The sequence below is a fragment of the Haliotis asinina genome, chromosome 7 (genome assembly GCF_037392515.1).
Source record: "Haliotis asinina isolate JCU_RB_2024 chromosome 7, JCU_Hal_asi_v2, whole genome shotgun sequence".
Taxonomy (NCBI): Eukaryota; Metazoa; Mollusca; class Gastropoda; order Lepetellida; family Haliotidae; genus Haliotis; species Haliotis asinina.
The window spans coordinates 32,315,573-32,549,184 of NC_090286.1; the positions used below are offsets into that span (position 1 = coordinate 32,315,573).

The 233,612-nt window shown below is 39.2% G+C and overlaps 7 protein-coding genes across 10 annotated transcripts; 1 reads left to right on the forward strand and 6 right to left on the reverse strand.

The window, feature by feature from the left end:
* Nucleotides 1-10,355: 10,355 nt before the first annotated feature.
* On the reverse strand, nt 10,356-17,817 carry LOC137291639 (kelch-like protein 21). Its single transcript, XM_067823050.1, has one exon. The coding sequence runs from the start codon at nt 17,414-17,416 to the stop codon at nt 15,635-15,637; it is 1,782 nt and encodes a 593-aa protein (XP_067679151.1). The 5' UTR covers nt 17,417-17,817; the 3' UTR covers nt 10,356-15,634.
* Nucleotides 17,818-21,552: 3,735 nt separating this feature from the next.
* Nucleotides 21,553-28,853, reverse strand: LOC137291885 (geminin-like). The gene is made up of 6 exons (XM_067823432.1): nt 28,621-28,853; nt 28,000-28,089; nt 26,934-27,132; nt 25,044-25,126; nt 23,439-23,528; nt 21,553-22,927 (listed from the first exon to the last, which is right to left on the reverse strand). The coding sequence occupies exons 1-6, from the start codon at nt 28,696-28,698 to the stop codon at nt 22,514-22,516; spliced, it is 954 nt and encodes a 317-aa protein (XP_067679533.1). The 5' UTR covers nt 28,699-28,853; the 3' UTR covers nt 21,553-22,513.
* Nucleotides 28,854-32,705: 3,852 nt separating this feature from the next.
* On the reverse strand, nt 32,706-86,161 carry LOC137290495 (brefeldin A-inhibited guanine nucleotide-exchange protein 1-like). 3 transcript variants are annotated; one of them, XM_067821474.1, is made up of 40 exons: nt 85,928-86,161; nt 85,348-85,378; nt 82,762-82,903; nt 78,261-78,407; nt 76,044-76,223; nt 74,719-74,805; nt 73,239-73,299; nt 73,019-73,102; nt 71,258-71,371; nt 69,049-69,211; nt 68,081-68,315; nt 67,440-67,539; nt 66,705-66,827; nt 66,179-66,304; nt 64,918-65,107; nt 64,376-64,487; nt 63,780-63,814; nt 63,475-63,645; nt 62,715-62,799; nt 61,935-62,100; nt 60,946-61,100; nt 60,292-60,420; nt 59,214-59,372; nt 58,921-59,047; nt 57,603-57,740; nt 53,799-53,968; nt 53,249-53,400; nt 52,411-52,583; nt 48,879-49,039; nt 47,671-47,801; nt 46,654-46,783; nt 46,384-46,519; nt 45,627-45,765; nt 45,341-45,434; nt 44,271-44,394; nt 43,581-43,723; nt 42,945-43,122; nt 42,360-42,498; nt 41,861-41,978; nt 32,706-41,021 (listed from the first exon to the last, which is right to left on the reverse strand). In XM_067821474.1, the coding sequence occupies exons 1-40, from the start codon at nt 86,022-86,024 to the stop codon at nt 40,887-40,889; spliced, it is 5,280 nt and encodes a 1,759-aa protein (XP_067677575.1). In that variant the 5' UTR covers nt 86,025-86,161; the 3' UTR covers nt 32,706-40,886. The 3 variants fall into 3 exon arrangements, with proteins under 3 accessions (XP_067677575.1, XP_067677574.1, XP_067677576.1); XM_067821473.1 differs by having other exon boundaries at nt 73,019-73,108; XM_067821475.1 differs by lacking the exons at nt 32,706-41,021; nt 41,861-41,978; nt 42,360-42,498; ... (1 more) ...; nt 43,581-43,723; nt 44,271-44,394 and adding an exon at nt 45,064-45,110 and having other exon boundaries at nt 73,019-73,108.
* Nucleotides 86,162-86,309: 148 nt separating this feature from the next.
* LOC137290528 (COP9 signalosome complex subunit 5-like) lies at nt 86,310-97,805 on the forward strand. Its single transcript, XM_067821543.1, has 8 exons — nt 86,310-86,466; nt 90,741-90,975; nt 91,639-91,767; nt 92,861-92,926; nt 93,774-93,859; nt 94,197-94,308; nt 95,167-95,315; nt 96,027-97,805. The coding sequence occupies exons 1-8, from the start codon at nt 86,333-86,335 to the stop codon at nt 96,118-96,120; spliced, it is 1,005 nt and encodes a 334-aa protein (XP_067677644.1). The 5' UTR covers nt 86,310-86,332; the 3' UTR covers nt 96,121-97,805.
* A 3,548-nt stretch (nt 97,806-101,353) lies between these two features.
* LOC137290529 (uncharacterized) lies at nt 101,354-129,072 on the reverse strand. The gene is made up of 18 exons (XM_067821544.1): nt 128,804-129,072; nt 121,541-121,731; nt 120,978-121,055; nt 119,659-119,753; nt 118,920-118,997; nt 116,528-116,600; nt 114,252-114,319; nt 113,714-113,789; nt 112,804-112,909; nt 110,936-111,029; nt 108,900-109,044; nt 108,399-108,455; nt 107,478-107,705; nt 105,374-105,439; nt 104,934-105,014; nt 104,514-104,594; nt 103,947-104,012; nt 101,354-102,979 (listed from the first exon to the last, which is right to left on the reverse strand). The coding sequence occupies exons 1-18, from the start codon at nt 129,021-129,023 to the stop codon at nt 102,497-102,499; spliced, it is 2,286 nt and encodes a 761-aa protein (XP_067677645.1). The 5' UTR covers nt 129,024-129,072; the 3' UTR covers nt 101,354-102,496.
* Nucleotides 129,073-139,237: 10,165 nt separating this feature from the next.
* On the reverse strand, nt 139,238-182,257 carry LOC137291582 (fucolectin-3-like). The gene is made up of 4 exons (XM_067822962.1): nt 182,166-182,257; nt 181,408-181,641; nt 145,215-145,475; nt 139,238-140,049 (listed from the first exon to the last, which is right to left on the reverse strand). Exons 1-4 carry the CDS (start codon nt 182,233-182,235, stop codon nt 139,829-139,831), a joined length of 786 nt encoding a protein of 261 aa, XP_067679063.1. The 5' UTR covers nt 182,236-182,257; the 3' UTR covers nt 139,238-139,828.
* Nucleotides 182,258-215,601: 33,344 nt separating this feature from the next.
* On the reverse strand, nt 215,602-226,228 carry LOC137291392 (fucolectin-3-like). 2 transcript variants are annotated; one of them, XM_067822723.1, is made up of 5 exons: nt 226,157-226,228; nt 224,843-224,877; nt 222,943-223,176; nt 220,995-221,255; nt 215,602-216,413 (listed from the first exon to the last, which is right to left on the reverse strand). In XM_067822723.1, exons 1-5 carry the CDS (start codon nt 226,198-226,200, stop codon nt 216,193-216,195), a joined length of 795 nt encoding a protein of 264 aa, XP_067678824.1. In that variant the 5' UTR covers nt 226,201-226,228; the 3' UTR covers nt 215,602-216,192. The 2 variants fall into 2 exon arrangements, with proteins under 2 accessions (XP_067678824.1, XP_067678825.1); XM_067822724.1 differs by lacking the exon at nt 226,157-226,228 and having other exon boundaries at nt 224,843-225,033.
* Nucleotides 226,229-233,612: the final 7,384 nt, after the last annotated feature.

Here is a 233,612-nt window from a genome sequence, read left to right on the forward strand (position 1 = left end):
ACGTCACTGTTGTTGGCGCAAGTGTTAGGCCGGACTTGCTGGAACAATAAACAGCGGTGCGTTCAGAGCCTTTCTCGATACGTCGTTAAAATTATGTCGACACACGAAGTACACACACGGCTAAAATTTGTCTTTCATCATGAAAACAGCCAATAGCGTTCGCATATGACCCAACCCACGCATGTGTAAATCGCTCCGATCGACATGCACGTGGAGTGCTAATTTTAAAACAGCACCTCAGATTGTTGTTGCCGCTGACGAGAGATTTCGACTTGGTAATCTCTTTATAATGATTGCGTGATGCTCGACTTGGATGAATCAAATTGGATCAGTTTTGTTAGCGCATGTTTATTGCTTTCTATCAATTGTACAATGCTGAATATGGGCTGTTTGGCATTTAGACAACCCCCTCAACGCTTTCTAGTAATTATTTGGGTGCCTCAATCCATTTTGGGAAAATTGACGCTTTTTTAGGTTCAGTGAATCCCCAATCTAGCCAAATTCCTTTCACGATATTGAATAAAACCAATTTAAGCGTTGTGTCCATTTGATTTGACAAGAGACAAGTTGGGATGGAAGGCCCGTGTTTCTGTGTGACAAAAGCCAAGAGCCTCGTCTCGTTCGTCGATATTTCAAACGAAGTATTGAACAGATTCTGGGCATCTCGCAACTACAAATTGGGAGTTAGGCGAGAACCCTGATTCTGTCATTCTAGTCAAACCAATTCTGGACCTTGTAAACGCCAACTGTCTAACGAGGAAACATTTGATAGCAACTAGAAATCGACAAGAAGTGTCCAACAAATAGAAAGTGTTAACCGGTAATCAGACTGTAAATGCATGAGAATATTGTGAAAGGTCCGCACAATCTTTCATTATGTTGTTATTATTTTGTCATTATTTTAATATTTATATCTTTAAGCAATTATAGGCAAAGCGACGCTTAAGGCGTTCGCTCGTTACGCTGAAGACCCGTGTTCTATTCCCCACACGTGTACAATGCGTGAAGCCTATTTCTGATGTCCCCTACCGGGATATTGGTAAAAGGACCTTAAAACTATACCCACTCACCCACTCATTTTTGAATTGGCGAGAAACTGGGTCCATAAGTGTGCATGGGATTCCTTCCGGGTACCCATGTGTGGTCAGAGGCGACCATATGGATGTGCCACCCAGGGTGAATTTGGTGGATATTTGGTAAAACCATACTCACGCCAACGGTGTAGATCGTAGCTTGCAATACCTGTCATAAGATTGTCTGGTTCAGCCACGCTTGTTTAGGAGCTTCCATCGTGTTGCAATGAGTGCGGCGTTAAGCTACAATGTGTGGCCTGTCTCATACAGTCGTGAATGGCGATGGCCTACTGGTAAAAGTGTTTGCTCGTCAGGTCGGGGATGCAGGTTCGATTTCCCACATGGGTACAATGTGGGAAAAACATTGTGGTATTGCTGGAATACTGCTAAAAGCGGCATAATGCTAAACTCACTCACTCCATTTCCGTGATGTTCCTGGGATATTGCCAAGGCGGCGTGAAACCTCACTCACTCACCATTCTCCACTAACTTTTAAGTGGAAACGCCATGATGTATATGTAGTATACTGTTAAAAGCGGTATAAAACCAAACTCTTCCAAACATGACTTCCCTGGAACCATTAGGGGGATTTAACTCGGACGTTGGTCGTCTTCTTCTTTTTCTTCAATTTCAGGTAGATGTGTGTGGACCCAAGGTTATCAAGGAATGATTACTTCGGCTAAAAACACTTTCAAAACTTCACCTTTCTTTCATCCTGTATGTAACTATATTATTGCATGTATTCATTTTTATTGTGTGTAATACAAAATATTATAGTCACTCACTACACTTAAAGGATGGCTGACTTTTATGCTATAATTCATATGAGTATTGAAATAAAATTTCTGTCTGTCTGTCTGTCCGTCTCTATAAACAAGAAATCCTAATATCACAAACTGTTGATATCATGTCATAATATACCTGACCACGTGAAGGGACATGCAACTAACGCAAAAACGACAGTCTAGGTTTCAGGTATATTTGCCTTAAACAAACACTTGGTCTCTAAAATATCATGTCTTCATACAACGTGAACAACACAGAGATAGCGTTCCAGGAAGTGGATGGAATCGATGTCATGGCGTCAAGGTATCTGCTCCGACAAATATTCTAGGTGTAATCCGGCTGAAACATCCCGTCTTGAACAGACGAACCAGTGGTTAACGTCATGAGCACCGATCTACGAAGTTGGAAAACGATGACATGCAGTGACCAAGTCAGTGAGTGTGGCTCACGATCTCCTCCTACAACCACATGTAAGGGTAGAGATGTATCCTAATGGTTAAGCTTTGTATCCAGCACTAGAATCTTCACTATGCTGAGAAAGTGTAGTCCCAAATCTCTCTAAATCTCTGACTCGACTGGAGACCCATGACGATGTGGCCTGGAACTGGTCTTCGGTAAACCATGCTTGTTGAGAGAGGCGATAAACGGGATCGGGTGGTCGCTGACTTTGTTGGCACATGTTATCTTTTCCCAGTTGTAGATTGATGTTAATATTGTCAATCACTGCATTGTCGGGACCATACTCGATTATTTACAGACCAGCGTTACATAACTGGAATGTTGCTAAACAAACGAACAAACAAACAAATATTCGATTGGAAAGATGTATGGTTGACAACAGGGATTACGCTGATAACATATTGACACTGTCGCATGCAGAGTGTTTTGAAAGAAATGAGTTTCTGTGCCGGCTTTGACAGACAGATTGGCGGAACACGGACCAAATGAAAATGGCTGGATATATTTGTTTCGGGTCTGTCTGTCAGACGAGGGATGGGCTGGAAATAAAGAAAATGTCACACATTGAAATTGTATGCCTTGATGCAATTTCCGTTAATGTCAGTGTTTATTTCCATAAACAGAATAATACGTGAGAATAGGTTCCCAGGGAAACTGGCGATGTATCGGGTGGCAAGGCTCATTAAAAGGGTTCGTTGTGCTTCATCGTGCCATGGCGATCATGGGCGGTAGGGTAGCCTAGTGACTAAAGCGTTCGCTCAGCACTACAAAGATCTGGGTTCGATTCTGGTTGTGAAGCCCAATCCTTGCGTCCCCCGCCGTCATATTCCTGGAGTATTGCCAAAGGCGGCGCAAAACCTTATTCACTCACTATCAACCACTGGTTTAAGGTCTAACCTCTGTTATTTACATGTTATTGTCATATAGTTGGAATAATACACAACAACGATAACGTTATCGACGACAACGACAATATGTGGTGAAATAAATAGACGATATTCCAGAAAAATTAAGATTCTTTGTAAACTTAAAACCTAAATAAACTACGTTACTCGGAAGATTTTATAATATGTATGAACAGTTAGCGATATCCCATCTCCAAAACTGAAATACACTGGACATTAGTCAATACTCAGATAATACTTTCAAATGATTGCGATTAAAAAATAAAGAATGGAAACAATTCGCGTAAAACACAACAGAATTCCAGTTTACAAAATTTCAAACACGGCAGTGAGCTTGTGGTTGCAAAATCATCCTCATCTGCTTCTGCACACCATTTCTATTTTTGCACAAAATTATAGAACCAGCGAGTGTTTTTGACAAACTGCTGTTGGAACGATTAAAAAGATAATCAAATTTGACAACCGTTTTCCTTTTAGTTTTCAAACAGATAAAAACAAACTCGTCATGTTTTGCCACCCACTATCATCAGCAGTTTGATTGATCGTTGGTTTCTTCCCACTGTTTACCTACACAGTAGGAAAGGTTTGAATTTTGAACAAATAAGATATTTAAAACAGTAGAATAGGACCAGACGACAGCATTGCGAAAACTGAGTTATCCATGAGGATGAATTAAATACAGCAGTCTAAACACGAGTTCGGGATGACTTAACGAGTCTAGATTGCCTCATTTTGAAATTAAGGATAGTTCAGGATATAGATGTATATTTGTATATAAGACACCTTATATATGTATTTATGTCGAGGCCTAAATGTCAGTCTGCAGTTAAGTCTACTGTCACCGTTAACAACGTCGCATGGCGCCTTTTCTCGGATTTTGCTAGTTATCTATTCATGTCTTGGTGAAGACATTACTGTCAAGACTGATTTAATTTAACGAATAGAAAGCTCAGCGGTGATTATGTTGTCAATGTGATGTCCATATCAACTAGTGGTTTGACGAGGAAAGTATAAAGTTCTGCTGGAGGATGTATTGATTAATATTAGATATTTGAACGACACTGTCTTGTTCCTATGGGGTTTATATTTAATAGCTCACGTTTTGTTGATTAAATTTGAAGGAATATGTACGTCTCTATGCTTGGAGAGAGAGAAAGGAGGTGGGGGGTTGGGAGACAGTCAGAGAGAGAGAGAGAGACAAACATACAGACAGAGAGAGAGACAGAGAACGTGTATTTTTAGACCGCGTTTAGCAGTATTACGGGTCAGGGGAAATTAGACAGGGGCTTCACACATTTTAACAATTTGGGAACTCGAACCTGAGTCTTTGACTAGCAGGTGCTATAGCCAGTGACCTACCCTACAGCCCATCCCGAACTAAAGAATTCACTGTGGCCAAAAATAACGTCATTTATATGGTGCCTCAACTTAGGCAATAATTACCGACACAGCAAACTGGCGCCATGTAGCGTAGACGCTCACAACATGTTGGTAAGGGTGTTACCTTCAGGTTGCATTTCAGTAAGTTATTTCAGTACGCTTTAAAAAGATTCATTAACAACAGTTTGGTGTGGGATAAAAGTTTACCACTTGAGTCAAACCTGGCATCAAAGGTCTCAGCGGATCCTGTCATGCCAAACTCTTGGGACATGCGCTGTGTTGTGAAGAATATAAGTTAATTCCTATTTCTTTGTTACGTGTTGTTCACTGGGGGAACCAACATGGGATATAGCTCATCTGATAATGAGACAAGGGTACAAGCCCGTGCGTGTGCATGCGCATGTGCAGTGTCTGTTTATCGATTTGTGTTTGTATGCGTGAATGCGCGTGGTTGTCACGATATGGCTCTTCGCCTACAAACCTGGGTACCCTGGTAGTTACAACGTTCGCTCACCACACCGACGACTCGAGTTCGATTTCCCACATGGGTACAACATGTGAAGCCCATTCTGATGCCCTTAGCCGTGACTGTGCGAAAAGCGGCGTGATTAAATTAAGTCACTCGCTCGTCTCCAAACGTCAGCTCAGCAGCTGTTCTTCAACTGACATCAAACCATTGTCATTTAAACGTTTAATGTGGGTAGGACCTAAAGCTAATGGTACAGAGTCGAAGTAAACAATGTATCAAGCATAGATTCCATTGACATCACCCCAAAGCGAATACTTTAGTACTCGACATATTTTATATCTACTTGACAACTCGGATAAGTATTACGTCATTTAAGCTAGATTATGCAATCATTAGCGTTCAATAAAGTGAATGATATTCTGACCATTAATGTCATAACCACGGACTTAATGGTATATATAATCCACGCATATTGTGTTACCACCTGTACTTTGCACTCCTGAACCCGTAATCTAAACATGGCTTATCGAAGGTCGACGTGTGATCTCAGCGTCGTGAACGCAAATCTCAATCATGTTCGGACGGGAAACGCGGATCCATTCGATCTGACCTTCACGCCGAGCAGAGTACAAAACGTATTACCCAACACAAAGAATCAGCCCTTAATTAAATAAATATGCCCAGAAATGTCACGCTATTGAGTTGTAAAACAACGAAGTAGAAGCAGACTTGGTGTCCGGTGAATCCTTCGGCTGGTCCGTCGCACGAAACCGTTGAATAAAATATCGCGTAATCTCGTTCTGGTCTGACATCTGACCTGTGGATCGACATAATCTGTGTTCCAAACAGCACGCGGCAAGGACGGTCATTCTTAGCCTGGCTAATGCTTACTATCTCAGATTAATTTGACCCAAGAAGCGAACAGAAAGCATACAATTCTGTTCTAAAGGGTGCGGCCACCTTGCAGTAATGACAACCTTCATGAGAGTCAGTCTCGCGTTGCGCTAACAGGTTATTCTTGCGTGAAAGAACTTGGCTACGGATTACAAGGCTTAACTGGCATTATATTCCCGTAAAGGGCAATGGTTAGCAATTTCCTTGTGAAGATTAGCTTTGGCGTTGAGACCCACACGAGGTATTATTTCTGTCTGTGGGCAAGAAGAAAAGATTATGTGCCCAGCTACAGCGGAGGAGATTGACAAGAGATTTTGACACACTGAATATAAACTTTGACCAGTCTCATTAGTACTGCATGATGGCTCATATTGTTGCGCATGCACAACGCTGACAGTCATTACTGTTTAACAAAGCCCGCGATCTCATGCATTGCTTAGGTATTGATCTTTTGAGTTTGATGTGGACGCACTTCAATAATTTACAATTAACTTCACCTTTGGTTTTATTGTTACCGCTACAAAGTGTCAGCAAACCTGCGCTTGTTCGATAATAGATGGAGTCACGGTTAATTGCTATTTTTGTATCATCAAGTCCTCGTTATAAAGCAGACAGGGCACATAACAAATTCAGTATAGAGGATAATATGGGAATTCTGAGGAATTTATTCCACAACAGTAGCAACTGTGCCCTTCCAAACAAAAACGTGAAGTATATACTTTGATGAACAATTTTTCTACCCCATTGTCATCTGGTCCAACGACATGGCTTCCGACGATATTCCGTGTTTAACCAAGCGGTTTCAGATACTAACATTTTAGACTGGTGGCTACGTAGATGCATTGCCACTGTCGGTCACAATAAACCACTTCTGATGGTGTACATTACTTACAGAAAACAATACAACAATGCTTTTTCAGAGATTCCCGTATCAGATTTCAGATTAAGATCCACATACATATGTATGAGATCCTGTTACGACTAGCTATGTGTTGATATGCTACTTTGTGTCAGGATATGTGACACAAAATGTCTCAACTCAACTCCAGGTCGTCCTTCAAGTGACTAAATCGAAAGAGTCTCGGTATTCTTGAAGATAAAATATACATGATACACCATTTAGTCTGAAGATTTCTGTGCTACAGCTCATTGTTATCTGTGTGAACTACATGAAGGCCATGTCCCTTCATGTAAGAACTTTCCTTTCCAGTGATCAAATGCTACTAAAGGTCCCAACATCAGGCCCAAGACATTTGGCGTAAGATCCTTTGCATGTGATGCTGCCGTTGAATGGAACGCTCTCCCTTTTGATTTGAAATCAACCCCAACTCTAAGCTTCATTTTGAAGAAGCATCTTAAGACTCACTTGTTCAATAGAAATAGGTTGTAAATATGTGATATCTATGAACTCTGTTAGCACCTTGGGCACACTTTGAACACACCTTGAGCACACTTTGCTTATGGAGTTGAACGCAGGTTAACAATCCATTATATGTTTTACAGATTAAGATTGAAATTCGGCAGAGAGGCTTCGGGTGGTCCTGGAACAGTCAGGCTGGTAAAGCTCATCATCAGCTCAGGGCAGCCCAGACAGCGAATGGGACGTCTCCCGGAAACACTGCCTAGTCGAATCCACCAAGAACTTTCCGGAGAATACGAAGGCTCCCCAACACTGCAGCCTTCTGCATTACTCAGATTGTCAGAAGGGCTGTGCTCCCGGTGAAGAACCCAGGCACTCTCGTGATCTGAGCCAAGACTTCAGGAGGTAACAAACCAAGGGCACTGAGAACAATGGGAGCCTGACGACGTGTACTTGGGATGCAAGCGAGATATTTCAAAGGCGAGGTCCGCATACTTAGCATGCTTTTCCTGAATCTTGCCAGTCACGTTGCTGTCAAAAAGGACAGAAGCTTCAATGACAGAATCATATTTCAGTTTATGATAGAATATTGTTAGACCTCATTAAGAAAATACCCGTGAAGATCCAGGTTAGAATTGGTCTTCAGCAACCCATGCTCGTCTGATCGGGTGGTCAGACTCGCTGACTGTTTGATACATTCAACAGATCGATGGTCAAGCTGTTGATAACTGGTTGTTTGATTAATTAGTTAGAGTATTGAAGAATGTAGCGTGAATCAAACAAATATTAAAATCAGACTTTTTACTCCTTTGCGATCTTTGTGCCAAAACGGACACCAAGGAAAAAGACCTGGATCCGGATCCACAAAGTGTTCGTAGCACCACGATATGCTTAAGCGTACAATAAAATATAGAGCTACGACAGGTCGTAATGTTACGAATGCCTCGTTGACCGAAATTCCGGACCCACATGTACAAAATCATCTCAGCGTTACGACCATCTTGGTCGATGTAAGGGTAAGGCACTTTAATTCGTTGTTGTGCTAATATCGGTCAGTGCAGGTAGGCCCTGATTTTAACGTGACTGGAAAATCGCCCGGATAAACCTTTCGACCGGAGATATCTAACTAGAAAACTGTTGTAGTCATGCTACCTATATTTCCTATGTTAATACTTCAAAAACAACGACAGAAGTATAGAAAAGATAATGTGCACAGAATGAAATGTCTGGAACGGTTGGTGATGCCATGGGCTACATATTGGCACCGGCTGAAATTACCTGTTAACAATCTGCCACAGCAGTCAACACGAAGATTATTTCTCTGCGTATAAGACGAAAAGTTCTGATCCCTCAAACACTTTTGCTCGTATGAGATGGCCTCTAGTCTACATGTGCCTCTGGACGATTTATGAATTGTTTTTTATCCAATCAGTTTTCTTTAACTATACTTTAACCAATAACACTGACTGAAGGGAACGAATGACATGCTGCTTACTGGACTCATGGCAAGTTGAATGACAATTCACATTTAGCAGTGAGTGAATGAGTATCGTTTTACACCGCAATGCGACCGTCTGACGGCGCCGTGAAGGCTTGTGCACAATGAGTAATCTAATGGAAGTCGAAGACGAGTTCCACTTCACGCTCGTATGAACAAAATATGCAGAACTAAGAACTGTCTATTTCAATAATTATTACATCACTACACCAATGTACTATAAATTCTTTTTATTAATGAAAAAAAAAGTGCTAGCAAAATATTGTTCGTTAAGCTTTTAAAACCCGTCAATAATTCCTCTCTGTCAGTACATCTTCTCCAAGCCTCCTGTACTTAATTCAGAACGTATATGTAATGGCCCCAACCCGGCCAGTGCTAATAAAAGTATCTGTCTGTTTGTAAATAATCGAGTCTGGACCTAATACTCCAGTGGTGAATGACAACAGCATCGCCTTACGTAAATGGTATGCGATGACATATTTTAACTAAGTCCAGACCACTCGATCCGTTAGTCGCCTGTTACGGCAAGCTTTGGTCACTCGAGGTCAGTTCTAGTCCGCACCTACACGGGTGTTATGTCTTTTATCTTTAAAAACCTGTGAGGGGTGTTGGGTTGGTCCAGTGGTTATATGGTTTGCTCATCACGACGATGAAACGAGTTCGACTCCCCACGAGTGTACAAGTGTGTGTGAAGCTCGTGTGAAGCTCATTGCTGGTGACCGCCTGCCGTGATATTGCTAAAAGCGGTGTAACATCCAACTCGCTCATACTAAGTGTCCTTCCTTGAATACTCACTTGAGAGACTACAAATGATCAATGATCTTCTCCGCCTTGAGTGAATCACAAAATACGCGCATGGTGCGACGGTAATCGCATATCAGATTTCCTGCTGCCTAAAGATCGTACAAGAAGATTCACTGTACCCAAAAACATCTTGGCCACTTTCATGTCACCTACAAAGTCACGCTGGCAAACCAGTGGCCAATTTCTTTGAAACAATGCGAACAATACAGCGTATATCCTCCAAAGCTCCACAAGTTATGCTACTGAGTGGCTTGGATATATTCCACTTTGTGTATCTCATTGAGATAAACAACAAACTAGTTCCAAGCAAAACTGTCTCGTAAGCATGTTCAATAAATGAATTGAATTCATGAAGGGAAGTTCTATCCACCCAATACCTTAATGAATTTTAACTGCACTTATGAACATCTTTTTGTCAAGTTTATGATCTCCTGGGTTAGTTCCCAGCCGTGAAATTGCTGGAATATTTCTAAAAGTGACCTAAACTAAAATTCACTCACCTTATGACAAGCAGGTAGGGACCAATTCTAACCCCACATCTCAGTTAGTAAGCATTATTATAACTATATGAAAGGGCCTCCAAATATTTCAACCAGCTATAAACAAAGAATGTCAGAAAGTATTTTCCATTTGAGCATGCCATAAAGCTCAATGGCTATGCCAAACACTGTCAAAGCAAATCTGTTCTTCTGCCATTTAACAAATGCTGTTCAACAACACATTTTGTAAGTACTTCCATTTTTATTAATTTCATAATGTCTTGAAAATTGTACAACCCAAGCAATGTACAATATTACAAAATCCATTGAAATATAACTAGTATATTTGGCCATTGTACCCCAGTATCATGAACACCATTCAGTATTAAAGCTGTAACAGGTAAATAATGCAGGGAACACAAAGCATCTAATTCTTTGAATAAATTAGAACCAGCAGCCATTAAAATGAAAATATAAGCAGTAGATCATTTTCATATCTCATCTCCACTTTTCAAACCTAAATTACTGATTTGATCAAATTTAGAATTTATCAAAATTGCATTTTGTCATGAAAGGTTAAATAGTTAAAACCATGGATATTTCTGCATATATGTTACTTACACACTACACAAAAGATACAATATATACCAAATCAGTGTTAACAGATGACTGCAAAGTTTAAGCATCATCAGGTAACCTAGGCAACGTGCATCTGTCAAATGTCCACTCATAAATCCCAGTAAGGTAAATCATAAGTTAAAGCTGCAATCAATATACTCTTCAAAAGAAATATGATATCATATCAAAATACTATTGAAAATAAACAAATTCATTACTGGCATTTCTAAAATGTCAGGTGTCAGAAATAAAGTATCTTAATTTTTCTCTTTTGAAATAGCAGCAAGATTGTTAAAGGAATGAGCCCATCTGTACTGTAAAATCTAGTTGTTCAGACACTTAAGTTTAATTAAGTTTATAGTGTTTAGTGTTATAGTTTTCTCTACAGAATGTAGGGTCACCACTTAAAGTATCAATTTAGTATCCTGTTTACAAACTCCATACAATGACACAAAATGTATTCTAATCAAATTAAGTTACAAACCACCTACATAATTGGAATCCTGAGCTGTATACACACTGGCCATGACTTATTACTGGGCCATGTGAGTGAGTGAGTGAGTGAGAATAGTTTTGTGCCACTTTTAGCAACATCAGGCAGATGACACCAGATATGAACTTCCTATAGAGTACCCATGTGGGGCATCAAACCTACTTCTTCGGTGTGACGAGCGAATATTTTAACCTCTGAGCTACCCCACCATCCCACTTGGTCAAATGAAAAAATCATACGGTTTTGTTTTTTAACTCCTTTTGTGCAGAATTATCTCATTTGATTTGCAGGTTTTGATACAAATCTACAGGTAGATATGTAAGTTGTTTGAACAATGAATAGGTTTAACAGTTTAAAAAAATGCAAAAATATATAACCAATATATCAAGAAGCTTCTGTATTTCTTATCTGTTTACTTTTTTCCTCTTTGACCAAAACAGACATAATTGCTGACAGTGCTACCCACAGTCCATTTCTGATAGGCAGTGCCACAAACCTTCCAAATCAGCTATTCATGAACAAAGTCTCTAATTGTCACTCTTACTCCTAATAAGTTTCATTTAACTCAAAACTTTACCAAGCTCAACATTTGTCTGGTCAAACTTAACAGAATACATAAATGCACACACCTTTTCTACTTAAACATCTTTACACATGTTGAAAGCACCAGATCAACTGAAACTATTCATTCGTTCCAACATTCACCCAAAAGTAGTCTGTCATTGCATTGCTATCCATTCTCTGTTTGTTATGCATGGTATTCTAAATACATGCAATAACTAAAACCTTGGTAATTATATTTTGTCTTACACATTTATATTTAGATTTTTATTTGAAAAAATAATAATTTGCAGTACATTTATAAACGCCATATTTCGAATGAAGCTAAACACAACCAAACCTACTAGAGGCATTTAAGATGAACAATACTGTTAACAGTGAACTCATGTGCTTCAAAAGAGAAGAGAAAAAAAAAATCAAAAGTTCTTATGTCCAGTTTAGGGACATCTCTGACACATGTAATTCCTAAGCTACGTTTCCTACACCAATCAAAATTTGACCTGACCCCAAATTTTCACTTCAAACTGTGCAAGCCAGTCTCTGGTAAATCTTCCCTCCTCCTTACCTTAGAGGGCCTCATGTATTACTTTCAACCAATGAAAACACATTCTACTTGACTGTTTTTTCTGCAACCAAACCAATCAACCATCATCTGCCCATATTTGATTAAATCTCAGAGAAAGCAAGTATTATTTTGAGGGAAGAAATATCTCGGCATCTGTGTCAAAATAAATTGAATTTGTCCATGACACACCTATCAGCATGCTTTGTAACCATGGTAACAGGACTTACTGCACAAATAATACAGGTCTGAAGTCTCCACTTCGGTTAGAAATAGTGCTTCATTTCCACAAGACAGTTAAACCTATATACAGGGACGGATGTTCCAGGAGCAACAATGTAACCATGGTAACAGAGGTAAACGAATGAACTGTTCCTTTCAAAATCCAAATGCATGTACTATTTCAATCTTAACAGCAACAGCAACAACAGCCACTTTGAACAATAATGCCATAAGAACTTGAAACTGAAAACCAACTCTTCTCATATTGAATATTAAAAAAAAAAAAAATTGCATGCAGGCAATTAGGTGCCTTACTCTGAGGGTGTGTGTTTGAATCCAAGATGGGACTCAACCCAACAAAAGTACTACAATCTTTATCTTACAGAGAAAGTGTAATTCCAAATATATCATATGCTCAAAAAACAACAGATAAATGACCCAGTGTCATTAGGTTTAACAGTTAATAAATTGTATTTATAATTTGCTGATTTACAAAGCTAAGATCAAGGTACTTGGAACTGTCCTTTATTTAACACCAAGAGGGACATAACTGACCTGCATATGACTTTTTCATTTAATGTGTAATAATCATAATACCGTATTTCATACCTTCTGATAGTAAGCAATGTACCTTAGACCCTATTCAACCTACCTAAACATTTCTACAACATAAACTGTTGAGAATCAATGCCTGTCTATGTCAACATGATAAATGTTAAACTAAAATTCAGAAGCTTGCCAACAAGTAACTTTATCTTTCTCAGACCTGATTATATAACAGCAGCCAAGATTAAGGTCTGACAAACCTTTAACGTAAATTCATAAATGAACATATCCAATGATCTTAAAGACAGAAAGTGAAACAAAAACTTGGATTTGAACATTTTCATAACGAAATCCTACATTTTTTCACAAACCACAAAACACAGAAAATTATTTTAACAATACTACAATGAGATTCTCAGTACATACAACAGATCTGAAAAGGAGATTCAAGCACAATGCTTACCCACATGTACAGTACTTTGGGAAACACTATTTTCTACTCCAGGGAGGGGCCTCACCCAATTCCATACAGAAATTAGCTTCAAAATCTTTCAAGGCAAAGGCAATTTTGTGTCTGTTTTGGCTCCTGACAGAATGTCTTGAAATATACACTGTAAATAAGACATATGTACTGTTTAATTATTGAACTCATCAAGTTTTGAATCAGTGACCAAAAATGTTCTTTTCTCTTACTTCAAATCAAAATAACACAGGTTGGGGACGAGCTACAACAAAACAAACAACAGCAATATCAAATCAGTTGACAACACTACATTGTCTCCCTTAATGCTACTGCCTCTCTCACCATGGTGTGTTCTCTCCTTATTTGATAATATTCTCTTGCGTATTTAAGCATCATCACGTAGATAGTACTAAGAAACATCTATAACAAGTCAGGATACCTTTCAGTAACCTTGATAGTAATAACTCACAGAAACGAAAAATTTGAAGCAGCTGTTGCAAATATCTCATAGGCAAAGTTAACTTATTTGCCTTGCTTCAAAATAACATTAAAGCTGTTTTAACTCGCAAGTGTCTTTCTACAACACTTTTGGCCATGTTTACAAATTACAAAACCAAGGTGCATACCCACAAAACATGGCTTTACCAGCATACAAACAAAATGACATTTAGTCCCAGAAATCAAGTTGTCATATTTGAAAATCTATAAAAATATGTAGAAAAAATCAACTGATTTATTGCAGTTTCTTAATTGTCCTTGAGCTGAGGAAATTAAGACTTGCCCTATCATTCTAGAATGAGCTAGATAAGCTTTAATGTATTCTCTTTGGTCTAGGAGGCAGACTAGTGAACAAGTCCTCTTAACATGCATCCCAAAGAAATGAATTGTTCAAACTGGAAAAATATAATTCTTAGTAATCAGTACCTAGAATCAGTACTTAAATTGATTACACAGGGAACTCGACATTAATATGCTACTACATGTACTAAGAAACAGGAATGTTTATTTTCCTACCTCATTGTACCATCTAACTGCATTCTTACAGGAAATCATGTATATGTTATAATTTAACATTTTGAAAATTTCAGTACGCAAATTTGTCATACATATATTCACGATCTTGAAGTATTATTTCAGAATTGTGCCAACTTTGTTGTACATTAAATGTTAACACTGAGCAATTTATATCCAATCACTTATTTTTGTCAGCTTGTATTCAAACAATAATGGCCACTCAGAGCTTGAACAGATCAGCAGATCAGAGAGGTTTAATGTCAACTCTTTTGAAACGTAAGGTTTTCAAAACAGAGATAACAAATTAAGGCTTCACATATTGTAATTGTGTTTATCATGCTTATCTTGGGGACTTAACAAGGGTGCTCCCCTGCTGTGAGCTTATAACATATAATGATATGTGAAGGCAAAACAATCCCTTGTTGGAACAAATACAAAGAGTCTTCTGAAGTTTTTGACAGCTGTGTACAAGAAAATATTTCAATATATTGCTTATAGAAAACCAAAAGACAGACTAGGGATCATGAGATTGTTGATTGGGTATGATTTACACTGAGGATGTATCAATGGAAATTTATGAATATTAATACCAAATTCAAAATGTCACTGTATTACCACTTGGTACATTTATATATTATTGCGAGTCTTTTGAGTCAATAAAATCATAGTTAAACTCCCAATCAATGAATGCCTACAGTAGATCATATATGATCAGGATCACAGGTAAATCATTATTCATTTTTATTAATCATGCTGTCATTAGTTTCATCTATCCATTGTCATGTATCATAATCATAGACTGAAATCTGTGTAGTTAACCGTAGTTTCAGCAGCTAAAGTGTACTGTACCCTGATAACTGTAACAAACCAACTCCTCATTCACAACCAGTGAAAAAATTATACAATTTTTTTTTACAAGGTTGAAAGCACCATTACACACAAACACACATAAGTATCACACCTCACATATAAACAAACTTCATCCGAGATAACTCTTCACACATGTTCATCCTGGTCAGATATGACATTATCCTCTCAGGTGTGAATGTTAGCACATCTGTAGGCATACACATCCATGAAAAGCACGGCACTCGATCATTGATTTTTCTATAGTCCACTTGTTAGCGACAGGATCATAGCACTCGACAACGTTACTGGGCTTTCCATCCACCTGTCCTCCTGTCACGTAGATCTTCTCATTTAACACTACAGCAGAACAGTGAAGGTGGCAATACTGCATGTCAGGCAGGCGCCGGAATGTCCGTTTTAGAGGGTTTAGGGCAATAACTTTCTTTGAGTCCTCCCAAATGATGTAGAAAATTCCATGTAAAGAAACAATTTCAGAAAACTGGATACTGTCTGGTAGAACAAATTGCTCCCCAGCAGGTTTCACAAGACCCTTGGCACACAAATAACTGTCCATTGTTTTCACCTTAGCATCTCCTTGCAAACCTCCAACTTCAACCAGTGTGTTGTTGTGGGCCACGATCTGAGATTCACGTCTTGGAAAGTTTGCTTCTCCAACTTTGGTCCAGCAGTTTTTGTAAGGGTCGTAGCATTCAATAATATCAACAGGGACATTGTTGCCATCAGTTATACCTCCAATGACATACAAGCAGTCGTCAAGCACAGCTGAGGCATGGTGGGCACGAGGTTTGTGCATGGATTCCACCTGATGCCATGTTCTTTTGACAACATCAAATTTCCAAACGTGAGGCACAATGTGACCATCCAGAATCCCACCTGTAACAATGATTGAGTTGTTCACTGCCCCTACACTAAACCAGGACATTGCTCTAGGAAAATCGGGTAGTGGCATCCATTTGTTTTTTTGTAAGTCATACATTTCAACACTTCTGGTAATGTAGCTATTAATTCCACCAACCACAACCAGTACTTCCTTGGCAACAGTTGATGGTCTTGGGTGGATCTGGGCATTCTGCATGCTGCGTCTACGGCGCCCATGTTGGTCGATGATAGATTCGTGTTGTTCCTTTGCCTCGTGTATCATTTCCAAACACTTTTCATTGCTCCTGATGAGGGGATCTTTTTCCATTGACTGCAGTGTAGAGATATCTAACACAGGCAAACGTAAATGTTCAAGCAGATGAGGCAGGTGAACTTGTCTTTCATCCAAATCATGTCTGATCCATCTCAAGGCAGCATCTAGCACAGTTTCCTCTGTTCTCACATCTATCAGATCACTTGAAACATAGGTGATAACTCTGTCTATAGGTTGGTCCAAGAATTCATCACATTCTACAACAGCACTGAAATTTTCAAGAGCAAACTTGCATGACTGTTCTTGTAACTGTTTACAGTCATCTCCATGGAGAAGAGCAAGAGCTTCTATCCCTAAACAGTTAGAATAATGTAACTGTTTTTGCAAAAACTCACAACAAGCTCCTACTATGTCTGGGTATTGGAAATGACCCCCAGCGGCCAACATCTCTTCCGCATTTTCAACTGTTATTTCCAACCGGCCACTGTAAGCATAGTCAATTACCCTTTTCAAAGTCCATGGTGAAACATCATTGAAAGGAATCCTTGCCTCCCTACTTTCTTTCAAATCACTTGTAAACATAGCGCGGAAATAAGGACTGCTCACTGCCAAGACATTTCTGTGACAGGGAAACTCCTCGTGTCCCACACATAATATGGCATCAGTGAAGGCACCCTCGCCCCTGAAAGCATTAAGTCGGGTGAGTAGTTCCAGGCCATAGTTTTGCTTGTTAAACAGCATGTAGCTTGTCTGCTGTCCGTCCATGGACGGCTCGCTTCCTCGTCTCGCCATATCTACCTTGGCAATGGGCCGCTCTCCTTGTTTCATACCAACGTGTGTATTAGAATTCGATCCACCGTACGCCGTGGGCACCTGGGAGGGAGGTGTTCAATAGCTTAATCACCACAATAATAAAATCGGAAGCGTTACCGCCTGTACTTTGATCCTGTCACATTCAAGTCAGTTGTATCCAAATCAATGGCTTTGTGCCCGTGATCGGAACATTACACTAAGCTCTGTGCTAACCCGTCTGCTGCGTAGAAAATGTTTTGGGTATGAGCGTTCATACACCTATCATGAACAAATCTACGCTACTGTGTGAAGCAGGAGACCAGCATAGACAATGACGAGGTAACGAAGCGTATGATCCCACTCACATAACCGTCAGATTACGCCGTAACCAAATACACGTGAGTTCGTCACCATGCCCTTCTAACCTTAGCAGCCATCTTTTCATGCAGCAGAAAATCCCTCTGACGTCAGAGTGACGTCGCTGGGAATTCCCCTTCGTATTTGGCGTGGGAATAATAAACAAGCAAATTCCAGCTCATCCTTCTCCAGCATTCTATAAATAACAGATCGGTGCCAACAAATGATTTATGCGCGCAAAGTATAAAGATTGTCGATACATTAAGCATGTTTTCGTGGAAATCAGATGTGCACTGGCTTTTGATAAAACCTCGGACCGTGGAGACACCCATTCGTCTTATTTTGGCGATCGATGATGTGTCCAAATCCTACTCAAGTGCTTCACAATGTTCACGTCTTTCATCTCCTTGTTGCATTGGGAAAGAAATATCAATTATGCAACAAAGCCCTTTGGCAATATTTACACATGTAAACACCCTTACATTTCATTATGGAGAATATAGAAGCATCGACAGCAAATTATCCCTTCAAGGCTGTCAAACGCGATAAAGTCTCGGCCATGCGAGTGATTCAGTCAAGGGCGGCACCATAATTCCATTAAATCAACTTTAAAATCAAACGTTATTCAACCAACGTACTGTAAAATGGCATTAAGTTGGAGATAACACAATTAGCTTTGGATCTTTTTACATTTAAACTAATTAACATGTCATTATCATATTTATTAGAAATACCAACGGAAAGTGCATGAGAAAGTGCAAGCAACACTCTCATTTTCCCATATTTTTAAAGGGATTTCAGTAACGCATGTGATCCACACGCCAAAAATCACTTCCCGCCTCTAAAATAAATTCGTTTGGTATTTGCACAGGCATTCCTTTACTATATAAACAGCCCAATAGGTAAATACGAGCTCCCAGATGTTGCCGAAGTTTAATTCATTGAAACGAATGTGAGGCAGTGGGTGAAGAATACGTTCTACCGCAAATACTTTTGCAGGAAAAGGCTGGAAAGTAAAGATAATGTCAATAATGTTTTTCTTTATCATATACGAAAACAAACAGTTTTTTTACAGTTCAAAAGCTGAAAATCAGATCCACTCAGTTGATATGTTTTAGAACGACAGGTTTCAAATGTGAATTGTCACTTGGAAAATTAAATTATGTCGTGCCATCTAGTCATGTGGAAGTTTTCGTAGAACTGATTCTTCTGTCTTCGTATTTTGAAGTCATGACCATTGACATTATGTAGTGCTCCTTTCCACAGCACCCCTACATGGGTAAAATGTGTGAAGCCTATTTCTGGTTTTCTCGGCGTCATATTACTTGAATATTGCTAAACGCGGCGTAAAACTAGACTCACTTTTCCACAACAAATACGCACAATTACGTAGCATTATGTCGACAATTTTGAAGCAATTCTTTATAAAATGCACTAAATTTAATTCATAATGTTCCAACAGTGTGTTGGTTTTATGACGCATGGACGAGACAAACAAGCACTTTAAATGAACACACCGCCAAGACTTATTGCTCATACCATCGAGTCGACTCCCTGACATATATAGGCTGTTGGGGAGGTCGAGAATTCCCACGACTGCGCCAGTATTGCGCAAAAAGCGTGGAGGACTAAGACACCAAAAAGGCTAAAAAATAAGCAAGCAAGCAAGCGAATTCCCTTCGAATTCCTATGAAGAATTTAGCTTTTAGAAGGGTTCGACTTCAGTGTCACATATACAGTGAACAATTTTGATATGTGAGAGTTAATAATATTATCAGCAAGTATGCCTGATGGTTTAGAATACATGTGTAATGGCGTGGATATATTTTACGAACGCTTCAGTTAATTATTTGCTCGGCATTCTTGAAATCGGTGACTCAAAAATGTAACATACAACTTTATGGACATGACAACATATTTCTTTCCATGTGGGCTCTTATATCCGTGTCAAGCTAAAAGTTAATTTCGACCAGAAAATGAGATATATGTATACATAGTATGTTTTAACAAAAAACAGATTAACATAAACAACAACATGTAACTGAATGAAAACTGGTACATACATGTAATTGGAAGAGGCCAGTGTGAGACCAGAAACAACAAATGAGACTAGTGACGAAGCAAATACACAAAGGGGATGGTGGCGGCGGGTCAAGTTGTAATAACAAGCTTATTGGGTGCTTTTGTGGAGTCTATAAACTCATTAATTCTTCATAAGTGGTATGTAGTAATACTTGTATCCTTGGTCTCTGTTGATCAGACCCGTGAAGGTCCCGGGGTAGAATAGGCCTTCAGCAACCCATGCTTGCCATAAAAGGCGACTCAGCTTGTCGTAAGAGGCGACTAACGGGATCGGGTGGTCAGGCTCGCTGACTTGGTTGACGCATGTCATTGGTTCCCAATTGCGCAGATCGATGCTCGTGTTGTTGATCACTGGATTGTCTGGTCCAGACTCGATTATTTACTGACCGCCGCCATATAGCTTCAATATTGCTGAGTGCGGCGTAAAACTAAACTCACTCACTCTGTTGATCAAAGGTTTGTGGCGGCGGATATCGATGGCTTCCAAAAGTTTTCTTTTTGTGAAGATTTGGTTCTTGGTTGATAGGATTTCAAATTTGTCAAACTTGACTTGATGGGTAAGTAATATCTGTTGATAAGGACAAGGAGGGGGCTCATTTGCTGGCTGCTTTGGCTGACGGGAGGTTTCACCTAAATAGGAGTCACCACATTCACAATCAATCTCGGAGATCACCCTTTGTGTATTGGCTTCGCCACCAGTCTCATTTGTGGTTTCCTGGTGTCACACTGGCCTCTCCAGTTATATGTTGTTGTTTATGCTAATCTGTTGTTTGCCAAAACATACCATATATGCATCTCATCGTCTGGTTTCATCACGTTTAGCTTGATAACGATGTAACAATCTGCATTGAAAAGTCACTCTATGCATTGCAATGAATTAGAAGTTGACATCGATAAAGTAGTCTCATTTTGCTTCAGTTAACTCATTTGCCTGGGTTCACATAAATCACATAAGATGCCTTATGACAGTAGGTGCATAAGTTTTTCTCAGTCTTTAACAACATTCCGGCAATATCGCGGCGAGGACGTCCAGAAAAGGGTTTCACACATTGAAATTCTGTTGGGAATCGAACCCGGGGATCCGGCGAGACCAGTTAGGCTTTAACCACTAGACTACACCACCAATCCTGTGGATTTGCCAAAGATTGATTAGTCAAGCAATACTTACACGTGTATCTTTCATTAATGTGGGACCGACCCAAAAATATACGCCTTGAGGAATTTGCCGGTTAGGTGCAGATTTGATCAGGTCACAGATCCAAAGGTATGCTCCAGAAATGACATATTTTGAATTTCTACAGGTGTTTTCAAGTAATGCGGAACATATATCACTATTAGCAGTTATATTGTATAAATAATATCATAATTACGTACGATAATATGATATTTTTAGAAAGAAACTTTGTACAAAATATACAGGGAACATGTGCGATAGATGTTATGCCATTTTTAATGCAAAAAAGATATCATGCTTTATGGTGTTTTCCTTAATCACTGTTAAACTGATGACATGATTCTATTGAGATGTATGATTTGACACTGGAATCCCATAACCAGATGTGGTGTCAAAAGTTGGTTTACAAATTCAGCATCGTGTACGTCTGCCGTTGGCTTTGACGATGACACTAAGTGATTGATCGGTTTCTTCATGGATAGACCGTTTATGAAGTGCTTTCAAAGAGGGCACAAGAGGTGACACCATGCCATAAATGACTGAAACTTGATACAGGTCTAGTATAATTGCACATTTATTCACTAATACACCTGATCCTGAATGATACAACACATTAAAAGAGCATGTCAGTGATTATGAACATGACAATACATTCTAGTCTCATACAGAAAATTCTGGTCACAGACTTGACCCTGGATTTTAACAAGGAAATGTCTTCTATATTCTTAAAAAAACATGAAAAGAATATGCATTTTATGTTTTACAAAACCTGAAGCAGGGAACCTGTTGCTTTAGGCTTCTTTAAGCAGTTTTCCAGGTATTTCTCTGTATGTCTGCCTAACCTGTGAGGAACACCAACGTGAAGCAGCTCTTAGAGGTTTATCACTTTGGGGAATCTTTGAACAATGACATGTAGACATAGAAAGAAATCTCCTGATGAATCTGGGATTAAGACCCTTGAAAATAGCATTCTGACAGTAACAAACCATCCCTGCAGTTAATGGCATTTTTAATGTGGCCAATCATGTACCCAGTAACATACGACAAAAAGAAAGCATGAGTCAAGAAAGGTCAGTTTTTACTTATTGTGTAACTATTTAAATCCAGGGCCCAGAGAATGTGCTTCAGTGATGACAATAGTACAACAAACATAATAAAACAACACTATGCACAAACACCTGCCATCATTTCAATTAAAATCTCATAAAACACAATAAAATAGTCCTGTGCACGGGTCCATTTTGCCATTATTAGTGACTCTGGTCATATTTCACAATTTACTTAGCACTTTAAAACAGCATCAAATATGAGAAAATGAAAAAGGACATGACATGAATGTCAAATATCAACTGAAATTACAGCACAAAACATAATATTATGATTTTAATTATTCATGTGAACATCATTCTAACAGAAAGAAAAAATAGAAACAGTATAGTATAAGTTCTCTTGGACAGGCAAGACGTGGAGACTGATCAATGACATGTAATCATGACAGATCAGGCCATGACTCCACATGCTTAACTCTTCTCATCCTCTTTAAGTGTAGCAAGTACATCTCCCTTGATTATTTCTGTAGAGGCACCTTTCTCCTCATCCAATTCCACATTAACCCATTCACCACTAAATCTTTGTGACTGTTGACAAATATTGAGTCTTTGTGTCCTCTCCTTAACCCTTTCCCTGACTGAACTTTCAGACTTTGCACTGTCATTTGATTGAGACTCTTCATCACTGGACTCTGTGTCTATTGGGTTTGTTTCAGCATTGCTGGTAATTTTAAAGGTTGAAGCTGCTGCAGAGTACACACTATTGTCACTGTCACTGTCACAGACCTCCACTGTGTTGGTGTCCTCATCATGAAGTTGTTCATCACCTGTCTTGTAGTCTTCGTCATCTACACTGTCATTATCCTCTTCATCAGATATCACACTCTGCAACAGACAAAAAAAAAATCTATATTTTTCCGTAGCCCATGATACTAGGCTGTGATGAGCAACTTCATAAGAATACATCTAAACAAGGGGAATAAATACTGAAAATTTACACGTGTTAGGTTAAAATGCTAAAATGATCATGAGTTATTGTAATCACAGTGAATGGTGAACAGTTTAAAGGAGTTTTAGCACAATTTCAGCAACAGCTCTGTGGGAGACACCAGAAATTGACTTCATGCACGTTGGAAATCAAACCCAAGTCTTCAACATGACAAGATTATGCTTTATCATAAAGATACTCCACCACTCACTGTTGAATAATGACCCATCCACACCTGCATTACAGTACATGTATATGGGTAATACTTACACATTAACACTGACAAATAGTAATCCACTGAAAGCATTTTTTGATGTACTAAACACAGTATTCTTGAAATATTTCATTCATAAACACACACATTCTCCACAACAATTTGAACAAATGCAATTCATTCTAACAACATACTTGCAAAACACTTGAGAGGTACTCTGCTTTGCTGGCCAACTCAGACAGTTTTTCATTTTCTTCTCTCAAGCTGTCCACTTCCTTGTGAAGCTAAACAAAATTAATCTTGTGAGAAAAGTACAACAATGTAGTCTCATCTAATTACTGGCAAACAAGGATAAGTTTGATCTGGCAACTGACCCATATAAGCATGTACGAGTGCCACCCAGTGGCACTTTCCATTGTGAGCAAGGTTCATTTGCAGGAAGGCGACTTTTTAGTTTCAGCTTTTCACACGAAAGCAAAACTTGGTGCCCTTTCATGTTTAGTGTTGTTATAGTAATGTTTATGCAAGGGCTTACCAGGGGATTAGTATAAGTGTGGTTAAATTCTACATGAACACAGTTCATGGGTCATTCATGCCAACACACATTTTGTGAAGAGTTTTTGCTGAACTGTTATTTACAATATTGATTGTTTATCACAAGAAGTGTGTATTCGTATCAATTGCAAATAACAACAATGTGAACAGTTTTATAGAAATATACCAATACAACAAACATCATTATTCGATTTCTGAGACATGGCGAATGCACAGCTTTGGTACAAGTATTTACCTACAGCTCGAGGTGGAAGGTGTTTGGTAGATGGAAGTTATATGTACAGAATCAGTAAGAGAAAAGCAAATGAGGTAGGTTATTGGAGATGCAAAATGAAAGACTGCAATGCCTCACTGACAACCAATAATGACATTCCATGGAAAGCTGACAACTCACAACCACCTAACACCCCCATCCCCACCTTTTTCAGTGCCTCCCACCAAAGAAAAATATAGGCACAGAGATCTGCAAAGGAAGCTTGAGGAACTCAAATGGAAGTTGTATGAGTGTGCAGAGTGTGCATTGTATATTAAATTAGCATGATACTTTAGATGATACTTTGGATATCTTAATGATTAAGGAGGACCATGGAGGTGAAATATGTTATAAAATGATACGAAGTTAGATGACAGCATGCTAGATGATACTTTGTGCATCTTCTACGTGAAATATCTCATAAAATGGACGTGGAAGTGAAAAATTTTATAAATATTTTATTCATACATGTGTGAATGAAATGAACATGAATGTCTCGTGGTTGTCGTCTTCCTTTTGGATTAGGGTTCTTGTATAAACACCCAAATCCACTGCTGCAAATGTCCATCCTTTTCGTACAAGGGTGAAAATGAAAAATGGTCCATGTTTATACATGCCCCTAAAAGTCGGCTTCCTGTGAAGACACCTTGAGCAAAGGGACCCCAGGTTGTCCACAATCAAGTGTAGTGCAATTGGTGAAAAGTGTGGCCTGTCTTGGCAGCTACACATAGAATCAATTTCGTTGTCATGCACTGCATGCGCACTAGCCCACATATGCTCTCCCTTTCACACCGCCTACTTTGCCAGTACAAAGATTGCAAACACATGACAAATGCTCACTGAAACACTGGAACGTTAAGATTGATGGGAAACACCCTTGTGATGTGTGAATTTCATGGAACATAGTTCTTTCTTTGCTGATATACAGTAGTTTCCAATGGTTTTCACTTCTGTCAAACACTTCGTAACATAGCATCTGTACTAAGCTTACCTGTTCATTTTCCTCTAGCGTATCATTCAAGGCATTTCTCCTTTCTTCTGCCAAGAGTCTCCAGTAATTCTCTGGGACATTCTCTGAAACAAAACATGACACTGTGTAAATATTTCAAATTGAAACTAAAATGCCAGCTTTCACTAGCAAATACTGCCTTCTTGGACAAGTGCTAAAAACTAAATTTGTTATTAACAATTCTAACAGATATAAGCTTATGCCTGATGCAAACAGATCTGTACTTTGTAGTTTGATTGACTCAAAAGATGGATGAACTGCAATCTAACAATCACAAGCAGATTCAAAACACAAGACCAAGATCTTGAAACTAAAAGCTGTTTAACAAACTATCATTAAAGTATTTGTTACAAAGGAAGAGTGCAAAGAAATACAGCCAGGTGTGCGAGAAAGGATAGAGACATCACAGCACAGGTTAATGCATCAAAAACTTTGTCACTAGTGCAGGTGTTTCTCGAACACCTGGCTGTCCCTCTCTGCACTCCTTCATAACAAACAGTAATCTGTCAATAATTTAATGATAGTTTGTTAAAAAACTTCTTTACTTTTAGGACAAATTTTGTAAAAAACTCACACATTATGATCAACATTTCAATTTCATTGAGTATTTTATGCTTATTACTTTTCAAGTTACTAACATAATTGTTTTGCTAACCACAGCAAAATACCCTTAAATTATATGTCAGTGTGCTATATATTAGATCTTTAAAGCCTACATGTTACCATTCTGCATGAAGATCCAATGACAGTCCATGGAACAGGCCTGCTGAGGTCTCCTCATATCAAGAATTTGAGATTGACTGTTGACATATGGCTGTGGAGTTGACACATGGTCTCACCACATGACTGTACCACTGGACCAAATGATTTCACTTCACTCAGGGTACAAACAAGGACATGAACTTGTTAGTGAGTATGGTTCTATGCCGGTTTAGCCATATTCCAGTAATATCATGGTGGGGAACATCAGAAATGAGCTTCAAGCATTGTACCTACGTGGGAAATCGAACCGAGGTCTTCAGTGTGATGAGCTAACTCTCACCGTAAGGTTACCCGACCACCAACATGAACCTATTAAAACTGAGGCCTGATTAACCCTGTGCAAAACCAAAATAGCTGGTGCCAACTGAACATGCATTAAGTTGTGTCTCAGAGTTTGCAGATTCTGCTCCACTGAACAATGCCACATGCAATGTCAGTAGAGATGACAGCTCACATGTACAGCTGTTCTGGACCCCTGCGTTATCATCATAGACACATACTACTGTATGACATTGGTGTCCTTTGACTTAAAACAGGTATGGAAAATTCAATACTTATCAATATTGTAGAAGCCTCACTCTTAAGCTTCATACTAATGCTTCTTCCAACCAAAGAGTGAAATCCCCAAACACTTCCAGTTTCTCTATATAAAGGAGGGTTCTGAGACCCTTGAAATCCATTGGGTTTGCACCTGTTATCACAGTGGCCTCAAGCAGAATCTGGTCAATATTAAAATCTTTGATATTGAGTGAGAGGTTGAGTTGGGTTTCACATAGTTTTCAGCACTACTCCATCAACATGCTTGGGGACACAAGGAATGGGCTTCAGACACTATGCCCATATGAGGAATTGAACATGGGCCTTTCGTGTGACCAGCTGACAATTTAACCACTTTACTACCCCATTGCCACAAGGTAAGGACCACTAGAGTCTTCAAACACAACAATTGAGTAACAGGTCTTATAACAAAATATTAGGCTACTGAATAATAATCTGTATTAAATACTGCATGATGACAAATATAATATAACATCAAATCAGAAAGAAAGTCTAAAAGACTCTAAAGATGGTCAACTGAAGCCCACTGTGGCATTTGTACTCCAACTCTACCTCCACTCATGAGCTCCAAAGCATCTTGGTCAGCATCTGCAAGATTATCAAGTTCATCTTTATTGTTGGTGTGATCTTCATCGGTCTCTGTCTGTGTTGCTTGAGTTATCAAAGGTGCAGTGGCAGGCGGTGGGTTTTCATCTTCAAATACCTTCACTCTTTCATTCGATGGCTTGATCCTCTTTTTGTTTTTGCCATTCTGAAAGTAAGAAATACATGTGACAAACTTTGAAGACTGTTTTGAGTAACACTGACTGAGCATAAGAACATAGGCGGAGCTATTATAATCATTTCTAGCCATTAACAGTTTGATGAAATGTACAGTTTTACATCCAAAAATGAGCTATTTGCAAAAGGTTTACATTAGAATATTGGACATGTCACCTCAGGATGCATTATGAAAATATCATAGGGTGAGGATGTTTCCACAGTCTAATCATCAGTACAACATTCTCATCAAGTCCCCAAATACATTGTCCCTGTACAAGGAAGTAACTATAGTTTGTTTGCAGTGAAAACATACCAACAAATTTCACTATAGCGAAAGAGTAAATAAAATGAAATGAAATTAAGACTGCAAATTTTCATAATTTCACCTTGCCAACTGCACATTTAAATCTCACAATTTTATTCAACTTTGGACACAAGTTGTTTCACAAACGATCATAGTTTCAAAATGCTTACTTTGCTTGAATTACAAGGGTGTATGCACATTAAATGAAACACTGAGAAGAACTGGGGTTGGTCTAAGTTAATGCTCATCACGTTCCACACAATTGTTGAGTTCACTGTTCCAATGACTGCGCTTAACCCCTAACTTTAATTAAAATTTTAAGATTTAAATGTTTAATTGTCCAGGTAGAATGATAAGGATTCACAATATTAATTTCATCTTATTTGGTTTACTTTTTAAAATGAAATAAGTCAGTAAGGTTTCACTGCAAACAGACTATAACATACACAGTTTTCAAATGCTGATATGATGTATGCCTACAGTGAATCTAAATGTAAACATTTCCTTCTCAATTCATTTTCATGTTAATAAGTAGGACTTGTTACTGCATACGTCTGTTCTGCAAATCCCTTTTCCGCTGAGATTTTTTTCGCCAAGTGCCGACAACTGCAAGGTCTGTAATGTTTTTCTCTGGGTCTTCTCCTGAAAAATGATTTCAACACGGCACTAGTTAATTTTACTCTAACTTGGGCTGAAGGTGTTGTCGTTATCGGCAACAGCTCCTCCACCCACAGAGGCTTGTAACGCTGAAAACTGCCATCAAGGTATATATTGTCCCTAATGAGATATTACTACTATAAAAAAGGACTCTTCATTAGTTACAATATATACCTTGATGGCAGTTTTCAGCGTTACAAGCACCTGTGCCGGCTACGACCCAATCACTATGATTCAGCCTTAGTTAGAAGTACATACCTTCACAAATCTATCCAGGATTTCACCCAGTATGGCCAAACCTTAGTCATGGTTCAAACTTATTGTTAATGAGTCTATGGGATACTATTTTATGTTTGTCTATATTCAAATTATTACTGTTTCAATTTAGTTTGTGCCGATTGAACACGTAAAAATATGGACGGCATCATTAAAAAAAAACATGGAGCTGATCTTTCTTACTTGCGTGGACATGTTTTAAACATGTTGTAAACATATCTATAGCATAAAGAGGTTTACCGTTGTTCCATCTTTGAACTGTTTGCTTGGTCTTATTCCATTTTCAAGAGAATTCACGGAGATGCCCTTTGTCGCCATGTTGAAATTCCCGCAGTTTCCTAGCGCCACCTAGTGTTGACTGGTAGAAGTAGCTCGTGCTTCTTGGGGTAAACGTAAAAATATATAGCCCATTGCGAGCCTCGATGTGAAGCGGACACCTTCCCCTGATTTGCATATTCGTCACATGGCACAATGTCGCTCATTATTATGTAACCCTGATCTTAAATCTCATATAATCAATGTTGTATTGCATTGTTAACTGATGTATGCGCACTGCTTTGTGACGTGCTTCACAATAATTAAACTATACCAGATTAATTGATACGTATTTAATTACATACAGATAAATCAACAGTTGTTTACGTGACAGATGCAACAGTTTCGGTGGGGTTCTATGCTCATTGTTTCATTATCAATACCATTCGTACTTTGCCTGAAATCTTTCGTACGACTGTTATAATCACACGGAATATAATCATACTGTTTCGTGAGTTCGCCTATGGTATAACGTTTTTGCAGTTATGGTATAGAAATATATTTCAACCACCAGTCTGAGTCAAGTTTACTTAATAGTTGCATTCATTCATTCATTCATTCATTCATTCATTCATTCATTCATTCATACATTTTGAAATGGTCTTGAGAAGTATATCTGTTGTTGTTTAGTAACCACTGAGTCTATAGGCGACGATGTGCTACACGAACTGTAAACAGGGCTAGTGTGTTAACTGCCCCCGGCAAATCCCCAAACCAGGAACTGACTAACCCACACTCATCGACTGTTTATAGCTGTCACTCACGTGGCGCTATTTTCTTTGTCTGAAAACACCTGCATTGTCTCATTCAGTAAAAATTCTAATGGACTAAACACCTATAAATTATTATGACATATATACTCCCCTGCAATCGAATTAAACAAGGCTCTCCTAAATTTTCAGTGTACAATGACCTGTGAAGGTGCGGGTTAGAATTGGTCTTCAGAAGCCCATGCTTTTCGTAAGAAACGACTGATGAGATCGGGTGGTCAGGATCGCTGACTTGGTTGACACGTCATCGTATCTCAATCATGTAGATCGATGCTAGTATTGTTGATCACTGGATTACCTGGTCCAGGTAGCTGGAATATTGCTGAGTGCGGCGTAAAACTAAACTCACCAGCTCCTTGTTTGATTGTACCTGAGAAAGGTGGACACATAAGGCTGAAGCTGTTCTTGCTTTTGATCACTGCTGATTTCGGCGTTAAAAAATAACTACCAGAACCAACCCAGATATGCATGTTCGTATTCTTGGTGGGAAAATGGATAAGCTCCCCTTCTTCATCAGGTTTGTGAAACATGTGCTCGAAAAACTGAGAAAGAGATTTCAGACACAGTCCAGAACGACTACTACAGACGAATCATCAATGGTCAGTTCGGATGTAACGATTGTTACCTCGTCGATGCATCGCGGTTGCGGACGGATTAATCGATGACTAGTTAAAATATGAACAGAGTTAACATCGATCCGTTTCGCTTGAAAAAATATTCATTGTTATCATTAGTTACCATTAGTTTGTCTATTCATCGCTCTTAGACGAAGATCCCAGTATGCTAGTAATGCTAGTAACCCAGTAACGTGATCGGGTTGTTAGACTCGCAGCTTTGGTTGGCACATGCCATTGCATGCCAGTTGCGGAGATCGAAAATTATGCTGTTGATCAGGGGATTGTCTGGTTCAGAATCGATTATGTACAGACCGCCGTCATATAGTTGGAATACTGCTGAGTGCGACGTTAAACAACCAGCCAACCAACCCCAAAAAACATTCAACTAACCTGTCTTCAGTATCCCATGCTTGTTGGTAGAGGCGACTATCGGGATCGGGTGGTCAAACTCCTTCACTTGGTTGACACAATTAATAGTATCCTATTTGCTACGTGTGATCAGTGGATTGCCTGACCTATACTCGATTATGTACAGACCGCCGTCATATATCTGGAATAATGCTGAAAGCGACGATAAACTACAAACAACTAAACTGTACAGTCAGGGACAGTACCCATAACATGGTCATTAATGCTGGCCAGGATATATTCAGAGCTTCATCTCTTGTAATTCCAATTTCCTGTTCAATCAATAGATGGGTTTATTAGAACTGGCATGCAAGTCGTCTTCAAGATTATTGCATTTATTTAGCGATGGACGTTAAGCGTTGGTTTCAGCACGTGTGTCTCCTTGTACTGATCAGAAGTTCGTTAGTGTTATCGTGTTAGCGGCATGCACATTTGACGTGGATACGTTTGTTGTGCCCATAAACCTACAATAGTCTTAAGTGCACAGTAATTACGTTATACTCGCTCGGATCTGACCATTCCTGGTTATATAACCGCAAGGCCGAGTGCCAGGCAGGGTAACAACAACCATCAGCTACCAGGCTTCCATCCCGAACAGAGGGAAAAGCTTGAGATGCCGGGGTTCAAGAACGGCAGGCCCGGCTGGGTCCACGATGAAACCTGGGTTGCTGGTTAGGGGTGGTGTGTATAGTGTAGAGAAGTGACTACTGTACCAGACTGGTACGCTGCGCAGCATATCCCCGGAAACTGGTCTGGTCTGTTCTTTATTTTCGTAAGAAAGACACACATTGTGCCTATGCATGTGGGGATCCCATTTCTTCGGCAAGAGTGAACGTCGTAAGCAATGGGCTACCCCACCACCCTAAAAGAAACACATATCTACCAAATTGTCACATACTTATAGTTACTTGGTCGTATTCCATTTAAAACTTGAAGCTGTGTCATGTGCGTCTGTCAACTCACCCCGAAGCCGACTGCCGGATTAACGATAAAGGTGAAACACAATGACTAGGCCAGACATTAGGACCACTAAATCCTCATTAGTGGGTTCCAGAAATCTGGGCGATCTTTTCTGCCCCCAAAACAATACTTTACATTAATTAACTGTTCTAATGAAGTTGCTATTGTATAAGTCAATAGTTGTCTAGACCTACTCGGCTAGCTAGTAACAAGCTAATTCCACAGGTAAATCTTAAATCGTATTATCATGTAATACTAGTCCATAAAATCCTAATACAATGTAAGTATTCACCAGACAAAGTAAAACATTTCATTTAACAGTTCAGGGCCCAGTTGTGAAAAAATGCTGTGATTACTACAGGATCAATGATACTGCTCCTGCTCCAGTTGAAGCAGGGCGTTATAACGTAATAACTATTATGGAGTATTCCAGCTACATGGTTGTCTATCAGGAATAATCTGGGCCAGACAATCCAGTGATTGTTGTTTATGAGAAAAGATCCACAAGATCGGTAAATGATGGGTCCAACTGCCCAACCTACTTCGTTTGCTCTTTAGGCATGCACAGGACAGTGGAATCTAGGTCTGACCCGAATCAATAGGTTGTGCAGTAGATGAAAAGTAGGGAATGTAACTTATCACAACACACAGTAATATTTCAGGCCAACCAATCAATAATCTGAGCACACGCCAGTGAGTGAGTGTGTGAGTGGGCAACACTCCAGTTACATGACAATGGGCTGTAAATAATTAGGTCTGGACCAGACAATCCAGTGATCAACAGCACGAGCATCGGCCTACACAATTACACCCAGTGATTGAGAGCACGAGCAATGCTCTACCCTATCCAGGCACAAGGACTCACTGTTTTTTTGTGTGTAACTCTGCACTCAATAATGTTCCTATTATATGGCAACTGTATGTTGTCTAATGCTCCACTCAGAAATATTAAAGCAATATAACAGCATTCTGTAAATAATGAGGTCTGAACCAGACAATCCAATGATCTACATCATGATCTATGCCAATGGGATAAGATTGCATCAAACAAGTCAGCTGGCCTGACCCTCTAATCCAGTTAGTCATCTTAACACAATCATGGGTTGCTGAAGGCAATTTCAGAATCTAACCTAGATCTTCATGGATATGTACCCAGACACAGCATATACCAGGAATCTTCCTGGATCCAGAGTAAATTATCAGCCAGGTAAAACAAAGATACAAGTCAGGTAAAACAAAGATACAAGTCCACAACAATAAGTACATCCTTTTATTATTATCATGACAACCTTCTGATATACACAGCAGATACATAGCATGGGCCTCATACAAATGTCATATACAAGGGGTATAACAGTTCTGTACAACTGTGGACAGTTATCACCAACAATAGGAACCCAAGGAGTGTGGTAGTTACACCACCATATTAAACAACCAAGCATAAATAAGGTATAAATAAACTGTACAAATGTCTTAACAGGCAGTCATTACTTCTCGGGAATCATTACTATCAGATAAAATAATCTCTGTAAATGTATTCTTCTTAACAAAGATTTAGACCTTTTAAGGAATGAGTATGCAATGTTTAACATTATTTCTTACACATAAGACAGATCTCTTTTGTGAAGGAGGAAGGCCCAAAAGGCATGTCTTATATCTTTGCTACTTTTCACACAGCATTGACAAATAATTGTCAAATACCTTTAACAGTTGCTCCCTTTAAGAATTTCCCAAAGCAGTCAATGATCATAGTTAATTTATTTTAAAGTATGTGTGTTACGATGAATGAACATTAGGTTCACTCTGTAGAACAGTTAATGACTGTTAAGGTCTAAAATTCATGTAAGGCCTCAAACCCAGGCATTCAGTGCGACAAGCGAACACTAGAACAACCAGGCTACCCCACAGATCAGGTTCAGAGTAACAGTTCATGATTATCACAAGCAACAGATCCCTCTAAACATTTATTCTTGTATTTCTTCTTATTTTATTTGATTCTCTTAAGTCTTCTTTAAACAAGAAAATCAGACTTTACCCCTGTTCCCAAGTCTCTTATTAATTTTGAATTTACTCCCAAATATGACAGGTCCCCTAAAAGCAATGTCAGTGATGTAAACAAAGTGCATGTGAAAGGCTTTACAATGAAGGGCTGGGTTATTGATACAGGTAGTATTTATTCAACAACATACTCATTGATGAACCCAACTGGCACAACAGACAATGTCAGGCAGGTGAACACTGCAAATATATACAGGATTTTCTCTCATTCTGCTGTACAGAATTTCAATACAAATGTTGAGGTTGATAAAACAGTAGGTTTTGTGAATGTAAATATGGTAATAATTTCTTCATTCATACACTATCATAATTTTCTGCACCTGACCTTTTCCTTTTTTTAAGCATATGCTAAAAATATTTATACATATCATGGAAACCATGTGAATGGCTTACCATTATTTATCAATTTTTTGCCATTTTCGTCTTCACATTCTCATCTCATCAACAAATATTGCTTCCATATCAACAGACACTAATATAACCCACAGAAATAAATTAAATGGTATAATAAACCAGTGCCTACAGGGCTGTTAACTAACACATGTTGCTGGCCCTGCTGAGGTAAACTTAAACATGTGCAAAAGCAAATTCAATAAAACAATGACTTGGTGGTCTCTGTTAATTCATTTAGTGTCACAACATTATTCATTGGCTGAATGCATTCTATAGAGCTTTCACATTTAGTGTTAGATAAATGGGTACGTTGATCTGTGGAAGTTGCAGTTTGATTGATCATGAACTATACAGATATCATCTAGTTGCCACAATTGTAAATTATTTTCGAAATATTTCAATGACATCATGTCAATGACAAATATATACCCTTGGAATATGTATTGGCACATCGGGCCGGCTATGAAATAAAGTTGCGAGCCCGCCATGCAACTAGCAAGCGGTGGGCCGCTGGGCAGATGTTATTTCATACACTGAATAAATGGTGAGAATATTTAAACTGAATCTATGACCTACAAATCGAAACGATTATAATCATAGCATTATGATTAAATTGACTCTGATAACACATTGTGTAAATACACTTATTAAATACGAACCAAATATCCTTTGGATGTAGACAAATTACATGCCATAAATGGAGTATGTAGTTCTGAAATATGTGATAATCTTGCTCCAAGGAATGGCAGTGTGCGAGCAAAGACTCCATTATGACACTAATGTTGAAGTATGATAAAAATATCAACAATCTGTTACCGGACTCAAACTTCAGATCAAGATAACTGTATAATGACACTGAATTAACAACGATAACTTATAGTAAATATTCACAAATTATACTGTTGAAATAATGATTCTGCCACATTTTCAGGAAAAGAACAATATTCCTACGACTGGAATGGACATAAAGAGAGATGCTCAACTAGCAGCAAAATGTCCGTTAAATTTGTCTACTTCGTAATGACTCCTCCTTTAGCAACAATAGTACATAATAATTCAGTAATCACATCAGCAACAACTCCCTAGTCAAGCGCTGACCAGTGGTGTGATTAGTTATGTGGGGTATCAAACACACCATCCACTGGGCTAACAACTACTCTCGCTATCCAACAAAGAGTAGGAAGCAAGAAAATAGGGCTTTAATGTAAGTCGAGTATTTGGTGTTCATGTCTGGCCATGAAGTTCAGAAGTATGCAGTTTTGTTCAGCAAATAATATATGCTCATCTCTTATACTATTGAAACCACAAGTAGGACTGAGCAATATAACCAGTTTATACCGGTTCAGACATGAAAACAATATGCATTGAGATACGCTGACTGGTATTTTGACAAGCATTCAGAAAGCTTTGTAACCATCAGAAATCTTGTGAATGTTGTAAAATGGTGACCCCACCCCACCCTAGCACATTAACGAATAATGTATTGTGGTGCCAAATACTAGGGCAAAGACTTGGGTATAGCAGCATTAGGGGTTGAAAAAGTTCACAAAAAATGGAACTACTGATAAGAGTCATGCTTAAACGCTTTTAATTAAGCTTAATCAAGCTTTGTGATTTTGCTGGATTTTTGCTTTATAACTCAAACATTAACTTGACTGTAAGTAATTGTTTGCTTGAAATAAACAGAACAAACAAAAAACCCTCTTGCAATATATTGCAATACATATTGCAATATATGCTTTCACATCACAATATGAAAATTCTCTCCAATACCTGCCCGTAAACACAAGTAATGCTAAATGATTTCCATCTGTAAAATCAACACATTTTCATTGGGTCATGGTTTCAGGTGGGTTCATGTTTTTACACAGCTTGAATTGTTAGCCATTGTATTTGTCAAAGTTCACTAAGATGCCAGTAATCTCTACGAGTCACATTTAAATCCTCTCCACTGTTAGTATTTCTTACAAACATAAAATATTGTTTAACTGATGAAAGAACTTACATTATCAAGTTCCAACTGATAGAAATTGTCCAACACAAACCTTGGTTCAAAAACCAGAATACCAGAGGGTAAACATCAACCTAACCTTGATAAAAACTGCCAGAGCTATTTCTTCAGCACACCTCAAAAGTGTAACACTAACTCACAGTCACTGAAAATTAGTTAACATTCGCCTGTTCCTTTAAATGTTAGTTATCTACCCCTAAAAGGATAAACATTGGTAACCATGTTCACTAACAAAAATTGTTAGTTAGATCCTGAATATCATGATTATACTTTCACAATAGCCTTGCTTCATTGATAATACCTCACTGGTTTCATCATTACAAAGGAATGAAGACTAACAGAACAAGCCTTAGACAGGTGTAGAATATATCTTTACAAAACCCAGTGAGCAGCACTTATGATTGATTGTATGTCATGCTAAGCATTCAACATTTTTAAAATGAAACAAAGAAATGTGGAATGTAGCAACAAAAAAACCGAAGCAATCCTAGAAGAGATTTAGGACTCCTAAATATTTAGAAATTGACAATTATTTTATTTATAACTGCTGTATACTCTGCAATTCATTTCATCACTCGTCCTCAGGTTGAAGGTTGTCCTACATCAATAAGGCGAAAATGCATATAATTTTGTCAGTATTAACTGACTTTAGTTCATAACAACTCAAGCATTGAAAACTAGTTGAAATTATAGCCAAAAATGTCAATACTCTATGAGGACTAACATCTTTGATCTTTCCTTGTCCTATGCAAATTAGTAGTCTCAGACAGAGATCATTTATTGGTATGTGCTCTTTATCTTGTGATGAGGACGAGCATGAATTTCACACATTGCTCATGGTTGTATCAAAGACAAAGGAATAGATTCCATCATCAGAACATGACAATTCACACTGGCTCACCATAATCCTATTCAGAGTCAAATGAAGTCAACTGTTTGACGCCTGCACTCAAAACACAGTAATACTCTGTGCATGCAAATAATAAGAAAACTAAAAGCAACACAATATAACATTATCAACAACTAAAACAGGTATACAAGCAAGATTGTAACAAAAACATGTGCCAATGTTAAATTAATTGTGATTGATTTCTTATGTGCAGTAGTGATGCAACTGAATGATGTGACATTCATTAATAACACTAACACTAGTTATTCTGGCTAAATTGGATTTGTTCCTGATTTAGGCTAAAACCATTCACCATAGTATTAAGTCTAGTGACACAGTTCATGAATATCATACAATTAGCTCAAAACAAATGTTTAAATGAGAGCACCTCTCTTATAACATGAATAACATACATAATATATTGTCAATCAGCTGTAAGACAAATCAAGTCAAATTTGCTGGAATATTTGGGGTTGGTTGTCCAGTAATTTTGTTTCTCATCATCTCACGACATAAGAATCTTGCTTACTGTGTGAAGCACAGACCCAACCTACTTTCACAATCAACAGGGATGAGACACATTTATGACCAGGAAAATCATTTCTTGAACTCATTCATATCCCAGATGTATGAACATACCATCAAGTTACTTTTCTTGCATGGATAAGATATTAAAATCAATGTTGTTTACAGAACACTGTTAATGTCAGTTCACGCTATATTTATCACTCAATACTGTTTAAAGCACATAGTGCTTCCACAACAGCTGTCTCTGTGACAAGATCTACCAACTCCACCTTATGAAGTTCCCATTTAAGTCACTAGTCCACATACATGATGTACGCAAGCTTACAAAGTAGACTGCTTTAACTTGTCATGTGCCCTAGTGTATCAAGACTCACATGAGGCAGGTCCAGCGTAAGAGCCCTTGGCCACCTTTCACAAAGCACTAAGGTGATCATAAGTCAGTAAGGTCACCTTAGTGCCATGTTAAAGGCAGAGTTAAGGTTAACCTTAGTAAAGGTTGCTTTATGAAAGGAGTCCCTTGGAAGTTAGAATATTGACAAAGAGACAAATCATTTTTCAGAGATTAAGACAATAGTGAAATAATCTTTGTTCAAAAGTTGTTAAAATAGAAAGCTAGTTACTAGTACATGTCTGATTTCTATAATGTGCAAAGTATGATAAAAAAACCCCCAAAATCACACACTAACTACGATGAAATTTTCGTTCTTATAACAAGGTGCTTGTAAAGAATCAGATTGATTCAAAGGCTGGCCAGGTGATGCTTAATACTGCAAAACCAGTATGTGAGACAAGTCCTTACCTAGTGACCTGAAGCATATGGAGAAGAGAGCTAACCCATCACACTTCAACCCTTTACAAAATAATGTTGTTCATCCTACATTAAGATGCTTACAGTTTAGTTAAATAGCTGAGTAACTTCATTGCAACAGCATCACACCGTTGCAGCTACATACTGGGAGAACAAAAGTGGGTTATGAACATACAAGGGCAATGTCCACTAGATTCAAGTTCAGCATTACTGCTACTTCTCCAGAGGTCGGTATCAACATGGCCAGTAGTATTGACTTCTAATAAAATCACTGCCAAGTTTCGTTTTGCCAGTTCTTAATATCATAGTCTGATGAGGCGTATTTTTAATGGTTTGGGTGTATTTTGAACATTTGCTCACTGACTCAAACTGACATAGGATATAGCTGACAGTATACCTAATAAGAGCCAATAAGCCTACAGCTAATTCAGTGGGTTATACCACATAACTAAACTAGTAGTGCATCCAGAATTTTGCTTGTCACAGGACTCATCTGGGCCCGGACTTTGGAAATGACAGAGGGCAGTTGGTAGGATTTAAACAGGTTTTATACCCTTACATCTGCAATGCATCATTTCTGTACATACAACAACACATGAAAAAAATGGAAATATATTACCATCTACATTCTTACACATTTTACAAGGCAATTTATGTCATGACAAAATATCATAAAAATAGCTTTTCTTTCATCTAGTTCTACACTTAATCTGACAATTCATACGATCCCTATATCTGTCCTCATCTATGCACACATACACACAGACTTCTACAAACTCAAAAACAGCATCACATTTGAAATGTAAGGAGGGAACTTGTAATGAACAATACTGAGGTTAAACAGTTCTTTCCTAGGCATGTCAGGTATTTTAAAGTTAATGCCTCAAGATAATCATCAACGTTTACATTTTTAATGTGAACCTACCCCCCACCCCCCTAAGAAATTCAATTTTTTTTCAACAAATAAGAATACATTTATTTAATAATCATACACAGCTATTGGTATTAATTTGACTAGAACATTTTCAAAGAAAGAGTAAAACACTAATCTGATCAGAATATACAGTTTGCACCCACATAACAGTAGTTTTGAGTAAATAAATTCAAAGTTACTCCTTTCAGGTCTGGAACATAGATACACAAGATTACAACAAACACATTAGTCAGAGGGCTACTAGGATGCATTTGATCAATAAACAACGCATCCATTAAATACAATTTATAAAAAGTTACATAAACAAGAGATATATTATTCTTGCTTCACTTCTTTCATATACACATTGTGAAACAATAAGAGTGAGTGAGTGAGTTTAGTTTTACGTCGCACTTAGCAATATTCCAGCTATATGGCGACGGTCTGTAAATAATCGAGTCTGGACCAGACAATCCAGTGATCAACAACATGAGCATCGATCTGCGCAATTGGGAACCGATGACATGTGTCAACCAAGTCAGCTAGTCTGACCACCCGATCCCGTTAGTCGCCTCTTACGACAAGCATAGTCACCTTTTGAAACAATAAGAACACCTTTTGAAGCTTACAGTTTGAAAAAAAGAAAAAAAGAAACACAAGTCAACAGTCATATCACTTAAGAGCCCTTAATACCATAACATTAGCTTGGATTCTCCGGTGAAATGAATGTGGGGATGTCATGACTGATATTACCTTGGAAACAATATATACACACAAAACATGAAACAAGGTAAGACAATTGCTGTCGGTGATGTGGAAAAGTGCACCATGGTTTGGCTAAATATATCACATGTAAGTATTTTTGGTCATTGCTGACCACTAGGTTACGATGACAAGACAAGAGTGTACTATCTGGGACAACCAATTTCATAGCTAGCCTCCAGGATTCATGATGCCAGGAAAGTCTGCATTTCTGAAATTAATGACTTATATATGCTTGATAAGGGCATGCAGATTACTTAGATTGACCTAAACAATGTATCCCTAACACTTATATTGCTTTGTATGGTGACTAATTTCACTTTTTTACTATTTTTGAAGAGCCAGACAGCCAGATATGGCAGCCATATTGTCTGACAGCCACATATAGGAATGATATTGTCCGACAGCCAGATATGGCAGCAATATTATCTGACAGCCAGACATGGTAGCTATTTTGTCTGAGGAGATAATAAATAAGAATAACATCAGTTAAGTCCATTGTGTGTTTCTGATGTTTACAATCCTGAACATTTTTGTTGATAAAAGTCATGCAAAGCAGGTCATGTTACTTGATGACTTATCACAGAGTACAGTTGTAGAAGTATTGCTTTGTGGTGTATGGAAGGAATTGTAAACGTTACTGCAGGACAAGAAGCATTAATGAAAGACCACAAAAATAAATTCAACAAATTCATCTTACAAATGTTCTTATTCCCACTCTGGGGTTGGGACAGGTCTGACTACCTGAAATTGTAGAACTACAAGAACTGCTTAAGTTGAACAGGTGTTTTATTGTTGTAGGGTTAAAGACATTTTGTAGACAGGTCATACCTCAAGCTATAGGTTTCCTGTTTCAGGTCCATGGTAACAGGTAAGATATTTGCATAATTCGGCAATATCTTTTTCTGTTACCATGGAAATGAAACAGTGCTGGTGGAATGATGGAAGGAGGTTCAAACTTGCATTACCAGTCATTCATGTTTCTTACTATACCCTTGTCCCCAATGGTTAAGCACTCCCTTGTCTTGTCAAGTGAGTGAATTATGTACAACTGATGACTGATTATGTACACAATTATTTTTCAAGGATGTCGAATGCTGGTCCGACTCGGATGAAGAATTTGCGTAGGATGGATCTCATTTCTTGCTTCAGGTCAAACATAATGGATTCACAAAGGAACGGGTAATACTTGGATGCATGGACACGGAACTGCAGGAAGAAGAAACACTAGTCATTAAAGTGGAAGCTAATTAGAAAATAAGCATACATTTTACCCAAAACAAACTCTGAAATTAAAAACCTTGGTACTGCCAAGTTACATAGTGATGGGGAAATGAACGACCAGTTTACAGTAAAGTTTCATCAAATTAACATTTACTATGAGTAGATGAACTATCACATTAAAGAAGATCCACTGCCAAGGATGTTTGAAGCTGTTATATAATAAGTGTCTAAAGGTCATTTAACTAACTTTGGATGGATTATTGATCTGTATTGATCACAGTCAGCCTTATTACAACTGAGAGAGTAAGTATCGCCTTATGCTGCTCATGTCACCATCACTATTAACGTAATATCAGCATCACTATTAATGTAACATCACCATCACTAAGAGTGTAATATCAGTATCACTATTAACATAATATCAGCATCACTATTAATGTAACATCACCATCACTAAGAGTGTAATATCAGTATCACTATTAACGTAATATCAGCATCACTATTAATGTAACATCATCACTATGAGTGTAATATCAGTATCACTATTAATGTAACATCACCATCACTAAGAGTGTAATATCAGTATCACTATTAACGTAATATCAGCATCACTATTAATGTAACATCATCACTATGAGTGTAATATCAGTATCACTATTAACGTAATATCAGCATCACTATTAATGTAACATCACCATCACTATGAGTGTAATTTCAGTATCACTATTAACGTAATATCAGCATCACTATTAATATCAACATCAGTAATTTATGTAATATCTGGGTGAGACACATTGAGGGACAAGTGATAACTGTGACCCTACCCTTTGGTCAGACATCTTGATGACTCTGGTGAGCAACAGCAACATGAGACTGCTCCATGCCTCGCGGTGGCTGTCCGACTGCAGGGACAGGAAGTAGTCCAGGGCATCGCTACAGACACTGAAACACACACAAAGTGTCACATGAGAATGAAACACACAGAGTATCGCACAACAATAAAACGTAAATGTAGTGTCACAATGCATTGAAACATGCACAGAGTCAGACAAAACTGAGACACACTGTATCACGCAAGAAACACACGCACGCACACACACACGAGAGAGACAGTGAGAGAGAGAGAGAGAGTGAGTGTTACACAACAGTGAAACACACAGAGTAACACAACTCTGCAAATGGTCACTTGATACCAGTAGCATAATGTCAAATAGGAACAACGTACAGACCACCCTGACATTCAACAATTGAAGTAGGTTATAGTTTATGCAACATATAGTTGACATCCTTCCACTATTTCACACATACAGCACAGCAACTCACTCTAATAATCTCTTTTCAATGTCTGGCCAGGCATCAGTTCTCGCTTCATCATTGTACATACGGAACAGGATGCGGAAGAGACAAGCCAGACTCTGGGTTTCCTGTTTCAGTAGATTGGGTTTGGCTTTACCTTTAAAACCTGAAACAAATCATCCGGATGTACAACCACTGGCACCAACATTGAAAACAGCTGTCAGAAGGCTTGGGGATAATCAGTTATCCTAGACTGACGAAACATTACCTCAGCTGCTGAGATCTGTCTGAATGAGCATCAGTTCAACTCTTTTCAGTTGAAGGGTTGAGCTGGGTGGATCTTCAACATGACAACTGTTTGACTTGGAGTGAGTGAGTTAGTTTTATGTCACTAAGAAATTAAGGGATGGTTACAGCTCAAGGGTGCGGAACGACAATGCCACTGAGGCAGATGAATCAACTTCAGATATTTCTACTTATACAAATCTTTGACGGATGTAAAATATTGCATAAGTCATCTTAAAAAAGAAACCCTCAGTGTCTAATGGGTGCATGTCAGCACCCATGGGCAATACAATCATGAGAACAGTTGGATAGACAATTGTGACATACCTGCTTTCCAGAGTATATTCCTTTGTTCATGATTGGAGTTGAAGGCTTTGGCAAACTTGTGGGACTGGAGGAGACAGTCGACAAGCATGAACAGCTGATTGGAGCTGAGGAACTGGTACATGCCCTGGTCCTCCCTCTGTTGGGACGGATCAAACAGCTGGGCCTCATCACTGTTAGCCTGCATTAATAAACTTGGATATATGATCTGTAGGAATTGAAACTTCTTCAACTCAAAAGGATTGTTTTTATATTTATAGCAGCATAAATATACACATGACTTAGACACTTTGTGTAAGTCATGTTTATACTTATGATGCTTGTAACCTTCACTATTTATCTTACCTGTGAAGCTTGTAATTTCCACTATTTATCTCATCTGCGGTACTTGTAATCTCCATTCTTTATCTCATCTGTGCTCCATTATATATCTTATACTTATACTATGCTACTTGTAATCTCTGCCATTTATCACACATGTGGCACTTGTAATCTCAGATATTCATCTCATCTCTACTGTTTGCAATCTCCACTGTTTATCTCACATGCGCTGCCTGTAACCTCAGCTGTTCATCATACCTGCGCTACTTGCACTGAGAACATGTTATCTACATCAATTATGTACAGCAGTTTTCTCACCTGTGCTGCTGCAAGGTACTCGGCATCTTCCTTCTTGCTGGTGGCAGGAAAGAAGACAATGTTGTCGATAGTCTGGATGAGCTCAAGCTGCACCACACACTTGATCAGCAGGCCCTGGAACAGCTTCTGCTCTGTCGCAACTTCTACAACAAAACATACACATCCACTGTGCAATCCACATCATGCCATACCGTAGCAACATTATGGAGGCTATGTGCGAAGTTTGGTGAAGAAATAGAGGAACGGTTCTGGTCCGGAAAAGGGCTCACCAGCCAAATTGAGCCAAATTCAAACCTGCTGCCATGGAAACGCAAAAAATATTTTAATTAGAAATCCAAAACCACCAAAAGGCACCAGTACATCACCAGATCTATCTATGTGTCAAGTTTGGTTTTGAAATAGTGAACGGTTTCTAAGTTCTGGACCAGAAATGACGCACATGCATGGACACACGGATGGATGAACGCATTTTAATACCCCCTGTAAAATGAGTTGCGGGGGATAAAAAATAAACCAGGGCCCCAATCCACAAAGCCTTCATAGTGCTAGGTCATTCATAAGCCTATGAGAATGTATTGAGTTACAACAGGTCGTAATGTTGCGAAAGCTTTGTGGATAGGCACCCTGGTCACTATACTGTCACAAGGCAATGTGTAATTCATGCAAGAGTTGAGCAACTGCATGTCTTACTTGATCGAGGTATTTTGTGATCCCTTGAATCCACCGAGACATTACTGCCGATGCTTTCCGCTCGTCTCAAATTGCTGCCCTCATGGCTACTTTCAAGAGACAGAGCAGACTCTGACCTATTGTCCTGTTAACATAGACATGTGTGCGAATAAACTACTGAATCATTCCAACATAATCAACTAACCACACTGTAACCTGTGATTCCTCATTTCAGCCAGAGGCACTGAGTAGCCTAGTGGTTAAAGAGCTGACTTGTCATGCCGAAGACCTAGGTTCGATTCCCCACATGGGTACAAGTGAAGCCATTTCTTGTATTCCTGCCCTGATGTTGCTGGAATATTGCGGCATAATAACTTCAGTCATCTCTTACAACTTACAGCAAACTGCGGTTAGAGCAAAGAGTGAGTAAGTGAGTTTAACACTGCTTTTAGCAACGTTCCAGCAATATCTTGTCAGACACCAGAAATGGGCTTCACACATTATACCTATGAGGGGAATCGAGCCTGGGTCTCCTGCATGACGAGTGAACGCTTTAACCACTGGACTATCCCACCGAGCCTAGTTCGCTATGATTGTAAGTAACCATTACATATACTGTAAGTAACCAGGGTGTCCTTTCACAGAACAAAGTGATCAAGTCACTAAGGCAACCTTAGTGCAATGTTAAAGAATGGGAGTTAAGGTCAACTTCAGGTTGCTTCGTGAAAGGAACCTCTGGACCAAAAGAAGCAGTTTGTTATATTTGCCAGTTTGTTGTAAATACCTTGGTTATACATGTAGTTTACTGTACATACTGTGAGCAAGTCTTGTCTTGAATTCCACGTCATGCATGGATTACGACTGCAATTGTGTAAAGACTTGCTGAACCATTTGATTGAACAATTTGAAAACACTGAAGTACAACTGGCTGTCAATAAAGTCACCTTGACATGTAAATATATCATGTCATGCTGCTCACTGCATCATAATTGTAGCAATGTTTTTCAGTTATAGAGATGAAATGATTAGTTACAGTTGTAGTTAATAGTTACACTACTGGAACATGAAAGTCCATGAGACGTGGAACATACCTGATTGTCCATGGAATTTGCATCATAATCACTGGCAGTTTCTTTAGACGGTGACACAGAGTCCATCTCGTCTACAGGTTTCCATGACAACAACCTAGAAAGGGAAGCAAAACAATTACACATATGCAACATGTCATAAAACTGCATCAAATTGCTGTTATTGATGCATATTCAAATGTGCTAATTACAGACCTGGCTAGCTCCTCTGAGACACAGAGAAGTAAGCCTGTGATGTCATCTATTCATATGAAATAACAACTGAGCTCCTGAAAGTTGAAAGACTTACGAGTGTGGAATGGTGGACTTAAAGATGTCCAGCATGCACCTGCAGGTCTTCTCCCACACCTCGGGGGCATACTTGATGCCGTTGGAGATTACTAGGTTCTCTAGGCAGTTGGTTCCAGAGCGGGCCAGCTGCTCATTGTCTGCTCACAAACAACATAATGGTAACTGCTCATGTCTGCTGACAAAGTCAAAAAAGATACTACCTCTAGATTAGTTTTAATAATGTTTTTTACTGTCCCACCAGACACTGAGTGAAATAAAGTTATGTCTCTGATGATTGTTCTCATCCTATCAATATACACTGTGCTCATCCCACGAGGCAAGATGTTATCACCGACCACAAACACTGTGAGCTAATTCAACCTGTGTGTGTTGTGCTTGTCCTACTTGTATACATATTGTGCTTCTCCTGCCTGTGTATATTGTGCTTGTCCTATGTGCATGTAGTGTGCTTGTCCTACCTGTACATATTGTCCTACATGGATGTATTGCTTGTCCTACTTGTACATATTGTGCTCATCCTACCTGCATACACCATGCACATGCTACCTGTATATACTGTGCTTGTCCTACCTGTATACATAGTGTGCTTGTCCTAACTGTACATATTGTGCTTTTCCTACTTGTATACAGTGTGCTTGTCCTACCTGTATATACTGTTTTTCCTACCTGTACATCTTGTGCTTGTCCTACCTGCATACATTTTGCACATTCTACCTGCGTATATTGTGCTTGTCCTATGTTGCATGTGTACTCACCCTGCTGGACGCACCAGTGCAGCATCTGGTAGAGGTCTGACAGGAGGATTTCATTAAGCACATCATAGTACTGGGTGAACACATCCACTATAGCATACAGTGCATGGTTACATGTTGTCGTCATCCATTCATTCTTCTGTGGAAAGAAAAATTACACCATTTACAAACTTAGGATAAGATGTACCGGTACTTTCACCTGATTTGAAATCATATGAAAAGTGTCCATACATTTAACTATGAGAGAACAGTCAGTCAGCAGGGTTCACTCACCTCATTCAACTGTTCAGGCAGTTTCATGTTATCAAAAATACGGAAAATAATATTGAAGAGATCTCGCCACCAGTGTGGCTGGAATGTTTCTCCATATGTCTTCATGATCTCGAACATCACAGTCAGACCTCTGAAATACAAACAGCAGCTTCAGTGCAAAGGCATCTTGTGGAGTGAGTGAGTGAGTTTAGTTTTACGCAGCACTCAGCAGCATTCCGGCTATATGGCGGCGGTCCGTAAATAATTGAGTCTGGACCAGACAATCCAGTGATCAACAACATGAGCACTGATTTGCGCAATTGGGAACCAATGACATATGTCAACCAAGTCAGCAAGTCTGACCACCCGATCCCGTTAGTCGCCTCTTACGACAAGCTTAGTCGCCTTTTATGACAAGCATGGGTTGCTAAAGGCCTATTCTACCCCGGCACCTTCTCGGGTCGGCATCGTGTGGAAACGTATGATGAAAAATGAAAAAAGGAAACACTGTTGCTCATTCAGCAAAATGAACTGGACAGCATATCATTAACATCAAGGGGTATTAATGGCATAAAAACCGAAGAAGAAGCTGAAGATGAAATTCATTGTAGGAACAAAACCTACAATTATGGCAGTGGTGTTGAGAGACCAAACTTAAGACATTTTTTGTCAAAAGTCTGTGTTTCGATTAAATATAAATATTGGCTTAACCTAATCATGCAGAAACAAAAAGTGCACCTCAATTACTCTGTTGTTTGTCTATCGCCTCTGCCATTTTCCAGCTTTATGACAATAGTTTGTAAATGATTGAGTATGGACCACCCAATTCAGTGATTTTCAGTCTACGCGACTGAGACACACTGACACGCATAAAGCAAGTCAACAAGCCTGATCACCCAATGGTCTTAATCACTTCTTATGACAAACCAAATCTTCATGGGGTTGTTGAAGTCCCTTATTTGGAAAGTAATTTCTTTGTATATGGAGCCAGTCCAAAGCATACCATCTCATTCACTGATCACTACTGTATGTTCCTACCTCGTGCGGACATCCAGTTTACACCTGTTGATGACACAGGACAGCTCAAATAAGACAGGGAACCATCCTCGCACCCATTCTCGGTCTTCCTCCGGCACTGACACCTCTTCCCCTGCATGATCTCGGAACATCTGCCAAGACAAGAACAGCAAAGTGTCACATATACGCAATGGTTAACATTACATCAGTAGTTCATGTCTAACATAGAGATCCTCGAAGCACCTGGTATGATCCAGAGGTTACTCTCGACTGACTGAAGTTTGACCAGCTGCTTCCTGTTTTTTGCAGTTAGGCTGATTGAGTACATTCACGTTATACCAACTAGCAATTCACACACAATATGGGCAGTATGAAGAATATTGGTCTGGAAAAAATCTAACCTCTTATAAGGATAAGGTATTTAATTCTGTCCATTATACTGGTTGTACTACCTGGGTTAACGAAGGTGTCTACTCAATTCAATCCAAAATAACTTTTTGGACAGCATGGTCATAAAATCTACCTACACGTATCAATGATGACATTCAGCCATTTGCAGCCTGTCGTCTACAGGCAGGGTCTTACAACATTCCATGAGATAAACCGTCACTTAGATAACTCGTACTTCCCTACCTCTGCCACTGATTCTATTAAATTCAAATGACCCCTCATGTTGATGAGCCATGTAAGTATCCTGGTCCCAAACCTAAAATTGTTTGCCACGTTTCAACATGTCCATAGTATATCATACGCTTATGAACGTCACGGTGTTACACATTTATAGTGGATTGGACTCTGGACTGATCTTGAAGCATTGACCTGAAGCTCTGCTTGTGGGTCATTCATACAACAGAAGTGAACTGACAGTTCGTTGATCGAAATTCTCCTACCGTTACCATCGATCAAAAATATAAGAGACCGCCCATATCACCCAAGTCATATGAGTATCCTGGGATCCATTTCACAAAGCTCTTGTGAGCCTATGATCTTTTCTTGTAGCATTTGTACTGCCTATGTTACAGTACAGAACGTACAAATGCCATGAGAAAAGTTATGATATCTTATACTTACGAAAGTTTTGTGAAACAGGGCCCGGGACATAAGCTCTGCATCACCTGACACAGAAGTATTAATCTGATGCTCTGTTCATGGCTCCCTTTCTCCATTTAATGGAGTGTTATTCATTATTCTCAATGTTGTTTGCCAGCCCTGAGTACTGCTGTACTTACATGTGGCTTTTCGGCGACGTACTTGGCACAGTTCCTGATGAGCCTTATGGCTTCCATGCTAGTGTCCGGGAATGCAGCATTGCATGCAAACTCTGACAGGCACTTGACAGCATCTTGGAATGAGTCAATCACAGCAGAAAAATGTTTCTCAAATATGCTGGCTGAAAAAGAAACAGGCACCTTGTAATTTTCGTCCAGAGTGGTTTAACATACTGAACAGCAAACACATGCAATTCTTTCTTTTCTTTGGTCACGTTTTTAAATAGAAGACATAAACATGTAATTTTCTGAATAAAATTGATGTGTCATACTTATCCTGATGCATGCTTATTATGCTTATCTCCTCCCAGTCGTGACCCTTCTTCATGTACAAGTCTGTTCATGTCTGTACATGGTCATAATCACTGATGCTAGCCTGTTCAAGACATGGACTCTCAACCATTATACTTTGTACAGGGTCTTGGTCTCAACAAGCCTCTTGATAAAAGGGTGAGTGAAACACAGCGCCTTTATGGAACTATTAGTTGTTGAGCAACTACAAGTGGCCAAAACTGGTGAATGCCTGTGACATCCCATAGGTAGTGACTGGTAAACTCCAAACTTGATTTTTGGTAATAAAATCCCATCTCAGTCCTAGATGTACAATTTCAAGATGACTGGAGTCGAATTGTGTGCAACTGAAGACCAGAGCATGTATTTCTGACATCCGTGCCACTGTTGCTAGGGTGAGTAGAAACAGTGTTTTCTGTGTCAAAAATTCAAATGATGTCCAGTCTAGTGGCTTGTAGACATCACTTACATCTGTGTTGTTGGTCTTCCAGCTTGAACGATTTTTTGGATCTTAAAATCTGTATTGGATTCTATCTCACCTTTGTTGGTGGGCATGTTCAATACATCGCTGGCTGCATCTGAAATACCAAGCACATTCAAAATGGCTCTTATCCGTCCACTTATCAAGAAAACTTCACTTGATCCAAATGACATTAAACATTATAGACCAGTGTCCAATCTACCCTTTCTATCAAAGCTACTTGAGAAGATTGTAGCAATCCAAATCAAGGAACATCTAGATAAGAACAACTTGATGGAAGAGTTCCAGTCTGCCTACAGAGAACACCATAGTACAGAAACAGCACTTCTTCGTGAGGAAAATTACATCCTTTCTCATCTTGACAATCAGAAAGTAGTACTCCTTGTTCTACTACATCTGTCAGCAGCCTTCGATACAATAGACCATACTATCCTTCTGTCTCGATTTGAGAAAACTGTTGGTATCACCGGACCAGCATTGAAGTGGCTTGAGTCATATCTAAGATACAGGAATCAGTCGGTGAAAGTCAGTGAGGCCATGTCAGAAGAAAGGTGTTTATCATATGGCGTTCCACTGGGTTCAGTCCTTGGACCACTCTTGTTTACCATCTATATGTTGCCACTAGGTGATGTTTTCTGGAAGTACTGCATTGACTTCCAGTGCTTTGCTGATGACACCCAGAGCTGTATCGCCTCCAGGATTGTATCATTACAGGACAAGATAACAAAGCTGGAAACCTGCATCAGTGACATCAGAACCTGGATGAGAATGAACTTTCTCAAACTAAATGACAACAAAACAGAAGTATTCATTGCCAGCCCAAAGCACTTACAGAAACGCGTGACAGAATTCTCAGTCAACTTTGGACCTGTGAATGTGCCTGCCTCTTCCCAAGTGAAGAATCTACGAGTTGTTTTTGACTCCCACATGAAACTCTGGTAGTTGCAATGTTGGTTGTCCTAGTTCCTCGATGAGTACTGAAAACCCATCTCTCGCTGGCCAGTAGGGCACTACCACAATCAGTTGTATCAGCATCGTCTGTTATAACTTCCCGATGACTTTCGGTATGAGAAACTGGGAGTGTCTGTTGCCCACACTAATGGATCAAGCATTGGAGATATGAATGTTGGTATCTGCTTATTGACCCTTGTGGCAAATACATCTGTTTACAGGGATCCGAATATCTGACTGATGAATAGAAATGCCTCTCGATGCAGCATCCATTCAGTTGGAGATGGTTGTAGAGGATGTGACAATGCGTCTACCATGAATGACGTTGCATACACCTGGGATGTGAAAAGCCTTTATGTGGAGATTCAAGTTGTTGACCATACCCCCAGGGTATGTCAGGCTGGTCACTAAAATGATGTCAGCTGTAAGCAACATGCGGTAACAAGACACAGAATCAATCGATTTAGACATGACTGGTGAAAGCCTATGTTGTTTGTCCTTTGCATGCCTTGAACAGAATATAAATATAATGAAAATTTAGAATCACATAATTTATTGCGAACAGTGGACAAACAAATAGGTTTGCATGAAGGACAAACTACAAGCGGATCAATCGCCGACAGCAGTAATTTACACTAGGAACATGATTTCATCACCTTAGACCAAGTTAAAAAAACAAAACAAGAAAATTTACAAATTTTACATAAAGACGATAGTAATTACAATCCAAAAAAGCAAATACAAAAATTTATTGCCATATTGGGACTGAAAGTGATTCCAACCGTCCTGATAAGGCGACCAAAGAGAGTGGCAAGCATGGTGGGTTATGTGACAATATTGGTAGGAAAGGAAGGCTCATGATGGGTGTGAGTGTGTTTTATGTTTGCGTAAGTTAGAAGGGAACTTCAAAGGATTTCAAGTTTTCCACTATCTTTGCATAGAGGGAGGAGATAAGTCAGTGAGTGAGTGAGTTTAGTTTTACGCAATATTCCAGCTAAATGGCGGCAGTCTGTAAATGATCCAGACCAGACAATCAAGTGACTAACTACATGAGCATCGATCTGCGTAATTGGCAACTGATGACATGTGTCAACCAAGTCAGCGAGCCTGACCATCCGATCCCGTTAGTCGCCTCTTACGACAAGCATAGTCGCCTTTCATGGCAAGCATGGGTTGCTGAAGGAAGATATGGGAGGAGAGTCAAGATATGGAAAAATATGAATGCTTACTTCTATGAGATTTCATCTGAGAAACTTGTGTTCCTTTAGGCTGTTCATCATAGATGGACCAAGATTCATGCTATTTAAACTATTGCTAGCATGGATATTAAGTTTCTTTCTACATTCCAGAAATAAGCAGAGACAAATGATAATGCTATTTTCGAAACTTGGGAGTGAGTGAGAGTGTAGCACCACACTCAGCAATATTCCAGCTTGTTCGCGGAGGTCTGTAAATAACAGAGTCTGGACCAGAAAATCCAGTGATCAACAGCATAAGCATTAATCTGTGCAATTGGGAACTGATGACATGTGTCAACCAAGTCAGTCAGCATTACCACCCAATCCTGTTAGACGCCTCTTATGACAAGCATAGTCGATTTTTATAGCAAGTATCAGTTGCTGAAAGCCTATTCTACCCCGGATCTTTAAGGGTCCCACATTAAGTATTAAAAGATATGAGTTGCTGAAGGCAGGACCTTCAGAGGTCTCAAATCTTGGAATCTGAGGAGGAAGAGGATATGGGATGGGAGCATATCAAGCATCAACTCACAAATGATTTTGCCGGTAGTCTGAAAGGCTAGTTCCACGATCCCCTCATCATGATCAGATGCAGCTAGGTGGAACACACTGAAGATGTTCTTCCAGCCAGAGCGGATATTTCCTGCTTGGGAGTTAACCATTTGCGCAACACACCTCACAACCATGTCACGGATCGTGGGGGACCTGAACAACACATCACATTAATCGTACATCAATCGGTAAACATAAATGTTAATGAAGTAATTTTACAATGAGCTTTGTAATGTACTTCGTTTGATTTCTTTATCACTGTTCTAAATTATATTTCATCCGTATGATACCCGGGCATGAAGCTAATCAAGTTTCATGAAGTGTAATCTGAACTGTAAGAGGGACAGCCGCTTCAATATATACACAGCATATGATTTACCCTGAATTCCAACTTGAATATAGGACCCTGTCATTACACAATGCCATTTAGAAAGTGGTTAAAGGTAACATGTTATATTTAAGATTACACCTTCTTAGTGTTCTTCTTTTGTTGGGTTGAGTCGCATCTGGGACTTTAACCCCCCACCCTCAGTGGCCGTGGGAGCCATAGCAATTTACCCTTATCAGAGGGGTACACAAAGTCAGCAGCCTCAACTACCACTTGTCTGACTTCCATTTTTGTGGATGTCTGTGCAGCTGACTGTGTGCTGGTGATTAGGAGCCTGACTCTGAAGGTGTGGGTTTGAATCCAAGATTGCATTCAACCCAACAAAAGTACTAGAAACTGTACAATACTAAGAAACTTTTAGAAGATGTAATTCTGAATACACCGTAAGCTAAATAGGACCCTTCACTAAAGGAACTAGGTGAAGACTCACCTATTTCTTTTCATGATATGCTCAAAAGGCCTGAGGAAGTCCTTCTGGAAACGGAAATTTGCAAACTCCCCTTTTTCAATGAACTTCATGGAGAGTTGACGGAGGGAATCAACAGCAAAGAATGCAATGTCCTCATTAGGGTTGCAGCCCACCTACAAAAGTAATCAGTAGAAACTCTGACCTCAGAAAAACCAAAGTGCATTCCTGCACATGCGAACGATATAGCAGCAGATCATATCAAATTTAAAGGACCAGCTGTATCAACAACTAATTCAAACTGATTTCTCATAGGACTGACAGACAAGAGTGAACTAGTTAAAACAGTATTTTAGCTTCATTCAGGATCAAAATTCAAAGCGATGAGTCATATGAGCTTTATCACATTAGTGAAATCTACACCAGACAAACTAATAACATGGTGATACTGAATACAAGATGTGAAACCATGACTAGCAGATCCTGGGAGGGTTTGGTGCAATACACATTTGCAATACCATAACCAAAGACAGGGCAACCAGTAACCTTTGCCAGTTTGGATCTATGTTCGCACCTTGTTGAAGTGGTCTCCCAGGTACTGCCATATCCTGGACCACTGTAGACGGACCCTGCCCATGTTGTAGTAAGAGATCTCCACTATCTTCTGTAGACTGAACATCCGCGGGTGACTGTGACTGGCTAGCTCGTCCATCGACACCTGGCACAGTGCCTTCGTGAACTCCACTAAAATTGTTGGTAAAAACTGGCTCAAGTGACAACACATTTATTTGAATACATGCTCCTATTAAATCATTTTTCATTCATCATGAACATATTTGTCCTTTAACCCCCTGGATGCCACAGGGACATATATGTCCTTCCTCTACATACCTCACTTGGACGTCCAATAAAATTCTAAATATACCACGCATATATAAATACTTCACAGTTTTGAATTCTGCAGAAAATTCCCAGTTTCTTGATACCATGCACTATTATCTCAGACCAAGCTAAAGTGCTTAAAATCGCCTTTCAAAATAGGCTTCATCGCAAATGTTGCCATTTTTCAAACTGTACAAAATCGAGATTGACAGCGTTATTTGCAGTATGTTGTGAAATGTGAAAATCGGATAATTACTGGGAGTAATGAATTTCAAAAATAGCATATTAATGATCACTGATATCAAGTTTTCATGTAACCAGGAATGATGATTCTGAAACGTCACCGATGTACCCAGAATCGGTTGGGATGTTTTCGAAAATACACTTACACGAACGCCGAAGTGCGCTTTCCGCCATATTGGATAGTGTTTACAAAATCACGTTTCGAGAAGGCCGGTATTGAGAAGCCTATTACATCGTGTATACTTCATAGTTAGCTGCGACAAATGCATCATTGAATTCCCCAAGCATCTTAGAATCAAATTACAAATGGTCTCTGTCACCAATACCAACTGTCTAGACAAAACGAAACGAAATATACTTTGTATGAAAACGAACGCTGTGCTCGAAAGACAGGGCTTGACTGAAATGTAAACAAAGAAAAATTCCAATTTTACACTGCGTAGCATTTTCGGAAATTTTACAACATCCAGCCATGTAATCATTGCTTACAATAGCTCAATACGCTTAGTATATTCAGGGGAAGAGTATCGGTACTTATCGGCATTTCTGGCTTCTTCCGTCATTTACAATGTAAACGATAAGAACATATCACAATACACAGATAATCAGAATAATTCTGATTACTTACATCTCACATTTATATACAAAAGATCCCTGAATCAAGCAAAATGTCCTCGCAAAATCCTGCGTACCCTTCTCAGCGAAGCCGCCATTTTGAAAGAAATCGGTCATTGGTAGTGATGTCACACGTCAACATTGTTGCACATATTAGGCAATTTCTTTGAGGTGAAGGTCGGTTGAACAAGAGTAAACACAATGCCCATACCATTCCGATTGCACTTTTAGTATTGTGATGTATATTTTCATGAAATTGATTTCAGTATCTACATATATCCATGTTCAACACCATATCATGTGTGGATATAAGGTATCCGTTATTATTCTTTGAAAGCTTTTGATTGTTTGAGTAGTGTTTACATGGGAAATTGACTCAGTAAGTGTATTACACCACATTTTAAGCCTCTACACAAGTGTTGGAAGATCAGACGTAGCCATTGCTGCAACATGTGCTTTAGTTCCCGTGATGTGCAATATTCAATACGTTGGGACAAATATTGCAGTTTCATATGAACAGGTTAATAAACAGCCATTTAATTCCAAAACGGATAATATGAATGAAAATGATTTGTACATTTTATCAAATGTAGGGGCACACATACTACTATTTAAAGGAACTGTCTTGTTCATTGTATTGGTTTGTGTCGTTTTTATAGACAAAACTATTACGAATATTGACTGACCAGGTGCGAGTTTGTCAAAACGTTTCATGATTCATTATCATTGTTTTTCGATAATAAAGTCAATTCAAATGCGATTAAAATATATCTGATGGCAGAATGTCTAACTCAAACAATATTTATACGGAAATTGTTAAAAATATATAAATCAGGTCATGTCTTAATTTGGACAAGCCTTACGTCCATATTTTAATACTTCTGTAGTGAAATACCGATCTCTTTGTACCTTTCATTGCATACTTATGAAGGGAATTGATTTCATAATCATGAGAAGAAAAGTCTTTTTCCTAAATGAATACTCAATGAATATTCAGGTGTTGTGAAATTTTCATTTAAGCTAAACTGATGGTAGGCAGGTGCGCGTGTTGCTCACAATAAGATATGTAGTAAAACCGTGTAATTGTTGATTTATTCAGGACCCTATTTCAGTGATAAAACCATTCATTTTATATTTTGGCTAAAAAGTGTTGACTTCTGACACAGAAGCCGAGATCTTTTACACATTGAGTGGAAATTAGGTTAGATATATACTAATCAGCAACCAGAGTAATCTTTTTCCAACGTCACAAAATGCACAAAAAATGCCGTGACGTCAACTAAAATGTCGCATTATTTTCAGTTATTTCGTTACGTTTGAAAATGTGGCTGTTGCTCCATTAATAATGATGGAAAATTAATAAAAATACATATACACAAACAGGAGAATATGGGAATCTAAGAACTAAAATATGTATCGGATAGGGACATCCAAATCGCTATTGCCTGCTTTTTGATGTAGTACACTTGCATCTTTTCTTACAAATTGTGAAACTACCAAAAGGTATCCTCTCACATTGGGGAAATTTGTATTGGAATAGTTTGGTTCACTGTGAACAAAACATCACGAAAATATACTGTCCATATCCACAGCAAATTCTCTCCATGTGATCGGAGTTACAGTGACCTAATGTAAACCATAGCTGAGTTATGCCCCCTTATCTTTATACGTGCATGACCTCTCTGTCGACGTTTGACGTCATAGTAGAAAATCGATTTTTGACATTTATTGCGGGCCATTTTTTATTTTGTGAGTATGACGTTATGCATTAGCACATACATCCATTTCATATACACTTATGTCGTTCAGATATCAAGCTGTATTTTCTTTGCTCACACTTTCCGTAAAGATGTCAGATTAAAAAAATCGTAGCAGAGTGCTTTTATTGGTGCACGATAAAAAACTGAGAAATTTACCGTTTTTGAACACACACAAAAGTTTTGGAAAACTTTTAGCAGTGTCTATTTCTCAAACCCCTGAGGTAGTCGCAATTATATTTATACCAACGGATAGGAAATTAAATATTGTACATGTCTGTGCAATTTCATAGCCGTACGCAGATCCAGGACCACGCGGGCGCAAATCTCGCACAACGTTCACTTTTCAAACCTTATGAAAATGTGCGCCTGAAAAAAAACTCGGCATCCAGGGGGTTAAAACTGAATGCTTAAACCAGTTGTGAAAAGCCACAGGAAGCTATAGTTTCGCTTTCTCTTTTATCCCAAAATGAATCCACTAAAATTTGATGCATAAGTCATATGAAAAACAGCATGATGAAAGTGTCAATAGATAACATGCATTGATGAGACATTAAAGATGCATGAAATATTTTTGATCACATTAAATTACCTCAATCTAATAAACATTGAAACAAAGTCGACCAAAAGACAGACTGGCTTATTCTTAAGATACTGACATTCAGCAAGCAGTTTTGATGCAGCACTTCTGACTTATATCCATTCTGCTACCAACTGTATCAAACCAAGATGCCTGTGACCAACAAACAAGCGAAACCATGACTTGGGCTGACACTGGGGTTGTGAGAAGCAACTGCAACCAGAATCTGTTCAGTTCTGGAATACCAACAAGGCAGTGAGGACAGTTATCAGTTCGGTTTGAGAATACCATCACAACTTACCTACTGCAACACCATCGAGTTTGACTGAGCCAGTGAAGATCCTGTCCACGGCCACCACCACGCTCTGTGAGCTCGTCTCACCGACTGTCTCGTGGAAGTTGGCTAGCCGTTGACGGTCAAGGGGCCCACGGGCAATAACTGAAGACAAGAACAAGACACTGACTTGAAACCTACATTTGACCAAAGTGTCACTAAGCAAATGTTAGTATTTAACTCACTGTGGTGTTGGAAAGCTCAAACCTTCAAGTCCTGTCCAAATGGGATGATTATCTCTGGTTATACCACGCATAAATTTCAATCACAGCAACTATTTCTAAACTTTTAATGAATTTAGATAAATTACCAACATTTCCTCAACACCTTTTCCTTATAAAATACATGATGTCAACAGCTCTCTGAAAAAGTTGTTAGTGAGTTAACAGCTTTAGCTCCAACTATAGTTTCAGTGCAAGTGAGTTGGTGTTAACATTAGTCTGAGCAGTACTCCAGTTATATCAAGGTTTGTAAACTTAATGTCAACGGCCAGCATAAAATGAGGCAGGTCCCATACATTTATTTGCATGAAACCTTGAGTACAAGGCTATCAGACATTAAAACATAATCTAGGTGAGTTGGAATTTTGGCACATGTTCATAGGTCCTGCATGCTCAGGGGACTTAACTCTGCATCGGGAACTGTGGCACCTTCGGCAGCTATGGTGCTCATACACCCTCAAGGATATGATGCAGTTGGGTACGTCAACCCTTGCACAGCACAAAGCCAGAGAGCTGTATTACATGTGTGGTTGTTTCATCCAGGCAACAGGGATATGATTACATACAACCACAAGATCTTACCACACAATCTATTAGATAACTTCCAAGGATCTCTAGTCTTGTTCAGAATCAAAAGATGCACAGCTTCATCAGCTTATTTTGTGGGTACTTGTAAAAACTTCAGTTCAAGTCAGAATAAAAAAAACTTCACACGTCAACATTCACTGGCATATATCAGTACAAAGTGAGTGAGTGAGTTTAGTTTTACGCCACACTCAGCAATATTCCAGCTATGGTGGCGGTCTGTAAAATCGAGTCTGGACCAGACAATCCAGTGATCAACAACATGAGCATCCATCTGAGCAATTGGAAACCGATGACATGTGTCGACCAAGTCAGCGAGTCTGACCACTCGATCCCGTTAGTCGCCTCTCATGACAAGCATAGTCGCCTTTCATGGCAAGCATGGGTTGCTGAAGGCCTATTCTACCCCGGGACCTCCACAGGTCATCAGTACAAAGAGTTCCATTGAAATACTTCAAGCTAGTATAACGCCTGGCTACCTTCTGGGTCAAACGCCTCCACTGGGTGACCAGCTTGTGAGTGACTGGAGTGTCCCGAGATGTATTTCGTCTTTACACCAGTGCCAATTAATTGTGCTAGTTCTAACTGGGAAATGCACCGTAGGATCTACAAAGAGAAAGTGAACGTCAGAATAAATGGCTAGACAGCTTGAAGGTACACCTTGCCAATATAAAGAACACATATCATACTGCCATTCGTGTATACCTATAAATCAAAATAATAGTATCAAACGAAAACAGTTTTATTGTGAGCACATATAGAGAAGACCCACCTCCAACCAGGACTTCCCAAGGTAGTTCCCATCTGTATGGGCCACAGAGATCAGGGTTTTGATAGTGTCTATGTTTTTGGCTTTCATCTCAGTGATTGGTGTTGCACAAGTTAGAAGAGTGAAGCGGGCCAGGGCTTGGACATAAGCATCTCGCTCCAACTGAAAGTAAAACTACAGTTACTATCTGCATCGACAAAGACTCATAGACAGACAGCAACTAGGCACTGCAGGTACAACATACACAAGGTATGGGTACTGACATAGTGAAAAAATTCATTGCTTGACTTCAGTTATAATGAAATTTGGTGGTTAATATCTTGAGCAATAATCTACACTGAGTGCAATGACTTGTAATTATTTAATCAAGCTGTGAATTCACAAAAAGTGGGAAAATATTTGGGTTTACAATTTAACAATCATATTTGCTGACTTGCTTGACACATGTCATTGTATCCAAACTGTGTAGATCGATGATCATGCTGTTGATCACTGGAATGTCTGGTCCAGACATGATTAAGTACAGAGCACTGCCATATAGCTAGAATATTGCTGGGCGTGACATCACACCAACCAACAAAATGGAAGACTGACAACCAGTATAGATCATATATTTTTTCTGTACCTCTCTTATCTGACAAGTCTGGCAAACCAACAATACCAGCTCTAAGCCTGAATCCCTCCATGGACCATGTGGTGACCCTGAGACTACAGCTCCAAAGTACAGATTGAAGTTCTATGTTAGTGAGTGTCTTTTGACATTGTTCTGTCAAGTTGTCGTATATATCAACCTGCCTGACATGGGCTGAACTTTGTTCACCTACTGATACAGGTTGTAGAAGTCAACACACTGATGAACCAATAAACATAGGTATGCCAAGAATCATAATAAGGTTTTCAACCATATATGGACTCTGGCAGTGATGACACTCTGCATGGTGTATTGTGAGGCCTTTCAAACACATGGCCATCTAACCACTTGGAAATAAACAAGACAACTACACACTGGTAGAAGTGTAGAAAACAATATGGTGTTCAGTGTAATCACAGTGTATCGTTCAAACAAAGAAGTTTGCCATACCTCCATGTGGAAAATACATGCTATCCTAATTGCACATCGGATGCCATCCAAACAAAGGGAGGCAATTTCTGGATCATCACAGTCCTGAAGACCCACACTGAAAGCTGCCAAGAAAGGGGTCCATGCCATCTGTGAAAAAAATAAATATCCAGTGATAGCCTTAGTTATTTACCACTGAGGTGAAATTGAAAACTTTTAAGCATGAGTATTGGGAGCTAACAAACTTAGAGGCATAATCAAGGCAAATATGGGCGTGAACTCATGACCACATTTCGGCATAACCAAGGGAGGCAACTCCGCAAAGACAGTGACATACAACTGGATCACTTATGTCCAATATATATTATATGTTAGTCAGGGTGAGTTTTGATGCAGCTATGGACTGTATTGCAGTTATATTGTTACAAGCCAGTTTGAAGATTGATGAAAGCCTTGCATGTTGCATGGCTGTGATGATTTCCAAATTGATGAAACCAACATATAGCCAAAATCAGCGGATCCTGACACAACTGAGGGATGTAACTCTAAATAAGACTGATAGTTTGAGTTTGGCATAACAACCTCATGAAAATATCACATGATTATCTAAACACTGTTCAGGCATATTCTTGGTGAGTTTGGCATGAAAACCTGATGAAAATATGACATGCTTACCTTAAACATTGGTCTGACATGTTCTTGGTGAGTTGCCATTGTGAAGCTGGACTGGACATGACTGACACTCTCCATCAACACTTTGGCCGTCTGTGCCATGTTCTCCATCTCCAGATTATACAGCAATCGCCGCTGCTTGTCACTCGTGATCTCCTCTGAAGGCAAACATCAAGACAGTAATGAGTGTAAAGGAGTCTGGTTGAACATCACTTTGAACAGACTTCAATTTATATCTCATGTCAGAGGAAAGCCCTCTTGGCTACTTTCCTGAAACCTACAATAATGGGTATAACAAACTCAGAAACAGAATTGGCTTTGTTGGTTGGTTGGCTGTGTTATAGCCCCAGCAATATTAAAGCCATATGGCGTCAGTCTGTAAATAATCAAGTTTGGACCATATAGTCCAGTGACCAACAGCATGAGAATCAAACTACACAACTGGGATGCTATGGAATGTATCAACCAAGTCAGCAAGTCTGCAAATCTGATCATGTTAGCACCATTAGTGACAAGCATGGGTTACTGAAGATTGGTTGGTGCCAGACATCCAGTGGTCAAAACCATGAGCACTGACCAATGCACCAGGGATGCGATGAAATGTGTCAATCAAGTCAAGGAGCTCAACCATCTGATCCTGTCAGTTGCCTTACAACAAGCATGGGCAGATGGAGACTAATTCTAACCTAGATCTTTGCTGGTAACAGAATTGAGGTGAAAGGGAACATAAACATACAACTGTAAGTACTTGGTATACCAAAGGGACAAAAGGCCACAGTTCTGCACTTCAAATTTTGCCCCATTGTCAGGCCATTCTGAACCCCTGCAAAGTTTGAAACAACCCATTGGTCAAGCCTAAAATAATATATACAAACATTATTCCTCCAATCGCTCAGTGCAAATAACAGCTGAACTGGCATTCTTTTATTAAGTTTGACAGACATCAAGTGGACAATGAGTGATACCTGACTATACAGACTCGAGTTACTCACTTGCTGACTTGCTTGGCTTCTGTCCTGTTGTCTTCATCTTAATCTCATTGCCAGCGATCTCATCGTAAATGGCTGAGAGATACTCCTCTGGCAGGTCCTTGCTGTCGTTGATGCCACGGTTCATACGGATATACTGCTCTTTGGTCATCTTGTGCTCTCTCTTGACCTTGAGTAACAAGTAGTCTCACATTACAAGACACGTTAACATTTGTTGTAAGGTCACACTCAGCAGTATTCCAGCTATATGGCCGCAGTCTGTCAATAATCAAATCTGGACCAGAAAATCTTGTGATTAACAGCCTCAGCATCAATCAAAGAGAGCGAGCCTTACAACTTGACTGTGTTATTTACCTCGTAAAATAAACAAGCTTTGAAGAGCAGTTACAATCCATATCTGCAGGCTTCACTGTGGATACATTGACATACAAACAAGGGTGAGTTGGGTTTTAGATAAGACCACTTGTAACAGTATTCTTCCACTACATGCTGGAGGAAAACCAGAAGATCCCCAAGTCTCAGATACTTTAATTTAGATAGACCAGCCATGAGAGAACATATTCTGCATCAGTATCAACTGACTTCAGCTTCAAATCTCTATTTATCTAGCTTAAGAATTGGTCCTCTTCATCATTATCAACTAAAACGCTGAGATGTTTTGACCATACTCATACAAAATCAGTTGTCTTCTGTGATGAGAGATACTGGAACAAAGCCTTTACTGGCTTCATGGACTATGATGATAAAACATCAATAGATGAGATGAGTGAACTGTAATGCTACCTGTGTACTGTGTAGGTCTGTAGTGAGCATGATGATTGAGTAAGCCAACACGTATGCTGTGTCAGCACTGGCAAACAGCTCTGTCCTGGAAACACAACACATGGAGGAATTCATTAAACTTTCTCTTGTCCAATATTCTTGGTGTGTGACAAACATCACCCATAAATAAATAGATTTCAAGAAATCACACATAATTTTGTTTCTTTTTCAGGAGCCATTTAATTCAATGTTGAGGTGTTAGTAAAACCATGATATTTGGCCCTAAGTTCAGTATACCGTAATGCAATCCAAAAATTTTCAGTTTTCATACCATCATTTCTATCTCGTAATAACATGCCAGTTTTGTTCATATAAATTAACAAAGATTGTGGTTATTTTACCCAGTGTTATTAAACAATGTAAGGTTTTGTTCTTTTTGTCATGTTCTGCATTATGATCCTTTCTCATAAACCGAAGGACTAAAATACTGACCTTGAAGGGAAAATATTTCTGCATGATAGAATAAATCACATATATATACCTTGATGCAGATCATAAAGCAGCACCCTGCTAACAAGCTGCTGAAAATCACATGACAGCACAGGCTAATATTCAAGTTACATGACCGTAGCCTGTAAATGACTGAGTCTGGATTCACCATTTAACTGTGATATTAAGAACAATGATCTACGTTCGAAGGGTACAATCATAGGAGAGAGAGGGTAGGGCAAGAGAGAGAGATTTGTGGGGTATACCAGAGATATTTCAGATAGCCACTTACTGTGAACTACAAACACAGTATCGAGATGCAAATTTCTCCATGAGTCTATCTATTTTCTGAGCTTCGCCTGGTAGTCGAAAACCTTCTAGGAACTTCCTCAGTGCAGGTACAAAGTCCATATCAGTGAAGTCTAGTTGGTCGACATAGGTGTACATGACTTCCTTGTTAAATCTGCACGGAAAGAAATCAGTTTTAGTGCAAAGAATTCTTTTTTTTCTCAAGAATAACAACAATTAAATGTACAGAATCAATTTACAATGTTGGAATGAAAATAGAATGTAATTAATGCACACAGATGTACTAACTTTTCATTTTCTCCCAAGAAATCGCCCAGTGCCGTCTGAAATGAAAAACATTGTTGGACTATGTAAATCATGTAAGAATACTCATAACAATATATCAAAACAATTCCCTCAAAAGATGGCAAAAGTGTGGTGGCAAAAATATGGAACAACGGAAAATTTACCACTCATAGCCAATCCATATTGTGACCGTCTATTAATAGTTATATGAAAGAAGTGGGTGTTTTTTTAGTTCTCTTTAGCGGCAAACATTTCTAAAGTTTTGATTTGTCGTTTGACAATTAGTCTTTCACTGAATGTCAAGGACCCTACTCAAGTTAAGTTAGTCACTCTCATCACTTCAGCTTAATGTTGGGGGATGCTTTAACTGATACAGGTGGCTGTGAGATAAACAAGCTGAGGAATGTATATCAACAGGATGACTCTGGGATTTGAAACCATGATAATACATCTATTTACACCATCTTACAATAAGTAATGCAACTTGGTACACATAAGGCCTTACTACATTTCCATTTAAGATTTTAATCTCACTTGGTCAAAATACAGTGTTAAAAAATATCTATATATGGCAATAACAAAATGACTGGTCTCATTACCTTATCAATTCTGTCTTCCGCATGGAAAAACTCGGCAATATCCTCAGGACTTTTACCCAGCAGGCCTTGTTCTTGCAGATACGCTATACCCTTAGCAGGCTTTTTGTGAAATCTGCAGCAGATAGTAGGTGTGTCCATCATGAAAGGTGCTATGGTTGTATCATTTTCAGAAATAATTTGCAACAAACGTTCTTTTCCTAAAATGAGATTTATCCACATTTCTGATAAGCAAAATATCTACCACTGACAAAAACTCTGAAAAAGTTAAATTGTATTTTGAATGACTAAGAGTTTGTAAACCAGTTTTCAGTGCCATGCTCATACAAAATATTTAAAGAAAAACAAACTGACGACCAAAACTGGCAGCCACCAGAATCGAACAGAGTCCTTTCGCATGATGAGCAATCCCTTTATGTTAACCGGTAGGCTAACCCCACCCACCCCGTCAAAGTGTGAAGCGTGATATCCTGGGCTTAATCTTCACTACAACAAATTCCCCAACAATATTCACTGTTTTTCTTCAGACAGAAGAAACCACTCACAATTCAATTCCAGTCTCCATTATCTCCTTCTGCTGCTTGAGGACCTCAAACTGTTCAGGGTTGTCCGGGGCAGCACTAGACGTCATCTGCGAACTGCTGTTAGAGCTGAGAGAGTTGCTACTACCATAGCTTGTTATTGTCCCCTTGAGAGAGTCATTGTCAGTCTCTGTGTGGGGCTTATTGTCTTGGCCTGGGAACAAACATGTTGGGTGAGTGAGGTGGGTTTTATGCTGCTTTGAATGTTTAATGCCACCTTCAGTAATACCTCAGCTATATATGGCTGTGCTCTGTAGACAATTGAGCTTGGACCACAGATTACAAATGATAAATAACATAAGTAGTAATTTACACAAATGGGATAGGATATGTCTGCACACTCTAAGACACTATAGCCACCACAAACACGGTGACCCACAGCTACCAAACACACTGACACACCACTGTACCACACACTAAGACTCAACAGCCATCACACACACTGACACACCACTGTACCACACATTGAGACAATATGGCTACCAAACACACTGACACTCCACTGTACCACACACTGAGACATTACAGCCACTACATCCAGACACACCACTGTACCACAAACTGAGACAATACGGCTACCAAACACACTGACACACCACTGCACCACGCATCGAGACCCCACAGCCATCACACACACTGAGACACCACTGTACTACAAACTCAGACAATATGGTTACCAAACACACTGACACACCACTGTACCACACACTGAGACATTACAGCCACTACATCCAGACACACCACTATACCACAAACTGAGACAATATGGCTACCAAACACACTGACACACCACTGCACCACACACACTGACACACCACTGCACCACACACACTGACACACCACTGTACCACGCATCGAGACCCCACAGCCATCACACACACTGACACACCACTGTACCACACGAGACAATATGGCCACCATACACACTGACACACCACTGTACCACACACTGAGACTCCACAGCCACTACACACACACTGACACAGCACAGTCACCACACATTCTGACACACCACTGTACCACGCATCGAGACCCCACAGCCATCACACACACAGACACAGCACAGCCACCACACACACTGACACACCACTGTAACACACACTGAGATCCCACAGCCACTACACACACACTGACACAGCACAGCCACCACACACACTGACACACGACTATCGCACACAAACACACCACACAAGACAACATCCCTTAGCCAGTAGGAGAGGCCTACCTAGGTTAGACTGGGAGTGAGGGTTGATGTAGAGGTCCTTGCTCCACTCCACCATGCACTTGAGAATGGACACTAGGCACATCAGACCCTTGATGCGCATACTCTTCTCTTGGTTTGGGGACGCACCTGGAAAGCATAGAAGCAAAAGTAGTATGCTTTTGTTTGCTTCTTGTTAAATTCTGCACACATCATTCAGAGGAATAAAAGCTGCTGAAGACCAGTTCTCAAATGGATTGTAAGTGAGTCAGTAGGTGAGTGATTAAAGATTGTTTAATATATCATCAGCAATATTTCAGCAAATACAGCACTTTTAATCGCTGTTAGTTTTCCTTATAATGAAGATTAGACAACCATGTAAATAAAAAATTACTTCACCTATAATCCTTTTTGTGTAACCCTATCAGCAGCCCATAAACATTGCATGACAGAAAAGATGAAGACAAGGCCTTGAAGGAAAGAAGTCGATAAGTAGTCTTTACATGACAAAGAAGTTAAAAACAAAACAGGAGTCAACTTATGTACTTACCCAACTCCATTGCCTGTCTGCCCTGTGCAATCTTTGACAGATCATTAACAAGTCTCTCAAAAATATTAGCCAGGGCCAAATCACAGTCATAGTTGAGGTAGATGTCCACGACACATTGAGCATCTGAAAACAGCAGTTACCACCCATTGATGCTGGGACCACCTTACTGTCACATATCAAAATTCATATATAATACATGTTGCATTGTGGAGTAAGCTGTTTATAAAATATATACGCATCCCTACCAAAGTATGACTGGACCTCTTCTTGACATGACAACCTTCCCAACAGTTTTCCGTCTTGAAGACACTACTATCTAGATAATGTATAACAGAGGCCTCAGACAGTCACAGAGTTAAGATTGTTTTGTCAGGATGGACCAGAACACCCAGTGATTGACATCATGAGAAGTGATCAATGGTGAAACGCATCAAACAAGCCAGTGAGCCTGACCACATGATCCCTCTGCCTCTCATGACACGTATGGGTTGCTGAAGGTCAACTGTAACCTGGTTCTGACTGGATGGTAGGAGAAAGGATTGGAATGAAAGGTAACATTAACCTATAGTTTTATTTTCAACTTGAGTGGTAACATCAGCACTATTTCTTTGGTAATGGGACAAGATGGGAATCAAACATAATGCTAACCTGATGCTATAGTTTCACCTCTCCTATTTCATGGGGTATGGGGCAAGAGAGGAATCTAATGTTTTGTTTGGGAAGGTGCTAGCTCACCTGCACAGATCCTTGTGAGTGCCTGTATAACCATCCACTTGTGTTCGAATGAGCTGCTTGATGTCTCAAGGATGTAGAGGAATATCTCCTTGAAGAACACCTAAATCAAAACAACTCTTTTACTCAAACATCATAACGTGACATTTTAAGTTGTATGCATCTCTTGAGGATAATACAGTCTGATGTACGCCTCTTTGTAGCAGTGTCATCCGAGCTGGTAGTGACGGATGACACTGCTACAAAACGTTCAAGTATTTCACGTGAAGGCAAGATAAAGTTTCTACAACCTAATGCTGTTACGCTGCTATCCAGTTATATCAAATCTTGGACACAAGCATGACGCTTCATACATTGCCTACACATACTGAAACAACCTTGGGTCTGAGACCCAATCTTCACCCTAAGTGAGCCATCTTAACCTAAAGCACAAGTTGCTAGCTAGAAGCAACCAAACTAAAACTCTAGCATGTGATAAGCAGATCCTGTCACAATAAAAGGCAGTTGACTCTGCAAAGCAGAGTGGGGCACCTTAGACATTGGAATTTTCGTGATCAGGAAGGTATGATATGATGATATATATATGTTAATGAATGAATGAAAATAAAACATAAAATAATATTTAAAAAAACAGTGACACATACCTCGATTTGCATCTTGAGATGCTGCTTGAAGTTTGATAGCAGTGTGAGGAAAATGGCAAGTGATAACTCAAACACTTCTGGTACAGCACTCACACCATTTTTGGAAAGAGCCACGCATAGGTATTGCTTAATGGCATTTATAAACATTTCATTTGTACGGAAAACATGGCCTGCATTCTGTAGGATGGACAGCAGGAGTTGAAGTGACAAAATCTTTGACCTCAGCTCATGGGATCTGAAATAAAGGGAGGGGAAAAGGAAGAGAGAGACAGTGAGTATGGTTTCATGCTGCTTTTAGCAATAATCCAGCAATATTGAGTCTTCTGCATGATGTGTTGCAAATGTGTTAACCACTAGGCTACCCCACCTTCCCAGAAGAGGGGGAGGGTATTATTACAGCACCTGTATACAATAATGAGTGAGTGAATGAGTTTAGTTTTATGCCACACTCAGCAATATTCCAGCTATATGGCCGTAGTCTGTACATAATCGAGTCTGGACCAGACAATCCAGAGATCAACAGCATGAGCATCAATCTGCACAATTGGGAACCGATGACATCTATATAATGAACAGTCAACAGTAGACTACAAGAAGCCACCTACTGCCACTGTTAAAACATTGAGAAAAAACATTCAAAAGGACAAAACAAATCAATATATATGACAACAAAAAGAAATTAGCACAAACACTGTTTAGCCTAAGAAACATTTTGTAGCATATTGTGATAACAGATGTGAGTGTGTTGTGAGAGCGGCTATGATTTTATGCCGCGTTCAGCAATTTTCCATCAATATCACAGCAGGCGAGACCAGAAATGGGCTTCACACAATGTACTCACGGGGAAGTGAACCTGGGCCTTTGGCACGATGAGATAACACAGCAACCACAAGGGTACTACACTGCACTCTAAAATGTCCCATACAGACACAGACACAGACATACACACGGTCATAAATGGCTCTTACTTCGGATCAGGTGGACCTTCCCCCAGTGGTTTCATGGACAGTTTACAAAGACTGCGGAACACAAGGAATGCATCCTTTTGAAGGATGTGACTGAATGCTCCCTGCATCTGTTCCACGCTGTCCCCAGTCTCAATACTGTCATCTGATGTCAGACGAGAAAGTCCTGTAATAGTATACATTGGAGGTCTTGGCAATAACCTACTCATCATTGACAGTTCTTTTATACGACATACAGAAACATTATTCTATAATAATTATTCACTTGGTTTCAAAAATGTACAAACACAAACAATTATTGCATAATCATTGGGTTTGAACGGCTTTCAAGTAAGGCTTTGATATTGTTTATGAGAATATAGAACTAGCTTCAATATATATTGGTTTCAGGGATGTACAAATGTAAAAATCAATGCAAACACACAAGTAATATCATGGCACGGGAAATCAGGAATGGGCTTCACACATTGTACCCATGAGGCAGAGTCTCTGTAATCAGCTAATCAAGAAACAGTAACTGTTGTCAAAAGGTGGATCTGACAAAAACAATTGCTCAGTTAGCCAATCAAATTCAGTGGAATCATCTACATTTTTAACTAAATACAAATACTGGCATTTAAAGTGGATATTTTGAAGAATGTACCTGGAAAGGTAGAAGTTACATATTACATAAACACAAAGGTTCAATACATTAAAGAGGTGTCAGTGCTTGAGAGTATATTGGAGCCTGTGCCTAGATTTTCAAAGCTCTCTCAGCGCAAAGATAGTTGTATATCAGTGTTAAGGTATGGCACTTACAAGTATCTTGGCACTAAGAGGGCTTTGAAAATCTAGGTCCAAAGTTATTTGGGATTGCTCCTTCAGTTCTTGAATCTTGGAGACTTTCTAAATCCATAACATCCATCAAGGACTTCCAGGAATAATTTTTAAACAATAAAAGTGATATATATGAAATATGCAAACACCAATATTTATTCAAATATTGATGAGCTGAAAAAAGGAGTGTGCAAGATAGGGTACTGTGATATACATAATGATATTCACCACAGATCATGAGAAGGTGAGAAATGGGGCTGCCCATGGTTATACAAGAGAAGGTGGGGTGGAATAAAATGTGTTTACGAGGGTGGAATATGGTAGGTTGACTCTACACAAGAAGGTGGAAAAAGGTGTAGTGTCTATACATATGAAGGTGGAATATGGTAAGTTGGCCATACACAAGAAGGTGGAATGTTGTATGCAGACTATAAATAAGAAGGTGGCATATGGTATGTTGATTATAAATAAGAAGGTGGCATATGGTATGCTGATTAAGCATAAGGTGGAAAATGGTATTTTGATTATACAGAAGAGGGTCAAATATGGTATTCTGACTATACACAAAGTGGAGTATGGTATGCTGACTATACATGAGAGGGTGGAATATGGTATGTTGACTATACATAAAAAAGCAAGGACACTGTGGCTGTTGTATTGGGTGTCTGGGTGATGATGATGATTAGGGCTGCAATGATTTGGTTTGATTCATCGAAAATTGAATCTGACACCTAAGTTTGACGCTTATCATTTTATTCAACACTTGAATATCTTCTTAAATTATTTCCACACAGCGAGAAGATAATTTTGACTTCAACTTGAGCAGTATTGAGCTCTGAAATAAGGTGAAATGCTAATTATCCAATGAGAATTGTTGTCAGTAGACATCGCCATGTTGAGAATGGATTTCAAACTAAAACGTAGACTCTGAGAGTTAAATGACATCTTATGTTTTTACTTGTATATGTGAGTGGCTTCAGTTTTAAGCAACACTCAGCAATATTCCAGCTATATGTCAGGAGCCTGTAAATAATCGGGTCTGGACAAGACAATTCAATGATCAGCAGCAGCAATTGGGAACCGAAGAAAGTCATCAAGTCTGACCACCAGATCAAGCCAGTCGCCTCTTACGACAAGCATAGTCACTTTCTGTGGCAAGCATGGGTTGCTGAAGGCCTATTCTGGACCTAGGTTTCACAGGTCTATACTCATAAGAAAAACTGAATCCAAAATCATAATACTGAGGGTCCAATATAAAAACTGAATCGAGACTTAGGTAAATCGTTTCAGCCCTAATGATGGTATTGCATGTATAAAATACTGATATGAAACAAAATAATTCATGGCACACCCACACAAAGAAAGGACACTGTATACATTGTTACAACACTATTACCTCCACCTTTCACCCCATCTACTGTAGGGGAGGGGTCAGGCTCAGGGCCGGAACTGGAACCTGGAGGAGGGACAGGCTGGTCTGAGTTTGGGGAGGTAGGATCACCCTTCGGACCTACAGAGGCAAAATCCCACGTCATGCAATCGCATTCCATTTGTTTTCAAATTGTGCAATAGTTCCAAGCAGTTCTTCAAGAAGATTTGCAAACTGAAAACTTCAGTTGAAATTTGATCAATATAGGGAAATAGAATAACTCACAACACACCAATAACCTCATGACATACACATTTTTTGTGATCAAATAGTGTTTTTAAGTTTCCTTCTTGTTTCTCAGAGAGCTGTCTATGTCAATACAGTTTATACAAGCATAAACTATCAATATACAATCTAGATAAAATGTCCCATTTGAGGATGTGGGATACTGCAACATATATACAGTGAGACCCCGGATATCTGGACACATTCCTTTTTACGTATATCGTTTGGATAACTGAAAATCTTCATATCTGTTTTTCTGTCATACAGGCTTTGTTGTTGAAATGGTAACAAACATACACTTCTGGGTTACAATCACTTCTAAAAAAGTATGGTAGTTTTGATTTGCCAATTACGATTCACTCAGTGTCAGACAGGCCTACTAATCACCACCATTACCATGCCGATCAAACATTAATCCGGATTAGCCAACCTTCAGTTTACACTATCAGGGGAAGATCAAAGCTTTGTGCAGGTAAGTGAGTCGAAACGAAAACTGAAAATCCATTAGAGACAGTCACTTCTACAACATGTGAGATTGGGTTGGTTTATTTCCATAAAAATTGACTGGAAGGAGAGGTTTCAGGATATTTGGGGTCCGGGCATCCGGGTCTCACTGTACTTCATTATCCAGCTAAAAATAACATCTACACGTTTACTTTGAACCATACGTTTAAATTTCTCTGCTAGAAATGAAAGAAAATACCCTTGTTTAAAATAACATCTGATCTGAGAACGAATGAATGATACAACAACATGATTTAAAGTATCATCCATGCAAATTTTCAGCTTCAAATATTTTGACAATTTGTAAAACAGAAATTGTCAAAAGAAGTATCCCATGGTCTTAACAAAATTTGCAATATCACTTAAAAATGTCAAAAACTGCTCACTTGTTTTGTTGATAGTAAAATCTTTCAATGAGATACATAGTAAAAAGAACCATACTATAGGTGGTTTCATATTTAATAAAGGCAACACTTGTAAATGTCTAGTTAAAAAACCTAAATATACCTAAAATATTCTATGGACTTACGATCTTGAAAGTGTCGATAGTTTTTGCTTGGTAAGTGAAACTTGTTGAAGAAGCTTAGATCTAAAACACAAACTTTGATGGTGACATGCCAGGAAACAACAAACAAAAGAGTGACCTGAAATGAGTGCATTATTCCTAAAAAAGAACAAACTCCAAAAGAAAAATAACTTAAAAAATTATAAAAAAAAAAAAAAAAAAAAATACCAAGCAAAACTGAACACATGCATCACAGAAAGTAACTAGCACCCCGATCTAAAAGTATGTGCAACTTTGAGACCAGCAGAGAAAATTCAAGTGAAACAAGCAAATGTTGTGTTTACTGTCATGATTCAACAAAATGACTCAGAACTTAATCTAAAACAAAAAAAAAAAAATCAGTAAAGATTGTTCATTGTTAAGAGAATAAACAAATGTTAATTCCAACATATTCGACTGGGAGGTTTCACCAAAGCCACAGGCATCAAACCTACCTGAAACAATCTGATCTACCAGTTCATCAAGAATCCCATGGGCTATATCTTCAGGAGTTTCTGGTTCATGATTTTCTTGTATTTCTGAAACTAACACAGACATCAATCATATTTCATAAACAAGACTTCTTCAGTCTTTCTCACTCACTTACTTACACCTCTGGACTGAGGTCCAGATTAGATACATCAGTCAGTTTATGTCAGTAACATCTCTACTAACCTTCCTCTCCATTGTTATCTGTCATATCCCTGTCTTGTTCGAGGGTCTCATTCTCCTCGGTCTGAAATAAAGTTGAAGTGGATGAGTAAATACCAAATGAGAGTGAGTTTATTTTTACACCGCTTTTAGCAACATTCCACCAATATGACGGCGAGTCACACCAGAATGGACTTCAAACACTATACACATGCGGGGAATCGAACCAGAGTCTTTTGAATGCTGTGAAGTTTAACAACTAGGCTACCCCACTGCCCCGACGAGTAAATGAACAAATGCGTACTGAAACCAACTTACCTGAAACAAAAACCTTTGTAAATCATGATGTGTTGATCGTTTTCTATTCAACTCTTTAACCTAACCTCACTATATTTGAAGCCTTGTGATTGTAATCCATTAAAACCCCAAAATGTGGACCTGACAGTGTAGTGATTGATATCATGAACAACTAATTGGAATGGGTAGTTAGGCTTCTTTGTGTACTTGGTTGATGCATGTATTTGTATGCCAGTTGCATAGATCTATGCTGACAATGTCAATCACTGAATCAGAACCAGTTATTAACAGACTAGTCATATCTTAACATAATTATGAAACAGGGAATCAGTTTTCATGCTCCCTTCAGAGTGTTTAAAACTCCTAAAATTACAAGCCAGACAGCCAAACTTGTACTCTGAAAAAATAAAATTCCTGTCTGGGTTCATACTTGTCAATCCAGTCATCAAGGATGGAAGCCAGACAAACAGTAACATCATGTCATCATGTGGACTTACAATAGCAACTGCCATTTCCAACTTTCACTTTTTGTAGGCAACCTCACTCACTCAGTGAGTGAGTGAGTGAGTGAGTGAGTGAGTGAGTTTAGCGGAGGTCTGTAAATAACTGAGACTGGACCAGGAAATCCAGTGATCAACAGCATGAGCATAAATCTGCACCACTGGGAACCGTTGATGTGTCAACGAAGTCAGCAAGCCTGAACTCCCGATGCCGTTTGTCGCCTCTTACAACAATCATAGTCGCCTTTTACGGCAAGCATGGGTTGCTGAAGGCCTATTCTACCCAGGAACTTCATGGGTCGGCACCTCAATGAACTACATAGGACTAACAGGCAATACACTGAGTTTAGGTAAACTGACTGTACATATGTTGTGCTTGCTTATTGTGACATGAACTGTCCAATCTTAAGTAGTTTAACGTAATTTTCATGACACTTGAAACACCTCAAACTGATGACAAGAGAACCTGTCTGATATTACAAAATATTTACAGATAGGGGTAAAAATATCTACCAGACCACCGGACAGCCTTGATGGGCAGGTAGGATTCCAATGGATGGGCAGGCAGGAATGTTAAAACATTGGCTTTAAGCAACATTCCAGCAATAACATGGCAGGTGACACATGAAGGGCTTCATACAATGTACCAACATGAGGAATTGAACAAATTATGAACTAACGCTAAGTATGGTGATCATCAGTATTACCTCCGTCTGATCCTCAGTGCCATCCCCCTTGTTAGAGACCTTGTCATTTCGACCTTTATTCTCTTGCTTTGACTGTCTCTCTTGCTCCTAGGGATAAATAAAAACACTCAGACCAGTAAATAACTGAAAATATTATGGATTGATTGGACTGACCACACCGTTTTCCACAGCAGGCATAAAATGAAACTGCACCACAATACTTTGCTGATCATTATGATGTCATCTGTTACCATGATGGCACAATGATATGAAATCAGTAACTTTTCTGCTATTGAAACTCAAGATATTTAAATATGATACTTCTGTTTACAAAAGACAAAAGCTGAGAGAATGAATTTGAAAATTTGTAAACAGAACCTCATCCTTATTTCTCAGCAGTTGTTATTAATATATAACCCATGACTCTATGCACAAAGTTTCATATACTTAGTTGGAACGGAACGGAACGGAACGGAACGGAACGGAACGGAACGGAACAGAACAGAACAGAACAGAACAGAACAGAACAGAATAATATTTTATTGCCTTTTCAGGAATTTGCTTGCATGCATTCATTTCGCCTCCATCTGGTCAAATATATACGGATTTGTGGGTTCATTTAAGTGCATAGGGTTGTGTACTGCACACTAGAGGTTGTGACAACACTGAAAGAGTCTGCACACAGGTGGGTTCAATCGTGACACTGCAACCTCACTGGATCAGTAGCCTGGCTCTTTAGCCAGCTTGCCAACCATGCTCCCAATCCGTATTTACATTAATTTAGACAAACCTGTAGAGGTTTCCAGTTCTTGGAAGAGAATCATCCTTGGGGTACATATATGCATTTTCTGCTGCCGGAAAATGTCATGTGACAGTTGTATCAATGTTTTAATAAAATATTGTACAATAAATAAAAAGTCTCTTTGTTCATTATATGGCCCCTCACCACGTGGAGTCACCCCTCTGCTGCGCATGCCACCCACCTCCCCGCAATTCTGGTCACTGGATTATTCAGAAGGAATGATGATACGGGCTTAGATGCTTACCTGGTTGCCTGCGCATGCGCAGCAGAGGGGTGACTCCACGTGGTGAGGGGCCGTATAATGAACAAAAAGACTTTTTGTTTATTGTACAATATTTTATTAAAACATTGATACAACTGTCACGTGACATTTTCCGGCAGCAGAAAATGCATATGTGTACCCCAAGGACAATCTCTATGAAAAAGAGTCATGAATTCAAGTATCTTCACATTTATCTACAAGAGAGCAAGTGAGAAGGGTAGGATATTACAGTCTCAACAGTACAAATAATACAGCTAGAAATAAATCAAACTCTATACTCACAGCTTGCGCCTCCATTCTCGAGAATATAACATTGAGCATCTGAGTGAGAGTGGCCTTGGCTGTAGTCTGGTTGACAAGGTTCTTGCTGGCCAGGTAGATATTGTAACATGTCCGCACAGTCTGTAGCACGGTACCCTCATGTATCTCACACGTGTTGGACGTTACCACAGTCAACAAAGCCTGCAAATAAGACAAGTAATAAAATATGTTTCTGTTCAACACTGGTGTGAACTGTATTTAAGCAGGTTCTTTATGCGACATGTAGTGAAGGAACGCAGAAAAACAATTCACTGCATTCAGAGGGAAACACGATATTATTGATTGTACCCAGAACACATCTGAGACCTTGTAAAGATTTTGCTTGTTTTTTTTTTCAGAGCAGTTACTTGGATCACTTCATCCATTAGTCCACATAATCACTAATTCATTCTATGACTGGCAAGGGGTAACCTGAATAGCTGGGACAGGTGGGTAATGAGATGGACCCAGGTACAGGTCTCAAAACCCGGACCTGTTATAATATGAGCTTGTATCTAATAGATTAGACAAAGTAATAAGTTATTATTTCATGTTAAAGAAATTGGTTGTACTGTCTTTAAAGATAAAGACATAATTTCAAATTAAATGTCAGGAATGAAAATAATGGGTATCCAGGTAAGGTAGGGTAACAGGGAGTGGGGAACCAGAGTAGAAAATTTGGACCTGTCCCAGCCCTAATACTGACAAACTGGTACCATGTTAATAAGGGTCCACACTAATTTCACTTCATTCTCAGCAATCACTTGACATTATCATCTATGGATCCCTAGACCCACGTTATGGTCTTGTTGAAGTCATATTTGATAATCAGTTGCCAACATCTCACTTTCACTATCAAAGTGGTACATACTGCGACAAGTCTACGGTGACATGTCAAACTTTTCAATACCTAAAATGTATCCTGCCACGTAACCCATTATACTAATACGACAACAATATATATATTATCTTTGTTAAAACAACTGCATCAGATATAAATTATTCTGATAATGGAATAGAAATTCCTTGATGTTATGTCTTTTAACTAAATCACAGGTACACTGGACCAATATATATACACAGTTGATTACGGGGCTCACTTGAATTATCAAGTCAAGTGATGTCTGATTTCAAGTTTGCTGTAAACATATCCATTTTTTTTTTACCAAGGTTTTTTTTTTCATCTCCAATGATACAATATAGTTTTGGCCAACACCCTTATATCCATGGAGACTTTCATTTTTCTAGGCCTTTATTCTGTGTTAGGTACAACTCATCCATGGACCTCAAGACCTGCGTTACTGTACTGAGTCAGACAGATAATACTATGCATTATTACTGTGATAATATGATTTACAGATAAGCCTATCTTTATCGTTCTTCAATATACTACAATACAGTTACTTGTATGGCAACAGAAAATACGATACATATTGGGATTTATGTGACAATCATTGACACTGACAGCCATGGCCAGGCAGATACCACTTTCAACACAAGAAATTGTTTTTGGCCAAATAATGATGTGGTCCTGATTACAAATCCCTCAAATTTAGGGCAGGTAAGCATGATTTTTATTTGAAGTTTTACTGACTTATTTTTTCTCAGAAGTAAATTGTTTATTCAATCAAGCTTGAGGCCATTATGTTGACTTTCTCTATCAGGAAAAAACAATGGTATCTGAAAGCTTAACTTTATTCATGCCACTTAGGGTCATAGGGTCAGAGACAGAATTCAGTGGTCGGTGAGGTAATCACAACAACATATTATTTTAGGCCTTGTTAAACTTTGTCATTTGCAGCATGTTCTTGTCTTGGATAAAGGGGACATAACTATGTGAGAGTAAAATCGTATTTTGGAATGCTTGATTTACTATAAACAATATCAATTCAGTCAATTATAATGAAACTTGTACTTGTCTTACTGAAACACAGAAAAAATATTGTAATATGTACTTCTGAAAAGTGCATCACTGTAGACTGACAATATCATATCTTTTAAAAAATGCACAGTATTTCTAGATAAAGATAGCAAATCCTTTCACGGTCACAGAATGAGTTTTTTCACCCATCAACTTATTATGTGAGAAAATTACTAGATATAACAGTTACTGCAAATATTTCGTGAACTTATGTCATATGAACTGCTGCATTCTTGATTGTTAGTACGTCACTCCATTTAGTGCACTTCATAACTTACCTTTATTATTTGCAGCTGTACTCCTTCATCTGTCTGCGGTCCATGAAAACATCCACATATTGTCTCGACTATCCTGTCTATAAGTCTCTTGCCAGGAGTTGTAGTGTCAGGAACATTTCCAGTAAGGTGGCCATATGCTATCAGTTTCTGGAAGAGAATATATGTGTATCACTCACAAAGATCTCACACTGATCACTGATGAATTACAATAGTCTAATCCAAGATAAAATAATCAAAATACTTTCGGAAAGAGAAAAAAAGCCTGTTTTTTCACATTTATGCAGACAATTTATGTAGTTGATATGTGAAAGTGTGAAATATTTGCTGAACTATAGGAAACGTAAAAGAAGGACTTTACTCAGGAAAGATTAGTGCAGAAATGAGCAATGCAAATATTTTCCAAAGCGACTTATTTGGAACTGACCATAGCTTTATGCAAATTAGTGTGCAATGAAATTGTATTACAAAAGACACTTTTTAAATGAACATTTTGAAATTAAACGTAGCTTAATTATAAACGATAGCTTACATAAACAATAATGATTTTGAGGCTGAAACTATTAAAGTTGTAGCGACCATGGCGTCTCACTATCACTGTAAACATGATAAAAAGAAACAGGTAGGAGGCGCCATCACAAAATGACAACTAGGACGTGTGTAGCAGACGATTAGTGGGGAGTGGGCTGGGGGTTAGAGATATCAACTAACATATGATTATCCTTTAAGGAAATTGGAATTTTTAACCATAAATTGTATCTTTATATACTTATCCTATCTCACGTTATGCAGCTCTCTTCTTCCTCTATGACCATGTATGGAAACATGCTATGATCTAAGTTGAAACAAATCTTGCTGGTCACCCCACCTCTGCCCCCACCCTGACATCAGCACCTGTCAATCATCTCTATGCTTATGCTGCATATTTAGATGATCACGTGACTGTCTGTACCTGTCATTCTAGTCTTGGAGCTTTCCGTAATCTGTGATGTGGGGCAGGCTGGGTGGGCAACCAATGCATGAGATAGCATAAGCATATAAATATACAATTTATGGTTAAAATTTCCAAATTTTTAAATTTATGATTAAAATTTCCAAATTTTAACTTATCCTATCTCACGTTATGCGTAACCCCACAGTTGGCCGGAGGGCTGCAGACTACCCTGACAACTCTGCAAACATGAATATGCATAACACAAGGAGAACCACCAAGTCCTGATATGCTACTCAACACTAGTGATGGGTTGCTACAAAGTAACCCCTTGGTTTACGTATCATAAATTCTAGGGAGTGGATGCTCCCGAATTAAAGTGGTTTTCAGACGCAACTTTTGACAAACAAAAGGATGCAGTTTGGCAAGTAGGCCCTGAAGCCCCACAATTTATCAGGTGACCCCAGTGATCTGGCCAGTCCCTGCTTCGAAACTACCCCCAACAGACACACACTAAAAAGTGGTGAAAGAGGGAATAGCCTGGTAGCACAACTAGTTTATTGTGTCATCTGAACCTAAAATCGTACACAGCAGTGATATTGTATATGTATGGTCCGGCTGACCTGGTAATTGATTTTTGGTGAGAAAGTCCCGCAAAAAAACAGGAAATACCTTCACATGTGTAGACCTTTCAAATTGTACCCGTGAAACATCTAGACCGTGCAACTCAGAAATATGAGCAGTTGTAGCCAGGGCTAATAGAAAAAAATGCTTTTAAAGGTGACATGCTCAAAATCATTCTCTTCCAAAGCTTCATAATCTGCTGACGTAAGGTGAGCAAGAGCAACGGAAAGATCCCATGCTGAAGGTCGGAACTTACAAACTGGTCAACCAGTCTATATGACCTCAGTAGAAACTGGAGCTCAGGGACAGTGGATACCTTCACTCCCGAGGTCAATGCAACAGTTCTGAAAAGGGCTGGAAATGAGGCAGAGGCTGAAGAAACATCTCATGTTGAAGATGAATCTCGGAAACTTGTCCGAGTCTTTCTGTGGCACCAAGAAGACTGGAGAATAGAATGTGTCTATCATGGACCGTAGAACAGCCATTTGCTGAGCAGGATATGTTTTATGATACAGTAAGAGTGTTAGAAGAGAACTGCTGACAATAGGAAGTTGAAACCCCTTTGACAGGCTGGTGAGGACATGAGGGTCGACCAAAATGGTCCAGTTTGGGGCATAAGTCCCAAGTCTTGAGCAGACACTAAACTGAAACATGGAGCTACCAACCCATCCTTAATCTTCCTTAAGTTATCAAAAGCTGCATCCAGAGACTCTGCTAATTGAGTGATGCAGGGACGTGGCAGGAAGGTAATAGAGGCAAAATCCCTTGACCTCATGTCAAAGCTGGATACTAGATTCGTAGGAAAAGGACTCTGTTGTAGTTGAAGACTGTCAGCAATCCAAACCAACAACTGAGGCTTGTCAATCGCATCAATGCTAATATCTGACACCAACACACCATCTGAAGACAAGATGGTGTAGCCGAACAAGTACACTCTCCAAGTTCTGAATTGGAGCAGCTGGCTGAGCAGACGTAGAAACTGGAGTTGCGTGACGTAAGGCTGAAGCCACAGCTTGTCAAAGTCCAGTGATTGAGATGTCAAAGCCTTAGATGCCACAGTCCAAGAAACCGGCGAAATAAGTCTCATCATTGCAGATGCCATTGTAACAGGTAGGCTAACCCTAGCTATGCCCAACTGATGATATGAAACAGTAGAGCTCATGGTGATGCTGTCACTGCTGATGACAACACTTGAGAAGTATTTAGCATCACAAAAGAAGCTACCGGAATATCAGGAGCCAAAGTCATGTAGGAGACAAATGCTAGAGCTCCAGATATTTATTCAACATCAGGAGTATGTACTCCTTATTTTTTTAAAGTACATTTGGAGTACCGAATGGAATTTAATGGAGTATCAGTAATCTGGTCTTTTGTTTAATATATGTACCTCAACACTGCTACACTTAATAAACAGGTCAATAAACAATAACAGAATACATTTTCAAATAAACACATTCGTAAATGATTCTACGACTGTACACCATTGCTATTGTGCGCATCTGCTACATTGTCTACATTATTTCATACTGTATGGTGCATACTTTTTATTCGTACATATGGCCCTTATCTGGAGCCCTGAAATGCTGAGCAGGAAGTAAGTGATGCACTGCCAGATGGCATTAAACCAGAAGTACTCAAAACCAAAGACTAACTCCATGAACTGAGAGCACACTAAACTAAAAGTACCATGAACAACCACCACAGCAGGCACCCTGTAACCACCAAACTAATTCTATGAGTAGGCCCTGCACTGACAAAAGGAGGAAGCGCTGAACCAGGCATGCCATAAGTAACAGCCAAACCAAGCATGCCAGGAGTAAACGCCAAACCAGGTGCTATGAGGAAGCACCGGACCACCAGACGCGTTACAAGTAAACAACGAAGCAGGCAAGGTTAAAGCAGATTCAACCACCAAAGTGAAATGCACTGAACTCGCCTCTTCATAGGTCACACGGGGCATCACACCAAGTGGCCCATAGAAGCCTACCACTGATGAAACATGTGGAAGCTGCAACCCAGTCACCACAAAAGTCGGATGGGATTTGACATAGGAAGAAGACAACACTACAATCCGAGGTGGTGACGAGTCTTCCAAAGGAAGAGAGACAAATGTGGTCGAAACAAGTGGTGAAGGTCCTTGCTGAGATATGAATCTAGCGTCTCCTCAAAAAGTCTTCATTAGGAAATTGGGACTGAGATCGGCGTACACTCAATTTCTTAAGATGTTCAGTGCTAGGATGTTTTGATGATGACAGACCCTCATCTGTTCCTCTATCGGCCAATCATCAACTAGATACCCTATGATGCTCAGAAAAAGCATTGTTATCAAGGCCAGCACAAAACGTGCAACAATGCGACCATCTGCAATGTCCCAAACAATCTACACACATAGCATGCGGATCTGCTGCTGAAAAGTTACTATTACAATTATCACAATGTTTATGCTTCTTGGAGACATTACTATCTGTCTAGATCTACCCATTCCTTGCCTTGAAAGAACACTCTGACTCGTCTGAGAAACAAACACACGTCCACACTACGTAGCAAGAAGAAAGAGAATGACAGGCAATAAAAGTGGTTATTACTTTTGTCCACGAAGCATCATTCTTCAGCAGAATTCTTTTGTTACTTTTTATTTTTAAATTAATAACCATTTTTTGGAACCAGTCAGGGAGCTTAATTAAACAGAAATAAACCTATCAGAGATTCTGTGGCAAAACCCTTTTCATGTACACTACTTAATCATGACAGACAGACAGACAGACAGACAGACAGACAGACAGACAGACAGACGCTACTTTCTGGTTAGTACAAGGAGCTTTCACTACAGATTTCCCCTGACCCACGTCCAACAGACTTGGACGAACAAAACTCCTTCACATATAACAAACTTTATATAACAATGATGGCAAGAACTTTTAAGTTTAATGAACCAAATAAAGCACCAACCTGTAGACAGTCGAGAGCTGCATTCACAATGCGGGGACATTTTGACTGACATGCTAGCTCAAACGGTAGAAAGTACTTGTCTGCTTCCACAAACCCTGCCTTTTTGGGCATCGGCAGGGCTGATGAAGATGTGTTCTCCACACTGAAGAAAAAAACACAATGCACAGTACAAGCCAAGGCCAGTACACTGACAACCAGTATAATTACAAGCACAAACCAGTTTCAGATTTCTTAAGCAGCTGAACAGGATATTATCATTTTCCCCCTTAAGCTATTAATCATGTTAGATAATACTGACATAACATGGCAGATCATTCCCAAATATTAGCATCATAGTTAAAATCAAAATCAAATAGGCACTAACAGATTAAATACATGAGAACATCTGATGTGTCTGACATTAATAAAAGTATAGAAGGCAATTAATTAAACACATATGACATGGCATAGTGACCATGTTCACACAAATTTCAAAATAACTGTATTCTGTTGTTTTGTATAATAAACTTCCTTAAAGACCTCTACACCTATATCATTTAATGTCTACTAATGCAAAAACAATAAACACCCAAACACAAACCAGAAAGATACCTAACTTAATGAAGATAAGAGCCGGCAGTTCAAAGTTACTCAATCTACCCATGTTGTTGATATACAATAAGATCATGAAAGGATGAATTTAAAATTACCAACATAAATCACACATGCCAAAGAATGGCAATGATCTGATTGATCTTCAAATAGCTATGACTCCTTCCGGCTGATATCTTTTCCAATCACCCAAAACTGGCCCTCAAAAGACAACTTGACAATGTTGTCAACATGCATCTGGGAATAAAGGCAGCTGTAAACATGTTGACAGGATTTTCCATAAAGCAGAGGGCTTGCAGAATGTTGGTCATGCTCCTCCAAAACATTGCTTCCCAGGTGTGATGAGGCTTGCAATTGTAATACGTATATGCATTTGTTCTTTCAGTCACATATATATTTCAGAAATATCTTACAGAGATGAAAAATATAGACAGACTATAGACATCACTTACTTTTTCCTACGAAATGTTCTGAAATTTGAAATTCATCTATGTACATTTGTACTATTGCTGAAAATTCCTGTCATGATCTGAGAATCTTTGCAAACTTCTGATACATTGAAGCTCCCCCCAGTAATTACGTGCACCTCTTCTGCACCAACTGTGCACCCTTCAGTTGTTCAGGTTAATGCTAGTGTATTTGTTGTATAATGTTGTACACAGTATCCCACCTGTATGAAGTCAGCCCATACAAAATGAAGTCTTGGCTGGACAAACCACTGGTTTTTCATGAGTACATTAATAGTAATAATACAATTAGGATACAATGACTATCTGATATCGATAGTTCCCTTTCATTACAGTTGTTTAAGACCATTTCTCACCAAAGGGATGAGTGTTTGCTCTAGGTATAACCCTTTTGTCATGGGAGAAAGTCATGGACATGTCAAAGAAGTCAAATAAGCAGGTTTTCTCCATTCATGCACAAAAATCGATGAGTCATCGTAACTCCTTGTGCCATGAGTGGGAGTGATGGACATGTTTTGGGGAGTCAATTCGCAGGTTTTCTGCTTCATGGCAAACACTGCTGTAATTTATTTTGAATATAAAATAACGACTTTGGATTGCAATTTGTAAAGTTTATTGTGAAAATTTGGACTTCATGTTTATGCTGTGCATTACAGAAATTCTTTGATTATAGGCAACTTTAGCATTCAAATTGTGAATTTTTGCTGCTATTTTCTGTAGAACAGTTGTTGAATGTCAGTCTATGAGTATGTCAAGATAAATCCCTTCACCAGTATCCTCATGACTCATGGTGATGATCTCAACATACTGGCAAGTGAATCAATGTACTGAGAAATGCTGTGTTTTTAAATCATGATAACAGTGTTACTTTCACCATCACTTTTTCATAACATCGCACTCTTGATCAAATATGGATTCTTTCATCAACATTATTTAGGGTGTATATTGAGCAGAGACAGAAAACAGCAGCATCACTAGGTGGATTTGAGGAATTTTAAGAGGGTTCTAGAAAAGCATCTATAGCTGAACTTCATTTATCATTGCTATTCACTTGGAATATTATTTTTGATAAGTTATCAAAATGAATGTTCACAAAACGTTTGTAAATTGGGAGTATCAGTAAGCAAGGGTAAGATCCATCACATTTTCTTTGAGAATTTGTTTGAGCTCATTTTGTAAGGTATAATGTAGGATATTACCATATTTGGAGTATCTCTATCTGCGACCCTATCCACAAGAGCAACCAAACTCAGGGCAAAATTTGTTCTGCCTACTAAATTCAGCAAATTAAAAAGCCTGAAATGTTCTGAAAATGATGCTAAGAGCAATGGAACCTTTCTGCTTAGACTCTTCCTTAATCGTGTTAATGTTATTGGATAATTGACCAATGGGGGACTTGAGAGAACTGGTTAAGTTTTATATGGGCACAAACAATATAACCAGGCATGTTCTGATTGTCATACAGCTTGAAGCAATCCTGTTTTATGTGATCAAATCAGAAAAACATGAGTAATCGCACAGAACTCACCTCTGGTCTTTCTGGTCATTTTTTAATTCCTCTGAAAAACAATATTGAAATATTTGAACATGGTCAAGAATTGTGTGTTTGACAATGTGTGTTAGTTACCTATTGTCATCAATTGCAATTAATAACCATTAATTCATCCTAGGCTTAGGCTTCAATGAACAGAATCAAAGGTTGCAATTGCCAATACAACATCGATTTGTAACAATATTTTGAGGATAACAGTGTAATGTGGTAGTTCAAATATACAGAGTATCAATACTGTAGGAATTTAAAATGGTGCTGTACCAGGGTAACAACACAACAAAATGGTTTGTGCGACGAAAACACCGACACACGGTTCGTTGCACACTGACAGGTGTTGACAAATGTCACCGACAAATAGTGAATACACTTATCTTGGGCTCTTCCGCTTTCGTGCAGCGTTTACATTCACTACCAGCTTGGTTTCACATCCTCCAAACATCCGAAGGCATGCACAGTGAAGAAATTGTGGCATGAAATAAGTCAACATCCATTAGTCGATGGACGACAGTGATATCTGTCATTGGCATTTGTCAAAATAATATGCACAAAAACTCACCAAGTGCCACCTCACAAGCTCGTTTCAGTTGAGAATGATGAGCCTTTCTAATTTCTTTGTCAGTTAGAATCTTCTCAAGTGCACGAGTCAAAAACATATTGTAAGCTTCCAAGTGCCGCCTTTATTACATCAAACGGCACACATGAGACTGTATCATTTTCTAATACCGGTCACACCTCTAAACAACTTTCACGTAGGACTAATCGTCATCCGCCATGCTGGAGATCACGTGACCACTGGGGAACGCTAAATTCTATCTTTTAAAACATTTTATACAGTTATATATTTTAAAACATTAATGAAATATGGAGTGACTAAAAACGTCCACACAATAATTTTATAGTGTAATTCGGATCGGGGATTTTGACCGAGACTGTTTTGTTGCTGCAGAACAATCGTATCAAAATGGACTCAAAAAATGCACAGAAAACTTGGGAACTCAGCAATAGCATTGAAAGTGTCAATAGCACGGATGATATTTACCGTTATGACAACAAACAACAGCAAGATATATTAACAGCGAAACCCTGGGAAAGGGAGTAAGTATAAGCTACAAAGTGATAGCGGAGAGAAAAACGAATAAGCAGTTTGGTTAACACTCTATGTTAGTTGTATGTCCAGTTTTCGGTCACCGGATGAGACAATGTCTAGAGAATATGCTGATTACATTTGACTGTCAAAGCATGAAAGAACATATGGTACTTACAACTGGAGAATATGATTTGAATTTACAGTGAGAAATGCACATATGGCCTTGGTTCCTTAGTTTTGGATACTCATCATGCTCATGAAGATACGTGTTACTAACAGTAACACTGTTAGGCATTGGTCTTCAAATGTTTGTCGTAAAAGCGACTAACGGTATCTGGTGGCCAGGTTGGCTGCCATGGTTGACACACGTCATCGTATCCTAAATGCATAGATCACTGAGTGTGCTGCTGATCACTGGATTGCCAGATTGGATTATCGGTAGTCCAGCATATAACTACTACTAGATGACTTCGCACTATACCAAGGTATGCTTGACATCTAGCCGGCGAGTGAATTTTCTTTGATGCACTGTGCGCTGTACAGAGATGTACAACAGTTTAATACAAAAATCCAGCCCATCGACTAGAACAGGTGCACGGATTGCTAAACCAAACACTCATTTTCAAAACAGCATACTTACATCCACTAACATCCATTCACTTTATTATGTATCAGTCCTGATACAGAACCACCCCCGTTTTTCACCACTTGATCGACATTTTGATTGGTTAACCAAAAAGTGGAATCGCACTAAAACAGTTAGTGATAAACTGACTGTGGTTGCGGGGAAACAAGCTTAAGGCATTTTTTCATCTTTTGTAGACATTTCTGGATCCCGTATATCATTGCACCATTCACTGAACTCTTAAAATTACATTGATTACTCTAAAACAGAATGAATCACTGTAAGTAATTATAATTCTACACCATTATCATAATGTCAGTGTGCATGTAGTATACATAATGGATCTAATGAGATGACAGTTTTCACTTTCATGCACGTTGTAAAGTTGACATATTTCCAAATTAGGATTTCTTCATCGATTCATTCAATGTTTCATTTCCTCTACATTCTACATTTCTACACCATACAAGTTACATGACGCCGAAAGAAGACATATTCAACAAATCGGTGAATGTATTTCCAAGATAAGAAAAACTGCATGACACAAGCTCTTGGGATTGTATTTCGTCAAGAATAATTTGATAGTGTTTCATATGCGGGCACATTCACTACGTTCACATCCATACATATGGCTCTATAAACATAACATCAAGTACCGAGAATTATTTGAGCACTAATTACGCATAACATTCTTAGATTCATAACCATACATATAACTATATAAACATAATAACTAATTATACGCATCACTGTTTGATGGAGGAATGGTCGTATATTTACACTTAACTTGGGGCTAGCTTATCGCTAGAGGGGAGGGACATTATAGACATTAGGACAGGACGTTCACCAAATATTTAATAAAGTCAACTGAAATAATACGGCTCTTCCCTGTACAAGTGAGAGGAGTCTTCCTAAAATGTCGCATATTAGAAACCTTGTCAGTTTTCGAATAACTTTCCGAGAATATGTGTCAAACATGTGCAAATGGCACCAAATAGATCACCAATAACACTCGTGTGTACCGTCACCAAAAACACGCATGTTTACCTTACGTATTAGAAGTGGATGAGTGAGTGATAGAGTTCGGTTTTACTCCCCGGTGTTCAGTGATATTCCAGGACTACTGAGACGGGCAGCACCAGAAAGGGACTTCACAAATTGGAATTCAAACCCTGATTTACACCACCGACTTAATCCCTAGGCTTCAAACATTATATGAACTTCAGTCTCTATAAAGGTACATGTAGTAGCATCAGACATGTGACACCATGATAATGTCATGTCTGAAAAAAAAAAATCCCATTTGGATAATAAGAACACTATGCACACCTATCCAACACCAAAAATATCTAGAAATGACATTGTAGGTCTCATGACATCTCGGAATCTGAAATGTACTGTCCACAAACAATGATATACATGTACACTACAAACAGTTCGTTTCCCCTCCCGCCTACTGCAGAGCGTCGTAGTCTGTTTTCATGGATTCCGTTTTTTAAGCAACCTCTCATTTACATATCCACAATGGCCGGCAGTAAAGGGGGTCTTGATTTTGCCTTAAACCGTTCTGCTCAAATTTCTTGCGGAAAGGTGCGTCAAAGAAAATGCACTCGCTGTATAAACTCAATGTAGGCCTTGGCTGGAATAGGAGTTATTCATGTGAACTAGATTATTGGTAACTCCTGCCTGAAATGTATTCCAATTATTGTGATTATTTTGAAGGGTTTGGGTTTAGGTTTAAGATTTAGTATCATGTTACGTTTATGGGTAGATTTAGGGTTTGGGCTGTTTAACGATTTCATTATTTTCTTATTTGTGGAATTTGCCGACAAACATTACCTATACAAACATTTATGGTATATAAAGCTCAAGATAGTAAAAAGATATCATTCAGCATCAACCATGGCTCTCTGCGTTGTATGTGTGAAAGAAGTTTGTCCCAGACAACAGGCTATCCAGTGTGACAGCTGCGATCAGTGGCAGCATCGTCTTTGCGACATCAATATTAACATCGTAACATATCGGGAGATGACCAAAGGGCACATACAGATGGACTTTATGCGCAAGCAGTGCGGGAGAAACAGGATAATATTAGTTCCTTCTTCAATCACACTTTTCATGCCCTCAGCTGTTCCAAGTTTCATATTGCTGAAAGAGAGCATAGCTTTGCATCACTGAAAATAAAGCAAAAAAAATCTTTGCAGTACATAAGCTTTGTGACTTATCAAAAATTAATATGCTTGCAAAATAATATTATTCAATTATTTATACACGTCTACGAAATCACTGTCTACGAAACAGTCTGCGTTACAAAATCACTGCATCTAGGAACTGGTTCAGTCTATGACAACAGTGTCTCCCTCTTTCATGCCTGTCAGTGGCAAGGTTTCAGACATCATGGAGCAGCATATCTGATTTTGTCCCTGGCGTTTGTATTTTATAGCTGTTAAGAATCGAGGAGGTGTGACTGCAGACAAGTAAAGTTGTGCTGTAATAGTGTACTAATATTGCAGTTGATATTTTTTACATCTTGGTGTTTCTGAGTTCCATGGCTTTGACACAAAAGGGTGAAATGTTTTGATCTTGATGCAGAGAGGTAGTAGCAGAACATTCAAAACAGGAAACAAGCTGAATCTAAAGCAAATTTTCTTTTCAATGCTAGTGTGGATTTGTGAATTGTCAATGTTTGAAGGGAAACATAGTGAAAACTGGTTGCTTTTGTTTCATTTAGTAATCCTCAAACACTGACTGCCTTTGTAATTTTGTTTAGTCATATCAACATTATTTACCTGATTTCATCATCATGACCCAAGTTTGATATCCCACATGGGTGCAATGAGCCAAGAACGTTTCTGGTGTTCCCCAGTGTGACCTTTCTGAAATATTGGTAAAAACAGTTTAAGATCATGCTCACTCATTCAGCGTTATTGATATTTACACTTTGGGTCATATACGAGGGGATAACAAAATTCTAATAATTGCCATGAATTTATTCAGAAATTATGTTGAAAATTATAATGTAACATCATTGATCCTTATCTAGTTAATGGACCAGAAACTACTTACTTCACTTTATTCAGTTTTCTGGTAGTTGATCTTAAACACGAGTAATTCCATGCTTGCAAAAGATGGAGTCATGCAGTGTTAACAAGGTTTAGCAGTTGAAGGGTTGCACTGCCCGACAGAATCAAAAGGAGATGAAATCTGTTTATGGTGAATATAACCCATCTTATGATACTGTTGTGAATCAGTTTGCAAACCGACCATTTGTTCCTGACAGATGAGTCAAGATGTGGACTTCATTTTGACAATAATAGTGAGATCACTATGAGATTAGGGGGTCTGCTCAAGGTCAAGTAGTGTTAGGAGAAATGTGTCACTCTGGATGGTGACTAAGTAGAGAAGTCTTAAGGACAAGAAATCAAAATCAAGTTTCTACCCTGAAAACATCTTGGTGTAATTAGAACACTTTGATATCCCCATCACATTTGGTGGATGGGGCAGTGAAATTAAGGAGGATCACAGAAAAATGATGCATCAAAAAGGGGGAAAACTTGCTGAGGTCTGCCAAAACTGAGACAATAGCATCATATAGACAAGCAGTAGAAGTAGACATGAAGTTGGTGCACATTGAAAAAATGAGTATTCTATTTTCAGTCCCCACTATTTCAAGCACATCAAGATATCTGCTCTGGCTCTGCTGAAGATGGTGATGCATGCAAGGTCAGGGGGAAATCTGGAAGTGATGGGTCTGCTTCTTGGAAAAACTGACGGCAACACAATGATTGTGATGGATGGTGTAGCTCTCCCAGTGGAAGGAACTGAGACTAGAGTGAACGCTCAGGCTCAGGCATATGAATACATGGCCGCTTACACCGAAGCTGCCAAACAGGTAAATAACTGCTCCAATGCTTGGCTGCCTCCCTTTAGGTAAATTTCAGTATATCACTAAAACCTGTTTCAAATCAAGATTGTGACAGACTTTTTGTCTTGGAAAGTGTGAAACATTTATGTTGTATTCATAAAATTTAGACCAGACTTGGATGACATTCATTGACAAAAATTGGATTTTGGAATGCAAAGGAAATGTTTCATGGCTTTTTGATAAAGGTTCAGGAAACTGGTGATCCATAATTTGTTTATTTTTGTTTTCCTAATGAGTGATGACTGAAAATACTTATTTAAAGTCCAATTCCATGTCTGCAGTGTATGAAATAGCGTCAGCCCAGCGGCCCGCAGCTTGCTAGTTACATGGCGGCTTACAACTTTTTTTCAAGCCAGCCCTGTGCACCAATACATTTTCCAATGACTACAGGAAATATTTCGAAAATAGTTTACAATTGTGGTAGCTAGATGATGTCTATACAGTTCATGATCAATCAAACTGTAACTTCCACAGAGCAATCTACCCACTTAGTAATTCACTGATTGGTAAGATACATTATTGTGGCTGAAGTCAGTTTCAATGGGTATGTTGTGTATTTATGGTGCCATTGAATAACTGAGTGTGTTTTTTTGAGTCATCTACCATTGTGTCCTTGTGCTTTCCTCCCAGGTTGCCAGACTTGAGAATGCTATAGGCTGGTACCACAGTCACCCTGGTTATGGATGCTGGTTGTCTGGTATTGATGTCAGCACTCAGATGTTGAACCAGCAATTTCAGGAACCATTTGTAGCTATTGTGGTCAGTATTCAGATTACACCGTTAGTGTTACTTCAAAACAACCTTTTTCATGAATGACACAAGCTGTAATTGATGGGAACAAAGATCAAGATAGCATCAACTGGATTATGTTGTTCTAAGGTGACCGTACCATTACACTAGAAAAACACTTAAAAAACTGTCACAAAACATCACATGAAATGATTGTCAACCCTTTAGGAATGTAAACCATAACATTCTGACATAATAAAACAGATTCTGTTTTTTTTGATAATGTAACAAAGTATATCAATTGGATATATAATGAGTTCATCATAAAATACTTTACTTTTGACAGTGACATGTAATAGGATGTTTTTGGAAAATAGTTTTAGGATAATAAGGTCAGACAATTTTTTACTTGATTTATGGATCTTTGTCCTCAGAAAACCTAAAGGCAAGAGCGGGGGTGGGGGGAATAAAAATAAAATCACTAATCAAAGTAATATTCCTTCAAAATACTCAAAGTATTTTAGATTTGGCAATTTATGAAGTTTATGTGGGGCAAAAAAACAACTTAAAAAGACTTTCTTTTGAGCTTACATGTTTGGCCAATAAAAAGATTAGGATTTAGTTTTTAGTGGGGAAAATTCACTTTTATTTTTTTTTCTTATTCTTGAAAAAATACAGCAGGCAGATCCATAAAACAAGAAATAAAATTGGTCTGGCCTAAATGGTATATTTAACCATGCTGACATGTATTCAGACTTGTGAAAGTCACGGGGTAGAATAGGCCTTCATCAACTCTTGCTTGCCATAAAAGGCAACTAACGGGATCTGGTGGTCAGGCTAGCTGACTTGGTTGACATATATCATCGGTTCCCAATTGCGCAGATCGATGCTCATGTTGTTGATCACTGGGTTGTCTGGTCCAGACTCAATTATTTACAGACCTCCGCCATATAGCTGGAATATTACCGAGTGTGGTGCAAAACTAAACTCACTCACCCACATGTATTGCGAAATACCCCATCCATTATTACCATGACTACTTGTTTGAATTTGTAATGGTTGTGTTTGCTTGGTGACTTGATATTGATTCCAGTAGTAGCGCCATGTTCCTGTTGTTTTGTAGATTGACCCTGTGAGAACTATATCTGCTGGTAAAGTCAACATAGGAGCATTCAGAACATACCCCAAGGTGAGTGGAGTTCATGTTCTACTTCATCTAATGTATGAATGTATTGTTCACTGACCAGTTAGTCTGAAATATGTTCTCTTGCATGTTCACACAGATTCTTGAAAGGAAACATTAGCACAAAAATTTCAATGAAACCAAGTATAACTGTCATCTTTACCTGTACAAATCACATGCCATCATATCACAAGTATTTCTGATCTGAGAGTTATCTCCCTTACATCAATAGAATATCCTACAGATCTGAATGAAGTAATGATTGAACTGATTGAGTGGTTCACTGTTACGCAGAAGGAAGGATGAACTTCTGCCATTTTAAAGAACTTGGATAATGTCTTCTAAATGGCAGCTTGCGCAAGTTATTATCACAATTGTCTTTCCAGTAACCTGTATGACAAATTGATCTATTGTTATTAATTTCGATGTTTATACATTGGAGTTCAAATGATGATTGATGATACTAAGATGAGCTTGTATTGTTAGCTTTAACTGTCATAAGCCTCAGATGCTGTTTTTTATCCATGTCCAACATCAACGGTGAATTAGCCCATTATGATGTATTAAGTCAAGTTTATGTTTACATAATTGACAAATATATTTTACTTACCTTAAGCTTTTCAAGGTGAAGTGATAACCATGTGAAGCTACACAACTAGTAAGGCAAGTGAGGCATTCCCCCATCCCAGCTTGTGAGCTGTCTTCAAAATACACAGAGATATTTTAATGAAATGATAATAGTCAGGTTGGGGTATTCTGAATTGGAATTTGTAAAATCTGATGATCGGAGTAACTTTCCCATGATCGGATTGTTCTGTTTTAGCATCACAATACACTGAATTCCTTTCTTCAGGGTTACAAACCTCCAGATGAGACCCCGTCCGAGTACCAGACTATCCCACTCAACAAGATTGAAGACTTTGGTGTGCATTGTAAACAGTAAGTGCTCATTAGTTACTTTACTCATGAAGAACAGTAATAACTTAAGAATGGAAGTTGGTCTTTCACTAATTTGGCTAACCAGAGGCATTCACTAAACTGCTCTCGACTAAGAGAGGTAATTCCAAGTCAATGCATTTCGGATTATCTCCCTTGACTATAATTTGCCAGAATGAAGCTGTCATATTGACTTAGCCTGATCAACTGTGCACATTCAAATCTCTTGGTGTCTATTTTGTTTTCTATTACATCTTCTGTTTTGTTTTTCTAGTCGATTGACTCAACATAGCATCACATGATTCCAGTTATTGTCAAGTAATTAAAATTCCTGTTTCAGCTACTATTCGCTGGAGATATCCTACTTCAAATCAGCTTTAGATCGACGTCTGTTGGAGTCACTATGGAATAAGTACTGGGTCAACACACTCAGCTCATCCAGTCTTCTTACTGTAAGTAAATGGGGATTGGTTGACCAAAATAAGCGAGAAGTCTGATTTTACAGTTGTGTTTTATCCATTTGTATCAGTCACATATTGCTGGACATTTACGTACACAGTCAGTGATGAAATCATGAGTTTACATGCTGAAATATCTTCAGGGGGATCTCTCTGGTTGAGTATAATGTGAATACATGGGATTTTCATCAGTGTATATCACAAAACAAAATTTTTTTTAGACCTCTCTTGGAAATTTGCAGAATCAATTAGGATGGGTATCATGTCTGATATATGATATTTGCTGCCTGACACTGAATTCAGCAATATCCACCTATGATGATGACTAGCGATAACTGATTCTGAACCTGATGATCCAGTGATCATTAGCAACAGTCAATTCCAGCAGGTATGGTGACTTTGACCATTGGTTTCATGTGTTGCCTCTTACAATAAGTGACGCGGTGGGTAATGATTAATGTGTTTGCTCGCTATGCTGAAGACCCAGGTTTGGTACAATGTGTGAAGCCCATTTCTGGTGATATTGCTGGAATTTTGCTAAAACTGGCGTAAAACTGAACTCACTCACTCACTCTTAAAACACACATAGGTTTGCAGATCACCCAGACACCTAACACAGGACAGATACAGTCAAGATGGGTAGCTTTCATGTCTGATTATTCAAATGAAGCAAACTTTCACAAGAGGGATGAACATTATACTAGAAAATTTCACAATTAGTTAAGTAATTGCTCTTCTCAGTGTTTTTGTTTTTATATCATGTTTGATTTGTCCTTGTGTTGCCAATCTTCTTAAACTGAAATGGAAATGATGCTTCTTGTATTATGTAAAAACGTGTTCCCTTGTCTTCAGAATGCTGACTACATGACTGGTCAGATATACGACCTGTCAGACAAGCTGGAGCAGTCAGAGGCCCAGCTGGGGAGAGGGGGTTTCATGCTGGGGATGGACACACATGAGAAGAAGTCGGAGGACAAGCTACTCAAGGCTACCAAAGACGGGTGAGTCATCTTGAAGAAACTACAGGGAGCAGCATAAGACCATAGTATATTTAAGTTTGATTTTTATTTTGATTCCCAAGTGCCTCACTATGTCTCATGTGTTGTCCCCAAATACCTTTTTTGTCATAGGTGTTGACCTTCGTCTATGATTGAATTACTTTACAACTGGTAATGTTGGTTCTGTTATGTCAGCTCATGGCATCTTATCCAGAAATCCTGCATCATATTCTTGGGAATGCTTAATCTGTTAGCGTTTAAAATTACTAATTACTAATGTAAAAAATTAAGGTTTCAGATACAGTGTGAACGAAACTGAAGGATGATTTGTTTCAGACACCAATGATTAAGGATTTTGTTAAAGGGAGCTAACTGTTTACTGTCAGACATTGTACCATCTAGGAAAATGAGTTTGAACAGTTTGATTGAGAACAGTACAGTCCAGTTAAATGGAGTATGAATACGAGACACATTGAAAGGCTAACAATCTCGTTTTATCATTTATACAACATTTCAGAGCAAGTTCGTTTGCCTTCATCGGGTGAAGGAGCACCCATTCACCTGATAAAAGCAGAAGAACTAGCTCTCAAACGTTGTAAAGAGAATAAAAAGAAGTTGTTATCCATAAAATGTGTCATTTATGTTCGTCCAGCTTCCAACTTCGTCCTTACAGAAATACACATTTTATTACTATTATTTTTGTTACTGTTTCAGGTGCAAGACAACCATTGAGGCTATTCATGGCCTCATGTCGCAGGTTATTAAAGACCGACTGTTCAACCAGGTCCATTTACCCTCACCTCAGTGAAATAACTGAGTCTTCACTGCAGATGTATATAAATTGATTGGGTCTCCTTGTATTGTACTGCCCCATGATTTTGTTTGCAGATTACCAAAATATATGAACATGAACTTATTGCAAACTAAAGAGATGGAGCAACGTTTGAAGACAATACATGCAGATGGAGAGAAATGGGGACGGGGACGGGGAGGGTGTGTCACAGTTTTGTTTGATGCTTCAGTTTTCTTAGACATTATGACATGTTTAGAAGATACAAAAAACGTAGTCTCATCTTTTGGTATACTTCTGTATGTACCCTTATTTACTTCATTGGTAAATATGATGAAGCTAAGAGTTTCTTGCTTATATCACTAGGTAAATGAAAAGCATTATCCCAATATATGTATTTTGTATTTCAGTAGCAATCAGAACCTTCAATGCTCATGTTATTACAGGTGTCAAGATTTACATATGAAATGTTTTCTTGAGTACTGGATATAAAATGTTTAGATTAACATAACATGATCTGATCATGCACACACGTATGTTTATTCTTACCCAAACAGCGGGTGGGGTAGGCAGATGGTTAAGTATTCGCTTGACACACCAAAGACCCATGTTCGATTGCACGCATGCGTACATTATGTGAAGCCCATTTCTGGTGTGCCTCGCTGTGATGTTGCTGGAATATTGCTTAGAGCAGCATAACACTAAACTCACTCACTCATTCTCAAACACATTCAAGTCAGATGGAATACAAGTGATTTGTACCATCATCATACCAGGTGGAGTTTGCCAGGGAATGGTTTATATGAGGGAAGACAGTTTGCAAGTTCTTACCGACTTCCTTACACCATTGAGCTTGTATCTTATAGGTTTGAGATATCCACCCTGACATCTCATCCTGTATAGACTGACCCCAGGAACCTATCAGTTTTGTGCTACAGTTCTCAATTTTCTTATCTCCTATTATAGTACATTTGGCTCAAAAGTGGAAAGATGAATGGTAATCTAAAACCTGCCAGGTGTGCGAGAAAGATTGAAGACGTTGCAGCACAGGTTAATGAATCAATACATTTGCCTTTAGTACATCTCTTGGCACTCCTCCCCTGTAAGAAATAGTGAACTGTGTCAATATTTTAATGATTACATTTTTAGGACATTACTTCTGCAAAAAAAATGACAGAGATGGACTGATGTTTTCATATGATCAGGGTTTCATTGATTGTTGAATATATATGTTTATTAGCTTTTGAGTTAGAATGCAATTCATTGGTCCATTTTAAGCCAAACAGACTGTAACCCAGGGTTTTAGTTACTGCTGTTCTGTTCTGTCAGGGGTTTCAGTTCTTGTTTGTCTTCTATGAGAAAGTAAGGAAAAATGAAAACATTCTGATGAACTTACGTGAGTGGCAGTAAGTATTTAAATGTTGCTTAAGATACATTTCTGAACTTGCATCATTTTTTGAGTGTCACTATAAGATCTTGTGATTATTAAAAGACAGTTGTGATTTTAGCAAATATCACTTGTCAGAATATTGAAAAAGATCACAGTCTTATTTTAATGCAAGAAGTTCCTTACATATTATATCTCATCCCTTGAAAACAGTCTCTTTTATTGTGAAAATGTGCTATTGTTCCAACTTCCTAATTTAAAGTGAACTTGTACAGAAAGTGCTGTCACATGTTGACAATAAATACTTAAACTATGAGATTTTTGTATATCTTGTTCGTGTGTTAAAAATGTTGTGATTGGTACTTGTGTACTTGGACGTCAGTGGGGTTGATTCTGGCACCCAGTCAAGGGTAGCTAACTCATGTCTCCACTTCAGTAACACATATGTTGCTGACATGTAGTAAGAGACTGTTCATAATTTATGGCTTAGGGGTGATGACGATTTTTATCGATAAGCATGTACTATGTGATTGTTCCCCCATTTTCTCCTATGTTTTATGAAGAAAGTGATCAAATTACACTCCCTTCTTATAATTCTCAAGCAGAAATTGTACTATTTCTTGTAATATATGCATTTGTACAAAACTGCTGACACTTGCCTAAACCTCTAGTTCTTGTGTAAAAATTTGATGACCTTTCCCTCACTCCAGTCTAGAACAAATTCGATGGAACAGACACACATGCACTTTTTCAAATAAACTATGTCATGATCAACTTAAATATTATTCAAGGATATGCATGCTCGTTCTCTCGGTGACCTTGTCCCTCTATTTGGTAAAAGGTGGCTGACCATATCTCGCATTGGTGTCAACTGCTGCATACATCTCATATAGTCACATCACCATGCAATACTCTCTTTCTCTCTCTCTCTCACAATCATCATAACTGCTAAGGATAGATGACTATATATTGATGAACATAATTCTTTATTGCTATGAGAGTGACGTTTAGGTGATGATCACTTGCTTGATAATGGTGTTAGAACCTACACCTTAACGTCGCTCTCACAGCAATAAAGAATTTGTTCATCCATATATTGTCATCCTTCCTTACTGCTCCAACTTCTTCATGACTTGCTAGCCATTAATCGTAAGTAAATTTTCATTCCTAATGACTGACAAGGTATAGCTTGAAAACATCACATACTGAACTACACTGTTGGTGATGAAATAAACATTTATTTCAAGCTGCTGCATCACACGGTAAGAAACCTTGTGTGGCAAACTGAATAGAACTTCTGAAAAATATTTCTGTAAACATCTATCACAAATATAATGAAAATATTTCAAAACAGTGCTGGTACAGAACAATATATTAGAATCTACAATACATCTGTCAAAATGGGTTTTAAAGCTTTGTAATAACTTAGCTGACAAAGTGTTCTTGAGACATATCATGGAATATTATACCTAGAGTATACATTAAAAAAGCAATTTTATTACAACTATAAAAGCATGAAACATTATATGATGAAATACATTTGAAATACACTGCTCAAATTAAGTTAAAGACCCTCTGGAACTAATGTTGTTTGATCACTGAATTTGTAATACACATGCTTCCATTTAACACATTGGCTTAATGTTACACAAAAAACAAGTATTTTCCCATTCACTTCAATAGTAAAGTTATATATATATATATAACTAAGGTATCAACAGCTATTACAGGTACATGCCTGTGTGCATAGTCTGGTATTAAAGAAGCAATAACAATATATAATATGACCACCTCAACAAGCTCTTTTTCCCAGTTTTGCGCAAAATGTCTACCGCTTGAAACTACCAGTGGCTACATTCAGTATAAACCATCATGGAAAAAAACAGTGCCAAATATTGATAAATATGGTCAGTTTTAATGATTGGAAGGACATACATTTAAAAAGCACAAAACTCTGACACAAAGTCTTCCAATCACAGCTGTCATATGATTGAATCTGCAGTGAAGGCTCCCTATGAAAAGTGCTTCTTAAATTACGGATTCTGATTTGGTTTAGTTGAAGTCATAAGCTTGCCAGGTTAGAACTGGTCTTGCAACTAATGCGAGAAGAGGCCACCAATCAATGGGACTGGGTTGACTTGCTTTGAATATGTCATTACATCCTAACTGCATATATCAAAACACAAAATCTTAATAACAGGATTGTCTGGTCAAATTACACGATGCCATTTAGAAAGTGGTCAAATGCAACATATGTCATATTTGGGATTTCACTTTCTTAGTAAAGTACAAATTCTAGTACTTTTTTCGGTTGAGTCCCATCCGGGATTCGAACCCACCACTTTGTGTGCTGGCGATTAGGTGCCTGACTCTGAGGGTGCGGGTTCGAATCCCGGATGGGACTCAACCGAAAAAAGTACTAGAATTTGTACTTTACTAAGAAAGTGAAATCCCAAATATGACATATGTTGTCTGGTCAAATGCTAGTATTCACAAACTGCCATCAAAGACCAGGAATATTGCGGAGTGCAGTGTTACATAACAAACAAACTTGCATTGCATTAAGTAGGTCTGTAAACTGTCAAACCGTTACAGATACACATTTAGACAATAGAAATATGTCATAGCTGAGGCTAACAGTGAATGAAGTAAAGGTTCTGTCATTCTGAGAGGACATTTTGAAGCTCTTATGTTGATGTTAAAGTGACCAGTGATTGACTAAGTGAGAATGTTAGAATGTTATTGTCTGTGTAATTCTGATCCTACCAATAGTGGGTAAGTTGGGTAAAAGGACAAACAAACTCAAATTCATGCCGAATTGTTGTGTTGCCGTCAACTGCTCCTTGGGGGTCAGGTGATGGTGTCACTATGCACAGGAGGGGAGGGGAGGAAAGGGAATGTTCACAACTTTAGAAAAAATCACATGCACAGGTAAGGCACTGACAATCCCATAGACATTCCTGGTAAAATTTGGGATTCCAATCCAGATGGAGACACGTCACACATATAGGTATTCTTGCCTATAATTTAATACAATGTCTAAATTCTTATATCAATACATTTATGTCTATAAATAAAATATTAACAGCACCTTTTATAATCATCACATTAATTTGATAATTTCAATAATATTCGATGCAAAATATGCAGTCAGTATATATAATTATATAACATCCCTACATTTGTATTCATGACTTTCATATATTCATGAGCTTTTGCTGTAAAAGGGGTTGCTCAAAAATACATTTCACTGAATTCTTTACGATGGAAGACAATAAGTCATGTTACTGGTATGCTCTAAGAACTGTCATCAAATGTCATCACTCAACAAAGACGTTTTGAGCAGAAAACGTTAAACAGAATGTAAATATGCTAAATATAGAACAAAACAATTCTTAATACCTTCTCTCTACACAGAATAGGCTCAAGTCATCAGATAAGAAAAGGTAAGAGATTAAAATGTTACTGCAGTATTTTCAGCATGATAGAAGATTTCCACTAGGATTCTTTCAGTTCAAATATATAACTTTGTAAACAAACTTGTTGAAACTAATCATTATCATCCTGGCATGGCAGCATGATCGAGAGTTCCCTGTGCTCCAGCCCATAATGAAAAACATCCTTTGCCATGTGACATTTATGGAAACATTACTCTTTTCATCAAGCAGTGTATGGGTACCCGGTAGGATGAGACAGTAATAGTTAATCTTCTATTGATCTGCAGGAGGCTTGGGCTGAATAATCCCAAGGGCGAAAGGAATACAACTGAGTCTTAAACCATAATTGGTTTCTGCAAAATTACATTCATTAAGACTTTGTTGTACCAGTGTCTGTCGCATGACATCTGGATGCATATGCACTGTATAATGCGTTCAGTCATTTGATCAACACATGGCACTGTTGAAAAATTGAGGACTTAATGAAGAGTCTTGAGCAATAGAAATATAGCTTAAGATCACAATATAAATAGCCATATTTTTACTACAGATATAATCATTCCCACCCAACTGCATGTTTCCATTTTGCATTCGACCCAGCTCAATGCCACCTAATTAAAACCCTTTATAAAATAGACATCAAAAGTACTTTGTCTGAAAGTGGAATTCTAGCTAAATGTCAATGCAATATTAGTTGAACTTCATACTCTGGCCAGACCAATATTTTATTTCTTGTTTGACTGATATTTTTTCCTAAGAAAACCTAAAGGCAGGAAGGAAAGAATATAAAAATAAAACTACCAGTGAAAAGAATATACCTACTAGATGCTAAAATTATTTTACTTTTGCCAAATTATGAAGGGTATATGGGGCACAGTACAATCTAAAAACATTGTCTTGTTAGTTTTTTTGTTGTATTTTTTGAATGCATAAAATTAATTTTTTCTCATATTCTTATTCCCCAAGCAGTTGAGACATATAATGATCGATGGAAACAAATACCAGCACCTTGAGCAAGCAATAGTTGCATGGATATGTGCGCTATATAAGTTTCCTATAATAAAAATAAGACTTCTTGAAAAATATGACTGGTGGATCCGTAAACAAGAAATAAAATTGGTCTGCCCTTAACAACATTCCCAATACCCTCTAAGCATGTAAACTACATACAATATTTATAAGTGTATTATACCAGCAGAAACTGCATAGACTTTTAACAGAAAGTAGGTTTCCATGACCTAACATTGATATCAAGGATTATCACTACGAGTCACATGTCAACTTTTCTTCAATCTATGACTTTGACCTTTTGCAAAATAAATATCCCATGGCTGCTGGGAAATATAAGTGACACAATATCCCTGAGATGTCCAGGCATAGCCTCTTTTAAAAAAATATTGCAACGGTGCATATATCCTTCCTGGGCTGTGATATCAGCTACCTTTTCTTCATATAATGACCTTAAACTATATCAAGTAAAAACTATGACATGGCATCCTTAGTTACAAGGGGCTGATAATGAACAGGAGCTGATTTTGTAACTAGGAACCAAATTCAGCTCAGAGTAAAATTACGTAATCAATGGATTGAACTCATCGGTGGGCGTGTACTGAGGATCATAAACTGGGCTATCAGATCGTGTTGACTGTCCTTCATCAATAATCTTTACCTCAAAACGGGGCTTTTCAGAGTCGGCTTTTGAGAATTCAGCAGTCTGCTCAGGTATTTTGAGTTTTAACAGTGGTCGCTGATGCTTCCTATATCTTGATGTCTTTGTTGACATCGGGCGTGAATTAACAATATACATTTCGGTGTGACGTTTACGAAGTTGTTTTCCGTTTAGAAATGGTTTTTGTGTCAAAGGTTGAGGAGTTAGTGGCTGTTTGGACTTCAGCTTTAATGGCACTTCACATGCGTGGAATGTTCTATAAACTCTTGCACATGGATCAGCTTCCTCTGGGGGCTTGGTCAGGGTTTTGTAGTATTCCTCTTCATTTCTGCCTATTCTTACCTCGGCCTCAGAAAAGGTCTCTTTCAGGTGTGACGAAAATGGCTAAAAGGAGAAAAGAATTATGTAATAATGTACTGGATGTGCATTATCAATAATGACTTTTCCGAAACAACCATCAACCTGTGCATATACAAATAAACACTTTTGTTCAATGTGGTATTTAAGGGATTTATCTACACTTGCCACATGCTGATGTGAATTAATCCTGAAATACTAGCTGTACATCTTTGTTGACACACATTAAAAAAGCTTTATCAGAGTTATAAGCATTATCAACATTATCGGCATTATCAACATTATCGGCATTATCTCAAGAACTTAAACAATCACCCTCTCTTTTGTAATTAGTGATTTAATCATCAGAATGAAACACTGTATCTTTGACCCTTTTAAATTTCAGTGTCTCCGATATAAAGAGGAAACCTTCCAGCAACTCCATTGAATATTCATTTCTCTTTGACTGTCCTATGAAACTTTAAGATGGATGGGATCATGAGCCTATGTGTCAGAAGTTTTTTTTTTTTTTGGAACAACCCTAGTTTTCATGTATGTAATGCAGGAATTCTTTGGAAATACTGTTATCAACAAATCAAAATTGCCATGGAAAACAACTATACCTGAATATTATCAAGACCTTGACTTTCAAGAAAAGAATAGTTTTCATTTCTAAAATGCAGGACTTGTTTACACATTTTGTTATCAACAAATCCAAATTGTCACAGATAACAGCTATACCTAAATATTATCAATTATTAATCTTTTTTCTAAAGAACAACAGAAATAAGATGTTTGTTTCTAAACTTGGTCACTCAAATGGAGAAAGCAGAAGCCTAGATGTGATTTTCTTCAGATATGCTCATATTTTCAGGTGTAAAGTTACCACACATGTCATCAAAAGGTTTCTTTTGTCTATTAATTAACAGTCACAATAATTTAAAGAATGTTTTCAAGATGTTATTTATTACCACAAAAAACAAGATTTTCAAATGACAAGTGCTTCTGTACTTACCACCGGTGACCCAGGTGCAGCTATTAACCCAACCACTTTCCTCACCTCAGGCGTGTTTTCCACATCCTGGAAGATGACAAACGCATTCTCTTTTAAATCAGGACTTGGAGCTCACTACAATGAAATGACCTTCATCTGACCAATCAGAATTAGGCTTACTGGATCAGGAAAGTGAAAATCAGGTTGTGAGTGAGTGAATTTAGTTTTACGCTGCTTTTTAGCAATATTCCAGCAATATCAGGAAAGAAATGGGCTTCACACACTGCACTCATGTGGGGAATCGAACCCAGGTCTTCGGCGTGACAAGCGAATGCTTTAACCACTTGACTACCCCACCGCCTGAAAATCAGGTTCTGCTGTCTGATCCAGCAGCACCTTGTTTAGAAGCAGCAAGAACTCCAATCTGTTACTAATGAGACTAATGAAAAGCAACGCTCACACACAACTTCTTCACAATTCCCACACTTCATCACAAAATCCAATGTTGCAAACAGCCAATGAAAACTTTTACCATTTCACACATTTAAACCAAATTAACCATCCAGCAACCTTTTGGCCTCCCTTTACCTCAAGCACTTTCTTAAAGTCCAGTGTATTCACTTGTTCTTCCTCTTCCAGATCTTCCTCGGGTATGCCCTCCATCTTGACCTGAGGGAAGCAAAGGTCATGAAATCTCCTGCTGTTGACATTACATGTCATAGAGGTATAACCAGTGCAACCCCCTTTCACCCTGCCAAAAAGTTTTCCCTGAGGAGCATTTTCCCCTAACCTCTGGGCTTCATGATTTATCATTATCTGTGCACCCTACTTCTCCAAAATCCTAGATTTGATCTGAGTCGATTGACTCAATCGTTTGACAAATCCAAAGGCGATTGCATTTTTGATCATTTCAAAGAATCTGTTGTCCATAACCTTGACTCCAGCTTGTAAAGTGACCTATACTATGCATTTTATTTCTTTCTAGCAGACATTGACCTATAAACTCACCTTCTTATATTCTTCAAGGAACTTCTTTGCAAGAGTAACCGACTCCTTGCCTTTTGAAGTTTGGTAAGACTCCCTGGCAACCTGCAATTATATTGAACATATACAGAATCTAACATGACTGTTATTTGATATCAATCATATCAACACAAATTAATAATATTTAAAATTCTTCAAGCTAGCTAAGGTATTTCAACTTGTATCTGCTAAAATTCCTCGTAAGGCCACAAACACAGATGCTTACACCAAGGATCATAATTAAAGTTAATCTTGGATTTGACCTTATAACCAGTATATATTGCAAGACACAATTCTGCTCAGTGGAAACAAAGAAGAAAGCAAAACAGGTTTCCACCAAAATATGTACTACTTTCCTCATAAATGAAAGCATGTCCTACATTTCTCACTGCTTATGCTGTTAGATTCTTTCAAAAATCACCAACCTTAAGATCATTGCGAAAAAAATATTCTGTTGATGAGGGTGATGTATGGGGTGCAACCTCCTTTATCTGAAATAAAAATGGTAATTAAAGAATGCAAAATGTTGTCACAAGTAAATAACTGTCTGTAAACTGTCTAAACTAAGGGATGACCATTAACACAAAAACAACAAACTCTACCTGTTTACCATTATCTAATATTTTCAATCATAAATCATAAAGATATTCTGTAAACAAACACTTTTGTCCCTTTTATCACATAAGGCACAGGCAAACTGTAGTGCAAATGGGGTTGCGCAGCATACAGAAAATGACCAGTCTTCTTATATGCGAGCGAAGCAAGCAAAGGTTGGCAATGTACTTTCCTCGCTTTGGTTCAAAAAATATTTTTCATGTCAAAATAAAATATCGCCACCATCAAATGTACACTCCCATTTCCTCACTTGGCTGTGCTCTCACATTTCTTACCCCATGTTTAGTAATTACTCACATGAAATATGTTTTATTCAACATTTTATGCGCCACTCGTGGTAATCAGTTCATTCTTCACCTCCATTACCCTTGCCAGCTTCCAGTTGAACAGAGTGACAGAACATGAATAAGCAGAAATTAAAAAGAAATACCATATTGCCTAATTTTGTTGTGAACCTGTTTGAGCTTATTTGTCTTATCTATTGCTATTGTTAGAATTTTCGTAACATTTATTCTACATAAAAACACTTCCGGTGTAATGGGTGAATGATGCAGGGGAGGTAACAGTAAGTATTCCATACAGAGTAATACCCTCCTGTTCTTTACTCTGTGACCCGTGAAGGTCCCGGGGTAGAATAGGCCTTCAGAAACCCATGCTTGCCATAAAAGGTGACTGTGCTTGTCGTAAGAGGTGACTAACGGAATCGGGTGGTCGGACTCGCTGACTTGGTTGACACGTCATTCCCAATTGCGCAGCGTAAAACTATAGTCACTCACTCACTCCTTCGCTCCGTTGACCCGGAAGCTGGAAGGGGGGGAATGGATGCGAAGAACGGTCTGATCTACCACGAGTTGCGCTTAAAATGTTTAACAAATATTTCACATGAGTAATTGTTCAACATGGGGTTGGAAATGTGAGAGCACAACCCAGTGAACTAATGGGTATATACTTTTGAAGGTGGTGGTATTTTATTTTGACATGAAAAACATTTGTCGAACTGAAGCGAGGAAAGCATGTTGCCAACCTTTGCTTGCTTCGCTTGCATGTAGAGAAGACTAGTCATTTTCTCTATATTGTGCAGGCCATTTGCACTACAGTTTGCCTGTGCCCATTTGCGCTACAGTTTGCCTGTGCCCATTTGCACTACAGTTTGCCTGTGCCCATTTGCGCTACAGTTTGCCTGTGCCCATTTGCACTACAGTTTGCCTGTGCCCATTTGCACTACAGTTTGCCTGTGCCCATTTGCACTACAGTTTGCCTGTGCATAAGGTGAAACTGACATTCATGGGCATAAATAAGGAATGTTTAAAAAATGACAGGGATCTACTTTGTCCACAAGATCTGAATAATTTTGAAAAATGAGAATAGTCTAACATACTTAAGAACCAGTCAGATTTTTCAATTCAACAGCTGCATGATTTATAACACTTCCAAACGTGTAATTGATGAATAATGGAAACATTTTTCTAACATCTGAACATCTGAATATCAAAATAAAGGTTTTACATTCCTTCTAGCCATCTTACATAGTTTATCATTCCAGAAGTCTTGCAAAACATTCAAGTGCCATTTGAACATGTCCTATAATTTTTATAACACTATTTCAGGCCAGACCAATTTTATTTCTAAACAGAAATTTTTTTCTGATTGTTTTTTGCTGTACATGCACTTCAAAAATTGCCGAAAGTAAAATACTTTGAGTACTTAAATGGAACAGTACTTTGGTGATTTTATTTTTATCTTTTTTTGCCTCCTGCCTTTGGGTTTTCTGAGGACAAAAATTCATTAAATAAGAATTAAAATTGGTCTGGCATCAAGGTGTTTTATTTTCTTCAGTTGGATGTTTCCAGAGAGACAATGAGAACCATATGCTATGAGCAAACATGTAATTGGATTTTACAATGATTCCCTTACCTTTAAAACTAGAAGTCCCACCAAGAATATTGCCACAATGTTGATAAGGGTGAGAAGGAGACTAATGGTTCCCAAGATGGCTGCCTCTTCAGCCATATTGCAGCTGTAGGTTGGTTGGTAATTATTGTCCAGGAAAGGTACACAGGTTGTATTTGGTACTTGAGAAAGTGTATTGTTCACCAGTGAAGTTTTGTTTGTGTCATACGTCATGATTGATGGTATATTTATCTGTAAAGGTAATGAAGGAATTAGCACGCCATGAACATAGCGATATTGAATGTTTGCCGACAGCAGAAATGGGTTGTTACCACTTTACTCAAAGACTTGAAATTTCCAAAGTTACTTTAAATTTCTCTTCTTTTTCCATATCATTGAGTGAAAGATTTGTTTTGCTGGTTTGTTGTTTAATACTGCCCTCAGCAATATCAGAGTTATATGCCACAGTCTGTAAATAATCAAGTCTGGTCCCGACAATCCGGTGATCAACATCTTGAGCATGTATACACTTAACTGGGATACAATGACGTGTCAACCAAGTCTGCAAGCCTGACCACCTGGTCCCAATTTTGCTTCTTACTGAAAGCATGGGTTACTGAAGATCAATTCTAATTCAGCTTCAGAGTGTCATGTGAAAACTTCAACCACTTTATCCCTCCACCCAAAAGAGTATTCCAGTCATATCACTGAATCTCAATACTGGGAGAATGAAAATAATGCAGTTCTTACATGTAAACCACATTCATAAATCCCACATGCATGGGTATATTCCTGAGAAACAGAGAACTGTTATCAGGGGCAACTGGAATTTGAAACATAATCATAAGATTCTGCACTGGATAAGGGAGACAATTCTGAACAGTCATTGCTCAATTTTGGTATCAAGAAGATTTATTTGTACATGATGATCCAACTCTGACTCACCTGTACCAATGCTGGAGGGGATATTGCAGCTGTTATTGATAGAGCCCACAACATTCCCTAGAGACAGATACAAACAAAATAATCATCAGTTGTAAAAGAGTTACAAAAAAATGAGTCATGAAAGAGTAACCGAATCATAACTAAACAAAACTTCCAGAACCTATTTCTTTCGTTTGCTTGCTGTTTAACACACCACTTATATTCCCGCTATATGGGGGCAGTATAAAAGTCCGGTCTTAGTAAGATAATCCAGTGATCAACATCATAAGTATTGATCTACACAACTGGGATATAATGGCACAAGTCAACCAAGTCAGTGAGTCTCACCACTCAATCCCATTAGTCGCCCTTTACATCAAGCATAGGTTAATGAAGACAATTTGCAATGTGGATCTTCACAAGTATGAGAACCTGTACTTTGCCTAGAAAGTGTATTCCTAGATATAATGTGTACTATAAAGGTTGTCATTGCTCCATGCATCTATAACAATTACAACTCACAGCATTAACTGCTGGGGGTAGGAGTGAGGCTGAGATGGCCACACCCACCAAGGAGCCTGCATTGCCCCCAAGGATTGACAGAGCCACGCCTGCCCCCGAGGGAATGGCAATCAGCAGCCCTACAGCAAGACTTCGAAGGACACCTCTGGAAACCGAGGGGAAGGACTTCATGTTTAAGGAAAGTAAGAGTGAATGAATCAATGTTTCTGTCATGATGGAGTGAGTGATCAATCTCATCATTATGAAAGATAAGATTAATAATACTGCTGTGAAAGAGTGAGTGGATAAATGTGTGAATGAGCCAGTTGATAAATGTGTGAAAGAGTTAGTGGATAAATGTGTGAAAGAGAGAGTGGATAAATGAGTGAATGAGTAAGTGGATAAATGTGTGAAAGAGTTAGTGGATAAATGAGTGAACAAGTGAGAGGATAAATGTGTGAAAGAGTTAGTGGATAAATGTGTGAACAAGTACCATTAAGTGGATAAATGTGTGAATGAGTGAGTGGATAAAAGTGTGAATGAGTAAGTGGATAAATGTGTGAAAGAGTTAGTGGATAAATGTGTGAAAGAGAGAGTGGATAAATGAGTGAATGAGTAAGTGGATAAATGTGTGAAAGAGTTAGTGGACAAATGTGTGAACAAGTAAGTGGAAAAATGTGTGACAGAGTGAGTGGATAAATGTTTGAAAGAGTCAGTGGATAAATGTGTGAAAGAGTGAGTGGATAAATGTGTGAACGAGTAAGTGGATAAATGTGTGAAAGAGTTAGTGGATAAATGTGTGAAAGAGTCAGTGGATAAATGTGTGAATGAGTGGATAAATGTGTAAACGAATAAGTGGATAAATGTGTGAAAGAGTGAGTGGATAAATGTGTGAGAGAGTCAGTGGATAAATGTGTGAATGAGTGGATAAATGTGTAAACGAGTAAGTGGATAAATGTGTGAACGAGTAAGTGGATAAATGTGTACAAGAGTGAGTGGATAAATGTGTGAATGAGTGGATAAATGTGTAAATGAGTCAGTGGATAAATGTGTGAATAAGTCAGTGGATAAATGTGTGAATAAGTCAGTGGATAAATGTTTGAAAGAGAGAGTGAAATTAACGTGTAACAATTACGAAAGAGTGGGTGAAGTCACATTCCATCTACCAAAGTGAGTGAGTCACTAATCATCACTGTCTTGAAAGATGGAATCAATATTACTAGTATAAAAGATTGAGTGAATCAATGTCACTCTTCTGAGTGACTGAGTGAGGTGAGGTGAAACAGGGTTTAACGTCATACTTGAGATTATTTTACTCATATGACATCATGAATGAGTGTGTATGTGTGTCTGTTTGTAGCCTAAATTAAGCTGGTTTCATATTGCTAGCCTACTGAGATACTAGAATACCCAACTCAGACACATTATATAGACTCCAAACATTTCAACTCATGACACCAATTAGACCAGTTATACCCTCTGATGCCGAGTGCCAGTAGGCACCAACAAGTACCATATTTTAATGTCTTTTGGTATGACACAGCTGGGTATCAAACTCACGACCTCCCTCTCACCAGCATATGCTCAAACCACTCACAATACCACGGAGACAGGCCATGAGTGAGTGAGTATGACTTTTGGCAACAACATCAGGGCCTAGATTTTCTATGCTCTCTTAGCGCTAAGATAGTCGTCGTAAGTGCCACTCATTAATATTAACTTACGACTATCTTAACACTAGGAGAGCTTTGAAAATCTAGGCCCAGGAGTGGAAACTAGAAACAGGCTTCCCATATGGAACCCATATTGACAATTGAAACCAGGGTTTTGGTGTGATGAGCAGACGTTCCAATCATTCAGCCACCACATTTTCCCATTTAATGGGTGAATAAATGTCACCGAAAGACTGAATCAGTATTCATAAAATGTAAGAGTTATTTAATCAATCTTACTGTTAGGAAAGAGTGAATTAATCAAACTGACTTTACTGAAAGAGTGTATGAATCAATGTCACTAATCCTGTATCTTGTACGAGTCAATGTTTTCTCTGAAAGTACCTTGATGCCATCTCTGGCGTTGGCCATGAGTCAGCGTTACCTAGGAGTTGTCCATGTACACCCAGTCCACCGTAGATAAAGCCAGCAAACAGACCTGGCACAAACCAACACATATGTGAGTGTCACTTCATACCCACAGATTAATAATACCAGGGTCCAGTCTCAGTAAAGTCTGACTTTTACATAGTCCAAGCAATTCCGAAGCAACACAACATGAAACTGTTTCAGTGTTAATTGTCAACTATGAATAAATGGATCTTTGTACATAGTAATTACAAATCCCATTATAATCGATACTTTGGCTAAAGTTTACATATTTGGCCTATTTTAATGGCTAATCACACACATGACAATGACATGGAAATGCTGTTTGTTGTATGTAGTGGTGTTCTGATTAATTGAAATAATTCAAGATTGGTGGCAGTGATGAAATGAGCAATTAATCACATTTTCTCATTATCGAACGCAATTTATGTTAATTTAGGTTTATGTTCATGATATACTAGTCATCATTGTAGTAGCAAGTTGACTCTTGTTACATTGGATGTGAAATTTGGAAATGCAACTGGCGCAGTTTGTAAATATAACATATAACAACAAAGCATTTCATTGATTGTATCTGCAATAACAACCTGAATATGAAAATCAGAAAAATGATGCAAACCAATTCTTTGTGATAATTACTCATTGGTAATGAACAAATGATCACAGTTGTGAGATTTCAACCCATTCCCATCACATGTACATGTATCTTTCTAGTTAGTAGAGGTTATTACACATGCTCTGTTAACAAGACCGACACAACACAAACAGTGCCCAGAGTATTCTAAACCATGACTAGATCATGCTGTGGATCAGGCCTTTAGTTATCAAATGAATTCTACGATTTGGTAAATTTTATGGACTTTTCACCATGTTCCGATACTTTTCTTGATGAGTATGTTTTGTTTTCTTTAAAAAAATATGAAAAAATGGCATTCAGTCTGATTAACCAGAGGGCATTTATGATGATTAAAGTAACTGATTTATACAAGAGATAATTAATACTTATTGTGTTGGTTAATGAGTTAATTCATGATGAAATTTAACTCTAATTAAAGTGCTTAATAAATGACTTTATTTGATGTGATTTCACCTACTGTAACGTTATACAGGTGAAAATTAAATGCTGAAATGAAAAAAAAATAATTGTACATCACCTGTTGATACCATTGCTGAATAATTAAGCAAAATAATGCCACACAAGCTCCTTTCAATTGTTTGAGATAAAAAAATACTATAAAGTTTCAACTCAAATTCATAAATGTACTTAACATTATGAACCATTCAGAAAATATTCATCTTGGCTTAACATTTTGGAATAACATTTGTGGAGAGGATGTTGTTTTGTAAAACTGTCAGATCTATCTATCAATAATCAAGTCCTATTTCTGCACAGAAAAGTAACCTTGAAACAGGCACGGCGACAACTGACCCTTGATATGAGCTAGTGTCCATATTTGCCTTGGCAAGATAGTCTTACTAGGTGATGGGTGGTATTAAACCGCTGTTCAAGATCTGTCTTAGTTATAGAAGTGTGAACACACCCATGCTTCAATATAGGTCCATGGGCATTCCGAGTTACAGTAAGCCCTAAACATCCTTTGCTTGACAAATATGTTGACTAGAAGACCTAGTGGTCAGACACCGTGACATTTAACAATGATAGGAAATGATGCTCAAAATATCAGTCATTGGTTTGTCTGGTCTTGTTTTGATTTTTTACAGTCCATCTTCATTTGGCTGTAATATCTCTCAGAAAGGCAATAAATACCATCCAACCATCTAGTCATCCATCCATCCATCCACTTGTACAGACTAACACTTACCAAAGACAAGGCACATCCCCAGCCCAATAAGTTCAGACTTAATGCCGATGTTCCTGAGGTCATCGTATTTCACAACTGAGCCGAAAATCCCCGCTAGAATAGGACCCTGTCAAGTATGAACATAGAACTGTGAGATACAGGTGAATGAGTAGGTTAGTGAAATCTTCTGGTGAAATAGAGCCATGCAGACAGGTAAGGAAACTAGATGATTTTTGTTTTGATGAATCAAGACATGCACATTAAAGAATCAAACAAGCCGTATGCTCTACAAACTCTTCAAACCCAGTTCCTTGATTACCCTTCTCAAGGCCAACCTCCTCCTCAAGACTAACTCTGACCACCTTGAGAAAATATAAATTGGGGCTTTTGTCTCATTTGTTAGTTTTGCTATGGTGCCCAAAGTGCTTTTATCTATGGGGCTCTGGTCCAGCAGGGGTTTGGTCTATGGTGCTTTGGTCCTGCTGGGCTTTTGTCTCTCCACAGCACTACAGTAGCTAAACAGACATTTTACAAGCAACAGCCAATCAAACTGTACGTACCAACAGTGGGGACAAATGTGACAAGCCCTACAGTAGCTAAACAGACATTTTACAAGCAACAGCCAATCAAATTGTATGTACTAACAGTGGGGACAAATGTGACAAGCCTTACAGTAGCTAAACAGACATTTTACAAGCAACAGCCAATCACAATGTACGTACAAACAGTGGGGACAAATGTGAAAAGCCTTACAGTAGCTAAACAGACATTTTACAAGCAGCAGCCAATCACAATTTATGCACAAACAGTGGGGACAAATGTGACAAGCCCTACAGTAGCTAAACAGACATTTTACAAGCAGCAGCCAATCACAACGTACGTACAAACAGTGAGGACAAATGGGAGAAGCAACAACCAACAATGTACGTACCATGAGTGGAGATATGAGCATACTGGCTACCAGAATCACAGAACTGTTCTCTCCCAGACCCAGGGCAGCTATCCAGCTTAAACACAAGCACCAGATACAGAGAAAGCAGGAGAGTCTGTTAGGAGTCAGTCAGTGTCTTCTATTTGGTTCAATATCCGTAAACATCTTAGAAGTGTCAATTTATTTCAGTTACTGCGTATATACTAAGAAAATGAGCAAGTGAAAAATTCGAATCATTGCTTTCCCTTTTATTGATTTTCCAACACAAACTTGACCAATGAAAAAAAAATTTACACATCATGAGCTTTGAGAAAGTGGTACTTCTGATGAAAATTTTCTTTCTTTCACTGCGATTCTTTCATACTTTGACATACATGTATTTCAAACATTGTTAGCAGACCAATCAGAATTATGGAATATAAAATATCCAAGTACTTTCATGTGTTCCCTTATTTGTTGTGTCTATGAGTGTATTTAAACATGTTCAAGAAACTAGGCATCAACTTAGTGTAAAAGATCTACAAACAAGATTTCTCACCTTGCTAGGAAGATAAGCATGACATAATCAAATGTCAGCCTTGCATTGCTCTGAACTGACTCTACCACCTGCAAATAGAAACAGAAGTTTGAGCAGCTTCTGTAGTTCACCTACAGTGCATTATTAGAATTTCTACGATGGTTCGCAAAAAGATCAAAGGTGCCGACAGTAGTTTATCAGACAATAAAGAACACCTTTTGCATGACATCACATTGTATTGGCCTCACGATGCCATTCTTGCCTGCCCCCTTGTTATCAATAGTACTCTTGGCAACTGAGGCTGCAATGCATGTCAGATGTCATCACCTTGTACAGTTTCTTGCAATGAACTACCCTGTAGCACCACATTTCTTGGTTTGCAGTCAAACATCACTGGTGGAAACATTACGTTTAATTTTTTCGAACGGACATGTCTCAGTATGATAGCAATATGGCCATATTCGCTAGCGAAATCTATGTCCACAGTCCCACAGTGCATCTGTGGAACGCTGGGTGGCTGTCAGATTCTTCTCCTCTAAACTTACGTTGGTAGTTGGTATTGTCTCATACAGTTTACAATAATCACTAATGCAATTACAATAAAAGATATTTAACCTGAACGTCTTCAAACGGTTTATCATTTTTTTCACAGCAATGGGCATCTCAATCTAAGGGGCTGACACATCACTAGAACAGAAAGTTAGAATGCCCTGATCGAGGATTATTAATTTAGGTCAGCCACATTCACGTCTTCCTGTTTCCTTTATTCCTAGCTTAATTCTGGTGTGTATCAAATTTGGCATCTTATGTATTAAAAAAGAAATACAGTTCACTCTACACCTATGTAGAGTGTAATAAATAGAGAATACTAAATGATGTCCGTGTAATACCATATTTATGAAATAAGTGAGTAATTTCACTCATTAGATACCATTCACGTTTGATAAATATGGTATTACACGAGTCATACTTTCGTATGTTATTTATTACTCACCCAACATTAGCAAAATAATATTGAGTTAAGTACTTCTCTCTTAAGAATTCAACAAGTGTGATGACTCTCAGCTTTCCGCAAGTCAAACAAGGCTTAATACTATTGCGACAGAGGTATATAGCACTGTGACGTCATAACTGTAAAACACTTTGATGTCATACATATGGCATCATGCAGTGTTATAACGCAGTGTAATAACATTGTAAAATTATCAAAATATCACTTTCGCTCGTTTGATACCAAATCATTAACTCAATCAATGAAAATGGTATTACACAGAGGGGTGTTTAGTATCCTCTATAAAATTATCAAACAGTGATATCTTCAGCAGGTGAGTAATAAAGTACACCATTGCTCTGAACTATCATTGTGCTAAGGAACTCGAATGCATGCATCTTCGTACATTAACTATAATAGACAAGAGTAGGGTGACTACACAGGGCAGATTGGCGTGAAGTGTATCTTGTTACGCGTTGTGTACGAGTGTGTACTCATCAGACAAAGATTCTGTGAGCATGTGTGCCTCTATATCCAGAAAGGTCTCTGTGGCAGCGTTGTTTTTGACGTCCCCATGTGATGTTTTGCGACTGTGACGTCATGACATCACAGCCCTCTGCTGGTGGGGAGTCATCGGTGGTAGTGGTGGCATTATTGTGCCATGTTTAGTTCACTCTCTAATCAGAGATAGAATAGATTGCTCTTGGATTTGAGAATGTACTGAATCCCTATTCAGATTTATAGAGAAAACGTGAGAATTTGTGACATACGTCAAATGTACTGAATCACTCAGTGTTATCAAACAGTGTAATAACATTGTAAAATTATCAAATTGACATCTTCAGCTGGTGAGTAACAAAGTACACTTTTGCCCTGAACTATCATAAAATTAAAGAACTTGAATGCACGCATCTTCGTACATTAACTGTAATAGTTAAGTGCAAAAATGTACTTCATTACACTATACATGATGGTAGAATGAACTGTATTTCTTAAATGAATGTGGTCTGCATATTCTTGAATACACTGAATATTCAAGAACATTGATTTCGATATTTTCCTCACCTACAAATCAAATCCAAAAAATATTGATGATCCCTAAGGATTTAGTTCCGTAAGGATTCTTGTGAACGTATCATGTAAATGTACTGTCAATTCAAAGAAAAGGGCAAATGTGTAATATGAAGGTGTTTTCTTACATGTTGTTCCATAAATGTTCCAAAACAATAAGCATTAGTGATCCAATACTCCTTCAATCGTGAAGCCATGTTGTTTAAAACATTGCATGCATATGATGATAACTAACCTGAGCCACAACAAGTCTTGACTTGATTGAATCCCTGAATTCATGTTCCTTCTCCTCCTTAGTTATATAGTTCCTGGAAGACATTAATATATTCAATAATGACAATATATTTTGATTTTCAGATTGTAAATAGTCGAGAAACATACCAGACAATCCAGTGATTGACATCATGCATTAACCAAACACCTCGATCCCCTTAGTGCTTTGATATAATGAAAAATAGTTTTACTAGATCATCAGAGGTTCTTGGTTGTTTGTAAATAGTTATTTAGTGACAGGTGCCTGTGCATGTACACAAATTTACAAGCGAATGTTGTTTTACACCACAGTAAGTAGTACTGCAGTCGTGTCACTGTGACTCATGGAGAGTGGCAAGGCAAATAGTATCTCACTGCTTGATGGAAATAAAAAAATGTTTTCTAAACATTTTCAAGTAAGATCTCTTTTGGATAAAAAAGGGAAGAAAATATAAATGATTATGTGTAATTTGTTCTTTGATTAAGATTGAAACTGAGGAAATAGATATGTTTGTTTGTTCTTGCACTCATGCAAAACTTATTACATATTACACCATTCGTAATAATCAAGTCTGGACCTGACAATCCAGAAATCAATATTGTGAGTATTGATCTACACAGATAGGGTAGCCAGACACCCAATGAACTACACAGTCCAGCTTAACCACCTGATCAATTTAGTCGCCTCTCTTCACCAACACAGGTTGTTGGTGCATACATTCTTACATGTACATAATCCCAAGAAATAATTAAATGTTTTGTAATCATACTGAATTTAGCATGGATAATGAGTAGTTGACATAGATAATGAGTAGTTGACATGGATAATGAGTAGTTGACATGGATATGGAGTAGTTGGCATGGATAGTTGACATGGATAGTTGACATGGATAATGAGTAGTTGACATGGATATGGAGTAGTTGGCATGGATAGTTGACATGGATAATGAGTAGTTAACATGGATATTGAGTAGTTGGCATGGATAGTTGACATGGATAATGAGTAATGGACATGGATATTGAGTAGTTGGCATGGATAGTTGACATGGATAATGAGTAGTTGACATGGATATGGAGTAGTTGGCATGGATAGTTGACATGGATAATGAGTAGTTAACATGGATATTGAGTAGTTGGCATGGATAGTTGACATGGATAATGAGTAATGGACATGGATATTGAGTAGCTGGCATGGATAGTTGACATGGATAATGAGTAGTTGACATGGATATGGAGTAGTTGGCATGGATAGTTGACATGGATAATGAGTAGTTGACATGATATGGAGTAGTTGGCATGGATAGTTGACATGGATAATGAGTAGTTGACATGGATATGGAGTAGTTGGCATGGATAGGTGACATGGATAATGAGTAGTTGACATGGATATGGAGTAGTTGGCATGGATAGTTGACATGGATAATGAGTAGTTGACATGGATGAGTAGTTAACATGGATATGGGGTAGTTGGCATGGATAGTTGACATGGATGAGTAGTTGGCATGGATATGGAGTAGTGGACATGGATATTGAGTAGTTAACATGGATATTGAGTAGTTGGCATGGATAGTTGACATGGATAATGAGTAGTTGACATGGATATGGAGTAGTGGACATGTATATTGAGTAGTTAACATGGATATTGAGTAGTTGGCATGGATAGTTGACATGGATAATGAGTAGTTGACATGGATATGGAGTAGTTAACATGGATATGGAGTAGTTGGCATGGATAGTTGACATGGATAATGAGTAGTTGACATGGATATGGAGTAGTTAACATGGATATGGAGTAGTTGGCATGGATAGTTGACATGGATAATGAGTAGTTGACATGGATATGGAGTAGTTAACATGGATATGGAGTAGTTGGCATGGATAATGAGTAGTTGACATGGATATGGAGTAGTTAACATGGATATGGAGTAGTTGGCATGGATAGTTGACATGGATATGGAGTAGTTGGCATGGATATTGAGTAGTTGGCATGGATAGTTGACATGGATAATGAGTAGTTGACATGGATATTGAGTAGTTGGCATGGATAGTTGACATGGATGAGTAGTTGGCATGGATATTGAGTAGTTGACATGCATATGGAATAGTTGGCATGGATAGTTGACATGGATAATGAGTAGTTGACATGCATAATGAGCAGTTGGCATGGATAATGAGTAGTTAACATGGATATTGAGTAGTTGGCATGGATAGTTGACATGGATAATGAGTAGTGGACATGGATACGGAGTAGTTGGCATGGATAGTTGACACGGATAATGAGTAGTGGACATGGATATGGAGAAGTCGTTCTGTGTAACAGTACTCCTGTCCTGAATTCCAGAAGTGGTTATCCTCCCACAAAGAATTTGACTCACGGTTCAAAGCTTTCTGGAACCTCTGATTCATCACTGGCTGCTGGCTCGTAGCGGAGATGGATTGATGTCGGAAATACACTGATGGGAAAGAAGTGAATTAATAGCTACATCACATTCCCTTAATAAAATCAACATCATTTAAAAGTATGCAAAATGACAAATCAATAATCAAAGTTAACAATGAAAACAATGAAAAAAACATAAGTGAGTGTTTTGAGTGAAATGCCACTTAGCCCAGGATCAGTTACATTATATAAATTTCATGTTGGTTAAAACCCCATAATGAGCCTGGAAATCATTAGATCTCACAACCATGGATTTTGATCCAGCAGTATTTGAACCACTATCCAAACAATAATATCTGCAGAAACAGCCTCGAGACAACAAAAGATGCATACAAACTTAACTGAATAATGTCTACACATACTAGGGGTGGTGGGGTAGCCTTGTGTTTAAAGCGTCTGCTCCTCATGCTGAACATTTGGATTTGATTCCCAACATGGGTACAACGTGTGAAGCTCATTTCTGGTGTCCCTGCCATGATATTGCTGGAATTGTGCTAAAAGCGATGCAAAACCAGATTCACTCACTCATTCCAAAATTATTAATTCCATATGACTTTCAGTCAGATCAGAGAGTATGTGCAAAATAAACTGGAACCTTAGCTGAGATAATTCACGCAAAGTTAAACATGACAGGTGTTGAGGAAAATGGACTTGGACTGTAGAAACATGATTACCTGATGGTGGTGTCTGGACTCCTCCCAATACCAATATTGGAAAGACGCGTAATGATTTCTTCACATCTCAGGCCAGACTCCTCAACAAAAGACACCTGAAAATAATGTTTTGTGTGTTTTTTGTTGCTAAGACATAATGCAGTTATATGATACTAGTGATCGATCTTGGACCTAAAAATCCAGTGATTGACATTATGCGCATATATGGGATATAATGATGTTGAAAACAAAGACTCTCCCTGAAAACTCCAAACAATGATTCTTATAAGAAGCACAAATTTCTGGGCATATGTCTCTCCCAGGATTTTCATGAGTAAGTCTGTGAAGAAAGATAGTTTTGTTCTTTACCAGTGGATTAAAACTGCTTGGAAGGTTGAGCAATGAAATTAAATGAATGTTGTTTAATAACAACAGCATTTAAGTTGTATCACAGGGGCCACTTAGGCATGGCATGTGGTCCAGATGAGCTGGTTGGTTGCTTAGCACCACACTCAGTAACATTCCAACTATATTGCAGTGACCAGGCTATTCAGTGATCGACAAAATGAGTCTTGATCTACACAACTGGGATATGATGACATGTGTTAACCAAGCAAGTAAGCCTGACCACCTGATTCCATCAGTTGTCTCTTACAACAAGAATGAGTTGCTGAAGATCAATTTTAACACTGATCTTCATTTGTGTATCTGGTCCAGGAAAATGGTCAATAGCAACAGTCTAAGCCACGTGGCAAGATGTCACCTAAAGCGTTTGGTTCAAAACATTCCATCATATCCTAATTTAGTCAACTTAAAGGATTTGATGGGTTGCATGGGATGCTCCTGGGTATTGCCTTGGCATATCCTCCAATAATTTCAACTGTTTCAATGCATTTAACAAGTTAAAAAAAGTTTTATCAACTGTAAATTTTAGAGTGTTTGAACAGCATTCAGAAGTGATATACATAAAGGCTGGAATTATGGATGTTAACTTACTTATTTTCATGGCCACGCAGTTTTACGTAGCACTCAGCAATATTCCAGCTATATGGCTTCAGTCTGTAAATAATCGAGTCTGGACCAGACAATCCAGTGACCAACAACATGAGCATCGATCTGCACAACTGGGAACCGATGACGTGTCCACCAAGTCAGAGAGTCTGACCACTCGATCCCGTTAGTTGACTCTTACAACAAGCATAGTCGCCTTTTACGGCAAGCATGGGTTGCTGAAAGCCTATTCTACCCCGGACCTTCATGTGTCACGATATTTTAGAGTGTAATCTTACTTATCATCTCGCTTACTTCATCAGGTAAATAGAATCTGGTGAATGATCTACCTGAACAATGTTTTCGTCAGGCGATGTCAGCCAGACTGCATTGTAAATCTGTAGGGAGATGAGTGTGTCTTTCAATCTCTGAAAATTGAAAATATCAGTGAATGTGTGTGAGTTTACATTTCTTACATTCAGCAGTGAGTAAGCAGCAAGGGTTAGGGGAAGAGGAGACAGCAGAAATAAATGATCTTCGCACACTGTACCTATGCAGGGAATCAAACCCAGGTTCTAGATTTTTAAAGCTCTCTTAGCCCTACAATAGTCGTAAGTTAATGTTATTGTATAGCACTTACGACTATCTAAGCGCTATGAGAGCTTTGAAAATCTAGGCCCAGGTCTTCTGTGTGACGAGCAAACCACTGGACTACCCCTTTATATTTAAGCAATATGATTGTTAACAACACCAGAAATACACCAGGTGTACTCATACTGAATCTGAACGCTGATCTCGGCTCTGATTATTTGTTTTTATGAAATTATTTATTTTCATACTTGATGGATATCGGATGCACTGCTCTAGGTTTTCATCAAAAACACTTCGGTATTCATATCTGATATCTACCCACATCTCTTAGCGTATCTTCACCGAGCAAATCTACAAATATGCTGCTTTCTTCAACACTGTCTGATGCTGGTTTGTCTGTGGGTTCTTGTGCTTCTTCGCCTGTTATCTCCCCTGATTGTTTCTCATCTGATTCTGGTACATCTTCATTTTCTTCTGTGTCAGGCACAGCATCTACTTCAATGTCTGTCTCAGCTGAAATTATATGCTTGTCATATTAATACACTGGAGAAAGCCATTTACAAAGTGGTCAAATGTAAAATATGTTATACTAGTGAGTGAGTGAGTTTAGTTTTACGCCTCACTTAGCAATATATACGCTATAAGAGCTTAGTCAGTATGACAGCATGAGGGTGGAGCACGGCCTCGGAACCCAGTATCAGAATACTGACAGGCTGTCCCACTTGGTGATGAAGTAGAAAGCGACAACTACCAGCAATTGTTACAGCTACAAGAACTTCCTTGCCGGGGTTGCTGGTATTGTCAGAAGGTCCACCAACAGTGGGGTTAGTTCCATGAAGAGGTAGACTCTGTGATACCTTTCGCAGGCCAGCCGAGGATAGTCAGGGCCTTCAGGGCAACCACACGACAGGGATATGTGGGGGAGAGGATTCCCAAAGTGCGGGCCTGGGTCAGGTAGAAGAGCCAGCACACTCTCTTGGGGTGTGCAGGGTGGGAACAGTGTTCTCAGTCAGGGCTCTTATACCCCACTCCACATGGGCGCACCTATGCAAAGGGTGCATTTCAACTTTATTGTCCCAGTTCAGTGGTATAAAGTATGCGGGGCACTGGCTCACCTACAATAGAAGGTGTGTTTCATACGTTTTAACCCTTACACAGATTTCACAAGTACGAGGGGAAAAAATTAATGACTATTATCAAATGTCATTAATTTTTTCCCCCAAGAAAAGTCTGAAACGAAATTTCAAGGCGAGATATTACACATTAACATATGTTGATCTTGGCGAAACAATTTAATGTGATCTCCTGATTTCTTTGGTTTTTGTAATGAAGAATTGTTGGGCTTGTATCCCTTGTTCTATGTACTTTTTCATAGCTTCTTCATTGATGGCAGAGCTTTTACGAGACTTGGATCGAATCTCCTGTTTCATTTTTTTTATACTTTGAGTGTTCAGAGAGGATCAAGCGAAACACTTCATTTGAGATTTTATTGCCAGTGAGCAGGGTGGAAATATGGTTATCTATGGTGTTTAGCTTTGCTCCGGTCAGAACTCTAATTTCGTCGAGTTTCAGTGCTTTACGATACAATCTGCGGGATGCAGACCTACAAACCAACCCCGCCAACCCTATCACCCCAGCTACGATGGTGGTCAACAACCCCACTCCTGCTGCTCCTAATCCCATGCTGGTTGTAATGAGGGTGGTATCAGTACCATCCACGAAGCTGAATGCTTCATGGTATTTCTTGTACAGTGCTGTCCGCATATCGCGGTCTTGTTCTAGCTCACGTTTTTCGTCGCATGTCTGTTTCCATTGTCTTTGCTACTTCCTCTACAGCTGGGTACAGCCCCGTTCTATGTGTATAATATACTTAACAGTGGTATACTTGAATTTATTAAAACCTCTGTGATCTGAAAAGGTTTGTAGTTATCATTAATTATAACACTGACTCCCTTGAGACTTACTAAAGGTATCAATTCCGGTGTTGTACCGTGATATGACGACGTTGGTAATCATGTCTGGATTCACAAGATGCGTTTAACTAAAGAAAAATATGTGAAATCCTATTATTCGAGAGTACAAAAAATCTTCCATTATGCTAGTGGTGATTAGTAGGATATGAGTAAGGGTTTCTTGGAAATCCGGTATTCTGAAGATCAAAATTCCATCTGAATCACCGATTCTAGTTAATGTTGCTTGAGTTACCTAATATTCGTGTGACTTGTATATTATTTTGTTTCAAGGCGATATAAGGTGCATTGAGGATTATGTTGATCAGCCATTCAGGCTCTTTAAAGTCTGCTAGCGAAATCCGCTCATACACATTGTTTTTAAAACATAGGACAAACGAGATGTTTTCCTCACCATACAGATCGAATCCCTCTGTGTCTCCTAGTTCGCTGAGTGTGACGTTGGGATGATGTTTCTATAAAAATCTTACATAATAGTTTCCAATTGTTTTTCTGATAATTTCTCAGGAGTGCACTTCAACCCCATGAGATGTATGTTATCGGGTAGGAAAATCTCGATGAGCGATATAGTGTTTTCCCCTGCAGACTGGTGTGTGAATGAACGCCCACCTGCATGTAAATGTTGTAAATGTGATTCTCGCGTTGTTTGACCCACCAGAGGTAGACTTGGATGACCAGCATGGAATTCACTGGTAGACTTTCCACGATGGTGACCACGCCGTCGAATTCAGTCACCAACTGCAATGCCACGTTTTTTATCCCTGGGTTTACTAGAGAGCATGTGGGCTGCCATAGTCGAGACTGGTCTGATGATTCCACTCCGTCTCTGTGTAGGGACATAAGACGTGGTCCTGATGAAGATGAGACCAGCACCGTATCGCTGTCAATGGGTTCATATGGGGAAAACCAAGATTTGCGATGGAAATAGCCACGTTAAGGGTTATTGTTGTTTCCACAATCATGTGGGTCATACAAACTGTGCTTGGTGTGTGGTATAGGAGTCAAAGCTCAATACCGCTTATGCAAAGCCCATGGAGCTTAGACATTGAATATGCACATACATATAACAAAAAAATGTCTACAGTTGGTACCTGGATGAAAGAAAGAAAAATCAAGCCTTGTTACAATGTGAGTTGGTTTATTTTTCTAGACCGCATAGATATCAAACTCATCAAAGGTTACACAGTTGAAAAACCACCCGAAACACTGAAAACCCACAGGCACATTGAGTTTCGTATCAATATGATTATGAATCTTGATGTACCATTGGGTTGATGGTGTTATTGATGAAGAAGTTCATTGTCTACGATGGAACGAAAAAGTAATAGACAGTTTAGAGATGATAAAAACAACTGTTGACTCCTTGGTGTGTGATATACGAAAATCCCTTGGATATCCCCTGTGGATCAGGCACAGACTGAATGAGGTTTGTCTAGACATGAAATGGTACGATTTGTAATTCCTCACGGACGAATCCTCTACATGGTCCGTCTTTCAAATAATACGGGTTACGTTCCCCGTCTTTGATATCCACTCGATAAATCAGGCCATGCAAGACGACTGCGTTTGTATATTCATTCGAACCCACAGGCAGCTTGGACTGAGTCTTTTGGGTCAAGGGTTCAGCTTCCTTGTAGTGACTGACTATGTCTACGATGGTCAGAGTGTACTTGTAGGGTTTTACCTCTCCCCCTATCGTGTGGTAGAAACAACAGGTCAGCCTGGTGAACTTGATTAGGCTTGTGTATGTCAAATTTTCTCCTCAGTATATATTTGGGTGCTGGCAGGTAGATTTGCTATGTCGCTTGTTTTTTTAACCATGCTTTGGCTCTTTCTTCTAAAACCTGTGGGGCTTTAGCTAATTTTGGTATAGCGTATGCCCCTTTCCAATATCTGCAAGGGCTGTTGTAAATTTCCTCTGTCCTATGTAATGTATCAAGTTAAGTTTAAAATGTTTTTGTGTCCGTAAGCATAGGTGTTGATACCACCTGAATCGATCCTTCATTACGAAAACCAAAGAAATCATAGGAGATACATGTTAAACTGTTTCGCTGAGATCAACATATGTCCATATGTAATATCTCACCTCGAAAGTTCGCTTCAGCATTGGAATTTTTGGGGAAAAAATTAATGACTTTCGATAATAGTCCTTAATTTTTTCCCCCCATTTTCCTATTAAGTGAAATCTGTGTAAGGGTTAAAACGTATGAAACACCTTCTACCGTAGGTGAGCCAGTACCCCTCATCCTTTATATCACTGAACTGGGCCAATATCCCAAGAATGGGACGAGGAGTTGATATCAGGAGAGACCCGAAGCTACATGTCTACCAGAAGACAACGTGGCCCACAGGACAGGACTGGAGTCAAGATTGCATCAGGGAGCCGGTGTAGAGACTGAATGCTCTACAGTGGAGCAGGAGGGCACCCTTGTGGAGGAGGCATCAGCAATGGGGCTGGTCCAAGATGAGAGTTCCCAAGGATAAACCCAACTGGATCATCATTTTTACCTAGACAAGACATGGAGAAGCACCTTGTTAAGACACCCTAGACTTGTTATCAGCAGATGTGGAACACCCCTTTGGACAATCTGCCACTGTGGGGGGGTTAAAATCTACTGCGATCCCCCCTCCTACCCCATCCAGGTCAACACTGACCCGAGATACAAGACAGCAGTGGGGCTGCACCCAAAAAAAGGTCTCATGTATCAATGATCAGGTCTTCAGGGAGCTGCTGGGACTGTGTGAAAATAGACAGTGCTTGACTGGAGAGATCGGGTTGGACCATTCTGTCCTGGTGTGGGACTAGAAGCAACAGAAGCGGGCAGCAGGACGAAAGGCAGAGCCAGAAGACTGCATGATGTTGGAAACAGATTCACCTTACATAAAGGAGGGATACAGGAGGAATAACAGGTCAATCCCAACACTGTTGTGCTTGGTTACGGACGTGATGGCCGGGGCTAAAGGGGTCGCTACAAGAGGAGCTGCTTCGGGCCACGACTGAAAACGTTTCTAGACTTTTCTCTCTGTAGGGAGGCAGAGAGTCCACCTCACAGAAGAGTGGGGAAGGAAGGACTGTGGGGTTTGTTTTGCTGGTGACAACCGAGAGTTACTAGCTTTGACCAGTTTTTAATGAGTAGTCGAAGAGATCTGTGGTTACATGCTGACATATGGCGGCTACGCAACAACCCGTGATGTCATTTACATTAAGCATACATCAGGGGAGGTTACTCCTGAAATGAGTCGTCTGGAACACTGATGCACTTAACATTTCTTGGTTCACCTCAGTAAGGAAGTGTAGCATGGACAATGGGTGTGAAGGATGATGGGACTGGACTCTTAGGTCTACTCAAGGTGCAGGTGGAAGAGAAAGAGTAAGGAACTGCATGTTTGGGTGAACTGATGAAGAGACCTGCCCTTTGTGCAGGGCTAGCAGAGACAGTTCTTCCCCAGGTGGGACCCCTCAGCAGTTAACATGAAAAGAGGAGTGTAATGGCACTCTCAATCCATGGGAAGGAGCTTATAAAACAGGGAGGGATGTGGTGGGACCGTGACCCAGAAGTCCATGGCCATGACCTGAGACAGAACCTGTCAAAGACAACCCATCACCACTGGGAGTTTGTGGAAGCCATTTTGTAAGTATGTCTTGCCTTAGGACCTGCAACTAACTCCATTAGTGATCTAAACTAGTAGTGGATGTGGTGAATAACAAGTGATTGAGTCACTATTTAAAGGTCACATGCAACGTAAAACACAACTTTGCAGATTCTGGTCCCTTTCGGTATGCACTTACCGAAACAAATCATAAAAAATGCCAATTCAACCTATAATGTTGAAAAAAAAACGCGATGAAAAAAAAGCCCGCGAAATCGGAGTTCAAACGTTTCACTAAATTCCCCCCAGCGCTGGGGGGGAAAACCGGTTTCAACAGCAGTGCTGTGCTGCGCCCATAACGCATGCGCAGTGAATAGGTTCGCGGAGCTTGAAACAGTATGCATGGCCAGCGTCTGAGGTCGTGAGCAGTAGTCTAATCTTGGTTGTGTACACAAACAAGTAAATAATCTACTTGTTACGTAAAACAACTTGTTGATTGTGGTAAGCAGTCTCTGTCACAGAGAAAGCTCAGTGTCTGGTTTATTCACACCTTTATGTCTGTCTGCCTGTCTGCTAAAGACAACATGCAATACACAGTTTCAATCATTGACCATGAGCAATTTGAACTTAACACCTATCAGACTATACGACATAAAGAAAACAAGTTGATTTATGACTCGTGCACCCGAGTCCCGTGTCTGCCACATTATGTAATTAGGCGCGTGTGATACACGACATGTTTTTATGTCTGTGGGATGCAAACAAACTACATTCATTTTTTTTGGATGACTGGATCTGACAGAAACTGGTGCAAACTCTTGTCAGTTTCAAGTCCTGCTTTGTACTTGGACAAATGACAGATTCCAGCCACGCAGTAGTTTACCATCTCTACTGACATGATTTTTTATTGGATCGAGCACAAATTCAGAGAACATGTATGTTCCAAACCCAACATCTCTGTATACATTCTTCATGGATAACGACTTCTTTTCGTGTATATGATTTTGTTTGACAACAGTATATGAATCCATACAGAAACGACGCATCAAGTACACAAAAAGAAGTTGTTATCCATAAAGAATCTCACTTTCTTGTGACTGGCTATACTTCTAGACTGCCCATCAAACAGATCATCTTTCTGTACACACAATGAACCCTCAGCATATCAGCAAATGAAACAGCCAATCGGAAGCTGTCGTTACACTTGAGTGCACAGTCACCCGCTATGACTGGGTTCGGTCTCCCGAGGGCTTCGTTTCGGGGGAAGTAAGCCCAAGGACAAAATATTGCACTTTTGAATCACGATTGTACGCTTATAATTGTGTTTATTTGTTTTTTTAAAAGCCGCAATGTATATTATATGTCATGAATAAGTGATAAATGTGTTTTAATTATGTTTGATTTTTTGGTTGCATGTGACCTTTAAGTGTTTCTTTTACAGTAGATTGATAAGGAATGAAACAATTATGAATTAATGACTCTTGAACATGAACTTGTTGTCATATAGACAGGATATCCACCGACAAAATTAAAATAAATTTATGGGGTTCACCACACCTTTACCTATTTTTTCTTTATCTTACTAGTTCCGCCAGTACCACTCTCTCTTCATATACTATATTTCCGCCTTTTCCAGAATAATATTGCAAAGTAACACTGAAATAAGCGCATTGATTTTTTTGTTTGTTTGTGTGTTTGTTTTGCATGTCAGTTTGTAATTTTTGTGTTTGACTGGGGTGGGGGTTACAGATCGGAGCTCTCACCATGTTACTTCTCGAAGAATTCTCTTTTCCTGTCCTTTATAGTCGTCATATGCCGTGGGGAAAAATACCGGAATTGTACTCACCACACCAGCGCACGTGTGATACTGACTTCATCATGAAGTGGCAAGGTGGTGACAACTGTTCGCTTGCCAGTACAGCACGGTAAACCGTTTTGGTTAAAATGAGTTGCCATTTCCGGCGTTGCTGTTTAGGCTGTTCCTGGATACGTTCCTATACAAAAGGAGCAACATCGTTACTTACTTAGTGGAGCATCTGGTTCTGCAACCGCGGTATCCTCCAGTTCGTCTGCAGTCTTCGGAGTCTCAGTCTTCGGATGGTTACTTTGTGAGGTCACATCAACCATGCCCTCTTTGGGATGCACGCTCTCACCCTTGTCTTCACCATCTTCTTGTCCATCCTTGGCGTTCGCACCTACGTCTGAATCATTTGGTATGTTAATAATAAACAAAACAAACGCCATTTCCAAGAGCTATCCAGCGTTGCGACCGCTTGACAACACTGAGTTTGATTTCCGGGTTCACCTCGATCATGAACTTGGTTCCATCTATAAAGAAAAGAAATGCCAAGGTCCTTTGCGTTTTATTGTGCTATAACCAGATTTCCAGGCGGTGTTATAGTGTATTTGTTCCCTGTGGTATATAAAGCAATGATCAACCTGATCCCGCTGTGTTGATGCTGATGTACAGCCAATGTTCAGTTGATAAGGCTATAAATAAGATGCAAATTTGCAAATTCTGGGTAAAATGTATATTGTTATATTGTTTTCAGTGTTCATGAGGTTGCTCAAAGGTTAAGATGTGTTAATTACACAGAAGTTATAAAATCAACTGTCAATCTTGTTGGCCTAAACATGCAAACTCACACATAGTCACTCACTTATGCACTCACTCAAGCTTTCACACAATCATGCATTCACACATATCGTACAATCAGCCACTCACATACACAATAACATTCTCCCACAATCAGGAGAGAGAGAGAGAGAGAGAGAAAGAGAGAGAGAGAGAAAGAGAGAGATGAGCACGTACATCCTTGTTTACCGATATATAATTTGATATTTGATCACGACATACGTCATTGAAAAACTACATGTTCACTCTGAAAACGGCCAAACTCCTGGTGTCTCCGCCCTAAACTTATTTGTTTCCAAAAAATAAAATATGTACCTTATGACACAAAATTGCATGGTGATGTGACTATTATGAAGTGAACGCAGCAGTTGAGAACGATGCGAGATAAAACATCGACAGTCATAAATCTAGCGAATGTGATCTTGATTTGATAGTTTTTTAACATCGATCGATGGAGTATATAGTCCTTGAAGTAAACACACACAAAAGAAATATTATAATTGAAAACAATATAAATCTGAGCTTAGGTGTATCGAATCGAATCGAATCGTTTCTACTCATGAGTGTTAGCAAATTCCACTCGCATATCATCACTTGTTAAAATAACTCTGTACTTCATTCCACTTTGGTGTAACAACACTTTACTGGCTTCCAATCTCTTAAACCATACTTCTTAATAACTTGTGGCTTCCCATCAGTTTGTGAACATCAACCCTATTAACTGTATGAGCAACTCATTTTCTTCTCATTTATTTATTGTAACAAAAATTCATGTATATGTTCACTCCACAAATTTATTACCCTGTACCATTTTCTTGACAACGACATTAGTATCTATGTCGTAACTCACTCACTGAATAAAAGAAGTTCACTCACTGAATAAAAGAAGTTGTATATCCATAAATCATAGTCCTCATTCTACTCACCAACAGTTTAGCCTCACTTAAAGTAGTAACTACATTTTTATGGTTGTCGTAAATGAATTTCTCCGGTAATTTGGCCGTAACGCATTCATTCGATGTTTTTTTCAAATAAGCATCAATTGATCACAGTGGATCGAAATTGTGTGTCTTTGTCCTTTTTTAAAATATGTCACACACATGCCCTCCGCTGCAGATCAGAAGCACTAAAACTATAAAACTAAGCTGCAATAATGTCTCCGTGTCTCTCATTTGACGAGGTAGTTTGTGGGGTCAGCAAGGACGAGCGACGAGTAAAGCAATAATTATTATAACTGAGAAAGAAATGGCAGATGAAAGTGAATTGGTGTATTTGACAGTCAGTGTTTGTTGCTATATACACATTTGTTAATCTTTTGTAGGAAAAAATGAACAATCACAATATCTAAATGATTGTGCTTTTTAAAGACATGTGGAATAACTCCACATGCTTCTTGGAAGGACAAACAAACACATATAGGCACACTGTGAGGCAACATAATTATCAGAAGGCACAAAGTACAAATAAGATTTTGTTTTCAATTCTCTGTTCATGAATATTCCAAAGTTTCGTTTCAACAGTTCGTTTAACTCTTCAAATACGTGCTCTCATGTCTATAACGTCATCTGCTCGTCACGTAATAATGCATGCAGGAGGTTCGTCACGTAATAATGCGCGTGGGGGGTTCGTCACGTAATAATGCGCGTGGGGGTTCGTCACGTAATAATGCATGTGACAGGCTGGTCACGTAATAATATAATAGCTAAAAACTCCAAATACATTTATTTCTCAATATGAAAACTTCAAATGATGGTACTTTAGCTTTTTCAAAGACTTGTAAGCTCATCCTTCTTCAGCCGAATTGATAGATATGTTTATAATGTTCTGTGTAATTGTTAGCCCTTGATCAATTTCTGTACAATATCGATAGATATGTTTATAATGTTCTGTGTAATTGTTTCCACTTGATCAATCTCTTTACAATATCCCTATCTTTGAAATGGAGTCTGATAGAAAATTGGTGTCCGCCCTGGAAAGCCACATCTGAAAGATACCAATTGCCGCTAAAGCGACATTTCAGATACCAACCTCGGTGCCACGAATGTCTTCATGTAAAAGAATGAAAACAACATATCAACGAATCGACGCGCTTAGGGTTAAATGCTTCAAAGAAATAATTGTTTGTATAAATAATTCGTAAATTTTGAGTACCAACGTGAGACAGCTAATCTGCGGGATCTTGGCTTTTATACATGAAAATTCAACTGGATTTCTAGATTTTACATAATAAATATGTCACATTGTTTACGGTAACATTGACCAGTTATCAGGTCACTGTGTTTACTTCAGCATGGACCCGTGAAGGTCCCGGGATAGAATAGACCTTCAGCAACCCATGCTAGCCATAAAAGGCGACTATGCTTGTTGTAAGAGACGACTAACGGGATCGATTGGTCAGGCTCGCTGACTTGGTTCACACATGTCATCGGTTCCCAGTTGTGCAGATCGATGTTCATGTCGTTGATCACTGGAGTGTCGGGCCCAGACTGGATTATTTACAGACCGCCACCTCATGGCTGGAATATTTCTGAGTGCAGCGTAAAACTAAACTCACTACTTCAGTATGTGGCGCTAACCAAACTGTGACCCTGTGGCGTCTGAGTTACGTAGACATAATAATCCTCTGTGCACGAAGAATCATTTGATAATGCAGCCCAATCAATGAAAATCGCCTAGGTGTGCATGGGTAGGCATTTCTACTAAACGTTTATTCCATTTCCTTACGATGGGGTAGCCTAGTGCTTAAAGCGTCCGCTTGTCACACCGAAGACCAAGAATCGATTGCCAAGATAGGTACAACGTTTGTAGCCAGTTTCAGGTGTTCCCCCTCTGCAACATTGCTAAAATCAGCATATAACCCTACACAACCACTGATTCCCATAGGTAGCACGGGGATAGACTTTCTGTTGATTGATTTCTATTCATGTAATAAGAATCACAGTACAGTAAATTAGAAATGTGTTCGCAATAATTGATGGAACCTTGTTTTGAATTGTAACTTGAGGAACGTGTTGACTGGTTCGGGCTACGCAATAATAAGACTGAGATGTTGATTAGTATAGTCTCTGACTGGAAACGAATCAACGTTGATTTCTTAGATCAATAATTGGTGTTTAATATTTAAGTAAATGTTAGCGGTTCTTGTAGAACGGAGAATTCATGTGCTCACCAGCCTCTGTAAATAAAGCACCGCAGATTCTTTACTTGTGATAAATATATGCGTTAATCAGTCACCGTTTACACTTACAGACGATGGGGACAACAGCCAGCCTCGTCGGCGCTGCACTGTTCTAGTTAAGTTGTGACTCCGCTTGGAGTCAAATCATAAAACTTTTAAACAGCTATTTAACAATATATTCAATAATCGTTTGACTCCATAAAAATATATTTTTTCATCGAAAATGCACTTTGTACCAGTCCAGCAATCATCGTTCGATGATGTATAACTGATTGATTGGCTATCCTCAGATAAAACTGTTTTTACAAGCGACACGATTGGGGAAATTCTAACTGTACATTAACGGGATAGAAACCGTTTCTCTAATTGAAAATCTCAGCGTTAAACAACAACACATCTCCTGAATTTAATATATACGTTGCAAGAAATACTAGACCATAACTCCTAAATAAACTCAAAAACACGTAAAAGGTATCAGCCGATGTTTATGTCAGACAGAATCGTCTTTACTTCACCTAATCGAAGAGTCGTTTCCTTACTTTAAGGAATCCAGCACACGTTCAACAAACAGCTGAATCTTCGTATCTTCTGGAAATCTGGCAATGCACTTGATACTGATTTACATGTGACCGCACCTAAAGATTATCATGTCAATTACGGGGCTTTCAGCGAATAATTTTTCGCTGAAATATTTCGCGAATAGTTTTTTTTTTCGAAATAGAAGCAGCAAGGTGGAAACGATTTCACGTGAAGTGCTGCTCTATAAAACACGAGTTGTTCAATGAAATTAAAATATGCTCAAGAACACATTTGGGACGATTTGGAAGTCCAGGTACTGGTCTTTCGAATACAATTGTTATTTCTTTACATGATCTACAGAGCATGGAAGGTGGTGCTGTAAGGATGAATGGGATTATTTATTCAGTCACAGAAACAGAAGACTTACATTTAAAGCATATAAGATACAGTTCTTCAAATTGGAACAAAATTTTGTATTGAAATACATGTGTGAGTATAATGTATACAAAGATAAGACTAACGGTGAATGTATAGTACGATATAAAAGCTAGAAGTACATATGTACCTTGTAGAGTTCACCTTGGCATCGTCTAGTCATACCTTATACTGGGTTATTATTGGTGGGGAAACGACTATTGGGATAGAAATAGTCTATTGCAAACAACTGCTGCAGTACATTTGGAACAGTATGTTTGTCTTTGAATTGTTTCATTTGAAATCATTTCTTAAATGAATGTAGAGTTTATATTGATTAAAACAAGTGGAAGTAGTTTCTGTCGACGTTAATAGTTACTGACAAGAGACTTGCAAGCCAGATCAAATGAACAGATAAACATGAGCCCAATGAAGCTGCAGGTCTACAGAGGCAGATGTAATCAGATCTGATACTTTCTGTATTTTGCGCTGCACATTTAGCAATTAATTATTTAACTATCGATAGTTTCTCGTTTCTACAATCGATTCCTTGCTATCGGAAACTCAACAATTGCAACCATCAATAGTTCCATGCATTCATTACTTACAGATAAAACCTATGCTGAAAAGGTAAACTGAAACCCCAACAAAACTGAAGGTATACACAATGCAGTAAAACGGAAAGGGAGCAATACCCAGCAGATATTTCTTATCACCAGAGAAACGTTACTAACAAGGCTATACTAAAGTAAAAGGTTATACAATGTAAAAGTTGAAACGTTACTGACAACGGTATACTGACAAGGCTATACTAAAGTAAAAGGTTACACAATGCAAAAGTTGAAACGTTACTGACAATTCTATTCTAAAGTAAATGGTTATACAGTGCAAAAGTTGAAACGTTACTGACAAGGCTATACTAAAGTACAAGGCTATACTAAAGTAAAAGATTATACAATGTAAAAGTTGAAACGTTACTGACAAGGCTATACTAAAGTAAAAGGTTATACAATGCAAACGTTGAAACGTTACTGACAAGGCTATACTAAAGCAAAAGGTTATACAATGTAAAAGTTGAAACGCTTACAAGAACGGATGATTTCGTTTAGAAAACAAAACATGTTTATGAAAAGCTGTATGTCTCTTGGAGACATATCACTGAAGGTGTAACGTCTTGGACTAATAGCTGTAATTCATATAAGTTAGTCCTCAATCCTCTGCAGTTCCACAAGAGACATATTTGAAACAAACAGATATATTTGACCTTCGTCATTTTAATGCATATCATTGTTTTTCGCCTCCGGGTGATAGAGCCACTGGCGGATCATCCATTCTTGTCAGACAAAATGTTATTCAAAGCCCTGTTTCGCTTGTTAATAATATGCAGGCTGTTGCAGTAAGAATTACTTTACATGTAGCGTTTACACTGTGCTCTCTTTATATTTCGCCGTCTTCGGCATTTGCCAAAACCGATCATCAGGCTCTATATGATATGCTCCCGAAACCCTGTATTATAATGGGAGATTGAAATGGGCACAACCCACTCTGGGGTAGTGTAAATATAAACACTAAAGGTAAATCGTTGGAGGGCTTTTGTTCTGACAATGATTTATGTATTTATAATGATGGTTCCAACACTTATTTACACCCTGGTACAGGGACTTATTCTGCTATCGACTTGTCACTGACAAATTCAGAACTACTTAATGAATTCGAATGGTCAGTCCACGATGACCTCTGTGGAAGTGACCGTTTTCCTACTATATTAAAAGCTGTAACTCCATCTGATGTTCCTCCATCATCAAGGAGGAATTTTAAAAAGGCTAACTGGGCTTTATATCAAACACTGTGTGCTGAAAAACTTAAACCCGAACGTTTTATTGACGTTCCCGATGCTATTAAATGCTTTTCTGATGACTTGAACTCCATAGCTGATGAGTGTATACCACAGTCCTCTGCAGTTCCACATATTCGAAAACCATGGTTCAACGATGACTGCAAACAAGCTAGGAAGGCAAGGAAAAAAGCAGAACATTATTTCCGTCGCCATCCTATGGTGCATAATTTAAATAAATTTAAAATTTTAAATGCTAAAGCTCGGCGTACTTTTAAACAGAACAAACGCCAATCTTGGCAAAATTAGGTATCTAAAATAAATTCTCGGACACCCATGTCCAAGGTATGGAACATGGTCCAGAAAATTAAAGGTAAAGGTACTAAATCCACTGTCCATCATCTTAAACATGGAGATCAGTTACTGACGGATAAATCAGATATCGCAAATAAACTGGGCGAAACCCTCGCTAAACACTCTTCCTCCTCTAATTATTTACCTAAATTCCAGCAGTATCAAAAACACCAAGAAAAGAAAACTATTAATTTCAATTCTGATAACGGGGAAGATTATAATGAAATGTTTTCTATTCATGAACTCCATACTGCTCTTGGTCAAGCTCATGACACTGCTACAGGAGCTGATAACATACATTATCAACTCCTGAAGCATTTACCAGAATCCTGTTTAGAGACGCTCTTATCAATATTTGATGATATTTGGACTTCAGGTAAATTTCCTTCTTCATGGCGTGACGCCATAGTAGTACCAATACCTAAACCTGGACGTGATCAAACGGATCCATCTAATTATCGTCCGATTTCATTAACTAGCTGTGACCATGGAACGTATGATAAATAATCGACTAGTTTGGTACTTGGAAACAAATAACCTTATAACTGATATACAATGTGGTTTCCGGAAAAACAGAAGTACTGTCGATCACTTAGTGCGTTTAGAATCATTTGTAAAAAACGCACTAATTAACAAACAACACGCTGTGTCTATCTTTTTTGATCTTGAAAAAGCATATGACACAACTTGGAAATATAGCATTTTACGAGATTTACATGACTTCGGTTTGCGAGGTCGTTTGCCTGAATTTATAACCAAGTTTTTAAATAACAGACAATTCCAGGTCCGTGTGGATTCTACCCTGTCTGATCATTACAATCAGGATCAGGGTGTTCCACAAGGCAGTATTTTGTCTGTCACTCTTTTTAGCATCAAGATCAACAGTTTATCGAAAGTTTTAAACGATTCAATTGATGGATCATTATTTGTGGATGATTTTAATATTTCTTTTCGTGGTAAAAATATGCATACCATTGAACGGCAATTGCAGTTGTGTTAAAACAAGATTAATAAATGGTGTCTTGAAAACGGCTTTAAATTTTCTAAATCGAAAACTAACTGCATACATTTTTGTCGAAAATACAAACCACATAAAGACCCTGAACTATCTCTAGATGGGGCGGCCATTAAAGTTGTGAAGGAAGCCAAGTTCTTGGGTCTTATCTTTCATTCACATTTAACGTTTTTACCACATATTAAATCACTTAAAACTAAATGCCTGAAAACACTTGACTTGTTGAAAGTGGTTTCAAATTCTAAATGGGGAGGGGATCAAGCTACCCTTCTCCATCTATATCGATCTCTCGTGCGTTCAAAACTTGACTATGGCTCCACTGTCTATGGTGGAGCCTGCAAAAGCAACTTAAAACTATTAGATTCAGTCCATCATCAAGGCCTAAGACTTTGTCTTGGCTCCTTTAGAACTTCACCTGTTGACTGCCTGAATGTCGAGGCTGATGAACCAGCGAGCAGCGACGTATAAAATTAGCTTTACAGTATGTAACAAAACTATATTCAAATGAGTCAAACCCTGCACATAACTGTGTTTTCAATCCTCTGTATGAGGATTTATACAATAAGAAATCTTCTCTTGTTCCACCTCTTGGTTTAAGAATAAAACCACTTATTTCTGCTGCCAGCATTGAGCTGGAAAACATAGCTCCTTCCCGTCTTCTTTCTTCTCCTCCTTGGCAGTTGGTTAGGCCACAAGTTGACCTAACATTAACGACTTTTAAAAAATCAGAAACGAATGAATTACAGTATAAACAAGAATATAATCAACTGAAACATAAATATAGCAATTATAAATCCTTATTTACAGATGGGTCCAAGGACGGTGGCGCTGTGGCTTGTGCCACTGTCATTGGATCCAGAACAATATCTTCTCGATTACCAGATAACAGTTCTATTTTTACAGCAGAATACTAACATGTCTTAAATATATTCAAAGACACCCTAAACGTAAACAATATATAATCTATTCCGACTCTCTTTCCTGCCTTCAGGCTATTAAAAATATCTCTTGTAAACATCCACTTTTAATAGAAATTATTGAATTGTATAATGATCTTGCCACAGGCCAATACGACATCGTCTTTTGTTGGTTACCCAGCCACGTAGGTATTTCCGGTAACGCAATGGCCGATCTTGCTGCCAAGGCAGCACTCAACAAATCTGTGACACCACTTCTTATTCCACACTCTGATTACAAAGCGAGCATTAGAGCTTACATCCGTGATCTGATGCAGAAGAAGTGGGACACCCAAGTAGGTATCAATAAACTGCATGAAATAAAACCCTACATTGGTTCTACCCACTTGGGTTGTCAGTCCAGATTTGAAGAGGTAATCATGCGACGATGTCGTATTGGCCATACAAGATATACCCATAAGTATCTGTTAAAAGGTGAGGATCCTCCGTTTTGTATCCCTTGTGATGAGAGAGTTACGGTCAAGCATATTCTGCTTGACTGTGTTGAATTCTCCATCACAATGGATAAGTATTTCAATGTCAAATCTATCAAGGATCGTTTTACAACTGTTAGTTCTCATTTAATCATTGCTTTTTTAAAGGAAATTGATTTCATGGTAGAAATTTGAGCACTGCGATTGTGTAGATATATGTATTTTAATAATTGGTAGTTTAGATTAGTAACTAGAATTGTTAGTGGCTGTATCCTCAAAAGGGGTTGAAGTGCTGTAAAACTATTGTCCTCCTGAGAGGGTACGTAAGTCCACAAACATTCAAAGTAAATTCTAAATATCCAGGTTTTTAATGGTAGTATAAGTGTTTTTTATTGTATGGCTAGATTTCCCAAATTGCTGATGGCTGACGGGATGATGTAAATCCATCTAGGGTCGATGAAGGTAGCAAAGGTACTGTAAGTCCCCATGGTCCCTAGTATGGTGATCTACCTTCAGTTGTTAGCAATCTATAGCCCAGTTTTATATTGTATTGTGATCTATAGATAAATTGTTTTAGGCATAACTACTAGTTTTACATTCTTTTCTGTGATGTTCTAGTTGCTTTACTGTCCTTCGTCGACAGGTTTTTATAATACTCATATATTCCATTTTAATGTTACGTTCCCGTCACGATATGGCTGAAATATTGCCGATGAGACGTTAAATTTTAACTCACTCACTCACTCACTCAAAACTTATGCAAATGAACTGCGCGAGGACCATACATCAAATTGTTAAAAATACATTTGCAAATGTGCGTGTAAACAGCATGCGTTAAGTTTTGTTAAGAATTCGCAAATTTTCACTGAGTTTCATCATTTAATGAAGTCATGAAAAAAGTTTTTCAGTGGTACGAATTTGTTTAACAATACATCAGTTCATGTGTAAACAGTACCATTAAATAGTATGGAATATTTTACAAAATCTAGTTTAGGACAGTCGACTGAAGTAAGTGGCTACATCGACACTAGTGACTCCAAACTTTCCATGGGTAGTATCTGTTCGAGAGCTCCCATGGATTTTAAGTACCATATATAGAGCATACAAGGTGGACCGATATGAGAGAATGCGATGATTTATTAAGCCACAGGAACCGAGGACATACATTTCACAAAATGTAAAATACAGTTCTTCAAATTGGAACAGAATTCTGCGCGTATACGATTGCAGTAAGAATGTGACAGTCAAGGTAAATGAGTGTAGTCTATTTGTTGTTTAACGTCAGCACTCAGCAATATTCAAGCTATATGGCAGCGGTCTCTGCCTAGAATCAGGAATATATGATTACTTCCAGAATATATTTATCTGAAAACCGTTGCCAGTAATATGATAGTAACGTGATGTGGTAACTAGGGTGAATATAATGTTTACATCAATTTGTAAAACCTATACAAACAAGAACACGGTGGAGGAACGTTCGGAATAGTGAAATTTGGTATTCTAAATACTTTATGCTTTCTTTTAAATAGCTCAGTTGTAAGGTGAGGAACATCTAATTGATATTGTCATTCAGCATGGTTTCGAACACGACACGGGGCCAACTCGAAAGGGAATGTTCTTACATGCTCAATTATTTTGCAAGCGTTATGAGAAAATGCCATTAGTAAGATGCAGTTTCCGCCAGAGAGGATCTGATCGTGTAAATACACATTAGTTTCTAGAGAAGTAGTTCCATGAAGCATTAGCTACAAGTTCCCCATTATCATTAGACATGAACTGGCAGGAACCCTCAATGCTGTGAAAGTTGAACCCGGTACAGCAGAGCATGCGATGGCAGACCTCTCCGCAGAACTGTGGGCTCCCCGTCTCCTCTCTGGTCGGGGTTCCTGACAGGCGTTGGGAGGGGTGTCCAGAGAACGACGATCTTGTTCCTATGATGACAATACAATGGGTGTTAAAGTCTCATTCATAACAAATCTGTACAAAGGCTAACTCTGTTTAAAGAAGGATCTTTGTGGACTATTCGACTGCCCATATACGTTTGAACTCTTGATCTGTGATACGCATAACGACACGAGTTTTTTTATGGATGACAACTTCTTTATTGTGAAGAGTCACGACGTTTCGAAGTAAATTTTTACTTCTTCATCAGGTGAATGAAACAATGGAATACAACGAACTATTTATGTACATGTAGGAACAACAACAATATGACAAAGGAAGTCAGTAGTTAATTGGTGGGTGGACAGGAATGGAAGCCGGGGGGATTGTTTACCCAGGCATGATCGGTAAGACAAACAATAGGAAGCTAGATGGGGTGGGGTATAATGGACAAGGGAGTGCTAATCCAGGCGTGAGTGATGTGGTAACAGTGGGAGTAGGCCTTATTGGTAGTATGTACAAGGATGAAGTGGTCAACAATGATAATGGATTATTCCAATATTAATAAGTCCCAAGCGCTAGGGAGGTGTGTTCCTTGGTCACGGTTGATAGCTGGTCGGCTTCTTCTGATGCCTATGTCCTCTTGCAATTTCCTTTGCCGCCAGTTGCTGTTGTTGACAGATAAAGCCTTGGTGGCTTCCCATGTGATGGTGTAGTCCTGGTGGTTCTTGCTGATGTGTTCGGAAACAGCAAATTTGAGGTCAACTTTGTTGACGGATGCCTGATGTTCTTTCAGTCTGGTGTTGAGGGGCCTAAGTGTTTCGTCGATGTATGTGTCACCATAATCATAGAGGATCTGATATACGCATCCTCTGGGGTTGGGTGTGGAGCTACTGGTGCCTCTGCCGTTGGCATGTAGGAGGGTTTTGATGGTCTTGTTTCTGGAGAAGATGACATCTATGTTGGCTTTGTTTTTCACTAGTCGGAAGATCTGATGACTGACAGGGCCTAGGTAGGGAATGGTGATCCTGATGGGTGTCGAGGCAGCTTTGGGTTTAGTTTTTGAGGATTTGATGGTTGTTACGGTGGAATGCACTAATAGTCATTCAACGGTCTATCCGGCAGGCCTATACGCCTAGAGATAACCTAAACGTGAAAACAACACGCAACAAGGTTGATGAACTTCATAAATTGTATTAGAACCAACGCAAGACTACATGCGGTTTGACATCGTTTCATCATAGAGGAATATTATGCAGATACGTTCTACAATTTCCTAATGGTTAACAGGTAGACATATAGCAGAGTCACAAACACGAAACTGCCTACAGGCAACTACAAGAGATTCTTCACCCTGCCCTACCTACAACAACGAGGTAGCTACACACTATCGCGGGTGAAAACAACACTCTGTCGGAAGTATTGACAACTCACTGTCAGACTATGGAAACTTCCACTTCATTAGACCAGTCATGAAAAAACGAGGCAACTATCAGGCTATTACTATACATATGTATACTATGTATAAGGATAGCCTAGTATATTATGCGGGCACATTCTACGTTTTGAAGTGTAAAGGTCAGTGATTGAAAACTACAATATGCTCTAATTGGCGCTAGGCAGTATACTGTTTATTATACAGGCCAACTCTAAGTTTTCAAAGGCTAAAGGTCAGTCATATAAAACTTCAATATGCTGAGATTGACACTTGGCAGTCGCACTTCCCCCAACTTAGCAACACTAGAGAAGGTACTCACTCAGTTTAAAAGACGAGTGCCCAATATATATTCCACTAGGTATCCAATTTGAATGACGTGTGAGCCCGACTGACGTGCTTATGACATACTGACGTCGACCCTGTACTATTTTGGTCCTCTCGCTTAAGTATGACCGAAGCGGACGTCAGAGAAAACAACCTACAGTCGCCAGTCCAGATTTCCTTCGTTACTAAATCTGTTTCTAAAATACTCCTTCCATCATATATGCATAGAAAGATCTGAAACTAACGTATCTAGCTTCATGGTACGATATAATAATAATTACTAACTCCTACGAGCAAAAGAGATATTTAATTATAGTAGTAGTAGTAGTAGTAGTAGTAGTAGTAGTAGTAGTAGTAGTTTATTTCAGTAAATCAGGCCACAGGCCCATTTTCAATGTATGGACAGGATGGTTTTGATGCGCCACTGGTACATGAGGCAATAAGTACAAGTTATATCTGGTACAACACACATGTAAGTATAAGGTACATGTATATAGATTACATGATAGAAAATTGTTTGCTCCTCATTATATTTGATACATTATACAAATGAGTGTCTTTATATAGGTTATGTGATGGGCAAGTGTTTGCTCCTCGTTCTATCGGATACAATATACAGGTGAATATTAATATACAGATTATGTGATGGACAAGTGTTTGCTCTTCTTTATATCTGATACAATATACATGAATCAATATATAGGTGATATGATGGGCAAGTGTTTGCTCCTCGTTCTATCGGATACAATATACAGGTGAATATTAATATATAGATTATGTGATGGACAAGTGTTTGCTCTTCGTTATATCTGGTACAATGTACAGGTGAGTATCAGTATATAGGTTATGTGATAGGCAATTATTTGCTCCTCGTCTTAAGAGCAAAGGAAGTAAACTTGGCCAGATTATTAATCATTACAAAACATAGTCAACTACGCTCTGACCGTCATTGGCAAAGCAAGTTATTGTACCAACACTATTGTCTGAACACAACCGACCATTACAAATCCGGAGTCCTGCTGATTGACAGAAGTTTAACAGAGTCCACGCTTAATGACAAGGCTGTGATCTACGTGGTAAGTTATCGTCTTGATTATAATCCATGTCATTATCAATGGGCAGGTAGGTAATATCATCGTTTTCAATAAAGTCCGGTAGTGTACCATCACCAGTACGAGCATTAAAGTCACCATGGATAATTATCTCACCGCTAGGAAAGTCTGATTTTAAACATAGAATGTTATGCTCTAAAAATCAAATATATCGTCCTCGGAGTGTACACCTGAACCATCAGGGGAAAAATACACAGTACAGATGAATAAATGCGTCTGTCCTCCACTATACTTTATCCACAGAATGTTGCTAGACGCTGATTTAAGTTGAGTGACGTGCGATGAGATAAAGTCCTTGACAAGGGTAAGTATACCTCCTGAGTTCCTCATTGCTCCTTCAGTTATATTTCTCAGGTGGCTGAATTATTGATATCCAGGGAAGTTGAACACATCATCATGGCTGGCCCATGTTTCAACAAGAGATATTTTGTGAAATCTGTTACTAAAATCTATAACACGGTTATTTCTCATTTTTCTTTTGAGTCCTTCAACATTACAGACGGCAAAGTTTATAGTTCCTACATTTTCACTATGGCCTTGGCCACGCCCCTAGCTATTAGTATTTATGACGTTTGTTCGAGGTTTCTATGGAAACGTTTTCACAATTTATAGTTCTGTTTCATCTGAATTTAGTTTATACAATTTATTGTCAATTTGAATCTTATCAAGATGTAAAGTTGTATATTTACCCTCTTGTCGAGCTTTGTCCTGGAATGGTTTTAGTTTCCGTCTCACTTGGATTCTCTCCGTGAAATCCTGCGAGATGTGTACATCATGGCCACGCAGTTTAGAGGCTGATTTCAGGATTTGTGCCTTGGATTTATAGTCCTTTAGTGACACCAGTTCCGGATGGTTACCACGAGATCTTGTTGGCAAACGACGAGCACTGATTATATCAACTGGTTCCTCAATTCCCAGAATATCTTGAATTACTTCACGCACTTGTTCCTCAGTAGTACCTGTGGCCTCGTTGCTTCCTTCGGGGATATTGTGAAATGTCAAATTGTTCATTCTGGATTTATTCTCCATATAGTCAATTTTCTCATTTAGTTGCTGAGTAGTTTTTCTGAATTCCGCATTTCTTCTGAAAGTCGGAGTATATCCTCCTCCAATTTTGTTATTTTTGCTGTTATGTTCTTGAGGGTTTTGTTCATATCTTTTCTCAAATCTTTTAACCCCTTACACATATCTGACCGTAGATTTCTGATTAAGTCTGCACCATTTTCGTCTGGCTTTGCTTTGCCGAGTGGACGGTGATTTCGGTGGGCCCGGGTTTTTCTCAACATCGCCGCTAACCATGATAACTAGTGACAAAGTGAAGAGACAGAGTTTCAAACCTGTCCTCGCGCCTCCAAGCATGTAACGCACGTGCGCTAACATGGCGTGTCGTCTACGGGCTCGCTTCAACATGAAGGAAGCGTACGTTGTCACAAAACACCATATCCTGGCCCTGTGGGCGTTCAAATCGCACGCCATTGCCTTCTTCGTTTGTTTGGACGTTTCGTGGCGTCTTTTTACACTTGTCATCTCTTGTAGCTTTGTGGATCCAAGATTTTGCGGAGCTCTCCGAGGATGCGACTTGTCTCGATACCCGCCAGGTGACGTGGCGCCTCCTCCCCCGATATTTAATTATAAAGTAGTTATTTTCCACTACTTCCATAGTAACGGACTGAGAAAACGCTAAACTCTCAGTGTATCCAAAACTTACTTAACACTAACAATAATGTAACGATACTATGAAAAGTGGGCTACAAACTGACGTCACCATCCCAAGATAAAACAAGGCATCCGTGCAACGCTCACGAGACGCGCCAAAATCATCTGTCAACCCGATGCTCTCAACAAAGAACTGGACCACCTAAAGGTTACCCTGCACACTTGTCTCTTACTACTTGTTACATGCCGCCACTGTTACCACATCAACCACACCTGGATTAACACTCCCTGGCTTCCCTTGTCCATTATACCCCACCCCATCTGGCTTCCTACTGTTTGTCTTACCGATCATGCCTGAGTTAACAACCCCCTGGCTTCCACTCCTGTCCATCCACCAATTAACTACTGGCTACCTTTGTCATAATGTTGTTGTTTGTACATGTACATAAATAGCTCGTTGTACTCCATTGTTTCATTCACCTGATGAAGAAGTAAGAAAATACTTCGAAACGTCGTGACTCTTCACAATAAAGATGTTGACATCCATAAAAAACCCGTGTCTTTAATGTGTATCATTTCTAAATGCCATTCAAAGACTCTACGTTTGAAATACATGTACATATCCAATGTTTGAATCTTGTTGAAGTTGTAAACTTGAGATAGTATGTTTAAAAAATGTGCTTACTGCTGATAACAGTAGTAAGAGAGTTCTTACTACTGGTACCATATGCTTCTAGTTCACAGAACTGCACTGCGTCATCTGTTTTCACGCTGTTCTTCTGGAGCCTCATGTAACGTCCCCCTACCCCTGGAGCACACGTGAGAGTTACTCTTGCCCCAGAGGCCACCGTGCCTGGGTATACGGCGCATACTCTAGCAACAGCGTTCGGATGAACCGTGGGATCTTCACAATAAAGCTCGATTGTGAAGTTGTGAAGACGCCATGCTGAAATTGGAACATGGTACAAAACCTCACCAAAGGCAGTCTCATATCACCAAATAACAGTAAATTATATGAAATTCTAAAAACAAGCCTCTGTTGTTTTACCCTGTGGTAAGGACTTCTTCTGACACTTATCCCAACTGCGTAAATCCATGTTTATGATTTAATCACGGGATTTTCTGGTCCAGACTCGATCGCTTATTTCCATGTTGCTACCATAACCTGAGGTTTGGTTCTGTGCATTGAAGACGCAGATAATGGGGAACTGTACAGGTTTGACATACAAAAAAGTGACAGTTATTTCATTATTTTCAAACCAGTAAAACACGGGCTGGCAAGACCAGAAGCAATGGAAACCACTGGGCAAGAAAACCTTATGTAGCTGAAAGCATTTGTTTAAAAGAATAGAAGTGACAAAACCCTTTCCACATCTTTAATAAATCTCCGCTAAAAGCAGCATGTAGTACACAGTTGTGACTATGTCATAAGTATATACTTGTTTCTGGGGTATGACAGATGTGCGATGTTGTTTGTAAACAAATCAGGTCTGTACCAGACAATCCAGTGATTGTCACCTTTGAAGATCAGTTTCAATAGCGGCTGTTGGTATTCTTTTGCACAAGCTGGCGCGAAAATATGACCTTGAGGTTTTTTTTCAATTCACGCGTTCTTACATTCATGCTGTTTGTTCCAGTAAACTAAATGATTGTGAGCTACTTTATTTCGGAACCGATGACATGTGCCAACCAAGTCATCTAGTCTGACCACCCGATCCCGTTAGTCGCCTCTTACGACAAGCATAGTCGCGTTTTATGGCAAGCATGGGTTGCTGAAGGCCCATTCTACCCCGTGACCTTCACGGGCCCTTGTCCTTGGGCGAAAAACATTTGGCCCATGGGCGAGAATGTTTACTTTTACTCAAAATACATAATTGTCCATGTTTTGGAGGTTATATATGAATGAGGTTAAATTCACAAGTTTCGTAACACAAGATTCAACTCATTTAGACTTAATTCCGCTAATTTAGAGCGAATGATAAAAATCCTGGCTATGGGCGAAACTCAGTTGGCCCATTAGCGAGAGTATTTCCTTTTACTCAAAATAAATCTTTTCCCATGTTTTGGAGGTTGGAAATGAAAGAAATTACATTTATGAGTATCTTGACAAAAACTCAAACTCATTTCACTTAATTCAGTTAACTTAGAGCGAATTGAAACAAATCTCGCCCATGCATGTGCGAGAATATTTACTTTCACTCCAAATACAGGTTTTGGACGTTCTGAATGAATTAGGTTATATACATATGTATCATGACACGAAATTCAACTGATGTTGACTTAATTCCTCTAATTTAGGGCGATTTTGAAATATCTCGCCTGTGGGTGAAAAACATACGGACCATGGGCGAAAATATTTCTGTTTTACTCCAAATACATCTTTTTCATGTTTTGGAGGTTGTGAATGAATGGGGGTATATTCATGAGTATCATGGCACAAAATTCAACTCATTTTGACTTAATTCAGCTAATTTAGAGCAATTTATATAAAAATGTCGCCCATGTGTGAAAAGCATCTTGACACATGAGCGAGAATATTTACTTTCACTCAAATTACATGGGTTTTTCCTCATGTTTTGGAGGTTGTAAATAAATGAAAGTACATTTTTGAGTATCATGACACAACATTCAACTCATGCTGACTTTTGGCCTATTTGCGAGAATATTTACTTTTACTCAAAACATTATTATAAATGTCAGTCCTGTTACGAGTGTGTATTTTCTGTATACTTTGTTATTAACTGAGTAATAATTATTATTTGGTCACAACATTTAGTGTTTTGAATAATAATTATGATGGGTCACATTTCGTTTAATAGATGGTCAGCACTTTTAGGATTCTGGTTTTCCGGAAATTATCTGCTCTTAGTTTTCTATGTGTTTACTTCTGGGAGACTTATTCGAAGGCATTCTACAGTGTTGACGATGGTCGTATGTGCCCGAACTTTCGGGAAATGACTGAGTATATATAAAAAGGCTGGTTGTCGTGTTGAGGGCGACACTCATTCACATAACTGGAGGATATACATCCCTGCCAACGCTTGATCATCAAACCCCGTGAACGCCTGAATCTTCATTATCTTCTTTTTGCGTTTAATGAAAACACAATGCAAATTGTTTCAGTTTATCATCATTATCAAAGTTCATTGAAAAAAATAAAACAAATCATTGATGAAAACAATTTAAGTGAGAGTGTGTTAATATATACCGTCATTTAAACCTAGCATTTAATGTCCTTATAATATATATTTAATTTATTTAATATATATTTTCGGACGATACACAAAATACAAACAGTCCATACAAAATCGCCGGGAGCTGAAGGTAGATCACCATGGGGACTTGCAGTACGTTTGCTACCCTCAAGGACCCGAGGTGGACTTACATGGTCCCTTCATACGTTGGCCAATGTGCACAATTTTAGCCATCACTTGTAAACAGATATATCCTACAAGTATAGGCCTGGTGTATTTACTCAAATGTTTTGAGACATTAGTACCCCACAAGATGACGCCCCTGAATCAATACATATTTAAGACTAATTCATTTATTCTACATAATTTAAGAATGACCATTTCTGATTGATTCACGTGGCCTTGCGAGGGAAAATATATCATTAACCCCGCCCCGTGGGAAAAGTATGCATCCACGGCAGTCAGTGAACCGTGAAGCAGTGATTCGAATCGACTATAGTCAGTGCCATTTTAACAAAATACATGATTGAAATGCTCTATTTACATAAAAAGAGATTTAAGCATTCGTTATGGTGAATGCGGTATAGCATTGTGGTGAAGAGTGTACGGGGTTTCTTCATCCCATTTTCATACCGATCCAAATGAGGTTCCCTAAGCAACTGAAGGAATTACAGCAAATTTGAAGGAATTGCATCTCAAATGTAAACAAGCGCAGCTCACTCGCGAAACAGTTGCACCGATATCGGTAGTTTAGTGGTAATAAACACAACGGCCCTATCGGAAGCAATGTCGGTAATACTTGAAACACGCTCGGTCATCTTCGGAGATTTCTTGGCTCCATTCCGTGATTTGTCGGTCGCGTTCTGAAACACATACATCTAAACATGGCGTCACTGGAAGGAGCACCCGTCTCGGTGAGTTTTGTCTTTAGTTTCTACTGTTTCTATCTTTGAACACCCGTGCTGAATGCGTTTAGGTATGAGGTGTGGTCGGAGCTATAGATTATTTTATTAGTAAAAGATTGTCACTGCAGAAGAATGTCGTAAGTCATGCCCCTGGAGGCTTCCGATGTTCAGGCGTAAACAACATCCAGGGGCATGACTTTTGACGTTTTTCTGCAGTGACGATCTTTCTTTAAAAAAAATGTAGTCCAGACAAATGTAAACTGCATGTGTAAGAAAGTGGCCACAATAAAGAATAAAGGAGAACTTGACAGAAGACTTCAGTGTCTCAACCACCAGCTTCAGAGACAAGAGTTTTCCATAATGAGCTGTGCTGATCAGACTTTCTACCTTGTGAAAGTGACCATAACCAAGCATGTACTGTATAACGTATTCTGTTTTATTTTATTTCCAGAGTGTCGAACGCCATAGTGTTAACGCCTGATTACCTCCTTACGTAATACCACAAACATCGAATTCATACAGTTTCAATTTTCGACAGTTCGGGCGGACACACATCGTTTTGCCAGTCGGGTATGTTGTTTATTTAAGGCGTAAGAGGATTATGAGACATGGTCGACTGGGTTTCTTTGTTTAACTAATCCCACACGGTCTTCCCCAGTAGAGGGAATGATTTCTGATTAGTTATGACATTGCTGTTCTCCACGTCTCCATTTTCTCCATACATCTTCATGCTGTTGTGTTTTGTTTTCGCGTGTGTTTCTTAAACGCTGATTGGGTCTGGTGAACAATCTTTAAGGCCACATGCAACCAAAAAATCAAACATAATTAATACACGGTTATCACTAATACATCATATATAAAATGCATTGCTGATTAAGAAAAAAAAAACAAATAAAATATTTTAGGCGTGTAGTCACAAATCGAAAGTGCAATATCTTGTACCTTTGAGTCTGCTTGTCACGATCAACATGTTTTTTTTATGGAACGAGTAGATTATTTACTTGTTTGTGTACACAGCCAAGGTTAGACAACTGTTCACGACTTCATGCTCCGGCCATGCATACTCACTGTGCATGCGTTTTGAGTGCAGCGCAACACAGCACAGCTTTATAGATTCAATTGGCATTTTTGATTATTTGTTTCGGTAATCGTACACCGAAAGGTATCAGAATCTACGAGGTTGTGTTTTTCGTTGTATGTGACCTTCTACAGTTTATATCAATAACACACCCGTAAACAAAAAGAATAAAATATAAACGAAGCATGTGTCGTCATCGATGTGACCTATCATATAAGTAACATATAACTGTATCCATGTTATTACATCAAATACAACTGTCATCTAAGTAAACATTGTTACGGTTAAGAATTTACCGTGACAAACGATGTAAGACGTCCCCTTGTGAACCAGCAAAACAGAACAAAGACAAGTCATAAACGTTCAAATTATGTATTATTATGCAACGAGAGCAAGGTATACAAAGTCACAAGTCAATAGTCACAATGCTGATTACAAATACAATTCAAGAGAGACAAAATCTAAGTCAATGGGACACAAAATACAATATAGCAAACTCACCAAAGTCTCAGTACGAGAGGTAATCAACTATGCAGAATGTCAACACAGCGATCGGTGTGACAGCAGATAATGTAGGTCAGGCGTTGACGGGTTTTCAAGCGTTGGACGTGATGTGAATGAGTGTCGCCCTCAACACGGCAACCAGCCTTTTTATATATTCTAAGTGATTTCCCGAAAGCTCGGGCACTTGCGAATATCGTCAACACTGTAGAATGCCCTCGAATAAGTAAACACATAGAAAACTAGGAGCAGATAAATTCCGGAAAACCAGAATCCTAAAAAGTGTTGACCATCCATTAAAACGAAATCTGTCCCATCATGATTAATATTCAAAACACTAAATGTTGTGACCCAATAATAATTATTACTTAATTAATAACAAAGTATACAGAAAATACACACTCGTAACAACATAAAAAGAGTTACGGTTGCTCTCACTAGCTCCTTGTAGAAACACGGAACAATTGTGAGAAGGTTATTGATAACTAGTTAGTTTTCTGTAAAAAATAGAATCAAGCTTTGTGTCTTGATGATAAAATCGTGGACGGATTCAACTATTTTCTGGTTTTCACAGTGAATAAGGTTTTTGTTTCCGTTCACCGAAGTCATCATACACCACATTGAGAAAAGGTCAATCTTCAAGCAGTAAGGAACAGTGATAGAGTATGGAGTACATCTGTCTTCCTTTGGTTTGGTCGCCTCCTCCGTTACCCCTCCCCCAATCCACCAGGACGTGTGGGATTGTCGGGCCGTGTCAGCGACAATTTGGCTCGGTGGGTAAAACCAGGGATAATCTACAACAAGAATGCATTCCGCACTCTGTCTAGCGTCTCCTTATAACTAACAACCAAATATCAGAACACGTGTACGTATCCGTTGCAGAAAGATCGTGTCTGAAAAAATATATATATGCTTAAGCACAACGACTAATTAACTGCTGGGTCTTGTTTTTTTAAAGCAAGAAGTAATCATTTAGTATAACTTGACTTCTTCGGTCATGTTCCCACGCACGGAGCGACGCCTCATACGGTTAGTGGGTATTTGTCAGCTTCATGAACAAGCATTAATAACGATATTATCAATTCCAGGTAATTAGTCCCATGGAAAATGTGTTGTCCTGAAAATCGACAGACGTTTTGTCATTTTATAGCTAGTCGTCGTTTCAGTGGAAATATTCTAGTCTTTTACTCATTAAGCCCGAGAGCCACTTCACTGCTCAACACCTGGAACCCCGTGCTGATTGCCTGGCTGGCTGTGGCGAGACTAATTAGTGCTTAATCACGCTTGATTAATTCCCTGGCAGGTTTCGGGAATTACAGGAAACGATTGTTTAATTGTTTAAAGGGGCACTGATGCGGAGCAATTTCCGTGGACTGGTGTAAACTTTTGTTATTGTTTTTCTCCCGTGAGTACCCGGATGATATCCCAGAATTCGTGACTGGTTCGTGACCTCTGCTGCGCAGTCCGTAAGCGCAATTGATAGTTTAATTATAGACAGATCAACTTAGGTGAAGTCATTTTTACTTCATTACAAATGTATTATGAAAACAAATGAAACACTTTGAAGGTTAATCATCTGCCAGTGGTAGAAATGGTAAAAAACAATTAGGACGGAAAAATAACGAAGCCAATGTACGTCTCTATATTTTGCCTCATAACCCTAATTAGTTTATTGTCATATTTATATGATTCTGAAAATTAATAAAAGAACACGCGATCTGCTTATACTTATAGTAAATTTCTAACATAACAGCAACATTTATACATCGTATAGATTGTCAATGTGGATCCTATTTCACACACATGCACGATCTAGTGTGTGTTTTCTGTCATACAGATTCTGCTGAATGCTACAACAAATTAAAACAGATTAAAACAAAATGCAAATAATGAATGTAAAATAGACTAATTTTATAGCAACAATGTCAGGCTACTACCTTGTTCAGGAATGTATCCATCAATATCCACGTAAAAGAAATTGTATTCCATTCATCTGCAGCTGGTAAATAATCCTGCTTTGTGTCGCGTGTCTTACAACTGTCTCATTTGCGAAAAAGTAACACATCGTTTGACGTCTTTCGTTGGTGAAAACCAGATAAACATCTCATTGGTCTCCCAAGATAGAACACCTGGCAACTAATTGTATGATGTCCGCTATTCTAAGTAATTTAGTTAACCAATAATGAGCAATCAATCAATCAACGCAAAGGTGGTTAATTCTTTGAAGGGAGGATGTTGTTTTTGCACTCACACTTTACGACAGGGTGTAGTCATCTACACACACTGCTTTTTGACAAATCTGCAGAAGATAAAAGTAATTAATCAATCAGTGTGTTATCGGTTAATCCTTTGATCGATGTGTGTTTTTGTAATTCAGGTGATAAACCCTCTTGCATCACTTACAGGCACATATTACATAACATACAATACATTTGCCATTACAGACCTTAATTTATAATGTTGAGTATTTACTCCAGACAGGAGAAATGCCAAATGGGAACCTTTGTTGAGTAACCGAAGTGGTGTTACTACTAATTATACCTGTTATGAATTCATTAATTGACCATTCAGAGAATGATGACAAATAACACGTGTAGGTTTACACCATCAAACGCGAGTTACAGCAAGGAAGATGTAATCTCTGTGTCGCATGCAGCCTGAAAACACTTATGGGCCGAAAGTGTTTTGAGGAAACCAACGGAATTTCGTTACATAAGGAATACATACAGGCATTTGCTGTGTACTTGGGTAAATAGGTGAAATAAGGGGTTTTTTTACGTTAGAAAATTTTCAGATTTCTCTACCGAAGGCAAAGTAATCGTTTATTGTTTACGAATTCAAATAAATCAACTGTGTGTTTTTATTATCATAAATAATAAACCATTGTAGCTACCATAGCTACCAAATTTTTACGTATGATATTTGCTATCACAACTGAACCAACACTCAAAATTACTTAAATATAAAGCTTTGCAATCTTCCGGAGGAAAACAAATGGCTTGCTACGTGCCTGTAGACATCATATTTTCATGTAACATGATTAAATATCGAGGTTAAAAACACAGAAATAGGATCAAATTGAGTAACTATACCATCCAAGCATCCGAAACAAACTACACTGCTGGGATATTTTGTTACGATCAGACAAGGAATACCATGGATATTTTTAAATAATGGCATATGATGGGCATCCGGCCTCCTGACTCTTTTGGGTGAAGAAATTCTGCTAATATGGACAGGAGCCCAGTTCCTTTGTCCGTCACGGTCGAAGGAGCGGGCGCTGACCAATTTGCAGTTTGATTTCGTAATTAGACTGTTGGCGAGAAACATCATTGGCTGCACATCAGTGCCCCTTTAACTGCGCTGTGAAGATGTGTTTTGATACGGGGATAATCTACACCAGGGATACGTCACTACCTTGCTTTCTTTACCATTTGTACTAATTAACATGTGCCTCGTCATGCTCCAGCGCACACAGTGACTTGGCTCGTTTCCAGTGTAACTTCAGCAGTGTTTAACAGAACTTTAGTTGATTGTATCAGTCGGAATTTTACAATGAATGAAGTATAATAAGAATTAAGAGCAAGAATTGTAAGTGAATGAATGAAAGTAATAAACAAAGAGTGCATATGTAAATAAATTAAAGAAAAAATGATACACTACGGCCATCCCTCCCAAAACATGTTTAAAGGTCACATGCAACACAACTTTGCAGATTCTGATACCTTTCGGAATGCACTTCATAAAAAATGCCAATTCAACCTAAAAAGTTGAAAAAAACGCGATTACAAAAAAGCCCGCGACATCGGGGTTCAAACCATTCACTAAATTTCCACCAGCGCTGGGGGGAAAAGTGGTTTCAACAGTTGTGCTGCGATGCGCGGAGCTTGAAACAGTATCAGGCACCCCTAACATGACCCCCTAAGTCACTGAAGGAATTACGGCAAATTTGAAGGAACTGCATCTCAAACGTTAACAAACGCAGCCCACTCGCGAAACACTTGCAGCGATTTCGGTAGTTTAGCGGTAATAACATAAACACAACGCCCCTATCGGAAGCAATGTCGGTATTACTTCAAACACATTTCACCTGATAGTATATTCCCCTCATAACAATGAAAGGTGTGTGTGAAAAATGTTTTTGAAGCAATAACTAGGAACAGTCACATAGTTTGTTGTTTAAACCTGTTTGATACACCACGGTATGTATGACCAGGGAGACTCTAACAAGCTGATGTTAACGTATGTGATCTAGCGATAGTTTTGCGTTCTTTAGCATGTTTTGGAACTGACGGCCATGGTGTATCATTTATTCTTTCATTCATTTAGATATAGTTCTTGATGTTAATTCTTACTATAATTCATTCATTCACTCATTCATTCATTCACTGTAAAATTCCGACTGATACAGTAAACTGGCTGAAGTACTGTTGAACGCAACCGAAGTTACGCTGGAAACGAACCAAGTCACTGCATGCGTTGGAACATGGCGAGGCACATGTTAATTAACACAAATGGTAAAGAAAGCAAGCGAGTGCCATATCCCTGTTGTTTATTCCTGGTCGGACAAATAGGACAATACCCCATAAAACCTCGGTAGAAGAAAAGCCGGGACGGGCAAACGAGAATTACTAAAAATGGATCCAACAATGTTAAAACGAAACATGCTAAACTAAGCAGGTACACATAATAATTTGCAAGCGTAAGGTTTTTCCCACGATAGAATATATTCGACAATGGAAACTTTGACTACATACCGAGTGTCCCGTAGAAAGAAACACAGTTTTGGTACTTTGTGTTTCTTTTTTTAGAAGGTTTAGCTCACGACTGGTGTCGTGTGACGTCCTGGACAGAAGGTGACAGTATTTTGAGTTCATTCTTTAATTACCCAGTTAGGGCTTCTTAATTAACCACTCTTTGTCCTGAAGAAGCACAGACTATGCATAATTATATTTAGTGGTTATTGGCGAATGCCAGTGGGATTGACAAGACATATTTTGATACAGCTCAAAGGTCTCACAACACTGTTTATTAATGTGTCCCAGCATAGTCTTTATGTCACTGGTTCGGTCACTCTTAATCAGGGCTTTTACAAATAACTTCAGCTTCATAGATGTGTCTTGAATTTTGCTAGTATTTATAGAATACCTAAATTGAAAAGAGTTCCAAGGCGTAGTATTCTAAGTGTATATGTTGCTGGAAGTGAAGCTCTGCATTCAGGACCCGTGAAGATCTGGAGTAAAACAGGCCTTCAGAAACCCATGTTTGCCGTAAAAAGCGACTATGTTTGTAAGAGGCGACTAACGGGGTGGGATGGTCAGGCTCGATGACTTGGTTGGCACATGTCATCGGTTCCAGTTTGCGCAGACCGATACTCATGCTGTTGATCACTTGACTGTCTGGTCCAGACTCGATTATTTACAGCTATATAGCTGGATATTGTTGAGTGCGGCGTAAAACTAAACACACTAAATTAAATTAAGTTGTGTGTGATTATACTTTCATCTATTTTTAACCATATGTTTGCAAAATAAAGAAAACAAGCGAATGAAAATAGTTTCGTCCACGAGCGAGATTAGTCGAATTAAGACCAGGATGATTTCACTTTTTCGTCATGATACTTCTAACACACTTTCGTTCACTTACAACCATCAAAACAATAAAAAAATCCTAAGTGCAAGTACATATTCTTATACGTGTTACAAATTAGCGGAATTTAGTTAAAGTGAGTCGAATTTTGTGCTATGATGCTTATAAATATACCCTTGAGTACAAGGAAATATTCTCGCCCATGGGTCAAATGTTTTTCGTCCATGTGCGGGATTTATTAAAATCACTATAAATTAGCGGAATTAAGTCAAATTGAGTTGAATTTCGTGTCATGATACTTATGAACATACTTTCGTCCATTTACAACCTCCAAAACATTGGAAAACATGGGCCAAATGTTTTTCGCCCATAGGCGAGATGTTTAATTTAAATTGAAATAAATCTAAATTGGCAGAGTTAAGCCAAAATGAGCTGTATTTCGTGTCATGACTCTCACAAATATACTTTCATTCATTTACAAACTGCAAAACATGGAAAAACATTTAATTTTGAGTAAATATTCTCGTCCAAGGGCTAAAGTGGTTTCTTTTTTCGCCCATGGGCGAGACTTTTTCTATTTAACACGTCACAATTTAATTCTGGACTCACAGAAGTCAAGAAACTCTCTGCACTCTGGCTACTCCCTCACAAGGGATTGGGCAAAAATAAATATGCTGCTGTTGTGAATATGTGCTAAGGATGAAAAAATGAAAAAAATGTTTTTCGAAAACTCAAAATTTAAACTCGCTCGCCCATGGGCGAACAGTGGCCCGTGGACAGGCCCATGGGTGAGAGTGTTTAATCTCGTCCAGAATAAATGTTTTGGAGGTTGTAAATGAATGAAAAATGTTAATAAGTATCATGACACAAATTTCAGCTCGTTGTGACTTGACTCAGCTAACTGACAGCGTGACAGCGATTTTAAGAAATCTCACCCATGGGTGAAAAACATATTGGCCCATGGACGAGAATGGATGAATGCCAGCATATTTATAAGTGTCATGATACGAAATCCAACTCATTTTGACTTAATTCTGATAATCTAGAGTGACTTAAAAACAATCTCGCCCATGGGCGAAAATGTTTTGGAGGATGTAAATGAATGAAAGTGCCTTTATGAGTATCATGACACAAAATTCAACTTATTTTGGCTTAATTTTGCGAATTCAGGGTGATTTTGAAAAATATGCGAGAATAATTACTTTTACTCAAAATACATCTTTTCTTATGTTTTGGAAGTTGTAAATGAATGAGAATATACTTATAAGTATCATGGCACAAAATTTTGACTTAATTCTGTTAATTACAAGAATCTGCAGTTCCACTCAAAATACATAGTTTTTTCTATTGTTTTGGAGGTTGTAAATGAATAAATGTGTGTTTATAAGTATCATGACAAAAAAATGAAATCATTCCGGTCTTAATTCAACTAATCTCGCTCATGGACAAAAATATTTTCATTTGCCTGTTTTCTTTATTTTGCAAACATATCGTTAAAAATTGATGAAAGTATAATCAAACACAACTTGATTTAATTTAGTGTGTTTAGATGAAATTATAATGACAAATAATTTCAGTTTAATTTAGTGTGTTTAGTTTTATGTCGCACCCAGCAATATTCCAGCAATGTGGCGGCGGTTTGTAGATAATCGAGTTTGGACCAGACAATCCAGTGATCAACAGCATGACCATCGGTCTGCACAATTGGGAACCAATGACATGTGTCAACCAAGTCAGCGATCTAACCACCCGATCCCGTTAGTCGCCTCTTACGACAAGCATAGTCGCCTTTTATGGCAAGCATGAGTTGCTGAAGCCCTGTTCTACTCAAGATCTTCACGGGTCCTGAGCTTTACTTCCAGCAACATGTACACTTAGAATACTTTTGAATTTAGGTATTCTATAAATATAACAAACTTCATGCTATATCTATGAAGTTGAAGTTATTTGTGAAAGCCCTCATCAAGAGTGACCGAACTCCAGTGGCATAAAGATTATGCTGGGACACATTAATAAACAGTGTTGTGAGATCTTTAAACTGTATTGAAATATGTCTTGTCAATCCCACTGACATTCGCCAATAACCACTTAAATATATACCACACAGTCTGTGCTTCTTCAGAACAAACAAGTAATTAAGGAAAGAACTCAAAATACTGTCACCTTCTGTCTAGGATGTCACGCGTCAACAGTCGTGAGTTAATGGCCTTGTAAAACCCCTCACACAGGAAACACAAAGCACCAAAACTGTGTTTCTTTCTAAGTGACACACGGTATGTTGTTAAAGTTCCCGTTGTTGAATACAAAGTGTACCTACCCAGTAGTTTTAAGTGTAGCTACACAGTTTAGCATGTTTCGTTTTAATATTGTGGGATCCATTTTAGTCATTCTCGTTTGCCCGTCCCAGCTTCTCTTCGACCGAGGGGTTATGGGGCATTCTCCTATTTGTCAGACGAGGAGTATTCGACAACAGGGATAGGTCACTCGCTTACTTCCTTTAATATTTTTGTAATAATTAACATGCGCCTCGTCATGCTCCAACGCACACAATGACTTGGTTCGTTTCCAGCGCAACTTCGGTTGCGTTTTACAGTACTTCAGCCAGTTCAACCGAATGTATCAGTCGAAATCTTACAATGAACGAATTATTGAATGAATTATAATAGGAATTAAGAGCAAGATGTATATGTGAATGAATGAAAGAAATAGTGAAAGAAAGAAGTACATATGTGAATGAATGAAAGAATAAATGATACACTACGGCCATCCCTTCCAAAACATGCTAAAGAATGCAAACATGCTAAAAACAGCAAACTATCTGCTTGACTGCACAGTTGCCTGTTGACGTAGTATATCCACATCACCTAATTTTCCTGCGCAACCTTCGTCTACATCACTATCCTTAACATAATAAGCAGATGGCACAAAAGGTTGTATATCTGTAACCACGTGGCGTCTCACTGGTGCAGGCGAAGTTCCCAAGTAGGGGTGTCCTTCTCTACCTTTTCCATTAATCTTTAAAACATCTAACAAGCTCAACGCATGCAACTTTTAGCGAAAATGTGATGTTATACATATCATAAAAGTCTTTTTAGGTATTATTCAGTTGATAAATTATCATTTTATGATACATATATGTATGACATGCTGGACAGGTATTGGACATTTTGTGTTAATTTAACATTACCATTTTCATAATGCATAAAAAAAACACTCATTAATCTATCACTGGGTTTTGTCATTCTTTCGCATAAACGTGGTCGCTAAATCCCCTCTGATCATAGTATATGGACTCTCCCATACTCTATTCGACCTATTCACCTATTCCTCAGAAATCAACCAGGCATGACATACCCACATCACCTAATTTTTTTCGACTAAAAAAAATAATATGGGAGGACACCCTGTTAATTAATGGGAGTGAACCTTGTACGGAGTACCCTCACTCTCAAAAACCCACAGACTGAGGAGAAGCTGCCGTGTTTGTCGGGGATTCTTATGGGTTTGCTAAATAAATCGTACATAAACATGTAAAACGTTTTACTTTGATTGTGTAACCACCCACATTATGATATTGAGACCATTCTAATTTATCGAGTAAAATACGATTGTATAGTTTAGAGTTTGAATCTTGGCATATTTTACCGGTTTTGCCACTTTTGCACTCTACTTTTTTACCTGGGGCGTGCATATTTTGTTGGTTTCAGTGTTTCATCTATTTGCTTAGATTTATTTATTTATTTATTTATTTTATTTTTTCTTATTTTTTGGTTTTTTACTGCTAGGGGCCCATCGAGTGAGCCTGCTTTGATAACTGTAAATTTATTCTGACGTTTGAAGAGCGGGACATGAAGAAGAACATATATGGAGCCCCTGCATCAATACATATTTAAGACTAAAGGATTTGAAAAATTATTCTAGACCAATATTTGTACACAACTGATGAAATGTAACTGCAAGTCCAAGGTTCATAAGCACGTACAGGGCACATCTATCCTACCCCATTTAAGAAAGTCCATTTCTGATTGATGCACGTGGCTTTGCGAGGGAGAATAAATCAGTTTTACCCTGCTACGTGGGAAAAGCATGCATTTTAACATTCGTGATGGTAAATGCGGTGTCGCATTATGATGAGGAGTATCCGGTGTTTCTTCATCCCATTTTATCCACCGATCCGAATGGTGGTGTCCTCGTTTGGTTCAAACCCGGACTGTCGAATGTTTAATGGAACACACAACCGGACTGTCGAAAAGCAGTGGAGTGTGACAGTGCTCAGCACTGTTCAAATAACACCCGGAGCGTCGGCTGCCTTGGAGAACTTGTGCCTGAGAATAGCAGAAGACTCGGCTTTACTCTAATTAACGAGGTAGAACACATACACACAGACATCGGTGAAAGCGTCTCAAGGGCCAGCTTAAGAGACAGGAGATTTCCATAATGAGCTGTGATCAGACTGTCTACCTCGCTCATAGTGACCACATTGAAGCATGTACTGTTTAACGTATTTTGTTTTCCTTCATGTCCGGAGCGTCGAGCGCCATAAACAGCGCCTGATTACCTCCTTACGTAATAAATAGAGGATTATGAGGCATGGTCGACTAGGTTTCTTGGCTTAATTTATCTCACACTGTCTTCAACAACAGAGGGATTTCTGTTCAGTTATGACATTGCTGTTCCCCATATATCTCCATATTCTCCACACACCTCCATGTTGTTGTGTTTTTTGTGTTTCGTAAACATAGTTTGGGACTGGTGAACAAGCTTTACAATTTATATCAGTACCTCACCCATTCAACCAGGGAGCCTATATAGAGAGGGGAGGTGAAACTCCTCGAAAAACCGCTGAACGTATGTCTCGCTTTGTCACGTGACCAGTGGAGACAATATGGCGGCAGCTTAGTATTAAAGATTGAGCTCGGTTCATTTTAAACAGCTGATTACATTCGCTGAGTGTTGTGACAACTCGGAACCTACACGTAGAAGGTAAGTCACCTGTTCTGTTACTTCAGTTCTAGTCACATATTTGTAAATAGTGTCAGTATAAGAAAATATGTTTGTAGTAAAGTTTCAAGTCGGCATCTTGTAACTCTCTGGCTTCAATTATCTGTACACAGCGAAGATAGACTGAGTTTCGTCAATAAAAGCTTCTTTCACACATTCCTTTATGTTTTAGCAGGGAAATATACCTTTAGTTGAGAGGTGTCTGCAAGCAATAGTGATAGTTTTGTGACTTAAAAACATGTTGGGGTTTAATTAGATTGTGTGAAAAATGTGGCAGATCGCCGATCTGATCTGATGCGCCATTGAAATACTACACGCCGTTGTTTGAAGTGTGTCTAGATATTGCTCAACACCGTCTTTCACATACACCTTTAATTTTTATGAGGGGAATTTACCATCAGGCGAAAGGTGTTTGCAGGTAATAGTGATAGTTTCATAATCTAAAATAAATTGTTAGGACGTACTTGAGGTGTGTGAAACATGTGCCATCTCACCGATCTGATCCGATCCGCCATTGAAATATTCCACGGCGTTGTTTGAGTGCTTTTGTTTCAGCTTCAAAACCTTCATTCACATACACCTTTAATTTCCATTAGGGGAACATACCATCTAGTGAAAGGTGTTTGGAGGTAATAGTGCTAATTTTATAATTTTAAAAAATCGGTAGGGTGTTTTTGAGGTGTTGAAAAATGTGCCATCTCGCGGTTCTGTTCTGATCCGCCATTGAAATAGTATAACTTTGAGTGTTTCTAGTTATTGCTCCAAAACCTCTTTCACATGCACCTTAAATATCTATGAGGGGAATATAATATGACCCGAAAGGTGTTTGCAGGTAATATTTATAATTTGATAATCTAAACATATTGTTAGGATGTATTTGAGGTGTGTGAAAAACGTGTCATCTCGATGATCTGTTCTGATCCGCCATTGAAATACTACACAGCATTTTTTGAGTGTTTCTAGTTATTGCTCACAAACTTCTTTCACACACACCTTTAATTTCTGTTAGGGAAACGTTCCATCTGGTGAGAGGTGTTTGGAAGTAATAGTGAAGATTTTATGAATTAAAAAAAATAATTGGAAGGGTGTATACATTCACAAGTATTTCATGTGTGTGAAAAATATGACATATCGTTGATCTGATCTGATCACTCATTACTACAAGCCAATGTTTGAATGTGTTTAGTCGTCCTAAAATTCATTTCTTTCAAATACATCTCTAAGTATTGAGGGGAATATTCTATCTGGTGAAAGTGTGAGGTATGACATATCTGATCTGCTCTAATCTGCCATGGATGCCTTTGATGCTTGAATGTTTTAGTTCTGAAACTATTGTTGATATTTGACAAAACTGCAAAGGACGTTTTAACGCTTTGTGATGGTTTTAAACTTTCTGGGTTTTTTTAGGATGAGAGTGACTGTGTCAGTTGACATTCTGTCAGTATCCATGCAATTGCGCACATGCAGGAAGACATCTGGTCATCTTCATTAACTGCCCTCTTAAAAAACATAATTTCGACTTTGCCACGACCGTCCATTTGTCCATTATAGACTGAGTGTCTGTAAGAATGAGATTTAACTTAACATGTGCTTAACTTTCCAAACTGTATTCCTGAAGGAAAAAGAAATAAAAATGTGTTCCTCCCTTGTCACATTTTTTCTATCAAAAATTAAAAATCAAAGTCTTACTCGTCACTTTTGAAAAGAATGTGCCTGAGAAACATATTTTTATGCAGCCTAAGCATTCCACACAAACAGAAAACCACTGAAACATAATGAGGCATTTTAATTGTGTAACAGATCATTTCAAATACATATAATAACAGTGTTTGCAGTTCTTTAGTTTGCCATTTGGCCATCAGGGCTTGCTGCCACTTGCAGTCTTTAAAGTCCGCATTGCCATTTTGTTGAAATCAAACCAATAAACACAAAATAGTCTTCATTGTAGAGAGTTTCACAGTCCCTACAAAATCCATTAATGAAGTGTATGGAGCACAGAGAAGTTTATATTAGTTATAGACTGCTGACATTCCTATGCGGCACTGAATATATAATACTATGAAGTGAAACTGGAAGTTATCCTAACATGAAGGATCAGGGATAATTCCTGAACATTAATACAAATTATGGGCAAGATGCTAGTTGAAAAGAAATGAGATCTAATTGACAGAAGACCACAAGGGCCTGCAGATAACTGAAACTGTTGGCCTGATACATTAACAACCGACGCTGGGTCTCTGGGCTGGCGATCGTTTCGAACGCTGTATCAAAATTGTCACATAAACAGAGAGTCTTTGAACAAGGCAATGTGTAAACACATTCTGAAGTCCTCTCATTAATCCACACATGCATCATTCGGCGACAGGAAGTGTAACCAGCTTGTTGTGACAACATTCAGGGGAGCCTACTCCAATTTACCGAGTATTACTCCGGGAGATGCCGATAGTTTCCGACAATAAACTGGTTGAAATACTGTTAAGCGCAGCCGATTTGCGCTGAGAACAAACCAAGTCGACGTGTGCAGTGGAGCATGACGAGGCACACGTTAATTAGTACAAATGGTAAGGAAAGCAAGCGAGTGACCAATCTCTGTTATAGAGTATCCCTGATTCAACATATAATACAAAGTATAAATGAAGCATGTGTCGTCATCCATATGAACTATCATATGATAACATGTGCACACATATCATTACATCAAATACAACTATCACACGTAAACAAGTAAACATAAAAAGAGAGTTACGGTTTGTTGTGTCTGACCAACTCTTTGTAGAAACGTTGAACAATTGTGAGGTTATTGATACGTTAATTAGTTTTCTGTAAAAAAAAACAAGCTTTGTGTTTTGATGATAAAATCGTGGGCGGATTCAACTATTTTTTTCACAGTGAATAAGCTCTTTGTTTCCGTTCACCGAAGTTATCATACACCACAGTGAGAAAAGGTCTATCTTCAACCAGTAAGGCAGACCATGACAGAGTATGGAGTACTTGTGTCTTCTTTGGCGTGGTCATCTCCTCCGTTACCCCTCCCCCGAATCCACGCTCCACCAGTGCGTGTAGGACTATGGGACCGTGTCAGCGACAATTTGGCTCAGTGGATAAAAAGGGACTCCTTTAACCCCGTATACCCCTAATCACAATACTCTAATTCGTCGGTTTTGTGTATCCGGTTTTGTGCAATTTAATGCACATAGAATTTTGCAAAAGGTCGAAATTTGAGAGTATTCACGTGCATATATTTGTATATAAGGTCTTCATGCATCCCCAATATAAACAACAATTTAGACTCACATGGCAAAAGAGGTTTATACACAAAACCAAAACCAACTGGTCAGCTCGGAGCCTTATAAAACAATCAATTCGAGATTCCATTTGAATGTGAGATATTTGGTTGCGCGTCATGCGGAGTCAGTCTTTTTCATCCATATACACTCAGGAACACCTGTTCATTTCAAAGCTGGTGTCACCTAATGACCTTGAGTGATCCATGGATGAATTGTGTACGTGACAAGTAAAATACACTTGAAAGCGGTACCTGTTGTACTCATATACCAGGGGATGAGACACGACTTTTTCGGTGCAAACTGTAGTAGGCGCTTTGCGGAGGTTCACTCCCAAGCATCAGACGTTCCAATTGTCAGACGGCTCAATCATTAGACAAATCAGTCAAGTGTGACCAGTGTAACTGCCTGGCCTTACCTACTAATTAATGAACTGTCCCGAACTCTGGGCAGGGTGAGTAGGCTGATCCCAGCTACTCAAGTTTGTTAAAGGTCACATGCAACGTAAAACACAACTTTGCAGATTCTGGTACCTTTCGGTATGCACTTACGGAAACAAATCACAAAAATGCCAATTCAAGCTATAAAGTTGAAAAAAACGCGATGAAAAAAAAGCCCGCGAAATCGGAGTTCAAACGTTTCACTAAATTCCCCCCAGCGCTGGGGGGAAAAGTGGTTTCAACAGCTGTGCTGCGCTACGCCCATAACGCATGCGCAGTGAATAGGTTCGCAGTGAATAGCTTGAAACAGTATGCCTGCCCAGCGTCTGAGGTCGTGAGCAGTAGTCTAATCTTGGTTGTGTACACCAGGGATACTCTATAACAGGGATTGGTCACTCGCTTGCTTTCCTTACCATTTGTACTAATTAACGTGTGCCTCGTCATGCTCCACTACACACGTCGACTTGGTTTGTTCTCAGCGCAAATCGGCTGCGCTTAACAGTATTTCAACCAGTTTATTGTCGGAAACTATCGGCATCTCTCGGAGTAATACTCGGTAAATTGGAGTAGGCTCCCCTGAATGTTGTCACAACAAGCTGGTTACACTTCCTGTCGCCGAATGATGCATGTGTGGATTAATGAGAGGACTTCAGAATGTGTTTACACATTGCCTTGTTCAAAGACTCTCTGTTTATGTGACAATTTTGATACAGCGTTCGAAACGATCGCCAGCCCAGAGACCCAGCGTCGGTTGTTAATGTATCAGGCCAACAATTTCAGTTATCTGCAGGCCCTTGTGGTCTTCTGTCAGTTAGATCTCATTTCTTTTCAACTAGCATCTTGCCAATAACTTGTATTAATGTTCAGGAATTATCCCTGATCCTTCATGTCAGGATAACTTCCAGTTTCACTTCACAGTATTATATATTCAGTGCCGCATAGGAATGTCAGCAGTCTATAACTAATGTAAACTTCTCTGTGCTCCATACACTTCACTAATGGATTTTGTAGGGACTGTGAAACTCTCTACAATGAAGACTATTTTGCTTTTATTGGTTTGATTTCAACAAAATGGCTATGCAGACTTTAAAGACTGCAAGTGGCAGCAAGCCCTGATGGCCAAATGGCAAACTAAAGAACTGCAAACACTGTTATTATATGTATTTGAAATGATCTGTTACACAATTAAAATGCCTCATTATGTTTCAGTGGTTTTCTGTTTGTGTGGAATGCTTAGACTGCATAAAAACATGTTTCTCAGGCACATTCTTTTCAAAAGTGACGAGTAAGACTTTGATTTTTAATTTTTGATAGAAAAAATGTGACAAGGGAGGAACACATTTTTATTTCTTTTTCCTTCAGGAATACAGTTTGGAAAGTTAAGCACATGTTAATGAGTTGTAGATTCAGTCACTCTCATTCTTACAGACACTCAGTCTGTAATGGACAAATGGACGGTCGTGGCAAAGTCGAAATTATGTTTTTTAAGAGGGCAGTTAATGAAGATGACCAGATGTCTTCCTGCATGTGCGCAATTGCATGGATACTGACAGAATGTCAACTGACACAGTCACTCCCACCTAAAAAAACAGAAAGTTTAAAACCATCACAAAGCGTTAAAACGTCCTTTGCAGTTTTGTCAAATATCAACAATAGTTTCAGAACTAAAACATTCAAGCATCAAAGGCATCCATGGCAGATAAGAACAGATCAGATATGTCATACCTCACACTTTCACCAGATAGAATATTCCCCTCAATACTTAGAGGTGTATTTGAAAGAAATGAATTTTAGGACGACTAAACACATTCAAACATTGGCTTGTAGTAATGAGTGATCAGATCAGATCAACGATATGTCATATTTTTCACACACATGAAATACTTGTGAATGTATACACCCTTCCAATTATTTTTTTAATTCATAAAATCATCACTGTTACTTCCAAACACCTCTCACCAGATGGAACGTTTCCCTAACAGAAATTAAAGGTGTGTGTGAAAGAAGTTTTTTGAGCAATAACTAGAAACACTCAAAAAATGCTGTGTAGTATTTCAATGGCGGATCAGAACAGATCATCGAGATGACACGTTTTTCACACACCTCAAATACATCCTAACAATATGTTTAGATTATCAAATTATAAATATTACCTGCAAACACCTTTCGGGTCATATTATATTCCCCTCATAGATATTTAAGGTGCATGTGAAAGAGGTTTTGGAGCAATAACTAGAAACACTCAAAGTTATACTATTTCAATGGCGGATCAGAACAGAACCGCGAGATGGCACATTTTTCAACACCTCAAAAACACCCTACCGATTTTTTTTAAATTATAAAATTAGCACTATTACCTCCAAACACCTTTCACTAGATGGTATGTTCCCCTAATGGAAATTAAAGGTGTATGTGAATGAAGTGTTTGAAGCTGAAACAAAAGCACTCAAACAACGCCGTGGAATATTTCAATGGCGGATCGGATCAGATCGGCGAGATGGCACATGTTTCACACACCTCAAGTACGTCCTAACAATTTATTTTAGGTTATGAAACTATCACTATTACCTGCAAACACCTTTCGCCTGATGGTAAATTCCCCTCATAAAAATTAAAGGTGTAAGTGAAAGACGGTGATGAGTAATATCTAGACACACTTCAAACAACGGCGTGTAGTATTTCAATGGCGCATCAGATCAGATCGGCGATCTGCCACATTTTTCACACAATCTAATTAAACCCCAACATGTTTTTAAGTCACAAAACTATCACTATTGCTTGCAGACACCTCTCAACTAAAGGTATATTTCCCTGCTAAAACATAAAGGAATGTGTGAAAGAAGCTTTTATTGACGAAACTCAGTCTATCTTCGCTGTGTACCGATAATTGAAGCCAGAGAGTTACAAGATGCCGACTTGAAACTTTACTACAAACATATTTTCTTATACTGACACTAATTACAAATATGTGACTAGAACTGAAGTAACAGAACTGGTGACTTACCTTCTACGTGTAGGTTCCGAGTTGTCACAACACTCAGCGAATGTAATCAGCTGTTGAAAATGAACCGAGCTCAATCTTTAATACTAAGCTGCCGCCATATTGTCTCCACTGGTCACGTGACAAAGCGAGACATACGTTCAGCGGTTTTTCGAGGAGTTTCACCTCCCCTCTCTATATAGGCTCCCTGTGTACACAAACAAATACATAATCTACTCGTTACGTAAATATACTTGATGATTGTGGTAAGCAGTCTCTGTCACAGAGAAAGCTCAGTGTCTGGTTTATTCACACCTATATGTCTGTCTGCCTGTCTGCTAAAGACAACATGCAATCAATCATTGACCACGTGCAATTTGAACTTAACACCTATCAGACTACACGACATAAAGAAAATAAATTGATTTATGACTCGTGCACCCGAGTCCCGTGTCTGCCACATTATGTAATTAGGCACGTGTGATACACATGACATGTTTTTATGTCTGTGGGTTGAAAACAAACTACATTCATTTTTATCGGATGACTGGATCTGACGGAAACTGGTCCAAACTCTTGTCAAGTCCTGCTTTGTACTTGGACGAATGACAGATTCCAGCCACGCAGTAGTTTACCATCTCTACTGACATGATTTTTGATTGGATCGCGCGCAAATTCAGAGAACATGTATTTTCCAAACCTAACATTTCTATATACTTTCTTCATGGATAACGACTTCTTTTAGTGTATATGACAACAGTATATGAATCCATACTGAAACGACGCATCAAGCACACAAGAAGAAGTTATTATCCATAAAGAATCTTACTTTCTTGTGACTGGCTAAACTTCTAAAATGCCCATCAAACAGATCATCTTTCTGTACACACAAAGAACCCTCAGCATATCAGCAAATGAAACAGCCAATCGGAAGCCGTCGTTACACTTGAGTGCATAGCCACCCGCTATGACTGGGTTCGGTCTCCCGAGCGCTTCGTTTCGGGGGAAGTAAGCCCAAGTACAAAATATTGCACTTTTGAATTGCGATTGTACTCTTATAATTTTGTTTATTTGTTTTTTTAAAAGCAGCAATGTATATTATATGTCATGAATAAGTGATAAATGTGTTTTAATTATGTTTGATTTTTTGGTTGCATGTGACCTTTAACTGAAACAGATTAAACTCTTTTGTTTTTGTTGTTGCTGCAGCTGCTTCAGTATGTAGAGAGGCATGTGACTTTGTAGTAGTTTGTTCAACTATATGGAATACAGGGAGTATGCAGAATGCAGTAAACATTATTAAATTAACTGTCTTGTATGTACTTGAGTAAGTGGTTTAAAGTTCTCCGCAACTCAAGCTGAATCTCACATGTGATCTATAACATGAAGTCTACAGTCCGTGCGATATCGCTGCTATGGCTGGCGAACGCAGAGTGGAATTTATTCAGTCTCAGAGAGAAACCAGCAAGTATTTCTTGATGGGTTCACATACTCCAAGAATAAGACCAGAGGCCAGACCACACACTGGAGATGTATCGTCAAGACATGCAGAGGGAAATGTTCAAACTGACATCCATTGAATTCCTGGATGCTGTAGGACATCTATTGAAACTAGACTAAAACTACTGAACTGTGAAGGTGATTGTGACTGATATGTAAATGGTGCATGCAAAGTGAATAGTGCTATAAGTATTGGATACAATACTCCGTTACTGACTGACATATATGTAAATAGTAAATAGTGCAATATTTTTGTTAAATAATAAAGTTGGTACTTACATTTCTCAACAAGATATGTAATTAACATTTAAAGTTGGTGCTTACATTACTTATAAAGATTGTGATGTAAAATAATCAAATAACCATATTTTACATTTGATAATTTGATATATAAAAGACAAAAGAGCAAAGGTTAATAAAACTTTCCTGGGACTTACTAAGTTTTTGTTGTTGTGGTCTGTTCCATTTACTGTAAGGTAAACAGGTAACTAATGCTTGACTAACCAACCATGACTAATCTGATAATTACCCGTCTGACAGTCGATACGTCTGACATTTGGGAAGATACCTTTGCGGAAATTACGTAACTGAACGCGGAGAGACAGAAAACGTCATCGTTCCGCTCAGTCGTCTTGTCTTTGCGAGTTCTGCGGAAATACTCTACAAACTGAGATAAAAGTCAGAATGATGAAAAGTGGAAATCGGTGAGTGGATTGAAAATCTCTCATGAACTCTTTGACAAAGTAATATCTGTTCAGGTTATGATAATTTGAAAACAGAGAAAGATCTATAGATATACAACTTCTTCTTAAGCAGCATTTCGGCGTAGCTGTTAACTAATAAGCCCGAGAGCCACTTCACTGCTCAACACCTGGAACCCCGTGCTGATTGCCTGGCTTGCTGTGGCGAGACTAATTAGGAATATTCACGCCTGATATCCCTGGCAGGCTTCGTAGATTACAGGAAACTGTGCCGTCATACGAGCAAGTCCTGATTGTTTAAAGAACAACTAAACTCATTTTTGGTACTCTTTTTCCCACTGCATATGAAATATTTCTGGTTATTCATAAACGGAACACCATTGGGTTTTTTTTGGTTTTTTTTTAAAAAAAACCAAACAAACTTGTGGTTAATTAATACCAAGCGCTTAAAAGTTGCTAAAACGTCTGCTTCTCTCACGTCCGCAAACGAAACCGCAGACAGGTTACGTAACTCTGTCGCCAGAGCTCTGCAGTGACGTCATAGTAGGAACTCTTTTCAGTTAGTTGTATAGAAAATGTGTAGGAAGCTCCTCATTTTGCTGATATCTCCTTTGGAATTATTGAGATTATGGTTTGTTTTCATCAAGTTAGAAAATCGAAACTACTTTTTAGTAGTAGTTAAATGTATATTTGAATCATGGCCAAAAGGATTTTGCATGACAAAACTCGTAACAGAACGACTTCTACCACGGAAACAAGTTGGGTGTCGAAGCGACATTAATATTGCAAGTAATATTATATTGCCCCCCAACCTCCCTTCCAAGAGTGAAATTGTTATGTTATAAGCAATGTCATGCAAACTCCTATAGTCCATCAAGAAAATACATATTTTACTACCAGTAGAAAGTAATTTTGATTTTGCAAATCGGTGAAAACAAACTTAAATAGCATTCATTCTCAGACGGGGCGCCGCCATTTTTGAAAATCATGAAGTCACGGACTAAAGTCCATTTGAATTAATGAGATTTTGGGTTTTTTTCATCAAGTTAGAGAATCAAAACTACTTTTTACTTGTAGTTAAATATTTATTTGAATCATGACACAACTTGTAAAGTAACATAAACGAGGTCGGGGTCGAAGTGAAAATACTGCGCGATAAATTTCTACACTTGCTGAATTTATTTGGTTTGTAAACGTTCACTCACCAGTATGTAGACACTTGTCAATATACGGCTTTATGTTTGGTCTCATAATCCTGATTACTTTATAGTCATACTTGTATGCATTTTGAAACTTAACAAAAAGAAGCGATCTGCGAATGTATAACATGAATGTAATTTCTAGACATTTTACAGTTTGCCTATAGGAATCATAATTCTCACGCACGCCCTGGCGTATGCCGTTTGTATCATTACAGCTTCACGACGAAAACAATGATTGTGTTGAAAGCTACGACAACTTAATATGAACAAAATGCAAATTAAAACAAATTAAAGTTATAGGATCAATGTCAGGCTCTTACCCTGTTCGAGGACTGTATCCATCAGTATCCACAAAAACGAGTGATATATAATTCATCTGCAGATTTCCCATGTGATGTGCCTCTCAGCAATCTAATATACGAAATGTATCGTTTCAGGTTTTTCACATTGCTGTATAGTCTCATTGGTCATCCAAGATAGCACACCTGGCAACTAATTGCATAATTTGCGTCATTCTTTTAAAAAAGCAATTTTAGTAAGCCAATAATGAGCAATCAAACAATATACTGGCGGTTAATCCTTTGAAAGAAGAGTGTTGTTTTTACATAGACACATACACGACAGAATGTATTCAGTATAGATTAGTAAATGTTCATACATAAACACTACCTTTTGCCAAATCCCCATTGATATCCGTATAAAAGTAATTAATCAATCAGCGTGTTATCGGTTAATCCTTTGATCGATTCAGACACAATAAATGTCAAATGGGGACCTTTGTCGGGTAATCTATGTGGCGTCACCACTAATTATTGCTGTTATAAATTCATTAACTGAGCACCAAGTGAATGATGACAAATAACGTGTAAGTTTATACCACCTAACACGGATTACAACCCAGCGACACCAAGTGATTTTGACAAATCGTCTATGAAAACAAGGGTTGTAACTCGAAAACTAGACAAAACAGAAGACAAAACTAAATGATAGTAGATTGTGGGAACATAGAGCTCACATTTTTCACAACAGCTGTCGCGAAATAGTTTACCCCCAGAAATGTAGATGATTTCTGCATAGACCCTCATATCTATACCTACTATTGCGTCACATAGACGCGCCGCTCTGATTGGTTGAAATTTCGTTTGCGGCTGACAATTGTGCACTTTTGTCAGAAAGGTCAATTTAAGGTAATTAAAGATCGAATTGAGCAGTTTTAATGACGGGGTTTCATTTATAACGATGTCAATTAGTGATTTATGCATTTGAACCCTATGGAGTATATGTGTTGTTTAATTGTGTTGTAAAAATATATGTTGAAAGAAAGCAGGTGTGAATAACGTTTCACGTAATTTCATTGCACTTTCTCTTGTAGATCTTTGGTGGCGTGTACAGATATATTTTCTTGTCATATGTATGTATTCTGTGTATGTAAGACATGAGACATACCTTAACACATTGTCCCTCTAAATTGTGTGAGGTTAAATTGAACAAAGCATGAAAGAAGCATTTACGCTGATACATTGCTAGTGTATACTGAATATTTTAAGGAAAGTACTAACACGCTAGTCTGTGACTGTGACAAAGGGTCATGGGATGGGACGTCATCAAAGTTCCCGAATAGAACGTTTTTTATCTCACCTGTACAATATAGTGGCTGATTTTGTTATCTATGACCAATCGTATCATGAGATACCTGTCACAGGGGAAATGTCAGGTGATGGGGCGTGGGCTAAATGTCTGAAGCAGAAGCAGACAGCTTGGATACAGATTGATTATTCGCCAGATCGTTGACCAATTGATATGCTGGATTTCGGCTTTATCAACTCTACCTGTCATGAAGAGGTTTGTGCATCGTGAACATCCATAATCGTGAGGATGCACGAAATGTACACACAGGACCAACAAGCACTTTGGCGAGTTTATTTCTCCTGAAAGGGCTCAAAGCGCTACAATACGATTATTATTACCCCGGATAACCCAATCCAACCATTTAGCGCACACTAGAAGTACATCAAACATAATGACTTGCTGATCATTTCAATATAATTTGCACATTGTTACGAATGAATATCCTCATTGAAATACATGTATTATAGAATTCAAAAAGTGACACGATACTGATTTATTATAATGTATACACTTGCAGCTGAATTCCCCCAAATATCTATGAAGATGGGCAAGCCTATATTTATTTTGAATGCAAACGAGGTTCGGAAGATTGATAATGGTCGTGATTCCATAAAACAGGTTGTCCAATGATTTAACAGCGCATTAGTTTGTTTTACACGTGTCACGGGACAAAACTTTCAACAAGGGCGTAACTGGACATGCATTCTGCCAAAGGCTGTTCAAATATCTCATTATTATTGTCTGATTGAATGATTAGACGCATGAGTATCACTCCCGTAACTGATGTATTATCCTGCTTTTAGTGACGATGGATCAATGAAGACTTGATAGACGTGGTAATTACACTGGATCAGATAATTACAGAATCAAATACAAACATAATGCTTATGTAAATTGCATTGAAAGATCACATTTCAAATCAACATTCGACAACACAAACGTTCAACAGCTTGAACAAAATTTGTACGGTTTATGTGTAATTTATACATTATGAGTCGATGCAAGAGTTATCACTTCATATTCAGTTATGTAACATTATCACCTTTGAATTATGAAAAATCAATAGTGAATGCTTTGTATGTCCTTGTCATTTCGCATCTTGTATTAGGTAGTATTTGCATTTAGAAGAATGTTTTTGTAACCTTGTCACCGTTAATTCAAACAGTGTGCAAAAACAGTATTTTAGTATTCACTTCCAATGGCGAGTAACAAACACTTACCTCCTGCAACAACATGTTATACTCCCCTTTCTCGCAGACACATGTTCATGTACCTGTATAAGCCAATCACATTGCTAGCAATTGTTATGAAAACACTTTAATACTTTTTCTGATTAACGCAAAAGGCAACCTCTCTCGTAAGAAAACCTAATCTTTGATCAGTAATACTAAATTGATTGAAATAATTGGTACGGTACGAATTTTAAACGTGAAACGCACATGTGAGTCTCTCGCTGAATGAGAGGTACTGTCTGCTGACGAACATTTGCGGCTCTCGCTGAATGAGAGGTACTGTCTGCTGACGAACATTTGCGGCTCTCGCTGAATAAGAGATACTTTTTATTACCGCCCATACGCGGCTCTCGGCCTTAATGAGTTAAACTCGTTTTCAAGCAAGTGATGTCTACGGGGTAGTCTGTAGTTAAACCTTTGCTTATGGTCATGGTCAAAATCGTTTGGTGTAGTGACAACGGTGTTGTCCTAAGGGATTAGACACTGGTATTCTACAAAAAAAGTAAAACGAAATGAGACACGTGTACCAGAATGTAAGTGAATCGATGTTAGCGACTTCACTCAGTTACTTTAGTTCATAAAATGAGCTTTCAGTTCACTCCTTCCATTAGTAATGAGCTTATAAGTTTCTTAATAAAATTGCTTGCAATGAGAATGTTGGAAATGACAGTTTTCTTTATCATTTTAACAACTTCATTATGGCAAATGCGCTTCTATACTTCACGTTTCCTATTACTTATTTTACGGGAAGACACCGTTTTGTAACGATTATATGTTCATTGCGAGAAATGGTGAAAAGGGAGAATGTTTCTCGTGAAAATGAACTTTGAGAGACTGCAGATCAACAGTTCCAACTGTCTCATCAACATAATTTCTAAAATACTTAGAGACTACAACTATATCTTTTAGACTGAAGCAAAAATAAAATTTATGAAAAGATAAAAAAGGAAACGCAAAATCAATCTTGACTATATTACGTATTCCTGACAGCTTAATATAAAGATTACAGATTAAGAGTATGGATACTTTAGTCTATAGTTTAAACTAATCACTTCAACTAACCGTGATTGGATTGGCAAGCATAAACATGCATATCAATGCCGCTCCATACCAATGTTACAAAACACACATGATGTTCGTCAAGCGTCAGAATAAATTTACAGTTATCAAAGCAGGCTCACTCGATGGGCCTCTAGCAGTAAAACACAACAACAACAAACAAAAAACAAAAAAAACCAAACCAAAACAACAATAAAATACAAATAAAATCAATAAATCTAAACAAATAGATGACATACTAATAAACACCAAACAAAATCGGTAAAATATGCCAAGACTCAAACTCTAAACTATACAATCGTATTTTACTCGATAAATCAGAATGGTCTCAATATCATAATGTGGGTAGATACACAATCAAAGCAAACTATTTTACAAATGTACATGTTTATGTACGATTTATTTAGCAAAGCCATAAGAATCCCCGACAAACACGGCAGCTTCTCCTCAGTCTGTGGGTTTGTGAGAGTGAGGGTACTCCCTACAAGGTTCACTCCCATTAATTAACAGGGTGTCCTCCCATTTCATTTTTTTAGTCGAAAAAAATTAGATGATGTGGATATGTCATGCCTGGTTGTTTTCTGAGGAATAGGTGAACTGGGTATGGGAGAGTCTATATACTATGATCAGAGGGGATTTAGCAACCACGTTGGAGTGAAAGAATGACAAAACTCAGTGATAGATTAATGAGTGTCTTTTTTATGCATTATAAAAATGGTATTGTTAAATTAACACAAAATGTCCAATACCTGTCCAGCATGTCATACATATACGTATCATAAAATGATAATTTATCAACTGAATAATACCTAAAATTACTTTTATGATATGTATAACATCACATTTTAGTCAAATGTTGCATGCGTTGAGCTTGTTAGAAGTTTTAAAGATTAATGGAAAAGGATGGTGATGTAGATGAAGGTTACTCAGGAAAATTAGGTGATGTGGGTATACTACGTCAAAAGGCAACTGTGCAGTCAAGCAGATAGTTTGCTGTATTAACCTGTCTGACAAGTGTTATGTCTGACCAGGGAGACAATAACAAGCTGATGTTAACACATGTGATCTAACGATAGTTTTGCATTCTTTAGTATGTTTTGGAAGGGATGGCCGTGATGTATCTTGTATTCTTTCATTCATTCACATATGTACTTCTTTCTTTCACTATTTCTTTCATTCATTCACACATACATCTTGCTCTTAATTCTTAATCTAATTCATTCATTTATAGTAACATTTCGACTGATACAGTAAACTGGCTGAAGCGAACCAAGTCACTGTGTGCGTTGGAGCAGGACGAGACGCATGTTAATTAGTACATATGGTAAAGAAAACAAGCGAGTGACCTATCCCTGTTGTCGAATACTCCTCGTCTGACAACTGGGAAAATACCCCATAACACCTCGGTCGAAGAAAAGCTGGGACGGGCAAACGAAAATTACTAAAAATGGATCCCACAATACTAATACAAAACATGCTAAACTGGGTAGGTACACTTAAACTACTGGGTAGGTACACTTTCCAAGGGTAAGGTTTTACCCACGATAGAATGTATTCAACAACGGAAACTTTGACAACATACCGTGTGTCACTTAGAAAGAAACACAGTTTTGGTGCTTTGTGTTTCCTTTGTGAGGGGTTTTACATGGCCATTAACTCGCGACTGTTGACCCGTGGTTATTTGTTCTGAAGGAGCACAGACTGTGTATGCGATATTTAAGTGGTTATTGGCGAATGTCAGTGGGATTGACAAGACATATTTCAATACAGTTTAAAGATCTCGCAAAATGGTCACTCTTGATGAGGGCTTTCACAAATAACTTCAACTTCATAGATATAGCATGAAGTTTGTTATATTTATAGAATACCTAAATTCAAAAGAATCTCAAGGCTTAGTATTCTAAGTGTACATGTTGCTGGAAGTAAAGCTCTGCGTTCAGGACCCGTGAAGATCTTGAGTAGAACAGGTATTCAGCAACTCATGCTTGCCATAAAAGGCGACCATGCTTGTCGTAAGAGGCGACTAACGGGATCGGGTGGTTAGATCGCTGACTTGGTTGACACATGTCAATGATTCCCAATTGTGCAGACCGATGGTCATGCTGTTGATCACTGGATTGTCTGGTCCAAACTCGATTATCTACAAACCGCCGCCACATTGCTGGAATATTGCTGAGTGCGACATAAAACTAAACACACTAAGTTAAACTGAAATTATTTGTCACATGTTTCACTACATGTTTGCAAAATAAAGAAATCAGGCAGATGAAAATATTTTTGTCCATGAGCGAGATTAGTCGAATTAAGATTGGAATGATTTCATTTTTTTTTGTCATGATACTTATAAACACACATTTATTCATTTACAACCTCCAAAACAATAGAAAAAACTATGTATTTTGAGTGGAAGTGTGGAAGATTCTTGTAATTAGATTAATTAAGTCAAAATGAGTAGAATTTTGTGCCATGATACTTACAACTATATTCTCATTCATATACAACTTCCAAAACACAATAAAAGATGTATTTTGAGTAAAAATTATTATTCTCACATATTTTGTAAAATATCCCTGAATTCGCAAAATTAAGACACAATCAGTTGAATTTTGTGTCATGATATTCATAAAGGCACATTCATTCATTTAAATCGTCCAAAACATTGGAAAAGATGTATTTGGAGTAAAAGGAAATATTCTCGCCCATGGGCCAAATGTTTATCGCCCATGGGCGAGATTGTTTTTAAGTCGCTCTAAATTAGCAGAATTAAGTCAAAATCAGTTGGTTTTCGTGTCGTGACACTCATATATATACTTGCATTTAATTACAAACTGCAAAACATGGGGAAAATGTATTTTGAGTGAAAGGAAATATTCTCGCCCGTGGGCGAGAGTTTTTAAAATCGTTCTCAGTTAGTGGAATTAAGTCAAACTGAGTTTAAATTTGTGTCATGATACTCAGAAATGTACTTTTATTCATTTATATCCTCCAAAATATGTGAATATATATATATATTTGGAGTTAATGGAAATTTTCTCGTCCATGGTACAAAATGTTTTTCTACCATGGGCGGAATTTTTTAAAATCGCTCTAAATTAACTGAATTAAGTCCAAATGAGTTGAAATTTGTGTTATAATACTTATGAACATACTTTCATCCACTTACAACCTCCAAAACATGTGACAAGATGTAATTTGACTAAAAGTAAATATTCTCACCCATGGGAGAGATTTTTTAAAAAATCGCTCCAAATTAGCAGAATTAAGTCAAAATTTGCTAAATTACGTGTCACGACACTAATAAATATACTTTCACTTACTTTTTAAACTGCAAAACATGGAAAAAACATGTATTTTCCTTGAAAGTAAATATTCTCCTGCATGGGCCAATATGTTTTTCACCCATGGGCGAGATTTCTTAAAATCGCTGTCAGTTAGCGGAGTCAAGTCACAACGAGGTGACATTTGTGTCATGATACTTATTAACATTTTTTTCATTCATTTACAACCCCCAAAACATTTAATCTGGACGAAATTTTGAGTTTTCGAAAAACAAAAACATTTTTTTTCATTTTTTCATCCTTAGCACATATTCACAACAGCTGCATGTTTATTTTTGCCCAGTCCCCTGTGAGGGAGTAGTCACAGTGCGAAGAGTTTCTGGACTTTTGTGAGTCCAGAATTAATTTGTGACGTGTTATTTAAATCGCTCTAAATTAGCAGAATTAAGCCAAAATGAGCTGAGTTTCGTGTCATGACACTCACAAATATATACTTCCATTCATTTACAAACTGCAAAACATGGAAAAAACATTTAATTTTGAGTAAAAGTAAATATTCTCGTCCAGTGCCTAAAATGTTTGTTTTTTCGCCCATGTGCGACATTTTCAAAATCGCTCAAGTCATAACGAGCTGAAATTTGTATCATGATACTTATGAACATACTTTCATCCATTTACTACTTCCAGAACATTTGTGGCAGTGTACAATTTATCTTTGTATTCTTCATATTTGTATATTTAATTCTATGTATGTATTTTTTATATATTTGCCTCATATATTTTTCTGTATGTATGTATTTTGTATGTATTTGCCTCATATATTTTTCTGTATGTATGTATTTTGTATATATTTGCCTGAAAGGTCACATTCATTTTGAGGAGTTGCTAACATTGAAATGTCACTTTCATTAGCCTTCATGTCGTGGCTCAAACTGATGTAACGATAATTAACACAGGCCATATAGCACTGAACATGTCAAGCTTAAAGGGGCACTGATTCGGAGCGAATAATGTTTCTCGCCAACGGTCTAATTACGAAACCAAGCTGCAAATTGGTCAGCACCCGCTTCGTCGACCGTGACGGACAAAGGGACTGGGGTCCTGTCCACATTAGCAGAATTTCAACACCCTAAGAAGTCAGGGTTATTAGCTCCGAACTAATTAGCCCCAATTACTGCTGTCACGGCCAGGTGACATCAGGTGTAGGAAGTAAATTGATATCCAGACTGAAGCTGTAAAACAAACCGTAATTAAGATGGTATAATAATCCTGTCACGGTCACGTAACTACCCCTCCAAAACTTCATTTGGGCTTGGCCAATCGGTATCCGTTAGTAAAAATATCTGATCTAGGTTAACCAATTAAAATCATATGTAAAACACCTATTATACGTTTTCGGCCAATCGCAAAAGACTTCCAACATTGATCAGTGATGTTTCGGCTATAAAAAGAGGTCAGTGATTTGCTCTCAACACACTTGACCTCACAATAAATGTTGAAACATCTCCTTGACTAATCATTGACTCGCGCAATTCTACATTCTATTTAAGGTAAACTTTCTTGTACAACTCTGTTATTATGTTATTTAATGCCATGACTCAACTGCTTTCTTTATGAAAAGAAAGTGGCAATATCATGGATATAGTGTTTTGCATGAACATCGTCATGCAGAATATCACAATCTTTATTTGAACATGTAAGTGAACAAGGTGTGCTGTCCTGGATTAGTTGCGCCTGTGTTGCACTCATGTATGAACACATTAGATGTACTTTGCATCATTATTATGCTGATAGTGAACTAAAGTGAATTTTTGGTTCAATAGCAAATATCATTTTTTGGCATAATTGAGATATGTGTTAAAAGGATTTGTATGAATATGATTTCCCATTATGATTAGTATTTGTTATGTTGAAAAAGGAAATGTTAGAACTGTTACACATTTAAGCTCGACCATTTGAGATGCTAATTCCCCATCAAAATGTGTGGATTATTGCTTGAATATAGAGTGAGAGAGAGGCGACAGTGCGGAGAGTTTCTTGACTTTAGTAAGTCCAGAATGAAATTGTGACGTGTTTTCAGATAATAAGTATTTGATATCATAATGAGAAATATTTGTGGCGACTTCAAATCGCGCTTCTTGAGGGTGATTACCCGCATGGAAGGTGTTGATAAACGTCTCATCAAAGACATCACTGACTTGAAGGGTACTTCCCAGGTTCCTCAAACTAAGATGCTGAAAAGTCATTTTGGGGAACAAAGTTTCATGGAGGTAAAAGACGGATGATCTGTTGTACGTTTTTTTTTCACTCATGAGGAGTTGAACTGATTTCAACATAGCAAATTATTAAAGTTAAATACCCGTGAAGGTCCCGGGGTAGAATAGGCCTTCAGCAACCCATGCTTGCCATAAAAGGCGATTATGCTTGTCGTAAGAGGCGACTAAAGGGATCGGGTGGTCAGGCTTGCTGACTTGGTTGACACATGTCATCGGTTCCCAATTGCGCAGATCGATGCTCATGTTGTTGATCACTGGATTGTCTGGTCCAGACTCGATTATTTTACAGACCGCCGCCATATAGCTGGAATATTGCTGAGTGTGGCGTAAAACTAAACTCACTCACTCACTCACTAAAGTTAAAAGATGTCGATAGTGGACCAGATACTCCACAAGACCTCATCATTCAGACATTTTAGCTGGTCGTGTTTGTCATCTTAACCCTTTCTTCTCCGTGACCAGTATCCCAGGTCAGTTTTGTCTGTTCATATGTTGTTTAACTCTGCACTTAGCAATATTTCAGGTATCTGGGCCAATCCGCTGATTGGCACCCCGCGCATCGATCTACGCAACGATACGATGACCTCTGTCAGCGAGAAGGACCACCAGACCCTGTTAGCTTAGAGACGTAAAACGTGAGATAAAATCTGTGCCAACGGTTTTTTTTTCGACGAAGAGCGTATGATATTCGACTTGTTTTGAGCATCGTTGCGAGGGATTGTTCCTAAACATGATGAAATCTGAAGATTGCGTAGCTGAAATAACGATCTCAAAACTGACCACTATTGGATGCCACTACCATAAAGCACTGGTAGCATTTCGGAGAAACACCTTATGTGTTTCTTGTTCAACGCCACATTCACCTTTCCAGATAATGACCCGAAAATATTCGAGTCTGAAACAGATAATTCATCGCCTCTTAAGAAAAGCATGGATTGTAGGCGACCATATTGTAACCCAGATCTATCCCAGATAGTCGGGGCAGGTGAGCTAACGTGTACAGGTTGCTCATACAGATCAAATACGCACCAGAGTGATGATCTCTGTTGGTGATCACCACGGAAGATACGTAGTACATGCATTCCAAATCCACTTGCCACCAAGGTAGTGGATAGGTCCCTGATGGCTGCCCATGGACACAGGAACCTCGGTGATAGTTCGTGTCTGAGTTGCCGTCATTGCCTCTTCCGGGACTGTCGTAGCCATTATTGTAGGACTGTTTGGACACCTTGTTCAACGCAATGTTGGCGGCATCAGATTTTACTAAAATGTACGTAAGGACCACAATTTGTTTGGTAAAACACAGTGAAACTTCTCTTGAAATCATTCAATAACTGGTATCGTACTATATCGGCTGTAACGACAATTTCACTTATCAGGGGACGAATTTGTAATTAGAGGGACTAAAAGTTCAACCTTTCTGTACCCAATTCACCTGGGCTTACGTCAGTGTTCCGTAACTTGTGGCTAATATCGTTTTGTGAAAGTCCAACGTGAAAAGTTCTGAATGTGTTCTTCCATTGCGCTGACATTGTTGGAATATTGCTAAAAGCGGCGTAAAACCACACTCGTTCAATGACAACAGCAGTGAATAAATATGTGGTTTATGTAACTCTATCAGAGTAAATATCCATATGATTACATTCAAAGAAGTTAAAATCAGACTAAAATATATCACATAGAAAAAGGTATACTCGAATAACTCTGTCAGTGAAAATATCAATAGGGCTACACTCTATGAAGCTAAATCAAACTAGAATTTATCACATACAAAAAGGTATACTTACATAACTCTATCAGTGAAAATATCAACAGGGTTACACTAACAACAGAGGGTGGTTCCAGCCAGCAAGGCATGGCTACCAGGCACTATTCTCTCGTCTTCGTATGTCCCATTCACTGTAGAGTGATGGGTTATTGATTAGGACATCGAGAGACAGATCACTTGGTTTGCCTTTCAAAAGTTTCTCATGGTGTCTTGCTGTATGGAGCTCCGTCGCACCGCACACATTATAACATGTTCTACCTTTTTGCACATCTTGTCACTTTGGACGAACCTGGAATTCACACTGCAGCAAGGATCCTCGTAAACGGCATTCACTTGGTAAACATTATAATAGTGTTTTGTAATTCGTTTGCATTTTACTTGAATGAAAACTATATGTAGACTTATACAGACATTTTTTGTCCATTGATGGTATAACAGTGAAATGTGGTGAAGAAAAAACACTACAGATTGTGATACTGATATTAATATTGATAAAAAATTATGTATGGAATGTGGAAGTTCTCTGCCGGATTTGGTAGCATATACACCTGGCATATAATGAAGCACCCTAAATATAATATATCGTAATGATCTGACTGTCGATGATGATATGTCATTGGTGCCGTTGTTTTGTAGCTAGATAACTAATGAAATACAATCTTTCGGTTTTAAGCTTTTGCCAAAACGGAGCCCACATGCTACTCACTCATAAAAAGGCAGTTTGTCTGCCTGGTCGTTTTAGGAATGTCCAAATGTGAATCTGCAACCCGTTTCATCCATACATGTTAACACTGCGTGGCGATTACGTATATTCGGACTTAAATGGCAGATAATGGTCTACGTGCAACTGAAATGTCATTCAAGGCCATCGAGCATCGTGGTTTCAAGTCCCGAGGGGTCTTCTGGCGTCCAGCTCTGTTTCACGAACATTAAAGGCAGCGTGATGTTTCGCTCGACGGCGCTGAAATTTGGGAACCTGGAGATGGTCCCATTTTCAGACGAAAGCAGGTTCCTGATGATATCACAATGACTTCTTTGACTGGCATTCCTAATGTGTTGACATTCAACTTACAGTTTTCCCATGACTGTAAGAGTCTTCTTTGTTATTGTGCGGAAGGGAACGTCTAAGGTACGTAGCAGGTTTAGCGGAAGAGTGGGCGAATGGCGTTTAATGTTAAAGTCTTACGTATTTGAGTTATATCACAATGTTAACAATCACCTGTTAACAATCACCTGTTAACAAACAACCGTTTTGGCATCCGGACCTGACAAACAAATGCTTGATAAGAAAACCAAACAGCAGCAACCCTCCCACAGACTCCCAACAGGGCAGTTGCTTTTGTTTCTTCGTTGTATAATGCCTCTCTCGGCAATATTTAGACTTTAGGGCGACGATCTGTACATAATCAAACCTTAAGCAGGCAACACGACACGATCATATGCATCAAGTAAGCGGGTCACACCACAGAAACGCAGATTCTTTGGATAGAATACATCTATCCATTAACCAATTATCATGAGCTCTCAACAGCTATTAGTGACTGACTCGTCAGGAAGCTACAATGTACTGCCTGACTAATGTCTCCGCACTGGGTCATATCGGAAAACATTATAACAGCTCTATAAAAAAATATTCCTTATAACATGGAAATATCGCATTTCATCCTTTGATAGAAACTCTATGACAATATATTGCATAATCGCTTAACTCCGTATGAAAAGTATTATTTTTCATTGAAGAAGTATTCAGAACGCAATACACTAAACTCACAAACAAATTTAATAGTACCATTGAGCATCGTTTAAGTGGAGACGGTACAGACATATAATAAATCTTTCAAGGTTCCATCATAGTGCGAGATATGACGATGATACATTTGTAAAACCAGTGTCCTGTAATCTGGTGGAAATGGCAAGTTCCAGCGTCATGTAGATATCAAAATACATGTTTACCAGTGAATAACCCGAAAGCGCCATGCTTGTAAGAAGCGACTGACGAGATAGGGTTGTCAGGCTCATTTGGTTAATGAATGTCATCGTATCCTAAAATTGCGTAGATCAGTACTCATGATATGAATCACTGGATTGTTTCGTCCAGACGCGATTATTTGCACGCTGTCATGTACAGTGCGGCACTAAACAACAAACAAACAAAAAATAAACAAACAAACAAACCTCAAACATGTCGAGTCAGAAGACCTTCCGCAATTCTGGATTGCGTAGATCAGTCCTCATGATATCAGTCTCTGGATTGCTTCGTCAAAACGCGATTATTTGCACACGCGTTGTCATATACCTGAAATATTACTGAGTGCGGCACTTAACAACCCAATACATGTCGAATCAGAAGACCATCCGCAATCGAAGAATAGAATACCTTACAAGAAGTCGATATTAGCTATTCGAAAAGCTTATTTCTAGACTAAGTTTGAAACTGTTGTCTTTCATTTCCAGAAAACTGACTTTTGAAAATATAGATTCAATTTTGAATGTGGTCGTGAGTGTTACCAAATACGGGATGCACCGTAAAAGCCTTTTCGTGGATGCATGAGAGGACAATATGCTATGACTGTCGCCTCCCTATAAGCTAACGTGAACCGTCAATCTTTCGCTTTTGAAGAATCCAGCACAAGTTCAGCTGCTCTAGGAAATGTCAGTTGTTCCATTTTCCAAGTAAACACAAGCAACATCAAAGACCACAGTAAACAGTTTTGACGACTTGGAAAGCGAGGTGTTGCTCTGTGAAATACCAGTTTCAAAGGTCAGTAGAGCAAAAACGTAGACATTCAGTGAACGCATTCATCATCACTCGCCCTTTCCTGTAACCTCGATGCCTGTTATGTGCGAAATACAAGACATTAAACGGATCAGAACGGGCGTAATGATTGCGACGTTTTGATAAAAATAATCCCGAGCACGTAAATCCTTTATGACATTAGGTGATTGTTTGAAAAATCATGAAAATACATACGTCACATTGAAAGCACAAAGAATGTAGCTTATGGAATTTGATGTTTTAGGGAAGGAGTATGCCATGGACGGTGAGAGATTCAAATACACGGACGTGCGTTTGTGCATATAATTGAATGTATTTCTTACGATCTTGCGAGCTATTTCTTGGGATTGTATGTGCGCTTCCAACTTTATTGAAAAAATTAATCATAAATTGCCGCGAGTTTCAAGACAGCAATATTACATTTATATATAACTAAGCAACTTTAATGTTTAATATTGGGCTTATATGTCATTTCAGTCTTTTAGCCTGACTTTTTCGGGGATCGCCCTCCGGTTTTCAACGTATTCATTCTAAAATTTCACCAGATTTTTCAGATTGAGAAATATTTTAAAGTAATTTTTGGGTGTCTGCTTTGAGAGTTATAGTAGCTGAAAAAAAATGCATATTCAGTAACAGAAATCCCATTTGTAATTTGTAAACCCTGATGGGTCCAATACATTTGGAAATAAACAACAACAAAAAAACAGCAACTCACTATACGTTACGTGTATATGTATGGTTGTGAAGAACCAACTTCAAAACTTATGCGGCACCCGTGGCGAGCCACCTCCTCGTGGTGGGTGCTGGGTAACGCCAAGAGCTCGCCGACACCCCCGTAGTGGACCCGGGGGGATATTTGGTCCACCAACCCGTTTGCCGTGGGTTGCGTCCCGTGTCGGTGGAGGACGGGATCCTGGTGGTTGAGGGCACTGGGGCTTTTAACTGCGTTCCATTGCCCAACACACCACTTTGGCCCTTACTCCCGTGTGGACCCGGGACAGAATGTGTCCACAGCACCCCATTGCTGGTCGTAAGAGGCGACCAAATTGGGCAACCTGTTTGCCGTGGGTTGCGTCCCGTGTCGGTGGAGGACGAGATCCTGGTGGTTGAGGGCAACTGGAGCTTGAAACAGTGTCCCTTTGCCCAACACACCACTCTGGCCCTTACTTCACCTAGACGGGTGGTAGAATGGGCCCGGTTCTATCAATCGGCTGGTCACGGCAGGCTCTGTGCAGTTTATTGATTTGCACAAATTTGACTTTGGAGTTAAATGTATCTTGGTCGTGGTTGAAAAGTCATTGAAATTTACTATTGTTTTATTGAATATGGAATATACTGATTAGAATCACTTACTTAGAACACAGTAGTCGGTGGCTCATGGGCCAGTCTGGTATGATACCATACTGGAGTATATCATTCCTGTAGCCTCTTGGTGTTAGTCTGCTGGAAATCCGCTGACGTTTAACATCGCTCAATTGGCGCTCCATGGTGGGCGGGGAGCAGGATTGATGAAACATATTCTTATCATCATGGCACCCAAAACGAACTCTAAAAAGGCGAAAAGAACACACTCTGACTCAGATAGTGAACTTGACTCCTCAGTTGATGAAATTGTTGGCCGACTGTGTTATTCAGAGCGAGACACCTGGCCTAAGTTTATTGTCCTTGAAGCATCAGGAGATCGTAAATTGACATCATTTTCTCCTTTTCTGTTACAAAAAGCCATTAAAGGTAAAGTTGGAGATGTATCTGATGTGAAAAAGCTGAAGTTTGGCGCTCTACTGATTGAATGCGAGTCACGTACGCAGGCCGTAACACTTCTGGAATCAACTAAACTGGCTGATATCAAGATCAAAAGCTACGCGCATAAATCCCTTAACTTTAGCAAAGGGATCATCCGCGATCGTGATCACAGTTTGCATGAACTCTCTGTGGAACAAATTGTTTCTGAACTCAGAGATCAAGGTGTCCTTGAAGCTAAACGTTTTACATTTAGGAAAGATGGCAAAGTCTTACCATCTAATACGTACTTACTAACGTTTGATACACCAAACCTACCAGAGCGTTTAAAAGTAGGTTGTTTTGCTATGAGGATTGATAGGTTTGTACCCCGTCCAATCCGCTGCTTCAAATGCCAAAAGTTCGGCCACGGTCAAAATGCCTGTAGAAATCATGTTGTCTGCTATCGCTGTGGAGAGCGAGATCATGAAGGCTCTACGTGTAATGCCACAGTCAAGTGTTCTAACTGTGGCGAACCTCACATGGCATCCTCTTCTGATTGTCCAGTTTTTAAATTTGAGGCAGCAGTGCAACGAGTCAAAACAGAGCAAAACATTGGCTACACTGATGCACGCAAAATAGTTGCTGGTACACATTCTGCAGGAACAGTGAAGAAAACTTATGCGGCAGCAATAAAACCTGTGACCAGTTCTGTTTCTTGTCAAACTGATTATACATGGGTAACAAAAGGTACGCCTACGTATCTTTCTCAGACCCCACATCAGTCATCTAATGCACCCTCAGTTTCAGTTCAGACATCCCCTACAAAAGTCCAGCAAGTAACAGATGATTCAAAATCTGAGAAGAAAAAGAACGCAAATGTGAATTACACGAAACAGGTTAAACATTCCGATCGTCTACCAAAAGCTCAGAGAAATCCTGCATTGCTGTTCAATAAATTTGGAGTACTAGAAGATATGGATGTTTCCGCACCACAAGCCACTCGTTCAAGGAGTCATTCTCCCAAAAAGAAAGACAGAGAACGCTTACCCATAACTCCACCATAAATGACTCACCATACATTAATACAATGGAACTGCCGAGGTTTTAGGGCTAATTATGATGAAGTGAAACTTCTTGCACATGATTATGATCCTGTAGCATTATGTCTCCAAGAAACGTATTTAAAGGAAAATGATCAACTTACCTTACGTCATTATAACATGTATAACGTGTATGCAAAGACCAATAATGGTAAAGCATCTGGTGGATCCTGCATTTGTGTTAAACAGGGGACACTCCACAGTCCTGTGTCATTAAATACGACCCTACAGGCTGTGGCTGTCCGTCTAACTCCCCACATTGCTATAACACTTTGTTCGTTGTATGTTTCCCCATCGTCACCACTTACTGTTAAGGAACTTGATAATTTGACTGATCAACTCCCAAAGCCCTTTATACTCGTCGGTGATTTGAATGGGTATAATCCTTTGTGGGGTTCGTCCAGTTATAATAATAGAGGTAAAATTCTCGAAGATTTTCTTGGTAAACAGAATCTTTGCATATTTAACAATGGTACTAATACGTATTTACACCCGGCCACGGGAACGTATTCAGCGCTGGATTTATCGGTGACTGACTGAATGAATTTACATGGTCCGTTCATAATGATTTATGTGGTAGTGATCGTTTTCCCACAATACTTTAGACCATCAGTCCTTCACAGGATCTACCCATATCAAAATGGAAATTTACAAAAGCTGATTGGCAGACTTTTAATACTCTGTGCCGTGTAAATTTGAATCCTGAAACTTTTGTTAATAAAATGGATGAGATTCAAACATTTTCCGAAACACTGCTTACTATTGCTACCAAAACTATCCCTAAGACCTCGGTTAATCCACGAGTTAACACACCATGGTTCAATGACGATTGCAGAAAGGCCAGGAAAACGAGGAAAAAAGCTGAGAGAATATTCAACAAAGCTCCCTCCCCGGATAATTTGAATAATGTCAAGGTTACACGAGCTAAGGCTCGTCGATGCATAAAGCAATGTAAACGTACGAGTTGGAAACAATTTGTTTCTAAAATAAATACTTGTACTCCACTTAACAAAGTGTGGAATATGATACGCAAAATCAAAGGTTAAAGGTTCCGGTAACACTGTGCAACATCTCAAGATAGATGGCAATGTAGTAACATCTGAAAAGATCATTGCTAATACATTGGGCGAAACGATCAGTCAGAATTCTTCTTCTTCTAATTACGATCCTGCCTTTCAAAAATACCAGAAGCAGCAGGAGAAGACACATCTGAGTTTTCAATCTGATAATTCAGAAGATTATAATGAACCTTTTTCCCTTAGTGAATTACAAGAGGCTCTTCAGAAAGCTCATGATACAGCATCAGGGCCTGATGATATACATTACCAATTATTGAAACACCTACCTGATGAATCTCTCATCACGTTATTAAATATTTTCAATAATATCTGGGAAACTGGAGATTTTCCCCCTTCCTGGCATGAAGCAATGATTATACCAGTGCCAAAACCAGGCAGGGATCATACAAATCCTACTAATTACCGCCCTATAGCTCTAACTAGCTGTGCTTGTAAGACCATGGAACGTATGATAAATGCTCGCCTAGTCTGGTATCTGGAATCAAATCACCTTATTACAGACATTCAGTGTGGCTTCAGACACCGGAGGAGAACCATGGATCATATTGTCAGATTAGAGTCATTTATTCGTGATGGTTTTATTAAAAAGCAGCATGTTGTTTCTATTTTCTTTGATTTAGAAAAAGCATATGACACTGCTTGGAAATATGGTATTTTGAAAGATCTCCATATGATGGGCCTTCGTGGTCTCATGACTGATTTTATTTCACGGTTTTTAGACGATAGACAGTTCAAGGTAAGAGTTGGATCCACCCTTTCTGACATCTATGATCAGGAAATGGGAGTTCCACAGGGAAGTATTTTGTCTGTCACTCTTTTTAGCATCAAAATCAATAGTCTGGCTGAAGTTCTCAATGGCAATGTCGATGGCTCTCTATTCGTTGATGATTTTAATATGTCATGTCGGGGTTCCAGCATGAATAGTATTGAAAGACAACTGCAATTTTGTTTAAACAAGGTACATAGATGGTCACTGGAAAACGGTTTTAAGTTTTCGAAAACTAAAACATGTTGCATTCATTTTTGTACCAAACATAAAATGCATAAAGATCCTGAGTTATTTCTTAATACCACTCCCATAAAAATTGTCAGAGAAGCTAAATTTCTGGGCATTACGTTTGATCATAAATTATCTTTTATACCCCACATCAAAAATCTCAAAACAAGGTGTTTAAAGGCTCTTGACATTCTGAAAGTTGTTTCCAATGTCAAATGGGGTGGAGATCAACTTACACTACTTCACCTTAGTAGTATATACAATGGGGGTTCTGGACCACTTTCAAGAAAAGTCTCTACAAAGCCTTATTTACTAAATAAGGCTTTGGTTGGGACCTTAGCTCTTGCTACTATTACCCCTACTACTTAACGTGTGTTGGAGGTAACACTGTGCCTATGTCACGTTTATATCGATGAAACAGTTTAACGTGAACCGCCTACGATCTCTTTGGTGTTCATAATAAAGGCTTGCTGGGCTTTTTGTATCCCCTGTTCTATGTACTTTTTTTTCTCGTCCTCGCTGATAGCAGACTTACGAGACTTGGATCGAATATCTTGTTTCATTCCGTTATATTTTTTTAGTTCAGAGAGGATTGAACGAAACTCCTCTTCTGAGATCTTACTATCAGAGAGTGCCGTGGAAATACGCTCACTCACTGTGTTCAGCTTTCCTTCGGCCAGAACCCTGATCTCGTCGTGTTTCAATGCCTTACGATGCAGTCTGCGTGATACTAACTTAAGCGCCAACCCTGCCAACCCTGCCACCCCAGCTGTTATTTCAATACCTAGCACTATAGGTGCAGCCACGATGGTAGCTAACAACCCAACGCCTGCCGCCCCTAGTCCCATGCTGGTTGCCATAAGGGTAGTGTCAGCCCCGTCCACGATATTGAAAGCTCTATTGTACTTCTTACATAGTGCTTTCCGCGTGTCACGGTCTTGTTCTAGTTGGCGTTTCACATCACATAACTGCCTCAAGCGGAACCCATCTACGGTTTCCAACGTCTTCGCTACTTCCTCTACGACTGGGTACAGACCCATCCTATAATATATATTTTGAAAGATATTTTAATTGGGTTTCAGTTAAAAGTCTATCAATGTATTTGAAGTCTACAAGTTCTAGACCATCAGTTATGGTAATAGGTGAGAGGCTAATAGACTTTTCTGTTGTAATAAAAACACTACGGAGGCTTATTAAGTGGTTTATAGAATCCGTGGTATCCCGTTGTATAACAATACGGCAATATTGACCTACGCTTTGGTGATACCAGCGTATTGACACCCCGGGTAAAATTTGGTATACTCTTGAGGTGTTTTCATTGTCTAAATACGAAAAGAAGACTTCTATGATGAGTGTGAAAGAGTAGTATATTATATCAATAAAATCTTTGCTAAATGTTAATTTATTTTTAAATACAGACCTTAACCTATTTTTTCCGGTAGGTCTCATGAGTGATAATTCCCTCTCCGGAATGAAATCCCCGATCCAGATACCGTTGTTCCTAATCTTAGTGACAGACCCATTTTCGTCCATTATGATATAAGGTGAGGCGAGTGTTAAGTTGATCAGCCATTTAGGCTCTTTAAAATCTGATAACGACACCCGTCTGTACACGTTGTCTTTGAAGTGCAGGATATATAAGGCGTCTTCCTCACCAGGCTGATCGAATCCCTCCGTATCTCCTAGGTCGTTAAGCGTAGTGTTGGGACGATGACTGGTCATTATTATACTATTACGATATAATTTCCAACTGGTTTTTTGATAATAGTTCAGGGGTGAACTTCATACCCATGAAGTGTATGTTAGCAGGCAGGAAGATATTGGTTAGTGATATCTTGTTTTCCACGATCACGTTGACCCCCTGCAGACTGGTGTTGGAGTCGGAACCCACCCGCACGTAAACGTTGCAAACTTGATACTGGTGTCGTTTCACCCACCCGAGTTTGATCCCCTTCACGATCTCGACATCATTCCCCGATGGTTCCCCTAGGTAGACTTTGATGATCAGTGTTGAGTTTGCCGGTAGACTCTCTAGTATAGTGACCACGCCTTCGAATTCAGACACCAACTGCAATTTCACGTTTTGTATGGTCGGTTTACTCGTTAGCATGTGGGCTGCCATAGTGTCGAGTGGGCTGACGACTATGCTACGTCTCTGAGTTGGGACGTAAGCCACGAGCAGGGTTCCATTGTTCACGACTTTGTTTAGGTGATTGTCTTTGTTATCCGTGAACACGTAGGGAGAGACGAGTCTAATATTGAGAAACCAGTCGTCGTTATCGGGTAACAACACCCACTTGTCATCTTCGGTGAAGACGAGCATATATGGTTTGTTTTGGACAACGGTAGTGCTCTCAACATCGTCTAAGTCGAATAGTTTACCCCCGAACGATGGGTATATTATCCAGTTATTATTACCGGTGTTGACAAGGGCGTACTTAGTGTTGACTTTTGCTCTTGCGGTATCTACTATATCACTTAGGGCTCCACCGGAGGTGACTTCAACGCGTTTGTAAATGTTGTTTTTCAGTTGAAAGGCGTACGATGTACCATCTACTCCGGGAGCGTCGAAACCGCGCGTGTCTCCGAGGTCGGAGATCCCTATATTGACGCATTTTTTCACTCCGGGCCCTTGTGCGCTGGTCATTTTACATGAAGCGTTAAGCTGAGGTATCCTATATTTACAGGATTATGATTTATATCTAACACCGATATTGTCAGCTCAGGTATGTTGCCCTGGGTTAATCTCTTATACTGCCGTGGTGAAAACGACTCGGTTCTACCGTCGTTGTATTTCTCAGTTTTAACCGGCACTGCTCTCAGTATAGTGGAAGGGTGGCCTCCTTGAATGTTGTACGTTGTGCTCACCTGACCAAGATGAATGTACAGCTCTCGGTACGGTACTAGATCGGGTAACTTCGTGCCTGTGACGGTTGTTGTTGGTTTTATCTCGTCAGGAGACATACCGAGTATCCTCGCTAATGGTCGGCCGAGCCTCAATGAGGTTCTTCCGTTGTTGATTAACACCACTGTGCCGTTTGAGTCGTTCATCTTGAGTTCGGCTCCCAGGGGTTTGAAGACCTCGTCGTTTAGAGAGCACACGCCGTAGTAGCCGTCAGTTATCTGGCTGCGAGTTACACTGACGAACAGCTTATTGTTGCTGACGTTGATGTTAGTCCATTGTGGTAGGTAGGTGATATCGCAGAGTGCGACTTCGAGTTGGCCTGACGTGTTATCGATCGCGTGCGTCAGCTGAACGGCCTCACCGCTCGTTATTCCTGGAAGTGTTATGTACATGTTAGAGTATATATGCTCATTATATAAGAGTTTTAAAATGTTGTTTTACCCTAAACTGGATGTAGATTTCTCCCCCATGAAGATCGTGGTTGCTCCTGGGTTGTATTTCAATGCCCAGCTTTTAGATGTGTTCGATAAGTATAAGCTTTCGGTGACTAACATCAAGGCAGTCCACGCTTGGTTCAACAACCCTATGCAGTTCTGGCAGAATCAATTAAACTTTGCCGTGTGGTGCGCTACAACGGGGTGTGGTGTGACATTGACCGACACTCGACGTGGACCGCTGAGTCAGTCTGTGTTCAAGTTCCACGTGTACTACCAGGTCAGACGTATCCTTAAAGAGATCAGCGCCCCCCTCCCACAGGACAAAGCGTGGGACGCAACAAACAACCCGTACGATAGACGGGTCTACGAACGTATTTGCAATGAATTCGAAATAAACCCGAAGACGGATTGGCGTTTGCCGGGGCTGAACCACGGGTTGGGTATTCCTTACAGCGATGGGCTCTCAGTAAAAGCATTTAAGAAAGATTTACTAACAAACTTTATGAAACGAAAAATGTTTAGTACTGGGAATTTTTTCCATGCATTAGATGACATTGTTCCTAAACCTACCAAATATGGACCAAAACCAGTGAAAGATGCAAGTGATGATTTAGTGAAACGAGGTATACTTAGGCAGGACTTTGCTTTGTCGAGTAATGAATGGAGGGATGATCGTATGGACTTTGAAGGTGGTGTTGCTTTCACAATCCAGAAAGTGGAGCAGTCAACCGCAGACGGGTGGAAAATGTTTATGCTGGATACGTCGAAAGGATTCACTCGTGCTGGGGTAGTCAGGTTGAACGACTCGATTCGAACGTACGTGTGGGCGCTGTTGGGTGCGCAGTCGATGACGCGTTCCAACATCATCGGTAAGGGAACTGCTTTCGACGCTCAGACACAGTTCGTTGCCAACGTTGAGGATGCTATCAATTCTCCAGTTGATCTCCCGCGGGCCATCGAACGCTACCAAAACGTGTTAGAATACGCCAGATCGAAAGTCAACTACGTGTTTGCCGTGGGGCTGTACATGGCTCCGAGTGATATGCAACTGAGAGTAAAAAAAGTGGTGGGTTATAACAACAAAATAGTCATAGCCACGGCGGATCAAAAGTTGGGTATCAACCCCGATATTAACACCACCTATATCCCACACATCCCACCACGTGAAACGGGTATAGTGGCGCCACCCCCGGAGTCTAAAGTTCATGTGGGGGTACCCCCCACACACCCTCATATGCAGGTTCAGCAGCATATTGATAGTAAAACGGCCCTGGTGGTTGGTGGGGTAGCTTTGGGACTTATTTGGTTAAAGATTTCTTAGCCGCTACGTACACCAGACCCGCCACGGCGACGATGGCTGCCCACAGGTTTTGACTGAGCCATGTGGCAGTTTTAGCCAGAGCGCTCAACAACCACGAGACGATGCTACCCAGGATGCCGGGAAGGGCTTCGGCGGCTTTACCAGCCAGTTTAGCTAGGCCTTCCCCGAGTTTTTTTATCCAGTCTTTAACACCCCCACCGCCACTTGGGGTTCCGCCGCCGGCAGGCACCACAGTACCCCCTGTCAGTGACACCACCAGGGTTGATATGATGAAACCCAATGCAGTCAGAATGCTGGCGATGGTGATCCCTTGCTCCCGGAACAATATCCGAATCCTGTCTGCTAACATGGTGTCTCGGTAGAGGACTTGATTGATGGTTTCCCGCACACGGTTGACCTGGGATCGAAGCTTTTCTTTGTAGCCGGACGCTGTCTCCAACCAGACCTGCCTTTCATCTTCCAAATTACGTATTCGTTCCTCAATGGTGGCTTTCCTAGACTCGTCCTCAGTTTCACCGAGTTTTTTCTTTTCATAGGCGATTTTGTCGTCTATCTCACTCACTTTGGCCGTGCTTTTCCAGAGATGACCACGAATGGTTTGCATCAACAGGTCCAACCCCTTCAGTTCCCGAAAGGTAATTTCGAGGCCCGGGAAGGGCTTGTTCTCGTAGTCAGCCAACACCTTTTCAATATCATAAGTCATGTTTTGAACCGATGTGGCGTCCCTGATGCCTTCCAGATCTTGACGGGCCTTCGGGGGAATCTCAGGTTGCTCGTCAACGTACTCTTTGAAACCTAGTTCGCGGACAAAGTTAGGTCCATTTCGACTAAGCAGTGTTGATAAGGCAAGCGATTTTCCCGTGATTTTATTCATGAGATCGATCTCCTGGTTATTATATAAAAAACGCAGCTTACCATCGCTATCGAGGGTAAACCTGGAATGGTGACTTCTAAACGGTTTGATGTCGTCTCTTTTTTCAACTATATTGTAATAATCGTCGACGGTGTCCTTCATGAGTGTGTCACCTAGCGAGAATGAGGTCTCCTGCTCTTCGGATGCCTGGGCACTAGCGCCCCGTATCTCCTCCATAGGTATGTCTTCATCCATTATTTAGTATTAAAAATATATTTCGTTTATATATAACAATGTACGGCAGAAAATTAGATCCTTTCAGAAGATTGAGAGAGCCATTAGGAGCCAGAGCCGTGCGCCAGTCGGTGACCATCACCAACAATCCCAGCAAGATAGACCAGAATCAAACTCTGCTGGTTAGATTTCCAAACCTTGGTGAGAATGACCTCATTGTACCAGGCACTGTTCGACTAGCGTTCAATATCACGTTGACCTCCGACAACGACAAACGCGAGTTAGTGCGGAACGTGGGTCGAGCTATCATCAAGAAAACGACCGTCAAGATCAGCGGTAACGAGGTGCTGAGCATCGACGACAGCGACGTGTTTCACTGCTACAGGGATCTCTGGAAAAGCGAGGGAGAACGAGTCAATGATGTGTACCAGGGCATCAGCAAATCAACCCGGGCGCGCATAGGGTATGTCTTCACGCAAGACCAGCAAGACAAGCTATCGGACGGTGAAAAGGCCATCGCTCGAGCATACGGGAATCGATTCTGCGTGCCGCTCGACTTCGAGTTGCTCACGGGACACGCGCCGTTTTACCAGGCCGCGCTGGGTGATAGGCTCGAATACAAGCTCACGTTTAACGACTATAACAAAGTAGTGCGTACGCCGAACGGTGATGAGGCCAGTTATGCCATAGACAACATCTCTCTGGAGTTCGACATGGTCACTAGCCCGGAGCTGGCCAGGCAGGTTCGAAGCCAGTACTCTGGGAAGATGGCTATCCTGTACGATCGCGTACTGAGGCATAGATCAGTCGTGCGGCGCGATCGATGAAAGGTATCCTGGTCATCCCCGTGGAGTATTACGATCCATTCCGGAGGGACAGCGAGAAGTTTTTCAACCCCGAGATTGAAAAGGTGGAAGTGACCATCGAGGGCGTGCCCAACCAGCTGTTCAGTCATGGTATGAGACCACACCAGCAGTGGGATGAGATAAAAAAGCTACCAGTGGGGGATTACATAACAAAGGACCTGGACCTCGGCTCCGTGCAGATCGGTGAATACCTGACCACCAAGTACGCCCTATGGTTGGACATGCGATCCACGGATGATGATAAACTGCACGGTAGCGGGCGCCGTATAGATAACGGCAGCGAAGGGATAACCATCCAGATTACTAAGAAGGCTCAACCCGCTGGTAAGTTGAAATTATATCTGTACGTTATTATGGACGCGCAACTTAATATAGACAATACCCACAACTACCCACTGACCCACACTGCGCCATAGTGTGCGGGCAGACTGGCTGTGGGAAGACCGTTTTCGTGTTGGATATGTTGGAGGGTTACTACAAGGATGTGTTCGATAACATCGTTATCATGTGCCCTACTCTGAGCATGAATAAAACGTACGCGCGACCTTGGGTGATGACGGACCCGGACGTACACAAAATCGACCCTGGAACACGTCTGCAGGACTGGTTGAAAGCTCTTCACGAGAAATTTAAAGGGGAACCGACGCTGTTCATACTGGACGACTGCAGCGCTAATCGCGAGATAACAAAAAAGAGAGACATGCTATCGTACCTGGCCTTCTCCGGCCGGCATGCAAATCACAGCGTCTGGGTGCTAACGCAGAAGTTCAACTCGGTGTTGAAAGACCTCAGGGAGCAGACGCGATGGGTGGCCTTATTTCACTGCAAGGACAGGGATTCGTTCGAGGAGTGTTTGAGAGAGAACGATGTGATGAGCAAATTAGAACGGGAACGGGTGAAGAAACAGCTCGCTGAAACTAAACACGCGAAGCTCGTGCTCAAGACCGACCAACCAGTAGCATATAGAGTATGCTAAGCAAAGCTAAGCAAAGCTAAGCAAAGCTAAGCAAAGCTAAGCATATAGCTATGATATTCGAAGTGTTTGTCGTGTGCAACTTAACCTTCATTTCTCTGTGTTTTGTCTGCATCGGGTATTATATAGTTAAAACTAAATCTTACTTGTTATATTATAAGATGGAGTGTGAGGAATTGCTCGAACAGTTGGGGGTCTCCCCCACGCCACCGGCAGGCCCCACTGATGATAAGCGAGAGAAACTGGTGGCGTTGGCTGTTGGCGGCAAAGCCAAACATTACTTTGGAGACTACACTCCGGATAAAATTCACAAAATGTCAGCCGAAGAAATCGATAAGCTGTACGCTAGATACGAGTCCCGGCTCGGAGCAGAAATGACAAAGACAATAGGATCGGCTATGACCCAGATATACACCGGTATTGTGGCATACTTCCTTCCCATTCCACCAGAGCGCCGACTTTACCTGTGGGAGGACCTCGAGAAAGACCCTTTTATCGAACACGCCGTGAGCTCTATCAGCTGCGAGCTGTACCACAAATATGGTATGTTGTTGGCTCCAGTGACGGCGGCGATTATCACAGCAAAGCATTGTCAATTTGAGAGAAAAAAAAATAATAATAGTATAGATGGATGCTGCACAGGAGACCCCTCCCGAGGTGAGGGAAACCCCAGTGGTGGTACCCCCCACACCCCCAACAGTGAGGGAGGAGACCCCTTCAGTGGGGGTGCCCCCCACACCCCCAACAGTAACCAGACAGAAGAATCCTAAGAGAGTAGCTGCCGGTAAAAAACTGTGGTGTAACCAACATAAAGTGGCCAACCCAACCCGACTGTTGTTGGCTGTAGGTGTAACTGCTGCCTTGGCTATCTCGTGGTTATATACACGTGAGGGAAACCCTCACCGTGAGGTACCCCAAACAGTGAGGTAACCCCCAACAGTGGGAGGGTAACCCCCACTATTGACCCGAATATCATGTTATAATTTTAATATTTTATATCATATACATAATGTCTGAGGGGAAAACGTTCGTCAACGACGCATACCACGCCACAGTGGTCGCCAGTCTAGCCGTAGGGTACGCTCGGTTGACTAAAATGGTGCTTAAACAACCAACTATCAAGCTAGATTTCAACCTGCAGGATATGGGTATGCTTATAATGAACCTTGGTATGGCGATGGCCACAAAAGACATCCTAGTAAAACAAGGGATAATACCTGAAAATATAATGAAATAAATATAGGATGGCCACGATAGCTATGATGGCCGGTGGGGCGTTAGTGAATGCCCTGGCATTTTCCGGGAGTAATTTCCTCTTCTCGAAACTACGAGATGATCACGCAATACAGGAAGAAAGGAAGCGGCATGATCTCGCTACTGAGAAATTACAAAGGGCACAGGCCGAGTACGCTAAAAAACGCCTCCAGAGGATCGATTTTATTAACGAACAACTCACTCCCATGCGTATGACCCGAGTCGACAGGCTAGCTCACGCTAGTAGCACTAAGACAACCCTAAGACAATAAACATCCCCGTTGTCTTTCACAACTTGAGAGGGTACGACTCACACTTGATCATGCAGGCCATCGCGAAAATCGATGGTAATATAACGTGCATCCCCAACAACATGGAGAGATACATCTCCTTCAGCTTAAACAGACTTAGGTTCATTGGCTCGTTTCAGTTCCTCCTGTCGTCACTCGACAGTCTGGTAAAGGCCAACAATACCTTCCCTATCACCGATCGATACACAGACGCCGAGACTAGACCCCTGCTTATGAGGAAGGGTGTGTACCCCTATGAGTACATGGATAGTTGGGTCAAGTTCACCGAGACCAGACTACCCCCTATTGACTGCTTTTATAGCAAGCTGAATGAGGCGTCCGTCTCACGAGATGATTACTCGCACGCGACTAACGTATGGAATAAACTGGGTTGTAAGAACCTGGGTGATTATCAAGACCTGTACTTGAGGACAGATGTACTGCTGTTAGCCGACGTGTTTGAGACGTTTAGGCGGACGTGTTTCAAGCAGTATAAACTCGACCCCGCATGGTATTACACCAGCCCAGGTCTGTCGTGGGACGCCTTGCTTAAAAAGACCGGAGTTAATTTGGAATTGCTCACAGATTACGACATGCACCTATTCATTGAGAAAGGCTTGCGAGGTGGGATTTCCATGGCATCCAAACGATACGCGAAAGCAAATAATCAATACGTGAAAGGTTACGATCCTAACAAGCCAACCAATCACATTCTCTATCTCGACGCAAACAACCTGTACGGCTGGGCCATGAGCCAGTATCTACCTACAGGGGGATTCGAATGGGTACCCCACGTTGATGTTATGGGGGTTGCACCAGATTCGAACAAAGGGTATATCCTCGAGGTTGACTTAGAGTATACCAAGGAATTACACACATCACACAACAGCTGCCCCCTGGCCCCCGAACGTATGAGGGTTAACCCAGACTGGATGTCTGAGTACCAACATAACTTGTTAGGTGGGCGTGTGACAGACGTTGAAAAACTCGTTCCTAACTTAATGAATAAGACCAAGTACATCGTTCACTATCGCAACCTACAGCTGTACCTGTCATTGGGTATGAGGCTGACCAAAATACACAGGGTGCTCATGTTCGACCAGAGCCCATGGATGGAGCCCTACATCAGAATGAACACAGACCTACGAAAAAAAGCCACCAGTGATTTTGAGAAAAATCTCTACAAACTCATGAACAACTCGGTGTTTGGTAAGACTATGGAGAACCTGAGGAAACGCGTGACTGTGAAGCTGGTTCGGTCGAGTGAGGAAGACAAGCTCAGGAGATTGATAGCCAGTCCGGCATTCAACCGTAGTAAGATATTCACAGACAACCTGGTTGCCCTACACATGAAGAAAAGCCACATAAAATTCAACCGGCCTGTTTACGTGGGGATGAGCATCCTCGATTTATCCAAACACCTGATGTACGACTTTTACTACAACAAGCTCAAGAAACAGTACGGCGACAGGTGTGAAGTGCTGTACACTGACACGGATTCCCTGCTGTTAGAAATTCGAACTGAGGACGTGTACGAGGACATGAAAAAACGCCTCGATTTATACGACACCAGCGACTACCCTAAGACCCATGCCATACACAGTACGGTAAATAAAAAGGTCCTAGGTAAGATGAAGGACGAGTGTGCTGGCACGCCCATAGCCGAGTACATAGGTTTGAGACCTAAGATGTACTCCATACTGAAAGCCGACAATAGTGAGATCCGGAAGGCTAAGGGGGTTAAGAAGTATGTGGTGAAACAACACATCAAACACGCCAGATTCAAGGAAGCCCTGTTCAAGACCCGTACCTTTAGGCATAAAATGAACACACTTAGAAGTGATGGACATAAGATATACGGACTGACTATAAACAAGACGTCCCTGTCGCCTATGGACACGAAATGTTGGATAGCTATTGATGGGATAAACACATACGCGTATGGACATGAAAAAATTTGAGGCTATTTACTACAGCCCGCGTGGGTACTGGAAAGGAGCTAGTGCAGTAGATAAGCTAGCTAAAATAGCGCGAGTACCCCCGGAGGAAGCCAAAGCGTGGCTTGAAAAACAAGCCCTGTGGCAGATCTATTTGCCGGCACCACGCTACGTGCCTAGAAGGAGGTTCGGTATTAACATACCTAATAGCGTTCACCAGGCAGACCTACTGTTCCTACCCCACGATAAGAGGTACAACTATGCCTTAACCGTAGTGGACGTAGCCAGTCGTTACAAGGAAGCCGAACCCTTGACCACGAAAGATTCGGCCCAGGTCGCCAGAGGATTCGAACGCATATACAAACGCAGCCCGCTGATGTGGCCAACAGAGCTGCAAGTTGACCCCGGACGGGAGTTCATGGGTGCCGTGTCACAACTGCTAGCCAAACACGATACAAAGGTCAGGCGTGGCACGGCCGGAGCCCATCGCAGTCAAGCCATAGTTGAGAGATTTAATAGGACTTTGGCTGAGTGCTTGTTTGGTCATCAGTATGCTAGGGAGATGGCCACCCCTGGAAAACGATCGACTGAATGGGTCACGAGGTTACCCAAGGTGGTGTCGGCAATCAACCATGAAGTCACCCGTCTCACCGGTAAGAAACCGGCAGACGCTATCAAACTAAAATCAATAGTTGCAGAGTCGGCCGCTCCATTGCGTGGGAAGGAGAAACAGATACCAGATAGGGTCCTAGTTAGGTATCTATACCAGCCGGGGGAACACGAGGGTGACAACCGTAAGCGGGCCACCGATCCTATATGGTCAGTCAAAACTTACAACATAGATAAAGTGGATATGAAAGCCGACGAACCTAACTTGTACTACTTGAGGGATGGGCCGGGTAGGGGGTTTGTAAGAGAAGAATTATTGATCGTACCGTACAGCACAGTGTTACCTCCTACCAACACACGGTAATAGGCACAGTAATTACCGCCAACTTTTTTGTAGTAGGGGTAATAGTAGCAAGAGCTAAGGGCCCAACCAAAGCCTTATTTAGTAAATAAGGCTTTGTAGAGACTTTTCTTGAAAGTGGTCCAGAACCCCCATTGTATATACTACTACCTTTATAGATCATTGATCAGATCCAAACTTGACTATGGCTGCTTTATCTATGGTTCAGCTCGCAAATCATATCTCAGAGAGCTCGATTCCATTCATAATCAAGGTATCAGGCTGTGTTTGGGAGCCTTCAGAACCTCCCCAATCGAGAGTATGTTAGTTGAAGCAAACGAACCGTGCTTAAAGTTACGGAGAATCAAACTCGCGCTTCAGTATACTGCTAAGCTTCATTCAAGTCCATCTAACCCCGCTTTCAACTGTGTATTCAATCCTTCCTATAAGGATTTATATGCTAATAAACCCAAATCAATTCCACCTCTTGGTATTCGTATACAGACCCATATCAGGGATGCCCATTTAAATTTTGAGAATATATCACCATTCAACATTTCAGAAATACCGCCATGGCAATCCATACAGCCGGATGTCAATTTAGATATGACAAAACTGAAGAAAGCTGCTACAAATACATTATTGTACCAACAAGCATTCTTAGAAATTAAAGACAAATACTCCTCTTACCAAAGCCTTTACACGGATGGATCAAAAGATGGCAATAAGGTGTCAGCAGCTGCTGTTGCTGGTGATAACACCTTATCCCTCAGACTGACTGATGGAAGTTCCATTTTTACAGCTGAGTCTATGGCAATTTTATTAGCATTGCAGTTTTTTGAAACATCTCGGAACAACCATTTCATCATTTTTTCCAATAGTTTGTCCTGTTTGCAGGCAATCAAACACCGTAAACATAATCACCCGTTTTTAGACAAGATTTTAAGTCGCCATTTATACATATCTATGGCTGGGAAGGTTCTTGTGTTTTGTTGGCTTCCAAGCCACTCTGGTATAAGAGGTAACTCTCTAGCGGATTCCGTAGCTAAAGAAACTCTACAAAGTTCAGTTACCAACACTACCCTTCCTTTTTCTGACCTCAAACCTGCTATTCGACAATATATAACAGATCAGTGGCAGCAGAACTGGGATGATCAAGCCTCAAATAAGCTTCATTCCATCAAACCCAATATTGGACAAAATCCATGACGTCACGATGAGGTTGTGCTACGTCGATGTCGTATCGGCCATAGTATACACATTCCTTTCTCTTGAAACGTGAAGACCCACCATTTTGCATTCCGTGCCATAGACCGATTACTATCAAGCACATTTTACTTGAATGTATTGACTTTGCTCATATCAGAAAGCGTTTTTATGACGATGTTCCTACTTTATGTGCACTTTTTAACAAAGTTTCTAGCCACTTAATTTTAGCATATTTAAAAGAAATCAAACTATATGAAAAAATATAGCTTTTATTTCAGAGATCAGTTCTTACCATTCCATGTGATACGTAGCTGATATTTTAGTGATTTTCAGCATCACTTTTTATTGTTTTCCAAGTGTTGTACAACGAGAGACTTTTTCTCGCCGCGGATAGCTGCAATATTGCTGATGCGGCGTGAATCATTAATCCTTTAATTTTTCTGCTGGAGTATATCAGCGTATCCTTGGTGCTGCAAGCTGGAGACCCGCTTGTTTTTAGCATTGTCCTTGTGATACTCCGTGGTGGGTGGGGAGCTCGGATGATGAACTATTCAACCATAACCATGGCTTCTCAAATCCCCATTACAAAGAAAAAACGTCCACTTGACAATGATCCAGATGATAACGACCAAAGACTGTCCACTTCCATTGATTACTGGCCACGTTTTGTCGTGATTGAGACTCAAGATAACAGCAGACTAAAGTTGAACCCTTTTGCGATACAGAAAGGCATACAAGGAATTGCTGGTGACGTCAAAAATATCAGACGTTTGCGTTCAGGTGCGTTGCTCGTTGAGTGCAACAGAAGACAACAGACTACTAACCTGATGTCTACCACCACATTCGTCGGCATTCCAGTATCAGTATCTCCGCATAGGACACTTAACACAAGCAAAGGAATCATCAGGGATAGAGATTGATTATTCGCCGACATGTCTGAATTTGATATTGTTTCAGAAATGAAAGATCAAGGGGTCACATATGTTAAGCGTTTTACAACACGTAAAAACCAGGAGACCATTCAGACGAATACCTACCTCTTTTCATTTTCCTCTCCAACAGCTCCCAGATCAGTAAAGGCAGGCGATTGTCACATCAATGTAGACACCTATATACCCAATCCATTAAGGTGTTTTAAATGCCAGAAGTTTGGTCATGGTGTTAGTACTTGCACATTGTCTGTTGTGTGTGCTCACTGTGGTGAGAAGACACACACAACAGAAGATTGTGACAGTGATTTTAAAAAATGCACCAACTGCTCAGGCGACCATTCTTCATTTTCTAAACAGTGTCCAATTTGGAAAGAACAAATGGAGATAAACAAAATCAAATTTACACAAAATATTTCTTTCTCTGAAGCAAAAAAACTGGTAAAAAGATCTGATCTTCCAGAAAGTTATGCTACAATAGCAAAAACATCATCAGGTTCTAGCTCTAAACCAACATCAACCACAGGCTGCCAAACTACTTTGACTTGGGTAAATTGTGATTCTCCACAGCTTTTGTACCCTGCTATATCATCGCAGACTGAGGAATCACTTCCTAGTACCTCAAAGTCGTCTTATGATCACAAATCATCATCATCTCAGTCGGATTCAAAGTCTCAATCAACAGCTGATAATCGACAAACGGTGAAAGGTAAACCGAAGCCAAAGCCTGATGCTTCAAAACAACAAAGTGACAGAGCTCCCAAGGGGTCACAAAATAAAGTTCAATTGTTTAATAAATACGGGTCTCTTGAAGACATGGACGTTTCTGAAAACGTCCATTCTACGGCACATAGCTTGTCGCCCTCCAAAAGAGTGCGGGGTAGATCCCCAATAAATCCCCCCAAAAGATAGTTTATTCCAATAATATTGTACAGTGGAACTGCAGAGGATTGAGGACTAATTTACATGAATTACAGCTATTAGTCCAAGACGTTACACCTTCAGTGATATGTCTCCAAGAGACATATTTGAAACAAACAGATATATTTGACCTTCGTCATTTTAATGCATATCATTGTTTTTCGCCTCCGGGTGATAGAGCCACTGGCGGATCATCCATTCTTGTCAGACAAAATGTTATTCAAAGCCCTGTTTCGCTTGTTACTAATATGCAGGCTGTTGCAGTAAGAATTACTTTACATGTAGCGTTTACACTGTGCTCTCTCTATATTTCGCCGTCTTCGGCATTTGCCAAAACCGATCATCAGGCTCTATATGATATGCTCCCGAAACCCTGTATTATAATGGGAGATTGAAATGGGCACAACCCACTCTGGCGTAGTGTAAATATAAACACTAAAGGTAAATCGTTGGAGGACTTTTGTTCTGACAATGATTTATGTATTTATAATGATGGTTCCAACACTTATTTACACCCTGGTACAGGGACTTATTCTGCTATCGACTTGTCACTGACAAATTCAGAACTACTTAATGAATTCGAATGGTCAGTCCACGATGACCTCTGTGGAAGTGACCGTTTTCCTACTATATTAAAAGCTGTAACTCCATCTGATGTTCCTCCATCATCAGGGAGGAATTTTAAAAAGGCTAACTGGGCTTTATATCAAACACTGTGTGCTGAAAAACTTAAACCCGAACGTTTTATTGACGTTCCCGATGCTATTAAATGCTTTTCTGATGAATTGAACTCCATAGCTGATGAGTGTATACCACAGTCCTCTGCAGTTCCACATATTCGAAAACCATGGTTCAACGATGAGTGCAAACAAGCTAGGAAGGTAAGGAAAAATGCAGAACATTATTTCCGTCGCCATCCTATGGTGCATAATTTAAATAAACTTAAAATTTTAAATGCTAAAGCACGGCGTACTTTTAAACAGAACAAACGCCAATCTTGGCAAAATTATGTATCTAAAATAAATTCTCGGACACCCATGTCCAAGGTATGGAACATGGTCCAGAAAATTAAAGGTAAAGGTACTAAATCCACTGTCCATCATCTTAAACATGGAGATCAGTTACTTACGGATCAATCAGATATCGCAAATAAACTGGGCGAAACCCTCGCTAAACACTCTTCCTCCTCTAATTATTTACCTAAATTCCAGCGGTATCAAAAACACCAAGAAAAGAAAACTATTAATTTCAATTCTGATAACGGGGAAGATTATAATGAAATGTTTTCTATTCAAGAACTCCATACTGCTCTTGGTCAAGCTCATGACACTGCTACAGGAGCTGATAACATACATTATCAACTCCTGAAGCATTTACCAGAATCCTGTTTAGAGACGCTCTTATCAATATTTGATGATATTTGGACTTCAGGTAAATTTCCTTCTTCATGGCGTGACGCCATAGTAGTACCAATACCTAAACCTGGACGTGATCATACGGATCCATCTAATTATCGTCCGATTTCGTTAACTAGCTGTGTTTGCAAGACCATGGAACGCATGATAAACAATCGACTAGTTTGGTACTTGGAAACAAATAACCTTATAACTGATATACAATGTGGTTTCCGGAAAAACAGAAGTACTGTCGATCACTTAGTGCGTTTAGAATCATTTGTAAAAAACGCACTAATTAACAAACAACACGCTGTCTCTATCTTTTTTTATCTTGAAAAAGCATATGACACAAGTTGGAAATATGGCATTTTACGAGATTTACATGACTTCGGTTTGCGAGGTCGTTTGCCTGAATTTATAGCCAAGTTTTTAAATAACAGACAATTCCAGGTCCGTGTGCATTCTACCCTGTCTGATCATTACAATCAGGATGTTCCACAAGGCAGTATTTTGTCTGTCACTGTTTTTAGCATCAAGATCAACAGTTTATCGAAAGTTTTAAACGATTCAATTGATGGATCATTATTTGTGGATGATTTTAATATTTCTTGTCGTGGTAAAAATATGCATACCATTGAACGGCAATTGCAGTTGTGTTTAAACAAGATTAATAAATGGTGTCTTGAAAACGGCTTTAAATTTTCTAAATCGAAAACTAACTGCATACATTTTTGTCGAAAATACAAACCACATAAAGACCCTGAACTATCTCTAGGTGGGACGGCCATTAAAGTTGTGAAGGAAGCCAAGTTCTTGGGTCTTATCTTTCATTCACATTTAACGTTTTTACCACATATTAAATCACTTAAAACTAAATGCCTGAAAACACTTGACTTCTTGAAAGTGGTTTCAAATTCTAAATGGGGAGGGGATCAAGCTACCCTTCTCCATCTATATCGATCTCTCGTGCGTTCAGAACTTGACTATGGCTCCATTGTCTGTGGTGGAGCCTGCAAAAGCAACTTAAAACTATTAGATTCAGTCCATCATCAAGGCCTAAGACTTTGTCTTGGCTCCTTTAGAACTTCACCTGTTGACAGCCTGAATGTCGAGGCTGATGAACCATCTCTTGAGCAGCGACGTATAAAATTAGCTTTACAGTATGTAACAAAACTATATTCAAATGAGTCAAACCCTGCACATAACTGTGTTTTCAATCCTCTGTATGAGGATTTATACAATAAGAAATCCTCTCTTGTTCCACCTCTTGGTTTAAGAATAAAACCACTTATTTCTGCTGCCAGCATTGAGCTGGAAAACATAGCTCCTTCCCGTCTTCTTTCTTCTCCTCCTTGGCAGTTGGTTAGGCCACAAGTTGACCTAACATTAACGACTTTTAAAAAATCAGAAACGAATGAATTACAGTATAAACAAGAATATAATCAACTGAAACATAAATATAGCAATTATAAATCCTTATTTACAGATGGGTCCAAGGACGGTGGCGCTGTGGCTTGTGCCACTGTCATTGGATCCAGAACAATATCTTCTCGATTACCAGATAACAGTTCTATTTTTACAGCAGAATACTAACAGGTCTTAAATATATTCAAAGACACCCTAAACGTAAACAATATATAATCTATTCCGACTCTCTTTCCTGCCTTCAGGTTATTAAAAATATCTCTTGTAAACATCCACTTTTAATAGAAATTATTGAATTGTATAATGATCTTGCCACAGGCCAATACGACATCGTCTTTTGTTGGTTACCCAGCCACGTAGGTATTTCCGGCAACGCAATGGCCGATCTTGCTGCCAAGGCAGCACTCAACAAATCTGTGACACCACTTCTTATTCCATACTCTGATTACAAAGCGAGCATTAGAGCTTACATCCGTGATCTGATGCAGAAGAAGTGGGACACCCAAGTAGGTATCAATAAACTGCATGAAATAAAACCCTACATTGGTTCTACCCACTTGGGTTGTCAGTCCAGATTTGAAGAGGTAATCATGCGACAATGTCGTATTGGCCATACAAGATATACCCATAAGTATCTGTTAAAAGGTGAGGATCCTCCGTTTTGTATCCCTTGTGATGAGAGAGTTACGGTCAAGCATATTCTGCTTGACTGTGTTGAATTCTCCATCACAAGGGATAAGTATTTCAATGTCAAATCTATCAAGGATCGTTTTACAACTGTTAGTTCTCATTTAATCATTGGTTTTTTAAAGGAAATTGATTTCATCGTAGAAATTTGAGCACTGCGATTCTGTAGATATATGTATTTTAATAATTGGTAGTTTAGATTAGTAACTAGAATTGTTAGTGGCTGTTTCCTCAAAGGGGGTTGAAGTACTGTAAAATTATTGTCCTCCTGAGAGGGTACGTAGTGAGTGAGTGAGTTAAATTTTATCGTCACATCGGCAATATTGCAGCCATATCGTGACGGGAACAAGTAAGAATGACATTGTGGAATGAAAGAATATAAGAAACTAAAACCCTGTTAACGAAGAACAGTAAAACCACTAGTATATATCACAGATATCCATCTAAGACTAGTAAGGAGTTATAAAACAGTTTAATTATAGAGGACAATACAACATAAAAATGGACTATAGATTGCCAACAACCGAAGGTAGAGCACCACTCTAGGGGCCATGGGGACTTACATTACTTTAGCTACCTGCATGGTTCCTAGCTGGATTTACACCATCCCCTCAGTTGTTAGCAATTTAGGCACGTCTAGCCATGCATTTAAAAGGACACATATATTACGATTAAAATAGCAGAGAGTTTGAATTTACTTTGAATGTTTGTGGACTTACGTACCCTCTAAGGAGGACAATAATTTTACACTACTTTAACCCCCCTCGAGGATACAGCCACTAACAATCTTTGTTATCAATTTAAACCTCCGATCATAAAATATTTATCTATTTACAAATCCGTTAGCAAATCCAATTCTTTTAAAAATGCAAAAATTAAACGAGAACTTATGTTACTAAAAAGATCTTTCATAGTTGATGATTTGAAATATTTATCCCTTGTGATGGAATATTCGACACAGTCAAGCAAGACATGCTTGACTGTGATTATTTCATCACAAGGGATACAAAATGGAGGATCCTCACCTTTCAATAAATATTCATGTGTATATCTCGTATGGCCAATACGACATCGCCGCATGATGACCTCTTCAAATCGTGACTGGCAACCCAAATAGGTATAACCAATAGAAGGTTTTATTGCATGTAATTTATTAATGCCCACTTGGGTGTCCCACTTCTTCTGCATCAGATCATGGATATAACATCTAATGGAAGCTTTATAATCACTGTATGGAATAAGAAGTGGTGTCACAGATTTGTTGAGAGCTGCCTTGGCAGCAAGATCAGCCATTGTGTTCCCGAAAATGCCTACATGGCTGGGTAACCAACAAAAGACGATGTCGTATTGGCCAGTAGCAAGATCATTATGCAATTCAATAATTTCAATTAAAAGTGGATGTTTGCAACAAATATTTTGAAGAGCCTGAAGGCAAGAAAGAGAATCTGAATAGATTATATACTGTTTATGTTTATAGTGTCTTTTAATATACTTAAGAGCCATTAAGATGGCGTTAGCTTCAGCAGTAAAAATAGAGCTGTTATCTGGCAATCTAGAAGATATTGTTCTGGATCCAGTGACAGTGGCACAAGCCACTGCGCCACCGTCCTTGGACCCATCTGTAAACAAGGATTTATATGCCTTATATTTAGTATGTAATTGATTAAATTCTTGTTTATATTGTAGTTCATTAGTGTCTGATTTTTTAAAGGTGGTCAATGTTAGGTCCACTTGTGGCCTAACCAACTGCCAAGGAGGAGAAGAAAGAAGGTGGGAAGGAGCTATAGTAGCCAGATCAATGCCGGCAGCAGAAATAAACGGTTTTATTCTTAAACCAAGAGGTGGAACAAGAGATTTCTTATTGTATAAATCCTCATACAGAGGATTGAAAACACAGTTACATGCAGGGTTTGACTCATTGGAATGTAGTTTTGTTATATACTGTAAGGCTAATTTTATACTTCGCTGCTCAAGAGATGGTTCATGAGCCTCGACATACAGGCTGTCAACGGGTGAAGTACGAAAGGAGCCAAGACAAAGTCTTAGACCTTGATGATGGACGGAATCTAATAATTTTAAGTTGCTCTTGCAGGCTCCACCATATACAATTGAGCCATAATCAAGCTTCGAGCGGATAAGTGATCTATATAGATGTAGAAGGGTAGCTTGATCACCTCCCCACTTTGAATTGGACACGACCTTCAATAAATCGAGTGCCTTCAGGCATTTAGTTTTGAGGGATTTGATATGCGGTAGAAAAGTTAAATGTGAGTCGAAAATCAGACCTAAGAACTTGGCCTCCTTGACAACTTTGATGGGAGTGCCATTTAAAAAGAGTTCTGGGTCCTTGTGTGGTTTATATTTGCGGCAGAAATGTATACAATTGGTTTTTGATTGAGAAAATTTAAAGCCGTTTTCAAGACACCATTTGTTTATTTTGTTTAAGCACAGTTGCAATTGCCGTTCAATAGTATGCATATTTTTCCCACGACAAGAAATATTAAAATCATCCACAAAAAGTGAACCATCAACTGAATCATTTAAAACTTTAGCTAAACTATTGATCTTGATACTAAATAAAGTGACAGACAAAATACTACCTTGTGGGACACCCTGATCCTGATGGTAATGATCAGATAGTGTAGAATCCACTCGGACCTGAAACTGCCTGTCAGTTAAAAACTGTGATATAAACTGAGGCATACGGCCCCGTAAACCAAAGTCATGTAAGTCTTTTAAGATGCCGTGCTTCCAGGTGGTATCATAAGCCTTTTCTAAATCGAAAAAGATCGACACTGCATGCTGCTTGCTGATAAAGGCATTCTTGACAAATGACTCCAGTCGAACTAAATGGTCAACGGTACTGCGATTTTTACGAAAACCACATTGGATATTTGTGATTAAATTATTAGATTCAAGGTACCAAGTTAATCTGTTATTGACCATGCGTTCCATGGTTTTGCAAACACAGCTAGTCAAAGAAATGGGCCTATAATTTGATGGATCGGTATGGTCACGTCCAGGTTTGGGAATAGGTATAACTATGGCATCACGCCAGGATGGAGGAAATTTACCTGATGTCCAAATGTCATCGAAAATATTCAATAGTGTCTCTAAACAGGATTCTGGTAAGTGTTTTAGGAGCTGCTAATGTATACCATCAGTTCCTGTAGCAGTATTATGGGATTGGTCAAGAGCAGTATGAAGCTCATGAATAGAAAAGATTTCGTTATAATCTTCCCCATTATCTGAATGAAAATTGAGAATTCTCTTTTCCTGCTGTTTCTGGTATGTTTGAAATTGAGGAATATAGTTAGCTGAGGAAGAATGTTTCGCAAGTGTTTCACCCAGTTTATTTGCGATATCAGATTTATCCGTCAGCAGTTCATCTCCGCATTTGAGATGATGTATGCTTGATTTGCTACCCTTACCTTTAATTTTCTGGATCATGTTCCATACCTTTGACATTGGCGTTCGTGAATTTATCTTCGAGACATAATTTCGCCATGATTGGCGTTTGTTTTGCTTAAAAGTACGCCGGGCTTTTGCATTGAGTATTTTAAATTTATTCAAATTATGGACCATTGGATGACGACGGAAATATTGCTCAGCCTTCTTCCGTGCCTTCCTAGCTTGTTTGCAGTCTGCAGTAAACCAAGGTTTACGTATGTGGGGAATGATAGAGGATTTCGGAATACATTCATCAGCTATTTTGTGAAGCCTATCGGAAAAGAGCTGTACAGAGTCGGGAACATCAATGAAAACATCTGGTGTTAGCTTTTCTGAACAAAGAGTTTCATAGCGAGCCCAGTCTGCTTTAGCAAAATTCCATCTCGAAGACGGAGGAACATCAGATGGTGTAATTGACTTTAATACAGTAGGAAAATGATCGCTACCACAGAGGTCATCATGAACTGACCATTCGAATTCATTTAGTAAATTGGAATCAACAGCTGATAGGTCCAAGCAGGAATACGAGCCAGTTCCAGGGTGTAGATAGGTTTTAGTACCATCATTAAAAAGGCATAAATTGTTATTTGAGAAAAAATCTTCAAGTAATTTTCCTTTTGCATTAGTGTCATTACCGCCCCAAAGTGGGTTATGACCGTTCAGATCACCCATTATTACACAGGGTTTGGGAAGTTGGTCGTAAAGTGCCTGAAGATCAGACTGGTGAAGAGAATAGGACGGTGGGATATACAAAGAACACAAGGTGAAAACAATATTCAGTGTCAAACGTACTGCAACAGCTTGGAGAGGGGTGTTCAGAGAAACTGGACTGTGAATTACCCCCTGTCGTACCAGAACAGAAGCACCTCCGGTTGCTTTGTCACCTGCAGGTGAAAAGTAATGGTACGAGTCGTACTGTCTTAAATTTAATGTATCAGTTGTCTTGAGGAAGGTTTCTTGTAAACAAAAAGCTGATGGTTTGTAATCCTGGATTAATAGCTGGAGGTCATTATAATTGTTCCGAAGTCCTCTAACATTCCATTGTAATAAACAGGTGGAGGAAGTCATGGTGGTTTAACAGGAGATCGTGAATGAGGGGAAGGTCCTCTGCACTGTAATGGAGAGGTTTCCATATCCAGAGGTTCAAAGCTGTTACGAACCTCGACAGAATCGTTCAAAGATACGTCAAGGTGCTTAAGAGCTTTTGCTTCTTTTCTTTTAGCTTTGGAAAAGACAGTTTTGTTTGGTTCAGTTTTTTTCCCAGGGGTTCTGGCACAGATTCTGGTCTACGAGACTGGGGGGTAGATGGTACATCAGTCTGCGTGTCAGTTGTTGAAGTTACTGCACTGACCGAGTAGAGGAGTGTTTGCTGATCGGTGACCCAGCTAATGGCTGTCTGGCACACACTATCCACTTTTTGGATAGAAGAAGAAACTGCGGCAGAATATGGTTTTGTTAAATTGTTGTTTTGTGTCTGGTCGGCAACTAATTTTTTGGCCTCAGAGAAAGAAATGTTGTTTGAATATTTGATTTTAATAATCCTAGATTCTTTCTCAAACACTGGACATTGCTTAGAGTAAGACATATGCTCACCACTACAGTTTGCACATTTCATGGCATTTGTACAACCAGTGTTCTCGTGATTTCCACTGCAGCGGGAACAAATTGGGGAGTTGTTACAAGAACGTGCCCCATGACCAAAATGCTGACATTTAAAACAACGGAGTGGATTTGGGATATATGTATCCACACCGATGTTACGATATCCACCTTTGATGGATTTGGGTAGTTTGGATAGCGCAAAAGTAAACAGATAGGTGGTAGTAGGGACAACCTTGTCATTAACCTTTCTAGTGAAACGTTTCACGGATGTCACCCCTTGAGTCTTGAGTTCTGCCACAATCTCCTCTTCTGACATGTCAGATAAACATTTTGAACGATATCGAACAATGCCTCGACACGAATTTAATGTCTTGTGGACAGATACAACAATCTCAGTATCAGCAAAATGGGTTGCTTTGAGCAAATTTAGAGACTGCTGCCTTTTAGCACATTCAATCAACAAAGAGCCAGAACGGAGACGAGTAATATTTTGCACAGTGCCACATATTCCTTCCACAGCCTTAGAGACAACAAAAGGGTTTATCTTAAGCGGGAGACCCTTAGCACCTTCCACAACCAGAAATCGTGGCCATGACTCTACCTTTAAAACAGAACTTTCATCATCAGAAGACGAAATAGTGTCTATATCAATATGACGTCTTTTAGTTGAGTACCGAGAACCAGTGATTTGTGGGGAAGCCATGTTGAAGGTAAACATTCGACATCCCTGCTCCCCACCCGCCATCGAGTGTCAACGAGGACAGTGCTGTAGTGGAAACCAACGACAAACACTAGGGCTACAAGGATGTTATACTCAAGCAATATCAACACAGGTAGCAAATATTGCCAAACAGAATAAAAGTCAGGTTGGTTCAGACCCTACATTTATTTGATGACAATTTGAACCTGGAGGTCAATAGTGCCAGATTGGCCCATGAGCCACCGCCTTCTGGCATAGGACTCTAGGCAGTTCAATCAATAAATAGTGTATATATCTGACATAGAAACGGCCAATACCCAATAATAGTTAAAATGTGCAAAATACAGTCACCATGCACAGGGCTTGGCGTGACCAGCCGATTGATAGAATCGGGCCGATTCTACCACCTGTCTAGGTGAAGTAAGGGCCGAAGTGGTGTGTTGAGCAATAGGAGCGCGGTTCCAGACTCCTGCTGCCCTCAACCACCAGACTACCGTCCTCCACCGACACGGGACGCAACCCACGGCAAACGGGTTGGTGGACCAAATATCCCCCCGGGTCCACAACGGGGGTGTCGGCGAGCTCTTTGCGTTACCCAGCACCCACCACGAGGAGGTGGCTCGCCACGGGTGCCGAGAGGGTACGTAAGTCCACAAACATTCAAAGTAAATTCTAAATTTCCAGGTTTTTAATCGTAGTATAAGTGTTTTTTATTGTATGGCTAGATTTCCCAAATTGCTGATGGCTGACGGGATGATGTAAATCCATCCAGGGTCCATGAAGGTAGCAAAGGTACTGTAAGTCCCCATGGTCCCTAGTATGGTGATCTACCTTCAGTTGTTAGCAATCTATAGCCCAGTTTTATATTGTATTGTGATCTATAGATAAATTGTTTTAGGCATAACTACTAGTTTTACATTCTTTTCTGTGATGTTCTAGTTGTTTTACTGTCCTTCGTCGACAGGTTTTTTTATAATACTCATATATTCCATTTTAATGTTACGTTCCCGTCACGATATGGCTGAAATATTGCCGATGAGACGTTAAATTTTAACTCACTCACTCACTCACTCAAAACTTATGCAAACGAACTGCGCGAGGACCATACATCAAATTGCTAAAAATACATTTGCAAATGTGCGTGTAAACAGCATGCGTTAAGTTGTGTTAAGAATTCGCAAATTTTCACTGAGTTTCATCATTTAATGAAGTCATGAAAAAAGTTTTTCAGTGGTACGAATTTGTTTAACAATACATCAGTTCATGTGTAAACAGTACCATTAAATAGTATGGAATATTTTACAAAATCTAGTTTAGGACAGTCGACTGAAGTAAGTGGCTACATCGACACTAGTGACTCCAAACTTTCCATGGGTAGCACCTGTTCGAGAGCTCCCATGGATTTTAAGTACCATATATAGAGCATACAAGGTGGACCGATATGAGAGAATGCGATGATTTATTAAGCCACAGGAACCGAGGACATACATTTCACAAAATGTAAAATACAGTTCTTCAAATTGGAACAGAATTCTGCGCGTATACGATTGCAGTAAGAATGTGACAGTCAAGGTAAATGAGTGTAGTCTATTTGTTGTTTAACGTCAGCACTCAACAATATTCAAGCTATATGGCAGCGGTCTCTACCTAGAATCAGGAATATATGATTACTTCCAGAATATATTTATCTGAAAAACGTTGCCAGTAATATGATAGTAACGTGATGTGGTAACTAGGGTGAATATAATGTTTACATCAATTTGTAAAACCTATACAAACAAGAACACGGTGGAGGAACGTTCGGAATAGTGAAATTTGGTATTCTAAATACTTTATGCTTTCTTTTAAATAGCTCCGTTGTAAGGTGAGGAACATCTAATTGATATTGTCATTCAGCATGGTTTCGAACACGACACGGGGCCAACTCGAAAGGAAATGTTCTTACATGCTCAATTATTTTGCAAGCGTTATGAGAAAATGCCATTTGTAAGATGCAGATTCCACCAGAGAGGATCTGATCGTGTAAATACACATTAGTTTCTAGAGAAGTAGTTCCATGACGCATTAGCTACAAGTTCCCCATTATCATTAGACATGAACTGGCAGGAACCTTCAATGCTGTGAAAGTTGAACCCGGTACAGCAGAGCATGCGATGGCAGACCTCTCCGCAGAACTGTGGGCTCCCCGTCTCCACTCTGGTTGGGGTTCCTGACTGGCGCTGGTCGGGGTGGCCAGAGAACGACGACCTTGTTCCTATGATGACAATACATGGGTGTTAAAGTCTCATTCATAACAAATCTGTACAAAGACAAACTGTTTAAAGAAGGATGTTTGTGGACTATTCGACTGCCCATATTGTAAGGGATAACAATCAAGGCGCCGGCCGGCACACAAAACATTTATTCACGACGACTGGACAAGACAGAAGACAAGACGAGACTGATGCACACATGTAGCACGGACGACTCGCTTACAGTACTCTCCTCTGATTGGCTCACCGTGTCACGTGTGATGCACGGGTATCACACTAATTAAAGGGACCGTCCGTCTCATGTTTACATCTCACATTCCTCCCCTCCAGTAGGGTTTAAGATTACAAGATCTTTACTAACCAAAATATTTTTACGTCGCGTATCAGCTGTTTTAGAATTTACACACAGAAAATCACCGAAGATTTTACTTACAATAAAACCTGTTTGAAAATGTTTCTTGCGAGATTTAGGAACAGTTAGAACTTTAACTGCTACGCTATCACCTATTTCAAAGCTTCTCGATTGTCTATCACACGTATCCTCTTGACATTCCTGTTTGGCCTGAACATGTTTCGTTGAACACAATTCCCACAGACAACTCATGTCTGCTACTTCCTTCCCTCCAGAAGAAACACTACTGTAGGGACGACACACGTCACTTGATCTACCAAACATGGCGAAATAAGGTGATACTCCAGTTGTTCTGTTTGGACACGAATTGTGAGCCAACACGATTTCGGGTAACACTTTGTCCCAATTCTTTTCACTGGTTGCCATTTTCACCATGGATGACTTCAAAGTTCTGTGTGCCCTTTCCACTGGATTTGCTTGCGGACGCGCTATAGGGGTAAAACTGAGCACAACACCCCAATGATCTATGAAATCCTTAAATTCAACGGACGTGAAAGTTGAACCATTATCAGTGTGTAATGTATGTGGCGGTCCAAAGATGGAAAGCACATACATTGCTGACGCAGAGGTAGCTGATCGTACGGGAAATGCAAACACCATACGTGTCAGATCATCCAAACATGTCAACACGTACTCAAAACTTTTCGATGATGAAGGGAGTGGTCCGACAAAGTCACAGTGGATAATTTGCCAAGGTACTGAAGCTGTCCGAGTTTCACCAATGGGACTCCGCGGCACAGCATGAGGACCCTCAATGCATGCTGAACACTGACTGACGTATTCTCGAACTTGTCTCTGTGTAATGGACTTATCAGTCATTCTTGCTAAATTCCATGTACGTATCTCACCAAAATGAGCAAGATCATGAGCACGCTTGATAACAGCATACTGTTTGTCTGTCGATAAGGCACGGATAGGTAATTCCTGCGAATCTTCCACTGGAAATCTTGACAGAATGTCACTTGGAATGTTATCTTTCCCAGGTATATATTTTACATCAAACTGATAATCTGAAAGTTCTAAATACCATCTTGTGCATTTATCAGATTTTGATGACATAATAAATGTCAAAGGTCTGTGGTCTGTTTTAATTACAAACTTTCTACCATAAATATATTCTCTAAACTTTCGTACTGCCCAGGTAAGTGCCAAAGCTTCCCTGTGCACAGTGGGATAATTCCGTTCAGTTTTTGATAACTTTTTTGAAGCATAGCAAACAGGATGGTCATGCTGCAGAAGTACCCCTGCTAAACCCGATTTACTGGCGTCTGTCTGAACAACGAATGGCGCCTTAGTGAGAACAGCCTTAACTCTGTCAAACGCACTCTGATCACTTTAATGCCAAACATACACACAAGATTCTACTGTGCGACTGAGTGGCAACACCAGATCGGAAAAGTTGGGAATAAATCTAACAAAGTATGTAGCCAGTCCAAGAAACGGCCTCACTTCCTCCCATGTACCAGGAACTGGACAATTCCGAACCGCCTCAATACCTTTCTTACCAGGACCTGCTCCACTAGCAGAAATTGAGAAACCAAGCTATTCTATTGTATCCATAAAGAAATGACACTTGGTCGGTTTTAATGTCAAACCGACAGACTTCATTCGGCAACACCTCACGTAACACTGACACATGTTCATCGGCCGTGGACGAATGGACACACACGTCGTCCAGATACACCAAAACATGATCTCTCGACAACCCACTCAGGACAAGATGCATAGTACGTTGGAATGCTAAAGGAGCAGTTTTTAAACCAAAACACATACGTGAGAATTGCCAGACACCAGACGAAGTCTCAAATGCAGTCAAGGGCCTTGACATTTCATCCAAAACAATCTGGTTATAAGCAGAGTTCATATCAAGAACACTGAAATATTTTTAATGTTTAAATCTCATCAGTGCCTCATTAGGAGTCATTAAAGGAAAACGTTCGTCAAGCAATGGTCATTCAAATTTCTCAGGTCCAAACAAAATCTTAAGCTCTTATCAGCCTTCTTAACCAACACAATTGGTGAAATGATAGTTGATGTACTAGGTTCCACTATACCTTGATCAACCATTGATTTAGTTTGCTCATCAACGATCTTATCTATATGAGGATCAAACCGCTTGCGACGCTGTGTAACCTTACTCAAATCTGCATTAGGTTTAAGTGTAAGCTTGAATGCATGGCCATTCACCTTGCCTAAACCTGTAAACAATGTATCTTTGTATTCTCTGAGCAGTGCTATTAACTTTTCCCGATGTAAATCATCCACGGGCCCTATGTTAAACTTAGGATCGCTTAACCCGCTCTGTTTCGAAGTTGAGGGAGTATTTGAACACACAGAATCCTTATACTCTTGAGCCTCACCAAGAGTCTGACATCTGCACAGCTTCTTACTCACTGGTTCTGGATTCATTACTAACGCACACAGATTCCTCGAGCTAACAACGGACCTGGCTACAAACAACCCTGTCTTAGTTTCAAAATTCTCATTACGTTCAATCATCATCTGTTCACCATCACCCAGGTTCCGACTTAGACACCCGCAACACTTTCTGACACCTTGGTGGTATAACAACAGATTCAGTCAAATGTACACTGGCAACCCTGTCACCAGACTCGATTAAGTTACTGTCAAATTTTGATAGGAAATCACAGCCAAGCAGAACATTCTCGGTACTGTTATCTCGTAGATACTACCGTCAATACGGACACACGTATCAACTGTACCAATAGCATCTAATGTCTCGCCAGATAAGCTCCTAAGCTTCGACTTCGTTTCCTGTATGGACACACCACTAGGAAAAGCTTTCTCCAACGAGCCAACACTAATGCATGACACACACGCACCCGAATTAATGACTGCTTGCGTACTTAGCCTACCAATTTCAACAAGTTTGGATGGTGAAGCAGATGGTTGCACTACATTCACTCTCTTACTACAGAATCGTGCAATTTGACCTCGCATACCACACTGGTAACACTTCCTCTCATCGTGCGTACGTCTCCCGGAACCCGATGCACAACGTGACCCAAAGGACTGACATAACACCAGAATGTGTGCCCACCTGACTAGAGGCTAAGAGTAATCTAGTGCGACAATCTTTCTCCTTATGACCACGTTTTTTGCAAAATGAACATAATACTGCAGCATTATCAAAGTGTTTCTGGGACTCAGTATCTTGTAAACGACGAGTCATATCTACCAGACTGTCAAAGTTGGGCAGTTTAGCTTGCTGACAAACAATGACCTGTAAATGATCCTTAACAAATTTGGAATACAGACCATCATAGAAACGCTGAGCACATAGTTCTTCCTTATTTGACTTTGCAAATGAAGGATAAGCCTCGTCTACTTTCAAAGCCAAACGATGCGCAAATTCATCAATGGTTTCAGAAACCTTTTGTGACAAAGTATGGAAATCAGTTGCTGCATTTTGTTTATGTTCAACAGTCCTGTCAATTTCTTTTATCAAATACTTCTTGAAAGTTTCAAAATCAGATTTTAATTCAGGGGGGGGGGGGGGGGGGGGGGGGCAGAGACCAAACACTCTAGCACAATGACCCGGTGGTAAAACAAGTGCAAGTCCATGAAGTTTTCGTCTTGAACTCCAACCAAACCCCCAGTCTTTTAGTTCGTACATGCTGTCAATATACGCAGAAAATGTCATTTGCTTAGGGTCATAAACTGGCATTTTAAGTACAAGACTGGTCAGTATTCTGGGAGCCAGCAGCATTCTCTCCCTCAGGGACGGACATGTTAGCCCCACTCCGTGTTGAACACTCAACAAACATTGCGACGACAATAATGAACAAAGTCAATGTTTCACTCAGACGTCGGGTTTTCATATCTTGCAACTTCAATTTCCTTTATCGCTGCCACCAAATGTAAGGGATAACAATCAAGGCGCCGGCCGGCACACAAAACATTTATTCACGACGACTGGACAAGACAGAAGACAAGACGAGACTGATGCACACATGTAGCACGGACGACCCGCTTACAGTACTCTCCTCTGATTGGCTCACCGTGTCACGTGTGATGCACGGGTATCACACTAATTAAAGGGACCGTCCGTCTCATGTTTACATCTCACAATATACGTTTGAACTACATATCCAATATTTGAATCTTGTTGAAGTTGTAAACTTATAGTATGTTATTAAAATGCACTTACCGCTGATAACAGTAGTAAGAGAGTTCTTATTACTGGTACCATAGGCTTCTAGTTCACAGAACTGCACTGCGTCATCTGTTTTCACGCTGTTCTTCTGGAGCCTCAGGTAACGTCCCCCCACCCCTGGAGCACACGTGAGAGTTACCCTTGCCCCAGAGGCCACTGTGCCTGGGTATACGGCACATACTTTAGCAACAGCGTTCGAGTGAACCGTGGGGTCTTCACTATAAAGCTCGATTGTGAAGTTGTGAAGACGCCATGCTGAAAATGGTATATGGTACATGGTACAAAAACTCACCAGAGTAACATATCACCAAATAACAGTAAATTTGAGATTCTGAAATTTAGCCTCTGCTTTTTTACTCTGTGGTAGAGGGTTCCTTGCTTTGTCAAAGGTTGTGGAGGCTAAAACTGTTGTTCCTGTGATTTTAAGGCCGTGTGTTAGAGCAAAGCAAAGTGAATACCAGTCAATGATCTGTCAACAGTTATTTACTGTTTTACAACAACCATTGAAAGGATAGAAGTGTGTTATAAGAGGCCACTAATGGGGTGGGGTGGTCATTCCCATGTTTGTCTTTTGCTGTTTAACGACGCACTCAGCAATATTCCAGCAAAAGGAAGGACATTTCTGTACCGCTATACCAAAATGGAATACGAAGACGTCAGCGGTCCTGCCCAACCGATTCAGTGCACAGTCGAAAAAGATGAAAGCGGTGGCAACGTTTTGTTTAACGATGAGCCTACGATATTCGACGTACTGTAAAGACATTGAAATGTTTTGGGTTTTGTGTTGTTTTTGACATCGCGAAAATGTTTCCTAAACCTTATGAAATGAAAACACGTTGTTTACCTGAGGTAACGACCTAAACATGACCACAAGTGGCTTACCCTCACTAGTTAAGATGCAGCAAGGTATTGAAACTGAAATTTGGAACTAGCTTGAATTTTCTTCTGATGTAAGAAATAATGAGAAGCTTGATGAAGCCATTTCTGGGGGAAATCAAAATTGTGTTTGCTTATTTTTATTCAGAGCCACAACCATCACTTTGGCAAGAAATCGATTTGTAGCATGGGTCGTTGGAGACCAATTCTACCCCAGATCTAACACGGATGTGCCAGGTATTCCAAAACAGGTGAGCTTTGAAGGACACTAGTGCAGAGCAATTTCCGTAGCATGGTTCCTCCTTTTGGTCTTGTTTTTTCTTCAGTTTTTAGATTTTTCTACCAGTGGCAAAGTCGTTGTTATTAGTTTACGGATTCCAATAAATCAAATGTGTGTTTTTTATAATAACAGACCAGTGGCTTAGACATGATTTTTGCTATGACATTTGGGCCAACCGTCAATACTATCTGAAAATAAAGCTTTGCAATCCCTCGCACTTACACGAAACAAATGGCTTGCTACGTGCCTGTAGACATCATATTTCTACATGACATGTTCAAATGTTGAGGTATAAAATTCAGAAACAGCTTCAATTTGGATCAGTCTCTGTCACATTCAGGCATTAGAAAAAAACTACACTGCTGAGATATCTTATTACAATCAGACAAGGAATACTTGGGATATTTTCAAATAACGGCATGTCATAAGCATTCTTACTGTTTAGAAATTCTGTCAATGTGGACAGTAGCCCAGTCCCCGTGTCCGTCATGGTCGAGGGAGTAGGTGCTGACCAACTTGTCGTTTGGTTTCGTAATTAGACCGTTGGCGAGAAACGTTAATCGCTCCGTATCAGTGCTCCTTTAAATATACACGTTGTTCATACAGATGAAATACTCACCAAGATCTGAATCTGACCCGAAAATATTCGAGTCTGAAACAGATAATGCATCGCCTCTTAAGAAAAGCATGGATAGTAGGAGACCATATTGTAACCCAGATCTATCCCAGTTAGTCGGGGCAGGTGAGCTAACGTGTACAGGCTGCTCATACAGATCAAATACGCACCTTTTTGACCATCTCTGTTGGTGATCACCACGGATGATACGTAATACATGCATTCCAAATCCACTTGCCACCAAGGTAGTGGATAGGTCCCTGTTGGCTGCCCATGGACACAGGAACCCAGGTCATAGTTCGTGTTGGAGTTGCCGTCATTGCCTCTTTCTGGAAGGTCGTAGTCATTACTGTGGGACTGTTTGGAGAACTTGTTCAACGCAATGTTGGCAGCATCAGATTTTACTAAAATGTACATAAGGACCACAATTTGATTGGTAAAGTAGTGTGAAACTAGCCTTAAAGCTTTGGTTCTATCAAATATTACCAAGAATAACCAGCGAGGTACGAGTGATTACGGGAAATATGCCTCAGTTCATATAATGTTCACAGTGCCGAGACTCGGCGAGTCTGAATATTATTTTAACGAGGGTTACACTATTAATAAATGACATGGGCGCTGTGGGAGACTCGCTTGTCACATTTTAACACCACTCGGTCTTTATCTTGTTGCTTCTGAAATTTCCCGAATTCAGTTATAACAACAAATTTTTAGTATTGAATTGCTGTAAAATTCTTTCACTCTTCCAATTAGGTGATCGTCACCTTTAACTAGGTCATTGACCTTGAGCGGGGTTTTCCCCTGTTTATTACAAACAATGCAAACGATTATATTTGTATTTAAAAGGTTATTTATTTTGAAAAGACTACTAATTATAATGGAATTCTATTTCCAATATTTTCTAATAAAAATAGTATTCTCATTCTTTTTACCTTCATGTTTTCTTTTTTTATATCTTGGAATGTGCGAGTACAGCACGTTCTATTTATCAATGAAACAGAAATTGTTGTCAATGAACTTGAATCATGAAACGTAGTTCCGTCAACCAATCATATTTCAAGTTCAGTAACCGCTATCATACCTTATCATCTAAAACGACAAACAATATCACTTATCAGAGGGTGAATTTGAAATTAAAATCACTATAGTTTCAACCTTTCTGTATACAATTCACCTGGGTCCCCTTGCACAATTCTTAGCGCTACGATTATCTTAAGTCAATGTTACTTATCTTGTAGCTAAGGTCACTTTGTTCAAATGGAATCTGATCAGCCCTGAATTTGCTCTTCCCCCGCCGTGATATTGCCGGAATATTGCTAAGAGCGGCGCAAAACCATACTCTCTCACTGGCTCTTTTCCTAGGTTTGATATCACAATATTTGTGAAAGTAAGTTCGACAACAGCAGTACGTTTCACAGACATTCATTATGTAGTGCTCACTCCCTCACTCACGGGCATATGCACTCATTCACATTTTATTCAGAACAATACCTGAAAATAAATGTGACTCGAGAGGAATTCAAAGTACAATGGAAGCTGTCTAAACCGGCACTCACTGGAACTGAAGAAATAATCCAGTTTAGACAATGTGCCAGATTATGGAGCTGATGATACATGTACCAGCCACGTATGGGACAGAGATTATATGCCAGTGTTGACAACTTGCCGGATTGGACACATGCCGGTTTTGACAGATTCTAACGTACTTATAATTAGCTGCAAAGCTATTACCTTAAATATGCACTGCACTTAACAACAAAGACACGTTGCAATAATAACAAACTTGAATTCGTTTGACATTTCGACACAGATTCTTGTAGTGTTGTCAAGCAACAGTATGACATGAGGTATAGGGGATGTATGCAAAGACGTTAAAGACAAACTAAAATTTATTCCTCACAACATGCATGCTCACATAACTATCATTGAAAATATCCGTAGGGCTACACACAAATAAGTTAAAGGCAAACTAGAATACTTACATAGCTGTCAGTGGAGATACCCACAGAAGTACTCTCAAAGAAGCTATAAGCAAACTATAACCACACAGAAAACAAAACATATACTTACATAACTCTGTGAGTGAAAATATCCACAGGGTTACACTAACAACAGAGAGACACATCGACCAGTAAGCCATAGTACGACCACACTATTCTTAGAGGACACAGTGTGCACCCCTGCATCCACCTTCTAGATCCGCCTACCTTTCATGTTCTTATCGCGATACACATCTGATCACGGAAAATGTAAATGGAATACACACTGTGGCAAGGATGCACGCAAACGATTTTCATTAGATAAATAATATATAATGTATTATAATTGGGATCTGTTTACTCTTGTGTTTATGAAACTCCTGGGATTCTCTTTGTTAGTCAGGCACAATGATTGAAATCGTCATTAAATATTGCGTCTATTGTCACTGAAATGCTTCATTTAAAGCTTTTGAACTGAGTGTATATACAAATGGGATTACGCTGTCGATGATGATGATGATGATAATGATGATGATGATATGTCAACGATGCCATTGTTCCTTACCACATTTCATGTAAAGAAAAACCTGGCTCAGTTTTGAAGGGTTTATATCGAAACGCAGCCCACGTGCCTGCTACACTCGTATATAATGCCAAAAAGCCCAGTATCTCTGCCAGACCGGATATAAATCTGGAGAATGTGCCCTCCGTTTCATCGATGCACGTTAACATGGCGAGGAAATGACACTGGGACTGAGATGGCAGATAATGGCTCTGCATACAGAGTTACACTCAAAGACGTTTAGGCATACGATACAGAATCACACAGAAGAATGGTATATTTACATAACTCCATAACAGGACTTTACGTAACTAAGTGAAAATGTCCCAAAGGTTACACCCAAAGAAGGCAAAGTAGAATGTATTTCCCATATGGTGAAACATTTCCAGTGTCTTACAGATCATTTGTGCAGATGTACACACGTCACTTTTGCCGAATAACCATTTTTTCTGTGTTTCGTCGTCTGTGACGTCATCAAACAACTGAACTTGAGGTCATTGAAGCGGGCTTGTCGTGTTTGACTGCACAAATGTACATGAATAAAACGGATGATAAAGAGATTAATCACCTCCAGCAAGTGTGTCATGACTTATACGAAACTCGTGTGGAATTATGTATTCCTTCGCTCTCGCTCTCGCTCTCGCTCTCGCTCCAGCAATACACAATTTCGCACTCGTTTCGTGTAAGCGGTAAGACTCACTCGCTCGTGTAATAATAGCCATGTTTCCCATACAAGAGAAGAATGCTTACATGTAACTCTATCAGTGAAAATATCCAGAGGGTTACACTCACTGAAGTTAAAGTCAGACAAGAATATACCACAAACAAGAAAAGTATACTCACATAACTCTACATAACTCACAGTGTGATCTGGACCAGTAAGGCATGGCTAGGCCGCACCATTCACTAGTTGTCGCATGTCCCCTTCACTCTAGAGTGATGGGTTATTGATTATGTCATCGAGACACATGTGGTTTGCAATTCCAAGTATCTTTGTGTTTTTTCTCTTGCTTCGTGATGCTTGTCAAATACATTTCAACATACTACACCAATTAGCACATCCCATCACAGAGAATATAAATGGAATGCAAAATGCGACAAGGTCCTCGTAAACGAGATTCACTTCGTAAATAATAAATAATGTATTATAACTGAGATTTTTTTACATTATTGGGAAACTCGTTAGGTTATATACGGTAGTCACTCACAATCATTAAACTATACAAACTGCACCGATTGTTATTGAAAGACCAGTCAGCCGGAACTATGGAGAGACATTGGAAGAGGCAACTGCATTGATTGAAATCACAGACCGTAAACTTTCTTGTAAAGCTTTGGCACTGAGTGCATGGAAATGAATTGAGCATATTTACAGTTTATCATAGAGGTGTAACTGTCTATGATAATGATATGTCAGTGGTATCATTGTTTAACAGCACATCTCCGGTAATGAAACAACATAGGGTGCAACTTTATTTAAAGCTTTTGGGCTGATTGCATATGTACTAGAGCTGTGACAATATGTCCTAGTATCGATAATCGTCATACTTTATCGAACGATAGATCGTCTTTGATGATGATACGTCAGTGATGCCATTGATAAGTAGCACATGTCAAGTAATAAAAACCAAGGTTTCAGTATGAAGGGTTTGCCCAAATGCATCCCCATGCCTCCTACTCACCCATATCATAAATAAAACGTGTTCAAATGGTATAGAACTTGTGAATATGTCATCCGTTCCACCCATACAAACATGACTGGGAGATAGCTTATATTGGAATGACACGGCGGATAGCTGGGTCTGCATGCAACTGGCGTGTCATTCAAGGCCATCTTTCATCTTGGTTGTGGGGCCTGGATTTTCAAAGGTCTCTTAGCGATAAGATAGTCGTAAGTGCGTACATCAACATTAACTTAAAATTATCTTCGAGCTTCGAAACTCAAAGCCCAGGTCACAAACATCACAGACAACATCTGCAGTGGCATTTCCGTTCTTCGGACCTGGACACGGATCCACTCGTCAGACGAAACCAGGTTCCTGTTACAGATGGTCGTCAGGGAGTTTGGAGGCGCATACTAGTATGTGCCGAGGATCATTCATCCTACGGTTTGCCCATGACAGTAAGACAGTCCACTTTGTTACTGGTCGGAATAGAAATGCTCAGATATGAGGAGTATGAGGAAGGCTGAGCAGAAGAGTCAGAGACTGTTGTGATAACAACACCAAACAGAAGCGATCTCTACACACACACACACACACACACACACACACACACACACACACACACACACACACACACACACACACACACACACACACACACACACACTGTCGACAGGTCTAAGGCTCTTCTGTGCTACCTTTGTGCTTCTTTGTTGTATACCGCCTCTCTTAGCAATATGGAGCAAATATATCTGTATATAATAAAACCTTAACTAGCTGATAAGCAACTATTAACTTGTCCATTAATATTCAATAAAATATTCTTTCTTGAAGAGTGTGCATCTTGTTTCAGATATACTGCGAGATGTGCAAGGACCTTGAACCTGGAACCAATGTTCTTTGTAACCTGCTGGAAATGACAAATTTGCACTGTCGTATAGGATATCCCAGTGCATGTTTACCAGTGACATCCCTAAAGAGTCTACAGCAACCCATTCTTGTAAAAGACGACTAACTGGATCGGATAGTCAAGCTCGCTGGTTTGGTGAATGCCATCGTATTGCAATTACGTAGACCAGTGCCCATGATGTCAGTCACTGCATTGTCTCGCCTAGACGCGGGTTTGTAACAGACTACCACCTTATACGTAGATAATGGCTGAGTGCGGCGTAAAACAACAAACAAGTAAACAACGCCAGTACAATTCAGGCCTTTTGCAATCGACGAATAAACAACTTGATAGTGAGTGAGTGAGTTTAGGTTTACGCCGCACTCAGCAATATTACAGCTATATGGCGGCGGTCTGTAAATAATCGAGTCTGGACCAGACAATCCAGTGATCAACAGCATGAGCATCGATTGGGAACCGATGACATGTGTCAACCAAATCAGCGAGCCTGACCACCCGATCTCGTTACTGTACTCTTACGACAAGCCTATGAGCCCATGAGAACATGGGCTGCTGAAGGTCTATCCTACCCCGGACCTTCAAGGATCAAAAGCCTTGATAACGCAAGCTGGTTGTGACTGGTTGCACTACATCAATATCCTAAGAAACCCATATCGAAATATAATATTCTTCACATGAGATGTACATGCCATGCGACTAGATTCATCCAAAGGCTTTAACAGAAAACGAAACTGATGAAGTTATGTGCAGCTTGAAAGAGTTAAAAGTCTGCATCGATATATAACTGCCTTTGACATAGAAATAAGTTGAAGAGAGAATCTGCCAAGAATCTCCCCAAGAACCATATCCTTACAAGTATACTTTTAGGAAATATTTACATGTTTAATCTGGATTTGTTCCATGTATTTACAATGCGTCACAGCCCAAATGTCTGAATCGTAACAAAGAAAAGGTTAAACCATAGCATGTAATATTTTGAAGAGATTTACATATGACAAACAACCTACTATTTATTGGTTACTATAGATAGAAGGGCTTCTTTGGCCTGGGGAGCAAGATTAGTCTTTAATCCTTACAAGCCTATTGATGTGAACACAATCGACAAAACCTGTAGTATGAAACAAGATTCTCAAGACCATAAATCTTCTTCTGAAGCTGGAAGCAGTGTCTCTGAGACTGCAGAATCATCACCCTCAAGCATTAGTGCATACAAATGATTAACATCAGGTCAAATAAATATACGACTGCCTCCAAACTGCTCCATACTTTCCATGAGCTGATTAATAAAGATAATGGACAATTGAGGAATAAGGATGCTACTCTGCTGGTTCATATTACAATTAAACTAAGTTGAAAGACCGTACATTAATAGGAGAATGTTACAGAATTTACCACTAACACATTTTTTTCAGACATGCCACAAGAATTTTATGATCAACTGTATCAAAGGTTTTACAAAATCTGTAAACAGACAATAAAACCTTCCTCGTGTCGAACGATGTGGCTCGTCTACATGGATATTGATGCATACATGGTTTCAAGCTTGTATCACAACGAATATTATAAAGTCGAATTTCTGTTTGACAATGATACACGTGGGGACAAAACATCAGGGAAACTCGAAGGGAATCACTTTCACATGCATTATTTTACAGAAGAAATGCATAAAAGCCACACGTTTCCTGTCGTTTAAACGCACATTGGTTTCTACAGAAGTAGTTCTATGACGCACTAGCCACACGTTTCCATTACCATTAGACATGAACTGGCAGGAAGCCTCAATGCTGTGTAAGTGGAACCCACTACAGCAGGACATGCGATGACTGGCATGTCCACAGACCTGTGGGCATTCTTCCAGTGATGAAAATCAGTAATACAATCATTAGTAACAACGACTGAGTCAAAACTTACTCTGATCTCCGTTTAAAGAAGGATCGTTGTGGACTATTCGACCGTCCATGTACGTTTGACCTTGAGAACATTTAGATAAAATGTTTAATTTTTTTACCATAGGCTTCTAGTTCAAATAACTGCGCCATCTGTTTACATACTGTTCGTCCAGAACTGCAAGATGTCGATTTGTAAATAACGAGTCTGGACCAGAAAATCTGGACTAACCACCACCTAAGAAAATCATGGGTGGTTGGAGATCAATTCTAACCCACATCTGTTCCAGGTTTTTCCAACCAGGTGAGCTTAAGTGTACACGGTATTCATGCAGATCAAGTACGCAGAAAGGTGTGAATCTCTGGGTGAATGTCACGGATGTTAGGTAGTATATCCATTTCAAAACCACCTGCCATCATGGACTGGGATGGACCGGAGTTGACAGCGCATAAACACAGGAACACAGGTCATAGTTCGTGGTTGTGTTGCCTCATACTAAAATATACATTGAGATCATAATTTGATTGGTAAAGCCCTGTGAAACCTACCACCTAGCTTAAAGCCATGGTTCTGTCGAATGTGCTGCTATCATACCGTATCTCGATCTGAAATTGCTGGAATATTAGCAACACATATCATGAAAAGCAGTATCTCTGCCTGGCCTACGGCACACAACTTGGGTGCGTTGCAAGCCGTAAATTGCTTTCAGTAAGCAAATGAATCGCTTATTCCGGGCTCGCAACAGCTCGGAACGTTTATCGCTCTTCCAAAAATGGCGGAACGATTACCGTAGGCTCGTCTAGCGTTAATGAAGAACGCGTTAGGAGAGTCTCGATGACCAGTGATGAATTTATGATTGTTCATGACTACATTGAACTTGTGGAACAAACTTAGGATACTGGGGTGTTAGCTGTTTTTGCCAATTTGGAAGCTGACTAATTTCAAATTCAAATCTTCCTAAGCCGCCATTTTGGTCTGACAACGATTACCTCATCCAGCGATTACTGGGATTGCAAGCGGCTGCAAGCGCTCCGTTGTCGGCTGAATCGGTATACATCGCTAGCAAGTGATTGGCTGTTTGCATCGCACCCCGTGTTAAGATGAGTTCTAACTCTGGATACTAAGCCTAGACGCCTTTTGGAAGGTGGAGCATGTTGCAGTGATATCACCTATTTAGTTCTATCAACGCCAAGGAGATTTATTATCCATATGTCACGAATACAAGATTACTGACTTGCAAACATTATTTTGCGAAACTTCACTGTACCATATATTTTTGTTTGGTCGTTTTTAACGCCACAATTTTCCAGATATGTCAGCCGTCTGTGAATAATCGAATCTGTAGTCAGACAATCCAGTGATTAATATCATGAGCAAACACATCAGGTGGCTTTTACCTCTACAATTAAAGCAAAATTCATTGTTTATAACATTTAGATTATATAATCAGTGAAAGGTCATACAAGAGGCATGTATGACATGATCTCAACACACACCTTTGTCATGAATCAAAACATGCTGACACCATACATAATAGTATTTTTAAATACCATCAAGGACCTACCGAATCTCAACCATTGTGAAACACACGTTAAAATCGTATACGGTACATAACGGTAAACGAAGCAAACTATGGTAACAGGTATACCATTAAGTTGTCAGTATGTGTTAAAGTTTAAGCACTTTCTAAGACCTTTGCAAGATAGGAAAAAAACATACCGTAGCCAAAGACCTTACACATATATTACACAACATATATATTACACAAAGGGAGACAACCCAACGGACAGAGGACAAGACTTTCTAGCAAATGAAGTACAGACGGTGTTGAAAGACAGAAGCCTCCCACATTTGTTGACATGTTTGACACGGGTGGTAGGTTGAGTTCCACAGGGTACCATATTCGAGTTAACCCAGTGAAGGATGGAGGTCATGTCTTAAATCGGATTCAATCCTTTAGAGAAAAAAAAATCAACTGTCAGCGATGTTGAGAACAAAACGTGGAGGACAGTGATGTCTGAAAGGACAATCCCAGATGGAATTCATTTGTGACGCATTTGAACCATAAGTTATTTACTTGCCATAGTCCAAAGTCACAAGACAATGCCTTTCGTTTTAACACATTGCAGCATATAGGTTAAAGTTTGCTGCGTACATAGTTAATCATGGAAGACAGTTGTGCTCAAGGGTGTAAACCGCGAAGGATGCATCCGTCTTAACACTTAACAGAAAATTAAATATTTACCCGACATTACCCGACTGAAATCTTAAACAGCCTCCATCGTGCACCAAAAATAAACAAGTGCAGTCCTACTTTCCAAAAAGCCCACTCGATCAATATGTTTTGCGACTATCATTCTCATATTATGATGTATAATGTCATACGACATGATGAAAACAGCTGATAAATAATGTAACAACTCGATTTATGTTTGCACGACTTATTTGTTTAAGAGAGTGGCTTGTCAAGTCGGATGCAGAACACAGTGTTCTATTTGCAACAATTTGTCGATTATGTTCATATATGACACAGACAGTAAAAGCCGAATGTTTGCTTAGCATACGCTATCGGGAATAAATCTGTAATTTGTGAAACAAATGCTTTCTGTTGTTTCCTTGGTTTAAGTTGTATTATCAGTATGCGAAATAGCCACCCCCCTCGCTAGCCCCCGGCCACTTAAAATTCAGTCGGGCAAGTCAATCTCCACAGTCAATGGCACGACTGGCTAGTAAATTTGCATGGGGTCATTTTGTAAATTTATTACTCTCTCCGACTTGTTAAATTATAATAAACTTTTTAAACACGCATCATTTTGGTCTGACAAAAATGCTCATTGGATCAGCAGCTTAATCATGAGATCATGCCGACTGTATCTTATTCCCATCTATCTTTGTAATCATTTGCTCAGTTTCTTCATTCAAATTTTATGCTTGTGAATTATTTTGTGAACTGGAAACGTTCACGCCTAGCTAGCTCAACTGGATAAGAAACTATTTCGCAGACTGAATGTAGCTCTGGTGTCTGTTGTACATGCTTGTGCTATTTGTAGTACAGTGGTGAGAACAAATTTCAGAAAGATTACATGCTGGATGTTTAGTTCTCGTTATTGAAAGTCGAACGGGCTAATATGGCGGCTTTCCTACTCATTAGATATCACAAATACCACTACAGATACCACTGGGGCGGTTGGGTAGCCTTGTGAATAAAACATTCGCTCGGCAGACCGAAGACCCGGCTTCGATTGTCCTCATGTGTACAATGTGTGATGTTCATTTCTTGCCGTGATACTGCTGGAATATTGCTAACAGGTACCACTGTCCTCCGGGTTATATTTGTTCTCACCAATGACTAACGGACTGAATTCAATTCAAAACATGGAGTACCTCTTTGAAGTCAGTCAACAACCCAAAACGTGAATGATCTTTCCCCAGTGCAGTCAAAGGGAAAGCAGAATCTGTTACAAAACATGGCCATCACGCGAATCGAGTAGCTCTTGGAACTCAACCTAAAACACAAGAAGTAAATGGCCTTCATTTTCCAAGGGGAAAACAATCTTGATTACTCCCCATGGTCCATAGTGTGGTTATCTGCCTTCAGATGCTGGCGATCCGAAGCCTTTCTATATTGTCTTGTTTTATACATTTTATAATAACATGCTGGTTTTAAAACAAATCTGTGGTACTTTGGTGTTTTACTGTCTTTGACGACAGGTGTTTTTGGTATAAATTCATTTGGTATGGGTGAGATATTTATGGTATGTCGTTAAAACTTTCCTCATCACTTTAATTTCATATTTATGTGTAACAGCGTAACAGTTGTATTTACTTACGGTTACAG

Excerpts from the sequence above, each read along its gene's own strand:
- LOC137291639 (XM_067823050.1), bottom strand. The coding sequence starts at position 17,416 with ATGAAACAAGGAGAGCGGCCCATTGCCAAGGTAGATATGGCGAGACGA.
- LOC137290528 (XM_067821543.1), top strand. The coding sequence starts at position 86,333 with ATGGACTCAAAAAATGCACAGAAAACTTGGGAACTCAGCAATAGCATT. Across the intron at positions 86,467-90,740 it reads GCGAAACCCTGGGAAAGGGA|TCCCCACTATTTCAAGCACA; the intron begins GTAAGTATAAGC and ends TTCTATTTTCAG. Across the intron at positions 95,316-96,026 it reads CTCAAGGCTACCAAAGACGG|GTGCAAGACAACCATTGAGG; the intron begins GTGAGTCATCTT and ends TTACTGTTTCAG.
- LOC137290495 (XM_067821473.1), bottom strand. The coding sequence starts at position 86,024 with ATGTTTTTGACTCGTGCACTTGAGAAGATTCTAACTGACAAAGAAATT. Across the intron at positions 65,108-66,178 it reads TCACTCCCAGTCTAACCTAG|GCCAAGACAATAAGCCCCAC; the intron begins GTAGGCCTCTCC and ends GTTTGTTCCCAG. Across the intron at positions 63,815-64,375 it reads CGGAAGACAGAATTGATAAG|ACGGCACTGGGCGATTTCTT; the intron begins GTAATGAGACCA and ends TTTTCATTTCAG.
- LOC137291392 (XM_067822723.1), bottom strand. The coding sequence starts at position 226,200 with ATGCCTTACTGGTCCAGATCACACTGTGAGTTATGTAGAGTTAT. Across the intron at positions 221,256-222,942 it reads CAACAGAGATGGTCAAAAAG|CATGGCGTCTTCACAACTTC; the intron begins GTGCGTATTTGA and ends TACCATTTTCAG. Across the intron at positions 216,414-220,994 it reads TCTTACTACTGTTATCAGCG|GAACAAGGTCGTCGTTCTCT; the intron begins GTAAGTGCATTT and ends TTGTCATCATAG.
- LOC137290529 (XM_067821544.1), bottom strand. The coding sequence starts at position 129,023 with ATGGCGTTTGTTTTGTTTATTATTAACATACCAAATGATTCAGACGTA. Across the intron at positions 108,456-108,899 it reads TACCCCCAGCAGTTAATGCT|GGAATGTTGTGGGCTCTATC; the intron begins GTGAGTTGTAAT and ends ATCTGTCTCTAG. Across the intron at positions 105,440-107,477 it reads TGGGACTTCTAGTTTTAAAG|ATAAAGGAGGTTGCACCCCA; the intron begins GTAAGGGAATCA and ends TTTTTATTTCAG.
- LOC137291582 (XM_067822962.1), bottom strand. The coding sequence starts at position 182,235 with ATGCCTTGCTGGCTGGAACCACCCTCTGTTGTTAGTGTAACCCTGTTG. Across the intron at positions 181,642-182,165 it reads ATTTTCACTGATAGAGTTAT|TAAAATCTGATGCCGCCAAC; the intron begins GTAAGTATACCT and ends CGTACATTTTAG. Across the intron at positions 145,476-181,407 it reads CAACAGAGATCATCACTCTG|CATGGCGTCTTCACAACTTC; the intron begins GTGCGTATTTGA and ends TTCCAATTTCAG.
- LOC137291885 (XM_067823432.1), bottom strand. The coding sequence starts at position 28,698 with ATGGCGACAAAGGGCATCTCCGTGAATTCTCTTGAAAATGGAATAAGA. Across the intron at positions 28,090-28,620 it reads AGTTCAAAGATGGAACAACG|GAGAAGACCCAGAGAAAAAC; the intron begins GTAAACCTCTTT and ends ATCATTTTTCAG. Across the intron at positions 22,928-23,438 it reads ACCTCTCAAGTGTTTTGCAA|AGTGTGATATCTGATGAAGA; the intron begins GTATGTTGTTAG and ends TGTCTGTTGCAG.